This window comes from Brassica napus, chromosome A4 (assembly GCF_020379485.1).
Source record: "Brassica napus cultivar Da-Ae chromosome A4, Da-Ae, whole genome shotgun sequence".
Taxonomy (NCBI): Eukaryota; Viridiplantae; Streptophyta; class Magnoliopsida; order Brassicales; family Brassicaceae; genus Brassica; species Brassica napus.
Genome location: NC_063437.1, coordinates 1,096,818 through 1,307,612, shown reverse-complemented (window position 1 = coordinate 1,307,612; position 210,795 = coordinate 1,096,818). Strand labels below are relative to the sequence as shown.

Below are 210,795 nucleotides of genomic sequence, written 5' to 3'. Positions count from 1 at the left end.
TTTATTTTTCTAGATAATTTTAATCTTTTGGCAGGTATCAACTAAATCATTCATTTTGTGTTTGTTTTTAAAGACAACAACGAAAATGATTTAATACCTTTTTGGAATGCATGCTACGTTTCTTTTAGTATTTACCAAATAGTTTGACTTTTTTTCGTTTTAACATGGTTCTTATCAATAAATTCTGAAACTGATTTAACATCTAAGAATCGAAGGAAATTCCGTTAATTAATGATAAATGTTAAGGTTCTAGAAGTCTAGAACCGATATATCAGTTGGAGAGTATATTGGAGAGAATATTGTGGTTATAGTTAGAGATAAGAACGAGGAGATTGATAGTTATCTTGTGTCTGTAACTTGTGTATATAACTTTGTACGTAACAACATATGAATAATAAGTTATCTTCTCATAGTTTCTCTTGTCTTTCATGGTATCAGAGCCACACAAGGCTTGAAATTTGTTTCGTTCATAGACAAGAAGAAATATGGGTGGCAGTAAAGAACTGGTGAGTTCATCAGGGGTTACGCTCGAGAGTAGGATGTCTCCATATTATCTGGCGCCCTCGGACAATCCTGGTACGTCGATCACGTCTGTGATCTTGAACGGAGAGAATTATTCCGAGTGGGCGCTGGAGCTGGAGAATGCACTGTGTGCTAAACGTAAGATTGGATTTGTGAATGGAAGTTTGAAGATTCCAGATGAGAAGGAGAAGCCGACAGAAGCTGAGATGTGGAGGACGGCTAACTCAATGATAGTGGGTTGGATCAGGGCTTCTATTTCTCCGGTGATCAGGTCAACCGTGCCTTTCTCTCCGGATGCCTGCAAGATGTGGTCAGATCTTAAGAAGCGCTTCTCTGTGGGGAGTGCCGTACGTGTTCATCAACTCAAAGCCGAGCTTGCTTCGTGTAAACAAGACGGTTCCGGTGTGATGGATTACTTTGGAAAATTGTCGAAAAAATGGGAGGAGTTGTTGAACTGCAAGCCCATTCCGACTTGTACGTGTGCAGCAGGAGAGATCTATGCAAAGGAGTATGAAGCAGAGAAGGTTCACCAGTTCCTAATGGGATTGGATGATTCACGGTTCAGCAATGTTGTCACAAATATCATTCAAATGGAACCATTGCCAGACCTTAACTCTGCTTACCAAAGAGTGATCCGAGAAGAAAAGAGATTGGGGAGCTCACGCCTTGAGTCGAAGGAGGCGCCAGTGGGTTTTACGATGAAAAGTGTTCAGCGAGAAGGAGATGATGATCAAACGGTGAGTGCGGCGATGGCTGCGGTTGCAAAGAGTCGTTCCTTGACAGTGTGTAGCAACTGTGGCAGAGCTGGACACGAGAAGAAGGAATGTTGGCAGCTCATTGGATTCCCTGAGTGGTTTACAGAAAGAAATCAGGCAAATGGAAGAGGTGGCAGAGGAAGAGGTGGCAGAGGAAGATCAAACTCCACACGAGCTAATGCGGTTCAAGCTGGAAACTCTGCCGGTAGTCAAGGATCATCAGTTCCACAGTTGACTCCTGAACAATGGGCGTCTCTCACATCATTGCTCGAACGTCAGAAGCCGTCTCCAATCCCGGATCGGTTGAATGGTATGGTACAAACTGGTGAGGTTATCATTGATACCGGCGCGTCGCATCACATGACAGGGGACTTGATGTTGTTAGTTGATGTTCAACATATAGTTCCTTGTCCAGTGAGCTTTGCGGATGGAAGCCAGGTTATGGCTACTAAAAGTGGTTGTCTGCGTTTGTCCGCAAAGTTGAAATTGGATCATGTCTTATTTGTTCCAAATTTGAATTGTACTTTGTTATCTGTTGCGAAGTTACTGAGACAGACTGGTTGCTTGGCTGTATTCACAGATACTTTGTGTATTTTGCAGGACCGTTTTACGAGGACTCTGATTGGAGCCGGTGAAGTTAAAGATGGTGTCTATGTTTATCGGGATGTAACAGTGGCGAGGGGTCACAGAGTTAAAGCTTCAGAGGATCAGGCTGTGTGGCATCGTCGTCTAGGACATCCTGCTTATGGTGTTTTGAGTTTTTTACCTTTTGTATCTGGTGTTAAAGACGTCCCAAACAAGTTTGGTGGATGCGATATTTGTTTTCAGTCTAAACAAACAAGAGAAGTGTTTCCCGAAAGTCTTAATAAAAGTTTAGCTCCATTTGATTTGATTCATGTTGATCTTTGGGGACCCTATCGTGTATCTTCTTCGTGTGGGGCAGTGTACTTTCTCACAATTGTAGATGATTTTTCAAGAGCTGTATGGATCCATCTACTGCTTGAGAAAAGTGAGGTAAAGAAAGTGTTGCCGAATTTCCTCAGTCTTACACATCGACAGTTTGGTAAACTGGTCAAGACGGTGAGGAGTGATAATGGGACAGAGTTTATGTGCTTGTCGAACTACTTTGCAGAGAAAGGAATAGTTCATCAGACATCTTGTGTGAGCACTCCGCAGCAGAACGGGCGCGTAGAGAGAAAGCATAGACATATACTCAATGCCGCGCCCTCGCTACTCTTTCAGGCTAGTCTTCCTGTTCGGTTTTGGGGAGAGAGCGTTCTAACAGCAGCTTATCTCATAAACAGGACGCCGACGAAAGTATTGAATGGAAAGACGCCGTATGAGTGCTTGTACGGGAAGCCACCATCGTATGGAGAGGTGAAGACATTCGGGTGCTTGTGCTTTGTGCACCAAGCAAGAAGAGACAAAGACAAGTTTGGAATACGGAGTAAGAGATGTGTTTTTGTTGGTTACCCTTTTGGAAAGAAGGGATGGAAGGTGTATGACATGGAGAAGAATGAGTTCTTTGTGTCTAGGGATGTGGTATTTGATGAGGAGTGTTATCCTTATGCAGAAAAGGAAGTAGCTGAGACTGATATGGTGCCGCAGATGATGTCTGTGTGTGATGATGAAATTTACTCCGTAAGGGGGAGCGGTGAAGTAATCACTGCTGATACTGTTGGAGAGGTAGTCACGGCCGATACTGCTGGTGAAGTAACTACTGCTGATACGGAGGTGGCTCAGAGAACAGAAGCTGAGCCGCACATACAAGTGCAGGAAGTAACACCGCAAGTTAGTGATCAGACTGCGACAGAAGAGGCTCTTGGACGTGGACATAGAAAGACAGTTCCATCAGTCAAACTACAAGATTATGTAGTCTACAATGCACAAGTCGGTTCTGATAAACATGACACCATCACCGGCCTGCGATCAGATGTCTCCTCGGCGGTGCCAGGTAAGACACAAGTACTTTATCCCATTACTGATTTTGTATCTGATGATCAATTCTCAGATAACCACAAGGCCTTTCTCGCAGCCGTTAGTGCTGGGGTGATACCTAAAAATTACAAAGAGGCCTTTGCAGATAAGAGATGGAACAAGGCCGTGAAAGGCGAAGTTCATGCTCTTGAGTTGAATCGTACATGGGATGTGGTGGATCTTCCTGCAGGAAAAAAAGCAATTGGGAGTAAATGGGTGTTTACAATCAAGTACAACGCAGATGGAACAGTAGAGAGAAACAAGGCGAGGCTGGTGTGTTGTGGTAATCATCAGGTGGAAGGTGTGGACTATGAGGAAACCTTTGCGCCTGTTGCGAAGATGGATACGGTACGCACACTACTGGAGGTTGCAGTGGCAAAGAACTGGGAGGTGCACCAGATGGATGTGAGTAATGCGTTTCTTCATGGAGATTTGGAGGAAGAAGTATACATGAGATTGCCACCTGGGTTTCATTCTGATGAACCAGGGAAGGTATGTAGATTGAGAAAATCTTTGTATGGACTAAAACAGGCTCCAAGGTGCTGGTTTGAGAAGTTGACGGAGGCTTTAAAGAGCTTTGGTTTCGTACAATCCTATGAAGATTACTCTCTGTTTTGTTATGAGAAAGATGGAAGCTGTGTGCGTGTTCTTATTTATGTGGACGACCTGATTGTTGCAGGAAATGATCTTGAAATGTTGGAGAGATTCAAGAAGTATATGAGTAAGTGCTTTCTCATGAAAGACCTTGGAAGAGCAAAGTATTTTCTGGGCATAGAAATTGCGAGAGGACCCGAGGGGATGTTTTTGTCTCAGAGGAAGTATGCACTGGATATTATAAATGAGGTTGGTTTGCTTGCGAGTAAACCTGTGTCTACTCCGATGGAAGTGAACCACAAGCTTCTGCGAGAAGAACTAGGAGAGCAGAGAAGTCCACTCTGTAAAGATCCCGTGCGGTTCCGTCGGATAGTAGGTAGACTGGTGTATTTGACTATTACTCGACCGGATTTGAGTTATTGTGTGCACGTACTGTCGCAAGTGATGCATCAGCCACGGGAGGAGCATTGGAATGCTGCGATGAGAGTCATACGCTACTTGAAGGGAAGTCCAGGTCAGGGTATTATGCTGAGAGCTGATAGTGACCTACAGATACGCGCGTTTTGTGATTCTGATTGGTGCGGTTGTCCGTTGACGAGGAGATCACTCTCAGCTTACATAGTGTTGTTGGGGAACTCGCCGGTGGCGTGGAGAACCAAGAAACAGGATACGGTTTCTCACTCTTCAGCTGAGTCCGAATATAGAGCAATGTCTGATGCGTTGAAGGAGTTGAAGTGGTTGAAGAGGTTGCTTGCTGATCTTGGAGTAAAACATGATAGTCCAATGGACTTGTACTGTGATAGCACGTCAGCTATCTACATTGCTGCGAACCCGGTGTTCCACGAGCGTACGAAACATGTAGAGAAGGATTGTCATAGTGTGAGAGATGCAGTAAAAGCTAAGCTGATAGCAACGAGGCACGTAAGGACCAACGAGCAGCTAGCGGATATTCTAACAAAAGCATTGGGGAGCTCTGCATTTCATTACTTGTTGTCCAAGTTAGGAGTGTGCAATCCACACGCTCCAACTTGAGGGGGAGTGTTAAGGTTCTAGAGGTCTAGAACCGATATATCAGTTGGAGAGTATATTGGAGAGAATATTGTGGTTATAGTTAGAGATAAGGACGAGGAGATTGATAGTTATCTTGTGTCTGTAACTTGTGTATATAACTTTGTACGTAACAACATATGAATAATAAGTTATCTTCTCATAGTTTCTCTTGTCTTTCAATAAATACAAAAATATTTATTACTTAGAGGAATATGAAAGGATAAGGATCATTAAATGTGTATAAAATCTCACATTAAATTTTCAATTAGAATTAGATAAGTCAATATCCATTAAATGTGTATTATATACAATGAACGTAATCTGTGTAAGAAAAAAAAAAGATAATGAACGTAATCCTAACAAATGAAATAATCGGAAAATAAAAGAGGATTGTATATCTTTATCCAACAATCCCTAGTAATTAGTAAACCTTGCAAAAGACGTTACGTGGGTTCCATTAACAAGCGAAAAATCCGTTTCAAATGACCAATCAATGTTCTCATAAGATCATAATATCACGCAATAAGACCAATCAAATATCTCAATATTAATTACTTACCAATATATATTTTCCAAGATTTCGGATAAATTTTCATTTAAACTAATTAAAAGTCTAGTGGATTTTATGCAATGGACCAATCAAATATTTCAATATTAGTTAGTTGCCAAATACAACTAATTCCATATTTCGGACAAAAACAATTTGTTGACAAAAAAAGGATGAAACAATTTTAACTGGACATAAATCTATTAGACGTCTAGTGGATTTGACTAAACCAAGATCATAATATCATCAAATTAACCAATCAAATATTTCGATATTAGTTCTTACTAAATACAATTCCATATTTCGGATAAAAACAATTCTAACTAGATAAATCGAATAAATTTTAATTAAACTTAATTAAAAGTCTAGTGGATTTGATCCTAAACACTTGTATATAAACCCTTCCTCGTTCTCCAACACATCTCATATCCAAAACATAATCTCTCCCTTAGTTCCATAACATAAACACTCTCCGACCACCAAATGTCTACATCCAACGGCGAGAAAAGCTTGATCGTGAGCTTCGGTGAGATGCTCATCGACTTTGTCCCCACTGTCTCCGGCGTATCACTCTCTGAGGCTCCTGGCTTCATCAAGGCTCCCGGTGGTGCACCTGCCAACGTTGCTATTGCTGTCGCTCGTCTCGGTGGCCGTGCTGCTTTTGTCGGAAAGCTCGGTGACGATGAGTTTGGTCACATGCTCGCCGGAATCTTGAAACAAAACGGTGTCTCTGCAGAAGGAATCAACTTTGATACTGGAGCTAGGACGGCGCTTGCGTTCGTGACGCTTAGATCTGATGGAGAACGTGAGTTCATGTTTTACCGGAACCCTAGCGCCGACATGCTCCTCCGTCCCGATGAGCTTAACCTCGATCTCATCAGATCTGTACGTTACTTTGACTTTTAGATAACTACTAATTAAGTTTTTCTTATGTAACGGTTGTTGATAAACTTTACGTAGAAATGAAGTTAGGTTTGTATTGTTGATAAACCTAACGTAGAGGGCAAGTTATTTTATCAATTGCTAAAATGATTACCTGTTAATTAAACTTCTGTATGTAAAGTTTGTTGATAAACCTAACGTATATGTGAAGTTAGATTTGTATGTAGCGTTTGTTGATAAAACCTGACGTGGATGTCAAGTTAGGTTAACCAAATTCTCTGTTTTTTTACAGGCTAAGGTGTTTCACTATGGATCAATTAGTCTCATCGTGGAGCCATGTAGATCTGCTCATCTGAAAGCCATGGAGGTGGCTAAAGAAGCTGGTGCATTGCTCTCTTATGACCCAAACTTGAGGCTACCTTTGTGGCCTTCCAAGGAGGAGGCTAAGAAGCAGATTCTTAGCATCTGGGACAAAGCTGAAGTGATCAAAGTCAGCGATGAAGAGCTTATGTTCTTGACTGGATCTGATAACGTTGATGATGAGACTGCTCTGTCTCTGTGGCATGATAACTTGAAACTTCTCTTGGTCACTTTGGGTGAAAAGGGTTGTAATTATTACACCAAGGTAACTTTAGTTTTTCAAGAGCTTTCTTCTTTCAAATTTGACTTTACCATTAACCGTTACTTATGATTATAGAGCTTCCGTGGATCTGTTGATCCTTTCCATGTGGACGCTGTGGACACAACTGGTGCTGGTGATTCATATGTTGGTGCCTTGCTTTGCAACATTGTTGATGACCGCTCTGTTCTTGAGGTATACAACAATACATATGAACTTAACATATCATTTCAGTCTAGAGTCTAGACCATTTCTGAATCTTTGGTTCTTGTGTGTTTAACTACAGGATGAAGCTCGTCTTAGAGAAGTGCTCAGGTTTGCAAATGCATGTGGAGCCATTACAACTACCAAGAAAGGAGCAATTCCAGCTCTTCCCACAGTGTCTGAAGTTCAAGCTCTCCTGAATGGAAACTGATCTACAACAAGTCTGGAATTTTAAGATTTCACATTTTACTCTCTTTTTTGTTTGCTTTGTGTTTTGGTTCTGTGTGGTTCATAGAACTGTTTGATTATGTTACCTTATGAATAAAAACTCGTTACCAAGTTTTTTGAAAGCTTCAAAGAACAATTGCTTGAGGATAACATTCAGAAACTTGCAAGTCCAAAGATCTCCAAATGTGTTTGCATTCTTCCCACCTAGAACTCATCCTCTCCAGAAATGATTCAGCCCACAATTCCTTGCTACCTTCCATACTCAGATCATATGGCACTGAGAAACTGCGAAAACACACTCACACTCAGTAATTTTCATACATGCACTGTTGTTTAGTCAGCAAAATCACCATAATGGTTTTGAAGTTCTTACCTCGTTAGCTCTTCTGAATAAGAGTCTTCTCCGGTGGCACAGTTCCTGGAAGATATTTAAGTTAGTCATCACAACAATGTTTCAGAAAGCTAGAAGATTTTTAAGTAACCTTTGTACAAGAACTTTGAAGATGCGGAGAGACTTGGTAGAGAGGTTGTAGATTGCATCTTCTATGTGATCTGTGCCGAATAAATACACAACCGGATAGTCCAAGAGCCATCTACAAAATACAGGTTAAACAACAAACTTCATAGCTTGATAAACTATAGTTAATGAGTGAAGAGTTTGAAAATTTACCCGTTAAGTGTTGGGATTGTAACCTTAGTGTCTTGTAAACAACAACTAAGATCAATGAATAAAGAAGAGTTGGCTTCATCAAGTGCTGTAGTGGTATCATTATTGCTGCCATGTAAAGGAAATGTGGAGGAGAAGAGCTTCTGAATCGACCTAAACTGCATCCCTAGATCGCTTTCTTTACTTTGCTTTACCATCTTGAACAAAACAAAAGCAAGAGTGAGAGATCAGATCCAATTAAAGAGACGATGGAGCATGAGAAGAGAAACCACTGAAACAAAGAGAAACCTGTGGAGGATCTTGTTCCAGATCGACAAAGAACAATTCAGGTTCTGAACTCAACCACTTGGGCAGTGTTCTTACATTAATCAGGTAAATCATATCCTCTATGACCATAACCCTCAGAGATTTGAAAACTGGTAAAGCCTAGAGGACACAATCAGGAACAGAATCAGCATATACTCAAGTACTAATGTTGCTTGAAGAAGAAAGAACCTCTTGGAGAAGCTCAAGAAGGGAAAGCAAGCGAGTTTGTAGCTCAGGCAGCTTGCCACCATAGTCAATCATCACAACGGGTCTCATCCCCGTGCATAGTGCCAGCACATCTGTTCCAAAGAAACTCTTTTAAGCACATTGTGAAACTAAGATCGTACTTGATAGTAAAGTTCAAAACTTTTAATGATTTATCTCTAACAGAGAGTGGAAACTGATAAACCCAGCAAGCAAAATGCACAAATTGGCTTCATTCTATGTACAATCAAAGCATTGCTTACAGACTACTGAGATCATCATAATAGAGTCTAAAGTACAAAACTTTTAATGATTTATCTCTAACAGGGAGTGGAAACTGATAAACCCATCAAGCAAAATTGCACAAATATGCTTCAGTCTACGTACAGTGATCTCAAACAACGTAATCAAAGCTATCATCAAGGAAGGTTCAATTGGAAGAAGGAAACCTATATCGAGGCGGCGTTTGGAAGAGGGCTTGATACGCCATTTGATCTGAGAGAGAGAAGAGTTCATACATTGAAGTATTTCCTCAGAGCTTGGAGCCTCCATCTCGCAAAATAAAGACAGAAGCTTTCTCTTCTTCTATATTCCTAAGAATCACTTCCTTCATCGTTCTCCGAACTTGGACGCTTTCTTATTAGAAAATATATCAATACAAACCCCGAACTTTTGAATTTTCTCATAAATAACCCCAAACTTGTTTTCTTATCGAGAATCACTTCCTTGTGGGACTGGACACAATTACTCGTTACTTTGCTCGTACTCGCTACTTGACTCTAAAGTCAAGTACTCGGTTTGACCAAGTCGAGTATCAAATAATCTATTTAAATTACTCGCAAGTACAAGACAAGTATCAAGTATCCAAATCAAAATAACTACTTGACGTTGTTTGGCTTGTTACTCGTTTTCGTTGATGAACAAATTTACATTTTTAAATCATAGTAAAATAACTTGTTTATATTTCTATTTCCATAAGTTAATCAAACATATGTGATATATCTTGACGTTTTTTTTTCTTATCTTAGATATTATATTTCTCGAATTGATTAAAATATAGAGAAACAATGAAATATTTTGTATGCATAATATACTTACTTATTTTTGATTTTCGACGAATTAACAAAAAAAATTACAAATAATTATTAAAAACTTGTAAATTATTTACAAGTAACAAATAATAAAACAAGTCAAGTAACTTGCAAATCCGTCAATTTTTAGGGACAATGATCTATAACAGACCAAAAAGACAAAAAGAAGTCTACATAGACCAATTGTGATCTATCATGGACCAAGGGCTGGTAAATTACCAATTTGCCATTAATGAAAGTGGCATGTGAACCATTGGATCAAATAATGGAAACTCTAATCTCGGTCGTCCAATTTTCTTCTTCCTTTCTCTTTCTCTCGCCTGGGTCCCACCCAAAATCCATATTAACTCCCTCACATCTTCATCTTCTTCATTACTCAACCACCCACGAAAATTCATTTCAATCACCAACCAAAGTTCTCTTCTTCAAGTTTTTATCCACAAACCTTTAATTCTGTTTCTTAGGGTTCTTCTACAGCTTTTCTCGTCCTTGAAACAGCAAATGTGCCTCGTCCTTGGTCTTGAAATCGCTTGGTAAGTGTATACTCTCTCCCTCTCCTTCTCTCTCACTCTTCTCTTCTTTTTTATTTGTTTTCTGTTTAGTTTTAGTCCCATAATATGTATGTTACCATTATGAGTCAGGTTCCATGGTTTAAGATAACGTTCTTATAGTATGAATCATGATATTGTAGATTAAATCATTTTTTACATTGGTTACACTGGTACAACAGACGTTGAGTACACCTGGTAAACCTGGTAAAACTCGTTAAGAATAACACTAGTACAACTAGTAAACCTGGTACAACTCTAAGTAACACTGAATAAGACTATGGGTAAAACTTGTATAACTCTTAGTAGTCCTTTGACAAGTCAAATACTAGTATAACTAGTATAACTTATAAACGACTGTTACATGTAAACCAGTATAACTGGTAATACTAGTATAACCCGTATTTTAGCGACTTTAGAACTCGTATAACTGATATAACTTGTAAGCTGTAATGTTGGTTTTAACTCTTTTCAGGAACTATGGATGGTACTGGAGCTGTGGTGATACATTTTGATCATGGTGGAGACAAAAATATTTATACATTAGTAATGAGAGGAAAATATGAGGAGATAACCTATTCTCGCTTGGTTGATAGAATAGGCAAGAAAATGAATATCGATGTAGCTGCGACGAAGCTTCAACTGAGCTACTATCCCCTGGTCGTGGATAATAAGAGGCCTTGTTATATTTTGGATGATGAAGATGTTTTAGGATATTTAATGGAGGTGGATAGGAAAAACCGGCGTAGTGTTTTGCATGTGGAGTTTTCCGAAAATATCTCAGAAAATCAGAGTAACGAGCAGTTTTCTATGAACGAGGAAATTCAGATTGATGCCAGAGCTAATGATGGTATGGCTGGAGTTGAGGAGTTGGCAATTGTTCCTCAAAACCAATCAGATGGGTATAATCATGAGGAGTTAGCAATTGTTCCTCCAAGACAATCAGATAGGTATGAGCATGAGGATTGCAATGAAGAGGGTGATGAAATGAATGATAGGGAGGAGTTGCCGGCTGTTACACCATCTGTAGACACAATTGTCAATGCTGAGTGGGATGATGGTATTGATATGAGTTTGTATCAAGAATTTGCGACTAAGGAAGAGCTGAGGAATTTAGTGGACGCAGGAGTGCATTCGAATTGTTTTGAGGTTGATATAATCAAGACGAATCGTACTGTTTATGTATTGAAATGTCGTGGGGTTGGATGCAGATGGTATTTACGAGCTGCAAGGCTGAAAAACTCAGCCTTTTTCAGTGTCAGAACGTATAGAAAGATGCATACGTGTACTCGGGGAGAGGGAAGTGTAACCAAGAGGGGGAAAAGAGGAACACCAAGCTTGGTCGCAGGAGTGGTGCATGAAGATTATCCAGGCCAATACAAGACTCCAGATCCAAAGTCTCTCATAAAGTTGGTGAAGAACAAACTAGGTGTCACGGTTTCATATTCTACAGCTTTGAGAGGGAAACACAAAGCTGTCAGTGATTTGCGTGGTAACCCTCAGGAGAGTTTTGCTAGACTTCCATCTTACTTGTACATGTTAGAAAGAATGAATCCTGGTACCATCACAAGATTAGTAGTGGATGAGAAGAAGCAGTTTAAGTATATGTTCTTTGCGCTTAAAGCTTGCATCGAAGGGTTTCAAGCAATGAGGAAAGTGATAATAATGGATGGAACTCACCTGAAGGGTGTGTATGGAGGAGTGCTTCTCATTGCCACTGCTCAGGATCCAGATCATCATCATTATCCCCTCGCTTTTGCGGTAGTAGATGGTGAGAAAAATGCGAGCTGGGAGTGGTTTTTGACTATACTGAAAACTTTGATACCAGATGATCCTCAGCTTGTTTTTTGTACTGATAGAAACCAATGCATCATCAAGAAGGTGCACGAGGTGTACCCAATGGCGATCCATGGATATTGCATTTTTCACTTGTCTAATAATGTTGCCGGAGCATGCAGCAAAGTTAACAAGAAAGGGGTTGCCAGAAAGTTTAGAAAAATTGCTGGTATGTACACAGAGGTCGAGTTCAGAAAAAGCTACAATGATTTCAGGAGAACGTTGCCTCAAGCCGCTGAGTATCTAGATGAGAGTGTTCATGAGACCAAATGGGCAAGATGTCAATTTCCGGGAGAAAGGTACAACATAGATACAACCAACACTGTTGAATCAATCAATGGTGTTTTAAAGGAACCAAGGAAATATGCATTGTTGCCAATGCTTGATGTGAACAAATATCGTGATTTATCTTTACGCGTTCCAGAGAGACAGATACTAATTCCCTACGTGCATGGGATATTGCATCACAGTTATCCGAAGGCAAAAAAGCTCACGGTGATGGAGCTAAACAGATTTGAACGTCAGTACACTGTGATTGGCAAAGATGGTCAAGGTTATTATGTTGATTTAGGCAACGGAACATGCCAGTGCAAGTGTTTTGATATTGATCGGTATCCTTGTGTGCATGCACAGGCTGCGATCATCGCGCGTGGAGAAATGTCTGAAGACTATTGTTCTAAGTATTATTATATGGAGCAGTGGACTTTGGCATATTACAAGACAATATATCCAGTGCCTCATCATTCATTATGGGAAAGTTATGAAATTCCAGATGAAATCCTATCTCAGGTTGTCTACCCTCCGCATGTGGAAAGAAAGAAAGGAAGACTACAAGAAACTAGATTTCCATCAGCTGGGGAATATCGGAGGAAGAAAAAGAAGAAGTATCCACCATTGGTGTGTGAGAATGATGGAATTGACAGCGATGAAAGTGGAAGCGATGGAATTGATGAATGAGTCTTACTTATGTGTTATGGAACTTGCTTATGTCTTGTGAGTCTTACTTATGTGTTATGGAACTTGCTTAGTCTTGTGAGTCTTACTTATGTGTTATGAAACTTATTTATGTGTTGTAGAACTTATTTATGTAATGTGTTGTTTCTGTCAGGTACAACAGGTACAATTGGTAAAACTTCATTAAACCTAACATTCATGTTTTTGTGTTGTTATACTGGTACAACTAGTAAAACTAAAAATAAGTTATACTGGAATAACTAGTTCAACTATGTCTAGTTTACTAAAATAGGTTCTACTGGAATAACTAGTACAACTATGGAGGATCTGAAATTTAAATATTATTTTAGGTTTTTTCATATTAATAAAACATTCAAATGGTCTAATTTTAAGTGTTTGGATAGGTTTCTTTGTGTTTTGTATTGTTTTTTTTTTTTTTCTGGATTTCTACCTCCATCACAAAAGTTTGCTTGATCTACCTTATACTTTTAAGGTTTGTTAACATATTTGTCCACATATTTTTTGAAAAACATACATGACAAGTATTTTCACAATAGTGATGATTTCATTGTATCCGGGCAAACACATGTTAACATAAATGAGTGGTACAACTTAGATAATGGTATTTCTCTTTGGTACAACTAATATATTCAGGTTTCACTGCCAAAGTACAACTCTGTACAAACTAGTATAACTAATAAACTAGTACAACTTTGTGCAAGCCAGTATAACTAATAAATTAGTACAACTTTGTAGAAACCAGTACAACTAAAAAACTAAAACAACTTTGTGTGCATAATGAGTTTCAAATAAGTGGATTCCCAGATAAGTCCTACACTTTTTAATTTAACACTAGGTGTACTAGTTTTTCTAGTTATACTACTTTCATATTTTTTGGCATAGTTGATGCTGTAATGTTGTTTTACTTCCCACCTGTAATTGCAACCTGTTCAACCACCAAGTTTGGATTTAGGTTTTAAAACACACACACATACAAGTTTTAGGTTTTAAAACACACACACATACAAGTTCATCCGTTTTAGGTTTTAAAACAAACACATACAAGTTCCAAAAACAACAACATAGTTCAGCCAAATCAGTTTGGCGTAAAAGGAGACCTCAACAAATGAGAACGCTTGGGCACCCTCTTTGGCATCTCAGCAGGATCCTGTGAATCTCCAACCGAAGCTGTGTTCTCTAAAGCGTCATCAACTCTAACCTCACCTTCCTTCTCCAAAGCATCATCATCTACAACCTCATCTGTCTTGTCCACAACAGCTTTTTCCGCAGCAGCCTTCTCAAATCTCTCTGCAGTGTCTGCCATAATTTGAAGTGTAGATTGCTCATCTCCATCTTCAGTATCTACATTGAACAAAAATACATCCTGACTTAGATCATCATCATTAAAAATAAAATTTGAAGTTATATGTTATCATGACTTACCTTGCATCAACTTCTCAGCCTCTACCTCGATATGTTTCTCACCATCCTTCTCAGCCTCTGCCTCAATCTGTTTCTCACTATCCTTCTCAGCCTCATCACCCTTGTCAGCCTCTGCCTCAATCTGCTTCTCACCATCCTTCTCAGCCTCATCACCCTTGTCAGCCTCATCACCATCCTCGCCCTCCTTATCAGGCTCATCATCACCATCCTTATCAGCCTTATCACCATCCTCACCCTCCTTATCAGGCTCATCATCACCATCCTTATCAGCCTTATCACCATCCTTGTTAGTCTCATCACCATCCTTATCACCATGTATCTCACCCTCCTTATCACCATGCATCTCGCCCTCCTTATCACCAAGTATCTCAGCCTCCTTATCACCATACATCTCGCCCTCCTGGAACGACCAACTTTCTCTCTGGATTTTTTCTTCTTCCAACTCCTTTACTCTTGCTTCCAGAAGACGAATTGTTTCGTCTCTCAATGCAAATCCATCATCCATTCTTTTGTTCAACTTCAACTCTAATTCTCTTAAACTCTCACGACCTGCTTCGCCCCCTGTTTGAACTCCTGCCTCACCCCCTGCCTCGCCTCCTGCCTCGCCTCCTGCCTCTCCTCCTGCCTCGCCTCCTGCCTCGCCCCCTGCCTCGCCTCCTGCCTCCTCTTGTTGCTCTCGGGTTCTCACATCCATCTCATATAGATCCGGCCAGAAGATTTTTTTCCCTGGTTCCATTAGGATCTTGTTCCAACTGTCAACAGCTATGTCTAGCGTATCCGAATCATCTATCAGCTCCAAGTCTTCAAAAGTCCCTTCATCCATTATTTCATACAAAAGGTCTACTTCATTTCCTTTTGGTTCCAAAACACTGATAATCTCCTGAAATGACCAACAACAAATTACACATTTAATTAACTATGAACTTGAAGAAAATGACATAAACAACACTTAAAAAAATTATAAGCTTTTACCTTTGTGTTTCCTAGCGTCCGATAAATCATGTCAAGTGGAAATCCTGTTGTTCCGGTCCTCTTGAACTTCCATTTGCACATTCTTGGACAACCATCAAAACAGTTTGGAACAGGCTCTCTGAATCTTTCCCTAAGGACAGGGATACATTCAAATGCTAATATCTGCACATCATTTCACACAATCACTTTAGTTATATTATAACAAATATGCTTATGAAAAATGTTATTCATATACCTCCAAAGGGTTGATAAACCCAGGAAATACCCACTGTGCATGCTCTGGGATCCCATCACGAAAATGATCCCTTACATGAAAAATCTCCTTCATGCAATCATCAAAGGTGTAACGGCCCCATGGAAATTCGGTGCAAAACTCCAAATCTTCTACTGCTTGGAGAAGGAAATACTCAATGAAGTATCCTGCTTTGGACCTTCCTCTTAAAACTGTAGCCAGAAAGTAAAGAACCGCCATCCTCAGACGATCGCCACTACCATCAAATTTCATCTTCTGAAGTTTCTCCTTAACATCCGCTTCTGTCACTTGCAGACCCTTTTCCTTCCCATCCTTTGTCTTCTTCACTTTAAAATACTTTCTCGCAAACTTCAGTCTCCCTATGCTCTGATAGTTTTCTGGATATGAGTGGCAGTATAAACCAGAGAGGAGGCTATGTTCCCTGATAGAGTATCTAATTGGAACACCGTTTACCCCAAACCAAGCTTGTCGACCCTTCTCTGTATGCATAGTACGAAGTAGCAACATCCACAATCCCATCACTTTTCTTGTTGAGGTACAATCCATGTGGAATATATGCTTGAACTGAGGATGTTCCTGAAACCAACTCTTCTCTGAGGCATCCAACTTACCAATCGTCTTGTTCAGAAAATCGTGTTGATGGCACCTTGAGGAGAGCTTGCAACCCTTTCCATAGTTGCTCGGATTGAAGAAAAAACCAGCAGGTCTGTCAGCTTCTACGGTCATATCATCACTCTCAACCTGAAAAATACAAACAAAATACAAAGAATAAATAACTGAGTTATACAACACATAAACACTTAGTTGTACCAGTTACACTAATTAAATTAAAAATAATATTACTAGTTCTACCAGCAAGCCTAGTTATACAACAACAACACCATCTCATTAAACAGTTATACAAAATACTTCTCTAGTTATACTAGTCAGACTACGTATAAGAAGCGTAGTTGTACCAGTTATATTACTTATAAAAAAAAATTTACTAGTTATCCTGAATTTGTTTACAACATATTATTACCAGTTGCACCATTTTCACTCTTTTAGTTGTACTAGTAATTTAATACTCGGTTGTATTAGTTAGACTAATTATACTTTTCATAGTTATACCAGTTATATTAGTTATAAGAAGTGTGGTTGTACTAGTTATACTAGTTCCATTGATTCTGTTTTACAACATTTTATTACCAGTTGAACTAGTTTCATTCTTTTAGTTGTACTAGTTACACTTCTTATATAATCACTACTTATTTTTTTTTTCGACCCTATGATAAATATTTCTAGAACCATTTAAGTTGACTTGTTTACCGTTCTTGGAGCGTCGTTGTCAATGGCAGCAGATCCAATAGCAGCCTCATGTGAATTTGAATCTATGTTGTTAGATCCAATCTGCTCACGGTTCCTATTTGTTAGTCCAATTTTATCATAAAAATTCCAAAACCATTTTAATTGATTTGTTTACCGTTTGCCCGTCATTGTTAATGGCAGCCTCGGGTGAGCCTGATTCTCTGTTGGTAGAAGTTATTGGAGCTTGCAGTGGATTCTCCGCCTCATTGGGTGTTTGAGTAGGTGATTTTTGTGGCTCAATCGGAACTGATGGGCTTGGCGTACCCTCTCTATCATCCTGCGAAGGTAACTCCGTTGATAGTGGCGGATAATGATCAGGATCGGCTTGATGTTCTGGTGAAGATGCGGTCTGAGGCCGCTTGGTTGGATTGGACGAGGACTCATCGTCTACACCACTGTCTCGCTTCCTCTTCTTCTCTGCGGTTTCAATCTTCTTTTTCTCTGCATCTCTTTTTTTTTTAACGGCTTCTCTCCTCCTTTTCACCGCTGCTTGTTTTTTCTTTATCACAGAGTCTTTCTTCTTCTTTTCCGCCTCAGCTTTCTTCTTCTCCACCGCAGCTTTCTTCTTCTCCACCACTGACTCATTCTTCTTCTTCTTCTCCGGCGCACCTTCTTTGTTCGTTTGTTCGGTGAAACGAGTCTTTGGAGCCATAGTGTTTCAAAGAGTAACACGAAATAGAGAAACAAATGAGATAGAGGGAGATCGTGATGATTGTGGTAGAGTTTGATTAGTGAGATGAGATAGAGGGAAGGGGGAGAGATCGTGAATTTTTTTCTGTTGGTTATGTCGGGGAAGAGGAATTAGGGATTTAGTTTGATTTAGGGGGAAGGATCCGGGAAGGGCACGCGGGTCGGGTTAGTGGGTGGGGTAGGTTGGTTGGATATGTAAATAAGTTAAAGTTTTAGGTTTTATAGTATTTTCAGCTTAATTTCGATTTATTATTAATTCATTAAAAAAATAAAAACAGAAGTGTCCTTTTCCAGATTTTTGTGTGCCCATTTGGTCGATCTCAGCATTTGATTCATTTTTAGTAAGTATTTAAAATTGTAAGTACTTGTTTTTAGCAAACCAAGTACAAGTAATTTTTTTTACTACTCGTTTAAACCAAACCGAATACCAAGTATATCAAAAATACCAAGTATCCGGCTTGTGCCCACCCCTATTTCCTTGATCATTCCCCCGCATTTTTATTAGGAATATTTACAGTAAAAACCCCTGAACTTTAGATTTGTTACATATTTAACCCCAAATTTGTTTTCTTATCTAATCACTTCCTTGATCGTTCCTCCAGTTTCCAGTCTCTGGACGCTTTTTATAACTATAAATATTTTCAATACAAACCCTGAACTTCACAAAAAAAAAGTAATTAAGATATATACGTGTCAAACTTCTATTGGTTCAATATCACACGTGCGAGCAAGAGCCTTTCACACATGACCTTCCTTCGATCTATTCTATCATCACTTTCTATTCACCGGAAACTTAGCCGGCGAACTAATCAAATCAACCGAGAAAGCAAACCTCACGATCCATCACCTCCTCCACACCTTCCTTCAGGTCTGCGTGTATGATACTTTAAAACCCCCTAGATTAGCAATGTCGTAGCTTCGAAGCTCGAACTCTTTTGAATCGATCTCTTCTTTAATTGCGTAATAGATAGACAGAAAGAAAGATCATTTGATTGATGGGTTGTTGAAACAAGAATCACATTCAAAGAAAGTTTCCTTCTTTGGGCATTTAAAGCTTTGCAATTAGTCAAATTAAACCTCTTTTGCGTTGAATGGCAGAGATGTATAATAACAACAACATGGGACCTCAGCCTCAGGCAGTTCCTCAGCAGCCCAACCCTTTTGGCAATGCCTTCTCTGGCCCTGGCTCTGGCCTTATCAGAAGTGGCTTGGGTGCCTATGGGGAGAAAATATTCGGATCCAGCTCTGAGTATGTGCAGAGCAACGTAAGTTAATTAAACCATGCTTGTGTTCTTCATTACTCAGCGTTTCATTTGTTTTTAACTCTAAGTTGTTGATATGAACAGATAACTCGTTACTTCTCCGATCCTCAATACTATTTTCAAGTGAATGATCAATACGTGAGGAACAAGTTGAAGATTGTTCTGCTTCCTTTTCTTCACAGGGTAAAGAGGAAAGGCTTTACTTTGTTTTTGGTATGTTCTTTATTTGTACTTATGAGTCTTGATGAAACCGCAGGGACACTGGGCTAGAATCTCAGAGCCAGTTGGTGGTAGACTTTCATACAAGCCTCCGTTGTATGATATTAATGCGCCAGACTTATACATTCCGCTCATGGCCTTTGGCACCTATCTTGTTCTTGCTGGTTTCTCACTAGGTCTCTATGGCAAGTAAGTTTCTTTATTTATCTGTTCATGTGTATATGTCTTTCTTTTTTAAACCCTTTGATTCCGAATTTGCTAGGTTCTCTCCGGAAGCGCTGAACTGGCTTTTTGTGAAAGGAATGGTTGGATGGTTCTTCCAAGTCATGCTGCTGAAGATGACATTGTTTTCACTGGGTAGTGGAGAAGCACCGCTCTTGGATATTGTGGCGTATGCTGGCTATGCTTTCACGGGTCTATGCTTAGCTGTTCTTGGCAAGATCATGTGGGGATACTCTTACTATGTTTTGATTCCGTGGACATGCTTATGCACCGGTGTTTTCTTAGTGAAGACGATGAAGCGAGTTCTCTTTGCTGAAGCTAGGAGTTATGACTCGAGCAGGCATCACTACCTCTTGATCTTTGTAGCTCTGGCTCAGTTCCCTCTTTTGATCTGGCTTGGTAACATTAGTGTCAATTGGCTCTTTTGAAATGCATTGTGTTGTGAAAAAAACAGTTATGAGTTGTTATTTTTGGTTTTGAATGTCAATTTTTTTTTTCATAGAGTACATTTCTATCATGATTACAAACAAATAAGGACATGATCTCATGTGTATGATCTCTACTTCAAGCCCTCCTTCTGCATTGCATTGGTGCATTGTGATTTCGCCTTTTGTACTCCTTTGCAGATTCGAACGTTCTTCGGACAATGCAGACAGTTATTAGAAAGGCTTCCTCTGATTTGCTTGGAGAGCCTTAGAAACTCCTCAGGAAGCAAACCTGTGAGGTAGTTGTTCTCCAAGTACAAACTTCTCCATGAATTATTCTCAAGTCTTTTCCCATAGATCCTTGGAATATCTCCGTAGAACTTGTTGCTCCTTAGATTGATATCCTTCAAGTTTCCATAAGTCGGCAGGTTCAGTGGAAGGTGACCCTGTAGTTGGTTTCCTTCAGCGTCAAGTATCCGCAGGCGGGACTCAATGCCTGTAACCTGAACAACCTCTATGGATATGAACTGGTTAAAGGACACATTGATGTGAGATATCTCCGGGAACGTTAGGATTTGGTGGCTGATGGTGCCTGAGAATCTGTTCTGGCTCACATCTAGTGACACAAGATGTTTTAGTCTATGTAAAGGCGATATACGTCCTGCGAGGCTGTTGTAGCATAGAGATAGAGTTCTTAGACTTGGTGGAAGCTTAGGGAGGGTTCCGGAGAGGTGATTGTTGCCGAGTTCCAACGCTTGTAGCTTCCACAAGCCATTGAGTGGAGGTATTCTACCGTCTAGATGGTTGTTTGATAAGATCAGGTGAGTCAAGCTTCTCAAAGATGAGATCCTTGGAGGGATCTCACCGGCGATGCTGTTCTTGGAGAGGTCTATGGTTTTGAGCTCCTTGAGCCAGGTGATTCCTGGGGTTATGTCTCCGGTGAAGAAGTTTTCAGAGAGGGAGAGTTTGGTGAGTTTCTTGAGCTGGAAGACAGTTTCTGGTATTGGACCACGGAATCTGTTCTTGTTGAGGCTAAGGACCGTGAGCTCTGTGAGGTTCCCTACTTCATCAGAGAGGAAACCTTCGTAGCCATCATCGTCAAGGTCGATCTCTGTGACTCTGCTGGTTGTGTTTTCAAGAGGGAAAGAACACATGACTCCTAAGAACGTCCCTGAGCCTTCACATGGGTCATCAGAAAAGTCCCATGTGCTGAGGTAAGAGGAAGGGGAGATGGAACTTGGATCAATGCTCCGTATGATAGACTCTAGAGCTTGGATATCAGATCGAAGAGTGGCTGTGAGAACTGATGAAGGGACAACAAGTAGTAAGAACAAGAACATGAGTAGTAAGGAAGACAGAGATGGTTGTATTATAGCAGCCATCGTGTATGGTTTATTCTTTAACATGAATGAAAGATATGGAACCTTGACTTTTAAAGAGAGTGTTGTTGTAATAAGAATGCGAAGAAAGTCATCGTGTTGAACCTAATTGGGATCTAACATAAGGTTTTTGGGTACATTATGGGTGAGATTCATATACATCAAAACCATATGTGGACTGACCACACAATTAGCTTTAGATAGTTTTCCATTTACACAAAGCTCTATGGATATTTAGAGTCATTATCATCAAATGCATTTTAAGTTATGATTACGTCTACATTATTAAAACAAATCTTAATTTGTATGAGATGTATCTAAAGTAAAAAAGGACACTTATGAAAATGTGGAAGAAACAATTAGTGGTTATTACTTTTTGGCAATTTCTTTTGTCATACATTATCAATTCCTACTATTTTAGAAATCAATCTAAACAATGTTAGTAATCATTTGACCAATATCTAAGAAAAGACGATTGAAAGAGTCCACAGAATTTTTAAATTAGAAATTCACTATTTATATAAGTTTGGTTTTGCATATAAATACGTTGTTAAGTTAATCAAGAACTACTAACAAGAAAGAGACCAGAAAAGAAAAACAATCCGTTTAAGAGCTTATTAAACATTATGGCTATCGAAAAGAAAACCCTAATCGCCTCCTTCGTCATCGTTTTGATGATGGTAATGATGATCGTGACTGAGGTCGAGGCAAGGAACCATGTCACAATCAAGCCGCCTCCAAAGTGATATATAGTCTTTGTTGTTTCTGAATCGATCGTTCCTTCAATGAGGAGCTTCAAGCATGCATAGCTTAACTAAATTTTATTTTATATATTGTTTTTCACCTTCTTATTTTCTTAGTTATGGATGTATTATTACTTACAAATAATGTATTACATAAGAAAATTAATATGTGAATGGAATGCACTAGTTTTATATTTCATATATGTAGAGATTTACTCTATGATCTCTCTAGAAATTGACAACTTTAATGTTCACATACTTTCTTTTTAGTTTGTAATTTGTAAAAAGGATACAATATCCTTATATTAAAACTAAAACTGTGTTTTTCTTCTGTGTGTTGTTTTTTTTTATTATTCATCATCTTGTTTTGGTTGCCATGTAGAGGTTTAATTATCAAGTATCTTCTTCCTCGCATACAATCAACCAGTCCAAGTTAATAAAGCCTAAAAGACACAAACGTAGCTACTTATATACACAAATTCACAAATATCACATGAACTTACTTTCCTTCTGTTTAATACACAAGCTACACATTACAAATATTTGATTATTCAAACCCCAAATATACATTAACCCAATTTTAAAAAAAACTCAATAACTTTAATTAATTAGCATAATCTTCATGCATATATACATACGTTATACAAACAGGAAAAAAAAATGGAAAACAAAGTACAATCCTGTTGATTTGTTCTTTGGCCATTATCTCTGCATTCAACGCCTTGTCATATCTCATACCCAATTGTATATAAATTTAAATATTGCATTACATGTAGTAATACTATAGTCATCATTTTATAACTTTTGAACGAAAATGTAAAAATACAAACCTTTTTAATTTGGAATTCTTAACGGTCTTCAAGAATTGAGCTCCTAAACTTGGACTTTTCAATTTGATTATCCTTCTAAGATTTATAGTTGGACCGAAAATCGATGGTGGTTGACCCTATTAGCATCGGTTTAATCAGGGTTTACCGTTTACAACGTTAATTCCTTCCGGTTTATCCCTTTGTAAACTCTCTATATAGAAATAGGCTAAGGTACTTCTAAGATTTATAGTTGGACCAAAAATTGATGGTCATTGACCCTATTAGCATCGGTTTAATCATGGTTTACCGTTTACAACGTTAATTCATTCTGGTTTATTCCTTTGTAAGCAAACTCTCTATATAGAAATAGATCCATACCTTGGTCCATTACTATAAGTGAAGACGACCAGACAAAAAAAGTTTCTCTCTATCCTCGAAACAGCAGATTCATAGTTTGGTCTTTCGACTTAGCTAAACAATCACTGCTTCGGATTTTTAATCCGCCGAAAAAGAAACCTTTCCTATTCGGAAATGAGCAGACCTTTCAAGCCAGTGCAGTTCCCTCTTAGTGGAGTGGAAGTTATATAAACGTTCAGTTTCAATGTCAATATTGTATTGTGAAACAAAGTTCTTGTCATGGAGGTAGTTGATGAAGACGGATCAAGCTTATGTGGTTCCATTCGAACAACTTTGGTTGGATCATAGTTGTGTTTGTCTTCAGTTTGAAGATGTCTGGTGCTTATATGATATCATTTTTCTTGAGATTGAGTCTCACACAGATGCTTCTTTACTGCCATTGCGGTTTATTGGAAATGAGCAGACCTTTCAAGCCAGTGCAGTTACCTCTTAGTGGAGTGGAAGTTATCTAAACGTTCAGTTCCAATGTCAATATTGTATTGTGAAACAAAGTTCTTGTCATGGAGGTAGTTGATGAAGACAGATCAAGCTTATGCGGTTCCATTCGAACAACTTAAAAGATCTGTAAGGCTTGCTTGAACTGCTTCTTGTGGGAATCAAGTTAAGGCATCATTACAGATGAAATAGGAGAGTCATCACATGTTTGATGTATAGTTGCTAAAAGGATCCCATGTCTTTGCCTGAAAGATTACATCAACTAGACATGTTTCCAGATTTATGACCTTCACATTTATTTCATTTATGAAAGTATGCTACCAAACATTCTTGTTTTCTCTTTGATATATTGTATTTGTCTTATCATCATTTGCATTCTTGTTGAGATGAAGTTTTATGCAGGATTAGACTTTGTTTTTGTGTATGAATCATTTTTCATATTGCTTGAAGGAGAAATCAACAGGAAGGGTTCCAAGATATGACCCACCTACCAAAACAGCACACATTGTGCTGGAAGGTCTGGCGTTTTCCCAATGGCATTCAACTCTCTAAAGACCAATCCTTCCTTGTCATTACAAAAACAACCAATTGCAGGTGTAACCATATAAACTAGCGCTGTGGTTTTTGTCAGAACCAGTCGAACTGGATTGAACCAAAATTTTTGGTTTTTTCGTTTCGGGTTCGGTTCAGTATAATTTTACCATGTGCTTCTGTTTTTTCTTTTGTAACACCTCCATTTTTTTTCTCTTTAATAATAAAAATATAAAAATAATTAGGTGAATAATAAGTGACTAATAAGAAGAAAAGGCCGAGAAAGAAAGAAAGAAAGAGAGGAAAAAAAAGCTCAAAACCTAGCGGCCGTAAAGGAGAGCGCAGAGCCGAAGTTCATCCTAAAGCCCATTAATCCCTCCCTCGTGGTTTGAAAATCTTTCGCCTCTGATTCGCGCGGCCTCTCCTCCCTCCCTCCTTACTCTACCAATCAATCATCCATCCGTGAGCACCCCTCTCTCCGATGTTCCATAACTAGATCTCGCTATCTCTTACTCTAAATCTACTGTGCTTTTTTTTTTTTTTTTAATTCCCAGTGGTTTAGGCTCCTTCTCGATCTTTACCCCTCCCACGATCTGCAATCCTTCCGAGGTTTGTGCATGCTCTGATGAAAAATAGTCTTTGTTTTTTTTTCAGTATGTAGAAATCAAAGATAATATCTTATTAGCCTGATTCAGTTTTTTTTTTTGTCTTGGTGCAGAGGACTATGGATAACAACACTTCTTCTTTGATGCTCATTGATGACAACAACGGTTCTTTTGAGATTGATGACAAATCCCATTTGGATTTGGTCACTCCCACCACCACCAGGCCCACTGATGCTGCTGCGGATACCGACGACGGCGGCGGCGGCTCTCTGCTGTCTCAGCCTGGTATACGCCGCAGGAGAAAAAAGTCAATGGTCTGGGAGCACTTCACCATCGAACCAACCAGCCCCGGCTCCTCCAAGGCTTGCTGCAAGCACTGCAGGAAGTCCTTCGCCTACATCACCGGCCAGAAGCTCGCCGGAACGAGCCACCTCAAGCGTCACATTCAGCTCGGTATATGCCCAATGAGCCGAGGCGGCGGCGATCAGCTCACGCAAATCTCTCCTGATTCCAAAGATGTTGTTGTCGCTTGTGCTCCTCCCAAGAAACGTCAGAGGGCGGCGGCTTCTTCTTCCGTTCCTCTGGATCAAGACCGTTGCTACGGCGAAATGGCTAAGATGATTATTATGCACGAGTACCCTCTCCACATGGTTGAGCATTCTGGATTCGCCGCTTTCGTCCGCGCCCTTCGTCCCCAGCTCGGTATGGCCAGCTTCCACGCCATCCACGCTGATTGTGTGGCCATGTACTTGTCAGAGAAGCAGAAGCTTTCGGCCTTCATTGGTGAGGTCCCGGGGCAGGTGAACCTCACCGTGGATTTGTGGTCCTCGGATCAGTCTGTGGGGTATGCTTTTATGACGGGGCACTTCATTGATAAGGACTGGAATCTGACTCGCAGGCTTTTGAACGTTGCGCTTGTGCCTTCCCCTGATTCGGATTTCGCTTTGAACCAGCCTGTTGCGGCTTGTTTAGCGGACTGGAATCTCGAGAGGAGGCTCTGCAGCCTCACTGTTGGGGGATATCTGGTGAATAAAAACGCTGTTGAAAACCTCAGGTGCTGTTTGTCTGCCAAGAACCAGCATGTTTTGAATGGTCAGCTGTTGCTCGGGAGTTGCTACGCCCGCCTCCTTAGCAGTATGGCGTGCGACGCGCTTGGTGCTGAGGATCTTCAGACTGGTATTAGAAAGGTTCGTGATAGCGTGAAGCATGTGAAGAGCAGAGACAGTTGCTCGGAGAGGTTTGATGAACTGAAGGCGCAGCTTCAAACGCGTTCTGAGAAAGATCTCCGCATTGACAACCAGACGAAATGGGACACGACTTACAGCATGTTGTTGGCTGCGTATGAACAAAAGGAAGTGTTTTCTTGTCTGGGAAACTGTGATCTTGAATATAAAATTTCGATGTCTCCTGAAGAGTGGAGGAAGATTGAGGTGCTTTGCTCCTGCTTGAAGATTCTTTTTGACGCGGCTAGTGTTTTGACTGGCCCAACACGACGATTGACAGCAAACGATCTGTACCATGAGATGACAAAGCTTCAGCTAGAGCTAAGCCACGCAGCCATGAGTGAAGAGGCAGATGTCAGAAATCTGGCGACTCCATTGAGAGAGAAGTTTGATGAGTACTGGAGAGGATGTTTCCTGCTACTGGCAGTTGCTGTTGTGATGGATCCGCGCTTCAAGATGAAGCTTATTGAGTTTAGTTTCTCTAAGGCTTATGGGGAAGATGCAGAGAAATGGATCAGGAGCGTTGATGATGCTGTACATGAGCTGTACCATGACTATGCTGAACAGAGTCACTCCCTGTTGGAGGCTTATGTGGGCCACGGGAATGATGGCTTTTCTGAAACAGAAGTTCACTTTCATCCTGAATACAACCATTCCAACGAGCTTTCACATGATCAAATATATGAACAGCCTGGAGGAGATAGCAATCTGCTGAATGAAAAGCCAAGAGACCATGCTTTAGACGGTCATGAGTCTCAAGAAGCTGCTGAGACTGACCAGACCCAGCTGGTTGAGGAACTGCCGCTGGAAAACCAGCTAGTGGAGGATACAGATATGACTCAGGAAACGCAGCCGGTGGATGAAATACTCGAGGACACTCAATCAGTGGAAGAACTGGCTCAGGAGGCACAATTGGTGGAGGAGAAGCATGCTGACAATGACATTCTTGTTGAGGAAGTAGAACATGTGAGACAACCGGAGGAGGAAATGGTCCAGAACACTGAACCTGTTGAGCAAGTGGTTCAGGAGGCACAACTGGTGGAAGAGAAGCATGGTGACAGTGACATTCAGCCTGTTGAGGAACTAGGACATGAGACACAGCCGGTGGAGGAAATGGTCGAGAACACTGAACCAGTTGAGGAAGTGGCTCAGGAGGCACAACTGGTGGAAGAGAAGCATGGTGACAGTGAGATTCAGGCTGTTAAGGAACTAGAACATGAGACACAACCGGTGGAGGAAATGGTCGAGGACACTGAACCAGTTGAGGAAGTGGCTCAGGAGGCACAAGTGGTGGAGGAAAAACACGATGACATTCAGCCTGTTGAAGAAGCAGAACATGACACGCAGCCAGTAGAGGAAATAATAGAGGACACACAGCCAGTAGAGGATTTGGCACAACCAGTGGAAACCATTCCCGAGCACAGCAAAAATCCACAAAACGGTGATTCTCAATCACATGCAATGCCGCAGGAAGAAGCTGCGTTTACAATCTCTCAAGAAGGTCACCACGTTGACGTCCTTCTCCAGGAAGGCCATCACCTTGAAGCCTCTTCGCAGGAGTTTCCCCTCATCACCATTGGAGATGGATTCTCAGACTTTGAGCTTTACATCTCTGAGGTAGGGAGTCGCGAGCAGATGAAATCGGAGCTCGACCAATACCTGGAGGAATCTCTGATACCACGTTCACCAGACTTTGAAGTTTTGGGCTGGTGGAGCCTGAACCGAACCAAGTACCCCACCCTCTCCAAGATGGCAGCTGATGTCTTGTCCTTACCATTTTGCACTGTCTCTCCTGATTCTGTTTTTGACACTGACGTGAAAAAGATGGACAACTACAGGAGCTCTCTTGGACATGTGACCTTGGAAGCTCTCTTCTGCGCCAAGGATTGGCTCATGCACGCTTCCACCTCAGAGAACAATATGAAGAGGGAACCGTGAGGGTATCCCTTCTATCTTTCCTTGTCCTTCGACTTAGTTTAAGCGTAATGTATTTTGTTGTGGCCTCTAGGCTAATTTGGATTTGTGTTTGCTTATGCTTTTTCTTACCATCTCTCTTTCGGGGCTTTTGAGCAGCTCCCTTGTTAGACATGATTTGATATTACAATTTGGTATCGTTATTTTTTTTTATTGGCTCTCTCAGTCTTCTGGGTCAGTGGTGATAGTATGTTACTTGTTTCTAGGGAGATGTTATATAAGCCAGCAGAGAAGAGTCTGGTATGAACCAGTTGGGTCTTAATTCAAAGCTGATGATCCCTAATTTAGGGGAGATGTAAATCTGATTGTGAATTGCTCGAACATTAATTTGTCATGGTTACGTTGATCACCTCTGCTTCCTCTCATATCAGCGTCTTGCATCTCGTCTTCAACATGAGTGCTCTATGTAGTCTTGGTGTTGTCTTGGAACTGCTTATTACCTTTAGTACAACTATTGTTCTTGTAGTCTTCTCAGGTGTTTTGGTTATGGGATATACCTTCTGCTGATTGGTAGATTCGAGATTGAGTATTTCAGGTTAGTTACAGCTGTGTTGTGTTTGGTTGGATGACGATTTTGTCTGTGAAGCAACCTTCTTGATTTTTTTTTTTTTTTGGGGTTGTCTCTTCCCATTTACTTTGCGTCCTTTGAGTCACTCATTTTCACTTCCATCATTGTCCCGCAAGCTAGCTTGGTGGTTTCGTGGGGTTTGATTGGTGGGGTGATGCTTGGTTGGATCATAGTGGTGTTTGAAGAAGTCTGGTGCTTATGATTAAGTTTTTTTGGAGATTGGATCACTTACTGATGCTTCTTTACCGTCAGTGATGTTTATTGGAAATGGTTGGACCTTGCAAGCCAGTGCAGTTCCGTTTAGTGGAGTGGAAGTTGTCTAAATTTCAGTTTCAGTGTCAATGTTGTATTGGTGAACAAAGTTCTTGTCAAAGATGTAGTTGATGAAGACATACCGAGAGTTGTTAAACCAAGCTTATGCATTCAGAGAACTAAAAAGATCTGTAATGCTTGATTGAAACCGCTTGTGAGAGAGTCACATGTTTGATATATAGTTGAGAAAAGGGTCCCATGTCTTACCTAAAGATTCCATCCACTAGCATGTTTCCTGATTTGTGACCTTCACATTTATTTCATTTATGAAAGTATCCAACCAAACTTTCTTGTTTTTTCTTTGATATATTGTATAAGATGTTACGCCATTTGCATTCTTTCAGTTTCACAAAGTAATGAGATGAAGGTTTCTGAAGCTCTCTTAGATTAGATCAGTGTCTTCTCTTGTTACTTGCTTCATTCTTCAGACCTTGCTGTATATATTTCAAAAAGAAGGTAAGGCAAAGGGTAGAGGAAAAGTTAAGGATTCAAAGTTCATGCTTTATTAATGAGAAGTTGTAGGTTGGATGATTTACAGGTTAACTAGAGTCATGACAATTGTATTTTGTTATCAGAAGTAGTCTAACTTTGGATACACTTTTGACTTAGTTATTCATCACCATTTAAACCTACGTTCAACCCAATTTTCATTTCACAACTTCTTCACAACCACATTTTCTTTTTTAATTTCTTATATACTATGTACGCTGAATCAGGTGAATCTGATCTTTGCTTTCTCTGAGCACTTTCAAATGGAGAAGAAAGGACAGCAGCATAGTACACATGATTCCTTTCTGACTCATCACCCTGTTCTCTCTATCATTGCTTTGTCTGTAATATTCATAGCCATCGACCCTTTCCACATGAGTCCTATTGGAGGTCGTGAGTTCAAGCCTGTGAAGCATGAGGTTGCACCATACAAGCAAGTCATGGAGAACTGGCCAAGAGACAACCTTAGTCAACTGGGTCAACATGGGAAGCTGGAGTTTGTGGACCAAGTCTTTGGCCCAGAGTCGTTAGAGTTTGATGGTTTAGGTCGTGGTCCATACACAGGGTTGGCTGATGGAAGGGTGGTTAGATGGATGGGTGAAGCAGTCGGATGGGAGACATTCTCCGTTGTAACATCAAAATGGTAAAGACTCGTCACTTTTATGACTGTTTTGAGTTTCTCTTGTTGATGTTGTGTGTGTTCATGAGAGTTAAGGTCAGAGGAGGCATGCGCAAGAGGTGTGGATTCAACAACAAACAAGCAGTGGAAGCACGAGAAGCTGTGTGGGAGACCTCTTGGTCTGAGATTTGATAAAGAGACAGGGAACTTGTACATTGCAGACGCTTACTATGGTCTGCTAGTGGTTGGTCCTGAAGGAGGAGTTGCTACGCCTTTAGCTACTCATGTGGAAGAAAAGCCTATACTCTTTGCCAACGATCTTGACATCCATAGAAATGGTTCCATCTTCTTCACTGACACAAGCAAAAGATATGATAGAGCGTAAGTTTTGTGTTCATTTATCTACCGTTAATTGTATGATTATAAGAGTTGAGAGTTTTTTTCTTTTTTTTTGCAGGAATCATTTCTTCATATTGCTTGAAGGAGAATCAACAGGAAGGCTTCTAAGATATGATCCACCTACCAAAACAACACACATTGTGCTGGAAGGTTTGGCTTTTCCTAATGGCATTCAGCTCTCTAAAGACCAATCTTTCCTTCTCTTCACCGAAACAACCAATTGCAGGTGTAACCACATAAACAATCCTTGAAACTCAAGCAAGACTAGTTCACACCTGATATGTTTGTATCATCAAATATGTATGTGGCAGGTTAGTGAAATATTGGCTGGAGGGTGCAAAGACTGGTGAAATGGAGGTGGTGGCGGATCTACCAGGGTTTCCGGACAATGTAAGAATGAACGAGAGGGGCGAGTTTTGGGTTGCAATAGACTGTTGCAGAACACCGGCACAAGAGGTTCTTACAAACAACCCTTGGATAAAGAGCATCTACTTTAGACTGCCCATACCGATGAAGCTGCTGGCCAAAGCGATGGGGATGAAGATGTACACTGTGATATCAAGATTTGATGAGGACGGTGAGGTGTTGGAGGTTCTTGAGGATAGACAAGGAAAGGTAATGAGGCTTGTGAGTGAAGTGAGGGAGGTTCAAGGGAAGCTTTGGATTGGAACAGTGGCTCATAACCATATTGCCTCTGTGCCTTATCCTTTGACAATGAATTAGTGAACAACTTTGTTGTGTAGTTCTTAAGCTTGTGGAATTGCCTCTGTGCCTTGTCCTTTAAAAATGAATTAGTGAACAACTTTGTTTGTGTAGTTCTTAGCTTGTGGAAGTGATATCGTCTTAATTAACAATCCATGATGATAATTTTTTTTTTTTTTAATTCCATGATGATAATTATATAACAAGTGTTGGTTTGGACTAAGGTGGCGATTGGTTTTCCCGCTACCACCCGCAAACGCAGCTTTTGCGGTCGGTAGCGGTTGTCGGCGGTTTGCAACAATCACTCAAATCGTCCTAAACCGCTTCAAACTGTTCTGAATCTCATAAATTCAAAAGCTGGCTCCAGCTAGCGTTTGCGGTTGCGGGCGGTTGCGGGAGGGTAAATTTTTTTTCTTTTTTTTTAAAACAATATATATACAAAGAAAAAAATATTTAATAAAAAATTTAAAATTGAAATTATGAAAATATTAAAATATATCTATTTTATTTTAATTAATATTATAAAATTTTATAATAAAAACAATTTCAATAAATTTTCAAAAATTAAAATTATAACTTTCTAAATATAAATTTTATATTTATTATAATTTTATGATTTTTGATATTTTTATAATTATATTAAATGTAAATATTGTTAATTTATTATTTGACTGTTACCGCATTTGGTAGTTAACCAGTCATAAGTCACCCGCAAACGCACCAATTTTTAACCGCAGTACCAGTCGTACAAATCTCTTAAAACCGCTAGAAACCGCAACCGCCCGCATCCACAAACTCCCGCAACCGCAACCGCTGCGTTTGAACCAGTCAGGCCCTAAGAGTTTGACTGGTTTCCCCGCTACCACCCGCAAACGCAGTTTTTGCGGTTGGTAGCGGTTGACATCGTTTCAAAACAATCATACAAACCGCTACAAATCGCTTCAACCCGCTCCGAACCTCTTAAATTCAAAAGCTGGTTCCAGCTAGCGTTTGCGGTTGCGGACGGTTGCGGGAGGATAATTTTTTTTCTTTTTTTTTAAAACCATATAAATACAAAAATAAAAATATTTAATAAATTTTTTTAAATGGAATTATAAAAATACTAAAATATATCTATTATATTTTAATTAATATTATAAAATTTAAAAATAAAAATATTTTCTATAATTTTAAAATTTTAAAACTATAACTTTGAAAATATAATTTACATATTTATTATAATATTATGATTTTTGATATTTTTATAATTATATAAAATGTAAATATTGTTAATTTATTATTTAACCGCTGCTGTATTTGGTAGTTAACCAGTCATAAGTATCCCGCAAACGCACCAATTTTTAACCGCAGAACCAGTCGTATCAATCTCTTAAAACCGCCAGAAACCGCAACCAACCGCATCCGCAAACGCCCGCAGCCGCAACCGCTGCGTTTGAATCAGTCAGGCCCTAAATCAACTTCCTGTAACTTGAACAATATTTTCTCATTAATTACGTTTTATTTACATAATTATAAAACGCATTGCATTTCTTAACAAACTTATTTTCTACTCGTAAATTCTTCTTCTCATAGGCTCTTCTCAAAAATCTTTTGGAAAATACATGTTACTAACCAAGTTGATAGCAAATAACAGAATAAAAACTCAAGAGTCTTGCAATAGAAAAGGGAAGAGTCTGAACAATAGTAATTCAAAAGGCAACAAAAATCAAAATTATCCAAGCGAAAGGTATTCAAAGCAGGTCGCATCCACATATCCCTTTGACTTCAAGAGGATCTTCAAAGGTCTTGAACACTCAAACCTGAAACAAGGAAAATGTCATTTTCAACTTTACACAACATAATATCACATGCTTGAGCCATATATATACAGACTCTTCAACACAGACATGCTTCAAGTAAACAAACAAATGAAGGACACAGATGCTAGGACTCTTATAATATACACAAGTGCATTTACAAAGATCCAAGTGATAACAATTACTTAAATCCTAGGAGACTTATTTGGCAAATCTAATAAGTATGTTAATGATATAAGAGGTTTCAATTCATTTATAGAAGCTAGCAATAGTATGTTAAGGATTCCTATTTGGCAAATCTAACAAGTATGTTAATGTACCCAAACAACTTAACGTCACCCATGCTAAGATTCATAAGATATAAACATGAGCTGCCAGAGATGAGATTAAGCACCTGGAGGAAGTGACTGCTTAAGCTTATCAGCCTTCTCTTGGTCGAAGACGCATAGTGTGTAGAGGTACCTAGAGCACCTGACCTTGAACTTAACAATGTCCTTGCTTCTCTTGATCTTCACAGACCTAGCATCCTTCCTTCTCGCCGTCAGAAGGAAGTCCTTGATCTCGTGGATTTGCTTAGGCTACACACATTATCAAAACCAAAACACCCCCATTTTCATTAATTACTCAGTTTAAAACTGTTGGACTAGTTAAAGATAAAAAAAACGAAACACCCAAAGACAACATTTTTCATTTAATACAAAACACAAACTAGATCAGAACTGAAACTCAATGACAAGGATGGCTCTTAATCTACAAGATCATTAGAAATAAACACACAACAAAGAGATTACATTTCATATGGATACCACAACCCTAGTCTCAATAACAAACAATCAAGACGAAGATAAGCTTCAATAAGAAGTGAAAGACGGCGAAGAAGTACCATTCTCGGTTCTGATTTTGCTCGCTTGCTCGCTCGCCGCAACCACCGTCGGAGAAGAAATACAACAGCAGCTCTATATAAGAAGAAAACCCTAGATGATGTGATATTGGGCTTTGTTGTAAGCCCATTAACTCAATAATTTGGGCTATTTGATCCCATTTTAATACCCGAAGTAGTTATCCTCTTTTGTTTCTGTTCCAACTAGGCATGGATGTTCGAGTCTTCATGTCGGGCTGGGACTGGTTATTTTCGGATCTAGGTCTTTCGGGTCCTAAACATTTAGACCCAATAAATACTTAGAAATTTATGATTTGGATAGGTTCTTTCCAGATCTGGGTAGGTTCGAGTCTATAATTAAAATACTCATAAAATATTTCTAATTTTTCGTCTATAATTAAAATACTCTTAAAATACTTCTAAAAAAGATATGACATACACAACTCCATCAAATTTATCAGGGTGAGATTCATTTTTTTTTTGTGCACCAAAGTGAGATTCATAAGATAGAAATATTCTAACCACAACTATTAAGACATCTTTATCCCAACCGCATAATTTATTGCAAAATGAAGTGAAAAATGCAATCATGAACAAATAAAAAAAAATTATTCCATTTATAGAATAATAATTTTTTTGTTTGTTCATAATAGCATTTTACACTCCATTTTACAGTAAATTATGTAGCTGTGTTGGAGATGTAGAGAAATTAATCTTAAAAGATATGGTAGGTGGTGGTTGAGATGTGGACATGAACCAATTCAAGTTACTATATATGAGTTGTAGGATACTGATCCACAACCTATACGGGATATTTTAATCAATACTATTAAAACTGAAGGGCCTTTTTTGAGGTCCCCTTGAAGTTTTGAAATATTTACAGATCTCTGCCACTGATATCTTCTTAGTCTATGCTTTTAATTAAATGTTTTTATTTTTTTTTGTAAATCACAGTTATTATCCTCTATTTAAAAGATTTATGGTTTATTTAAACCATGATTATTCAACCATATAATACAAACAGAATTTGATATTGCAAGAACCGACAGGAAAATAACAATTACGAAGCAAATATGGAAATAAAACCTAGAAAGAGATCGTAGCATCCTCTTCGCCACCATACTGTTCTTCACCACTTCATCATCTTGACATCTTCCTTCTTCACCAGTTCATCATCAAAGTTTATACCTGTAATGTTTGAAATTTAGTACTCATGTAAAGCACAATAGTCTACAACTAATTCACGTAGCAAAATGTACACCAAAAACAAAAACAATAGAAAAATGCAATAATTATTCATTTCAAGTTACAGAGTATTAATTTGCTATGATTTTATTAGATTTGTTTATTTTATAAAATTCACAGAATATAAATTCTGAGATTAACAACTATGAAACAAACTCGCTAAAGCTTATTTGCAAATCTTTTTCAAATGCAATTATTTTGCAAAATTTTTAATATATAATTAAGCATAAACTACCCTGTATAATCGCAACACATTGTGATATTCTATCTAATAAACTGGTATAAAATCGCAACTATATTGTTATATCTTATCTAAATTGAACAACTTTAATCATCCAAAAACATAAAGAATAGATTGTTGTAACTTATAAGATATCGAATAATATATATACCTAGAATATTCCTAAATTAAAACGATTTAGTTGGTTTGCTATCCTAATAATTTACATGCGATAAGAAGTATATAATTATCCTTTCAAACCCAGCAAAAATAACCATTTTAAACCTCCAAAACCGTGATATACACTTATGGGTTCCACAATCAAAATCAGCAATCTAACTGTTCTTAAGCCTTTCAAATCTGCATGGAGCGTTCATGTGAAAGTACCACCTGGAAACATCCGAATGCAGATAAAAAGGTAAATATATATCAACTTGAACGATTACTTTTTTTTTGTTTGTTATTGTAGCGAAATCAGGTTCATCAAAAAGCGTCTATGTTTTCGTTAATTAATGGAAGAAAAACTTAAATAGTTCAATACGTTTTGCTGTTTTGCGTATGTTTTCTTTTCATGTGATCATTGTTATAATTTTTGCAGGGCTTCAAAATTCAAACTACATTAAAAAAAATTTGATCGGACAAACGATCGTGTTTGCAGACAACAAAGTTTAAGATAATTCAAAAACAAAAATATTTAACATTTTACAGTTTTAGCAATAGCATATTGATCAAATAATTTATATGTTTTCAATCTTTGTAGATCCTATAAAGTTCAATGGTACCGAGGGAAAACTTCATATCATAGATTTCTAGATTCAACTACATGAGGTAAAGGAAATAATCTGATTATTTTATAGATACACAACAAACGATTATTTTAGATATACATTTATGATTATAAATAGCCACCAGTCCTTCGTTTTTGAGCATCATTGCATATTACTTATTTCTTGCAGTCCTTTTCATTTGAGTAGTACAACGGCACAACATGTTAACTCCTGTGAATGCTGCAATAAAGAAAACATAACTAATATAGCTGAATCACAAATCATTTTTATATAAAATTTAATAGTTCTGTTCGATTACAGACTAATCTATATTTTACAATGAATGTTACGAATATCAAATCTTAGAGCAGGAAATAGAGTATTTTTTTTTTTGAAGAAAGAAATCATTTCGATTACAAACCTTTAATGGTTTTGACAAAGTTTGAACAATATCAAACTTTATTGCTTATTTTTGTCAATTATATCTGAAACCATCAGAAGTCACTCCTATAATCCGCACAACCCATCGTTCGACATGCAACATTTCGAAAAAGAAAAACAAAGTTAGATTTCGATTTTAAACTTTTTTGTAAATCGGTCAGATTAACCTACTATCTTTAGAATTTCAAAAAGAATTTAGATTATATTTACGTGACCATTTTGGAGTAGTTGGATCCTTGAACTCTCGATCTTCGTGTGATTTTTTGATGGAGAAATGTCTTTTCTTACAGATCTTTTTTGGATATACAAAACAATAAGAAGCTCATCCGATTAAAAAGTTATGATATCAGATTCGACATGCAACCCTTTTCTGGAAAGACAAAAAAAAATTATATATATAATATATATATATATGTGTGTGTGTGTGTAAGTGTGTTTCGATTTATCAAAAATGATTCAGATGAACGTATGATCTATTGATCAAAAAAAAAATAAGTGAGAAGTGAAATGCCTGTAAAGATTGGTGTCGATGGAGGATGTATCTCCCAATTTTCGTTTTCTATTTCAAGAAAGTAATCTTTATTTCAGAGCAAGACTTTTCTTGAAGAAGGCAAAAAGACAGATGAATTTTTGTGTGTTTGCCAAAAAAGGTTTTGTGGGCATGGATCATATTAAACAAATAATCAATCAATACTATTAAAACTGAAGGCCTTTTTTTAGGTCACCTTAGAGTTTTAAAGTATTTACAATACACTGCCACTAATGATATCATGCATATTTCCATTGTTTTATCCATCCATCCATATGCATTTTGATCATATAGATTAGGATTTAGTCATGTTTAGGTTGCATTTTGCATACATGAGTCCTTATCAGGTATTGGAGTATCACATGGAGTTCTTGGAAACGTTTGGGTGCATTTGGAGCTCAAAAGAAGTGTTTAAAGTGATCAGCGGACGAGCAACACACCGGAGCGACCTAACCGCAGCGACACGATGAAGTCGCTGTGCCTTACCTCTCGGAGCGACCACGTTGGAGCGACGTCCTGAAGTCGCTCGCTCTTTTGACGAAACAGAGCTCAAAACTGAAGCCGGAGCGACCTCTCGCAGCGACACCCTGAGGTCGCTCCCGAAGCCCAGAGCGACGTGCTGGAGCGACTTGCCGAGGTCGCTGCGCGTCGCCTATCTGCTCGAATTCATGTTTTCTCAAGGGCCTTTTTGTCATTTTATTATGCACGTTTTTTATTCTGAAAACCTATGTTTTAATACTCTGTAAGCCACCAAGAGGGGATTATCTTTGTTCTTAGAAAAACCACCAAAAACCTTTGGAAAGTCATCTCTTTGAATCAATTGATCAGTTTATTATTGAGAATTCTGTGTTCTTATCTATTTTTCCTGTGTTTCTCTACATGATTAATCTGAAATCCAACATGGGTTTAAGAGGAATCATGGAGATTAGTGAGTAATCACCTTTTGAATTCATGGGTTAGGGAGATTGAGGGTGATTAGGTTAGAACTAGGATGTTTTAGTGTAGATCATTCAAATTTCCTTGCTAGTTGAGTGAGCATAATGCATCTTCTGAGTTGGCCACTCAGTAGTTGAACCTTAGGCATTTCCCCCCGAAAGGTGTTCGAGGAAATGCCCGAGACAACTCTTCTTAGCTTTTAGCATACTTTGCCAAAGACATTTGTTGTTAGAGGTGCTAAGATAGCCATTGGACTTGATAGTTATGATTGCTTTCATATTATTCAACCAAAGACATTTGATGTTTGAATTGTGTTAAGTAAATGAACATTCATCTAGACATAGAGTTTGTTTAGGATTGTGTCCAAGCTTAAGGTTAATAGATTGATTGATCGTTTGCCATCTTTAGTTCGAAACTTGATCACCCGAGGTCTAATCCCTATATCCATGAGTTCTCTTTTCCAATAGTTAAGAAAGTATCATTTAGTTATTTCTTTTAATTAGTCATAGTTTAAAAACCCATCTAAATCATTGATTGCACTTAGATTAAGTGATTACTTGCATTCTCGGTGCTTTGATATCTCTCAGAACTGGTTCGACAATCATTTATACTACAGCATTTGTCTTAGGAGCCTTGAAAACTCCTAACATCAACTAACTTTATTTAAACATATGCTTTTAATTAAAATCAATATTTTCGAAATTCTTTTTATTTAAACAGAAACACCTACATTACAGCTACGTAATTCTTTTATTTTAAAAGTAACATAGTGTCTTCCTAATGAAACATAACGTATCATTAAATAACAAAGTAACATCTACATTTTAAACAAACTTCAATTGCATCAACACTAATTTTCCTTTTTTATAGATTAGATATACCATCTCTTTGTATATTGAGAATGATGTTCCAGCAATACTAAGCTTGAACGTTTATTGGATTCTGCAAACTTCAAAATAAAAACAATACATATCTGTTAATATCATTGTTTTTACCAGTCGTCACTTCCAAACAGAAGTTTTGCTTACAAATGATTGCACCATAAATCCTATATGTTGCATTATTCAAATATAGTTGACCAAATTATTTAAATCCTAAACTTTCCCACTTCAAATACCAAAAATATAATCCACTAAATCAAAACCTCAAAACTTGGCAAATAAACTTGATTGCCGGAAGTATTCGGTTAGTATTTGACATAAAATTGAAAACTTTTGTATTAACGATGGACTTTTCTTTTTGAAACATTTTTTTAAAAGTCTTTAATACCTTGGCCAATGTATGCAGAATGTTTTTGAAATAAATATGATCAGCGTTTTTCAGAATTAAATGTAATAAAGTAGAAGACTTTGCATTTAGTTTATTGTTCCAAATTAAACATTCATGTAGCAAAATTTTTACTTATATTTAAACTTTAAGCATTAAATTTATAATTTGTTATAAAATTTATCATTAAAAATATTTTAAAATCAGTTATGAGCAATGTTTTAAAACCCAACCCGGACACTGAACCGGATGACTTACCGGATTGCTGGGCCACTGGGTCGACCGCGGGTGAACCGTGAGTTAATAAATAAATTAATTTTATTATATAATAATATATCAACTATGTAAAAAAAAATATAGAAACTAAAGTTTAATATTTTCTAAATGTTTTTGAAAACTTAAAATAATATTTTGGATATGTATATATTTTATGTTTAAAAACATTTAGAAAATACTTAACTTTAGTTTTTATATTTTTTTATTTTCAATTGACATACAAAATATCAAAAAATAGTTTAGACTATTTAAAATTTTCTCTAACAAGGTAAGAGTTATGATATCTTTAAAATATCAAGACATAAAATTTATAAATATTTAAATGTCTAATGTAAATAATAAATTAAACTTCAAATACAAAATAAACCAAAAGTAAAAAATCATTGTAATAATTGTCAATAACGGAAATAAACTAACACCAAATCACATCAACTAATTTTGGTTCTCTCTACCATCTTTCATTTCATTTTCTACAGGTGCTATAGTGAAATCTTCATCAAAATCTAAAAATCACAAATATAAAACTGAAAAGGGAAAACCTAACTTCTTTTTTTTTTGTCAGCACCTAACTTCTTAATTGGAAACTGAAAATATAAAACATAATCTAAAAACATAATTTAAAACTAAAAAAAAAAAGTTATTTATTGGTTCACCTGGTGGTTCAACCGGTATCGAGTTCTAGGTTTTACTGGATTTTTGTGGGTTTCTAAATATTAATTTTTCACAAAACCCAAACCAGATTTTTTCTGGGTCACCGGGTTTACCGGTTCAATCGCGGCAGATCCGGGTCGGGTTTCAAAAACACTGGTTATGAGTCAAATGCAAGACAAGTTTTTTTAAATAAATTTAAACCTCCACATATAAATCGAATCAAACTAAAACATACCAAACTCAAAATACAAAAGTAAAGAAGAAAAAATGGTCATATAAATCAGAATGAATTATATATTTATAGAACATGAAAAATTGAACTAAATTATAACTAAACCAAAACCGAATCAATGTACCAAATATCAAAAACTAATCACGTCAAATAATTTGAGTCAAATCTATACATAATCGAATGGTTTTTATATCTTTTTAATCTAAAAAAAAATTATGACAAAAAAAATCCTGCGCTTTGATTTATATATTTGTAGAACATGAAAAATTAAACTAAATTAGAACTAAACCAAGAACGGAATCAATGTACCAAATATCAAAAACTAATCAGGTCAAATAATTTGACCCAAATCTATACATAATCAAACAGTTTTATCTCTTTAACCTAAAAACTTAAAACAACAATCGAAGTAGAACCGAAAAGAAAAATTCCGCGCTTTCAAAGCGCGGATCAAAATCTAGTGCTCTATTAAAATACTTGATCTTCCAAAACCAAACTTTTATCTGCCAGCTGTAAAATTTATTGAGGAAAATCATGGCCACACAAATAATATAAATCGTGTGCAATAAATCAATATAAATAGTACCACAAGGATGCAAAAATGTTCATAAGCAACATTGCAAAAGTGTTCGTAGAAAAGAAAATAATGATGAAGTCTGTTTCTATCTTAGCCATCTTGGTTCTCTTCTTAGTGTTCTTTGGTAAGATAATGAATATCAATCACTGTTACGTTTTGACATGTCTCATTGGCACTAATAATTAACACATATGACATTACGTACATATCATTAGATCGATGAGGTATATATGTTTCCAATTTAGGGTTTATAGCTCTCATCCTCGTGAATAATGTCGTATTTGGTAACAAAAAGGATCAATCACTATTGTATTTTTTACACATTTCTGGTTATAGTAAGATATACATATATATATATATATATATATATATATATATATATATATATATATATATATATATATATATATATATATATCATCATGCATGATCTTGCATTGTTTTATATCTCAACTTGAATATATGTAAGATTCGATAGTTTGTATGATTACAGAAATGCCAACGATTAAGGCCAACGTCAATGGAGCCTGCCTCAGGGAATACAACCCCACCGTATTTGAGATGCCAGATATAGCTCTTTGTATGATTCCGTCTATGCCGTCTATGTGCGTTAAAAAATGCCGAGAAACTAGGGAAGGTGCTAAAGGTGGAAAATGCGAATTTGGAGAGTTCCCAGACGATGTTAAATGTTTCTGCAACTACTGCTTTGCAGATCCTACACCACTGCTCATTACCAAACCAACCGATGCTTGAAGCAACGTCCCGCAGAGTCCAATAATTGAAGCTTTTGATTGTTATCTTGTGTGTGTGTATTCAAATTCTAAGTCACCAAGTAATGATCAAATATATATATATATATATATAGTAAATAACGTGTGACTTAGAATCTCCTCTGTTTGTACCTGTGATTCTATGAATAAATTAAAATGTTATGTGTATTAGACGATAACTATCCTCATGTATAGTTGAGATATTCTAGTGAATATTCTTAACAGTTTTGTAAAGATTCCTGAGATCTATCGACTCATTGTATTATATATTCACACATGAATCTTTATATATAAAGTAGGCTTGTGCTCTGTGCACAGCCTTCCACATCAGCATCAGAGCATGGGGCAAAAACTGTCACGTGGCATCATTTTTTTTTATATACATAATGTAAATAAACAAGAGATATTGTTTTAATTTATGTGCTTACTATAATTTTATTATATACATAATGCGTAAATAAACACAAATAAATAACAATATATAAAAAATATTTTTATATATAACGTTTATCCCCCGAAATTATGCGGATCTTCAAAATCCTTCCTTTTGAGGAAGTATCCATCGGTCCGTTTACACCCCTGAACTTTTTTTCACTGGGTTCTTCCCCCGACCCGGGTCGGAGGGACCGCCGCCGCCGCCCCGTCTTCTCACCGTCGGTTACTCTACACACGGGTGATCTCATGGTCGTCCACTGAGTAAGGTTCCTCTGGTTTTCAAGTGCTATGCAACCAGTACCTCTAACCACAGGTTGGTCTGCCATGGAGGGAACTTTTGGGAAGAGAAGAGAAAGAAGAAGAAAGAAGAATTCAGAACGCAGGGAAAAAGCGTTAAAAGGTTCAGAAACGTGAACCCTCTAATACCATGAAAGTAGATATGTTTCCCTTGAATACACATGAATACAAGAATATTTCAAGGGAAACATATCTACTTTCATGGTATTAGAGGGTTCACGTTTCTGAACCTTTTAACTAGGGATGGGCAAAAAATTCGAACCGAACCGATCGAACCGAACCGACTGAACCGAAACCGATTTGAACCAAACCAAAGTCCATTTCAAATCATTCGGTTGAAGATTTTCCCAACCCGAATGGTTCAGTTCAGTTCGGTTAAAACCGAACCGAACCGATAAACCGAAGTGTTTTTATAGTTATTTAAATTAAAAATATTAGTGATATCAAGATATTAAAATCCTAAGACTTAGCCCAAGTAATTTCCTTTTGCACGAAGGAAATCCTAATATAATTTGATTTCCATGACACTTCGTCTAACTTTTGTAATATTTGTCATTAAGCCCACATAATTTCCATGTTAATTGTTATAAAGTTATAAACTATATTTGTAACTTTTAAAAAGATTTTTATTTGGTTTTATATTGAATTTAATTTACATACTTAATTTTTTTATTATGACCAACGCGATTATTTCATGACAACCATACATTTATGTATTAAAACATGATTTCTTGTACAATAAATAAACTAAGAGAAATCTGATTAAACCGAATCGAACCGAAATACAAACTGAATCGAATACAAACAGAACCGAATATAAACCGAACCGAACATAACTGAACCGAAATCGATCCAAACCAAACTAACTATGGTTTACTTCAGCTGAAAAAATTCTAGAACCGAACTAACCAAACCGAACCGAACTCGAACCGAACCGATAAAATAACCGAAGTGCCCACCCCTACTTTTAACGCTTCTTCCCTGCGTTCTTAATTCTTCTTTCATCTTCTTTCTCTTCTCTTCCCAAAAGTTCCCTCCATGGCAGACCAACCTGTGGTTAGAGGTACTGGTTGCATAGCACTTGAAAACCAGAGGTACCTTACTCAGTGGGCGACCATGAGATCACCCGTGTGTAGAGTAACCGACGGTGAGAAGACGGGGCGGCGGCGGCGGTCCCTCCGACCCGGGTCGGGGGAAGAACCCGGTGAGGAAAAGTTCAGGGGTGTGAACGGACCAATGGATACTTCCTCAAAAGGAAGGATTTTGAAGATCCGCACAATTTCGGGGGATAAACGTTATATATAAAAATATTTTTTATATATTGTTATTTATTTGTGTTTATTTACGCATTATGTATATAATAAAATTATAGTAAGCACATAAATCAAAACAATATCTCTTGTTTATTTACATTATGTATATAAAAAAAAAATGATGCCACGTGACAGTTTTTGCCCCATGCTCTGATGCTGATGTGGAAGGCTGTGCACAGAGCACAAGCCTCCTTTATATATAAAGATTATGTATATAAAAAAAAATGATGCCACATGTCAGTTTTTGCCCCATGCTCTGATGCTGATGTGGAAGGCTGTGCACAGAGCACAAGCCTACTTTATATATAAAGATATTTTTTTGGTAAATAAATCAAGACAATCATTTTATTTATTTTATATGGTATATAACTAAATTTCAATAACATGTACATAGATATATAGTATATTATAATATAAATATTTATTAATGAGAATTCATACTCATATGATAAATACAAAATTTCTAATGTGCGATTTTTTCAATGCAAATTTCAAAATTAAAATATTAAGATTTCAGTACCTTTTCAATACAAATTTAGAAATTACATATTTATGTATTTTTCTATGTTATATAGTTTAATTTTAAACTATATTAATATATAATATGAATGTCTATTAAATGAGACTTCATATTCATACGATTTATGATCATTTGTATATTGTTATTATAAAAAAAAGTTAAATCATTGATTATAAAATTTTACTGTGAGACATTTAATGATTTTAATAATTTATAGTCGTTTTTAAAATTTTCAATATATAACATATAAAAAAATTATTTGCCTCTCACCACTAAAGCTCTCACGAAGCAGTACTATGAACCGGGGTCGAATGCTATCTTGGAAGAACAGATGTCTATCCTATGCGGACCGTCTACAATTGATCAAATCACTAATCTCTGGTATTTCCAACTTCTGGAGCCAAACTTCCAACTTTTAATTTATGTATTTGTGTAAATTTAATTATATACATAACATTTAATAGTTTCTCGATTATTCAAAATTTATTTATTAAATAAATAATAATTCGTAAAATAATTTGTATATAAAATATTTATCCCTCGAAGGCATAGGTCTTAAACTAGTTACAAATAAATTTCATAGTTAGTTTAATAAAAAGTCCAATATATAAAATATATGTTTAGATGGACCAAACTATATATTTTTTTAAGTATTCTAAAAATCATAATATCGATGTCGTGACTACAAAAAAATATTGCAATGTTTCTTAATTAATATACAAGGGATTAACGATTTTGGTTGTTTATTATTATTTATTTTGGTACGCTGTTGGTGATTAAGATTACAACAATATATGGTCGTAAGACTAAAATTAGGCAAGGCCTTTCTTAATATCCTGGACCAGCTTTTTGGAAATGGTTGTGTAGGCTCTCTCCGAAGGATGAACGAAGTCATAGAAGACGTGATTATGAGGATTTGGGCAAGGTATTATCGCTGTAGGCATACAACAACACCCATTGTTCGCATTACTAAATCCTGAAACAATGTAAGAACATGATACGTCACTAGTAAATAGATTTTGCCTAATTCTTTGTAATTAAGATTACGTTTGTTTAATAATGTAAGATTTTTTTTGACTAATTTAATGATGTAAGATGTTATGCTTAAATGTACAAGATTAATAAATTTAGTGTTCTCTATAAAACATCATTATAAAAAATAAATTAAAAATAATAAAATAACTATAAAATAGAATTAGTTGAATAGTTTCTAATAAAATTAAAACTAACATAAGAATATCTAAATTCCTTACAATTTGAAAACCAATTTTTTCTAAGGGAAATTTCAAAAATATATTTTTCATTAAGTGGCAAAAGACTCTTATACCTTTGTTGTCTCTCTATATATAATAAATAATTATTTTGTTTTCGAATTATACTTTCTCAAATTCGAACTTTTTTATAACGTTTTGAATTTTTTTTCATAATTACTTTTGAAAAATTGAAAAATTATGTTTGAAACTTTTTTTTTTAAATTATATTTTTTTAAATATTAATTTATATATTTATTAGAATCCTAAATTTGACAAAAACCCTACTCTACCCCACCCCTCAACTCTAAACCTAAGTCCAGATTAGTTAATCCTATGAGTATAAATATCTTTTACCTTTTATTAAAGCTTCAATTGGTGACACCATTTTAGGAATAAAAAGATGATGAATTTGTTATTCCTTCAAATTGTTACCAATTGAGTTGAATCTTTTGTCAAATTGTTAATACATGGGTCCTACTATATTCATTTGTTTTCAAAACAATAACTAAAGTTTTAAAAATTTAAAAAAAAAACAAAATCAAAATATAGATAACGGGGTACAAGTAGATGAAGATGACGCTCAAGGAGTGTATATGAAAATCGTTCGAGACCGGATAGCTGACCAGTTATGGCGTGCAAATAGACGTGGTACACGACGCCTATAGTTGTTAATTCTTTATTGTGTTTTAATATTCGTTTATGTTTTACTTTGTGGTGAGCAAATGTCAGTTTTCAATACGTGGAGTTAACTTGTATTAGAAGTTTAAAACTTGGTTTCATTGTGCGTGTATTTTAATACTAGTTACTAGATTTTGACCCGCGCTTGGAAAACGTGGTTTTTTTTTGGATTATACTATATACAAAGTCTTGTTATATCGAAAAATATAATTTTTAACAGTTATATAATCTACGAATTAGTTTATTTGAGATTTTATATGTATCTTTTTACGTAAGTTAATTTCTTTTAGACGTGAAAATTATATTCTGATAAAAAAAAAACAAACCGAACCGACCCGAAAATATAGGTTTAGTTCAGGTATAGAGAAGATAACCTATTGGGTTTTTTTGGACCCACGGGTCTTTGTTTGAATCTGGATCCTACCATAGACCTGATCATAAATATGTTGTGTTTATTAGGTATATTTGGATCTTTCGAATATGTTTCTAGTATTATGAATATTTTTTAAGTTTTTGGTTTACGATTATAGTTTTTGATTTCAGGTAAATTTTCAAATTAAAAAAAATTAGGTATTCTTCAGTTCACCGTGTCAGATTTTGAATAAAATTTTGAATTTTTAGGTATTTAAATTTTTTGGGTATTTGTTTGGAGTTTCAAATATTTTTCAGATTTTTAGATATTTTGAGTTTTTTAGGATCCTAAATACCCGAACATATGTGGATCCATTACGTCCATATCAGGTCCAACAACCTTTATATAAATTTTTAACGTTATTGTACAAAAACATAGTTGATAAAATATTTTTCTGAGTAAAAGTATCATAAGGAATAATATTAGGATCTGTTAAAAATATTTAAAATATTGTAAGGTTAGAATGATTAATGGTGTTACCAAAAAAAATAGTTATTCATGACTCCAACAACTTTTTTATATTAGATTTTTAATACTATTTCTCTTTTAATAGTATTGATTCGTTTTAAGTGAAAAGTATAATATCTAAATCAATAATTTTCAAAATCGTGAATAATCAATATTGATATCGTGAAGTCGGGTTAACTTTAACATAACCAATGAATTTCTACATTTTTGTGATGGTAAACATGAATATTCAGAAAACTCATTTTTAAATATGAAGATATCGATCAAATTATAGACGGTTGAAAATTTAGTATATGATATGAGATTTTAGTGAGAAAGTTTTATATATGATATGATTACTTTATTATAAAGGAAAGAAGAAATTAGAATGTACACATATATGTCGTGTAACTTCTCTTGCTTTAAATCATATATTATATGATAAAAGTGGTAATATAAAACATTAGTTTCAATGCTTTTACGATTAAATATCAAAATGGTAAATATAGTAATAGTGGTGACTATGATTTAGGAGTGAGATTTGAATAAGTAAATAAACTAAATAAATTATTGTTAGAGAAATATATGGTAATATATTGTTAATCTAAATTTAAGGTAAGACCAAAAAATAATTAAATAAATGAAAGGGTCCAAACAACTTTTATAGGTAGACTTTTTAAGACTTCTTCTCTTTTAATAGTATTGATATTCCACTTTGAAATATGAAAATACATGTTCATCTCTTTTTTTTTACCATTCATGTTTACTTTTTGTTCAATTCCTTTTGTTTCCTCTTTATTCAATTTTTTTTTTCAATTCAATTCAATAAATGAAATTTTGTTTAACCTTTTTTTCATTCATTTCATCTTTTACACTGTCACCAATTGAAGCTTAAAAGTGAATGTAAAAGTGGTTAGTGTAAACATAAAAAATGGTAATATGAATGTGGTATCTATAGCAATTTCCCTTTTTTTCTTGAACATCATATACTGTAAAAACTCTAAATTAATGATGTTGGGACTATGATATCTCTATAATATTATTTGAGAAATCGATTTCATATTTATCGCGTTCACGTTAACTCTCACAATGGTTGATTACACTAATACCCTTAATGAATTAAAAATATTATATTCAAATATTATTCAATTTTTTATTTAGTTTTCTTTTTAGAATTTTCCAAATAACATATATAATTAAAAAACATTTATAAAGTTTAAAAAGCGAAAATATATGTATATATAGTATGCTTTCATTAAAAAAAGAAAGTTCACAAAATATAAATATTTCATTTAAATTTTTTTTTTAAATAACATTAAATATACTTTTGAAGTAAAAAAATATATCTTTATATCTATATTTTCATATAATATGATTTCATAAAACAATATTCACACACATAATCTTGATATGAAAAAAATAAATATTATTTCTTTTAAAACATAATTTTAAACAATACAAAAATATATATTTTCAAAGTAACAGAAACAGTTATTATATATCTATCTATTCTTAGATGATTACATAAAATAATTAAGTAAGATAAACTGATATATGTTTAATTTACTATAAATAGCTTATAATTATTAGTATTGAATGTTTTATTTATTTTTCATATATTTAGTTGACTATAATTTTGTTTTAATTACAGAAAAAAATCCATGAATTATATTTTACTTATATAAAATTATTTTTAAAATACAATCACACAATTTTTTTAAACTGCTAATTTTTTAAGAGATATTAGGAACGATAAAAAGAATTAACAATCAACATCTTTTGATCAAATAATTACAAAATATTTCAAAATAACATAACACTATATAATTTAACGAGGTATATATATTATATTTTATCATTATTAAAATTATTTGTTTTCATAATACTAAGTTTTTCTTTTAAATTTTATGTTTTTGTTTGTTTGTGGAACTTAATATGACTATAATTAAAATACTAAAGCATATCTGAATTCTCATTTTTAAGATTATTTAAAATATATTTCAGTTTACAATTTAATATATCTAAGGCATACAATTATTTAGAATTTATCAAATATTTTAATTATTATAAATTTTGATATGTGTTTATAAGCTTCCAAAAATTTATTAGTATGTAACTAATATGTATGTAACTTCATATTGATTATCTCTTTATTTTCTGATATTTTTTTTTAAAAAGGAACATATAATTTGATAAAAATTATGAAACTACATGCACATTTAAACGACAAATAAAATTAATTTTATTTTACTTAATTATAATAAAAAATAATTATACTTCATTTTGAATTTGAAATAATATATGTAACTCAGTATACTCACAACATGAGTAATTCGACTAATCCAACTTATATCTAAAATCATAGATTTAAATACAATAAGAATATATATTTTTATAATAATAATTTATTTTATAAATGTAAATTACAGAATGCCTCAAAACATATTAACAAATGAAAATAAAATATTAACCAACGGTTATAATTTAGTTCTTTTGTTAAATTTATATATATGCATGACCCTGTAGAATATTATCCTGATATTAACTTACATAATACGAAATCAGAAACTTTAGTTTATTTTATATTTTATTCTAAGCACCATATATCTTAACAGTATATCTTAAGTTCTACATAATCTTCCTCAAATATATTTACATATCTAAAACAACAACCAACGTAAATGTAAATAAGAAAATTAATCATAATTTTAATATATTTTAAAAAAATATTAGAGTTGAATTCAGAGAAATAGATGCAATCTAATATACTCAAATAATAACTATATATACTATAAAAAAAACAAAGCCGACTAGATATAACATATCTAAAATTATGTCTAATTAAAGTAATATAGTATTATTAATAGATATTATGCATAAAAACTATAAATTAATTCAAAATTTAAAATAAATAATAATCAACGATTATAATTTAGTTCTTTTGTAAAATTTATATATATGCATGAGACTGCAGAATATTATCTTTATATTAATTTACGTAATATGGAATCATAAACTTTAGTTTATTTTATATTTTATTCTAAGCACAATATATCTTAAAAATATATCTTAAGTTATACATAATCTTCCTCAAATATATTTACATATCTAAAGCAACAACCAACGTAAATTCAAATAAGAAAATTAATTATAATTTTAATATATTTTAAATAAATATTAGAGTTGAATTCAGAGAAATATATGCAATCTAATATACTCAAATGATAACTAAACAGACTATAACAAAAAAACTGACTAGATATAACATATCTAAAATTATGTCTAATTAAAGTAATATAATATTATTAATAGATATTATGCATACAGATTATAAATTAATTCAAAATTTAAAATAAATAATAATTAATTAATATACATGTGCAGAAGCACAAAAAAATCACCTAATTTTATTAATTTATAGAGTTATTAATTTACAAAATGTTTTTTTAGATTTTTTTTATTTTTCAATAATTTTATTTTAAAATAAGAAATAGTTGATTTTATGTATATACATTTATTAAATTTTAGAAATTAGACTTTTATATTGTTTTATTATATTATTTGGTGTATATTTTATGTTTCCTAGAATTCAAAAGTGGTTTTAGATATAATTTTACTAAATATTGACAGAATATATTAAAATTTTAATAAAAACAAAGATAATTTCATTGTGAATATAAAACTAACAATATAATTTTTAGTTTGCACTTATATAAAATGTATATATAGATAGATTATCAATTTATGATTTTAATGAGACCATATATTTAGATAGAATTTTCTAAAAATTATTATCTTATTATTTTATCGATTTGTGTATTATTTTGAACTGACCCAATTCGGAACTGGATAAATTTATTAATTTAGAGTGTTTATTAATTTATCAAGTATTAATTTATAGAGTTTCTACGGTATTATGAAATGAAAGTAGTATGTTACACGAATGAACAGATCAATGAGTGCTAGAAATATAAATGATATATGCCGCGTAAATTAACGTACCGTATTTTCTATAATTTTTTATGACATCCATAAGAGTGTTGAACATGTCGACATAGACAAACTTTGAACCACGAAAACCGGCTTCTTTTGGCCAAGTTTTAACACCATTCCTCAATTTTCCGTTGTAATCTTCAGCTAATATATTTGCGAATAAGTTACATTTACCGACGATTCTTGTCATAGGCAAACATCCCAACGGTATCACTCCCATCACTGCAAATTTTCTGGCTCCTTGATCATATATTTGCTTCATACATGACCACACCAAATGTGAACAATATATACATACTTCATACTACTAGTTCATGAATAAAATATTAGAGTTTTGTCTTACTTTCATAAATTTTTTGTTCCAGCCAGTTAGTTTAGTGGTGTACATACCACGAGTCACAATTCCTCGCATGAGTGCAGATCGAGTCATGGAAAACGAGATTCCAATATCATTATTTCCTTGAGAAACAAGATACACTGCGTTTGCAATGATCGAACTTGCTTGTGTAGGAGCTACGACCTTTAGCTTCATTATGTACTTTTTGTAATCACTTATTTGGTCGCCCGGCGTTAAAACTCTCTAACCAAACCGCCACACATATAATTTTTATTAGAAAATGTTAGGTAAGACATCCGATAACATTTTTAACCGTAGTAACAAGTTCGTTATCCTTATATTTACCATTAGTCTAGATGTAACAGGGTCGACTCCTGCACCACCTGATGCGAAACAAACACCAGTTTTAAGGTCGCTTGGAGCAATGAAAACCTTACGAGAAGCTGGCAAAGTTTTTTTAATTCCCAAACCCTCGGCTGCCACAACCCAAAAAAAATAAAAAAATGTAATGTTGAATAATAACATTTATGTTGGCTGAAACTTTTGATCTTATTGCATGGATAGTTGACCATAAAAAAAAGAATTATAATAGATCATGATAGTATATATATACCAACCACATCGGAGAAAACTCTTCCATTTCCGAATCTTCCCGTCGGCAGTTTCATAGTGTAGCTTCTCCCATATGGCCAGATATTTCCTTTCATTAACGTCAGGAGAAAATTGTTGTTACCGGTATCAAGTATTGAATCTCCAAAAGCGAAAAGCGCAGGAAATGAACCATTCGCAGCTACGGTCGATAAGAAATAAATGGAAATAAATGCTAACACCAATATTTTTTTCCTACTCATACCTAACATTACGTTAATTTTGTTTTTCCCAACAAGTGTTTAGATTCTTTTACGTTTTTCTAGAGAATTTCGTTAATGATAATATAGATAATTCAGTTTTTTTTTGAAGTGGTTTTCGAACTATTTTTAGACGTTTAATCTTTGTTTGTCGATGGAAGCTAAAAATGCATGGGACTAGTGAGTACACACACGATGAATGTGATCATTTCATTTAATACATGTCGCCATGTTGACTCATTCATCCCCACGAGGTTGAAGTGGGTCAAATTAACAACAAGATTCGTAAGAAGATATAATTCCGTAAATCTGATTAGAAATACATAAATAATTATTCAATTAATACATTTCGACATGTTGACTCTTTCTTCCCCACCTGATTGAGGCGGATCAAACTAAAAAAATTCTCCAAAAAATGAAACGAGCGAATTTTTAAACAATACAAACGAAATATGTATAGAATCTAGGTTTCGTATAACTTGATCGCATGAACTCAATAATAAGAATTACTCTATTAATAATATCTTAAGAAAAATCTCTCAAAACTTTAAGCTCTCAAAACTCATAAAACATGCAACAATTTTGCATCTCTTTATATTAAAATATGGGATTTGGAATTTCATATGTTATACAAGTTTTTTCATTTGTTAATGTGTTATCCTCTTGGTGTTTCATGAAATAGTTAGATTGTCTTAGAGCATTGGCCATTGGCCACCCGACAAGGTAAGTTAGTTGATTATTTTGAACTCATATTCTTAAATCTGCTGGAAAATTCTCGTTTATTTCATGTCTCTAGTCTATAGTGTATGATAGAGACGAGAGATTTAAGGTCCAAAGGTCGAACTATTTCTAGTTAACAAAAAAGTCGATTTTATAATGTAAAACTAAAAGGTGAAAAAGGTTTTATAAACAAAACTACACGAAACATGTGTAATAAACAGAAAATATAGGGAATGGGAAGAAAAAAAACAAATCAACGGGGACTTATATGTAATAAATAAAACAAGAAGACACAAAAATGTAAATTAAACTAAAGTGCAGCGAAACAAAAGTTACAAAACTCTTGTCTCTGGTTTCGCTTCCTCTTTACTCCTCCATAGCACTAGCACTCTTCTCGCTGCTGCCACTCCTCTCAAGCCTTTAACGCCTTCGGAGCAGGTGCAGAAAAATCGTTTCTTGAAATGGAATTTAGACTACTCGATCTTCAGACTATCATACACTTCTTCTTTTGTTTTAGTCTAATTGGGGTTTGTAACAAGTAACTGAGAGTGTTTAGGGTTTGATTCTCCGTTGTTTGCAGATGGCGAGCAATATAATATTGTTCGAGGACATCTTCGTGGTCCTTAAGCTAGACCCTGATGGCAAAAAGTTCGATAAAGGTTCATACTTTTTTTTAAAGTCAACAGTTAGATTCGGGTTTATATATTATTGGATAAAACCAATTGGCAATTAGTGGATTGACCCTAACCCTTTATATATTATTTAATGTCCCATTAATTTTTCAATGTGGGATACATATCCTTTAATACCCCTCCTCGAGATGATGGCTCTTATCGGCCAGAAATGATGGCTCTTATCGGCCAGAAATCTCGGAAACTTTTTAAGACAGTTATATTCGGTCGAGCGAGTCAATTACGACCTATATATCCAGTCGGGTAGAGTTAATATTAATTAGGGGTTTAACTTATTAGGAACCTGGCTCTGATACCATGTTAGAGTCAGGTTTATTATGGGCTTCCAACTCAAAACCAATTGGCAATTAGTGGATTGGCCCTAACCCTTTATATATTACTTAATATCCCATTGATTTTCCAATGTGGGATACATATTCCTTAATATCAACCAAGATTTGTTAACCCCTTGTTATAGCTTTAACTCGATGTTAGTTACTTCATGTCTTGTTATACATGAAGTTTTAGGTTGTGACATAAATATTAAGAAATTTGAAACTTATTTTTTATTTAAAAAATATCATTAAAATATAAATTAAAAATTATTCAACTAATCACAAAACATACTACAAAATATGATTGGTTATATAATTTTTGATAAAGTTAAAATATACATTAAAATATAAAAATATCATCTATTTTAAAACATAAAAAAACTCCTTAAAAATCAGCTATTTTGAAACGGAGTCGTAGAAAAGTGTATACTGTTGATACCTAATTGTATATACCTTTCACACTACTATTACGTAAATGTTCTAGTCAAAACTTTCGTTAGTTGAAATTCATAGTTCATTTAATATTCGCTTGGATTCGTTCACATTAATATTTACCTAAAGAATTAAATATCATCATCACTTCTAGTTGCAAATATTGACCAGGAACTGAAATAATGCCTCAAGAGTTCAATCCTTTCACGTTTTCACGTTTCCACGTTTCTTCTCAATCTAATAACATCACAGAAGAAGAAACTCTTCCACACAAACCAAAAACAAAATAAACAATCAAGAAATGTTTCTTCTCTTTGAAGCAGTTCTTGTTCTGTTCTTCCACAACTCCCATGGCTACTTCATCCCAACAGGATCTGTAGGAATCGGCTACAACGGCTACTTCACTTTAACCAACACAACAAAACACACACACGGTCAAGCTTTCGACAGCAACCCAGTTACATTCACAAACTCATCCACAAACATCACAACATCTTTCTCAATCAACTTCTTCTTCGCGATCGTCCCTGAGCATGACCAGCAAGGCTCACACGGTATGGCTTTCGTCATCTCTCCCACAAGAGGCCTACCCGGAGCTTCCTCCGATCAGTACCTAGGGATATTCAACGAGACAACCAACGGAAAAGCTTCTAACAACGTGATAGCTATCGAGTTAGATATACATAAAGATGAGGAGTTTGGTGATATCGATGACAATCATGTTGGGGTTAATATTAATGGTATGAGATCTGTTGTCTCTGCTTCTGCTGGTTACTATGATGATAAAGATGGAAAGTTTAGGAATCTTTCTTTGATTAGTAGAAATGTAATGAGGCTTTCTATAGTTTATAGTCAGCCTGATAAGCAGCTTAACGTTACTCTCTTCCCAGCTAACATCTCTGTTCCACCAAGAAAACCGCTTTTGTCGTTGAGCAAAGACCTCTCTCCTTATCTGCTAGAAGAGGAAATGTATCTTGGATTCACTGCGTCCACTGGATCAGTTGGTGCAATTCATTACATGACGGGTTGGTTTATCACTGGAGAAATCGAGTTTCCGAGGCTGGAGTTTGGTATGCTACCAATCCTTCCTCCGTATCCGAAGAAATCATCTCAAAGAACAAAGACCATTTTAGCGGTCTGCTTAACTGTATCCATAATCGCTGCGTTTGTCGCCTCATGGATCGGTTTCGTCTTTTACTTGAGGCACAAGAAAGTCAAAGAGGTTCTTGAGGAGTGGGAGATTCAGTATGGACCTCATAGGTTTGCTTATAAGGAGCTTTTCGACGCCACAAAGGGTTTCAAGGAGAAACAACTTCTCGGAAGAGGAGGTTTTGGTCAAGTTTATAAAGGCACTCTTCCGGGTTCCGATGCAGAGATCGCTGTGAAACGGACTTCTCATGATTCAAGACAAGGGATGAGCGAGTTTCTAGCCGAGATATCGACTATTGGTCGGCTTAGACATCCGAATCTAGTCAGGCTTTTGGGGTATTGTAGACATAAAGAAGATCTCTACTTGGTTTATGACTTCATGCCTAATGGTAGCCTTGACAAGTATCTATATTACCGTAACAATGAGAATCAAGAACGGCTTACTTGGGAGCAGCGTTTCAAGATTATTAAAAACGTTGCGGCTGCTTTACTATATCTGCATCAAGAATGGGTGCAAGTCATCATTCATAGAGATATCAAACCGGCTAATGTTTTAATTGACCATGAAATGAATGCAAGGCTAGGGGATTTCGGATTAGCGAAGCTGTATGATCAGGGTTTTGATCCAGAGACATCTAAAGTAGCTGGAACGTTAGGTTATATCGCACCGGAGTTTCTAAGAACTGGTAGAGCAACTACGACCACCGATGTTTATGCATTTGGGTTGGTTATGCTTGAAGTAGTATGTGGTAGAAGGTTGATAGAGCGACGTGCAGGGGAAGAACAAGAAGTTCTTGTGGATTGGATTCTTGAGCTTTGGGAGAAAGGAGATGACATTCTTGTTGCGGTTGAAGAGAACATACGTCAAGAACAAAACAGAGGACAGCTTGAGCTTGTTTTGAAGCTTGGTGTGTTATGTTCGCATCAAGCTGCATCGATTAGACCAGCTATGGGTGCGGTTATGAGGATCTTGAATGGGGTTTCGGAGCTTCCGGATAATCTTCTTGATGTGGTGAGGGATGAGAACTTGAGAGGATGGCCTGAGAAGCCAATGGAACTGCTTTTTGATGTGAATTCTTTGGGTACTTCAACGTATACACATTCTTTAGTCTCACATGGACGTTGAATATTGAAATTTGCTAAATGGAAGTTGATTCTTTCGTTACCAACAAGAATGAGACATGCAGCTTCATATTTGATACTTGCTTTGTAGATTGTAATAGCTGCAACACAAAGCTCATTCTATTTTTTTCCTGGATATACACAAAAGACCACACAAGACTTTTTTTTCTTCTTCCAAACTTTCGTCATCAGTTTGTATTCTCTAAGCTCATCTATATATTGTGACAAAAAAAAAAAAAAAACTCATCTATATACTTTTTAATATTGTTGCATTTCACCAATAATTATGATATTTAATGAACGTAGTCAATCAATGATCCAAGATCAGAACAATGGAACAAACAAAGAAGTTTGGGATTATATGATATTTATAGTCCATATTTTTTATAGACGAACAAGTTTTTGTGTATTCATCTATTTCTCTAAACAAATTTTAAATTTCTTTTATTTAATAATAATAGAAATTTCTTTGTTTTTTGTTGCATAATTTCTAAACATGATTTTTGTGATTCTATATACATTATGGTTTGGTATGCTTTACTTTTTTACAAATGTAAAAGACTAAAAAAACTACGTAAAACAAATATGATTATACATTTCGAACCAACTTATAGTCCACACTTCTTGTCAACGAATAAGCCAAATCAACGGCTATTTAGTAGATTATTCCAAACCACACAACAAACCATTTATAAAGACACACACACAGAGAAATTCAAACACAGATCCATGTAAGTTCAACTGATCGAACGGATGTTTTTTTACCAAGCAGCACAAGTAGTAGGTTTAAGCTAGGCAATTGTAACAGTTACAAACAAAATTGGTGTCACATTCGCCGCTGAGATATCCCTTGCTGGCGCAAACAGTGGTGCAAACAAAATCTACATCCGAAGAACGGCAGATGTCAGGCGATGTTGAGTTGCTTGGTACTCCCTCACATTGAGCTTTTCCATTCGGTATCCCTGATTAAAAATGCACATTATATATTACATCATGTATTGATAAAAGAATTTGATAACAACATATTTTTACAAAGTTTTTTTTTTTATTAAATGATATTACCTGTGGATATCAATAGAAAAATCATCAGAAGAGTAACGATACACATGCTCTTTGCCATTATGTTACTTTCTCTTTTCTTTTTCTCTGCTACTTTCAGTTTACTTATTTTCTTCTTAGTCTTTAGATAAGAATACTAGGTTCTATTTATACTGAAAATTCTTTGACTTTTTATTAGGTTAAACGGATGATAATAATGATGAATAATACTAAATGCTGGCCACTAACTGAATCATTCAAACCTTCAATGTGTATACAGCTATTTGTTTTCGTGTGTGTGTGTTTTTTATTCATGTGTTTCTCGTGTGTTTATGAGTATTTATATGTTTAAGCCAACATGTATAATTAAATTAAAATTGATGTGTATTTAGCAAACAAACGCAACACAGCCAATAATATTTGAGGTTATGATTATTATAACTTACATTGAGGTCAACTCAACGTGTTATAATAGTGATTGTATCGAATGTTAAAGGATTTGCTAACTTGGTTACAATGGATTTGACTAAATCGTTAACGTGATTCTCAAAAGATATTGAATCTGATCATAATGAGACAATACAATTTGACTAGCCAATCCTTTTGTGTTCGCTAAGCTCATTTATATACTATTAAAATTTTATTAGTTTTTTTTTTTTTTTTTTGAACATTTTCTTGCATTAAAAATAAACTGAGAGAGTAGCAAAAGTGGCTATAGGCCCACTTTAATACAAATCTACTAATACCTTAGAAACCCATTAGAACCTAATACCCTTCTATAAAGAAAGCCCAGACCCAGTAACCTCAACTAAACAATAGTAACTAGAAGGAAAGGGAATAACGATTGAGGAGCCCTAGTTAGAATCAGACGACGGAGATGATCACACGGGGGAAAGAGAGAACCAAAGCTGGAGGAGGTCACTGGCGAGCTCATTTTGTTGAGGCCTCATCGCTGAGATTCTATTCTTGATTGTGGAGGAGATTTTCTTGATCAGCAGGCCAGGAGATCTACGGATTCCACGGTGAAGACGATCATTGCGCTCCCACCAGAGACTGTATATCGTCGCTTGCTAAGCGGTGATGGAGAGGTAAGAGAGATTGCGGTTCCCCGATTGAGACAGGAGAGAGCGAGCGACATCATTCCAAGCAGTTAGGGAGGGGCTGAGCCCTAATGTTAATGAGAAGTGGTTCCAGATCGTAGCCGAAAAGGAGCAATCAAAAAAAAGGTGGTCACGTGATTCATTCCCTTGATCGCAGAGCAAGCAGTGCGGGTCAGTTTGCAATCCCCACGATAGTAGGCGGTCTCTAGTTGGGCTCCGGTTCAGTAACATCAACCAAGCAAGAGTTTGATGTTTTGGGATACCTCTCTTGTTCCAGATGAGTGGGAACCAAGGCACGTCTGGAGTTTGCGGCAGCAGGGAGTGATACACATAGGAACTTGAGAAGCGTCTTTGGATTCTTCCATCCGTAATCCAAATTGGAGAACTTGGCCTGTCAGTGAGGGTGATTGTGGTGAGGTGTATTAGGAGTTCTTCCATTTCATTTGTTCTTGCCGATTGGATTTGCCAGCATCCGTCTCTCCAGACGTCAGCAACAGAGGCGTCAAGATGAATACCAGTGAGGCGAGGTCCTGTAGTTCCTATAAAGTTGATGAGCTTACCAAACTTGGTCCAGGGATCCTTCCAAAATTTGATGTCAGTTCCATCGCCAGGTTCGAACTGAAACCATTGCAAAGCAGTTTGCCTCTCCTGCAGTATCTGTTTGAACAACCAGGTATGATTCTGTCTTGGCTTCATATGCCAGAAGCTTTCATCCTTTATGACATTATCGTGAATCCAAGCTGCCCATATTGATTCGGTTCTGAATAACAGGAGCCAGAGGAGCTTTATTGTGCAAGTTCTGTTCCACTGCTCCAGGTTGCGAAGGCCAAGACCTCCTTGCTTCTTCGGTAGAGTGACCGTATCCCATGCGACTCTCGCCACGTATCTTCCCTCCAACGTTCCTTTCCATAAAAAGGCATTGCACATCTTATCAATCGCATGAATGCATTCTTTAGGTAAGACAAACGCCCCGCACCAGAAGTTTGTAATTCCTGCTATGACCGTTGATATCAGTACTTGTCGTCCCGCAAAAGATAGGTATTTTGATGTCCATGCACTGATTTTTGATCTGATTTGTTGCATCATAGGTTCACATTGGGTCATAGAGAGCTTCCTTGAGTTTAGAGGTAGGCCTAGGTATCGGACGGGCAACGAGCCCTCTGAGATCCCCGACACTGCAATGATGGACTCTGTTTCCGCTTCAGTCAACCCGCTGGTGAAAATGGAGGATTTTGCGATGCTAATGGAGAGACCGGAGAGAGCTTCGAAATCGCTGAGCACTTGGAGCACACCTTGGACTGAGGTTATAGAGCCATCAGTGAAGATTAATAAGTCATCTGCAAAACACAAATGAGTGAGATTCGAATCTTTACAGTTGGGATGATATCCTATAAGACCCGATTGGGCAGCTTCATTCAGTTTTTGAGATAGTGTGTTTATGACAATGCCAAACAGGTATGGGGAGAGTGGATCTCCCTGACGAAGACCCCTTGTGCCATTGAAGAAGCCATGGAGTCTTCCATTAATACCCACAGAGAAGGTTGGCGAGGAGTAGCAGGTTGAGAGCCATTGGATGTAATCACTAGGCAGATTGAGAGCTTTGAGGCAGGCTAGGAGATAGTCCCATCTCACAGAATCAAACGCCTTGGCAATATCTATCTTGAGGGTAAGCTTCTTTTGACCCCTGTGGTTGTGATAGCCAGAGACGATTTCTGCTGCCAGGAGGCAATTTTCTGCTAGTAATCTACCTTTAATGAAGGCGGTTTGATTAGGTAGAATGATGGCAGGCAGAAGGGGTTTTAGGCGGGCTACTAAGAGTTTGGAAATCACCTTGTAGAGGGTATTACAACAAGAGATGGGCCTGTAGTCTTTTATGATAGTAGCTCCAGGGAATTTGGGGATAAGGGTGAGGATAGTCGAGTTTGTTGCTTTTGGTAGGGTTGAGGTTTGGAAGAAAAGGGTGATGGCGTTTATTACCTCAGATCCGAGTATGTTCCAGGTTGCTTTATAGAACCCCGATGTAAAACCGTCTGGTCCTGGGCTTTTGTTTTGATTCAGCCTGAACATAACCTTTGTGATATCATCTGGCGTAGGGATCTTCGAGAGGAGGGTCGCTTGGGCAGGGGAGCAGGAGAATCTGTCAGACCGGATCATATTAGCAACCTGAGCGATCATGGAGAGAGTGGTTTTGGGGTTTGAGGCCCAAGGATGCTGTGGAAGTGAGCAACTGCTAGGTTTCCGATGTCTTGAGGAGATGAGGCTTCAAAACCATTTAGGCCGATCAATATAGTAATTGAATTGAAAGCTTTGCGGGCTTTTGCTACTTTGTGAAAGTAACTGGTATTTAGATCTCCTGATTTTAACCAGTTTATGCGGGAAAGCTGCTTAAAATACTCCTCCTCTACTCTCTTTAACAGGTTCAGTTTGGCTAACAGCTCTCTCTCTGCTGCGAAATTTGTTGAGGTCGGTTGCTGCAAGGCGAGTACCTGCGCATCATTAAACAAAACGTTAGTCTCACTCACTCTCTTTTGTATTTGTGAAAAATTATCTTTGTTCAAGCGCTTGATTTCTCTCTTTAGCTCTTTTTGCTTAACACTCAAAAGATGAAGAGAGTGGATCTCATTTTCTGTGCAGATCCAAGCTTCTGCAACCAGGGCGAGGAAATCAGGGTGGGATGTTAGGTAGTTGAAGAATTTGAATGGTTTGGTACCAGCAAGGGGAAGGGGGAAGTCGAGGGTGATACAGCAGGGAGTGTGGTCTGAGATATCAGGTGGGAGGAAGCGGGCTAGGCTACGGGGGAAGGAATCAAGCCAGGCTTCATTTATGAGCGCTCTATCAAGTTTCTTGGCAATAGGGTCTTCAGGGCATTTATTGGACCACGAGAATCTGGCGCCATGATATCGGAGGTCTCTGATTTCTAGTTGGCTTAGACAGGAGTTGAAGACAGACATGGGTGGGGTGATAGTTGATACTGAGGGGTCTGAGTGCTCTGCGGGATGAGTTATTTCATTAAAATCTCCTCCTACTAGCCATGGATGATCAGTAAGGCAAAGGGAGGATTGGATATTCAGTAGATCAATCCACAAGTCGTTTCTCTCTTCAGCTGTGTTAGCGGCATAGACAGCCGTTACATAAAGAGTTTTCGTAGCAAGGTTATCGACTTGGAAGGTCATAGTTTGCCTAGACTGGTGGAGGATGGTTACATTGAGGTGGGGTTTCCAGATGAGGATGATACGCCCGTCCGGGTCAGACAGGTGATTTGAAGCATAGGACCAGTTAGGACACAGGGAGTTCATAATGGAGGACAGAGAAGGTTCTTTAATATGGGTTTCTAAGACAGCTCCGATACTAATATGGTGAGTAGAAAGCCACCTCCTAAAATTATTATGTTTATCCGATGTATTTATACCTCTAACATTCCACAAAAATAGGTTTTCTGACATTTAAAATTTTTATTGGGTTGGGTTCACTCCTACAAGAAGGAGAGATCCCTCTACAGGGAGAGTGGGAGGTGGCAGCAATTCAGGGTCAAGACAAGCAAAGGGGTTGACGGACAGAGGGAATTTGGATTCAGTGGTAAAGTGGGGGAGAAGATTTTTGGGGGACCTGGTTTTAACAGGCCTAGGGTGATGAACGGCAGGAAGGGCTAGGAGATGGGTGATTTTTGCAGGGTGAGGAATGGGGTTATCATTGTTGAAAGGTACGGAAGTAGAATCAGAGGATGGCGGAGAAAAGGGGTGGAGGCCATTTGGGTCAAAAGGGGAAGGAGCACGGGGAGATGAGGGAGATCTAGGTGAAGAGGGAGGGGAGATTATGGATCCATCAGGGTCCAAGGAGATTGGATCAGAGAATTGATCGGAGTTGGGAGAGGGCTCAACAGCATGGTTTGAGGGAGGAGAAGGGCCCAAATCTACAGGAGCTTCGCAAGCAGAGTCACCAGCAGGAAGTACTTGTTCCAGACGGGGGCCAGGAGGAACCTCTGAAGGAGAAGCCCGAGGTATTTTTTCTGGTGCCTTTTCCACAAGTTCAACCATAGGAGAAGCAGTGCTGGTATGGTCTGAAGGTGCTTGTGGGGGAGCTGGTTTTGCAGAAGCATTGAAATTATTTTTTGATTTCCAGTCTGCAGAGGGACAGTGGGATATTAGATGGCCCAGTTGTTCACAACATGAGCAGAGGGGTGGGACCCAAGGGTACTCGATGGTGACAGTAACCACTTCTCCATTGTCTCTTTCAATCTCCCCGCAAGTCGGTAAGGGTTTCGAGCAGTCAACTCTGCAATTAATATGAGCCACGTTGATGTTTGTCATTCTCCTGGTAAACTCATCTACTTCCATAGGGTGGCCTAACAGATCTCCAACTCTCCCTAGTCCTTCTTGAGTATAGAGATCGAAGGGGATGCCTTTGAAATGCGCCCAGAGTGGCATGGATGTGAACACAGGAGGCTGCATTGCGACTGAATCTGACCATTGCGCAACATAGAAGAGGACATTGCCTATATGCCAGAACTCTTGCTCAACAATCTTTTTCCTAATTGTTGAGTTGGGGATTCTTACCAACATGGATCTAGATTCCGGTCGGAGATGGATTTCAAGCTTCATTCCTCTACCCCAGATATGTGTCAACACACTCTGAATATGACTGAAAGATGGAGTCTTTCCTAGGAAGACACCTAAGATGAAGTCCTGATGAAGATCTGCTCCTTTTTTAAAGACTGAATCAGGAATTTTTATCCTAGGTATACCTTCTGGAGTGAAAGTGGGGTTCGAGACTTTTTTAAGGGTTTTATCTGTAGACTTTTGGAGATTTTTGGCCCAATTTTCAGGAAGAGGAGGGGGAGAAGTGTTGGGTTGCTGGTTAGAGGTATTTGGTAGAGGGCTAGGCGGTGGCTGGCTTAGGGGAGGAAAGGAGGACAGGTCTGAGGGGTCTAAGGGGTTGAAAGCTGGGGCTTCTCCCATAGTGGTATCTTTATCTTCAGGGTTAGTGACTGGTTGCACAATTCCTAGTGGAGAGACTCCATGAGTCTCAGATTCACCTAGAATAGTAATTGGTGTTTGCTCGACAGCAAGGGTAACGGAGGGAGTTGAAATTGACAGAGCAGTAGTTGGAGAAGATAGATCTACCAATGCTGAGGGGGCAAAGGAGCTAGAAGGTAACGAAGGAAGAGTCCAAGGGGAACTCATAGTAGAGAATTTGTTGGGAGCTAGAGAAGAACGAGGGGAGTGGGGGAGCAGGGGGGGAAACTTTTGAGAGTTTAAGGGAAGGTCGGAGATGGGGAACCCGAAATCAGGTGGAATGGGAGGGCGGGGTGGTGGCCGGAAGGGTTTTCCAGCCATGGCTGCGGAGGTTGGGCTGCAGGGAAACAAGGGATTTTATTAGTTACTTGACTGAATCAGGGATAGTGAGTAAATGGTCTGTCAAGAATCAGGATATTGATGAACGAGAACTTAGCAGCTTTGGGGATTTGTTAATCCAATATGATCTGGCTTTATCATTAAAAAGATTCAAACGTATTGGCTGTAAACAGCAGCTACAGTTCCACGTTTCTTATCTTCTTTGAGAAAAATTGAGTTGAATCCAAAAAAAAATATATCTAAAAAATCGAAAAAGACTCAGATCTTTAAAACATATTATGAAAAAAATGTAGCGACTTGTTCGAGGCCACGATCAGTATAAAGAAAACTTGATAGGCACGGAGAATCGCTTATTGTTGTTGCCAACCTTCAAGGCAACTCACGCCATTTTATATTTGACGTTATTGCTCTGCAAATTGGCTTTCTTTCAAAAAACAAAACATTTTCTACAAAAAAATCCTTTGAAACCAAATAGAAAGCCTATCAAAGCTAGACGATGGTGAAGAAAGAAGCTGCGACTTGAAGTAGATAAATCTGAAATTCACGTTGTTACTGCTCTATATAGGAGCGGCTGAAGAGACTGCAAAACCCTAATGGGCCAAAGGACCTAATATTGATTCAAACTGGGCCTGGCCCTTGAGATGATTGCTGTGAAATTAGCTTGCTTACTCATTATTAATTGGATGTAAAAAAAACCGATCAATCCGACCCGAGTTGTTTTTGACTGACTAATATATTACGCGATAAATGTAATGCCGCTGAATACAAAGTTAATCAATTACGACATCGACATGGATTCAACATAGTTCAACAACAGAAGCTCCAGATGATATTCCAACCTTACAAAATCATTACCTTCACATATTAAAATCTTGCACCAAAACATTCCCATCTAGAAATCAGAAAGAATATAAAGGACTAACTAACCATCAAGCCTTCCCTTAGAGCTAGTTGCTTTGCTGTTTTTATAGCTTCCTCACTTGAAATCTCTTAAGTAAAACAAGAAGATAGCAATTAAAATGCTAATGAGAGTAATAGTAACTATGCAGCATCCAATAAAACAGATCATACCGCTATGACTTCATCCATAATTAGTCTAGGGGTCCAAATAAATGTTGAGCCGGCCATGTATAAATCATGCTCCAATCCCTTGAATCTTGTGAGGTCGTATACTCAAATTTCAAGTAAAGATAAATACCTAAAAATAGTAAACCAAGAAAACCACATTACTGATTGTATGGTATGTGAGTTCTTACCCGGTTTGCCACCAGAAAGTATGTCGCTTTCGGTAGGTTCAACACTAATAACCTTTTGCATCCAACCATCAAATAAGTAAAACAAGAACACACTCTGTCTAAATTAGCATATGCATATATAATCAGACTAATATTGAACCATTTTATTTTTACCAACATTTTGGAGTCTTTCTCTTTAATGAACCGACCAACACCAGTGATTCAAAAATGGTTTTGCTATGTTCATTTTGCCTGAAGTGAGATCTGAATATTTTTCAGGATCCATCTCTAGGAGCTTGACACGAAATGAGGAGGTGTTGGTAAAGGATAAGATGATGTTGGTTTTGGAGGTTTCTGTAGATTTGTGATATCTAATTGTAAATGTAGTGTTTTAAATTGTAATATAGAAAGCACGAAGTCATAACACTCGAAAAATGTTTAAAAGTAATACAAAGTATTGACCACAGAAAAATTAAAATAAAAATCACTTCAAATTTGATAAATGTGTATTGTAGCATAATGACATCAATTCCTTTCATATTTAGATATTGTATATAAAATGGTTTTAAAACAGTAAAATACAAATGTGATGATAAAATATGTATAATGAAATAATTATTTCTATTTTAATCATATTGGATTTCTATATATTGTAGTAAAACTAGAAAATTAATTAACTCATGCAAATATATTTTTATGATTTCCATGGGTTCTTATAACTTTTTACTGCATAAAATATATATATTTTTATTATGCCGATCCTAACAAATTATTTCCAATTTAATTCGCTTTAATATTAAAATCAAAATAAAAATGATACATAATACAAATTAGAATATAAGAACCAAATTAAACTAAATGATGTGAACCTCTAATTGCCAAAAAAACTAATGACTACCACCACTGTTTTTAATAAATTTTCACTATTGTTTTGCTATTGATAATAGTTGAAATTTTTAAAATAAAATTTGAAAAATATGACAACTAGAAAAAATGAAATAGTATGAATCGTTATATTTTCATCCACACTTATTTCATCAGATAAAAATACTTTAGTTGATATTCTTGTCTTGTTGTATGGATATAAAAACACACATTAAACTTATGTGATGCTAATATCTCATGCATGTGCAATTGTTTTAACAACTGAGGTTATATTATTAAATAAGATTGATTTTTTACTAATAAAATACATAAAATGAGAGTTTGATGCAAATTGTGCGGCCAAATAAAATTGGATATGAACACAATACAAAAACTTTGAATAATGTATAAGTATTTTTCACTCTCTCCAAAATTTATAGAATTCCCAGTTCTAGCATCATTTGAAAACTCTTAAAAATATCTTAATTAATTTACATTGAAGTTAACAATTCTCATGAAAAATAAAGTTTAATGAAAACCTTATCTTAGATTAAATTTTTCATAATTGTAGTCCAATGACTATAATTTTATAACTTCAATCAAAGTCACATTAAAGTTTCAAAATAGACATTAATGTTCAACATTTCATGATATTTATAAGAGAAATTACTTGAAATATCATAAATTGAATAATACTTTTTAAAAATAGAGGAATTCAACTTAAAGAATGTTTTGATTATCCACAAAACATATCTTAGAATATCAAAAAATATAAAAAGTATTCATAACATAATCAATGTTCAGATTAAATTATTCATAACTCTATTTCAATGACTATATTTTCATAACTTAAATCAAAGTCACATTAAAATTTCAAAATCAACAATAATGTTCAACATTTCATAATATTTATAAGAGAAATTTCTTGAAATACGATAAGTTAAATATTACTTTTAAATAAAAATTAAGTTTCACAATAAGTCCATTCAAAATCGACATTAATATTCAACAATTCATGATATTTATTAGAGAAATTGCTTGAAATATCATAAGTTGAAACTACTTTTCAAAACTTGATGAATTCAATTTAAACAATGTTAAAATTGATAATGCACAAACCTTGTCTTAAAATAGCAAAAAATAGAAAAAATATTCATAACTTAGACAATGTTCAGATTAACTTATTCATAATTCTATCTCAATGACTATAAGTCTATAACTTCATTCAAAGTCACATTAAAGTTTCACAATAAGTCCATTCAAAATTTTAAATAACGTTCAGATATTCATGATTTTTATAAGAGAATTTACTTGAAATATATCATACGTTGAATAAAACTTTTCAAAAATTAATGAATTCAGCTTAAACAATATTTGAAAGTTGATAATTCACAAACTTTATCTTAGAATAGCAAAAAAATACCGAAAGTCATAATAACTTAGACAATGTTTAGATTAACTTATTCATAATTTTAGTTTAATGACTATAAGTCTATAACCTAATTCAAAGTCACATTAAAGTTTCACAATAAGTCCATTCAAAGTCGACATTGATGTTCATCAATCATGATATTTATAATAAATATTGCTTGAAATATCATAAGTTGAATACTATTTTTTAAAAATTGATGTTTTCAACTTAAATGATATTCAAAAATTGCTAAACCAAACATTATCTTAAAAATGCATAAAATAAAAAATGTTTCATTATTTAGATAATGTTTAGATTAATTTATTCATAATTTTAGTTCAACGTTTACAGTTTATAACTTAAATCAAAGTCACATTAAAGCATTGTTATGAAACACGATCATTCGTTGAATCTTCTTGTACTGAAAGTCGAGAATGTACATCTTTCTCGAGCATTATAAAGGAAGTGCGACACTGGATATTCTTTAATCCAGTCATTGCTTCAATAGTGTTCATATCCAATCTCGGGTGCGTTCGGTACTTTCGTTACCAGATGAAGAAAGAGGAAGACTAAGAAGAGGAAGATGATTAAGTTGAAAATAACCGAATGAGTCTCTTTTTATCATGTTTCCTTTTCATCATGTGTTTTTGTACCTTTCTTTGTTTTATTCTATGTTTAGTGGAAATTAGTCTATTACAGTGGATGTAATACTCGATTTTGGTTTTATGCTATTCTTGTCTTTATTTTTAAGTCCACCAGATTAAATCAATGCCAAACTACCTCTCAAGTTTTCTCTGAGCCACAACCTTTTTCTTTTTCTAGAAAGCTATATAAGCAAACCATTATTTCTTCTTCATTTGCTCAGACTCTTTTCTGCTTCTTCTTAGTGCTGCTAAACTTATTCAAACTCCGCCCATTCAGGTCTCTATTTTTTTTTTTGTTGCTCGCTCCGTCCTTGTCAATGCTGGTCGATCTCCAACCTCAGGAACTTGTCTTGTCTGTCTCTTGCTTCAAACTTAGAATGAAGTAAAATCTTTGAAAGATCATGCTCTTCCCTGATTTTTAATATAGACTTGCATTGTTTTTTTTTTTACTGTTGAATAAAGTAAATCAACATTTCTAGTTAAAAAATTGTATCTGGTTTTGATAACTAGCCACATGTATAACTTTATTTTTATTTGTTCCCCCCTTTGAAACTAGGTTTGATCATGCTGAATCTAAAGATTATATCTAGTCATATTGTTGTAACCTGGTCTATCTGCTAAGCATTTTGTTTTCAAAATAGCATAAATCTCTAATGCCAAAACTCTGTTGTCATGATTTCAGCCATTGAAGCTTAACATGGTTGACATGACCTTTCTCAGATTCCGTTTTGGGCATCAAGATACTACTAAACCCAAAGTCATTAATTTGATCATTATAAATTTAAATAATCGTACATATTACACACCAACGGCTACAATTTATTGGTTAACAAAAAAATATAGATGGATAATTCATCTTGTTTAATTGTATCTAATTAATTATCCATTGGGGATTTTTGATAGAAATGTTGAACAATACAAGTTGCACTATTTGGCTTATTGATAAGCAAGAATGGCTTAGCACTCTCAAGAGGCAAACCTAACAGTAGAAGAAAGATATTTGCTTTTGTTCATATCTCAGGCTGCATTTTCTCAACCTCTTCCCGGATAGACTGGAACAGAGGGGTTGATAAATATCGCTCTCCAAAGCTCGGGAAAACAACCTGAAAACCAGATACATATAAGATTCAATTCTCAGGTCAATCTCATAACTGGCTTCATATATGATCTTTGAACAGTCATAGACTCATAGATGATATTCTAACACAGATATGTATAAATCTAGCTAGCTAAGTGGCTTTTGTGTTTGGTTCTTTGTGTTTAGTACTGGATAACAAGTCTAGAAACTTTTTACCACAGAGGATGAAGCTAGCTAGCTTTAGTGATGTTTTAACACATGTTGTGATGTTTTTCTAAAGTAGTCTAGAGGTTTAGATGCACAAAGACTCATGTGTCACCATTCTTTGTTCCCCATAACAAAAATAAGAAACAAGGACTCTACTTACAGCAATGAGTTTCCCTGCATTCTCAGGTCTCTTTGCTACCATGATTGCAGCAGCAGCAGCAGCTCCAGATGATATTCCAACCTTACAAAATCATTACCTTAACATGTTAAAATCTTGCACCAAAACATTCCCATCTAGAAATCAGAAAGAATATAAAGGACTAACTAACCATCAAGCCTTCTTTGAGAGCTAGTTGCTTTGCAGTTTCTATAGCTTCCTCACTTGAAATCTGGTAAAGGAGCAACAAGAAGATAGCCATTAAAATGCCGTTGAGAGTAACTATGTCTTGTGGGAACTATGCAGAATCCAAGAAAACATATCATACCGCTATGACTTCATCCATAATTGCCCGATCCAAATTCTTAGGTATAAATCCAGCTCCAATCCCTTGAATCTTGTGAGGTCCTATACTCAAATACAAGTAAATATAATACATAAGTAACTAAACCATAGTTCATAACCAAGAGAACCACATTACTGACTGTATAGTCTATGAGTCTTACCCGGTTTGCCACCAGAAAGTATGTCGCTTTCAGTTGGTTCAACACCAATAACCTGTTACATTTAAACCATCAAATAAGCAAAACAAGAACACACTCTGTCTAAATTAGCATCTGCATATATAATATATTCAGATTAATATTGAACCATTTTCTTTTTACCTGCACTTTGGGGTTTTTCTCTTTAATGAACCGACCAACACCAGTGATAGTCCCACCAGTTCCAATCCCAGCAACAAATATATCCACCTTTCCCTTTGTATCTTCCCATATCTCAGGACCAGTAGTCTCATAATGGATCTGCAACACAACAGCGCATTTTGCAATTAGAACATATAGTTGCACTTTTACAAAAGTGACAGAAGGCAACACAAAACCTTTGGATTGGCAGGGTTGTCAAACTGTTGGAGCATGTAAGCATCAGGAGTTGATTTCAAGATTTCCTCAGCCTTCTGAACTGCACCGGTCATGCCTTTAGCAGGATCAGTCAGCACAAGCTCAGCTCCAAACGCCTTTAGAAGAACTCTTCTCTCCATACTCATGGATGATGGCATTGTCAAGATGAGTCGGTAGCCTCTTGAAGCAGCGATAAACGCAAGTCCAATACCCGTGTTTCCACTTGTAGGTTCCACAAGAACACTCTGTAGATAAAAAGTGAAATAAAAAATATGATAAGTCTAGAGAACTGTTTATGCCTTAAAAATAATCGATGATACCTTTCCAGGTGATATGAATCCTTTTTGCTCAGCATCAGTAACCATACTGTACCCAATCCTGAAACACAAAAAAAGTTTAAAGACTTAACTGAAAAACATATGAACAAGGTGTGAAAGACTCACCTATCCTTGACACTGCAACAAGGCTCCATGATCTCGAGCTTAGCAGCAATGTTCGCTACACAACCCTTTGCCATACTGTTCAAGTACACCATAGGAGTTTTCCCAATGAGCTGCATCACGTCAACAAACAGAGGACATAAATGTAAGTAAAGTCTGAACCTTTTGAGTTTCCAAGAGAAAAAATCTCACACCAGCAATGGAGTAAACTCAAGGGAAATAGAAGCAAATAAGGATGCCGATGTAAAAATTGGTTTAGACGGTGCCTAGACGCCCGACCTAGTCTAGTCGGCAAATTGAGTCTAAACGAAATGATTTTCTAGACTGATTTATTAAAAAAAATCGGTTTTGACATTTCAAAAAATTGATAGAGGAACTCTATAATAAAGGTGAAATATACTCAAATGTATTACTCTAAAGCAATCTTTAAATGTAAAGTAAAAAAATAGAAGAATGCTATTTCTTCCTAACAACAGCCTAGCTATTTCTTGAACATTGGGACAATATAGAGAAACTTGTCGGAGAATGAGTTCCGGGTTGTCGGTTTAGACGGTACCAAGGTCCACAAATTGGTCTAAATGAAACAAGTTTTCTACACCTAAACAATAATTTTCTACAAGGCCCCTAACCATTTCTCCAAAACATTTGGGACAATGTAAGTAAAGTCTGAACCTTTTGAGCTTCAATAGAAAAATCTAACAAAAGTCAATTCAAGAAGCTAACTTGATCATCAAATTATCAACTTGAGATCTAAAAAGAGAAGCCCATTTAACCTGAGACACATTCTCAGCGATGTTGAGCCCATCAGCTCCATTCTCACGCTTAACGGCCTCGCACGGATCTCGTTTCGAGACATCTCCATAGCTCCGACTCTGCTGCTGGCTCTTCATCGCTAGAGGGAAGCCGGAAGCAGAGAAGGAGAGAGAAGAGATCTCCGGAGAGGATCTGAAGTGACGGAGAGTGGAAGAAGTCAACGGGTTAAGGAGGAGAGAAGAGGATGATGATGATGATGAGGCCGTCACTCTTTGGTTTCTGAAGAGTGTTGACAGGAATCGAGACGCGATCTTAGCTTCACTGTTAAACCTTGAAGCCATGAGCATCGCCATGATCGTGCTTTTCAGAATACGACGTCGATTGGGACATCATCTCCTATACCCACCCAGCTATATCTCTAATCTCTGTAAGACATGAAAACAAAACAAAAATGGTAAGTTAAATAAAAAGCCGGAAATTACATTTAACCCTAGAACATTTGAAGTATTTACCGGTTGTACCTACCTTAACCAAAGGAATAACCGAATTGAGTTGAACCACGAACCAATCCCTAATTTCGACCCGAAATTAAAACATAACCGTCCAAAAACCGAATGGTACCAATTCCCTATCTTAAATCCCCAAACCAGACCCGATTCCCTCTCATTTTCGGGAAGCCCTTCCCTCTCTCGACACTTCGGCGACACAACCGAGGGAGATCCCCGCTACCCCCACCAGCGACGGCCAATTCCACCGAAGAGGAGACTCCTGACCAGCAACGGCCAATCCCACCGATAGCGACACAACCGAAGGTATGTCTTCCTCGTCGGTTCTGTTTCTCCATCGATCGAGTTTACCATTTTTATGAAGAAACTACAAAACGTCGGTTCATTTCTTTAGGGTTGGAGAAAACGTCGGCTTTGTTTAGTGTTGCTTAGGGTTTTTTAGATGGCGACACCACCAAATGGTTAATTAAGTTGCTTAGGGTTTTTTAGATTCGGTCCATCGATCGAGTGACGGCTTTGCTTAGCGTATTTGATTGATTGAGTTCATGAATTAGATCTGTTGATCGAGTTCATGATGCTAGTTTTGGTTATATCGAGTGCATGATGCTTGATTGAGAATTTTATGCTAGCTCAGTCGATGGAGTTCATGATGCGGGATCCCTCATGATGCTTGATTGAGTTCATTTGCTAGTTTTCGGTTTTAGCAAATGGTTAAATAAAACTGAAAATGATATAGAATGATATAGATTTGGTCTGTGACTTTAGCAAGTTCCTTGACATGCGTCTAACTTTGTCTAGCTTTTGTTTCTTGTTTGCAGATGGTGCAACCGCAAGAACCTCATTTCTTCCAACCTTTGCTTCCTGGATTCCAGACTCACTTGGTAAACACACTCTCTGTATTGCCTTTTCTTGATTGCAAGAACCTGATTTCTTCCTTGTTTGTGTAACTTACCTCAAATCTTGATTGCAGACAATACCCATTGTATTTTTCTCCAAGCACATCCAAGGGAAGACGAATGGGAACACATGGACACTAACATCCGACGCTATGGATCAAACATGGCAAGTGATACAAGAAGAGAGGCGACTCACCCGAGGTTGGAAGGAGTTCGCTGAGGCACATGACCTTCGAATAGGAGACATTGTCATCTTCAAACTCAAAGGTTCCATGGTCTTTCACGTCACTCCCTTTGGTCCGAGCTGCTGTGACATCCAGTACACATATCCCAACTCAATGGAAGAAGCCCATGACCACCAGAACAATAGTAAGTGTGATTCAAAGTCACCGCACTAGCATAGGTTACTTATGAGGTTTTTTGAAGTTGTTGTTTGTTTCTTGTGTTTCAGCAGGAACAGGGGCTAGGTTTTCTTACTCGTGGGACTACTGTTTTAAGGCTGAGGTCACGGATTCTAATGTCCGTGAAGACAAACTTGTGAGTGAAACGAGTGTTCTTTTGTGTACTTACACATCTTTATGTTGTTCTGACACATATGTTTATGTTCTTTTGTTGCAGAATCTCCCTGTGGGGGCTACTGGTTGTAATGCTCTGAACAAAGAATGCAAGAAGGCGAAACTAGTGAACATAGAGGGAAAGGCGTGGAATGTGTCAATGCGATTTAACGAATCAGGCGGCTTCTACTACATCAAAGGGTGGAGAAAGTTCTGTGCTGAAAACAAATGCCACATTGGAGACAGCTTTGTCTTCAATGTGGTTGGAGATGGGAACACTTTGCCATTGATGTGTGTCTGTTCTCCAAGTAAGGAGTGTCTTAAATCTGCAGGTGACATTGCTTCTTCCTCCCGGGTGAACTAGGAAGATCATGTGTTCTAGTTGGGGACGCGTCTATGTTGGTTGTGACTTGATCTTAAGAGCACAATGTCTTGTGCTTTGAACTTATTTTGTGTGTCTTTTATATGTTTGCTTTTTGGTACTTTCAACTTGTTATTTTGATTTGATGGTACTTTGAACTTGTTATTTCGGTTTGATGTTGCAAACTTTTAGTTAATCATTTTCATGTCAATTAGTTATATAGAGTTTCGACTTTTGGTTAATCATTTTCACGTCCTGAATGATAATATAGATTTGGTCTGTGACTTTAGTTAATCATTTTTCGACTTTTAGTTAATCATTTTCTTGATTTTGGTTTGATGTTGCAAACTTGTTATTTTAGTATAATGTCACAAGACACACGCATAGAGAAGTAAACCACAAAACACATAAACATTAGATAGATAGTTTAAGTCATAAGACACACACATAGAGTCATAAGACACACACATAGAGAAGGAAAGTAGCAACATGGATCAAAGTACCATCATAAGACATAGAACAACAACAACTTAGAACAACAACAACTTAGAGCAACAAGATGGGATCATGGACGGTGGAGTTGGTAAAGCTGAGCCTTGAGGCGATCAATCTCCTCAGCCATCTCTTTGACACGGTCTACTAACTTAGTAACCTCGTCCTGAATCGCGATCACCCACGGCGTACGAAAGTGGAGACCATTATTCTGCACAAGTTTTATCACAAGTTATACAAGTTTTTCAAGTTTTCCAGTTTTACCAGTTTCCTAGTTTTCCTAGTTTTCTAGTTTTTTCTAGTTTTTCTAGTTTTTTCTAGTTTTTCTAGTTTTCCTAGTTTTTTCTAGTTTTTCTAGTTTTCCTAGTTTTCCTAGTTTTCCTAGTTTTCCTAGCAAGTTATGCAAGTTTTACCTGCTTAGCAGGTTCTAGTTATACAAGTTTTACCAGTTTTGCACAACATGAAAATTACCTCAAAGTTTTTGCAGGTGAAGTACCTCCTTCCAGGTTGCGTATCAAAATCATTGGGAAACTTGTTACACGGAGATACCTCGGGAATGATACCTCCACCACACGGGCACTTGGTCGGGACGCCGTACTGCGCATCAGCCACGAAACCAAGCATGTCGTTGTGTCTCTTCAAGGCCTTCATGTGACTGTACTCCTCGTCGGGATGAGTCATGCTTCAGTTATTACTGTCAGAGAGAAATGGGAGAAACCGAAAGAGATCGAGAGAGAGGAATGAGGGATGGAGTGGAGTGGAGAGAGAGAGAGAGAGAGAGATGGCTCGGTAAAGAAGGGGGAGGAGGGAGAGAAGTAGAGGGATGGAGTGGAGAGAGAGAGAGATGGGACGTGACATAGAGGGGAAATGGAAGAAAATAGAGAAAGAAAATGAAAATAGTTAAAATAATTAAAATAATTATTTTCCCTCATATGTTTTGGCGCCAATGTAATTTCATTTCCCTCCCCGAAATTTGTTCTTAGTTTTACATAAGATACTAGTTTTACGAGATTTGCTCATAGTTGTACTTTCTGTGGTTTATAATTTATTCAGTGTTACCAGTGCTTTCAGTTTGGTTTTCTTGTTTTACTTTCGATTTTAGTACTTGAACATGATATTTATCTTGTTCACTGCACAAATATTTGGGAAACAAACATTACCTGATAATCTCTTTTGTGACATGTTCTTCATTCACAAAGTGTGAGTGAAACTATAAGGTTTATTATGGAGATAGTAAGAGTTTTCATAATTTTTGAGAAAGTTTTGAAAAAAACATGTTTAATTGAATTATTAGTCAGACTAGAGTAATCATAATAGTAAATGTCATAACGAATCAAGTTTCCATCTACATAATAATAATGTCACACTCGAAACACAATGCAGTTTTACAAAGATGATAAAATAGTTTTCCAGAGTTTTCCAAAAAAAATACAAATTACAGAGTAACAAGTTGTGGTTAGGCCGTGTTCTGCTCTGAAGGGCTTGAACCATTTCCAAATAACAGCCAATTGAAACCAAAATTTTGCCTAGGCCGCTTTTTGTTCTGTGTCCTCCTACGGCGTTCTCCACCAGATGGAAGTCTATTAACTCTTTTCCTTCCCTTCCGCTTGATAGGATCCGGAGGTATGATCTTCAGCTCCCTGATGTGATCCGGGACTTCCCATACAGACATGTCTGGCACAGCATAAATTGTCCTGCAATACGCCAATGCCCACAGTTCCGTCCAATAGTATTTTGAGCACAACTCATGATATACTATGTTGATATCACGGCTCCTACCACCCCCATTATCCACCTCATTAGTGTAATAGATATAAGCAGCCAGTCCGTGCAGACAAGGAATCTTTTCATAATCCCACACCTTGCAAGTACAAGTTTTGGCAATCAAGTTCGTCAAAAACATCTTCCCATGACTATCCTTGACCTCGTACTCTAGCTCATAACTATTAAGCTCCCGCACAGGTAGCGTTCGCGCAAGAACCCATAGATCGTGCAAGTAGTTCTCAACCAGAGGCACTAGCATGGTACCCAATGATTGTGAAACAGCATCCTTCCGACGTTGATTAAACCAATCAGAGAATGTCCTAATGATACAATCCAGCATTGGTATCAAGGCCCACCTCCTTGCCTCTCTAAACACTTTGTTCATTGATTCCACGCTGTTGCTTGTGTCCAAGTTGTACCTGTCACGTGGGAAAAAAACCCTTGCCCATTTGTCTTTTTCAGTTTTCTCCTCCACATACGTGTAAGCTGAAGGGAACCTTAGCTTAAATCTTTCGTAAGCAGCATTGAAATCAGCCATTGTGTACATCTTTCCCAACTCCATGAATCTATGCCCGACTACATCTTTGGTGACGTTAGAAGCATGCCCTTTAACATTTTCCTTCAAATGCCATAAACAATGACCATGGTGAGCCTGAGGGTACACGTTTGCTATTGCAAATATCAGACTTGGATTTCTATCACTCATGAAAACCAGTTCAGAAGAGTCTGGTATAACGCTTCTAAGCATCTCAAAAAACCAGGTCCAACTAGCATGATTCTCTCCATCAAGTACAGCAAACGCAAGTGGATAGCAATGACGGTTAGGATCTTGAGCTTTGGCAAAAATTAGAACACCCCCATATCCGTTCTTCAGCCATGTTGCATCGACAACAATCACTTTTCTCATAACTGCAAACCCTTCAATGCAAGCTCCCAACGCTATGAAGAGGTACTTGAATTTACCTGAGTCATCCAATTTCACACTAGTTTTTGTTCCCGTGTTCATTTTCTCTAACATGAACAAATAGCTATACATCATCCTGTAGCTATCTTCCGGACTACCACGTGTATCACAAGAAGCCAAATTCTTTCCACGCAATGCTGTGGAGTAGGATATCATGACACCAAGTTTGGACTTAACCAGAGCCTTAATATCTTTTGGAGTTGGAGTTTGCACATCTCCTGGGAATTCCTCATTCAAAAAACTTGCCACTACTTCTGCTGACGCTCTTCTCTTGTCGTTGCTGTCACTTTGTTGTGTCCGCGAGCATGTATGCATCTTCGTGTAGCTTTTTATTGAGAAAATTTCTGTCCCAGCAATCCTTGAAGCTCGTATTACCCATTTGCAGTCAGCTTGCGAACATGTTATCACCAATCGATTTCGATCTGACTTTTTAGTGACATAACGATAACATTCACAATATGCAGCTCTATCCACCATCTCCTGAATTGCCTTCTTACTTGGAAATTCGTCATGTTTATTAAGACTCAAACCATCGCCCCATTCCTCTATACAACTACTCCGTACTATTGCAGGTGGCTCTTCAACATACTTATCGGCGGTTGGATGTACGGTATCAGTCTCCGCAGCCGTTTCATTCTCCGCAGCCGTTTCATTCTCCGTAGCAGTATCATTCTCCATACCAGTATCAGTTTCCGCAGCCGTATCATTCTCCATACCTTTATCAGTCTCCGCAGCCGTATCATTCTCCATACCTGTATCAGTCTCCGCAGCCGTATCAGTCTCCGCAGCCGTATCAGTCTCCATACCAGTATCAGTCTCCATACCAGTACCAGTCTCTTTAGCACTCACCTCGTTATTCCCCTGGTTCTCACCAACGTACAATGTAATGGCATTAGGTCCAACTTCATGTTCCAATAGCTGCAAATCGTTGTAGTTCATACCAACAGAACTTTTACCCGCTATCGAAAGTTTATCTTGTGGTCTCGCTCCCGACCTTTCACTACTCTCCACAACCAAAAGACATCTTTGGTTCTCTTTATCGACACATCCGAGGTAAACATAAAGATCGTCATCATCAGCAATAGTTACAGCTTTCTTGCAACGTATCACCATCGGAATGTAGCTCAATTTCAGTTTTTCCTTACGTTCATCCAACCCAAGCTTCTTATATATCTTTTCATGTAACATTGACAACGTCACATCCTCCACTGATGCCTTCACAGATATACCATACATGCAGTCTTCATATGTAAAATGTACGAATACGTTATTGGTCATTCTATCCTGCCAAAAATATCGCACAAGATCAACAAAAACAAAGTTATACCAGTTGTTCGAGTTTTCCTAGTTATTCCACTTTTCTCAGTTTTCCAACAATAATCCAAAACACTAGGTTTCGAATCGCATCTATCAACGTTTAATTCAACCACATTAATGCATTTTATACCAAATCGCTATACTAATTGACCCATCAACTAAACAATGCCGTTGTGCATTGCTCCTAGCTCGATTCCAAATACATGCATTTCTCAAGAGAAGTTGGGGGACCTGAGTTTACCTGCAATACCCAACTCTAGACCTCCGGAAACACTTTGAAAATGGAGGAGGAGGAGAGAAGCTGCGGCGACAGAGCCGGATGGGGGAGCGGGGATGGGGGAGGGAGCTGCTCGGGGAGGGGAGCGGGGGGGGCTGCGGGGGGGGAGGAAGAAGATTAAGCTTTTCTCAATTAATTTTTTTTTAATAAAACCATTAACCAAACTTCCCAAACCAACGATTTCAATCACAAACCCAACCCAATCACATTACAATTTTCGATTTTCATTCAACCCATCCCCCCAAATCAAGGTCAGTTTAGTCTTTCCACAATTCATTAAAGAGTTATGGGTATAGATGATTTTAGTAGGTATAGGAGATTGAGTGATGAGGAGGATGGACAAATGAGGTGATGTCCCACGTCGATTAGTTCTTTTTTCAGATACGGTCCATTTTCAGACCAAGCTTCTTGTACTACTTTTATATATGTTTCATTTGATCACGATAGTAAGGAAATATTATATTATATTATATTTATTACTATTATTATCTGTTTTATTGTTTTATCCTATTTTTGTTGGTTAAACATACATATATAATTACTTTTCTTTGTCACTTTAATTAGATTTAGTTATTTTGCAATTATCAAACTGCATATTTGATTTTATACATATAAATGAAAATATTTTTGATCTCACCAACCAAGTGACCATAAGTGAACGTGGGGGAATGTGTTCTTATTCATCCGACCCCACCTTATCTTTTTGGTTGCTTTTCTTGTCGTCAAAATTTGATGTTACTATATATATGTTCTCGTATTCAATCTTCTTACACGCAGATCTTCTTCTCTTTTTGTGAAATAAGAAAATGTTTAATCCTGGAAATGCAGAAACATTCTACAGAACACCACCAAGAAAATATATTCTCTGTGTTCCATAACAATAAGTAGTAAAAGCAAAAAGATCAAAACAAAGAACGAACATAGGTTATATAGCTAACTTGGTGGTGACATTCAGACAGATCTTTCTTTTGAATTTAACAATCAGTCAGATGAATGACGATGTCCCCTCCTGCGAGAATGAAAAAATCTTCCTAAGTCCTTCAATCCTCTCAATGCAAGCCAGCTTCAAACTGAAAGCTCCCTCTGCGAATTGTAGTTCAGAATCACCACCACCAAGAGTAACTTCTTCCTTCAAAACGTCGAAGCTATCATCACTGTTCAGACCAGGGATACGGATACTGGTCTGGTCATTTACACCTCGCTTGAGACATCTGATCACACCATCTTTCAACACCTTATCCGGGTCCGACTTAACCAGCCAAAGCCCTTCAAATACAGAATACTTTCTCAGCCTTTCCATAGTCTCATCGTCAATATACTTCAACCAATCCATACCGTTTGACATTTGAAGTATCCCACTACTCATTTGTTCCTCCATGTACGCAATGAGTTTGACACCATCTGTACTAACGACTTCATGGTCCTATTACGATCTGCATCGTTCCAAAAACTAGTGTCCATATCCTTGAATAGCACTAAACATGCCATCTGATGAAACCTACCCAACATAACCGCTGCTTCCTTAGACAGTATAGTCTTCTCTCTTACTCCTTCCCCATCTACATTCCCACTCAAAGAAGTGTAGATCAAATCACATTGGCCAACAACAGCAGGTAGACCAACCACATCAAGGTACCTGTTCTGTCTCAGGAAACAAGCTATTATCGTTGCTGACTCCAACTCTTCCCATAGCCAAAACTGATGGGAGTAAACCATCAATGTACCCATTATACGCTCAGGCGACCCCACAACGTTATGGTAATGTTTTATTGGCGAGTAACCAACCAAGTAGATAGCATCCCCATCAGCTGGTATCTTAACATGATCCACACCTCCAAAAAGAGGGCTGGGGTACTGCTGACACATTGCATACAGTATCAGGTTGCATGCTGGATCATCCTGATACTTGGTAAATATCCCTGTTCAAAACTACGCTAGGCGCTAGTCGGGCGGTGATCCCGGGCCTAGCGAGTTACCGAAAAATCGGGGATTAATCGGGATATACGCGGGGATTAGTTTTTATTATTTTTTAATTATAAATGTATGTATATATATTAGTACATGTAAATATTAGACAGAGGAACAACGTAGGCCAGTAATACGGGAGTCATGTCATGCGGTAAGAGGTCCAGGGTTCGATTCTTCTGAGTTTCAACTTCTCTGTTATTTTTAATTGCGCGAGACAAGAAAAAAAAATTTAGAAACCAACTGCACTTGTCCCACATCGACTAATTTAACTCTAAGAGGAGTCTTGAGTCTTCTATAAATACAAGGAGAAAGTCTCCAATCTTTCCAGACAACTGGGCCTCTTCCATGGCCCAATAATTTGTCACCAAAGTCCAAAATTTAGTTGAATAAATCGGTTTGTGTCCGATTAATCGGCGATTAATCGTTTTTTTAAGCGATTAATTGTGTTTCCGATTAGTTACGATGTTTTGGCTAAAATCGAAGCGGGCCTTCGACGCCGAGCGCCCAGGCCGCCGCCTAGGCGGCTAGGCGGCCGCGTTTTCGAACAGGGGTAAATACATAAGCAGTGTTTCTGAAACTCATTGCAGTCAGAAGCTCCTTGACTTTATAATCTATAGTCTCGATATTAGCGGTCGCATATGTGTTGGTTCCACTCTCAAGATGGTCCAGGTAGATCAAACATCCTTTAACCATCCTAGTTAGCTTACATTGCACGTATGCACCGATCGAAACAATGGAACCAACCTCTGAGCCTCGGATCTTGTCACATGAACAAATCTAGTTAAATCCCTCACCATGCCTTCTTCTAGTTCCCTTCTCAAATAATTTGGCATGTTCACCTTTCTTGGCTTGCCATTGTATAATCTGGCCACTACCTCTCGCAAAACCCAGTCAACTCTGAAAGACAGACCCAAACAGTGTATTTTGCCATAAACCAATTTAGCTAACAAGTTAGCCCGGAGATCGTACTCGAGGAAGAAAGTATCTTGTGCTAGACAATGACTCCCTCCTCTAGCAATACTATCTATATAACGATCAGTGTTTGCTAGAACATAGCTGAGTTCAGAGTTATCTTCATCTTGGATTTCAAGTTAGTGTAACTTACTTCACGCATACCTTCATACGCAGCCTTTACAAGATGATGTCCTATAGCACCCTCCCTGAGAAAGTTTGCAACAGCATCAAGGTCGATGCCCTTGTGGGGATTCATACTAAAGATCCTTAAGACAAAGCTCTAAAGAGTGAACCTTAAGATTGAGTTAGAGCATCTCCAATGTATTACTCCAAAATGGTGTAACTCCAAAATGGAGTTGAGTTTTACTCCAATGTATTACTCCATTTTTTACTCAAAAAAAATATTCTTTTTTTAATTAGTTAATAATTGTTAGTAGTACTTTCAACTTATAAAAATTTAACAATTAACCCAACTATTTTTTTTTTTTTTTTTTGAATGAATGCTAAATTTTATTCAATCAAAAGCCTTTTTACAACAAAGTGTGGACCAAAGAAAAATGAAACCCTATCATATACTCATAACTCCAAAACGATAAAAACCCTTATCTACACTCTTGTGGTAAACCAGTATTGTAACATGCCTTCCAACCCTTTACCTCCTTTAAATCTCATCAAACTCAGCTTGTTTCTAACTCCTTTATCAAGCACCTTCTTTACGACAGCAATAGGAAGAGGCTTCTCACCATGCTTGATTTTATTTCTTTCTCTCCAAATCATGTGAATACTAGCTTGAAAGGCATATCTGAAGCAAAACACCTTCTTCTTATCTCTATCTGTACTACCCAACAACTCTAGCACTTCATTCCAATCAGTTGTATAAGAGTGTCCCAGAATACCTCTCATAAGATAGCTCCAAATCTGAGAATTAACCCAACTATTATGTTTACAAAATTTCCATAATAATATATTATGTTTATCATATTTTATCATAATAATATTATATTTTATTTAAATTAATTATTTATCATTAAAAATACAACTAGAGATTATCTTCCATTTTCAATTCGTGCAGTATATGCAATTTTTCTAATTCAAAAATATTTATATGCATTAAAAGAACATAAAGAAAAACAAAGTTTTGTTTTGCAATTTGAATTATGCACTGGGTCCCATTGTTTGTGCATATATCAAGTTCAACAAGTACAAATATTATCAATCAATTTTGATCCACAAGATTAAAAAACTCATCTATTCCGTTTGAATAATACTTCACCGATTTTGGTAGTTTCGAAAACAATTTATCGGATTATTAAATCACTTATTTATTTTATATTATATTATATATTTTTTTATATTATTTATTCTTAGTTTTGACTTTTATGAGTTTATGCATATTTTATGTAAACAATTAAATAATATTTTACGGATTATTATATTTTTTCATGTTATTATATTATTTTAATTATGAAATAAAAACATTAAAGATTAAAAGGACTATTTCATAAATAGAAAAAGTTCAACTCCAAAATAGAGTAATGGGTAAGATTACTCCATAAATGGAGTAACCCTAGCCATTACTCTATTTTGGAGTTGAATATGAAGTGCGATTGGAGAAGATTTTATTCCAAAATTAAGCTTGGAGTCAAAAATGGAGTAGGGTTGGAGATGTCCTTAGCAGCAGTTGTATAATGGCAAATAAGTAAGGAGAGAGGGAGGAACACGAGAGGTTTAAGAAGAATCTCAACGGTTGGTGTCTCTGTTTTAAATGATCTGGGGAACCGAAGCTGAACAGTTACCCATGTAATCTTTTATTGATGAGAGAGGGTTATGGTTAAATTCTAATAATTTAAAGGGACGATTAGTTCCAAATAACAAAACACTCGACAAAAATCTTTATACACTCTATAGATAACTTATCAGATCTCACATAGAACTTATTGGGTCAAAAGCTAGATCATATAAAAGTCACAGGTTAAAAATATAAATCTAATACTCCCTCTCTTCTAAAATATTTGATGTTTTGGGTGTATGCACAAGAATTAAGGTATACACTCATTTTTAAAAATTAACATTAAAAATATAAATCAAAATTAATTCAGCCAATTTTTAAAAATAAGAATAAAATATCAAAAACTAAATATTCCCAAAATCAACTTGGACTTTAGACCCAGTTTTGAAAGACCGTAATTTGTATACTCAGTGTTTTGATAAACGTATTGTTTTGGTTTTAGGCCGAGATAAAGATAATAACTCTAATTCTTACTACATACTTTATTTCGCATTCACTGATAGCATTGTAAAAAATGGCAAAATAGTCTAACATACATCGTGATTCACATGCATATGTGAATTGATATATGAATAACATTATGTTCCTAAGTTCTCCAGAAAGGCAACATGGCACACCATCCGTGAGATAGCTCCTATAGTCCAATAGCATTCTATGGTCTGGTTCAAGGAAGAGATCCCAAAATGCATTTTCATTACATGGATGGCAATGCTATCGAGATTACCAACAAAGGACATGCTAGCTTCTTGGGGTCTTGCTGTCCTTTTGCAGTGTGTTCTATGCTCAACAGGACATGAGTTTCATCCTCACTTATTCTTCCAATGTTCCTTTGTGTCTGCGATCTGGGCTCATTTATGTGGACTCTCCATTCCCACTCCTCCATCATTGCTTCAAGCGGTTGCGGGTATTCTTTCAAGTTATCATGTCGTCTCGTCTTCGGGTTACCAGCTGTGATCAAGCTCTTGCTGCAATGTATCAGATACTGCATGTGGCGAGAGAGGAACATGTGCACCTTCCAACAAACGTCAACAACTGAGACTGGAGTCATTGCGCGTGTTGATCGCATAAGGCGTGATCGACTTATCTCCATTCCTCCATCATCCGCTTCTTTGCCTTCTCCCCTGCTAGTCTACTTCCGCCTACCGCCTCATGTTCCTTAGGGTTTTTGATCTTTTTGAAACTGCTTGCTCTATCTTATTTCTTTCTCGTTGTAATAAGTGGATTTTCACGAACGTTGTAAAAGAAAAGCTTTGGTATGAATTTAACATTTACACCAAAAATATACTATAACATTTACACTAAAACATAAAAAAATTGTCCTCATTTCCCTTAGACCCCTAGCTAGTGCTCAATCACAACTAACTATTTTTGAATGTGTAACAGTGTAAGCATATTTAAAACATTAATTATGAACAATACATGTTGGACCCAATTTCGGTCAGTAATCTAAATGAGCCGAGAAAGAAGTGGACCGCATGGTCCGAGGCCCATTTCGTGTGAACGAGTTCGAGAAAGACAATGATCTTTTTTAATAGATTGAGAAAAAGTGGTGATACAGTGGAATGATCATTGGATTGCTGGACTACCTTTTTTGTTATTAATTCAAAATGTATTTTCAGGATATAGGAAAAATGTAACCATTTGAGTCACAAATATTTGTTGTAGTTTGCTTTGGTAGCAGCTGTAATAAGAATCATATCATTACCAAAAGAATTGCAAGTCTAGCAAAAGGGAAGTAATTATATTTTTGTAGGAAATAATATATATTTTATTCTCTAAAAAGAAGGGTATCTTAATCTACCAAATTTTGCATCTGATAGACTTGCAAACTAAATTTAAGTTCAATGTATAGTAAATTATATACCTCAAGGTGTGATATGAGTTTCCTACTATATAGAAAACAAAAAAAAGTAAAATTAACTTCCTTTATACAATATTAATATACTGAATTTATGATTTTAGTCACAAAATAGAAAATGTAAATAAAATATTTTAATAAATCTCTATGTAAAAAATAGGGAATGAAATAAAAAGAAATGTATCCAAGATTTGTTACCATGTTTATAGTAAAATCAAATGTACACTTTTCTTACATGTTAGAGGTAATTTGAAAAAAACTACAAAATTCTGCCAACTACAAATAAGCCTGTAGGGTGATGAATTAACAAATTTGAAACAGTTTTTATAGCTAAATCTTTTATTCAAAATTAGTAGACATCATTTGTTAGGAGAACACAAACAAAATAAACAATTAAAGAAACAAAAGCACTGATATGATTTCGGAAAATTATAATTTTGTAAGATGTATATGTGATATAAAAACGTATAAACGCTTTTCTAATTGTATATTATAGAAAAACAATGAAATGATAGTTTTGATAATTTATTTATGATTGTTTGTCAATAATCAAAATGACATAGAATTTATGTGGATATATATTGAAGAACTAAAGTAAAGCTAAGAGTTTATAAAGAAAATGAATTAACAACAACATTGTTGTATAATAAATAATTATTTAAAGACATTTAAATTTCAAAACTTATACTGTTAGATATCTTTATAACCTCATTTATCTATATATGAGCATATTATTATATGTGTAACTATTTATTAATACATTCATATGATTAATACCTAAAAACTAAACCTTCAAGAATATATTAGAAAAATGGATTGATAGCATTCCATTAATAGGAACTACTACTTAAAATAGTGAAAAAATAATAAAACTCAATACTTCTAAATATTTTTCATAGATATCCATTTATCGCTCCACGACAAATATTGTAATACAAATAGACCTATTAGTGTGAACCACGTGGATAAAACCTATTAGCGTGAGCCACGTGAATGTCTGGATATGTCTAAGTTATCTAACATAAAATTAAGAGATGACAAAGAGATATGTATTAGATTTTACCATAAATTCTTATATGTGGGTGTGAGTTAGACATCCATGCTTACTCAGTCACTATATATATTTCCTTCTCTCATACAATCAACTCAACAAAAACGAAACAAATACCTTACCACCCAAACTGAAAGAACTAGAGCAATCATGGAACCAACCAATGATGCTCATGTGACTGTGGAGACTAACGCTAGAGCTACCACCGACGCTAAGCTGTATCCGTCACCTGAAGTGCTACCCGTTGAGATTATTACTGCGAATCAAACCCATGACGGAAGATACATACAATACAACATACTTGAGAAAATCTTTGAACTTACAGCAAAGTATAAGCCACCAATCATGCCTATTGGCAGCGGTGCTTATGGCCTCGTTTGGTAATCTCCTTTTAACATTTTTATATTATTTGTTTCCATCCTTTAAGGGTTGTATGATCTTTGTGTTCGGGTTGCTCTTCTGAATATTACTGACACATTAATATTTTTTTTTACTAATTTTTAACAGTTCAGCTATGAACTCGGAGACCGATGAAAAGGTGGCAATAAAGAAGATTGCTCATGCATTTGGAAACAAAGTAGCGGCTAAGAGAACTTTATGTGAAATCAAGCTTCTTCGTCACTTCGAGCATGAAAATGTTCGTATATGATTCCATCACTATTCTTTTTCTGAATATCAATGAACCGATTATTGCGATTGCTTCTGACACCTTTTTAGCTTCTCGAATCTATTTCAATAATTAGGAAGAGTTTGGACCAGACCTAGGGGAAATCAGAGTCTGGTCCAAACCATTGCTAATATTTTATGACATATGGAGTAACATATCTCTCTCATCCGGAATATCCACACGATTCTCTTCTTAATTGTTAATCTTTTTAAAAATTAATCATTAGTCCCTAATATTTAAGTAAATACCATTTTTCTATAGATTATCGGAATCAGAGACCTAATATTGCCTCCTCGGAGAGATGCTTTTGAAGATGTATACATTGTACATGAGTTGATGGAGTATGACCTTCATAAAGTCATAACATCCAAACAAGAACTAGAACCACTTCATTACAAGGTTTTAGTTTGATTATTTTCTTAAAACTTCTATCATTTCTTAGAGAGCTTGAAAGTATAATTTTTTCTTGTTATTTTGTAACGCAGTTTTTCTTGTACCAAATCCTGCGTGGATTAAAGTACATTCACTCAGCCAATGTGATACATAGAGATTTAAAACCGGGCAACCTCCTTGTGAACGCGAACTGTGAACTGAAGATATGTGATTTCGGACTTGATCGTGGTACTTCAGAGAATAATGCAATGACTGAGTATGTTGTCACAAGGTGGTACTGTGCACCTGAGCTTCTCTTGAACTCATCTGTGTACACCTCAGCTATAGATGTCTGGTCTGTTGGCTGCATCTTCTTGGAGTTGATGACTAGCAAAACGGTCTTCCCCGGTAGAGATCCTATTCATCAGCTTCGTTTGATCTTGGAGGTAACAAAAAAGTTACATTAAAACCATTTTAGTGATCTCTTTAACTTAGAAAAAAAAAATACACTTTGATTTGCAGCTCCTAGGCTCTCCATCAGAAGAAGAACTTGGATCATTGAGTGAAAATGCTAAGCTATACTTAAGGCAGCTTCCTAATCATGATCGCCAATCATTCTTTGTGGTATTCCCAAACGTGCCTTACCCTGCTCTTGACTTGATAATGAAGATGCTAAAGTTTGACCCTAGACAAAGAATCTCAGGTTAGTCGATACGTTTATGTCTCTTCTTTAGCTACATTGAAGTTTTGATTTAGACTCCTTAACACCATTTTCTTTGCAATATTTTCAGTTGAAGACGCACTTGATCATCCATATCTGAGAGAGATTCAAGACTTCACTGATGAACCAGTGTGCATGACCCCCTTCAACTTCGATTTAGAGGAACAGACATTCACAGAGGGGGAGATTAAGGAGTTAATCTACCGTGAAGCCTTAGCTTTCAGCCCTTAACCAACAGCAGTTGAAAACGAACATTGACTTTGCCTTGGAATTGCAATTCATGAAAAAATCGTCATCAGTCTTCTCAACTCATAAAATATTTCTATGTATTAAGATATTGTGCTAGATATCCTAAATAAACTATATTTGGTATTGTAAGATTATATAATATTTACCTCAATGAACTAGAGAGAGAAAACAAACAGTAACCAACTGATAATGCAGGATACTGAAAATGTTTAAGAAAAATGAGATTATGCAAAAACAAGATGTTAGAGATACTTCAAATCCTCAACGAAGATATAGATGTAAGAGAGAAGAAAGAACCATTATTTCAATTTGAATACAAAAAAAAGTGTGTAAGATGAAATTGACAACAACCATAGCAAGCTTATGAACACTAAGTCTCAATCTAACTTAAAACATGATTATGATCATGAAATATATGAATTATGATCAAAGGTTGGTGTCTCTGTTTAACTTAAAACATGATTATGATCAAGGTTGGTGTCTCTGTTTTAAATGATTTGGGGAACATAATCTCACCTAGATAAATCAGTTTATCACTACAACAAACTCATTGACAGAAACATTGTGACGTGGGAGCTTATACAGAACCCATACATACACACATTTCCACAAGGACGCATAACTCATAACCCATACACAGAGCTTACAGTCCATAGCATTAGTGAGAAGATAAGACCCGTCTGGACTTAAGGCTCATACCAGTTATCAGCTGCATCTGAGAAACTCACGGCTGTGATTTGATATTTGTCAGGGAATGCTTGTATGGCTCCTCTCTGACGCATGTCAAGGTATAAAAGCGCCACCATTATTCATAATAAAACCTCTGCTTATTCTTAACAAAGATTGTTTCTTCCTCTTCTTCTTTAAGGTTGTCGTTTGCATCGGTGAAACTTGGAGCTCAAGCTTTCTCATGGACTGCAGGAAAACGTGAGACAAATGGTGTTTCCCTCTTTATTTCACCTTCTTCCTGAGATGTTCGAAGCCAGGCTTTTCAGGCTGCTGCAATGCATGAAGGTCAGCTCTCTGATTAATCTTCTGAAGATCTCCTAGTTGCAGCATCATCTCTAGTTTGGACAACGTTGATGTCTCAGAAGCGTTAAAAAGGCTCCCACTTATAGCTGCCAAGAACTACTTTACTCCTCTCGCGGAACCGTTAATGTTCAACATTGTGACGCAAAAGAAAAGTGTAACTCAATTCAACCATCATTAACATTCTCTGTTCTTGAGGATTGTTTTGAAACTATTAGAACTTATTGGGTCAAAAGCTGGATCATATAGATGTTAAATGTTAAAAGTAAGAATCTATTACTAATTTCCCATAAATCAACTTGGACTTTTGACCCGGTTATGAAAAACCGTAATTTGTATACTCAGCGCTCTGTTAGACGCATTGTTTTTCGGCTTTAGACCGAAATAAAGATAACAATTCTTACTACATAATTTAATTAGCATTCACTAATAACATTGTAAAAAATGGCAAAATAGTCAAACATGCATCGGGATTAACATGCATATTAGGTGATTCTCCCATGCTCATGCAAAGATAAAAATATTTGCAAAATAAATATATTATATAATTATTAATATTCTAATTATAATTTAATTATTTTGTTAATTATATGTATGATTTAATTATTTAGTTAATTATATGTATGATTTAAGTTAAGTAAATTGAATTGTATCTACTTCCCTGAATTTAACCATCCGTGCTCATGCACAGATAAAAATATTTATAACATAAATATATTATATATAATTATTAATATTCTAATTTTAATTTAATTATTTTGAAATTTTTTTTAACAACTTCATTGAAATGAAAATGAAACAAGAGTCCTTACATGAGGAAAAGCTCAAACTGATAAGAGACAACACGATTATTTTGAAAATTATATGTATGATTTAATTATTTGATTAATTATATGTATGATTTAAGTTGAGTATATTGAATTGTATCTACTTCCATGAATTTAACCATAGTATTTTTGTGCCGAATTAGATAAAAATTCTGATTTTTTGCCTTTAGAATTTCGATTTTGGACATAAAATTTAGATTGTTTAAGTTATTCATTTTATGAGTTATATTGAGTTATACATATTTCTTCAAAGTGAAGCACAATCACTTTTGATTCTAGTTAACCGAAATTTGATTAATTTTATTTATTGCATTAGTCCACTTCTTTATCTTCATTATGCATATATACGCCGTAAATTATTTTATATAGTTTAAGATTTGTGGATTTATAAAAAATAATAGAAAACACTATAATGATGATTAGTAAAAAAATTATAAACGAAGATAAATTTTGAAAACTCACGAACGAATATCAATATTTAAAAAATAATATTTTTTTTTTTGTAAATTCTAAGTAATTTTATAATTTAGATGTAGAAAATATAAATTAAAATATTATAAATTATAATTGATAAGTTTTAATTATTGCATTAGCTCAGTTCTTCATCTTAAATATGCATATATACTTTCTTAACTCTTTTGTATAATTTGATATTTGTAGATTTGTAAAAATAGTAGTAGAAAAAACTAAAATGATGATTACTACAAAATTTTATAAACAAAATAAAATTTTAAAGACTCATGAACGGATATTTAATATTTACAAAAAATATTTTTGTAAATTCTAGCAAATATTATACTTTCGATGTAGAAAATAAATTTAATATACTCTAAATAATATTAAGCATAAAAATTCATACTGGTTTATGTATTATTATCATAGTTCTATTATAGTGTATAAATGTTCAAAAAAAAAAAATATTAAGCCTTTAATTATTTTAGTAATCTGAGAAAATAGACTTCAAAAATTAAAATAATTTTACTAAATTTAGAATATATGTTATGTTGTTTGTTATTATGTTTTAAAGATATGATTAAAACTGTTTTTGTGAACTTTCCTTTTTATGAAATAACATTATATATTAAATTTATTTTCATAAAATATGTTTTTATTCCTTTTTGAGGATATAATTTACGTTTTTATTATATGAATAATTTATTTTTATTATATATATTCTGGAAAAGTATAAAAAAGAAAAAAAAAATATTATGTATAGTATAATCATATATAATATTTTAATCTATTAAGGGTGTCTTTGTAATTAACTATAATAAAAATTTATGTGAGTGTGACACGTAGAAAACTGACTTCTCAAAAAATATTATAGAATTGTCATATGATATATGAATAACATGTTGTATTGTCCTCATTTCCCTTAGACCACTAGCTAGTACTCAATCACAACTAATAATTTATGAATGTGTAACAGTGTAAGGATATTGAAAACATTAATTATGAACATTATATAATCAATATATCAAGGAGAAGTGATTGTTTTTTAAATCATCATAAGTAGAAAGACAATGATACATTTTAATAGATTGAGTAAAAAGGCTTACCTGGTGAAGTGGTGATGCAGTGGAATTATCATCATTTGTTTGCTGGACTGCCTTTTTTTGCGATTAATTAACAATGTATTTTCAGGATATAGGAAAAATGGTTATTCTTGTGAATCCTTAGGTTCAACAACCAATAGAATTTCATTATTTCAATCTTTTAAAAAAGTAAACAAAATATTATCAAGTTATATTATGTTTTTAAAATAAAAAATAGTAGTTACAGAAAAAAGAACACTAAACCCTAAATCCTAATCCATAAATCCTAAATCCTAAATCGTAAATCCTTGGCTAAACCCTAAACCATTCGATTAATCATAAACTCTAAATCAAAAACACTAAACACTAAAACCCTAAACCCTTTAATGTTTTAGTGTTTAATGTTTTTGATTTAGAGTTTAGGATTTATCCAAGGGTTTAGGGTTTAGGATTTAGGGATTAAGGATTAGGATTTAGGGTTTAGTGTTTTGCTGGTTAAAAAATATTTTTTTTGTAATTTATACTATTTTTTATTTATTTCTTTTCACCTTTTTATTTTTATTTTGAAAACATAATATAACTTGAAAATATTTTGTTTTTTTTATAAGAGATACGAATATGAAATATCACAATCCTATTGGTTGGTGAACATAGAGGTTCAGCCTAGAGGGTGAACTCAAAAATAAGTCTAGGAAAAATGTAAACATTTGAGCCACAGAAATTTGTTGCAGTTTATTTTGGTAGCAGCTTAATAAGAATGATATCATTGCCAAAAGAATTGCAAGTCTATAGCAAAAGGGAAATAATTATATTTTGTAGGAGATAATATAATATTTTATTCTCTAAAAAGAAAGGTATATTACCCTTCCAATTTTTACAGCTGATAAACTTGCAAACTTTGACAAAAAAAATAGACTTACAAACTAAATTTAAGTTCATTGTATAGTAAAATATATAGCCAAGGTGTTATATTAGTTTCCTACTATATAGAAAACAAAAAAAGTAAAATTAAATTTGTTATAAAATATTAATATACTGAATTTATGATTTTAGTAACAAAATAGGAAATGTAAATAAAATCTTTTGATAAGTTTCTATGATTAAAATTAGGGGATGCAATAAAAGGAAATGTATCAAAAATTTGTTACCATATTTATATTAAGATCAAATCTACAATTTTCTTACATATCCCCAATATATTAAAATATAAATATTAACATTTGAGGTAGTCATTTGTCATCACCACAATGAGTCTTAGAATTTTTAGAAAATATGTTGGTTCATCTAAATATATAATTAGTTTTTTATTAAACCAACCATAAATTTATTATTAATGTTTTTCTTTCTTTCCTTAAATAAAAACTAATGTACATATATGAAAATTAATAATTTTGAATAATAAATATTTGATAAAAATAAATGTATTCTCGACCATATTTTTTTAATTTTAAACTAATAAAATAAATTAAACAACTATATTAACCATATAATAAAATTTAGATTTTCTATATATGTTATATTTTGATTTTTTTAAACGACTATAAATTACTAAAAATGTTAAAAGTCTCACATTCAAATTTTTTGATTCATGGTTTAATTGTTTTTGTTATGATAAGATACAAATGATTACAAAATCATATAAAGTAAGAAGTCTCATTTAATATATATTAAGCGTAAAAGATATATATATATATATATATATATGTATATATTAATATCGTTTAAATTAAAATATATACCATATATAATACATAAATATTTTGATATCAAAATTTTCTTTAAACAAAAAATGTTTTGGTAAAAGCTTTGAACAAATATTGACAGCTTAATATTTAAATTTTAAACTTAGCCTTAATCTTTTTAAAAAATTTATAAATTACTAAAACTAATAAATCCCACAATGAAATTTTTTTATCAATGATTTAAAGTTTTTGTTATAAAAATATACAAATGATCGAAAAATTATATGAGTATAAAGCATCATTTAATATATATATATCAATATTAAGAATACACTATATATATATATATATATATATATTTTAATGTCATTTAAATTTAAATATATACCATATAAAACAGAAAAAGTGATTGTTTGGATTAAATAAATTTATTTATGTGTTTACACCAATTTAATTGTATATGTAATAGTTATTGACATTTTCATTATTCAATATATATTTATTATTTCATAAATATGTAAAAAACTTATAGTACATAAAAAAAAAATATATATATATATATATAATGTTCATCCTGTGCAAGGCGCGGATCTTAAGATAATTTGAAAAACTACAATTTTCTGCAAACTGCAAAGAAGTCTATAGGGTGATGAATTAACAATTGTTGAACAGTTTTTATGTAGCTAAATATTTATTCAAAATTAGTAGACATCATTTGTTAGTAGAAACACAAACAAAATAAACAATTAAACTTAAGCACAAGAAACAAAAAAAGCACTGATATAATTTCAGACTAAATTATATTTTCTAAGATATATATGTGATATAAAAACGTATAAGGCTTTTTTGATTGTATATTATAGAAAAACTGAATGATAATTTTGAAAATTTATTTATGATTGTTTATCAATAATCAAAATGATATAGAATTTATGTTGATATATATTGAAGAACTAAAGTAAAGCTAAGAGTTTATAAAGAAAATGAATTAACAACAACATTGTTGTATAATAATTAAATAAATATGTAAAGATATTAAAATTTATCAAAACTTATTTTTTTAGATATATTTTAAAACACATTTATCGTTACATGAGCATATATTATTTTACTGGTACATTCACATGATTAACATACCTAAAATACCTTCAAGAATATGTAAGAAAAAATGGATCGGTAGCATTCTATAAATAAGAGCTACTTAAAATAGTGAAAATTAATAAAACTCAATACTTCCAAATATTTTTCATAGATATCTATTTATCACCCCACGACATATAATGTAATACAAATGAACCTATTAGAGTGAGCCACGAGACACTAAACATATTAGCTTTAGACACGTAGATTTCTGGATATGTCTTAATTATCTAAAATTGACAGATGACAAAAAAATGTGTATGGACATCATGATTGCTATACATCAAAAAAGTAACTTGTAAATATTAGATTTTACCAAAACTTTTTACATGGTGTTTGGTGAGTTAGACATCCATGCTTACTCAGTCACTATATATGTTTCCTTCTCTCATACCATCAACCCAACAAAAAGAACACAAATACCTTACCACCCAAACTGAAAGAATTTGAGTAGTCATGGAACCAACCAATGATGCTCATGAGATGGTGGAAACTAACGCTAGAGCTACCACTGACGCTCAGCTGTATCCGCCACCCGATGTGCTAGCCGTTGATGAGAATATTACTGCGAATCCAAGCCATGACGGGAGATACATACAATACAACATACGTGATAATATCATCGAACTCACTGCAAAGTATAAGCCACCAATCATGCCTATTGGCAGAGGTGCTTATGGCTTCGTTTGGTAATCTCCTTTTAACATTTTTTATATTATTTGTTTCATCCTTTAAGGGTTGTATGATCTTTATTTTCTGGTTGCTCTGAATATTAACAGTTCAGCTACAAACTGGGAGACCAATGAAAAGGTGGCAATAAAGAAGATTGATCAGGCATTTGAAAACAAAATCAAGGCAAAGAGAACGTTACGTGAAATCAAGCTTCTTCGTCACTTCAAGCATGAAAATGTTCGTATATATGGTTTCATCACTATTCTTTTTCTGAATATCAATGAACTTGCGATTGTTTTATTTTTTTTTGATAACCGTGAAAATCCAATTACCAAAATCAACCAACTAATCACATAAGGTCCACAGTGCTCCACGCATTCTCGCTATTTAAGGCAGTTCAGATGGCCAGCGGAATCGAACCACTTTATTGTGATTGTTCTTGGATATCTTTTTAGTTTCTAGAATATATTTTAATAATTAAGAAGAGTTCGGACCGGACCCTGATTTTGCCTAGGTCCGAGACCAACCATTACTAATATTTTATGACATGACGTAAACTATCTCTCTCATCGGGAATATCGACTCGATTCTCTTCTTCATTTTTAATTTTTTCAAAAATTAAGCATTAGACCCCTAACATTTAAGTAAATACCATTTTTGTATAGATTATTGGAATCAAAGACCTTATATTGCCTCCTCAGAGAGATGCTTTTGAAGATGTATACATTGCATTTGAGTTGATGGAGACTGACCTTCATAACATCATAACATCCGGTCAAGAACTAGAACCACTTCATTACGAGGTTTGAGTTTGATTTTTCTCTTAAAACTTCTATCATTTTTTTAGAGTTTGAAAGTGTTCATTTTTGTTTAATTTTGTAACGCAGGTTTTCTTGTACCAAATTCTGTGTGGATTAAAGTACATTCACTCAGCCAATGTGTTACATAGAGATTTAAAACCAAGCAACCTCCTCGTGAACGAGAACTGTAAACTAAAGATCTGTGATTTTGGACTTGCTCGTGGTACTTCGGAGCATAATGCAATGACTGAGTATGTTGTCACAAGGTGGTACCGTGCACCTGAGCTTCTCCTGAACTCATCTGCTTACACCTCAGCTATAGATATATGGTCTGTTGGCTGTATCTTCTTGGAGTTGCTGACTCGCAAAACGGTCTTCCGCGGTAGAGATACTGTTCATCAGCTTCGTTTGATCTTGGAGGTAACAAAAAAGTTACATTAAAACCATTTTAGTGATCTCTTTAACTTAGAAAAAAAATACACTTTGATTTGCAGCTCCTAGGCTCTCCATCAGAAGAAGAACTTGGATCATTGAGTGAAAATGCTAAGCTATACTTAAGGCAGCTTCCTAATCATGATCGCCAATCATTCTTTGTGGTATTCCCAAACGTGCCTTACCCTGCTCTTGACTTGATAATGAAGATGCTAAAGTTTGACCCTAGACAAAGAATCTCAGGTTAGTCGATACGTTTATGCCTCTTCTTTAGCTACATTGAAGTTTTGATTTAGACTCTTGTTATCATTATTTTCTTTGCCATATTTGCAGTTGAAGACGCGCTTGATCATCCATATCTGAGAGAGATGCACGACTTCACTAATGAACCAGTGTGCATGACCCCATTCAACTTCGATTTAGAGGAACAGCCACTCACAGAGGAGGAGATTAAGGAGTTAATCTACCGTGAAGCCTTAGCTTTCAGCCCTTAACCAACAGCAGTTGAAAACGAACATTGACTTTGTCTTGGAAGCAATTCATGAAAAAAATCATCATCAGTCTTCTCAACTCATAAAAATATAAAAATATTTCTATGTAATAAGATATTGTGCTAGATATCCTAAATAAACATATTTGGTATTGTAAGATTATATAATATTTACCTAAATAAACTAGAGAAAGAAAATAATGATTATGTGGGAATTATTATTAACTTTCAATCCAACAAATAATTTTTTTTTTGTCAGCTCTCAACAAATAATAATAATAATACATTGCAACAAGGAAGAAAACAAATCATATCCTAATTTGAGTATTTTGATCGAGGAAGATAACTCTTGCATGTTTGTTCACGTCAACTGTCAACTCTTTAGATTGCCAAAGAATCTAGAGAGTGGTACAGGGCCATCGTCTTTAGTTTTGCTAGAGTGTTTGTCTCTGCTGGACTTGTGCTTCTTCTCCTTCTTTGATCTTCTAGAATTTGATCTTGATCTTCTAGATTCTTCTTCATCGCTGCTAGATGAAGACTCTGAGGATGAATAATGCTGCAAACCCAACATGGTTAATGTTAATAGAAGCTATAAAAGACATGGCACCATATCTGTTTTTAAGGGCAGTAAAAGCACCTTTCTCTTTTTGCTTCTTTTCTTCTTTGAATCTTTGTCTTTCTTATCTGTGAGATATTGGAGAAAACAGTTAATAATAAGATCCTCACAAAAAAGGTCTTAGATATTCTGTCAGAGTTAAGTATGATGATACTACCTTTATGGGACTTATCACTAGAATAGTTCCTCCCCTTGGAGAGTTTCAAGGACCTTTCTGCATCTAGCTGAGCTCTATACTCACGCATCAGTTTATCGGTATCTGCTTCAAGTTCTCCCTTTTTCATCTCTTCTTCCTAATCATATATTCAGGTAAAAATAAAGATGCAATCTTAAACATTTTCTAATGATCCATAATAACAAAGCAGAGAAGCTGCAGATGGTAACAAACTGATGATGCAGGATACTGAAGATGTTTAAGAAAAAAATGAGCTTAAACCATCTATAGATTAAGCAAAATAAAGAAGCTAGAGCTACTTCAAATCCTCAACATATATGAATACAAAAAGAGTGTGTATCCTGTAGCTGAAGATGAAGTAGAACACGGAGAAATGAGGATTAAAGCTTCTAAATTGAAAACATTCATAGTAACCTTATGAACACTTAGCGTCAATTTTAACTTAAAACATGATTATATAACAAGTATTATGACAAGACATGATGAAGCTCTCTGACCTTTTGCTTATTTTTGTACTCTTCCCAGGTGATAGTGTGGGTAGTCTTGAGACTAGCCAAACGAGCCGCATGCCACTCTGGTGTATGAAATGAACCATCCACCTGAGACACTCCTCATCAGAAACGTTCCAAGTACAGACACAACAAATCATCATCAAGCCGAATAAAAACAAAACCAAGTGAACAAATGGTCCATTATCAAAGCATCTTATTGTTTTTTTACTTGTCTAAATGCTTCTTGTGTGTTACAGATTGCAATAGGAGACACATGAACCACTCAGACACAAACCTCAATGCTACACTCTAAAAGAAACTACAAATCAACTTCAATTTTCCTCAAGACACGAACATATATATCAATGTAAATTGTCCTAAGAGGTTCGATTACAAGTTGTTCCCCTGAAACTGAGACTCCAAATTGGATGATCTTTAGGAGACGTGACGATTAAGAAAGGAGTATGAAAGGGTACAAACCATTCCATCTTCAACCTCATCGGGCTGAGCTGAGGCGGAGCCAACCCTGGATCTCTGCATAGCCTTGTACGCTTGATTCTTCCCCATTGCTTACCAGAGAGAGACAAAAAAAGTCCGAAACTTTCTTTCAGGGAGGAGGAGAGAGATTGAGGATTAACGGTCTAAAGGAGAGGCTCTGTTAGAGAAGGCGAGAGCCAGAGAGAGAGAGATAGAGAAGAAAGACGACAACTTTGAGAAGCTGAACCGAAAACGCTCTTGGAATTTAATTTTACGCCCAAATTAAAATTTAGTTAATAATAAAAGGACCAATTTGTAAATATTATTTATATGTACTAAATAGTTTTGAAAATAACAATAAACCCCGTTTACTCTCTCTCTTTATACACACACACCAAATCGTACTTGAGATTTATTTTCACTCCAAATTAAAATTTAGTTAATAATAAAAGGACCAATACATAAAGGTTATTACCAAAGTTTAAGAGAGAGAAAGTAGATCTAAGACTGGGTCCGGCGAACGATCAGTGCATGAGCGTACGTGTCGTCGTGCTTTCGAGCTATCATAAAAGATGTTGGTCTTTCGCTTCTCTTTCGTCTCCTCTGACCTCCGCCTTACCTGAGTTCTGGTTCAGGTCCCATCCGTGATGGATCTGTTTCTGGAGTAAAGGCGCGGTCGTGTGGAAGTTTGGCACGGTGAAGGTAGTCGTCTTACCAGTTGATGTTTTCTTTCTAGGAGGTGGAGGTTCCTACAGCTCCGTCGCCGCCGGTTCTTGTCTCTGGGAGGTGGAGGCTTTTTCAACTCCGTCGTCGTTGGTTTTGTCTCCGGGGGGTAAAAGCTCTCTCAGTCTTGCGTCCCTGACTTTAGGTGTTTCAGTTCTTTGGATCGGTTTTGGATCCCGCTTGTGGCTCGTGTGTGGTTCTCGGTTCGTGGTTCCAAGTGGTTCACGGCTTTGTTCAGTCGGATGAGATTTCGATTGGATCGATGAAGCTCTCCGAAGTGAAGACAAAGCGTTGAAGAGAAGAGTTGGTTTCGAGGGAGGCTTTCCGGTATTCTAATCTCGAGGTTTGCGGTGGTGTAGCTCTGACGACGTTTCGAGGCGGTGACGGTCAAATTTAGGCGGAAAAGACGCGTGTCGTCTTGACGGTGTTAATCTTTATACGTGTCCGGTCTTCTTGACGTGTGGATCTACCGAAATTGTCTGGTTTCTTTTGTTTTGGACCACAGGTCCATTTAACTTATCTTATTTAGCCTGTAGAGTTTTGGACTTCCTGATATTTGTTTTGTTGGGCTTCGGCTTTATAATTAGGTTTGCTCTCGTTTTATTAATATTAAAATCTTGGCGAAAGAATGGGACCAATATGAAAATATTATTAAATTTTTGTCTGTAAGCTCGAATAAATTTATGATATAACATATAGTTTTGAAAGTAACAATAAAACCCTTAGGTTACTCTCTCTGTCTCTCTGTCGTCGACTCGAGTAGGTCAGGTATGGTTTTTCATCGGATAGTTTCAATTTTTCTTTACTCGTTCGATCGATTAGCTTCTATTGAGTCGAAAGTTAGGAGCTTTAGAGTACTAAGAACTGAGAGGTTGTTGAGGAATAACGTATGAGTTTCGTTTGTGTATCTGAGATTCTGAATCGTAGTCTCGTTTGGAGCAACACAGTTGATTTCAGATCTCTCTCTGTTTGTGTTTGTAGTTACGTTAAAGGATTGTGCTTTGAAGAAGAACAGATAAGATGAGTGGAAGTGGAGATAATAAAGTTTCTGGAACCACGAAGACACCTGCTGATTTCCTCAAATCCATCCGTGGGAGACCTGTTGTTGTGAAGCTCAACTCTGGTGTTGATTATCGTGGTTAGTCTCTGTCTCTCTCTCTTTCTCTGTAGCTATCTTCTTCTTCTTAGGCTCCTACAAGTCTTGACTTTAGGTCTTGTTTGTTCCTGTGGCTAACTTGATTGGAACCAAAGAGTTGCTTTTAAAGCCTCTCTACTCTTGTAACTTTATTCATTTGTAAGGGGGCTTATGGAAACGTAAGCCACCGTTGGATCACAGTAACCAATTTGGCTGTTTGTGTATACTCTCTTCTTGCCAATTCTCATTCTAATATCCCCTTTTAAGATTGAGTTCTTGATTCTTCTCTTACACAGGCATTCTTGCTTGTCTTGACGGGTATATGAACATAGCAATGGAGCAGACGGAGGAGTATGTTAACGGGCAGCTCAAGAACAAATATGGTGATGCCTTCATCCGTGGAAACAATGGTAACTAATATCTCTTACCTTTCTTCTTTGTACATCATTCGGTTTATGTATGCATATAAACTTTCTTTGTTTTTCTTTGGGTGCAGTTCTTTACATCAGTACTGTGAACATACCTTTAGCTGACGGAGCTTAGACCCTTCCTCATGCATTCATCATCATCACCAGCCATGGCTATCTTATAGATGTTACCTGCTTTGACCTCTTTCTAAAACAACTCTTGCACTTGACGATTGACATGTATCAAAGATGTTTGTTTTTCTTGAATGAATTTTTGTTATAAACATGGTAATAGCAGACGTCACTTAACGCAAACTAATTTAATTACTTGCGACTTGTACAAAATAAGCAAGATAAGTGGATTAATCAGGCTCGTCTTGTTGTTACGACAAGCACATATACTAAAGTGTTAGCTCTTCAAATAGCTTAAGTTTGCTCAATCTCAGCCGCCTTCTATTATGTAGAGTATAGTTTCTCTCAGTATTAAAGAGTGTAGTAGTTTCTCCTCTAGTTTTCAAAAGAATCAGAGTACTCTTTCCGTTTAATTTGATTCTTCTTCCTCTGTTGCATTTTCTTCTGGCTTACTTCCCAACCTCCCCAACCTTACAATGTCCTCCACCATAATTCTTCCCTCTGTTGAGAAACCATATTCAATAAAAAGATCAATTAACAGATTCACTTCAGAGAGATTAGGAGCTCAACAAGGAGAGGAGTCTTTACCTTTATCTTTGGAGAGATTACTGATTAGTTGTTGAAGACCTTCATTAGCAAGTGTATCCTTCAGGTACATCGCAGCTGCTGCAACTTCATCAGGTGTGACCTTTCCATCTCGATCCCTGCATTGTGTGCATTCAAAACGTTACAGTCTCAGAAACAAAAAAAAGGTGGTCGATTATATACCTATCAAGAAGCAGCCAGCCTTTGCCAATTTTGATATCCACATCATCAATCTCCTTCTCGAGGTTTTGTATCAGACCATCAACCTTATAATGTATACCTGAAGAGTTAGCTCTTATACACAAATCTCATGGCAGTTTAAGATTCTTTAAATTGATTTTTGAGTCATTTTACCTTTTCCATTAGCGCAGAAGAAACCTCATCTGCTTCAGCAACTTCATCACTTTGGTCACTATCTTCTCTAGCTGCTTTGTATGCTTTCATTGCAGCTTTTTCCCCATCAACATCTTCTCTCTCGACCATTGTGTTATAGAACTCCACCTGGAAAAACAGATGAACAATGACTTCAATCTCGGACACAATATGCTAATCAAGCAAATTACTTATTGACAAGTGGACACTGTACCTCTTTCTTGACCAGCCTCAAGAACTCTTCGCGCTCTCTACATACTGACTGTTTATATAAAAAAGCAAACAGTCTCAAATAGCGAACAGATAAAATTGTTTTGCATATTCATTGTTGAAAAACATAAGAATCATTTTACTTACAGAAGCGGAAGCCAAAACGCCCAGTGCACGGCTAAGTTTGCAAAGATCATCTTGCTGTTCAAGAACTCTAGCTCTGGCCTGTTCTTGGGCTTCTCTGGCCGTTGGTATAGTCATCTCTTGCAGCGCCTTATCCTCTTCACCACCTTTAACATCCTTAATCCTTGTAAGCTCTTCCTCTTCTTTCTCTTCTTCTTTCTACATATATATCAATATAAAATTTCAAACATTTAAAACTGAGTTCTCTACCTCAAGCAAGCATAACAAAATACAATCAATGGTTTAATATCAAACCTTGATCAGTTCGTCTTGCATCTCAAGGTACTCTAGTTTCCTTAGCCGCTCAGATAGAGGGTCTTCAGATGGCAGAGAAGTAACACCAACAATATCCACAACCTCGTCAGGAAGAGAAGAAAGAGTTGCCCTGACAGCATCTGCCTCAACTCTTCCTGCAACCGTGAATGCCCTGAATATAAAGTCCAATCAGAAAGTTCTTCGCAGTAAAACCGATGGAAGAAAAAGATAACGAGAAAAGTAGTTCTGGAACCTACCTAGATAAGATCAGTAACGACGAGGGGACAGAGTGATTAAGTGACAAGTCCATCCAGTCGCGAAGCTGCAAGATCATTTTGATACTAAAATATTAAAGCTGCAACATTATTTTTTCATCATAGAGTTTCATAAACAAATAACAAAGAAACCTGTTGCCTCATCTCTTCAACTGTAAGCGTCCCCAGCATTCCCCGCTCCCTGCAATCTTCGCGTAGCTCAGCTTCTGAGAGGGAATCCACGCCCTCAGCTCTAATCAGTTTATCATCTTCCTTGATGCTGCATTGAAAAAAGTGTAAAAACTAAACACCAAAGCAAGGTTAACAGTCCAATAACAATGAGATGTGAAAGCTTCTTACCTCCTCAGTCTTTTTCTTAGCATATATCGCAGATAGGCATCTGTTCCATATGGGCTAATACCCATAATTCTACACATGCTAACCAAGCGAGGCCTGTAAATTGAACTCAAAGAGGTCAGAACATGTACACACAACAACACATTTCTGAGATTCAAAAGAAAAGGAGCAACAAACCTGCTAATGTTATCCAAAGTAAGCTCATCGTTGAAAAGCTTTGCAAAGCCCAAAATTTCATCGTTTTGGACTAGTCGACCTTTTCGAACCTGCAAGGCGAGATTTTAAGAACGTAAGGAATGAAAATTCAAAAATTCAAAAAGAAAGAGTAGTATCTGAGCCAACACAAGATCCATGACTTGCCTTATCTAGAAACTCAACCAGGTCCTCAGCGGTTTGCTTCGCTTCACCAGTCCTCGAGTGCTTAACTTCCTTAGCCATCTCCTTGGCAGTTTCCTGAAGAAACTTAGCGTATTCTATCCTAGCAAGTAACTTCCTTTTCAATGCTTCCTGCACATTAACAAAAAGAGCATCATGAAAAATGTATTAACCCAATGCAATAAAGCCTACACTCCAATGGAAACATACCTCTTCTTTCATCTTGTCCTGGAAAGTCGACGGCAACATATTAGGGAAGAGCTTCAAGAAAACCGGCAGGAGAAACTCCATAAACGGCACGAGAATGAACACAGCAAACGGCACTAATCTAAAGATATCAGCTGTCGTTCGAGTTAGCTGCTGTCTCTCTCTCCTAGAGAGACTCTTCCCACCAGCCAGCTTAAGCAGCAACCTTGAACTGATCCTAGTATCAGCCCAGAGTAGTTTCGTCCCCAGCCAATAATGTTTCAACGTTGACACAAACTCTTGTTTCCAGTGAGTGAGCTTCTTCCCCCAATCCGCCCTGTAGACAAAACATAAATTCAGTACAGCAAAATTCAACAACACACGGTGTTAGAAGAGAGAGAGAGCTCAAACCTGCTCATGGAGGCAACAGCTCTCAAAGCAGGACCAATGCCAAGAATAAAAACCCAAGTCCTCTGAAGAATCGACCGAGCAACCTTCTTGGAATCTTGAAGACGCTTAGCCTTCGCTTTGGCTTTAACACTGCTCAGACTCTCAACAGCTTGGTCACATTCCTCAGGAGACGCCTCTTTCCTCTTCTCCTCTTCTTCGGGTTTCTTAGTAGCGTTATGGATAGACACGCTCATGTATCTCATCCCTGAAGAACCCATCTCTGAAGAGCCATGGAACCTAGAACGCAAAAGTAGAGGTAGACCATATCCTCCAGTAAAGGACTTGTCTTTGGCTACCAAAGGAGGGTTGTTGACTTTGTGAGCAGAGTTTCCAAAAGATTGAAAGCTCTGAGCTGAACGAGCGTAGACGTTCAAGTAATCAGAAACGATACTCTTTCTCCGTAAGATCGCTCTTGACGCCATTTTCTTGAAATCTCTCTTTGTTGTCTGTCTACAGAGGAATCAGCTGTGCATCGATCAATTGAAACCGGACGGAGAAAGAAGTTGAAAACGAAAACTGGAAACGACGACGTATCACTTACAGATACGAGAAGAGGAGACGGAGGAATCTGGAGATGAGAGGTTTGATCTCCGGTGAGAGTTTTGAGAGGTTTTAGGGATGCGGCAAATAAATCGTGAGAAAGGATTTTATTTTCCTTTTCTTCTTTTTTCTTTTTTTTTCTTTTTTGTGTGTATTAAGAACCGAGATTCAATTCTCAATTCTGATCAATCTTAATTGTTCTAGTTCAATCGATTTTGTGCTTGATTTGATTTCGTTTGTGTTCAATCTAAAACAATTAAGAACACACAAAATTTATTTAGCCAGACTTTATTGCCTTAGTGTCTGAAGAGAGATCAAAACTCTCAAGCTTATCCACTATTGATCGAGATGATGCAATAAGGAAGATGATACTGAGATTGATATCGTTTGCTTTTGTGCAGCTATTACAATCTTCTACACAAAACATATACAGGAGAAGACTATCACAGCGACTACGACGAGAACGACTCTATGTCTTCCTCTGAGCCTTCAGACACTGAAGACTTGTAGCTTGAATTGGAGAAAGAGCTATGAACACTTCGCGATCTTTCTATCTTGATCATGATCTTTCTCTCCCAGCTGTAATCGTCTCTCACAATATCTCACTTTTTTTTCTATGTTTCTGATCATATTTTCACTTTATATCGTTCAAACTTTTATATAAGGGAAACGACTTCGTTTGTTACTCTCGGGTTCCACCTGTAACAATTTTATCCAGCTCAGCATAAGCTCGTAAACGAGTGGACTCTGACCAGGCTGACTCACTCTCGACGTCTTTCTATTTCACGCGATAAACCAAATAAAATACCCAAGACCAAAACGACAGAGCATCCATAGTGTGTTTGAAGAAAAAATAAATAGATATTTTCAAGCCAATATACTTACTTAGACCCTTTCTTTTTTTTGAAAAAAATAAATAGATATTTTCAAGCTAATATACTTATTTAGACCCTTTCTTTTTTTGAAATATTACGTACTTAAACTTGTTAGATGTAATACTTAGAACCCCAAGAGCAATGACGCATAGTTTTAATCAATGTTCTAAAAATTGATAAATGAGCATTAGGTGTGCATCAAATTACTTTTCTTTTTACATCCATCAAATTAGTTAAACCGGAAATTGATTTAAATAAATCTTTGTTAGTCTAAATATGTTTAACTAAGTAATAATGTTATTGTAAGTCTATATTTTTTTTACTTATTTTTTTGTATATCTAATTTTTTATAATTCATCAAAATAAGTTTATAACTAAACACAAAAATTAAAATATTTAGTATAACTATAAAATATTAAAATATTTATTAAAGCATATAGTTAGCATTCTAGAAATTTAATAACTGTAAAGGTAAATGTCAAAACACAAAACATAATATTATTATGCTTTACCAAGGTTTTATACCTTTTGAGTTTCTTACCGTTTTGAATCCCCCATTTTTTATGTGAGAAAATTAAGTGATTCAAGAAAAATGTATCAAGGTTACTCGCATTTATATTTACACTGTTAAAATATATACATTATTTTATTTTTTTAACAAATGGGACAAATCCAATTGAAATAAATTAAAAAAAATTACTGTCATGGAATTTCTATTGGCTAGCGCATGATTTTGATTTTAAAATTACAGGATTTCACTGTTAGTCCTTATATCATATTCAATTTGACGATTAGGCCCATTAGAAACCAGATTACAAATTCCACCCCTACAACTACAAGCTAGGCATCATCTATTTTCTAAATAGACCTCGTCGTCCGTCACTGATCTCACAACTCATCTCAACGAGACTTTCGGGATCAATCATGGATGAAGAGTACGAGGTCATCGTTCTCGGCACCGGTCTCAAAGAGTGCATCCTCAGCGGTCTCCTCTCCGTCGATGGCGTCAAGGTCCTCTCGATCCCTCTTCCCTCGTAGCTTTTTGATTCATGATCTCGTTGATCCGGATTAGATTCTCTGATTTTAATTTGTATTATGATGATCGGATCTCAAAATCAGATGAGATCTCCGCTTGTATCATTTAGATTGATGAATTCAAATGTATAGTCCGGTTTAGTATAAACCAAACTGGTTATATAATCCGACTTGATATATGTTCGGTTTATGATTACTTGTTATGTGATAAGCTTTATTGGTTTGCAAAGGTATTGGTTTTGGTGGGAGACTGATGATGAGAAGTGTTGTTTTTTTTTTTTGTGGATATTTAATGAGTAGGTGCTTCACATGGACAGGAATGATTACTATGGTGGAGAATCTACATCTCTTAATCTCAACCAGGTTCTTCTTTCTCAGCTTTTCTTTATAGGTTTTGTGGTGGTTTATTAGCAGTTACATTTATTATACGGATGATTTTTGTTTATTTCATTTGCAGCTTTGGAAGAAGTTCAGGGGAGAAGACAAGGCTCCTGAGCATTTAGGTGCTAGCAGAGACTACAATGTTGACATGATGCCTAAGGTATTTGTTGTGCCATTCGTTTTATTTTAGGCTAATTAATTATAATTATGACTCACTAATTAATTCAATGTGATTGACCAGTTTATGATGGGGAATGGCAAGCTTGTGCGTACCCTTATTCACACAGACGTTACAAAGTACTTGTCCTTCAAGGCCGTTGATGGAAGCTATGTTTTCGTTAAAGGGAAGGTACAAGATTCTCTCTGGTTGCAGATTTTTATAGAATCGTTTTTGCTGATGACTCTTTAACTGTTGATGAAAATTTTGCTTACAGGTTCAAAAGGTGCCAGTGACTCCTATGGAAGCCCTGAAGTCTCCTCTCATGGGTATTTTTGAGAAACGTCGTGCTGGAAAGTTTTTCAGTTATGTTCAGGATTACGACGAGAAGGATCCCAAGACACATAACGGAATGGATTTGACCAGACTTACAACTAAGGAACTGATTGCGTAAGCTGATTCCCTAATCCCTTCTAAGCTTGATTCTGGTGTTAAATGAGTTTCTATTAAGATTTTAACCATTTAGATAACACTTCTGCAGGAAGTTTGGTCTTGATGAGAACACTATTGACTTTATTGGTCATGCAGTGGCACTTCACACCAATGACCAGCATCTCAATCAACCAGCCTTGGATACTGTAATGAGAATGAAGGTAAAGTTTTGAGACTATCCCTTGTTTTTATTAGCTGTCTGTTTAGTTCTGAAGCAGCTAAGTTGATATTCTCGCTTTAAATGGCTGGGTAGCTCTATGCGGAGTCTCTTGCACGTTTCCAAGGAACCTCTCCATATATTTATCCTCTCTATGGGTTGGGAGAACTCCCTCAGGTTTATCTCTCCCTCAGATATTTGCCTTGGTTGCATGAATTTTCCTGAAGCTTTAGATGATTAATTTTTTTGATTCTTCTGTGATTCTTCTCTATCTCTTCTCCTTGTTTAGGCTTTTGCACGACTTAGCGCTGTCTATGGTGGCACTTATATGTTGAACAAACCTGAGTGCAAGGTATCTCTCTTCCTCCTTTTTATACCATCTTTGTGTTTTTTTTTTCTTGTGGTCAAGTCTGTGAGAAGGGTGTGAGATGTAGAATAGACTCATATACATCACTGTTAATATTATGGCAGGTAGAGTTTGACGAAGAAGGAAAGGTTACTGGTGTAACATCTGAGGGAGAGACCGCACGATGCAAAAAGATTGTGTGTGACCCTTCTTACCTGCCCAACAAGGTAATATTGAAGTTCCTAGCATTTTCAAAGTATCAATTATGATTTAAGCTTACCCTTCTTTTTTTTCTGGTTATTTGCATTATTTGTATGAAATGTTTCATGATATGATGAAGAATCATGATCGAACAGGTTAGAAAGATTGGCAGAGTTGCTCGGGCCATTGCTATTATGAGCCACCCTATTCCAAACACCAATGACTCTCACTCAGTACAGGTCATCATACCTCAGAAGCAGTTGGCCCGCAAATCAGACATGTAATTTCTTTTGTATTTTGCCTTTTTAATGTTTTGTGATGCCTAAGCTCCATCTCAATACCATATTGCATATGTTCTTAAGCTTGCTATAAGATTATCTCTTTTCATATAGCTGGAAACCCTCTTTTGAGCACAACTTGATTTCACATCCACACACAGACATTTTTGTTTTGTCATTTGTTACCATTCTCTTTATTTTTCTCTGTTGGTTCTGACGTTGTGTGAGGTCTCTATACTCTGACAGGTATGTATTCTGTTGTTCGTACTCCCACAACGTTGCTCCCAAGGGAAAATTCATAGCATTTGTGTCGACAGATGCAGAGACTGATAACCCTCAAACTGAACTAAAGGCTGGAATTGATCTATTGGGCCCTGTTGATGAGATATTCTTCGACGTGTATGATAGATACGAGCCTGTCAACGAGCCTGCTCTGGACAACTGCTTTATATCAACGGTAAGCTGAGACCCATCTCTAGTTTCTGTATCAGTTGAGTGCTTTAAGTATCTAACGCTTTCGTTGGTGATTACAGAGCTATGATGCTACAACACACTTTGAGACAACTGTTGCTGATGTGTTGAACATGTATACTCTTATCACTGGAAAGGTAAACGTTCTGAAATTCCCTGCGGATGGATATGTTGATGTCATGTAAAGAAAAAACTTTGGTTTCCTTTACATCTTTCACATCAATTTTGTGTTCCTACCTCTTAATGTCTTGTGTTGCAGCAACTGGACCTAAGTGTTGATCTGAGTGCAGCAAGTACTGAAGAGGAATGAGGAACCACAAAGAACCGGGTGGTTCGTGCTCTCGAGTTGTGGTTTCGACTCTTGCTTTTGTGTCCTTTTTTTTATTATTGTTTGTTTTTTTCGGTTTGAAGACCAAACATACAGATGCTCATGTCTAGTTCCCCTTACTGTTGAATTCCCGGTTAAGACATACGAAGCTCTTTAAGACTTGCTTGCCTCTACTTTGTGTTTACTTATTTTTCTCGTTATTAATTTTTAGAATGTAATCGTGTATGAATTTAGTGATGCAATTAAGCATAACTTTAACGACAATGATTCACCTTGATTCGATTTGGTTTAAAATAATCTGAGAATACGGAATGGAAGTGAATAATAATTAAAAATGGTTTGAATTTTGTTCAAAAGGTTTCGTGGTGTAGTTGGTTATCACGTCAGTCTAACACACTGAAGGTCTCCGGTTCGAACCCGGGCGAAGCCATTTATTGTTTTTTCCCCATTAAGTTCAAAATATTAAGATTTTATAAAAAAGAACGCCGTTGCCGGGATCGAACCCGGGTCACCCGCGTGACAGGCGGGAATACTTACCACTATACTACAACGACCTTGTTTATATTTTGCATGAGTGCCTATATTTATAAATATATAAAACTTGGAGCAAAAGAATCAAAGACAAGTAACGGTTAGTACTAATCCAAATATAGTTTCATTTTTCTTTATAGAAGTAGTAAAAAACATATTTTGCTTTGGTATCAAATTCAAGTATGATGACTACATTTTTCATCATAGGTTTTGTTACTTGTACCTGAATGTGTCCTCCTTTGGATCTTGTACTCTTCTCTGACCCTAATGGAGTAATGGGTCTTTGTCCTCTGTTATTTATTTTACTCTTCCCCTCCTCTGTTTTGGAGTGGTAACTTGAATCCTTTGCCGGTTGGCTTAATGATAATTCAGCGTTTAAAAAAATGTCAAGATTCTTCGACGTGACTGATCATAATCAGTGTTTATTTTATTTTGTTATAGCACAACATCAAATATTCGTATCCAAGTAGAAAGAATGGTGTTTTGAGACGTAAACTGAGATAATTCGGACAAAGTGACAAAATGAAGACGAATGACTAGTGAAATTGTTCAAAGTAATTGCCAGTCATCTTCATGCTCCTCACCAGATATCTCTGTAGATGATGCCACAGAGCTGGTTTCTGCAATCCCACGCTCACCACCTCTGTGAGATTGAGTCACCGTGAACAATGGAGCGCCGTTGGCGTCTCCTGCTAGCTTCGTTGCTCGTATACAAAAATCATCAAAATCATCTGTTTACCAAAGTTGTAGCAAGTGATATCAGCAAAAAAAAACCTAAATAAACCGGTATTGAGTATAGTGTAACCAAACCAAAACCAAAGAAATTAGAATTGAGTTGTTGATACTGGTTAAGAACGATTAAAAATTTATTGAACCAGTACAAGTACAGACCTTTGTCCCGGCAATAGAATCCAAGAGCTAGCGACGGGTCTAGCGACTCCAACGGAACATAACGAAGAGTACTGCAGCAGATAAGTAGGATAAATAACTAGTGAGAACCATGTAGAGACAGAACTAAATGAGGCTAAAATGATCAATTAACTCACTTGCAATGGTAAGACGATGTGTCAACATCTTTAGTTTCTTTGTTCACTGTCACTACCTACCAACCATTACCGATAAGAGGCTTAATCAGTGACACCAAAATGTGAGATGAAGCCCATGGATGATTAATATCAGTCCCACAAACCAATTGAACAATAGATATATTAATGTGACAGAGACAATATAATGATATCATGAATATGAACTATCTTGATGTCTCTAACTTCAAATCAAAGCATGCCAGATCAAAAGTTTACTAGTATTTTCGGTAATCGTAAGTCTTTTCTGATACTAGAACGAGAATTTATAAGTAGTGATCAGGAAAACCTGTTGAACATCGTGTGGATCAAGGTAGAAACCTTTGTCTTCTTGAACTCCAACTATGTAAGTCGATGCACCTGGCTTGCCACCCAAAATCCCCAGGCTTTGAGGGAAACTGAAAGTGGCTATCAGAGATGGAATGTACCTGAAAACAAATTTAAAACGTTTTAGAAAGATACCAATGATTGCATAGCCAAAATTTCATAATAAGTTACTCCTGCACACAAACTCTATTACCATAACGATCAAATTTGATAACGTCACAAACCTTGGGTTGACTTTGTCAAGTCCAAGAACCAGTGGGACCAAGAGAAGAACTGAAGTCCACTCAGTTTCTCGTTCTGTATACTCCAAACAAGCTTTAGCAACATCTTCTATACAGAGAATTGGAGCTCCACCTCTCTCCCCATCTTCGCTGCCAGAAACGATATGAACAGCCATGGCAACACCAGTTTCTTCTCTTTTCTTCCGAGCTAATGATTCCCATGATCGACAAACAGCATATGGTCCAACCCATGACCCAGCAGCCAAGCCATAAGATTCTCCGGCTAGTATAAGATTGTGAATGGAGAACGCCGAAGCCTCAGAATCACCAAAAAGTTCCAAGATCTCAAAGTATTCCTCTTCAGACGGCTGCATCATCAAACCCAACAAGCTCAATATAGTATTGTATCTTCAGTAACTAAGACACAGGCTGGAAACACACAACAACTAACCTCAGATTCCTTTTTCCTCCAAGACCTTCCCAGCCTTTGAAATAGCAATGCCTGTTTAAAGATGGATCGCATAAGAGAATGTGTAACCTCAAGCCAAAAGATTAAAACTAATCACAAAATCAGACCTGCGCAAAGAGCATTTGTCCGCTTCGAAGCATACAACCCCATCCAACATCACTAGTATACGTTGTCTCTCCAATAGGCTCAAAACCTGTTAAAAAAAAATAATAAAATGAGTTCTCTGTAACCCACTTAACGCTAGCTTGATCTGAACTCTGAAGTGAATCTACAAACCTCTACGATATGTTATTAATATCAAGGACGAAAAGTCTTGTCTGAATGCATCTGCTTCTCCTAAAGATTCAGCTTCTGAGATTTTATAACAGACACCCAGTAGCCATATCTCACTTGTAGTGCTGGGAATGCCGGTCCTACTCGGCCCTAAAACACGATCTTGAAACCTCCTAATCGCGCCACTAGCCATAGAAGACGCTGTGTTTACAATTACTGTCCAACCGTTAAGTGTGGATTTATCACGTTTCTCATCTGCGGTTGATGATGAAGAACATTTTGAAGGAAGAAAACTATCACACATAGCCTTCATTACCTAGACGTAAAGACACAAACGCAACATGTCTTGTCTCATATAAGAAAATCAACCCCCAGAAAGAATCTACCTTTTTTGTCTGCAATAAAAAAGGATTGAGAGATTAAAAAAAATGCATCAGGTTCATATCAGCCAAGGAATCACAGAGAATCTAATGAACACAACGATTAAGATAAAAGCCATAAATGCATATTGTAGCTAGTTTTTTTTTTTTTTTTTTTGAATTATATAGAGGTATACTGGCTCCACAGAAGTGATCCAGACTAGTCACGTGTTGCCACGTGTCGGTCCTCGGTCCCTGGCGATGCCGAAATGTTAATTTCCCAGTGGCCGGGATTCGAACCCAGGTAGCGGTACTCACAACTGTAAGCCCTTTACCACCAGAGATAGAAGCTCCGGTTCGTAGCTAGTTATTGAATCATAGAGAATCTAATGAGCTTCAACAGGTTAATATCAGCCAAAGCTAATACTCGATTCCGATATGTAACTACACAGCACTAATCGAAATTTGAAAATCAGATCATGCAATCAGAAAGCATATGCACAAAGATTCCTCCTAGTCCAATTCGAGGAACGAGATTTGGCAATTTAAAGAAGGATCACCTTATTCGAATCGATCAGGCTGACTAGGTATGAAGGAGATGAGACCTCCGGCGACGAAGAGACTGCGAATCAACGGAGACTCCGAAGAATAGAAGAAGTTTGAATTGGGGGAAGATCGATTTCGTGTTTTTAGGGAAAATATAAAGTTTCGTGTTCTCCTTTTTTACGTAATAATTATCTTTTGCTTCCAATCTCGATTGATAAAACTTAAATTAATTAAACATTGCATTACCATAATCCAGAAATAATTAAATACTGGATTAAGATCCACGCCTTGCGCGAAATGAATATTATATATAAAATTTATTTTATATACTATATGTTTTTAACATATTATGAAATAATAAATATATATTGAATAATTAAAAGTCACTAACTATTACTTATATAATTAAATTGGTGCAAACATATAAGAAAAAATTATTAATCCAAAATATATTTTTTTCTATTTGATATGGCATATAATTAAATTTATATAATCGTGACATATATAGTATATTTTAATATTAATATTTATTAAATAATGGTTTTTGCTTATATTTTTTTTTATTATTTGTATCTGTTATACCAAAATTTTAAATTACTGATAACAAAATTTTTACTGTGGGATTAATAGATCAAGTAATTAATAAGATTTTTTTTAAATTAAGTTGTCAATATTTTTTCATATTTTTATCAAAAAAATTGTTTAAAGTAAATTTCAAAATTAAGATATTTATGTATTATTTATATGGAATATATATATATATATATATTTATATATCTTTCATTTTTAATACTTATTAAATGAGACTTTTAACTTATATAATTTTTAATCATTTGTATCTTGTCATAACAAAAAATTTAAATCATGGATCACAAAATTTGAATGTGAGATTTTTAACAGTTTTAGTAATTTATACTCATTTTAAAAAATTCAAAATATAACATATAAAGAAATTTTTTTTAATTATATGGTTACTATGGTTGTTTAATTTATTTTAATAGTTTAAAACTAAACAAATATAATATAAGATACATTTATTTTTATCAAATCCCTTATATATTAATTGAGGAACATTTGAAAAGATGTAACCTCAATTTTGTATTAATTAAAAGAGGCCCCAATGCATAGGTGGCACTCAATTAGGTAGTCAATTACATTCAATTGAAAAATAAGTAGGTCCACATTCGATTTTTATATGTTGTTAGATACATAAGTTGGTCAAACTATATGATAAAATGATATGATATGATATTTTCTTTCCTTAAATAAAACCTACGGAATTACCATAAATTACTAATATATATATGACAATTAATGAGTTTAATAATAAAGATTTGATAACAATGTATATCTCCTCCATCATTTTTTGTTAAATTTTATATTATTAAAATAAATTAAACAATCAAATTTGCTATAAAAATAAAATTTAGATTTTTTCGTATATGTTATATTTTGAATTTTTAAAAACGACAATAAATGACTAAAACTATTAAAATTATTATGTTAAAAATTAATGATCAATGGTTTAACATTTTTATTATAAGAAGATACACATGATTTTAAAACCATATGAGTAAAAAATATCATTTAATAATAAAAAAATATATATATATATATATATATATTAAACACTATATACCATAAGATTACATAAATATTTTAATATTAAAACTTTCAATGAATTTTCAAGAACATTTATAAATTATAAACTTATTAAAGATTTCAGATTGAAAATTTTGTTATCGATAATTTAAATATTTTGTTATAAAACGATATGAACGATCATAGAACCGTATGATTATAAATTCTTATTTAATAAATAACTATACCAAATATACTATTCCTAGAAAAATAGGTTGGTCCATCTTAACTTATATTACACTTTTTATTAAACTAACTATCGAATTGATAAATAACGTACCAAAAAATATTTTTCACTTTCCTTAAATAAAAGCTACGAAATTACCTAATATGATTAACGTATATGTGAAAATTAATTATAATGAATAATAAATATTTGATAACAATTTTTGTACCTTAGTTCTTTTTTAAATTTTATATTATTAAAATATATTTAGAAATTACATTAAATATATAATAAAAACATTTATAATTTTTCTTATATGTTATATTTTGAATTTTTCAAAACGTCTATAAATTATTAGAAATTTGAAGATCCCCACTCTGAAAATTTTGTGATCAATAGATTATTTTTTTTGTCATAATAAGTTACAAATGATCATAAAATTGAATTAATATGAACTTTTATTTAATATTATAAGAAGATACACATTATTTTAAAACCATATGAGTAAAAAATATCATTTAATAGTAAAACATATATATTTATATATATATATATAGATTATACTATATACCATAAGATTACATAAATATTTTAATATTAAAACTTTCAATGAGTTTTCAAAAATATTTATAAATTATAAATTTATTAAAGATTTCACATTGAAAATTTTGTTATCGATGATTTAAATATTCAGTTATAAAATGATATGAATGATCATAGAACTGTATGATTATAAATTCTCATTTAATAAATGACTATATAAAATATACTATTCTTAGAAAAATAGGTTGGTCCATCTTGACTTACATTATATTTTTTATTAAACTAACTATCGAATTGATAAATAATCTACCAAATTGTTTTTTGCACTTTCCTTAATTAGAAGCTACGAAATTACCTAATATGATTAACGTATATATGAAAATTAATTATTATGAATAATAAATATTTGATAACAATTTTGGTATCTTAGTTCTTTTTTTTTAATTTTATATTATTGAAAGATATTAAAAATCATATTAAATATATAATAAAAACATTTATATTTTTTCTTATATGTTATATTTGAATTTTTCAAAACGTCTATATATTATTAGAAATTTGAATATTCCCACTCTGAAAATTTTGTGATCAATAGATTATTTTTTTTGTTATAATAAGTTACAAATGATCATAAAATATAACGCATATAAATTTTTATTTAATAAATATTCAAACTAAATAATATATATATATATATATATACACACTAATGATTTAAAGCAACAAGATTGGCTGATCAATTTAGTCGTCCAGTTGAAATCTTTCAAAAGTATGTGAAAGACTAAAGTCAAAGTAAATATGGATTTAGAATAGTAGTTATATTTTACTAACCAAATACCGAAAAAAACCGAACCGAACCGAAACCAACCCGATATCCGGATTGAACACCCGTAATCCAAATGAAGCCAAACTATTGTTTCATTCTCCAAAATATAATAAAAATAATAACTTAATCCCGTGCAAGGCGCGGGTCTTATCCTAGTCTTTATTATTCCAAATCACTAATTGTCATATATATTTTAGCCACATTAGGCAATTCCGTAATTTTATTTAAGGAAATAATGAAGCACATTAATAATGTATTTATGTATAGTTTAATAAAAAAACTTATTATATATTTAAATGAACCAACTTATTTCTCTAAGGATTCTAAAAATCATTATAGTAATGACATGTGTCTACAAAAAAAATATTGTAATGCTTCTCAAATAATATATAGGGGATAAGAAAAGCTTATTATAGTCAAATGGCAAAGCCTTATTATTATCATATGAATAGGACTACGTGGAATGAGATGAATTAAGAAAAATGGAATACAAGCAAATGGAATGATAACAGTTAAAGAAATAAGATGAACTAGATTTTGACCCGCACGCCTGTGCGGGTGTATTTTTTTAAAAAAATATGATGCTATTTGATTTTTATGTCACTATTTAGGGTTGGGAAAAAACCTCGAATTCGAAGAATTGAACCGATCCCAATCCGAATATGTAATACTAAATCCGAACCGGAATTGATTAAATATCCGAATTATTCAAAATTTTGGTATTTGAAGAACTGAAATCTAATCCGATCCGAACCGAAGTATTTTGGGTATCCAAAATAGATTTATATACTAATATATACATTAATTATTTTTAGATTTTATATATATAAAAACATCCAGAATATATATGATACTTTTTAGTTTGCTTAAATGCTTGAAAATATATACAAATAATCAAACGTAAATATCTTAGATAGTTAAAATATACTCAAAACTCCAAAAATACTTTAATAATTATTAATTCTCTACCAAATATTTAAATCAAACCTATTTAAATTGATTATCCAAATCCGAACCAAATCCTCAAAGATCTGAAATGAACACGAAATCCCAAAAAGACCTGAAAACGATAACGAACCCGAACGCCCACCCCTAATCACTATTGTATATATATATATATCTTATATGTGTCATCATAGGTTACAAAATATGTGTTATCATATAATTAATCATATTTTATAAGTACCATCAAATAAGTTTTCTTATAATTAATAATATTTTATACGTACAATGATATAAATAATCACATAAATTATATTTTAAAATTTAATGTGAAACATAAAAACCATAATTTAAGTTGGTGTTTGAAATTGGGCTTTGTATTGTATTTTTCTTATATATATTGAAAACATTTTTATAATAGTTATTGAAAAATATGTTAGTAAAAATGAAATTTTGAATATATGTTTATTTTTGAATGAATTTTTGATATAAATCAATTTTAAATTATTATTTTGATTTGAATATATATATTATCAAGTAACATAGACTTATTACTTTTTAATATAATGTAATGGACTTCCAATTTTTTAGTAGCATAAGCCCATTATTTTTTTCTAACTTACTACTATCCATGTTTCCAAACAATACTATTTTTTAACTACTATCCATATTGTCAAACAATCTCAATGTGTACTTCAACTTTAATAATATAGATGAAATTACAAATATTTGTGTAACATAGTGGGATGGAAACAAATTTAATTTAAATTTAATAGATCTTTTTAAATAATATAAAACTGTTGTTTTATTTTTTCATTCCTTCTATTCCATCCATTCGAGAGATTTTTTGTTTATGAATGATTTTTAACTTCATTCCATTTTTTCCCACGTATTCTATTGGAATTGATGGAATATAGATTTTTTCATTCAGCTCAAATGGTAACTTTTTTGTGGAATCTTCATGTATGGCTCATTCCACATAATTTTATTCTAAAAAATGTATATCCAGCTGCAGCCAAAGTGTTTAAACAAATGGCAAAGGCTTATACATAGCCTAATATTTACTTATGGGCTTTAGGTATTACAACAATGTGTGATTTTAAGCTTATTGAAAAGAGAAAAATGTGTGATTTTAATACGTCAAACCAATTTGTCAGGGAAACAATATATTTCTCTTCTTTCCTCATCTAATCACAAAATGGGATTAGGGTTATCGAAACACATGGGTTGTGATGGGTAAATGTTAGAGTAATTGAGAGGAAATTAAAAAAGAAGAAATGAGTGGAAAATTATAGAGTAAACATATAAAAACGAAAATAGTTGTTAGAAGAAATTAATTGAACCCAACGCAACTTTGTTATTCTTGCCAAAACCAAAGAGAAAAAACCATCAGTTTTACTCTTTCCAAACAATAGTTAGAGTAAAAGAAGTAAAACTGTTTTCCACTTGATTGACACAATAAAAGATGAAGTAAGAGTAAATGTGTTTTCAGCTCAAAATATATCGCTAATAATGACTTTCAATCACACTCATGAAGTCGCAAGTCCTTTCGACCAATTCCAAAGTCAAATCATCTTTGGGTAACCTTTGAATATTTTAAAAATATTTACAAAAAATAGTAGTTAAGAAAGATAAATATTGCATGAATATTTTGAAAACTGTAGAATGAGCAAAACGTTTTAAGCTGAATGAACTATATGATTGAGAGAAAAGTGGTATTTATATAGTAAACTAACGGAGTAACGATGCATGTCAAGTTATTGATAATCAAAAAAGGAAGGTAAATAAACCCAATTAGCCACCAATCAAGCAATACTAAATTCACTCAATCACGTCTGCAATTAATTCCAGAAACCCGCAATATTTGATTCATACTTACAGTACTTAGTGATAGTAGAAAAAAAAGGAATGTGTATAAACCCAATTAGTGCTCAATCACGTAATATCATATCTTCTCACAAATTAATTCCAGAGACTCAAAATATTTGATTCAAACATTTATTAATTTATGTCATTATTGAAATAGAAATTGTTTGCAATGATTGCGTGATTGAGTACATATCAGAATATGTGATTATCAAAGGACTTTAGGAAACTAGTAAATATTTGTATAAGTATATATTCATAGTGATGATAAAGATTCATAATGACATGATTAACAATCGCCAAATATATTAGGAAACAATAACAATCTCTTATTCTGAAAATAGAAAACACACTTAAATTATTCTTTACATTAATAATCGACAAATTTTCTGTCATATCCCTTTTTATATAAAACCAAGGTTAGAAAATAAAGCAATTGAGATGGAGTGGAAAACGTGTAATTTTTTTTTGTCACGCCTGGTTTAGATTAATATTCACATTTTAATATCAACCAAATTTTTTTATTAAATGGTTTCATTTATAAATTATAAACATAAAAGCATAGGGAAAAGATACGATGCCCTTTGCTGCGAAAAGGTGTTCTTTCAGGACATAAGACTGTGCCTGCTCAATCGTCGAATGCAGGCAAGATTGTGGAAGTGACTGTGAAGCCTCATGATCGTGTGAACTTTGGGGAGGGTCCCCCTGGTTTCCCTCCACTCTTTCCGGAATTATCCAAACAGGATAATATCATGGCTCTTCAGTATATCTCGCATGCTGACGAGACTGAGAGAATGGCTAGGATCCAAAGAGTCAGGCAAGGTATTGAGGATAGTAAGACTGAATCTTCTATTAGGCTGATGCGTATTACAGGCGAGGTCGACAAGGGGAAGGGCCACGTTTTTAATTACTTGGATACGACAACTCAGAGCCTTCAGAACCATCCTTTAAGGGACGATCCTCAGCGACAACAGCAAAGGAAGCGTCTTGGTGATGAAGAGGCAGAATCGTCTTACTCTCCTCTCTCGATTGTCTCGGCCCCTGTTCAGGTTCCAACGGTTTTTCGTTTGGGCCCTTCTTCGGAAGGGCGGGTCGCTGGGAATCAGAACCATGGAAAAGCTCCGAGGAAAAGGCCCCAATCTTGGAAACGCAAGTTGACAGCAAGAGCCGTGACTTCTCCGTCCTTTCAAGAATCTTGTGGCCCTTCTTCTTCTCAGGGGAATATGAAGAGGAAATCTCCTCTTCCGCTACTTGCAGCAGACAACAAAACTCCAAAAACCTCAAACCCTACGGTGGCTTCCGTATTGAAGCCGCTGCAGCCCCAATGAGCATCATGAGCTGGAACTGTCGAGGAGCAGGAAGCGACGAGACAGTTCAATACCTCCGGGGACTTCGCAGAAGTATCTTTCCGGATTTTCTTTTTCTTATGGAGACGAAACAGAAGAATAGTTACATGATGGGTTTACAACAGACTTTGGGGTATGATAAAATGATTACGGTGGAACCAATAGGTTTGAGTGGTGGTTTGGCTTTGATGTGGAAGTCGACTTTTGAGGTGGCAGTTTTGAGCTGTGATAAGAGAATTATTGATGTGAAGGTCTCTTTCGGCTCAGTCTCTTTCTACCTCACATGTGTTTACGGTGATCCTGTGAGGAGCAAGCGTCAGGAAGTTTGGACTAGGCTTATTGACATTGGTCTAGTGCGAGATGAAGCGTGGTTGTTGACTGGTGACTTTAATGAATTAATGTCAAATGGAGAAAAGCTTGGAGGAGCCATCAGAGACGAGTCCACCTTTTGGGACTTTCGAAACATGGCAGAAAATTGTAAGATTAAAGAGCTTCGCTTCTTTGGGAATAGTCTCTCTTGGGCAGGTAAAAGAGACAATGTCTGGGTTCAGTGTAGATTGGACCGAAGTTTCGGAAATGATGAATGGTTTTCTCTCTTTCCTAGAGCTAGTTCGGAATATCTGGATATGTGGGCTTCAGATCATCGACCTCTTCGTATAAGCTTTGCGCTGGAAAGGGTTGATCCGCATAGAGGAAGATTCTTCTTTGATAAACGGATGCTCTCAAAGGCGGGTTTGGAGGAAGTCATTAAAAGCTGTTGGGGTGACGACTGTGAAGTTCAGAACAGTACAGTGGAAAGAATAAACCGATGCCGCAGAGGTATCTTGAGGTGGAAAAAACGTGCTGACCTTAACTCGAGGAACAAGATCACCAGGTTGAAATCTGCTTTGGAGCGGGAAGTGTCTAAACACTTTCCTTCCTTCCATATGATGAGCAAGATGAGAAAAGAACTTGCCTTAGCCTACAAGGAGGAAGAAACGTTTTGGAGACAGAAATGCAGAGAAGAATGGTTGAGATCGGGCGACAGAAATACAAAATTCTTCCATAATTGTGTTAAGGGGAAGAGGCACCAAAACAGGATCTTGATGTTGTTGGATGATTTGGGAAGGGAACATTTCTCAGAAGGGTCAAAAGGAGACATAGCGGTGAACTACTTCAGAGAGCTGTTTATGAGCTCTAACCCTCACGATGTTGAATCATTGTTCACTGGTTTCCAGCCACGGGTGACTGCTGCTATGAACAATCTGCTAGTAGCGCCTATCTCTGAGGAAGAAGTAAGGAAAGCTGCTTTCTGTGTTAAAAGTAGCAGTGCCCCAGGAGAAGATGGGCTCACGGGAGTCTTCTACCAACGTTTCTGGCATATTGTGGGTCCTTCTTTAACCTCAGAGATTCAGCGATTTTTTGTTACATCTATTCTCCCTGATGGTTGGAACCACACTCAGCTTAGCCTGATCCCAAAAATCCCTAACCCGATCAGAATGTCTGATATGCGCCCTATTAGCCTCTGTTCAGTGCAATATAAGATTGTTTCGAAGATCCTCTGCAACAGACTGAAGCAGATTCTTCCAGAGATTATCTCAGAAACACAGGGGGCCTTTGTGGCGGGTAGGCTTATATCTGATAACATCTTAATCGCACATGAGATGGTACACGGTCTCAAGGCGAATGATCGAGTCTCTGGTGGTTTCATGGCGGTAAAAACAGATATGTCGAAGGCCTATGATCGAGTGGAATGGAATTTCTTGGAAACTCTAATGGAAAAAATGGGTTTTGACCATGTTTGGATCAGATGGATAATGGCGTGTGTGGGATCAGTCTCCTTCTCGGTCCTCATGAATGGGAATGAGCATGGCTTTATCAAACCAGAGAGAGGGATAAGGCAGGGGGACCCCCTCTCCCCTTTCCTTTTCATTTTGTGTGCAGAAGCCTTGGTCAGCTGTTTGAATAAAGCGGAAAGTGCAGGGAGACTACAAGGGATAAAGTTGGCGAGCTCTGGTCCTTCTGTCCATCACTTACTGTTCGCAGATGATAGCTTACTAATGTGCCGAGCATCTTCAGCTGAGGCTGCTGAACTTTTGTCATGTCTCAATCGCTATAGTGAGGCTTCGGGTCAGATCATTAACCCGACAAAGTCTTCGGTGATCTTTGGAGCAAAGGTTCCAGAGAACACTAAAGTAGAAGTGAAACAGGCGCTTGGGATTAGCTCTGAAGGGGGGGAAGGTTTCTACCTTGGTCTCCCGGAATGTTTGAGTGGCTCCAAAAGAAAACTCCTAAGTTTTATTAGAGAAAAGCTACAAGGAAGGCTCCAAGGGTGGTTCTCTAAATCGTTATCCCAAGGTGGTAAGGAGATCTTGCTTAAATCTGTTGGGCTAGCTCTTCCTGTCTTTGCAATGTCATGTTTTAAGCTCCCTAAAGATGTCTGTGCGAAGATCACTAGCGCTATGGTGGAGTTCTGGTGGAGCAGTGGAAGTAACCGCAGGAAAATATCGTGGGTTGCGTGGAAGAAGCTTTGTAAGTCAAAGGAAGAGGGCGGTTTGGGTTTTCATGACATAGAACTGTTTAATCAGGCACTCTTGGGTAAGCAAGCTTGGAGAATATGGGACAGACCTAACTCTCTATTGGCGCAGGTCCTAAAACACCGGTATTTTGCTACTTCTGAGTTCCTAGATTGTGGTATCGGAACGCGACCTTCTTATGGTTGGAGAAGCATAATCCATGGCCGGGAACTTCTTAAGCAAGGCCTCTTGAAGACGATTGGAAATGGCTTATCTACCAAGGTATGGTTAGATAACTGGATCATGGATGGGATACCAAGAGCTCCTAGATATCAACAGGACGCCTTAGTGGATCTAACTATGGAGGTGACAGAGTTAATAGATATACCTTCTCAGTCCTGGAATAGAGACCGTGTTCGTCAGTTTATTCATGAAGATGATGTTGAGATGGTGCTACAAACGAAGCTCTCTTTTTCCAGAGAGGACGTTATGGTCTGGAGCTTCTCAGCTAATGGAAGTTACAATACCCGGAGTGGCTACAAATTGCTGGAAACTCTCCAAGATAGACAATCTAATCAGAACACTCAGATACCTCCTCTGGAAAGGCAACTGTGGAATAGTCTTTGGAAAACTAAAGCTCCCCCAAAGCTCAAGCACTTTATGTGGAGAGCGTTATCTGGAGCATTAGCTGTCCGTCAACGACTTAGCACCCGAGGTATCGCTTTGGATAAGACGTGCACGAGATGTTTTGCAGGAGGAGAGTATTTGCCACGTCCTTTTCCATTGTAAACCGGCGCGAGAGACTTGGCAAAGATCTGGATTTCCACTCCCCTCTGCGGGTTTCTCCCATGATTCTGTTTTCCTTAACTTTCATCATTTGATTGCAGAAAGTCGAAAGCAGAACGTTTCTAACGATACTAAAAGAAGATTTCCGTGGATCTTATGGCAAATATGGAAAGCTAGAAATGCATTTTGCTTTGAGCGTACGAGCACGACGGCAGAGTCGATTGTCGGAAAAGCTGAAGAAGACTCGACTAGCTGGTTCCACGCTCAGACAGAACAGTCAGAAGATCAGACTGGCCTGCGACAAGGTCCGATATCGGTGGAAAGATGGAGACCTCCTCCCTGGAACATGATAAAGATCAATGTAGGTGCCTCTTGGGATGGAGATTCTATGATTAGTGGAGCTGCATGGATTAATCGTAATGCCCAAGGCCAGGTCTTGTCTCACAGTAGGCGTTCGTACTCAGGAGTTCGATCCTTTCTAAAGGCTGAGCTTTTGGCAATGTCCTGGGCAGTGGAAGCGGTGAAAAATCTACGCTTGAATTGTGTGATTTTTGAGGTGTCCTCTAAAGAAGTTTATGAGCTGATCACTAAATCACTGAGAGGTCCTCGCGATTGCTTGGTTCTCAATAACTTACGTGCCCTCCTGCACACTGCAGGTAATTATCACATCACGTATGTTCATCATTCACTGAACAGAGTTGCCTCTGAAATAGCAGCTAGTGTAACACGCGATCTTCGTCTTCAATCCTATGTGGCGTCTGGTGGCCCCTGCTGGCTTATGGCACTTATCAATTTGGAGGCTGCAGCAAATGGCCTGTCCTCAGCTACTGACTAAGCCTCTGTTGCTTTCGTCTTCGCTTACTGTGGAATGACTCTCCGGAGTTTCAAATCCCTTCGAATGCTTTGTCCACTGTTTCTGGGGTTTTTTTTAGCTCACCTACTGGTGCTTGCCTTTTTTATTGTTGTTTTTTAAATTTCCTTGACCGTTTTGGTCTAACGCTGGTGGTTTGTACCCTTTGAATAATCATTTGACAAAAAAAAAAAAAAAGCATAGGGAAAAAAAATTAGTCGCGGCATCTTATTCATGAAAAGACTGGTTTCACAGAAATACTACCCTACATAACATAATAATATGATTTACATTAGGGATGTTTGTATTCTCTTATATTCAAAATTCCAAAACATAAAAATGAGAACAACATTAAAAAAATAAAGAGTGGTTTGTAGAGTGCAAACTCTATTGACGATAATGAATAGTTTTCATGTTCCATCTTTGTTTTTGAAGGTACTTCTTATGGTAACACCATCGTCGGTGATATAACTCACGCCCGATACACTAAGTTCGATAATGGTCTAGACAAAAAGTAGATTCTAATTTTAAATCAACTAGGTTCTCTCTCCGCGCGATGCGCGGAAAAGTGTATTGATAATCAAATTTTGATAATAAGTTTTAATATTTTTTTTGAAATTGAAGCATTGTATGTTCCAAAATATCTGTAAAATTGGTGAATATCGAGTTTATCCAATTGTTTAAAAGCTAAAAGAGTAGCTAAGTAGTGTGGAAAAGCAATGGTCTACACCATGTGAATCATCAGCTTTATTAAAAATGGTATCTTAGTTTTAATAGATATATGCCACCAAGTAATCAGTAACATTAGGCTAGGACGATGAAACTAATATGAAGACAAAAGTAAAACTGGAATTTAGAATTCAGTAAACTTTTTTTTATTTTTTCAAAAAGATTGGCATCATAGATTACGTTATCTGCAGATCGGACAACTTATGTTTCTGCGAAGCCACTGATCAATGCATGCGAAATGGAAACTATGGCCGCAAGTAAGGGTGCAAAGGTTATTGTGTTGGCTGTAATTTCCGAAGCATACAATACACATATCGTTTTCCTCTTCAGTGGTTGGAGGTCTATTAGTACCCTCTAAATCAGTAATGATCAGATCAACGTCTAGTCTTGATGTTGCATTTGGGTTGTAATCTTTGATAGTCAGAGTAACTTGAAGATCATTAGCCAAGGTATTGATGTTGGCTCTAGCTTCATTTATCACGTATTGTTTTGTTTCTTCAATAAGGTATGTTAAATTGGGGTGGTGAATGTCATGATATGTTAACATATCTTCCATGATTTCAGTTATGGTTTCACTAAAATTACCTTGGAAGTCGATCATTGATAGAAACTGAAAATCAATCACGGATTGTGTCGTATTGGGCCTGAGGATGTAAATTTGGAGGGTTTGCTTCGGGTTTCCATCTGTAGATCTTGTTTGATGTGAGATTCGATGAGATATAAGTGGTATGTCAGTCATTGTTGAGGTATTTGTGGGGGCTGAAGTGTTTGTGGAAATGTGGTAAAGAGGGTGAGTTTAAATATATGATTTTATTGTCTTTTAATGTTGGTTTTAATGAGCATTTATTGATGGATGTTAATTTTTTTTGAGTTATTTGTTTCTGTTGAATTGACTTTTATCCTAACGTGTTACTGTTTCGTTGAAGTTTTAATATTATCACCAGTTTCTAAGTATTAATTTCATATTGTGTTTATGTGTAATGGGATTAATAGTGATGGTTATGTTATTTTACTTTAAGGTTTAACATTATCGGAGATTTAAAATTTGTTTTTTTAGTTAGAAGTAAGTATTTATATTATATGTAACACAATTAACTAATAAAATATGAAGAACCAAGTAAGTCTGAGATTTTAGAGTTTTATAAAAAATATAATTATGTATACAACATAAATTCTCTTATTTTAAAAATCGGAATCTCATCTTGAATATATTCACGAAAATAAAAAGTACTTGAATAACCTACTTTAAATATAAAACCTAAAATAGTTTAAAATGTAAATAAATCTAGGTATCAAGTTCTGTGAAAAAGAGAATAATAATCCGAATAATGGATGAATTAGAATCACTCTGTGCTGCATGCTTTTGCATGATCTCTTATTCGCCTTTTGAAATGCTTTATGTAATCAATTGATTTGTTGAAGTAGAAATTTGTTGCTGGTGATGAACAGAGTAGTAGTTTGCCTGGAAAATATTGGATATTATTGTTATGTTGATAAAAAAAAATTAGATCTGTATTATTTTTTGATGTGTTTAATAAAATTATTTACCTTGGAAAAGTTTAGGAATTATGCTTGTGATGATGAGAACTTTAAATTTTCTATCCTTTTTTCTTTGTAGGATGCTAAAATTTGCTGCTTGCTTGTCGCACAGTATGAGTTTAACAATTGTCGACCTGAGATAGAGATGTATGTATGAAGATAATTATTATTTCGTTTTTAACTATTGTGTTAGACTTACATGTTCAGCCGTAGACCAACCGTGGCATCAATATTGAGTTATGGGTGGTACGGTTTTATTTTTTGTATTATGACTATCTGCCCGACGACATCTGCACATTGATTTTAGAATAAACATCCATGTTTGTTTAATTAATACTGGAAGGACTTACTTACCTGGTAAGTATGTGGGTGTAGTGGCTAACCGCAATAGATTTCTGTAATTCTGAGGAGATAAATTGTGAACTGGAAATATCGGACCGTTGAGTGTAACGTTCAATGCTATTGTCTTTTGGTTAATCTGAATGTAATATGGCAGTTGGGTGAGTTTCCGATGTCGTGAATTATGTATGACAAAAAATCCCGAAAACTCATATATATCTCTTTCAGTTAAGTTTTTTTGATCATTCGGCTGAATGTTTCCGGTGAGCCGGCCTTCTAATAATTGTCCCTGAGTGTGAACAAATTTTGTTGTGCCGAACCAATTAAGTAAATAGTGAGTAGTTTAAACCAAATATGGTGGATTGGAAAATACATAACATATATATATATAAAGTTTTAAAAAGACTTATATGGTGGTCGTAGCACAGGAAGCCAATGGAAGTTTGAGTATTATCTGTTTGGTGTTTTCTGATGTCCCAAACATTTCTTATACATACCGTGATAGGAAGCACTGAAATCCCTTCTTGAAGTTGGTGGATTCTTTAAGGAATGTGTTGCATGGAAGATGTCACTGTAAGACATGCAATTTTAATTAAGGGCATATGTTATTTAGAACTTTACAAACAAAACTATAAATCGTAATAAGATACATGAATTTCCAACTATAATTATTACACACAGGGATGTATTTTCAAAATTAACATTTTGGTCATACGGAATATATAATAGCCGGACAGTTAAAATGTGTTTTCCCTCACAGATTAATGCTACCAAAACAAACGTATAATTAGTATTACTGAAATATTTTTTATTTTTTCATATATATGTAATTGTCTATGATATTTTATAATTACAGAAAAATATAAAAATAATATTGTACAGATATGATCTCGAGATCAGAAAGAAATTAATTCTTTTTTTTAATAAAAAATTTAGATTAGTATATTGACTTTTTTTGTTTCAAAAAATATTAAGTGTGTATAATAACATGTGATTTCAAATGGGAAAATTCCTTAAAAATACACAGACTAATTTTCATTTGCTAATAAAATACACAAACTATTTTGACTCCCCGTTTAATACACGAATTAATTTCCGTTGCCTATTAAATACACAAACTTTCGAAATTCGCAGGTTTTACACATAGTTTTAGACGGCGTTATCTATATTTAACGGAGGTGAAGACGATGTTAGTGTTTAATTAAACATGTGCTTAATTTATGAAAATAAAATTCCTTAAAAATACACGAACTAATTTGTATATGTTAATAAAATACACTAACTAATTTTCATTTGTTAATAAAATACACGAACTATTTTGGATCCCCATTTAATACACGAACTAATTTTTGCTTCTCATTTAATACACAAACTTTTAAAATTTTCAGATTTTACACATCGATTTAGACGACGTCAACTATGTTTAACATGATTTAGTGGATGTCAACTATGTTTAGCAAAAGTGAAGTAGATGTTAGTGTTTAGTTAAACATGTGGTTAAACTGCGAAAGACAATTAAAAATCCTTCTGATAGATTATATTGGTAGTTTTCTTCTTCATTACACTTGCATAGTGTAAATTAACCTTGATTGACGAAAAACAAGAATCAAAAACTAATTCCAAAATCAGAAACTCGTTTAAAATTACCTAGTTTTCTTCGTTATTTTTCATGACATGGAAATCAACTCCACTTTGAAGCAATATAAAATGAAATCAAAGCGAAGAAGAAGAAAAGGAACATAGTTTGATGAGTAAAAGAGGTTGAAATAGATTAGGGTGTCAAACTTGAATTGATGCTAGCTTGAATATAAGGATCAATCGATTCGAGTGGTTTTGGTTGAGGGTGAGCGTGCTTTTCACATTTTAACCATACTTTTAGTTAAAACTAAAGTCATTTCTGTTAAACGTAGTTGACGTCGTTTAAATCGATGTGTAAAATCTACAAATTTTAAAAGTTTATGTATTAAATGGGAAACAAATATTAGTTCGTGTATTAAATGGGGATCCAAAATAATTTGTGTATTTTATTAACAAATGAAAATTAGTTCGTGTATTTTTAAGGAATTTTCTTTTCATAAATTAAACACATGTTTAATTAAATATTAACGCCGTCTTTACTTCCGTTAAACTTAGTTAACGCCGTCTAAAACGATGTGTAAAACCTGCGAATTTCAAAAGTTTGTGTATTTAATAGACAACAAAAATTAGTTTGTGTATTAAACGGGAATCCAAAATAGTTCGTGTATTTTATTAGCAAATGAAAATTAGTCTGTGTATTTTTAAGGAATTTTCCCTTTCAAATATAATAACTTTTATACGAAATGGAATGATAATATATTGTCATATCTTTATATTACTTTATTTAAGGGACAAATATTATACGTAGACAATAACAAATATTCTTGATATCTTTGAAATCTTCTTTTTGAAAACAGATTTTCCAGCATAAGTCATTTTAGGTAACAAAAATATACTTTGTAATTCGAATTTAATTTTACTTTTATTTTAACGTAAGTATAAAATATATTACAATTAATGATACTATAATCCTACGCTATTCTAAATTGTGGCTCACCAAATTATATAAAAAAAACCATTTATAATTTTTATGTTTGAATAATATCTCAAAATAAAATTACAATAAACGAATGAAAGCATGTCAAATCGAGTAGATAGTTTACTAAAGATTTTTAACAATTATATTAGATTCCAAAATATCATAAGCTTTGGTCGATAACTTTTCGATCTTGAATATAATTGTTGGAATATCAGAAAATATTATGGTTTTACGGCATATACCAACCTTCCAAACAATAATATATATAGATTATTGAATAAAATGCTAAGATTTCAATATTCAAAGAATCCTGGGTGAGTTAATTAACAAATTCCACATATATATATATATATATTATTTTCTGATGAGAGTAAAATTTTGAGAGTGCTTTTCTGTAAAACTTAAAATATTGAGACAACTTCTAAAGCATAAAACCTTGTTGGTGCTAAATTAATATTTGAGTTATCAAACTTTTAAAGGATAACTCAAAACAACAACTCATAAATAATAAAATTGTATAAGAGGCACTACTCTGTGTATATCTAACGGCAAATATAACATAGACGTCATGTGATGGAGATTATTAAATATTTCTATAGGATAATACATAAGTAAGGATTTGTTTACCTCCAGTTTGCGAAGGGGGTGCAGGAGGTGGGTTCTCCATTGCTTCTATATTTCAATCCTTAGAATCAAAACGATTACCAGTTAGAGAGATGGACTACGATTTGTATTTTCTTGGCTGTTAAAATTTTTTTACACTTACGTTGATTAAAGCTTGGTAGACACTTCCAATGGTGATTTCAATGGGAAATAGATAGCTGAGTTTCCTTTTTGTAGAATTTTTAAGAATGATTATATATTTAGGGAAGTATACGGAAGGAAATCAGTGCCTAAGATATGCAAATAATGTCTTACGTAATTGGAAGGAAATATCATTAATTTGATTGATTTTCTCTTGATATATCATTTACTTGGAGTAATTATGTTGCTTAACGAACACGTTTTTTTGTTTTAGGAATGGTGATGAGCAAATTCTCTCGCACTCATGCATTAAGGATCACATCCAAATATGAAAATGATACTATGTTGAAATACATAAATGATTGACCTGTTTGTTATAAGTATAAATTTCAAAACACTTAAAGAGACAGAGTAATAATCCGTAAGAAGTAGAATAATAGTGCAACACATGATTATCAAAACATAATCATTCAGAGTAGTTAAAAAAAATTAGAAAGACTGAAAGAAACCATGAGTCAATAATAAACTGGAAAGAAACACTTAAAATGCAGTCCCTTGCAAGATATCAGACGACACACGGAAGCTCTACTTCCCACACTTGAGGCGTTTAGCTTTCCCCATCTCATCAATGTCATTAGTTCTCTTACTCCCCTCTGCAGAATCCACACTGTGTTTGGAAGCTTCACACACAGTGTTTCCAGTCTCAGATGTTTCCTCCGAAGTTGCAGTATTGTTGTTTCCTTCCGAAGCTTCTGTGACTGGTGGAGTGTCCAGAGGGAGAATCTTGGTCACAGTTAAAGATCGAGACTTCCCATCTAAGTTGTGCTTTGTAACTAACACAAAAGTTATGTTTCTGGCCGATGGTGCTGAGTAAAGCTTCCAGGACAGGCACCTCTTGGGTAACTCCTTGGTTTCCATTAGCCTGACAATCAAGTTAACCAATGTTCAATCACAACTTGAGGACCAGCACTGAGAGTACCAATACTGAGAGTACTGAATGATGAAAGTTACCTCAAAATAGTTGCTGACTAATTCAGAAGCATGCTTCCCAGTCAACTCAAAACCAGCATCCCCAAGCAGTACAAAAACAGCTTGTTCACTGTTGTCATATACAGATATATGTGCACGGTACCTGTCATGAAAAAATTAGAAGCTAATACCATTCAAAGCGTTACTGAGTTCTGAGTTTAGAGTAAATACTGTGCTACTCCAGATATGTTGACTTTCCCACATTTCGAACACATCAACGAAGTTGGGCCTTTCATAACCTTAGTATGGCACCCACTGCATGATATGTAATACCAGGTTGAGCCATAGACCACATCATTAATCGTAGCCGTGCACTCAAAAAAAGCCTCCTGCACCGCAAAGCTATATAAGACTCAAAGATTTGAATCAATAACTAAGAAATATTTACACCTAGTTGTACCTTCGTAGATCCCTGCTTGATGTAGGAGAATATTTCTCCTATGGTCAGTGTCTCTCGTTTAGTAACCACTTCGACATTAACCTCCTCAGCACTCTGTGGGTTAGAGCCCAACCTGAGACAGAGTAGTAAGCATTGATCCAGTCAGTCATTGATAAGGGGTTATGTAGCGAAAGAGTACATGTAAACACACAAATATATATATTTACCAGCCGAAATAGTCGATCGTAGGTTGGACATCGTAATCCATAAAAACACGTGAGGATGACATTGAAGTCAGGGCAAGAGTACCTATTGTATTAAGCAAAACCCATTTAAAGAGCACAAAGAGTAGATATGTAACTGTAAAAAAGCTATACTAAAGTTAGAAACCGTAACCTCCGAGACTCTTAGGGTTAACGGCCGTCACCAATAACACGGTGGGGGTGTTTTCGTATGATTTGAATTTTTTGCAAAACTCTTTTGCAGCCTGGTCCCAAAGGTAGAGCTTCATCACAGGTCCACTGCAAAATATCATCACTGAATGGTTAATAGAAATAGAGAGAAAGGGTGTTTAAGAAATAAATAAAAAAAACATACTCGTGTGACTGCACATGAACCAGAACATGCCTCGCCCTTGCTATCTCCACTTCGTCAAGGACTGGGGTCCCAATGAAACTCTGTCCATTAACCAGCTTCATGTGGCCGACAACATCTATCCAATTGTTCATCAAGCGTGTAAGTAAGAAGAGTACGAAATAATTAATCTACTATTACATGACCACACAAAACCGAAACAGACATAGTACTAAAGCTACTGAAGCAGCTAACAGATCCTAATCATACTATGCTACGATAAAACCCTCAAAAAAAATTCAATACCCGAGGGTCGTAAAAAATCCTTTCTACTGTTACAAACAGAATTAGTGAATTTCATTTGTCATTTATATATTTCACAGAATGATTCTCACAAACCTAAAACGCATTTAAAGAAAAATTCGAGATTTATATCCGAGCAGCAAGAAAGACAAATATATCAAACCCAAAACGCATTTTAAGCAAAATTCAAGATTTATATCCGAGCAGCAAGAAAGACAAATATATCTCTAATCATCAAGCACTGCAACTAAGAGTTAGTGTGGGGGATAAGTGAGATTACCGTAGAGGTCTCCTTTGCGATCGCAGCTAGCTTGGAAATCCTCAAAGGAATGAAATCGGAATCTGTCTTCATCAAAATGGATGGGGCTGTCTTCAAGAACAGAGAGTTCAGAGTTCCATGAGAACGACGCCGTCACGGCATGATCAGAAACCCGATACACTGACTTGTTGCTTGATCCGTAGAAATTGTTGAGTTTGTAAACCGATCCAGGCTTCATTTTAGGCAAATATCTCTCAATACGTCCTGGCGAAATGAAGCCTTGGATAACAGTTCCCTGCGTAAAATACACAAACAATCAAAGCGTTGTTTTAAATTTTCTAGAGATATATAAAATTTGAAAAGAAACAAACGTCAATAAGCGTCTAAATCTATGTGAGATCTTATTCTACTAAATATAAGTGAGACCTAAACGACGATCTAAAACACAACGAATCAAAAAACGATGGTCGGTGAAATCAAGTACCTGTTCGTCGATTAGAAGCATCTCAATGCCAATAAGCGTCTTCTTTAGAGGGTTCCAAGCCTCCCAGAAATGAATCAAGCGGAAACGAAGCTGGGTTTCGTGTGGACCCGGTGAGACATCTCGAAAGAACATGACGTTATCATCAGACTCGGAGGTGATAGGGCATTTTCCATTCGGTTTCGGCGCCATGGATTGAGGTTAGAGAAGTTCAAGGGTTAGATTTGCATGCGGGAGAGAGAATGAGTATATAAAGTAGCAGAGAAAGAGCAAAGAGAAACGCATCCATTAAGAAGAAATTGATGGATCGAGATGTAGTGGAGAATTGATTGTGGAGATGTAGATTGAGAGAACTGAAACGATGGAGAGAAACAGTGAAAGACGAAGAGTTAGAGGAGTAGATCCTCTTGAGAGGCGGAGACCCTCGTGTTCACCGTCGAGGTTTGGTTTTTTTTTTTAATTGAACCGATAGATTGTGTCGGAAGCCCAGTGTATACGACGAAGCCCAGAGGTAGCAAATTGAAGCCCATACGAAATTAAGAGTTGAGTTTTGTACATCCAGCGTGGATTAATGAAATGTTTTCATTGGCCAAATATAATTGCCGACGTGGACATCCTATAATCCCTTTATATTTGGCTTTTAGTATAGGATAGATGTCTTTAACAACGTGTTTTAATTAATGATATATAATATACTGTAATTGATAATAGTTGGACCAAGTCGTAAATACTCTAGTGTAGTAAGAGTTGTTTGAATTGAAGGCTGAGAATGATTGATAAGGTGACACATCAGCTTAAATAGCATACATGTAAATAATTTACCATTTGAAGGTTTTTCTTACAATTTGCTTCTGTATTAATAATAAGGGGATAAGTTAAGGACTTATGATACATTAGTAATGAATTGTTTTTTTATTATATAATTATAGCCGAATAAACGTGGATGCGACTAATTGATTTTTGTTACCGCGTAATTTGATTGGGATTTACTTTGGGCCAGTCTACTAAAGCCCATTTTATTCTAAAAATTAGCGGGCCTGGATTACTCAGCGAAATGACAGTTTCCCTTTGGGCGTAGTATTTAAAAAAACTGCCGCTCAATTTCTTCTTCGCGTCTGTTCACTCTCTGATGATCGCATCCACCATTGAAGATCATTGATTGTTTCTTCTCTTTCTCTCTTCTTCGTAACTTCACCGTGCGTACTTGATTTTCACCCGGAATCTCAAAAATCGAATTCAAATTGGGACTATAATTCAATTTATCAAATTATTCAGGTCTGTGTCCATGGTTATCGACAAGAAGAAGGTGCGTTCGATCGATCTTAAATCTTGAGTTTCTTTAGTTATTTCTCTGTTTCGTAATGTCTTTACAGTTTCCTCTGTTTTTTTTTTATTCTTAGGGTTCCGGTCTGAATCAAATTAGGAAACGCTTCAGAAAGTTTTCGAGACAGATTAAGGGATCGGACAAGAGGAAGCCTGTCTTCATAAAGCGCAGTATCTTGTCTTAGAGATTCATGTTTTATGGTTTACTTTACAGTTTACAGTTACAACCCCCTTCTTTGCATTTTATTTGTTTTCGCGTGATCTTGAGTTTTTAGATATCTACCTGAAGAAGAAACTTAAAAAGAGGGTTAAAGACCATGGCGTATTCATATTTGTCTTTGTTTGTTGTTGTTAGTATGTTCCTTGATGTTAACTGTTCGCTTTAATAGGATGCTACTCTCAAGTTGTTCGTCTAGCTGCAAGTGCACATGTGAATGCACCAACAAGCCGTTCCAACAAAGACACATCAAGAAAATGAAACTAGTCCAGGTTGGTATGTTACAAGTTGGTTATTCTTAACTTATAACTATCATACATCTCCTCTCTTTTCTTCTAAGCAAAGTAACATTCTTTGTATCCATTAGGATAATTGATGGAGAGACAAGGATTGGCATATTTGCCAACCGTTACATAACCAAAGGAGAGCACCTGACCTATGATTACCAGTAAGAACATTTCCTTGGGTTAATTACTTTATAGTATAGTGTTTAGCTGTGACACTAAGAAATATAGCACAGGTTTGTTCAGTTTGGTGCAGATCAAGATTGCTACTGTGGTGCATCATGTTGTAGGAAACAGCTAGGTGCAAAAGCTAGATAAGCTAAGAACATACCTGCATGTAAAGTAGTGACCTGGAAACCACCCAAGGTAAGATTGAAAATGAAATTATATGATTAAAAGCTTTCATAGTAATGGTATTGTTGAATAGCTTTTGAGTTCATGCCTCAGGATTATTTTTGTAACAATTACAAACTTGCCGTTCCTATCTAGTAGTCATCTCTATAATTATTTTGTGATTTGGTATATGCTATTTGGTTAGGTGAAAAAGACTCGAGGTAGACACGCCGCCGGTTAGTATCAATACTTCAGTTTCGATTTTCGACAAGCTTCTCAGTTCAGAGGTAAGGAAAAACAATTTGGATGCGTCAGGACAATTTGAATGTGTGTAGACTCTGTTGTTGTATCCAACTCGAATAAGTGTAATGACAGTATATATACGTAGAGTATTTTGAACCAAAGCGGTGATGATGAGTGTGTTATTACAACCAATAAACGATTTGTTCGGTCTGCAACTCCAGTGGCAGTAGGTTAGTGTGTTCGTTGTAGCGGTTGCTACCCACGCGCCGGTGATGTGGGCCCTAGCTCACCTAGCCTCTCTTCACCACTTCTCTTCCCATATATTCATTTTGTATGTAAAGGAAACTTCTTTTCCCCCCCAAAGCAAGAAGCTTCACACTACTTGCTTATCATCTTTAATGGAGATTACTAGTAAGATAATTAATGTTCAACAGGCATTGAATGTTGTATTAAAAGGAATCAAAAGAAACAAGTAGTGTGCAGTCTCAAGAACAGAGTGTATGAGAGCAAACAAACAGAGCAAATAACAAAGTATCTCTGAATCAGTAATCATCTCCCTTGGAAGCAACTTCTTTGCAAGTAGGTCGCAATAAAATAGTGTGCTCATACTGTGATACATAACTTCCCTTCACATCACACAGAGGAGGATACGGCTGAAAACAAAACACAGAGAACAAGATTCATAACCATTCTATTCTCATCAACCTCATTTAGACTAGTGTATGATTTGTCTAAGAAGAGAGTGATGTTACCTGAACAATCCCAGCGTCGCACAGATTCTTTAGCGCCATTAAGTACTTAGTTTCACCAATGCGGTCCAGATAACGTCTGCAGAAGGCTAGAGTAGAGAAGTTGTTGTTGATAGTGGCGAGAAGCTGTTTTGCTCTAGGCAACCTCAAGGGGACATGGCCAGCGTCAAAGTTCTTCATGTAGTGGCTACATTCTAAATCTTCTCTCACATATCCTTTCCCTGCAATACAACCACAACCAAAAGATCAAATCATTGGTGGAATCCCAAGGATTGCAGTGAGTGACTTTTTTTTACTTTACCAGTTGATCCAAATGTTTCAATGGCATAGAATTCACCCTCTTCCATCTTCGTCTGCTCGCCTCCTTTAACTATAGGAACTGATTTGCCAGCATGTATCTGGTAAGGTCCAATGCTATGCCCATTCAGGTTCCTGATACTTTTAACTATTCAAAAGAACAAAACAGGTTAAGGTTTATTACATCAGACAGTGGTTATTAGATTTGACATTGGATGTTCAGTACCTGGGAAGATTTTTCCATTGATTTCAACCTCATAAGACTCCATGACCTCCTGAATAGCAGCACCAATGTCGCAGAGACGAACATCTATTCCAGCTTCCTGAACCAACCAAAAAAAAACACATCAAGGAGGTTAAGAGTACTAACTACTAGTAGTAGTGCATTCATAAGAACAATCAGTACCTTGATACCGGTATAGGTAGCTTCACGGGAGGCTGCTAGGAGAGGATCATACATAGGATTGAACGCAACTGTAAATGCACAGTCAACAATATGTCCTGCAAATAAATAAATAAATAAATAAAATGTTAATTTCAATCTGACATTTGTACAGACGAAAGAGGAAACTTGCTGTTATACCATCAATATGTGTTCCAAAATCCAGTTTCATGACATCATCGTACTGAAGTACAGTCTTGTCTCCAGAGTTTGGTGTCCAATGAGCAGCAACCCTGGAAGTTAAAAAGCCATTAGAGATGAACATGACTACTAAAGAAGAATAGTTGACAGAAAGTGAGAGTTATAACGAACCAATTCAAGGAGCATCCTGTAGGGAAAGCAATACCAGCTTTGAGACCATTCTCTGATATAAGCTTACGAACAGTATCCTCAAGTGTCTCGCATATGTCAGTCATCAACATTCCAGGCTTCACTATGCTTCTCACATATTTTCTAACCTGAAAAATTATCAAAAATATTAAAAAATGCCATACAAAAAAAAAAGTAATAATCTATGGTTTGTCATTTAATCAGAGTTAAAAAGGGATCAAACCTGGCGATGAACTTCTGCAGCTTGGCGTACAGAGTTGTATATAGGCATCTCCAAACGCTCCAACTCTCTCTTCTCTTCAGATGTTGATCTCCACAGATTGCTACATTACAGAGACCACAACCATACTCTTCAAAAGTCAATACAAAGAGTGTGATAAAGCTTAAAGAAATCAAGAATCTTACTCGTCCTTGTACTGTTGGAGTTCACCTTCAGGAAACTCTCCAGATGGGAAAAGCTTAATGAGAGGGATTGTAGGTGGATCAGTCTGTTGAGGCTTCTTCCTGCAAACATAAGCAAGAGACCATCACTACAGCAAACACCAAAACTAGCAAATTGAAAGAAAAAGACAGAACAAAAAAAACATTGCTTACTTGCTTTTACTCTTCTTTTTCTTCTTCTTCTTCTTAGTTGAAGTCTCACCTTAAAATGAAACATGCAATATATTTAATCAACCATAACACTCAGAGAGAGATAGCTAAAGCATAGTTTTTTAATCCTAATGGGTACAAAGAATAAAGTATTCACCTTTGCTTCCTTCTTCTTCTTCTTCTTCTTCTGCCACGTCTTCTTCGTTCTCATCGTTAGCATCTTCTGTAATCTCTAGCTTCTTCGAAAACTCTGACTCTAACTGTTCCTCTTTCCCTTTGGAGGAGGAGGAGGAGTCAGCGCCGCCATTCTCCCTCACTGGAGCTACAACGACTTCAGGGTTTTCATTCGCCATCGTAATCGATTCTTCGCTGAGGATCGGATAAAAGCTAATTTGTATATATGAAGAAGAAGCAAACAAGTTATTACAAGTCTCGCACAGCCTCCGACACTTCTTCCGTCTTTTGTTTCTAGAGACCCTCAGAGTTTTGGGAATTTACACAATTACACTCTTAGTAATTATTATTTACACTAAAAACCTATTATTATGTATTATGTCAACACAGTTCCCCTTCCTTATTGAGCCTTACCGATATCTTTATCATGTCATGGGCCGGGCTTGGGCCTCATCTAAGACTGTAAATGAGAATAGCAAACAAGAGGTAACGTAGACTTCATCTAAGCCCATCAGAAAGTCCAGTAGGCAATCTTATTATAATGCTAATTTATTTATTTGGTTAACGAATGTGTTTATAATTAGCAAGAGGAGAAAGATCATTGACAGAAGGTTGTGGGTGCACTCAAGCTTTTAAACACACAGGTTGCACATGTGTTTATAGTTTTTTTTTTATAAGGGTTTTGAATTTCTCTGAGTCATGTGTAGTGAACAGGGCTCGAAGCAGTGCAGAATTAAAATCGATATATAGAACCCAGTTCATAGAGATTTAATAGAATAGATTCAAAGTCATCTAATCATCAACTGATTCATATATAGTCAATAGAGCTGCTTCTTGATTTATAAGCTCAATAAGCAGAAAACGATATATATCTGACGAAAAAATTTTATTTGGGTTATTATACGCTCACTGAAAAGTCCATTGATTCTTCCGGCGATCTTTTTCTTCTTCCTCCGGTGTAAAATCGTTCTTGATCTCGAACTTTACGCGAATCTCATTTGGGTCTTTGCAAGCCGAGATCATATCAGCGACCATCTGGCAAGTTAGAGGTTTGAGATGTTAAGGTAGTTCGAAACCCGGATGAGATTGAGAATCGTGGGTAACGTCCAACTCTCAGTTTTTTAAAAGTTACTAAGAGCTGGACTTTGTCACAGTCAATTATGAAATATTTTAATGGGTTCCTATTTATATAAAAAAAACTCATTTAGTAAATAATTAAATACAATTCATTTTATATATTTAACTTACAGAAAATATATGATGTTTTGTGTTAATATGAAATAAGGTTTGTAAAATATATGATGGTAAATAAAATTTTATATGAGTTATAAGTGAATTATATGAAGAATGAATTTGTTTATTGAACTGATTAAATTTTTATGAAAGGTAGTACATTAATCTAGGTTTGTCCTAAAATATATACTGTGTTTCTAGTCATCTTATGTTGTTGTTTTTCCTTTGAACAACTATGAGGTACTAAGTTGTGGATCCATCTAGGATGAAGCACAATTCATGTAATTCTTTTTTTTTTGAATATAACAATTCATGCATGTAATTCAACTCTTTCTGAAAATCCAACAAAACTTAAAACGTATGATCTCTCAGTCACTTAGATATTCTAAAAGTTTTAGTTACTATCTGAACTCATCATTGTTAGCCATAGACATTGTTTCGTTGGATTATACGTCTTAGAATTCGTTTCTAACAACCCATTCGCAGCACAACACAATACAACTTTCACAATTTTGATTTAGAATGTTGAATTGAATCATATGACAATTTTACATATGAGTGATTGTGATATAAATCAACTTAACCTATCAGAAAATCAAAACGCGTTTTTATCCTGTTTCATATTCTCATCCTACATTCCTACGTCAACACTAAAACCAAGAAGAAGCCCATTGGTTAGAAGATATGATAAGAAAAAGAAGATGCAATAGAACATTCAAGAATTGATCATAAACGAAAGACTTTCGATAAGATCGCTCATAAAATTGCTAAAACATATATTAATATCTAACTAAAGATTGTCTCCATAGCAAAACACCATTGGTTTATATCCTTATAATAAAAATAAAATAAAAACAAACAAACTAGTTAGGGTTTCATTCAAAAGCCCATTGGTTCTCCTTGACAATCTCTTCTTCTTCCTCTGGTGTAAAATCATTCTCGATGCCAAACTTTGCGCGAATCTCTGCAGCATCCTTGCATGCTGCGATCATATCAGCAACTGTCTGGGTAGCGAGATCAAGCAGGCTTGCAACGTTTAAGTAATTCGCAGCCAAGATCAGGTCAAACATAGTGGACTGATCGATTGGCATGAAGTCAGCGTCCCACTTCTTGAGATCCTCCTCGGAGGTGGAGGAGGAAGATGAATCATCACCTCCATCGACCACCACGACGTGCTTCTTGCAGTATTCTACCACCATGCCGAGGATTTTGCTTGTGACGTTCGCAATCGGGATCTCGCCATCGGCGCAATTGTCTTCGATGAGATTTGCTAAAGTCTGTGATTGACGAGCAACCTCTTCTTCCACCTCGAAGGATTCTCCGTCAGAGCTCTTCAACATGATCTTCTTTGACATCTTGGCTTGTTGTGTGTTGCGAGTTTCTCTTAAAGAATTTGATTGAATGGTTAAGGTAGTGAATGAAGTTATGAGCCGATGCTTGTTTGTATTTATAAGCCCTAGTTTTTGGAGTCGGTGAGGTCACCAGCAGCTCCTTTTTTATTACGGAAATAGTTTTTTTTTTTTTCTCGACTGCTTTGAGGAAAAGGTAATTTGTCAATAATTTTTTTTTCAAACTTTTTTAATACTCATATTTAAGATATGTTGATCCGTATTTACAGGATTTATAGTATTAAAGTCTATCTATAGATTTTTCAAAATTTTAAATTTCTTATAATCAAACTTTTATTATTATCTTTGTGAAATTATGCGTGCAAATTATAAAATCTTTTCAATATACATTGGATTTATTTTTAATAATTTACTCATAAATATCCATTGGACTTTATTTCAAATAGATTTATATACAGTTTTTTTTACAGAATAGTTTGATAACATTATATTTTAATACAGTACTTAAAATTGTAGTTAAATTATAATATTAGTTTCTAACATCATTTAATTTTAAATAACATTAGATTTTGATAGCATAAATCTTAATTAAAAACACCAGGCGTTAAAATCTATGTTGTATAATTTACAAATATAATTTCCGATAACACTGATATTAAAGATAATTTAGAATCATTAAATAATTATTGAATCTATACTATTAAAACAGAAGCCATGACTTAATTTATGTGTAATTTTTTATTTATTTTGGACCACCCATAGATAGTTATTTAAATGATTATTTTCTTATAAATATTTAAATTAATCAGATTATTTTAAAATAAATGAATTAAATAGATATTTCTATATTTTATCTGAAATTGTATTTGAATAAAATATTTCATATATTTCCATTTACAATATAAATATATTCATTAAAATAAAATTTTAATATTTAATTAATTTCGTGTTTATTTATAACATATATGTACATTTTATTTTTTACTCAAAAAACTTTTAAATATTTAGTTAATTTTGTGTTTATTTTAAAAACAAAATTTTTATCTTTTAAAATGTTATATTAAACAATTAGTAATATGGTATATATTAAAATTATGTAGAATTAATCATGTATAAAATAATATTTATGTGTGTAAAAATAAAAATAACCACCCGACACAATCTAGTTTAGACTTTTAAAAACCCATCATTGAACTAGGATTCCCTAATAAACTTTAGTAAACCATGGAAACCAATTAGATTTGTCCACCAGCCACTTTGGTGATATGCCTAATCTCTAATACATGAATACATTAATTTCATACGCTTTCATTGATGATAAAATCTGACAGTTGGTTCCTTTCCTTCTTGACTTGATGCAACGAGTTTGTCTCCCATCTTATACTATGAAACCATTACCAGTATCAGTGTTTTCCTAATTTATGTTAATTAAGTTCTAAACTTTTTCTCCACCAGACACATTCCCATCCATAACCAAAGGTGATAACCAAACTTGAAAAATTTGAGAAGAAGACATGCAAAAAGTAATAAGCAAACTTAGTTTTTAGATATAACTAAATAACTCTAGAGAATGAAGTAGACTTGGTCTACATTCACAACCATCCGGAGCACAATACAACTTTAGCAAATTAGAGTATACATAGATATGAAATCTCTAAAGACACTCAGGGTTACGACCAGGACCACCATAGTAGAAAAAAACCCCGTATAGTTTATCATAACCAGTTTTAATATCGTAACAAGTAGGCCGACTCACTAATGTTTGAACTCCAACCGGATCTATTATACCATTATTCATATCAATGATTTTGATGAGTGCAAAGCTACTTGCTTTTCCAAATCCTTCACTTGGAAAGTGTCCACTTCCCATTTCAGTGGTTGTGTGTTGTCCGTCTTTCTTTGTGTTCACCACTTCACCTCCCCATTCAATCGTGCTTGCCCCTTCATCTGCAAGATTTGTGAATAGCTCTTTTGGCCAATACCCTATCAACTCTTGCTCATTCAATTGTAACCACCAGTTTCCTGTCTTTGGATCCTAAGAAAAATAATAACAAAGAAACTCTGATTTGTAAAAATTATAAATTTGATGTATACTATAATGTACTGCCACCATGTAAGATTTTTTTTTGTAAAAAAAACTAAACCAACCTTCCATATTTGTACGGTAAATTTGAATTGTGAACCATTATAGGTGGAGATGGGTGTTAACAAATAACCAGGGGTGAGTCTTTTGTTTATTTGAACAAAGCCGGGGCATATGAGATTGTAGCATCCTGTATTCTGGTAATTGTCCCTCTGTTTTATTATTTTATATATCAAAAAAGCTAGTCATTACAAATTCACTTTATATAAGAATCAGGTAATTATACTTAAATAATAATAATATTAATAATAATAGTAATAATAATAATAATAATAATATTAATAATAATAATAATAATAATAATAATAATAATAATAATAATAATAATAATAATAATAATAATAATAATAATAATAATAATAATAATAATAATAATAATAATAATAATAATAATAATAATAATAATAATAATAATAATAATAATAATAATAATAATAATAATAATAATAATAATAATAATAATAATAATAATAATAATAATAATAATAATAATAATAATAATAATAATAATAATAATAATAATAATAATATGAAGACGCAAAAATGTAGTTACTAGTTTATGAGAACTTACTGTCCAATAGATAAAAAATCGAGGATTATCATCACCATATAGAGTCGGGTTGACATGCGAACCAGCTTCTATAGTATTCAAACCAGGACCAAATTTGCCTCCAACGATCCATATCTGTGATATACTGGATTCTCCTGCTTCTACCCGCGGTTTCCATACGTTTATCTGTGCTTTCGTTCCGCGGTAAGGACCACCATTAACATATGTGATAGCATACTACAAAAGAAAGCATACAGTTCAACAAATTTAATTAAGGTTTTAATCTGATGAACAGTAACAAGTATTGATGATTTGAATGCATTTATACACATACCTCGTGGCCATTATCGACACTTGTATCCGTCGGTTGATAAAATTGATGAGGCCGAGAGATATTCAATTTTTTCCCGTAATTCTTAATATCATCTACTCTTAGAAGATCTTCTTTTGTTATTCTTTTGATTGGAATAGTGTTTTCAGGGCACTCTCCTACCAATTGCCAAGGATGAACTATATTTTCTGGTTGTTCTTCGTCGTTGCTTGGTGCTGGAGCATTGTTTTCTTCAGCTAAAACCTCATGCGGATAAGAACTAGGTGTCATCTATTTTCAATATTTAAACATATATTGTAGTATAAATGTCAGAGTACGTATAGGTCATGAGATAATAACTAGAAAGAAAGGACAAAAACAAAAACCTGAATCGTATGATTTTTGAGCATGGGATGATCAAAAGCTGGTTGCTTCGCGATAGATATGCAATCAATTATCTCTCCGTTTGAACTCTGATCAATACAACGAATAATGCAAGGAAACAAAAAGACATTTATAAGAAAATTGTTTTAGACTTTTAGTTGAATATAATTTTGTTCTTTATGACAAGACTGTAGATAAAATATGATGGCATGTAAACACTAGATCATGAGAAGTCAATATTAAAACTATAGACCCCATTCTAACAAGTATGAACTTTAAGTTAGAACAAATCTTTTGATACTATAAAAAAATGCGCACGTTGATTATTTTATTTTCCTGAAGTTATATTCGTTTTATGTATACCTCGATGGAATTAAGAGCTTGCTTGTTGAGTTGCTTAAGCCTGAATTCAATCGCTTGCTTTTGTTGACCAGAAATGTTGACTTTTCCATCCACTGGCTCCACTATATTTGTTACCATCACCGTTAGCACAACCATGAGACATCTTACAACCGAATGCAGCGTCAAGAAACGGACAGGCATGACTTGTGCAGAATTTCAATTGGAAAAATGAGAGTAATCTGAGCAAAAGAAATAGACAACACAAACAATTTGTTCACGCAGTTCACAGCTTCGAACCTCTAATTTTGGAGAAGGATCTTTTCTCTTAACCTCACAATAGTCTGAAAATTACAAGCTCTTTATCCCAAGATTACAAATAAAAACTTTCCGTTATAGATAGTTTACGATATGGTATATACAAATACAATTAAAACAGAAGATCTTTATTTTTAGATTCCCTTGATCTTCTACCTATATTACAACGATCTTCTTCCTATATTACAACAGTGACAATACCTTTCATTTTTAAATAAACAATAAAACAACTCCATAAATATTTATTACTAAGTATTTTGCTCGCACATACGGGTATAATTTTTTTACGAATACTTATTAGTTTATAATTTATTAATTCAAAAACCAGTATGATAATATATGAAATTTCATCAATATATATATTTATTTATTATTGTATTAAATTTTTAAAACACTCACATATTAAAAATATTTTATAAAATATCCTTATTCAAATTTCTTTCTCAATTAATTTTAATTATATTTTTACATCATAATTTTAAAAATATTATTTCCAGATAACAACAATATATAATAATTATCTTATTTTTAAAAATATATTTTATTTTGAAAAAATTATTATATAATTTATAAGAAATTAACTAATATAACTTATAAATCTAATATTATTTATGTGAAATTCATTTTAATTAATTATATAATGAATTATTTACAAAAATATTTTTTCATTAACATATAACTGCACATCTTTGTTTTTTAAACTTAATAAAAGAATGTATACAAAATGATGTTTGTGAGAACATATTGAAAATAGAAACCGTAACAACATGTTTATCTTGATAATATAAGTTCATAAAATAACCTATTAAAATATGTATAACACTATTGCATCAACGGAGCATTGAGATATACACTAACTATATATATATTTTATAATATGTTTTTTTTTTTGGTAAATTTTATTTTTATTGTAAACATTTTTTGTTTAACTAATGTCTAAGCTAATTATTCATTAAGGATACAACTATTTAACCGTTATAACTTTTAATGTGAGAGCTCGAATGCGAAAAATCACTTTGCAAATAATAATGTAGATAAAATAGATTACAACAAATATTAATTATATATAATATTAGTTAACTATATCTTTTACGTACTAGCATTTGCATATTGTTATAATATAAGATAGATTATGATAAATATCACTTACATATTGGGGAAATTACATGTTTACCACTTTCATGGTACCACTTTTTATTTTTACCGCCACTAAGGAGATATTTTCAAAAATACATTCTTCATTAAGTGACAAAAGACTCTTATACCCTTGCTATTTATATATATAATAAATCATTATTTAAATAAAAAATAATAATAATTAAAATAAAAGGTAAAAGTAAAAAAAAAATTTATGTTTTCGAATTATACTTTTTCAAATTCGAAATTTTTTATAAATTTTTTTTTATAAATTTTTTTTTTCGAATTGTTTTTTTTCAAATTCCTTTTTGAAAAACGAAAATTATGTTTGAAACTATTTTTTATAAATTTTATATATTTTTAAGACTTTATTTATATATTTATTAGAATACTAAATTTCTTCATTAAAAGTAATGGTAAAAGTGGTTAGTGTAAATATGAAAAGTGGTACTATGAATGTGCTATTTGTGGCAATTTTCCTTACATATTCTATTTATACTATTATTTAACTGTAATATAAAAAAATTACTCAAAAATATAGATAATCTTGATTTATAGTATAGATTATATCCTAACATTTACTAATACTTAATTTAAAATAATAATATTATCCAAATTAATAAACTACTGATTCAGCTAAAAATTACTGAAACATGATAAATAATCAAAATTCTCTAAAATTATGGAAAAAAATGACAACTAAGCAAATTCACTTTTCGAATAATAGTATAGATTTTAATTCTATTAAAACACTGTTCTAAAATACGCTTTATACGGCCTCATATTCGCAGGATATACTCTGTACGGAAAACAACGTACCGAATTTATAGTATTCGTTTATACGGTTCTTCTTAACTTTACCATTTCCCCCACGTTATTTTCTAATCAACTTTGGCTTAGCGCAGACAAAAGGACATGCATTATGAAAGAGAAACAGATAAACAAACTTTATCCTAAACTATAATCTAAACTATACACGTCATGCTCTTCATTTTTCAAAACCATTTTTTTTTCATTTCATTTAGAAAGTGTATAAACAGTTAGGTTATGGTAATCAAACGTTATTTGTTAAACATATTTTCTGTTTGCTATCTATCAGGATTTCATATTTTCTAAATGCTTATAATTTATAAAATCTTAAAATTATAGTTTCTTATTTATTTACTTAGGTGATTAGTACAAATTTATTTAAAATATAACTTATATATTTATAATATTTTCATTTCTACATATCCCCTATATATTAATCATGAAACATTACAACATGTTTTCGTAGCTATGTGTCATCACGAGAATGATTATTAAAATTGTTAGAAAAATAAGTTGGTCTATATAAACATATACTATGTTTTTTTATTAAAATAACTATCAAACTAATTAGTAGTGTACAAAAGCATATTTTTTCTTTCTTTAGATAAAAACTACAGAATTACCTAATATAGTTAACATATATATGACAATTAATTATTATGAATAATACATATTTAATAACAAATTTTCTAACCTCTCTCTTTTTTTGTTTAATTTTATACTATTAAAATAAATTAAACAATCACATTAAGCATATAATAAAAAAAAATTAATTTTTTTCTTATATGTTATATTTTGAATTTTTAAAAATGACTATAAATGGTAAAAGTCTCAAATTGAAAATTTTGTGAACAATGGTTTAATTCTTTTTGTTCAAGCAAGGTACACATGATCATATATCATAGGGGTGGGCGTTCGGATACACGTTTGGATTTGTATCGAGTATTTCAGTATAAAGGTATAGAACCCGTTTGGGTATTTCTACATTTCAAGTCGGATTCAGATATTTTATGTACGGGTTCAAATATTTTGGTCCGGATTCGGATATTTAAATTTTGAAAAAAAAAAAATTCATTGTTTAAGTTTTAGTATTTAAAATATATTTTAACTTAACTGGTTTTCTAATTTTTAAAAGATTAAACTATTAATAGGTTTGGAGATAAAACTTTAAAAATAGAAAGACACTAATTTAGTTGTTGTTTTGAAATTTTAGATACAATTTTTGTTAATGCAAGAAACACGAACTTGATATGTATTTTAAGTGAGTAGCAAATAATTTTATCTATAATTATATGTATATTATCTAATTTTGAGCAATAGGCATCATTAATATAAATATTTGAATAAAATAAGAGAAGTAAACTAGAAATATAGGATTAAGTATACTTAAGTTTGGTTATCTTCGGATATTCATTCGGGTTCGAATATTATCCGTTTGGATTTAGATATTATATGAACGGGTGAAATAAGAAATTTTTTTGTTGTTCTATAATTTGATGATTTTTAGACCGAGCTCGTGAATATATATACTAGACAGACAATTATATTTAGAATCTGCACTTATATTCTATAATAGCTTGATATATTAGATTTGAACACTAACCTGTTAATACAGTTTGCCAGTGATTTTTTTTTTTCAAAATTTTGAGTTTTATATATATATCTGAAGTGAAACTAATTATTACAAATGTCCAAATTTTTAAATTGACACTTATGTAATTCACCAAATTCATAGAAGAAGTTAAAAAAAAATTAACTCATATCAATGAAACAAAGACGAGACCGAAAGCACAATTTTATAGAGGTAGAAAATGAAATCACTTATGGAGAATCAATAGTAAACAAATTGAGAGCAGAAAACCTAATTCTCTTTCGTCATTAGATAATCGATGTTGTCTATTTGGTTTTGGTGATTTGTGTCAGCCGTAAAACTTAATATTTTTTGTGCATATGAATATGAAGTATTAAAAATAATTAAAATGAGATGTAATACATAAATCTTTATAAACGATGATATATTTGTATTCGTCTTTTTATAATCGATCAAGATTGTAATGTTGCAAAATGTTAAAATTATTTAATAAACAAACATTATTATAAAAACTTAATCCGTGCATGCGCGCAAATATCGCGTATAATTTAAATTATAACAAATCACAACGTAAGCTATCAGACTAAATGAACCAAGATTTGTACGTATCAAGATTTGGAACCCACAAGGCACACAACGTAAATGTAAACTATCATTACATGTTATGTTCAACGTAAAAAATACTTTATCAAAAGAAAACCTCACCATGAATACATAATTCTCGAGTGAACACATATCAATACAATTAAACTGTAATTTACTACATCAAAAAAAAAAAATTACTAAATCACGTATTATCAATACATATATCATCAAACATGTTATCACTTTTAATTATTTTATTCATAACTATATGTTTCATAATATAATTGACACCGGCGCACAGAAAATCATTTTGATCCTCACATACTATACGACATTACCTATGAATCATAATTTATAATCTTCTTATTTTTACCGTCCAGTACTTATAGTCTATGTAGATTGTAATTAAATATTGTTTTACACTATATTTTTCGTTATTCAATATATTTAAAATTTCACATTTTCATATAGAAAGATCTAAACTAGCAAGAGATATTTTTAACTTTTAATTTAAACATATTAATTTTAGTTGGAAAATAAATAGGAAAAAATAAAATTTTGTAAATATTGAGAATGAAAGATTTTGTGCCAAATTTAAACATTTGCTTAAAATTCGAAAATATTTTAAAAGTAAATTAGAGAAAATCTTATATTTTGAAAATAAATGGGAGCAAATCTACATTTGAGATCATTAAAATCTTTAATATTAAAACCTGAATATTCTTTTAACAGAGATGATGGGAACTTATTAAATATGTAAGAACTTTAAGAACATCCCTCCAATTTCTCATTATTTACTAAATATTTCCAGTATATAAAAATATATTAGTTAATATATTGATCGTATTTAATTATATAATATCAATAAAAACTAATTAAAATTCATAGTCATAATTCATAAACATCAAAATACTCAGAATATTTTTATAATTATTAAGAGGATTTTTGTAGTGTTTTGATATGAAAACAGTCCTAATGTTTTATTAAATCTCTCATTAAAATAAAATGTTATCAGGTATTTATAAAATATAATACAGATTTTACAAACAGATCCAGGCCGACATATGAACCGAGAACCGAAAATCGAAATGAAACAAAAAAACTAGAACCGAATCAATATTCACATATATCTGAATGGTTCCTATATCTATAGAACAAAAAAAATTAAATCGAAATCAAACCAAGAACCAAAAAGGCAACCCAAATATCCAAAATATAGTTTACATATCTAAAATTATTAATAATATTTAGTTTTAAAATTATCAAACTATAACCCAAATTAGCCAAAAACTGGATTATTCTATTATTTTTATCTGAAATATTTAAAATTATCTTAATTTTTTGATAGAACAAAATCATCCGAAACTTTTTTATCCGAATTATTTTATTTATCCAAAAATTCAAAAAAAATGTGATTATACCTGAATTATTCGAAATTATCCGAATGGGAACCGAACCAATACTCAATTGAATTCAAAATTTTATCGTGTTCCTAATATTGTTATCTGAACTAAACTGAAAACCAAACCGAAAAAATGAATGCCCAGGCTAGTATATTAATGAACAAACATCTATCTTATTAAAGTAGAAGTACTTTAAACTTTTGTTTGGAAACATAGATAGCAATTCGAAAAAATAGTGTTGTTTGGAAACATGAATATGAATAAGTTAGGAAAAAAAGTAATGGGCTTATGCTATTAAAAAAATTGGAAGTCCATTACATTGTATTAAAAAGTAATCTATCTTATTAAAGTAGAAGTACTTTAAGATTTTTTTGCAAAGATAGATAGTAATTAAAAAAAGATAGTGCTGTTTGGAAACATGGATGTCAAGTAAGTTAGGAAAAAAAAAAGTAATGGACTTATGCTATTAAAAAAATTAAAAGTCCATTACATTGTATTAAAAAGTAATGGGTTTATGTTACTTGATATACATATTCAAAACAAAATAATAATTTAAAATTGATTTATACCAAAAATTCATTAAAAATATACATATATTCAAAATTTTATTTTTACTAACATATTTTCCAATAACCATTATAAAAATGTTTTCAAAATATATAAGAAAAATACAACACAAAGCCTAATTTCAAACACCAACTTAAATTACGGTTTTTATATTTCACATTGAAATTTAAAAATATAATATATGTGATTATGTATATGATTGTACGTATAAAATATTATTAATTATAAAAAAACTTAGTTGATGGTACATATAAAATACGATTAATTATATGATAACACATATTTTTGTAACCTATGATGACATATATAAAATATATATAGTGATTAGGGGTGGGCGTTCGGGTTCGTTTTCGAGTATGTTCGGGATTTCATGTTCGGTTCAGATCTTTGAAGATTCGGTTCGGATTTGGATAACCAATTTAAACTGATTTGGTTTAAATATTTGAATAGAGAATTAATAATGATTTAAGTATTTTTGGAGTTTTGAATATATTTTAACCATTTTAGATATTTACGTTTTATTATTTATATATATTTTTAAGTATTTAAACGAACTTAAAAGTATCATATATATTCTGGATGTTTTTATATATATTAAATCTAAAAATAATTAATATATATAAGTATATAAATCTATTTTGGATTAATAAAATATTTCAGTTTGGATCGGATTAGGTTTCAGTTTTTCAAATGCTAAAATTTTGAATAATTCAGATATTTAATCAATTTCGGTTCGGATTTGGTACTACTTATTCGGATTGGGATCGGTTCGATTCTTCGAATTCGAGTTTTTTGTCCAATCCTAAATAGTAACATAAAAAAACAAATACATTACTTTTTTTTTTAAATACTGCGCGGATTAAAATCCAGTGTGTTTTAATAAATTTGTCAACAGAAAGTAATCTGCGCCCTCGTTGCTTTGATGAAAATTCAGTATAATCATAAATTATCTGTTCTCTCTAAAGTCTAAACCTAATGGGCTTCTGTTTTCCTAACCCAATATCTTCTTTGTTCTTTTACTGTCCATCCATTTGACCAAAATTGATTTGATTTGGTTAATTCTTCACACTTTCCACCTTTGACCAAACCCAAACATGTACGCTTTGTTTTCATTAGAGGTGGGCGTTAGGATACCCGTTCGGGTTCGGATCGGATATTTCAGATTTTCGGGTATATCGATATAGAGATAGAGAAGTCGTTCAGATATTTATGTACTTCGGGTCGGGTTCGGTTATTTTGAACCAGGTTCGGATATTTAGATTTTAAAAAATAATAATTTTTTTTATTTTTTAAGTTTCTTGTATTTAAAAGTAAAGATTTGACTTAACTGTTATTTTTATTTTTTTTATAGATTGAACGATTAATAGGTTTGGAGATAATATTTCAAAAACAAATAAATATTAATTTGGGTATTGTTTTTAAACTTTGAATGTAACTTTTGTTAATACATGAAACAAAAAATTTGACATGCATTTTAAATTAATATGAAATCATTTTCTCCAATATACATATATACTTATATCTTAAAGTATGTATAACATCAATATAAATATTTTTTTTAAAAGAGATATAATCTAGAAATATAAGTATAAATATATATATGTTCGGTTATCTTCGGATATCCATTCGGGTTCGAATTTTATCCGTTCGGATTCGGATATCCAATCTCTCTTAATTTAATACATGTTCGGGTATATTGCTACTTCGGTTCGGATTTTTCGGGTTGGGTTCGGGTATGTAAAGTGCCCACCCCTAGTTTCCATTACCAAAGCTTTGTTTGTCTCCTTCAATTTCTCAGATTTCTGTTGTTGACGCTTCACCATTGCGTCAATCTCTAGTGTCGATACGACCCAGTTCGCATCTTCTGGCGTTTATTTTTTGCCAGTTGACACTAATGTTTGTCTACAAATCCAGACGCTCATGGACTCCATGTGTGTTGTCTCGATAAACAACTACAACAATTACAAATCTAGCCACACTTTATGGTTTTCGAGTGATTCATCAACATTTGTATCTTAAGTGAGCGGTCTTCTTCTAAAAATGCAGTATGATACAATTTCACATTAATCAAGGTAAAGCATCTCTGACTTCTTCTACTTCTTCTATACAGTACTGCATTTACTGGATTAGAAAAACACGCTTTTTATGTCCTTTGCAGCATCTATGACCTGAAGTCAAGAGGCCAACGGAGCATCAAACTTGGAAAGAAGAAGACAAACCAAAAGTTATAATCAAACTTAGTTTTTAGATATAACTATAAACTCTAGAGAATGAAATAGTCTTGGTCTACATTCACAACCATCCGGAACACAATACAACTTTAACAATTTTTATTTTAGATTACATATAAATATGAAATATCTAAGAACAATTCGGGTTACGACCAGGACCACCATAGTAGAAAAAAACCTCGTATGTCTTATCATAACCTGTTTTAATATCGTAACAAGCAGGTCGACTCACTACAGTTTTAACTTTAACCGGATCTATTAAACCATTATTCATATCAATGATTTTGATGACTTCAAAGCTACTTGCTTTTCCAAATCCTTCACTTGGAAAGTGTCCACTTCCCATTTCAGTGGTTGTGTGTTGTCCGTCTTTTTTCTTGTTCACCACTTCACCTCCCCATTCAATTACGCTTGCCCCTTCATCTGCAAGGTTTGTGAATATCTCTTTTGGCCAATACCCTATCAACTCTTGATCATTCAATTGTAACCACCAGTTTCCTGTCTTTGGATCCTAAGAAAAATAATAACAAAAACTCTGATTCGTAAAAAATATAAATTTGATGTATACTAATAATGTACTGCCACCATATAAGAATTTCTTTGGTTATTAACTAAACAAACCTTCCACATTTTTATGGTAAATTTAACTTGTGGACCATTATAGGTGGAGATGGGCGTTAACAAATAACCAGGGGTGAGTTTTTTGTTAATTTGAACAAAGCCGGGACACCTGAGATTGTAGCATCCTGTTTTCTGATAATTGTCTCTCTGTTTTTATTATTTTATTTATCAAAAAAAAAGTTAGTCACTATATATTCATTTTACAAAAAAAATAAAAAATTAATCAGGTAATATTAAAAGAAAAATATGAACATGCAAAAAATGTAATTACAACTTTTTTTTTTGAGAAAGAGTTTATGAGAACTTACTGTCCAGTATATAAAAAAATGAGGATTGTCATCACCATATAGAGCCGGATGGACATGCGAACCAGCTTGTATTGAATTCAAACCAGCATCAAATTTTCCTCCTATGATCGATATCTGTGATATACTGGATTCTCCTACTTCTTGGACTCGTGGTTTCCACACGTTTATCTGTGCTTTCGTTCCGCGGAAAGGACCACCATCAACAGATGCGATCGCATACTACAAAAAAAAAACATATAGTTCAACAAATTTAAGGTTTTAATATGTGAATAAGTATTGATGATTTGAATGCATGTGTATACACATACCTCGTGGACACTATAGTTAGTTATATCCTTCGGGTGATAGAATTGATGAGGCTGAGAGATATTCGATTTATTCCCGTGATTCTTTATATTATCTTCTCTTAGAAGATCTTCTTTTGTTATTCTTTTGATTGGAATAGTGTTTTCAGGGCACTCTCCTACCAGTTGCCAAGGCTGAACTGTAATTTCTGGTTGTTCTTCGTCGTTGCTTGGTGTTGGAGCGTTGTTTTCTTCGGTTAAAACCTCGTGCGGATAAGAACTAGGTGTCATCTATTTTAATATTATTTTTACCATATATTATAGTGATAAATGTCAGAGTACGTATAAGTCATGAAATAATAACTCAAAGAAAGAAAAGACAAAAAGTAGTTAATACGGAACCTGAATCGTATGGTTTTTGAGCATGGGATGATCAAAAGCTGGTTGGTTCACAATAGATATGCAATCAATTATTTCACCGTTTGAACTCTGATGGATACAACGGATAATGCAACAAAAAACATATTGGTAAGAAAACTGTTGCAGACTTCTAGTTAAATATAGTTTTGTTCTTTTCTTTTTTTGAAACACTAATATAGTTTGGTTCTTTACGTCAAGATTGTAAATAAGAAGTAAGAACTTTAAGTTAGAACTATTCTTTTGACACACTACGCACGTTAATATTTTTATTTTCCTGAAGTTATATTCGTTTTATATATACCTCGAGGGATTTAAGAGCTTGCTTGTTGAGTTGCTTAAGCCTGAGTTCAATCTGTTGATTTTTGACTTTTCCAGCTATTGGCTCCACTATATTCGTTACCATCACCGTTAGCACAACCAGGAGACATCTCACAACCGATTTCATCGTCAAGGAACGGACATGCATGACTTGTACTGAATTTGATTTGGCTGAGGATAATCTAAACACAAAAAAGAGAGCACAAGCAAGTTATTCAGCCTGTTCACGACTTCGAACCGTTATTTTTGGGGAGGTATTTTTTACCCCTCACTATAATATGAAAATTACAAGCTCTTTATTTCAAGAAAAAACTTTAGAGAGATAGAGATGCTTCAATGTGGCTTAGGTTATAGATAGTTTAAGATAGGATATTTATAACCATAAACATTCTCATAATCTCTAAACCAAATGGGCTTTTTTGGCTAACCCAATGTATTCTCTCTTCTTCTTCTTTTTTCTCCATCAACTTGATCCAAACAAGTATGTTTGACCAAACAATATAAGTATGTTTGACTAAACCAAACAAGTATGTTTGACCAAACCAAACAAGGTCAATTCTTCACAATCTCCACCTTTGACCAAACCAAAACATACTGTGGGTAGGCTGTTAGCCTCTCGGTTCTCTAACAATTGGAATCCGATTCTGAGTATTGTGGCTGAGGGTACTACGGATGCAACAACAACTTTCCTGATTCGGTATGCATTTCAAACAGCAGTATACTCGGTGTGGCAGGAGAGAAATGGCCGAGTGGTCAGCTCCTCTGTTACTCTCAATAATTGATAAGCAAGTGCGAAATCGCATCTCTTCAATAAACAGGGCAGAACGTTCAAGACTACAAACTGCTATGCAGCTTTGGTTTGGAAGTCGATAGCTTATAGTTAATCTTGTACAGAAGTTGAGTTAGTATCATTCTTTTCCAAACAATGATGCATTTATTGTACAAAAGGTTTTGAGATGAATAAATTTAGCATTCATTCAAAAAAAAAAGACCAAACCAAAACATGTATGTTGTAAAAAATATATGATTTAATTTTTGGTAATTAACTAAACCAACCTTCCATATTTGTATGGTGAGTATAAATTGTGGACCATTATAGGTGGAGATATGGTTAAACACACCACCAGGGGAGACTCTTCTGTTAATTTGAACAAAGCATGAGCACATGAGACTATAACATACTGTTTTGTGATAGCCATCACTCTGTTTCTCAATATATATATATATATACTCATTACAAATTTCATTTCATAAAAATAACTAAAATTAGGTGATAACTATTTCTTAAAATAATATGGACACACAAAAATGTAATTACTAGTTTGTGAGAACTTACAGTCCAGTAAATAAAAAAGTGAGGATTGGAATCACCATATAGATCCGGGTTGACATGCAAACCAGCTTCTATAGTATTCAAACCAGGACCAAATTTGCCTCCAATGATCCATATCTGTGATAAACTGGATTCTCCTGCTTCTATCCGCGGTTTCCATACGGTTATCTGTGCTTTCGTTCCGCGGTAAGGACCACCATTAACATATGCGATAGCATACTACAAGAAAATCATATAGTTTAACAAATTAAGGTTTTAATGTGATGAAGAAATGTTGATGATTTAAGTGCACATATACACATACCTCGTGGTCATTATTATCTGAGATGATATCAATCGGGTTATATAACTGATAAGGCCGAGAGATATTTGATTTTTTCCCGTAATTTTTGATATTATCTACTCTGAGAAGATCTTCTTTTGTTATTCTTTTGATTGGAATAGTGTTTTCAGGGCACTCTCCTGCCATTTGCCTAGACTGAGATATATTTTCTGGTTGTTCTTCATCGTTGCTTGGTGATGGAGCATTGTCTTCATCAGTTAAAACCTCATGCGGATAAGAACTAGGTGTCATCTATTTTCAATATTATTTTTACCATATACTATAATGATATATGTGATAAGTGTACGTAAGCCATGCAATAATAAACTCAGGGAAAGGACAAAAAAAGTACCTGAATCGTATGGTATTTTAGCATGGGATGATCAAAAGCTGGTTGCTTCGCAATAAGTATGCAATCGATTATTTCCCCGTCTGAGCTCTGGTAAATACAACGAATAATGCAAAGAAAACTTTTATAAATTAATAATATGTTAGCAATAATCTTATATATTAAAATGTGTGATTTTTTTTTTTTAAATAGACATATTCCTAAAAAATTATGTTACATTTAATTTATAATCTTATCATTTAAATTTTGGGCCTACCAGAAATTTTTATTGGGCTATCAATAATTGGATTTAAAAAATAGATGATCCATTGGATTGATAGATAGTATAAATTAAATAGATATTCTTGTAATACTATACTTTCATATGTTAAATATTAAAATATTTGTCGATGTTAACTTTTAAAACTATAAAGATTTTTTTAAATAACAAAAATTATATTATCTAACAGTGATTAATCTTTACTACCTTAAACCAATGGAAACAAATTTTAAACTATATAGCTTATTTTAAAAATTAAAGAAAAACTAAATGTTTAATTATTTACTCGATAATATAAATCTATGAAGCGAAAAGTTTAATTTTTTAAAAACTTTTTAAATTTGTGAAATGTTACAATATCTTTGAATATGACAATAAAACAATATTTTACTAATCTTTATATATATAGTTACGATTTTAATAATAAAATAATAATTCAAAAATATATATATATAGAAGAAGATACAAATACATGTGAAAGTTTAAAATATAATCAATGAAAAAAATATACCGTAAATTTATTATTTTAAAAAATTGATAGACACATATATTATAATATATATATATCAATTTAGAATTGAAAACAAAATATTTATTTAAAAATAAATGAAAATAAAAACCCGCGCGGTTGCGCTGATCGAGATCTAGTTATTTTGAAATTTATAGAAGAAAAATTTCCTAAGATATCATTTTTAAGTTTTTGTCACAAAAAATAACATTCAATGAAGAAAATGACCAAAATAAGTTTTATTTATGGGTAAAAAGTGTTTTTACTCTAGAGTTAACTAATCAACGAGAGCGAGTCAATCGCCACTACACTCAGAGATAGAGGTTCTCATATGGGCAATGGAATGCACGAGGAATCTTAGACAGTCATGTGTTACTTTTGCAACGGGTTGTGCTTAATTGGTGATGATGGTTTCGAAACCAGAAGAGTGGTCAGCTTTTGCAAGCTATTTGGAAGACATATTTTTTTGAAAAGAAGTTTCAACAGCTCTGAGATCATTCATATATCACGGACACATAACTCAAAGGCGGACAGTCTCGCACGCAGTGCAAGGAAATAACCGTCGTTTATCGTTTATATGGATGCAGAGCTACCCGGGTGGTTCGCAGAGTCTACATGAGTCTGTTTTTGTTGCTGACAGAAAAAAAAAACTAATCTAGACTTAGAGTTTAGAGTTAAGGGATGAAGTTTTGTGGATAAAGTTTCAAGTGACAAATACTTAAAAATGGCCATTCGAGATAATTGTCCTTTATATAATTAATGATTTAAATTTTTTAAAAATTATTTAAATATATCATATTTATTGTATTCATTAATATTTTGATACGTGTTTATAGAAATTATATTGTATTTATAAAAAAATATGTAAAATCCCCTATATATTAATTGAGAAACATTTAAAAAGATGTAACCTTAATTTTGTAATAATTAAAAAAAAGTCTATGCTTAGGTGTCAATCAATTAGAACCTTAATTAATCCTAGGTGGCATCATTACATTCAATTGAAAAACTGGTTGGTCCACATTAGATTTTCATTTGTCGCTAGATACATTCAGTACAAACTATAGGATATTAAGTAAAGCCATGTATTATATTATAGGGAAATGATAGGAGCGTACGATTCTATTTCATGTTGTAAGAAAGAAATACGCAAGCTATGAACGATGATAGAAAAACAAAGCATTAACAAAACCCGAAACCTAAAAACTATACGTTGTCGATTTAACCATAAGCAGTCAGAACTTGAGATGATTGTTAATAGGGGATGTTGCAGTAGTAAAGCAAGGTATTATACTTTAGGGGATAGGAGCCTATGATTCTCTTTCATGGTGTAAGAAAGAAATACGCAAGCTATGAACGATGATAAAAAAACGAAGCATTAACAAAACCCGAAACCTAAAAACTATACGTTATCGATTTAACCATAAAAAATCAGAACTTGGGATGATCGTTAATAGGGGATGTTGCAGTCTTGTGATGAAAATTATATGTTCACCGTTAATATGAGTTTTGCTTTTATAAAAAGACCATTGTCGCAATATGTATCTTTAGTTCGTATGTTAACAAATCAGTATCAACATAAGTTGCAACGTAACCATCGCCAGCCATCTAAGAACATGTAACCCAATTTTGTTATCGATATACAGAAGAATGTAGATGAAAGTGGCCGGTTTGTTTATTGTGTTCCGTTTGGTTTGATGATAAGTTCTTGGGTTTTAATTTAACCGAACGAATTGACCGTAGATTCCAATCGGTTTAAGAAGTAGTTAATGTCGATGATAGTGATTAATTCATAAATGAGAGTTACCCTATTTTACAATATATTAAGTAAGAACGCGTAAGAAGATTTACATAAATGGATACTGCCGATATTATTATTGTTAGAAGACAATAAAAATCTTAAAATTTGAATCAAATTTTTGTGATACACAATTTTAGAATCAAGCTCTTTTGATAATTTTAAATAAATTGTTTTTATACCAAGCTGTTTAAATAAATAAAAAACTTTTTCACCAAGTTAATGTTTCCGCCGAATTTTTAAGTTTGGTACAAAATTTTGAAGAAGTTCTATATGGTAAGGTTAATTTAAGACAATAATATATTTTGTCACCAAGTTTATAATTTTGACCATTAAAAATAACTTGCAAAATATGTTTGTGGTAGTTATTGAATATTGATTTTATATATCATGCTAAAATACGGTTTCTAGATAATTAATGTAATTATTTTAATTTTTCAAACAATCCAAAAACTTCATATGCCTACTTTATATATACGATTGAGTTTTCTTTTAGAAATACCATCAAATTTTTTCACAACTCTTTTTTTTGTGTGTGTCAAATATTTATAGTTAATTAATTATGAGAAAAAGATCAAAATAGCACTAAATCAAGTTTTTGTTCCCAAACTAGCACTCAAGGCCAAAAGTCACAAAAATAGCACTCAAGGGGTGGAGTTTAGGGTTTAGGGTTTAGGGTTTAGAGTTTAGGTTTTAGGGTTTAGAGTTGAGAAGTGAGGTTTTGGGGATAAGATTTCAAATTTTGAAAAATAAAGAAATTTAAATTTTTCAAAAGATAAAATGCTATTTTGGTCATTTTAGTTTTTGAGTGCTATTTTGTGATATAAACTTAGAAAGGTGCTATTTTGGAGATTTGTCCATTAATTATTCTATATTGAGAAAAACATAAATACCAAATATATTTTGACCACAAGAACACATGTATTCAGTAATTATCAAATTTTACAATATAAAAAATAATTTTTTTAATAAATATTTCACCCTGCGTAGTATGTAATTATTTTCGGAAAGTTATATTCGTTTATAACTCAATGGATTTAAGAGCTTGCTTGTTGAGTTGCTTAAGCCTGAGTTCAATCTCTTGCTCCCGCTGACCAGAAATGTTGACTTTTCCAGCCATTGGTTCCATTATCATCGTTACCGTCACCATTAGCACAACCATGAGATATCTCACCATCGGTTTATTCGCCAAGGAACATACAGCCATGGCTTAATTGAGAGATTATTTTACCTTTGTCGAATGATATACTGAAAGCATGACTTGATGGAATATGTTAGCGCTCGTCTTTTATAATTGAAAAAGTATTGACTGTGATTTTTATTGGTAGTCTAGTTAATAACTTAATATTTAGTATTGATTGCCAAAAAAATATATTATGATCACCATTCAAAGTACTGCATAAATCAATACCAGAAATTGTAATCATGATGTTTTAAAATTGACTAGCGGGGATATTCATTATTATCAACTTCTTAGTTATGTTATATGATATTACATTTTATACAATATTAATACTATTAAAACATGATCATTATTCCAGTTTTATGCCCTTAATGAAAAACAATTACCTAAATTTCTCTTATTCTCTATAAAAAAAATTATAACTCTCATTAATAGCATTATTTTTTGGTTTTTAGGCTAAAAACTATACTGTACATAACTATTAATTAATTAATTGCATCCAAGACCCCTTAAGAAAGTTCATTCCAACAACCATAAAATTTAATTTTATTAATATAAGACTCATTATACTTTTGAACAAAAGAAAAAAAACATATTTAGATTAAACTGTAATAGTATTGATTGTATTTAAAATATAAAAAAAATTAATATTAAATCGTAATTATATAAGTTAAATCCAAACTATTTTTCCATGGACAAACAAATTATTAATTTATGTAGAAATTATATTAACATTTATAGTTAACTCAATTATACTCAATTTAATAATAATTTTAGTTTCAAAACTCACAAATGTAATCTTAAAATAATCATTACAACATATAAATTAAAATGTATAACATAAATATAATGCATTTACCTTATATGGCAAATCAAATAGTTTATTCAAAGTATATATGAAAAGTTTAGTCAAATTTTTAAAAGATATTATCATATTTAATGGATTTTTACCGGATCAACGGGTGTCGGTTCACGGGTTAATGGTTAATTTTTAGGTTTTATCTAATTTTAATTAATGAGTTTTTCATTAAATCAAAACTAGATTATATACGATTATCGGGTTTATCGGTTCGGCTGCTGATACAAGTTAGATATAAAACACTGTTTATATCTTAATTCGTCTATAAATCACATATGTACCCCCCACTAAAAAGAGTTAAATAATTTGTAAAAATAGATTGATTTCTTCGCATCTTTTAAATGTAGATGCACTACTAAGACTCAACATATGATCTCATTTTTTGGTTTGGTACGGCTCGATTCTTCGGTTACATATAAATGTACCTAAACCTATACACTGGATTAGATTGTTTAAGACTTTCAAAACTTTCCATGTTAAGGCTTTTAATTTATGTTTGACTGTTACAACTTTTGAAAAAATTAGAAATGGTTTTAGAAATAGCTAAAAACCTGAATTTGTGGGTTTACAAATATATATCATGTTAAAGGGTCTCGATCAAAAGAATGACTCGAAGGGAATTCGAGAGAGAAAACAAAACCCTACCGAAAGTAAAAGCCGCCGTCTGATTGTGCTCTGCTCCGGCGGTTGGTGGTTCTCACCGCCGCCGGGAGTGGCCTCTTCTCGTCTTTTCTATTGTTTCTACGGTGTTAATCGCAGTATCTCGATGTCGTTAATGAATTGGTTCAGATCTGGGTTTATGGTAAGTCTCCAAGGAACTCTTAGGAGGGCTCTTGCTTGCCTTTTCTCAGATGGAGAATCAAGGGGGTATTGGGTTCGTTGGCTTCTCGTTGGTGGTTGGGAGCGAGCCAGTCAGGCTCCGGCAACTGTGAAGCTTGGGGATTTGGTACACTCTTGGGATTCTCTCGTTTCTGGCCGTTCCTATGATGTTTAGCTGCTGTTTATGTTTTAGTTTATAATTCTAGAGCTGTTTTGTCGGTCTATTAGTTTGATCTGAGGCTATGCCGTATTGGTATTCTTAGAGAGAGTCGGGTTTCCTCATCACTAGTTCGTCTTGTTTGGATTGCTTCTTCGGTTTCGTTCTGTTTTCTGGTGCGCGGTGCAGGTTATACCGGCTCTGATGTGGGTGTGTAATTCTTCCATCGAAACTGGTCAGGCGACTTTCAGGCAATTCTTTGGTGGTTTATCGAGCCTGCCTCTCAATCTCAGATCCAAGGTTGGTTTGCCGAAGTGAAGGGGTGTTCAGAGGTTTATGGTATTCTGGAGTTTGTTGGGTTGAGCGATTTGTTTGGAAGGAGAAGTGTCTCGGGCCATCTTTTGGAGTCTATCTGATGTGGTCTTTAGGTTGTCTTCCCCTTTTTGTGGCGTCTGGTTTCTGCGTCGTGTGGTCACTGGTAAGGTCTCCTCGCTCAACCTCGGTGGTTTATTTATGATTTCATTTGGTGAAGCGTTGGAACTGCGAAGCTGTGCTGTCCCTTGGTATGAAGCCTACGGGTTTTCCGGTATTCTTAGTAAGGGGCTTTGGAGCTTTTGCTCAATTGCGATAGTCTTAGAGTGGTCAATCGCCAAACGTGTTCGTGTCCTTCGTTGGCTGCTCGGGTTGATGAGTTGTGTTCTCCTGGCTTCTTGTGTAGAAGAGGTGGTAAGTGTATGATTGCTCGTGGTTCCTAGAGGAACGGTTTAAGGAGATCTTCGTTCAACCCTAATAATTCAGGCTTATTTCGCTTTCTCGATCAATCCTGCTTCCGGTTCTTTCAGCTTCGTCTTTCTTGAAATTTATGCTTGTTATCCAGTTTATTGGTAGGCTTCTTTATTTCCCTGTTTTCTTTAAACTGTGTAGTCGAGTTTAGTTTTTTCTTTGGCTCCAGGTGGTTTCTTGTACCACGCCGGCTCTTGGCTCCGGAAAGGTGTCATACCTTTGCCGGATTTGTGTAAGAACTGATGCAAATCGAATTTTAATCTAATAGATGACAAAAAAAAATCATGTTAAAGGGTAAAATTAGTTTTTTTAGGCTTTCAGATTTTTTAACGATTTAAAAAAACTTTAGAAATAAGTTAAAGCCTCTAAAGCCATTAAAGTTAAAATCTCAACCGGAACCACTATTTTTAAAAACGGGAATGCCCATCAGTGAACCACTTATTATCAAACTTTCTTTGAGAAAAGAACAAGAATGTATGTTACAAAACTCTGTAAATGACAGAAACAACAACCTCAAATTAACAAAAAGAAACCTAACATCATCTCCTATATTTCATCATCTTTGGAACTAAATGAACATAATGTCCTTTCTTCACCATGTCTCTTATTACCTTGCGAGCCTCTCCAAGCTTCCCTGCTTTTCTCAAATAGCTCACCAATGTACTATACACTACAAAATTCGGGCTACACCCTCTAGACTCCATCTCCTTCAGCATCCAGCACGCCTCTCTGAACTCTCCAGCCATACACAACCCGCGGATCATAGCATTGTATGTGAAAACATTCGGCAACTGCCCTTTAACCGTCATCTCACTGAACATCTCCTTGGCCTTCTCCAGGTCTCCGGATACAACATACCCTGTGATCATCACGGTGTAGCAAACAACATCAGGCGTGCACCCGACCCTCACCATCTCATCAAGAAAGTACTTGCAGGCCTCTACATTCCCTGCACGGCTCAGACCGTCTATCAAAGTAGTGAAGTGGATAACGCTCGGCTCGATCCCAACTTCCTTCATATGGTTCAACGTAGTCAACGCAGCCAACGGTTTGTTCCCTCTCCCCAAAATGTGGAGCAAAATGTTGAATGTATACAAATCCGGAGACAAACCATCTCTAGCCATCTCATCAAACAACCTATCGAACCGATCCATCTTCCCTAACCTATAGTTACTCCACATGAGGACGTTGTAAGTCACCACATCAGGCGAAAACCCATCTTCCAACATCTGCTCATAAACCCACTCGATCAAACCATACTGCTTCACACCAAGCAGCGCGTTCAAAATCGCGTTATACGAATGCTTAAACGGCCTGTAGTTAAAACTCTTGGACTTTATGAACTGCACAACAGCTTGTTTCGCTAAACCAGCTTCGCCGCAGCTACAGATCAATAGATTAAACGTCCTCGCCGTAGTCGGGTACCCGTCCTGAACCATCTCGTCAACTAACCTCCACATCGCCTTATACTCACCACACTCCGCAAAGATCTTCATAAGCAAATGGTAAGAATCCACCGTGTGTCTGAAACGTTCTTGCTCTCTAGACCAAACGAAGAATCTGTAAGCTAGTTTCGCGCATCTAGTCTTGTTATTATCATCATCACAACGCAAGTTCCTCAAGATCCTTACAAGAACGTCTCTAACGAGAAGGCTAGAGACTCTAACATTCAATTCATCTAAAGGCGAAGACTTTGCATCAAAAACAGAGTCTTCTTCTTGATGTAATAATGCCTCTAAAACCCTACTCCGAACAGAGATTGCTTCGTCACCATTGAAGTTTCCGTTGCAGAATCTTCTAGAGGGGAAGAGAAAGCGATAAGCTTTACGAACTACATTTGTGGTGAAAACAAGTGCAAAGTTCATATCTGAGCTCAATCCCCATTATTCTCTGCGATCTTTCCTGCAAAAAAGGTTCGAATTTTTAATCTCAATCGAATTAAGAGAGATCAAAATGTTTGTTACGAACCTTGGAGAGTTGAAATGGCTTAAGTAGCTCGTCGAGAAGACGAACTTATCGGATTCATCGGGTGAGGATTCTCTCAGGGGGTGCGCGACTGAGAGACTGCAACATGTCTCCCCAAAATTAGGGTTTCTAGCTGAAGAAGAAGGCTTACACCTGAAAAAACCGGTTATGCCAGCAATCAAACCCGGTTAACAACATTTCTATTTGGTTTTAGAACTTTCGGGTACAAGTAGAACATTTCTATTTACAAACAAAATGATTTATTGATAATTTTATAGATTAATAAATAAAAAATTGACATGAATTTTTTTTTGATGATCATGGTATCCGGAGTTTCGAGAAGATTCGACTAGCGTCAATGATTGTCCATCAGAGTTTAGCCAGAAAGTCCGCCAAGATATTCAGGAGAACTGATGATCACTCCATGTAAATTCCACAAGTAGCTATACGTTACCAGGTTTTTCCGTATTGAATCCGAAGGTCCTTAAAAATAATCATATCTCAGCGACATTCGGATCCATGACTTTCCAGCAGCACTCGAATCTGAATCTATGTAAAAAAAAGTCCTAGCTTCATATATAAATTCTTATAAATAATTTTAATATTGTTGTAAAGTTATTATTTGATATTTTATAATTCGGGCGTCAAAATATTGAATTAACATTTTTAACTGGAAATTTTTTAATTTAACTGCCAATCTGATTTTTTTAATTTATTTTTAAATAATAACCATTTTTCATAAATAACCCAAATTTATATATAAAAACAATGAATAATTTTAAATTATTTAACAATTATATATAGAATTTATAAATCCAACATTTTAAATTTTAAATCCTAGACAATAACTATTAAAATCCAAATGACTGAAAATATTTCTGAAAAATAGTATCTAACTTATATAATATTTCTGAACAATTTCTCTTTCCAAATCATGTTTGCATCATGGATAGTAAACAACAGTAACAACACACTATTTTCATTTTTACACAAATACAAGACAAACCAAAATAAATAAAAAACAACCAACCCCGAAATCCCAGATTTAGATCCACATTTCTTTAGATACAGGTAAACTGCTGTTACAGTGTGATCTATCATTACTGTACAAAGTCATCATCTAAGGAATCCGGAGAATCCCATATGTAGTAATACAGATTAGTGGACTTGAAATCAAACATGTTCAAGAAACTGTCATTCTAGTAATGGCTCAAGCAGGGGCTTGGATAGTGAACCAGCAGCTTCAAGCTCCATAAAGAATGTCACAACAACACCAACAAGCGAGCATAAAGCTGGAACAAGGCCTAAACCATATCTTGTAACCGAAAGGTAAGCACTTTGTTGGCCGTTATTCAGTTGGATTCTTGGTGAAGTACCTTCACGTTGAAACCCAAAACATCTTCAGCAGGAGAAACAAATGGTTAATACTGTTAAAAGGGAACTTACTTTGGTGTGATTGAAGAACATACAGAGCAAGTCCACAAGACATTTTGTCTAAAAAGCTCAATGAACCACAAACAAATGCACATCCACCTACTTCAGAGCCAACCAAAACGCTCTGCATACTGATTGCTGTAACCTGTGTTGTATGGATTTGAAGTTAGACATGGTTCTAGGTATCAAAACGAGCGGTGGAGAAATATATAGTTTATACCATCATCAATGCATTTGCAATGCCTATGAAGACTGATATGGCATACATGAAAGAACTGATGTCTCTAGGCAATAGAAGGATAGCTGCACCACAGAACATCCAAATGATACCTCCAGCTGAGTAATAAGCCTTTAACCGTCTCCCATTCCACGGTATCTCCTACATTGTCACCCGCAATAAGAAAAAGCTTTTGGACATAACTGAAGAATGGATGTGGTGAGAATGTGAACCTGAAGCAGGACCGAAACAACAAAGCTGCCTATATAGATTATTGCAGGAACCTGAAGTACAATACCATTTGAACATCAGAGATTAGTTTATATAAAGACTATAATGGTATTCTTGTATATATTACCAATGCTTTAGCGGATTGATCCATTTGCAAGTCATCAATAACGAAGAATGCAAGATATGCCTGAGAAAGGATAAAACAACAACACCTTCTGTGAGAACTTATCCCTGTTTGAGCATAGATATAAGCAAAGATAACAGACCTGAGAGACATTCAATACTAATCGAGTGAGAAGGTAAACCATAGCGACTTGATAGTAGAGAAGCTTCTTGAACCAATAGACCCACGGTATCCTCACTCGGCGGCTAGTTTCTTTCAAGTCCATCCTCAGGCTTGGCTCCTTTGTTCCCATAAGAAAGATGACGACAAAACAGCATCCTACTGTGATGGATGAATATGCAATCCAGCGATACTGCAGAGTTAAAGGAGAACACATGCAATCAAATATTGAATATATATTTACATAATGGAGAAGCCAAACACAAAGTATGAAACCTGTGTTTCAGTGTTTTCTTTAGAACCAGCCTTGATAACACCGAAGACTACTAACGCAATAGCATATAAGCTAAGATTAGCAACCTGAAAAAGCATATCAAGAATTATTGTTAAATCACATAAAGAAACATATCTGGATCAAGGGAAGGAGCTTGACCATAGTAAAGGCATTGCGGCAGCTTGTTAAAGCTACTCTGCTTGTTGAGTTCAAGGAGATGCAATTAACCATTGCCCTGAAGAGTCATTAAGAAACCAAACAGTCACACACACACAATGGATAGAATTTTGAAAGTGAGAGAGGTAAAGAAAGATGAAGTTACATGTGGGAAACCTGAGTAGCAGCCCATCCTATGTTAAAGATAGCTGCAAACATGCTATAGGAGAAAGTTTCTAGTGATAAAGAGTCGTTATGGAGGATGGAACAAGGCAGACAACCTCCGAAAACAGAGGAGAAAGATATAGCAACAAGTATTGATCCTGCAGCATGCCAAATCTTGAAATGCCCAAACCTATCTATCTGCCATTACACAAGACCAATTTTGTTCCAACTCTAGTTAAGATTAAACAACATGCACAACAGAGAAGTCTTGTAAGTTAGTACCAGTTCACCAGTGAAGATAGTAGCAAACCCATCAGCAACTTGGCCAGAGAGCATAACAATGGCTGCATCTCTACACAAGACCAAACACAAACTAGATTATGATTGAATTGATCTATCAGTCTATCAGATGTCAATTCAGATGCAATTTCACCTTGGGGAGAGACCGATTTGGGTCAAGAAGAGGAGGAGGTAAGTGAACCAACAAGAAGCAGTGATGTCATTAAGCATATGTCCAACACCATAGAAGAAGACAGCCCATCTTCCAATAGGTTTTGTGTGTGGATCCTCTTCACTCCCTCCAGCCATTTTTCTCAATTTGTCAGATAAAGATTGAGAATTTTAATCAATCTAAAGCTGAAAAAAATCCCAATCAATAGATCATCAAGCTCCTCTATAAGATCGGACATAGAAAGCAGAGGAAAGTTGAAATTTCAGACAGATGAATAAAGCAAAGAGCTTTCTCTTACCTGAACACACAGAATCAACTCCAGATCAAAACCCTTGTAATGATAATTTGATTTAGAGATTTGAAATTGAGATTTCAAGCCTTAATTTTAGACCTAGAAAACAGAGGAAAGGGGGAAACTTCAGACCCATGAAACAAAATAGTTTAAAGGAAGGAGCTTTCTCGTACCTGAACACACAGAATCAACTTCCAATCAAACCCTTGTAATGATAAACTGATTTAGAGGTTTGAGACTGAGATTTCAAGCCCCAATTTCAGACCTAGAAAACAGAGTAAAGTGGAGATTTGAGATTCAGACACATGAGCAAGAAGGTAAAAAGCAAAAGAGATTTTCTCGTGTACCTGAAACCCAGAATCAACTCTAGATCAAATCCTTGTAATGAGAGATTGATATAACGATTCTTCAAACAGGTTTCAGTTTGTACACTCTTCCCACTTACTTTAATACCTTTCTCCCACCGTCACTATACGAAGTTTTCTTTATAAAATCTTTGAAATTGGAAAATAAAAATTTAATAAAATTGAAGTGACCAGAGAGAGACAGAGTGTTTATAGAATGGTCTGGGCAAAAATAAAATCATGCGGTCATGTTGAGTATCTTTCCAGATTTGGGTAATGGCTTTATGGGGAAACTTTGGAATTAGTGTGTAAGAAGGTGGGAATCTGGATAGCAAGTTGTCAGAGATTCTTTAGAAAAAGTTGAATCCTTTTTTGGTGTTGATTGTTGGCCACTGGATTCTATTAGAGTACTTACAAAGTTTGGCCCATATCGGGATAAGAAAACAATTGAAAACGTAATCTTTGGAACGGTGGTTGTGAGATTTTGTGAACTCTTGTGTCAGTATCTTTATTTATTCTTGCTTACACGAGAAGGCACGTTGCAGCAGTCTTTTAACGCCACCGGAGATAGGTAAAAAGTACACATATAAAAAAAACGAGGAAAATTAACCCTCGCCTGAGAGATTCGAACTCTCGCGGGCAGAGCCCATGTACTTAGCAGGCACACGCCTTAACCACTCGGCCAAAGCGACTTTTTAGGATGAATGGTTATGTACTTCTTTAACTTCTAGATTGAAGTGTATTTGTATTCAATGTAAATTATGTAATACGATGGTATACGATTGACAAATCTAATCTATTAAAATGGGAAATGGGAGTACAAAATTAGACTTCCCTTTAGTTTTACCACTTACTAGAGATTTTGCCCGGGCTACGCCCGGGATTAGACACATGTAAAAGATTTAATACATATACTACATCCCTTGATATTGAATTATTAACCACATACAGTGAAACCTCTATAAATTAATAATGTTTGGGCTACACCAAAACTATAATTTTTTTATTAATTTATATAGATTAATTTATCGATATACTAATTGAACCAAAAATTCAATTTGAGACTATAAAATTATATTATTTTATAGAGATTTTTAGTATATATTAATTTAAAGTGTATTAATTTAAAGAGGTTATACTGTATTGAATTAGAAATGAGTAAAACTTACAATTTATCATTTTTACTATCTAAAAATACATATAGACAGATGAGCAAATGTGTAATGAAGCAAAAATAATTAATTCTAAGTTATGATCCAAATATTTTTAATCTTATATATTTGGTTATTAAGAAAATAAATTATTAATCATAAGTAAAGTTCATCTGATTGTGATATACATAAACCATATATTTTATGTACACGCGGTTTATATATTTTAAATTTGTTAATTTATCATTTTTACTATATTGAGGATTGTTTTGTTTGATTTATATTTTTTATAAAATTTATTGATTTTATAATTTTAAATATTTTCCTCTGATTCTTCTAAATTTAGAATATGATTTGCTAAAACAGTGTAGTATAACCACATATATTTGCTGTCATAAAATATGCTTACAATTCTTTAAACCAAAAAATGAATTGCATGATTAACACAATTTAGTTTGGTGTTATTTTTCTTCCTAGTCGTTAATATCTGTTGACTTCCTATGGTAAGATGTTATATTTCATGTATTATTTTTTAATTTTCATTTGAAACTTTAATTTATGTTTCTAGAGTTATTACTAATTATCTTGCACTCTGATTATTTTTAAAGATATCAAGTAATATGGATTTCTAATCTTTCATAATATGGAATTAATAATCATTATCAACATCATTTTCATTTTTGCTCTTCAGTGAATGAAAATCTCCAAAAATATTGAAAATGTGAATGATAGTTTAATTAAGATTCGATTGGATGTTGTATAACTTTTTTTCTACTTGGGGAGATAAAATTTGTGAATGAATTGATGAAGATAGATTGGGATGCACTTATTATATCCGATGGTATAATACAATAACTTGTTAGGATACGAATAAAGAAACATAAAGAGGTTGGAGAGCGTATTTTTTTCAATAAGGCAGAAACTGATTAATTGTTTGAAATTAGCCGCTTTTTAATCCCATACAGAGAGGTATAAATTTTGATATGCGGTAATTTTTAATATGAAAGCTTCATTCTAGGTGACTATTTTGTTTGTATAAATGTATTTTTAGTATATGCGTGTTTATAAGTAAGCTTATACAACTTTTATTTTCGTTTATGGATTTTGGAGATATATTCTTTGTATACTGCGTATTTACCTTATCTGTGTTAAAATAATTTATTTCAATTTTTTGTTTTTCTTTTAAAAATAAAAGTTTGTGAAATTACTTGGTAGGTATGCGCTTATAGTGCAAAACACAGCGATTGATTGTATTTTTAACCCAAAAATATAGGGAGGTGTTTTAGGAACATTTTTTTATTGGGAGTATTGTTGTTGGTCGTGTAACTTTGACATATCAATGCATTGTCAGCCTTAACTCTATGGTTCAGATGTTCAATAGATGGTGAGATTTCATAAATTTATCTTTTTTTACCATCTTCATAAATTTATCTTTCACAATTTCTTTGTGTTAGTTACAATGCAATTATGCATGATCGGATCTAAGCCAGTAAAACATTAGCTTTGGTCCTCAAATATTTGAAAAACATTTGCAAAAAAGAAACCCCAAATTTTAAAAACAATATTAAAGTTTTTTTTAGAAATGATCAAGTTCCCAAAATTTCAGATCCGGCCCCGCAATTATTCAATTGGCTATCATGTTACTTGTTCCAAAAATACTGAAAGTTAAAATATAATTTTTGCATTCAAATTATGTTTTATGTTTATCTACAAAATATGATCTATAATTATCTTAGTGGATAAAAGCTGTTACCAATGGTTTAGCACAATTATCTTTTAATCTCAAATTGTGTTTATTTAAAAAGATGAAAAATAGAATATATTTAGTTTCTAAAATTGTTGATTGCAATATTTTTCTCAGTACATTGTTTATTTTGGTTATCAACCTAACTAACCTCGTAAAGATTGGATTATCTTTATTTGATGTTTCTCATTAAGCTTGATTCTCACACATTTTATCAAAATAGCGATTATTTTGTTCTAATAAATAAGCACAATGCATCATAAACTCAATCTCGGTGTTTAGAAGAAACCATCGAATTAAACCTTACAGAAACGAAGCAATTATAAACTTAAAAAAAAAAAAACACAATCATATGAAGAGTAATAAAACCCAGAGATTTCAACTCCTGAGTAATCGTATGTTGTTTGACTTGCAAATAATTTATGATTTCAATAGTCCTAATAAGTCCTAACAAAACTACATGTTTCCTTTTCTCTCTTGTACTCTCTTCTAAATAACCTAACAAACAGATGAAACTAAGAAGTCATCTGTTTATATATTTTATTTGAACTACGATCTCTTTATATATACTGCCAAAAGGACTGGTTTAAGCCCCTTCCAAGCATCGGGTTGTAAGTTGTAACTGAGCTCGGGCTTCATCATGCTGAAACTAAGAAGTCATCTTCCTCTGTTAGAATAGTTTGCTGAATCTTTGGGTCTGAGATCAGAGGTGAAGAGGAGCCAGTGAAAGGACTCTTCAGTTCCCAGTTCTCAATGGCACTTGTGACTGCAAGGACTCCGTTGAGGCAACCGTCCTCAAAGTATCCTCGTAGATCCTTTATCCGCCTATGTTCTGGTTGATTTGTTGATCTGTGTTTGAACGACATGTCAACAACCACTCCTCTCTGACTCAGGTTCTGTCAACATAAATATACATCGTTAATGTTACAGATCATTTAATTCACATAACAAAATAAAAATCTCACAACTAACTCAACAAAACAGATCACGATCAACAATTCAAAGGGCAATCAAGTAGTCCTTGGAACAATGTAACACTGAGAAACAGAATTATCTAACCAATAAATATTAATAAAATGATAAATTAATAAACTTGGAAGTTTTTCAATCCTCCAACAAATTAATAATACTTGATAACAAAAACATTGAAAAAATTTTACTATTTTTTCTTGTATTTCCTAGCTGCAATAATAAACGAAATTTCTTACAAAGCTTGTAACACTCCAATTCTCCTTGTGGAATCAGTTGGATTAGATATGATAAGAGTTTCAGAGCAAAGAGGTACATACAGTTTTCCAGGACTAAGATCCAAGGTGAAGCCTAGGTTGCCTTCTCTACACGAACGACCACTCTGTGATAGAGTGTTGTTGACTTTTTCTCGTCTCTAACTGTCTTCCCTCGGACTACAACCTATTCCATCACGGAGTAAAGAAGTGACAGCAGTCATCACCGTACTCTGAAGCCAAAATTGTTCAAAAAACGACTAATGTCATTAAATAACACTTCATGTATATTGCAGAACCAAAGCATCTCTAGAAAGGTAAAGAGATTCAATCAGACTCCTTTAGTTAGCCTTTTCTTTTTCCTGTTTCAGGAACTTCAATAAAAAGCTCTGGAATCCTAAGAGACTTGATGCTGAGATTTAATGCAAACAATGAAACTAACATGAGAACCACATATCATACCTGGCTCATAAAGGCAGGTGATTTATCAACAGGTCCAATACCACATGAGTTTTTTTGAATGAAGAACAACTGCGGCAGAGGAAACATCATTTACCGCAATTCAATATGAACCCAAAAAAATCATGAAATCATAACCGACCAAGCCAGATAACGTAGCATCTTGATATAGACTGATACATACCTTACTCTCCATCAGAATTTAAAACCAACCCTTTGTCAGACATCTTCTCTTCATGTGAACCGTCTCATGCTTCCATGGGTCGTAAATTGTAACCATAACATATTTTTTTCTTGCGGTACAGAGTTTAAACAACCATCTAGACAGATATCCAGAAGCAAAGTAAGAAGTATGCAGCAACTAAAAAGAATGCATCAAAGAGAGGCACAGTAAAATCTGATACTAACCTGTTAAGTCTATGTTGTGGGCTTGATCTAAGTAGTCTATGCTGTGGTGTATGGTTAAAAGGCGTGAAAATACTGCTGCCAAAAAGGAATCTAACACCCATAGATCTCAACCCCTAACTATACCTTTTTTGTTCATAGATGAGAAGCAGTTCCAAGCCAATAAGAATCCAACCTTTTTCTGTATTTCTCACCTCCCAGAAATTGAATTAATCGGAATCGGTGTTCCAATTCGACTGGCCTGGTGAGACGTCATTAAAATTGAGGGTGCATGAGACTTTTCGGTGGATTTTGGAGGCTTCATGGCCATAGCGTGATCTTCTTCTCTAAAAGGAGGTAGATTTTGGTTTGACGTAACATTAGAGGTTAAATAGGAGGAGTAACAACGGGAGGTGGAACGAAACCACTAAGAATGGATTGAAGAACAGAGGCTAATGATTCATACTGGTTGTGATAAATACAGAGGAGAAACAGCGATTGCAGAGAATGGAAGCGCCAGACACGATCATCGTTTACGTCGAAGACGATTAGGGTTGGAGAGGTGGGCCTCACATGGGTCATGGTTAATTACTATTAAAATTGAACGAAAAGCCTATTTTCTCTTCAGTCTAGAAAAGCGATAATGACATGGCAGTACAAAGTATTCCTATTGGCTAATTTTTTGAGATGACGTGGACATGCTAAATGTTGAGGATATTCCCCTTTTAATATTGTATTGATTTATAATGGCATGTCATTGAGATATTTATTAAACCTATATCTAAGTATGTTTGTCTTTTTCTATTTTAAATTAAGATTTTCTTAATCGAAACTTAACCAAAATAGATTTTCCAATAGATTTCCTAATATATTTTGTATTAACGTATTAATTGTTTCCGATATTTGTTAGTAATAAATAATAAAGTAGAAACCACATATCAATTATATAATATACAAATAAAATATAAAATAATTTGTTCATAAATTATTGGTATAATGTTTTCATATATATAAATAATTGGACTTATGTATATGAAAATATTATACCAATAATTTATGAAACAATGTTATATAATAAACGATTGAATAAAAAAAATATAATTATTCAAAGTAATAAATAAAATTGTTATGTTTTAAAATGTTATACTAGCAATTAGTTAATACATTTTAATTTATAAATATATATTATACCATTTAGTACAAAATAATTGAAAGTGAAAAAAAATACTCAAACGGTCACATGTCAAACTCTAAGAATAAACAATAACAGCATGGGGTGATTTTTTTTAAAAAAAATATTTTAACAGAAATTATAATTCTAAATTCTTTAAATTTATTTTAAGGGGTGCTAAAATTTCGGAATTAGAAAGATTTATGACCCAGCCCTATACTTTTTAATATGAATAATTGAAAATTTATATCATAATATCTTATTAAATTTTTAATTTTACTTTTTGTTATAACAACATAGTTTACTTTTCAATCTAAATTTATGAATAGAATGTGCAACTTTATTTTGTGATATACATTTTTTGTTAAAAACAATTTAAAATATATACTACAAAGCTTTATGGAGTAAGAACAAATAAATATATGACTTTAAAAATTATGAAATTATCTGCAAAAATGGTAGAAGAAGTAAAAGAAAAAAAGACCATACATATCAACTATAACATTATTTTGTTCAAAAAAAACATAAATCTTTGAAAATATTGTTAATGTTAAGAATATTTACCATTAATGATATAGAAGAAAAAAAATTTATGTATATAAAAATAAAAACAAACATCCGCGCGGTTGCGGATATCAAGTTCTAGTAAAATATTAAGATATATCAGATATTTTATAGTTAAACCCCTTGGTCAAATGTAAAAAAAAATACTTATGGCACCATCAAACTACATATAAACCAATCGGCAAAATAAAAGTAGCTTCATTAATTTTATCAGTCTCTGTCAACAGAACATAATACCGTACATCATATCCCGTATATGGATGTATATTAGACTACATTCATTATACAAATTTGGATTTATAAAGATTTAGTTTATATGTTGACAATACATTGATGTTTTTAATACAAATTACAAGGCTGTGTATCTAAACAACAAACGATTTTACAAAACCACAAATTTACAAAATAACAGTCTTACATTTTTGATATAAAAATATTCAAAATAATGTAAAAAAAAAGAAGAAATTTCAGAAAATAATGCAAAACTTGAGACTTTTTAGAATTTAGAGAATATAGAGGTGGACGCATTGTTAACGGCTATTGTCAGGCTATCTTAAGTCAAAATTGGTGAGAATTTATCTTATAGAGACATATCTCCAAAATATGTATTTTTCTTAGGCTACTACTATGGACAAAAGAAAAGCCAATTTCAAGGACCCAAACTTATGTTTTGACAATTTGGCTCCTAATTTTGGATCTTTCATATCGATGACAAACATGCGACATAAACGTGTCATTTTAGTGGATCTTTTCGTTCATGTTCATAATGCTATCTTGTACCTTAGCATTACTCCCACTTGCAAAAAATAGAGAGCGATAAGAGGAGATAACAGTTCTCCTTAACTCATCATGTTCTTTTTTATTGCAACAACTACTCAATAAGGAGGCTGTTGAATAATGTTTATGTCTTGAGAATTAGTACAAAAACTAGTATATTGGTTGGTACTATCTTAATTTTTGGTAGGTTCTATCTATACGTTCTTTTGGACTTTTTATGTCATCTATTGATGATTTTTATAGGGTTATTAACTTTTTTAAAAATTAGTTATTTGAACTTTTCTTTATTATGACTTGAAACTAAACTGTGTTAAAAAAAAAATAAAGAGGTGGACGCACTACCAACCTCCCGAAAAAAGCAAGTAAGTGTGGTGGGTTGCGCTACGTACGGTTGTAGACGGAGATGATGAGGAAGACGATTGCCTTGGAACCAGAAACCCCTTGTGAGGACTTGCTTGTCGCCATGAAGAGATGAGGTTAGGAGTTGGAGAGATGGAGCGAAACCTGGCTCGTACGGTTTCAGGTCTGGTCCGTCTGGATAGTGCTATGAGAAGAAGGGAAGAGATCCTAGAAGATATTGTTCTAACGTAGAGAATGAAATCAAAGATTATAAGAAACCACTTTATTAGCTTAAGAAAATCTCTCAAAACTTAAGCTCTCACAAGAATCTCTAACCTCAAACTCATCAGTACATGGCACATCTCACCATCTTCTTATATAGATTCTAAAACTTCCTAATCTCACATAACAATAGAAGTTTTCCTTTTCTCCTAATCTTAACTTTTTAGTGTTGCTTAGTCCCCAAGTTATTTCCATGTTTGTCTTCAAGTTTAAATCCAACAATCTCCCTCTTAAACTTGAAGTCTTCATGATTCAAATCTTGAACTCCAACTAACTCTCTCATCTCTTTGAATTTTATTCTTCCCAATGCCTTGGTTAGAATATCAGCCTTTTGAATATTTCCAGCAACATGCTCTACCATCACTTGATCATTATCGATGCATTCCCTTATAAAGTGATAGCGTTTATGGATATGCTTGCTACGCCCATGGAACACCGGATTCTTTGTTAGAGCGATGGCAGATTTGTTATCTATCCGAATGACTACCTTCTCATTAAGTTTCTCCAATACTTCCGCCAATAATTCTTGTAACCAGATAGCTTGCTTTGATGCTTCAGTGGCTGCCATGAACTCGGCTTCACACGAGGATAAGGCAACTGTTTCTTGCTTTTGAGAACACCAGGTTATCGGACAATCATTGAGATAAAACATATGACCAGTGGTACTTCTCCCGTCGTCTTCATCTACATTGTGGCTACTGTCGCTGTAACCCACCAGTGTTGCTTTGTTTGATCGTTTGAAGTCAAGACCATATCCGCACGTGCCCTTAATGTACCGAAGAATCTGCTTTAATGCAGTCGCATGTGATTCTTTCGGCTGGTGCATATACCTGCTCAAGACACCAACTGAGTAAGAGAGGTCTGGTCGTGTGTGTACAAGATACCGAAGACACCCTATTGTTCGTCGGTATTCCTTCTCGTCAACGTTTGGCTCCTCTTGTGCCTTTGAAAGTTTCAAACTTGCATCCATTGGAAACTGAGTTAGGTTGCACCCGGTCATGCCTGTTTGCTCCAATATCTTCTTTGCGTAAGCCTCCTGTTTTATAGTGATGCCGCCATTGTATTGTAGGACTTCCATACCAAGATAGTATGTTAGTAAACCCAGATCGCTCATCTCGAATCTCTTGGACATATTGTCTTTGAACTCGTTTATCAGTTCCATATTCGATCCTGTTATCAATAAGTCGTCTACGTATACTGCAACAAGAAGAAGCTTTCCGTCCTTCTTCTTTCTATATAGTGAGGGTTCCTTGGAGCATTTGACGAATTTCAACTCTTCTAGTGCTCTGTTTAGCTTCTCATTCCATGCTCTAGGAGCTTGTTTTAATCCGTATAACGCCTTTCTTAGCTTATACACTTTCTCCTCGCTCCCTTTGATCTCATATCCTTCAGGTTGCCTAACATACACATCTTCCTTTAAGTCCCCATTCAAGAAGGCTGTCTTGACGTCGAGATGGTGTACTTCCCAACCATTTGATGCCGCCAATCCTATAATGAACCGTACAGTTTCAATTCTTGCTACTGGAGCAAAGACTTCTTCATAATCTATACCATGTCTTTGAATGTATCCTTTAGCAACCAGCCTAGACTTGTGCTTATTTATGCTTCCATCTGAGTTTCTTTTGATCTTAAAAATCCACTTGAGCCCTATTGCTTTTGCACCTGGAGGAAGATCAACCAAGTCCCACGTCTTGTTTCTGATTATAGAGGTGATCTCCTCGTCGCAAGCATCTCTCCATACCTTTTCTTCCTTAGCCTCGACAAAATCATAGGGTTCATCATTCATTAACAGCAACAATCGTTCTCCTTCTACTTCTGATAGATACACATAGTCTTCTAGGTAGCCAGGCGGTTTTCGTACCCTCGTTGATCTTCTCACATCTCCTTGAGTTTGCTCTGCATCGACATTAGGTGGCAAAACAGAGTATTGTTGTTCTTCGAGTGTTTCATCGCTTTCCTCATGTTGATCACTGTCGTGATCAGCCTCCTCTTCATTCTCTTGTAATCCATTGTTTCCGTGAGTTCCAAAACTTATCTCGAACATACCAGGGTCAATCTCTATGTCATTGGAAGCTTTACTCCAAACCCAACTCTTGCTTTCATCGAACACAACATCTCTACTCACTACCAACTTCCGGTTTATGGGATCAAAGAGTCTATATGCTTTAGAGCCTGGTTCTGTTCCCAAGTGAACAAGCATTCTTGTTCTATCATCCAACTTTCTTAAGAACGGTCTATCAACTTTGGCATACCCGATGCATCCAAATACTCTAATATGCTCGATGTTTGGCTTCCGTCCTTTAAGTGCTTCGTATGGTGTCTGTGTTTTTAGTACTCTTGTTGATACTCGGTTGATAAGATAAGTAGAATGTCTAACTCCTTCCCCCCATAGAAAATTTGGAACATTCATGTGCTTCATTATGCTCCTAGTCATCTCGAGAAGGGTTCTGTTTCGACGCTCTACTACGCCATTCTGCTGAGGTGAGTATGGGGCAGTAAGATGTCGGGTTATCCCTGAGCTTTCACAGAATGCCTTGAATTCATTTGAAGTGAATTCACCTCCTCTGTCAGTTCGTAGAACTTTGATCGCCTTCTTAGTCTCTCCTTCAACCACAGCTTTGAATACTTTGAATTTTTCGAAAGCCTCACTTTTCTCTTTTAACAAGATCGACCACATGTATCTTGAGTAGTCGTCGATGAGAACAAAGATGTACCTATTATTTCCAGCAGTAGGAGGTGATATAGGACCACATAAGTCGCCATGGATAAGCTCGAGTGCTTCAGAGGCTCGATATGTCGTTGCACTAGGAAACGGGTTCCTGGTTTGTTTCCCAAGCAAACATGATGCACATGTCTCACTTTCAATGCTCAGAGTCGGTAGTCCTATCACCAGTTGCTCTTTGATCATGGCTTTCATTGAGCTTGCTCCTATATGTCCCAACCGTGCATGCCATCTAGTTGATTCTGATAGAGTTGTTAGTTGTAGACACTTGGTGTCGATGATATCCATCAGAACTTTGTACAATCGATTTCTTGCTCTCTTGGCTTGCACGATAAGTCTTCCTTCTTTATCATGAAGTGTTAAGTTCTCTTCTTTCATGCGGACTTCACAGCCCGACTCTGTAGCCTGTCCGAGACTAATGATATTGCTTTTGAGCTCGGGAATAAAATAGACATCTGCTAGTATCTTCTTCTCACCGCTCGGACTGATGAACAATATTGCACCTTTTCCTTTTATGTCGATCCTTGAGTCATCTCCGAAACGCACCTTCCCAGTTATTGTCTCATCAATTGTTTTGAAGTAATCTCGTCTTCCCGTCATGTGGTTGCTAGCACCATTATCTAAGTACCAAACTCTGTTATTGTCAAAATTGCTCTCGAACTCCTTCGGATTTACATTCTTCTCATTAAGAAAGACGACTTCGTGCATTAACAGCTTGTCTGCCTCTTGAGTATCATCAACTTTGTGCTCGTTCTCATATGCTTCTTGTAGTTTCAAAATTCTGTCGGGACAACTAGAGGCAAAGTGCCCATTCTTATCGCAACGGAAACACGTGATCTTTGATATATCGAACTCTTGATACGTTCTTCCACGACCTCGGCCTCTGCCGTAATAGCCTCTACCTCGTCCTCTAGTTTTGTAATCCCCATTGTAGTTTCGACCAGAAGAACCTTGTTGCTCCGAGTTTACATACATCAATTTGTTCTGCTCGGTGGGGCTTTCTTCTTCTTCTTCTTCTTTGATCCGCTCCTCATAAGCCTTTAACCGCCCAATAATATCTTCAAAACTAGTGGTCTTGAGATCAAGCAATTGTTCAAGTGACGCCACCAAGTGTATATACTTCTTTCTCGGAAGATTTTTGAGAAACTTCTTAACTACTTTTGACTCTTCTATGGTTTCACCTAGTGCTGCAGATTTTGAGGTTATTTCAGATAACTTGCCAACGAAGTCATCGATTGATTCTGTCTCCTTCATCTTTAACCTATCAAATTCAGCCATTAAAGTCTGCAACCTAGCTTCTCGAACTCTCTCTGCTCCTAGATGACGTCCTTTGATTGCCTCCCACACCTTTTTCGCGGTATCCAGCTCTCCAACTTGTAGTACGAGCGCCTCTGGAATCGAAGTGAAAAGTAGTCTCATGGCCATATCGTTTTTGTCACTTTCTATGCTCTCATCTTCCACAATCTCCCAAACCTTATGAACCTTCAAAAGATTCTTCATTCGAATTGCCCAGAATGTGTAGTTAGTTGTGGTTAGCATTGGACAAGATATCGAAGAAGTTCCTTCTTTAGGTTTTGCAATAACCGTAGTAATATCACCCATCTCTCCCGATTTATGATCTCAGAAACGAACGCTCTGATACCAATTATTGTTCTAACGTAGAGAATGAAATCAAAGATTATAAGAAACCACTTTATTAGCTTAAGAAAATCTCTCAAAACTTAAGCTCTCACGAGAATCTCTAACCTCAAACTCATCAGTACATGGCACATCTCACCATCTTCTTATATAGATTCTAAAACTTCCTAATCTCACATAACAATAGAAGTTTTCCTTTTCTCCTAATCTTAACTTTTTAGTGTTGCTTAGTCCCCAAGTTATTTCCATGTTTGTCTTCAAGTTTAAATCCAACAGAAGAGAGAAGTAAAGTGGCGGTCACGCCATCGTAAGAGCAGTTTCTGCTGGAGAAGAATTTCAATATCAAAGACTCAACGTGTTTTTAAATTGAATAAGTGGTGTTTATTTTTATGGTTCTTTTTTAAAAAAGGGTCAAAACATGGTATCTTACTTTGATGCAATAATGAAATAAAAACGTAAGGTAATAGGAGTGTTCTATGGCTTTCAATTCTCGAGTATTGTTACTCCGAAACTAGGTTATAATTTTTCTTACATGATTAACTTCTCAGTCTAACGAGTTTTTTTGTTTGGTTCTTCAGCTTAAAGACTTAATTGGTTAGCCAAAGTAACTACACTAAGTAATTGTATAGATAATAAACATGGTATCAACTTCTTTTTATAGAGATCTTTTTTTCCTCTCTTAAGTTGGGTTTTAAGGAGATGAAGTCTACAGTCCCGCGTATAATAAACATTAAACAAATATTTAAAGAAATATGTTTTATATACAAATGTCCAAACTATATAAAATGTTATGTAACCAAACACGCTAATATCAAATAATGTTCAATTCTATGAATTAAATAAATTTGACCTTTTAACTAGGTTGATACAACATTCAAGTAGTGAACATAAAAAACTCGATTGATGCAAGTATAATAATGATTACTAACTTGGCTAATGAAATTGTGTGGCCTCTCTGTATGATTATCGGCCATTGTGTTTGTTTGACCTTTGAACTCGAATAATCAATGTAATGGGATAAAATCAAACATAAAGATTTGCACGTGCAGACTTGAAGCACAGAATATAACATCTGACGAGTGGCTGTCGTATGCGTTAAGTTACTTTAGGTCACATAGAATTATAGAATTATCTTTTTGGGTCCAATTCAATAATGATCCAAGTCCAAAATCTATGTTACACATGTTTAGCGCATACAATAAACAACTTCACATTCCTTTAGAAAGTTACTTAAAGTCTTAAACCCTATTTTTAGAAGCCATATAAAAAAGATTGATTATGCCGACAATTAACATATTTGTGAATAAAACAAAGTCAAACTCGCATTCCTGGGCGTACGGAAGTAATCCACCGTTGATTTGTTTTTTTTTTTGGATTTCGGTGTTATGTTTATAAAATTCAGGTTTTACTAATTATAGGTTGGATTAGGTTCGCATCAAATTATAACCAATGTCTGAAATCGCTAAAAATATCTTTTTCTTTCTAAAATTAAAATTAACAAAAAAGTGCTCAAAATATATTAATTATTTAAAAATCTAATTAAAAACTTGTTCAATTACATAAACTAACTCAAAAGTATTCAAAATAAAAAATAAAATAAATTACAAAAATATTTAAAATATTTTTAAATATCTAAATCACCTTAATATATATTAAAACATTAACATATTTAACTAATTTCAGATATTTATGGATCCTCATTCAGATTTTGGTTTGATTTGGGTTGTATCAGAACCCGAAAGTACCAAGTTTTTAAGTTATTGGTTCGGTTTTGTCAGTTAAAACGTCCAGGCCTAATGTCAACCCACCTAATCATAAAATAAAACATCGCTCACGCCATCCACTTGATGTTTTCTATATCAGCTGGGAAGTTAATGATTATTTTAATCAGATGGCGTCAAAGAAACAGATCATTCTTTGGGAAAATTACAGTTTATTAAAATCAAGTTGTTGCTATGTATGTAATGGAGGTCCATTAACTATTACATCCTAAACTTCTTAGTATTTTCATGTATACTTTCTGATAAGTGCTTTCATATTGAGTTTGTAATTAATATATGTTTTTGACCAACCAACAGTTATATTGTATTTAATTATCGTCATATCCACAACCTTTTTGTGTGTATATATACAGGCGTAGATGATGATCCACAACATTTGCATATTATAGCTTAAAACAATACAAGAAACCTCAAATTCAACCCAATCCAAACCTTTTCTTTTGTTTAAACGGTGAGAAATTCAATGAAGGCTGAATACGATCTTGATCACCTTCCTCATCAAAGCTTTTATGGAGATTATTCAAAAACATTGGTACCCTTGAACAAGAACTCCCAAATAGTTACCAAGATCAAGCCTAGGATCCGAATCATCCATATATTTGCGCCGGAGATTATTAACACCGACGTCAAGAACTTCCGTACACTCGTCCAAAGTCTGACCGGAAAACCGGATATCACCAAAACCGGTTCTAAGAAAAAGACAAGAAGAACGAATATTCACGCGCCGCCGCCTCCACCTCAAGAATCAGGCAAAGAACATACGGCGGAGCATGTTAACATGATTATAGGGAGCCATGTGGTGAAGGAAGAATGGAGATCAGGTTCAAACACAAACACTTATTTTGATTTAGATGGTTTGATTGATCTTGATGAAGACAACATATTCTCAAGTCGATGGTTTTGATCTTCAACAGCAATAAATAAACTCGGTCACTGGTCCCACCTTGCCCTAAACTCTAGGGGTTCTACTACTATATGTTATGATTCTTATTGGTTCTGACTTCTGATGATTACATTATTGTTCGATTTGGGATGTAACAAGAGATAGTTTGAGACATTGGCCACATATTTAGGGGTATACATCATTTGTATAGATATACACATGTTTCGATTTTGTTGGGTGCCCTTTTTAGCGAAGATATTAACTTGGTAGATTGTTTATAACAAGAGAAAGTTTGAGCTTCGGTCTCTTGATCGTCTACAAACTCTCATGAAATTTGTGTAACACGTTGTACTAACGCATTCGTGTATCAATTGTTCAGATGTAATTATGATTGAAATTAGCGTTGCGCAAGTTTATATATAGAAGGCGCGCGAGAATGATTGTGATGATGAAATTGTTTTTTTTTTCTTTTGCTAAGAAATTGGTTTGTTTCTTCGTAAAAGATAGATAGAGATGATTATTGGAATTAATTAAGTAACAAAATATAATTAAGATCCAAAATTTGGATATTATCTTGTTCCAATCTCAGTCAATAATATTATCAGATTACTTTTGGTCACGATAATCATTGAGCAATAGTGTCGTATAATATAATATCACATGTAATTAATCATTATAGCTAGGTTCATTATTTTTAGTAGTTGGGTTACATCACTCAATTGTTACTTTATTTTATAATGGCAGAAATTTTATAACGGAGAATGAAGAACTTCAAACTGCCCATTCGACTCAAGTACTATTATAAAGACGAACTAGATTTTTCACCCGCACATCCGTGCAGGTAGATTTTCATTTTATAAATATATAACAGATACTATCGCAAAAACTTTCAAAGATATAATTTACATTTTAGTGTTATATATTGTGTAAATCTATAATGTTATTGGTTATGTTTTTTATTCGATATTATTAATGTATAATTATTTATTTAGTTACTTACTATAGAACTGATATTTTTTAGCATAATTTATATTTCTATGTTATTTATTTTAGTATATTGTGAGATTTTATAAGTAAATATATTATAATAATACTATATTATTAATTATGAAATCAATCGCTGCATTAATTTAAAAATATTTTAAAATTTTATTAAGATTTTGTTAGATTTTTTCCAACCTATTTTGTTATAAATAAAAATAAAATTTAAATTTACAGTTAAAATTTATTTATTAATATCTATATAATTTATAAGATTTTTTAGAAATTTTATATATTAAATATATTAACTTAAATAATCAAATAGATGTAATTGATGAAATAGACCTAGTATAAATTTTTATGGTATTTCTTTTAATAAAGATGATATAGAATATAATTATAAAATTTGAAAAATAGCATACACTTTTATTTTATTTTGTTTTATAATAAAATCTTATTTAAATTAATGTATAATAGTATATATTATTAATTACGACATTAATTTAAATAAAATATTTTAAATTTTTAAAAAGATTTTGTTAGATTTTTTTCAAAATTTTGTTATAACTAAAGATAAAATTTAAATTTACAGTTAAAATTGATTTATTATTAATATCTTTATATATTTAATAGATTAATGTAAATAATTAAAAAAATGTAATTAATGAAATAGATCTAATAAAGCTAGTATGACTTTTTTTATGGTAGATAAAAATTGTACTTTTCTTTTAATAGAGAAGATATTTGTTGGCTTCATTAATTTGTTTTATTTTGTGAAAATATATTTTATTCACTTGATATTTTTCTACTTTGTCCAAGAAAACAAGACATTTTGTACCCTTAAATATATTAGCAAACAGCTAGTTTTATTAATGACCTTTATTTTAGGCGTTAGAATCGTTGCGACTGCTTCGAATCTTGCGTGACACGGACTTGGATGATATATAATATCATAACGAACCGAGCAGAACCGAAATAACCCGATCGGTTTCGCTATTCAATTAGTTTATTGTTCCGGTTTAGTAGTAAGAATCCTATTTTTTGGTTTGGTTCTGTTGTATTTTTAGTACCTGACGAACACTGAAACACTTGTTCCTCACTTCGCAAAACATTTTCATCATCTCCCGATTGATCGCTCATAGCGTAAAAACTTTAGAATCACCGGTAATGAGAATTCTATTTTCTTTTGTTTAATATCTAAAAATCTCCTAACGGATCAGTCTTGTTTAGTGTCGATATTGCATGAAACCCTAACGGATCATTCTTTTTGAGAAAAATATTGTGATCAGGTGTGAGTTTTGAAAAATGGTGTTTCTTAGGAGCGTCTCGGCCATTTCAAGGCTTCGATCTCGAGTCGTGAGTAGATTTTACCTTTCCCTTTCTGTGTGTTTGTGTAACGTTTTTTTTCTTTATGCGATCGAATAATGATCAGATCTAATATAAGCAGGCGAAGCAATCTTCAGTTAGCAACTCCGTTAGATGGCTTCAGACGCAAGGCTCTTCCGAATTGGTAATGTTATAATTCTTTTACATGCTAATGTTTCATTTTGAGATGAAAAAGAAGTAAAAAGTTTTTTTTTATGTGACTGTTCTCTTATTCCAATCTTATGATTTATATTCTAGATTTTGTGTTGATGTTGGTTTTAAAAAATGGCAATACAGGACCTGAAGTCTCAGCTGCAAGAGATCATTCCAGAACAACAGGTTCTTCCTCGTCTCTGATTCAACTTGTATATTTCTTTCTAAGTTAGGGCAGTCTTGCATCAAGTGAAGCTCTTTTCTTTGTTTTGTTTGCTGTCTTTTTTATTTCACAACTCTGTTTTATTTGCTGTCATTTTATTTTACTACTTCCTATTTCAGGACCGCTTGAAGAAATTGAAATCACAACATGGAACTGTCCCAGTTGGGAACATCACTGTTGATATGGTATGGATTCTAAGGAATATATAAGAGCTTTCTCAACTTATATATATTATTAACCTTACTACATGCAACATTTTTGAAAGGTACTTGGTGGAATGAGAGGGATGACTGGTTTACTCTGGGAAACCTCACTGCTTGATGCAGAAGAGGTATGTATATATACTTTTGTTCGTACGATATAAATTATACAACATTTGATCTTCTATTCATAGGTTTTTTTTTTTTTTTTTGAAAAAGAGGGGTTTCTGAATGTATTTGTATAACACATGATCTGATCTTTCTTTCAGGGGATACGTTTTAGAGGCATGTCGATTCCTGAATGCCAGAAAGTATTGCCTGCAGCTCAGCCTGGAGGAGAGCCCTTGCCTGAGGGTCTTCTGTGGCTTCTGTTAACTGGAAAGGTTGGATTATCTTAGCATTTTTATTCAAAAATGTATCATAATATTTAGTTTCCTTCAATATATTATCCTAAAGTATAATTTTCCCTCTTATTTGATTTAGGTGCCAAACAAAGAGCAGGTTGATGCATTGTCAAAGGAGCTAGCTAGCCGTGCTGCTGTGCCAGGTTTGCAGTTCACCTCTCCTCTGTCTTTTTTGTAACCGTAGTTCAGATGTTGACAATTTTGTTATATCAAATATTATGATTGTTGAAAACGTAACAACTCTAGCTTATACTTAATTTTTTTTTTTGAACACCAGCTTATACTTAACTTAAATTGCAGATTATGTCTACAAAGCTATCAATGCTTTGCCTTTGACTGCTCATCCAATGACTCAATTTGCAAGTGGTGTTATGGCTCTCCAGGTAGCTGGCTCTGTTCTTAACTATCTTAGCTTTTTTTATACAGTAAATTAAAGCAATAACATCTTATCTTTGTTAAATTGTTATTCCAGGTTGAAAGTGAATTCCAGAAGGCATATGAGGAGGGTGTTGTTCATAAGTCAAAGTATAAACCTGATCACTATTTATAGTTCTTTTTTCTTGATTGTCTTATTGTAGCTGGAATCATATAAACTGATCTTTTCCTTTCAGGTTCTGGGAGCCAACCTTTGAGGATGCCCTCAACTTGATAGCTCGTGTTCCTGTTGTAGCTTCATATGTTTATCGGAGGTTAGGTGTTGTATGACTTATTCCATGTGTTTAGCTTCTGAACTTTCTAATTTCTAGAGTTTTTTCTTCCTTATTAGTGTTCTTAAATTTGCATTCTACTCAATATTGCAGGATGTTTAAAGATGGTAGCATCATTCCATTAGATGATTCTTTGGATTATGGTGCTAATTTTTCACACATGCTGGGATTTGATAGTCCTCAGATGAAAGAGCTCATGAGGCTTTATGTCACCATTCACAGGTTTGTGTTGGTTCTAATATATTATGATATTTAATTCTTTTACCAATCTTTTACAAAACTTCTATTGCATCATGATCAATGATTTTTTTGTTTGTTTTAACTGGGTTTTGTTTTAGTGATCATGAGGGTGGAAACGTTAGTGCTCACGCTGGTCACTTGGTATGTACTACTTGCTACATGGTCTTTTTCTTGATGCATGCTAAAGTGCAATGTTTCGAATTTCTTAAGACATTTCTGATGGCTCTTTTTTATGGCTGGTGATATTTATGCATTTAGGTTGGGAGTGCACTTTCAGATCCATATCTTGCATTTGCAGCTGCCTTAAATGGTTTAGCTGGACCACTACACGGTTTGGCGAATCAGGTACCCCTAGCTTATATCTCATGAATATTGTTCATCGACAAGTATACATAGCAGATAATCCAAGAAATGACTGGTAAACTGCTGATATTATATTTGTACAACTGATAGTTATAGTTGCTAACAACTGAGAATTGAATCTAATTCTGTTTTTTTCTTGCATATGGTCTTGTTCTAGGAAGTTTTGCTATGGATCAAATCAGTTGTTGAGGAATGTGGGGAAAATATATCAAAGGAACAGCTGAAAGATTATGTCTGGAAAACCTTAAACAGTGGCAAGGTAAAAAAACTGCTCTGATTTGCCTTTTGAAACTCTAGCTTATATGATCTTAATGAAAGTTGAGCATGTGAAAATAGACCATATGTCATGACATGCCAATTATTATATGAGTAATGCATGAAAGAATGGGATTGTGTCCAAACATTTTGTCTTGCAGGTAGTTCCAGGATATGGCCATGGTGTTTTGCGTAAGACAGATCCAAGATATGTATGCCAAAGAGAGTTCGCCTTGAAGCATCTACCTGATGACCCTCTTTTTCAGCTGGTAACTTCTTTTAAAAGAACTAATTTTGATCATTCTTGTAGTAACTGTCACTGGCTTACAAATCATTTATCAACTCCACAGGTGTCTAAGCTCTATGAAGTTGTGCCTCCTATTTTAACCGAGCTAGGAAAGGTACTATATTTCCATCATTACTTCCTAATAATGCTACCAGATTTCTCATTCTCTTTGGTTTTATGAATCTTGAAATCGCTTTTGCAGGTTAAGAACCCTTGGCCTAACGTTGATGCTCATAGTGGAGTGCTGCTCAACTATTATGGTCTAACCGAAGCAAGGTAAGAATTGTACTCTCATTTAAATGTGATTAGACTTGGACCTTTAGCTGAATATAATGATATTTCTCTGTGTGTGTGTGTCAAATATTAGATACTACACGGTTCTTTTTGGCGTCTCAAGGAGTCTTGGAATCTGCTCACAGGTGCTATATGAAATTCACATTTAGTCCAAACCCATTAGATCCATCAAGCTTATATTCTGGCTTTTTTTTTTGGTTTCAGCTGATATGGGATCGAGCTCTTGGACTGCCACTTGAGAGACCGAAGAGTGTTAACATGGACTGGCTCGATAAGTTCATGAGCTTGAGCCGCTGAGCTCTTACCTAACGTGTTGGTCAAGATAGTCACTCTTCTCTCTCATTTGATGGGTATCTTTTAGCACAATTTTCATAACGATTATTTGTTTTTCTTTGGAGATGTCTTCTGAAAATGAAATAATGCCAAACAATTGAATAAACGGACTTTCTCGGATTGCAATACACCAAATTATTAATCAACATCATTGACAAACAAGTTAACATATTGGCTCTCGAGCCTCCATACTTGGATTTGTTTTTATTAGTCTTAAGTCAATGAGTAGAGTACCAGGTTGCACACTAAAACAGAAGAGGGCTAGAGGAGTCGTTGAATCCTACTCTTTCACTTTGTGTGTGAGTGTGAATTAAATCATTTAGTTATTTAGTGGTGGATTTTAGTTAAAATATTATAAATCATGCAATCAAATTAAAGCCATCAAGCCCTGTATATAACTCTGTATCACACAATCGTTCGTGTTTCAAAGTCGTGTACCGTATACTATATATAGTTTTGTTTCAAATTTATGGTCCTATCTTAAAAAAATCTTCAATATCAATAGCTGACCAACCCGGTCCAATCGTTAATGTTAGGTTTGGGCGTTCGGATCTTCGGGTCGGGTTCGGGCCGGTTCCTTTGGGATCCGGATTTTTTCGGGTCCTAAATATTTAGATCCAATATGTACTTAGAAATTCTCGGTTTAGGATCGGTTCTTCTCGGATCCGGGTCGATTTGGATCTATAATTAAAATATCCATAAAATACCCGTAATTTTTCGGGTCGGGTTCGGATAATTAGGATCTGAAAAGGACATGATATATCGAATTCCATCAACTTTAGTTGAATATTTATCATATATATCTACAATTTTACAAAACAACTTAAATGAAACTATTAATAATTAAAATAAAACATTTTAAAACTCTAAATTTTACATTTTAAAGCTTTATATTACATAAAAAATGTTAAAAAATAATAGCAAATGTTGTTAACAAAAGATATTTCAACTAAATCATAAAATTATATATATAAAATAGAACACAAAAACATCATAATTTTAGGTATACATGTTTTTAAGTCGTGTACAAATTGGTTTTTATCGGATCGGATCTATTCGGGTCGGTTCTTTTCGGATCCGGGTCTATTCGGATCGGTTCCTTTTCAGTTCCTGTTCTTTCGGATAAAAAAAATTTAAACCCAAAAAATACTTGTAAATTTTTAGTCCGGTTCCGGATCGGGTATTTTTAGGTCGGTTCCGGTTCGGGTCTTCGGTTAAAATACCCAGACTTAGTTCCTGTCTTTTCGTAACTAAACTGAACCAGTTCGTGAAAAGAATCGTACCGGGTTTGGTCACTGAAGGCCCAACACATAGTTTCAAGCCCATCTCTCTTTAAAGATAACATCCAAGGCCATACAAGGATGAAAACGAACATACTCCAGTCAATATATACCTTCCTCCTCTCTCCCCTCCGTAAACGGTTGCACACGAAGCGAGACAACCATCGAGTTAGGTGACCCGACCCGTCTCGTTATATATATACACAGACTGGGTAAAGCAAAGGTGAAAATCTTGTACGTAGGTCCATGTCATTTCGTATGAAGAGAATAAAATAGCTAATAAGCAAACCTAAAAAAGCTAATCATCATTTTCAAAAGATTTTATATATAAAAGTGTTTCAAAATCTAAAACAGAGCTATATATATAATTTTCTTTTAAAAAAAAAAACAAAAAAAATCCCTAATAACTGCGACCGTGTTGGTATTTGTTACGCTAGTGAGGGAAGGCGACGCAGTAACATCGATCGAACGGCATGAACGACGACTATACAACCAATATTCACAGTTGCAGTGATTCTGTTAACAATCGTAACGGAGACGGTAACGGTAATCAGTATCAGATCAGTCAAGTATGGGGAACGTGGGAGGAGCTTCTGTTAACATGCGCCGTTAATCGCCACGGTTCTAAAGATTGGGACTCCGTCGCTAAGGAGGTTGTTTCCCGGAGCTCTCTCGACGCCTCCGCTCCGAGTTGCCGGCTCAAGTATCAAGATCTCAAGCGTCGGTTCCGAGATTCCGTCGACGACGACGACGGACGAGGAAATAGCGACGGTGAAATCCCTTGGCTCGAGCAGTTACGGAGTCTTCGTGTGGCGGAGCTCCGGCGAGATGTTCAGCGATGCGACGAGTCGATACTGTACGGAGAATCTCTATATCTCCGCCGCTGGATCTGAGTTTTTTTTTTAATTTAATTTAATTTTTGAATTGTTTTTTTTTTGTTTTTTGTTTTATTAGATCGCTTCAGTTAAAAGTTAAGAAACTAGAGGAGGAGGAGAAAGACGGAGATGATGTTAGATCGATCAACGACGAAACAGAGCCGACGAGGCTAAACCGAGAAACGAACGAGTCTAACTCGACACCTCCCGTCGATAAAATCGCCGATCACGAGCGGTTAAGCGGAGATAGTTCGATAAATCCAGATCCCGATCAAAAGACGGCAACGGAGGAGGAGGAAGAAGGGACGGTTAGTAGAAGATCGGGAATGAGTCACTCCGGCGAGTTAGGCGAGTCGGGAACGTACACAGGTCATCGGAAGAGGAAAGGACATGAATACATGAGCGGCGAGGATAACAGTATCCGCGGTGAAAGCGGCGGTAATATTAAACCGGACGGGAGTCAATCGCAGCCGTTGATAGAGATCATTAAGATGATTCGGTCTCATCCGCGTGGATCCGTGTTCGAATACCGGCTTCGGAGCCAGGTAAGCAATTATTTTGTTTTCTTGATTTTCTTAATTACGTAGAGATTTTTTACCTTATTTTCTTACGTTACGTTATCAAATTTCTCCATGCTCTCTCTTTTTTTTCCAACCTCCATGCTTTAAAACTTAAAAATTGTTTTTTTTTCAAATAATAATAATATTTAAGTTTTTTACGGCAGAAGTAATATTTAATTAATTATCCCCTAAAGACTGACAGCAATTATCCTCAAGATTCTCTCAGTAAATTGCATTCTGTTAATAGAATACAATTTTCTTTTTTTTTTGGTAAGAATAGAATACAATTTTCTTACTAAAATATTTAGAAGATGATTTCGTTCTAAATTAAAATATCTCTCTATTGGACAGACGGCAGCATCCCGTGGAAGTATTACTTGGTAGTGTGTTTTAGGATATAGTCAACTTATTGACTTCCAACCTTCTTTTAAGCTTATAATATTTGGGCTTTAGTTGGGCCCTTAGACTCATAATTTACACAAAGAAACCCAATAACGTTTTGTCCGTATCTCACTCTCTATGTCGCAGGAGACAAAGGACTACAAGAGAGTGATAAGGCAGCATTTGGACATTAAAACAATAGAGAAGAAGATGGAGGAAGGATCCTATGTTTCTTCAAGTCTTTCATTTTACAGAGACCTTAAGCTTCTCTTCACAAACGCCATTGTTTTCTTTCCCACATCTTCCTCAGAATCCAAGGCTGCACAAGAGCTAAGAACCCTTGTCTCTAACGAAATGAAGAAAGAAACTGGAAAATCGAGTCACCGTGCCATCAAATCAGAGGGGGGATCTTTGCTTTCTAAACAGAAAGCTTCTGCTCCCCCTCTTGTTGCATGTAAGAAGAAAGGTTCTGCTTCGAAAAAGACGTTACCTTCTTCTTCAAGCTTCAAACAAAAAGATGAGATTCAAGTTTCAGAAGATAAGGATGTGACTATTACTGCTATAGCTACAAGAAGGTCGAGGAAAACGAGCAAAGGTATGGAAGTTGTTGCCAAGGATACCACAATGGGAAGAGCCAAAAACAATAACAAGAAACAAACAGATTCAAAAGCAGATTCATCGAATGATGATGATGAGGAAAAGACACCTAAGATAGAGAAGAAGAGAGCATCAGAGAAGAAGAAGAGTGTGGCTGAGTTCTTGAAGAGAATCAAAAATAACTCACCACCGAAGGGAAAAGAAACAACAAGTAAAGATCAGAAGAAGAGTGATGACAACGTTAAGAAAGAGAACAGTAAAGCAAAACCAAGGGAACTGAGGAGCAACAGCACGGGTAAAAAGAAGGTTGAGGTAGAGAGTACTGAAAATAAGAGATTATCGAAACGAAAACAATTGAAAAAAGAAGCAGAGGGAGAGACTGCTGCGGCTACCAGAAAACGAGGTAGGGAATTACGAAAAGACAATCAACAACCAAAGAAAAGAAACAAAAGATGAAAGCGATTCGTTGTGGTTAGGTATTGTACATTTGATATGCAAGAAGTATTCATCAACCCTCTTAGCATTAGTGTTTAGGAGTGATTCATAAATCTTGTTAGGTTTTTAATTTAACCTATGTTGTACTTGTTATAGAGGATTTTGTCTTGGTGTACACAGTTTTTCCTTGCCTTTGTTTATTTGATAAATATTCACAAAACCTGACACTAAACTAAACTGTCTTTGACGGGAGACTTGAGGCCCAATACGTTGAAAGAGTTATCATTGTGTTAGCCCTTTTTCCAATATATTACTTAATCAGTGTAGGCCTGAGCTCATCTTAAGAAAGTTTACAATCAAATGCAAATGCTCTGGCCTTGGATCGTATCTTAGCTTTGTAGGTTATTGGTTACATCAAGGTCCAAGGATATACAAATAGATGCGTGATACTTATTCTTATTCCCTAGTATCAAAGAGCTTATATACGAGTTCTCTCACCAAAAAGACTCCCATTTTGATGTAGCATTTGACAATATCTGGAGATTAGATTTCTTTCTTTTTTTGCTACTTATATTATAGTAGTACTCTAGATTGGAATTTTAATTTTTCTTAGAGATACAGTGTTTATGATTTATGATTTATGTTTAGTTTTTGAATTACTTTAACAAAAGCAGTGTTTTTGTCTTACATTTACGTATCTGTAGTGTTATTAGAAAAGTCTTAGTTTATGATACATTGAGACGACAACTTTTAGAAAAAGTAACAATCATCAAATTGTAGATTGTTCTTCTTGAGGTAGCGTAATAGTGAAGACATTATTTTCTTAATAGTGTTCCTCACGGAACATGTTCATCTTTGTAGAACAATGTTGGGCCCGGTCGATCTACTCAGGTCCATGACCTTGTTTGTTATGAATTTAGAGATAAACTGGTTGAAGCAAATGATTAATTTTGTTTGCATCTACGTGTTTGCATCATTCCTAATTTCTATGAGTTACCACGATTTGTAGAATTTGGACCTTTAGATTCTTTCAGATAATTTCATAATTAAGTTATTTATCAAAGCCAAATACTAATCTATCTAGAAAACATAACAAAAAGTTGAATATACGCTTAAAACAAAAAAAAAACGAAATTAGTGAGAGACGAAGAAAATTCCGAAGTGCCAAGTTAGATTCCACAACTAAGCGGTCCAAGAAAAGTCCATGCCAAATGTTTATTTATATTTCCTCGTTTCAAAATATTTGAAATTTTAGGATTATGCACAATTATTAAAAAAATTATTTTTTATCTTAAAAATATTTTTAAAACATCATCTATTTAGAAATGGATGGAATATATTACAACCGTAAATGATTTTTATTACTAGGTAAAATCCAAAAACTAAATAAAGTATCGTGGCATACTATAGTATATATCATTTCATTGGGCACCCTTACAAAGTATACAAACTTAATTATGTGATTTCTACGAAATAGGACAGTTTGCGATGGTTGGCAGTGTTCAAAGTTGTTCCACAGACTTCGCACCACTTTCCTTGACTATTCGAGCTTACTATTCAACACATTAATGCTTTAATCCATTTTATGTCGGCTTCATCCAATAGTGCGATTTATATATGCATGCAATCCATAATGCACATATATGAAAATAAATGAACTTTTTGACTAAAAACAATATTAAATAGATAAACTTATATTCATATAAATTTACAAAATATTAATAACCTAATCACCAAGAGGGAAACGGTGAAATGATACGTGACACTGTTGAGCGAAAATTTGAATATGACCTAATCAGTCGCATATAACCTTACACTTATTTAATGTGAACTCGTTGATTATATATTAAATAAAAATCGATAAACCTATAGTGTTCTAATGATTTGTTTTCTGAAGTACAAGCAATCTATGAAGATGAATTTCTAAATATCTGCTAACTATTAAAAATACCATAACAGGAAATCTGTAAACCGTTCTTAAAATGTCATACGTCCATTTTGGAATAAGAACTGGATGTGTATATGCTCCAAACTCCTTGTTTTACAGGTTATCTGTTTAAGTCTGTCTACCTACCATGCACGCATTCCAATGAGAGCAACAAGCACACGAGTTATTTGTTATGTTTTATAAAGTATAATGTACAGTTGCTCCCAAAAAAAAGAGGTATAATGTACAGGCACAAATACGATATAATATACAGGTTTTAAATACACCGTTAACTCTACCTACTTGCATGCTTTTCCATGCTTTAAGCAATGAGATCGAGAGACCGATCTTGATACATAGGCCCCCAAATTTTGAAAAAAACAATTTGAAAAAAATTTGCCTTGAATCCCAAAAATTTTGAACACAGATTCCCAAATTTGTAAAAAAGAAATTTTAGACCTTCAATGTATTAAACCTTTTATTAAATCGTCTAAGGTCTCCAAAATTTCAAGACCGGTCTTGACAACAACTGGGTTGTTTTTTTTCTATATTCGTAGAGTCTTTTTTTTGTTGGTAAAACGTATATTCTATTTTGCTGTCAACTAATTATTTATAATATAGTCTCGATAGTTTTGTTTTCCACATTATCATGGTAAATGACTAGTCGTAGGAAAAACTAAGAGTTGTATATATTGATGAAAAGGAAACAAAATTTTGAAACGGAACTGTGCATACTTTTCATTTTCCACATTAGCATGTTAGCAATGGGGAATTAATTTTATGACAAGTGATGAAAGGTCGTCATTAGAATTTTAGAGAGATGGTTATAACACTTATCCTTTTCAATTACTAAGTCAGTATATTGACTTAAGAAGTCCAAATTATAATTTTTACCGTATAAACTATAAAGTCCACAACTCTTTGTTCAGCTCTTGGATACAAAGCTTTTTTCACTCCTCATACGAATATTTCTATTATATTAATTATTATTTTTAACAACTGGGATTTGGCCTTTGGGAATATAACACGTTCACATGCACGATACAATGATACACCTATAGACGTCTTCCTTTTATCTATTACAAGTACCGTTTGTATTTAACCAAAAGAGATTGATCACGACAACTAGTTACTATGTACCCCAAATGAAAAACAGAGGATAAATTAGAAACATGTGAGTTTCAATAAAAAAAGGTGGAAATAACATTTTTACCAAAAAAGGATGGAAACAGCACTTAAAGTTGAACAGGACCAATTAGCACCATTATGTTTTGTGCGTAACTTTATTTTGAATGTAATTTATAAGGTTTACTTTATATCTGGTTATCATTAATGTATAATAACAATTTTTCTTCTAAGGAAAAGTACGTTTGTATGTTCTTTATAATGAAAATGAATATTTCAAATAAAATTAGTAGTTCAAATTTTGTTAATTTGGATCAAGACAAACAACAAACTCAAAACGATCATTCTTAGATTTTTCTACACAATTTAGTCGGAAATAAAAAGAGTTTACTTGGTGTTTAAAGAAAAAAAAAGAATTTACTTGACTCGATGTGAACAGTCTGGAAACAAAGTCTACAAATTCAACCAAACATTAAAAAAATAAAAAATAACTGTGCTTATGTTTAATTATATATATATTTAATATCATATTGAACTAAAACCGTAGAAATTTGTTCATATAAATTTAATTTTCAAACGAGAAAAATGAAATTTAAATGGAATATCCATTCATTCATCAATTTTTGATACTTTTTTAAAATAATAAATCAAACGAATCAAATTCTATGTTTATTAAAGTACCATACTTATAGGGAATAGTAATTGCACCCCTGATATATGATAAACAATGTTTTGTGATTTAGAATGTCAAAAGTTCGAAACTAAAATCATTCACATGACCACTCTAGCAAAGGGATCTCCCCGGCACTGAATTAAAATTAATTCTAGTATGTCACTGTTCATATATTTGTAGAAGTCAAGATACGAGTAATCGAGTTGGTTCAATATCGCATGGCGCAAGACCGCAAATTTATTATCTTATTTTGTCTAACTGTTGCAGCAGATTATTTGACCAAAAAAGAGAGAAATTAACGGTCAACATGCGTAGGGGCAAATAGTTTGACTAAATAATGTTTGAATTTTTTTTTTTTTGAACTGAGAATAATGTTTGAATTTTGCGACGTTCCTTCGCATAAAAATGCAAATCCCTTTGCCTATATATAGCTTCACATATCCCATCACTTCTCTCACAACTCAATAATCTCTACTTTCTTTAAGAGAAAAGATTCATTCATTTATTCCTTTGCAAGAACAAAAATATATCATTCATTTCATTCTTTCATATTAGACAAATAAAACCAGCTCCATTCGATTAACAACACTAAAAAAAGATCTTCCAGTCGGTATGTTATATATCCTCTTGTTTATCAAAGTTGTATTAATTTTGTGTGCCAAACTCATAATCTTATATATGTATGTTTCTATACAGATTTAAAAGGCGAAAAAGCTTAGAAATCGTTTATAAACAATGACGCTGTGAGTGATCAAACTTTAATATAACCACAAGGCTACGCAAATAAGTTTATCCTTGGACAAACATTTTCTTATTTGTTTGTTAAATAATATTAACAGAAAGAGGAACACTTACTCGAAGAAAAACTCGTTCGGCCGTTCTGATTTTCCTGAGGGTTTCCTCTTTGGGACAGCTTCATCGGCTTACCAATATGAAGGAGCTATAAATGAAGCTCCTCGTGGAGAAAGTGTTTGGGATACATTTGTTCGCAAATATCCAGGTTTGTGTATATAACAAAACATCTTTTATCATTTTATATAACTTTAGGTTTATATATATGAATTTTGCTTTATACGTTATTCATCATACTAATACAAGAAATGAATATTTGGCAGAGAGAAATTGCTACTCTAACGCAGACCAAGCGGTTGAGTTCTATAACCATTACAAGGAAGACATCCAGAGAATGAAGGATATTAACATGGATGCTTTTAGATTCTCTATCTCGTGGCCTCGGATTTTGCCTCGTTAGTTCTTAACTCATATATATAAACAACATTTTTTTTGATGAAACATATTAAGGAGTGAGTTTCAAATAATACAGTAGAGATTAATCCTTGTTTTTGCTCATTTTTTTCCCAAAAACATAGTTGGAAAGAAAAGCAAGGGCGTGAACCAAGAAGGAATCAATTTTTACAACGATCTCATCGATGAACTCTTAGCTAACGGTATTTAATTAATCGCTGTTATCTATATATATTAACCTAGTCGTCTAGATTGAAATATTTAACATGATCATATATATACAGGAATCACACCTCTTGCTACTTTATTCCATTGGGATACTCCTCAAACCCTTGAAGATGAATATAACGGATTTCTAAGCGAAGAAGCTGTGTAAGCGATTAAAAAATACATATTACTTTCTAAACATGTTTTTCAAATCAATATCTCTAATATGCATACAAAAAATAATATCTTGCAGTAATGACTTCAAAGATTTTGCGGCCTTATGTTTCGAAGAATTTGGGGACCGTGTGAAATTGTGGGTTACATTAAACGAGCCATGGGTCTATAGCATTGGTGGCTATGACACAGGAAGAAAAGCGCCCGGACGTGCCTCCAAGTACATGAACGAAGCAGCTGTAGCTGGAGAATCTGGCCTTGAGGTTTATACCGTTAGTCACAATCTACTTCTTGCTCACGCAGAAGCCGTTGAAGTCTTCAGAAACAATCCCAAAGTAAGGAATCGACATATTTGATTTTTAGTTTTACAAACACATTTAGTCTTTTGAGAGCATATTTATTCAATATGTTTTTGTTTGAATCTCAGTGTAAAGATGGCAAGATTGGTATCGCGCATTGTCCCGTATGGTTTGAGCCTTATGACTCAAACTGCCCTGATGACAAAGAAGCATGTGAAAGAGCCATGCAATTCATGTTTGGATGGTGAGTGTATTTTTTTTTCTTTAAATTATATAGCACAAACAATCACATTCTTGACGTGATAATATATACACCACCAACGATGAGTTGACATGTCCAATTAAAGAGTTATGGATTCAATTTCCGTTGGAACGGATATACTCTTCTAAATTGAATTACTTCAAAATGGTTTAGGTCTTTCTTTCGGTACATAGCCTCTAGACATTTTTAATAATGTATACACCATACAGTTTTTTGGTTAATATTCTAATAGTATTTTTTGGATTCAATAGGCACATGGATCCAACGGTGTACGGAGATTACCCTGAAGTGATGAAGAAATCGATCGGGAAAAGATTACCCTCGTTTACCGCAGCCCAATCCAAGAAGCTAAGAGGTTCTTTTGACTTCGTTGGAGTGAATTATTACAGTGCTTTCTACGTTAAAAGTATTCCTGAAGTGGACCACAACACTCCCAATTGGAGATCGGACGCACGCATCGAATGGAGAAGTAAGTGGAGTTTTAAAATAAATACTTACTCGTATCATACATATTAGGGCTTTCTATTCGTTTCTTGGCTCACAAGCTTCTTAGGGGTGATTATTCGTCGGGATTTGATTACCGATTTCGTTGTCTCACAAGCTTTTGCTTATATGTAACAGAACAAAACAAAGCAGGACAGACATTAGGAGTAAGAGGTGGTTCAGAATGGGACTTTCTATACCCACAAGGGCTTCGAAAGTTTCTAAACTATGCTAAGGATAAATACGAAAGCCCTAAATTCATGATCACTGAAAACGGTAATACTTTTTTACTAAGCTCTTTCAAGATAGTTTTACTAAATATATTCCTGGTATGGTTTACTAACTTCTTTACTTTTTGGTTAAAACTCTTCAGGACATTGTGATATAGATTACGAGAAAAAACCAAAGCTTTCTAACTTGATGGATCTCCAAAGGACAGAGTACCACAAGAAACATCTCCAAAGCATCCAACAAGCCATCCAGTAAGTGTATTCACTAAATGAAAATTTCATTTAGTTTCTTAAGACACAAGAAACTGTTGTGGAACCTATCCTAAGCCTTTCACTGATGATAAATGTTTCGTTGTTTAGGGAGGATGGGGTTGAAGTGGAAGGATACTTTGCATGGTCGTTACTAGACAACTGTGAATGGAACGCAGGTTATGGAGTCCGATATGGTCTCTTCTACGTCGATTACAAAAATGGACTAAAACGTTTTCCTAAAATGTCTGCCATGTGGTTCAAAGAGTTCTTGAAGAGAGAAGAAGAGATGGGAGATTCTGAGGAAGAAGAGTACTTGCTTAACGTTGCAACAAAGAAGAAGAGATTCTTATTAGCAACTGGCTCGGCCTCGTGTTTTATTCCTAAGATGTCGGAATCTTCTAAGGCCCTCGAATTATTTTTCTAGATTTATACTATTTTTATATTTGTTGTGTCAAAAGCTTTGAAGAGGAACAAAAAATAAACAAAAAATGAACCCTTAGCCCTCTTTGTTGAACATTCGTTAAAGAGGAGGATTTAACCATTTTATAGATATAATTAAGCACAATTTCTTTTCTATCATTTTGGCGTTGACAAAATAACTGTGCCCACCCATTTAACCCAACAAAACACCTCTGCAAAGCGAATTTACCTACGATATATACATAATATTTTAGATTAAGAGATTAAACCAAAATCATAGAAAAGAAAATTCAAAAACGAAAAACAATGCACTTATGCATCATAATTCTAGAAATATTTGACATTTATCGTTTAATTTTTGTCAGATGAAATAATTAGCGGTATTACAAAATTAATTTAGAATGGCAGAATTGTCTTCTCAATTCTCACGTCTTAGCTTTGCAATTACATTTTTTCTGTGATGACTCAGATTTTGATTAATTTTAAGTTAATATCTTCTGTTTTATAGGATCTTGAACGATAAGAAATCGTATATACTATCTTTAATTCTCCTCCCATCAATTCTATTTATAGATACAAAGCATGAAAGTCAAACATTTCCTATTCTCTTAATTATAAAGTTTTAACAAACCAAAATTCTTATAAATAAAAACTATTGGTTTTTTTTTCTTACAGAAACTATGAGAAGTAAATGTCTCATTTTACTGTTGATCATAACTTCCATCTACGTTGGAATTTCTGCTAAGAATCACTCCTCAAGACCTATTTTAAGCAGAAGTGATTTCCCAGAAGATTTCATTTTTGGATCTGCCACTTCTGCATACCAGGTTCAGTTCTTACTATATATCGCATATACTTTTGTTTTATTTTATATTTTTGTTCGAATTTTTTGTAGTGTGAAGGTGCTGCTCATGAAGATGGTAGAGGACCAAGTATCTGGGACACCTTCTCTGAAAATTTCCCAGGTTTTTTCTTCATAATGAAAAACCCTAATATTCTTGGATCTCTTTAGACATCCAAGACTCAAATATTCTGAAATGATTTTTTTTTCTTGAATTGGGTTTTATAACACATGACTCGGTTTTTATCTTATGTTCATAGCAAAAAATGGGTTGATGATGATGAACATGTAAGGTTATTCAGTTATTATTACTTTCTTGAAATTAAACTATTCAATGAATAATTTTGTCTTCTTTTCAGAGAAGATATTGGATGGTAGTAATGGGTCCATTGCTGATAATTCTTACAACCTATACAAGGTATTGCTTTTTTCATGTAACTAAAATGTAAACAAACATTACATTTAAATTCATGAAATTTTTTTTTTTGTAACTTAAATTCATGAAAACTTGACTTGGAATCCAGGAAGATGTGAATTTGCTGCATCAAATTGGCTTCCATGCTTACCGATTCTCGATCTCATGGTCACGGATTTTGCCTCGTAAGCTATAGATCCGAGCATAACCTTTTTAGAGTTTTTGAGTGAATCTAAGTTGACTATTTGTTTGTTTATCAGGTGGGGATTTAAAGGGAGGTATCAACCAGGCTGGACTTGATTATTACAACAACTTGATTAATCAACTTCTGTTAAAAGGTAAAATGTTTATCTGTTTCTCAGGTGACAAGACGAATTTTCCTTTCATAACATATTGAGTGAATCTTGGTGAGAACACCCTTTAGAAATTTCAAGATTCGTCGAGAATGCAACATTTAACGTTTTCTTTTCTTTTCTTTTTTTTTTTTGGTAACGATGTAAATGTTTAGGAATGAAGCCATTTGTCACAATCTTTCACTGGGACCTACCAGAGGCACTTGAACATGCATACGGTGGCTTCCTCGGAGCTGAGATTGTGTAAGTCTTCTGTCATCTCTTAATGGCAAGCAGGGCCGGCTGAAGAAGGGGGACAAACGGTGTGACCGCTCCGGTCGTAATCCCATGTTTCTCCGTATATTAATAGTTAAGAGGTCCAATTTTTTTAAAAAATTATATTTTTATATGAAAAATTATAAATATAATAAATAAAATTAAAAATGACCCAAAACTATTTGATATGTATATATTTTTATTTTCATCAAAAAATATACAAAATATTATTGATTAAACTTTAAAAATATTTTAAACATTATCTAAATATAAATTTTAGAAGATAATTTTTTTTTTGCCTTAGGGTCCATAACAATGTTAAGCCAGCTCTGATGGTAAGATTACGACAACATAAAGATGTTAAATGGTTTTTTTTAGAAATGAAACAGGAATGATTTCCGGGACTATGCAGAACTCTGCTTCCAGAAATTTGGAGATAGAGTGAAGCAATGGGTGACAGTAAACGAGCCATTTACAGTGGTACGTGATGGTTACATAATTGGTCAAAAGGCACCTGGAAGATGTTCCAGTTTCACTAATCCTAATTGCACCGGGGGTGATGGAGCCACCGAACCTTACATCGTCGGCCATAACTTCCTCCTCGCTCATGGAGCCGCCGTCAAGATCTACAGAGAAAGGTACCAGGTATGTTTGCTATGTTTTACTTATACACTAGTTGTTTTCTTTTGTGTTTGATTTATGTTCTGGCGCCGGCTCTATTTTTATCGCGTACAATACTTAAAAACAGGAATGCACATAAAAACAGAGCTGCACAGCCCATTGAAACATTGATTTTAGTCTCTAAATTTTTTAAAAGTTATATACATAGACTCCAAACTAGATATTTTTTTTATAATAATAAAAATAAAATTTATAATAATTCTTAGTAAATGTTTATAAAACCTTCAAAATTTCAGGACCAGCACTACTTAAAAGCTAGACGGTTGTAATTTGTGTGGTGTTCCGTTCCTACTATTGTGTTTGCAGGCAATTCAGAAAGGCAATATTGGTATCGCCTTAAACACAGAATGGCACTACCCTTACTCAGATTCATATGCTGACAAACTAGCCGCAGCTCGAGCCACGGCCTTCACCTTTGACTACTTCTTGGAGCCAATCGTCTATGGTAGATACCCTGCCGAAATGGTCAACCATGTGAAAGACGGTCGCCTACCTACATTCACACCAGAAGAGTCATCAATGCTAAAAGGATCATATGATTTCATAGGTCTTAACTATTACTTATCTTTCTACGTTAAAGACGTGCCGTGTGCAACTGAAAACATCACCATGTACACCGATCGTTGCGCCAGCATAGTAGGTCCGTGAACCATATGTTTTTTTTTGGACGTTCCATATGGATTTATATAAATTGACTAATTTTCTCGAATTTATATTGAAATTCTACATTACTTATATAATATTATGTATATTGTATTAGGTGAGCGAAATGGAGTGCCTATCGGTCCAACGGTAAAGTTATTCTATCCACTTTTAAATAGTGAAGAATTTTAGATAAATCTCCCAATCAAATCAAGGTTTCCATGATTGTTTAAGTTAATAATCCAAAGAGATATATATTGTCTTAAACAATAGTGGTTTATTTAGACATATGTAGTTTTTATTAGGTAGTTTCTATAATCTATGATTCAATTCAGGCTGGTTCGAGTTGGCTTATGATATACCCCAAGGGTATTCGTGATCTTCTACTGCATGCAAAATTAAAATACAATGATCCCGTCTTGTATATAACAGAAAACGGTAAGTCATATCATGAAGAAACTCTATCTGTTAAAAGAACTTTTAGAACCAAAAACTAATTGAACTGATATTACTTTGTTCTCGTCTCATTTTAAACAATCATGTAGGAGTGAATGAAGCTAACACTGGAGAAATCTTTCTTAATGACAACTTGAGAATTGACTACTACGCTAATCACCTTAAGATGGTTCGCGATGCAATCTCGTAAGCACTCCCTTAACATAACACAGTTTCACTTGTTTGTTGAGTTTACGGTTCCATGATATACAATTATATTTAGAGTAACAATATGTAAATGTCAGAACAATCAAGATCGTATTTTCATGCACGATTTGATTAAATAATGTTGAACGATATTGAAAACTATTTTTACGTAAAATGTAGGATGGGGGTGAATGTGAAAGGATATTTTGCATGGTCGCTGATGGATAACTTCGAGTGGTCGGAAGGATACACGGTCCGGTTCGGGCTAGTGTATGTGGACTTTAGAAATGGACGTAAGAGGTATCCCAAGAAATCAGCTAAGTGGTTCAGGAGATTGTTGAAGGGAAAGTATATTGGGACTAAACAGCAAGTGGCTGTTATGTAGTAAATCATGAGCTTCACGATTTGTTGTCTACGTATGATAGGATACGTAGCGTGCTTTTTCCATGTGCAGAAAATAATAATTAATTAAGATGAGAGGTGACTTTGTTTTGGATGTTACCAAATTTTAATTTTGTAAAAAGGCTTACCAAATTTTAATATTGGAAACAATTTGGTAATCCTCAGCGTTCATTAACGTTCTAAACATTAAAAACACATGTGATGATCGGTTGGATTTTAACTTAGTTTCCAATATTTTTAAATCACTAATCTTAAAACAGTTATGATGTAACTTTATTTATTTTAAAATTAAAGCTTACAACATTTGTTTTCCAATCAGTTTAATAATCTAATGAGACGTTCTAAACAAAAGCTACACCATCTACCTTCTATTTCATGTTTTTTTTTAACTAAAACAACTGTTAAAGTGTTTAACAAGTTTTTTTTTGTTGTAAAAGTGTGTTTACAAGTTGTGTGTTTTCTACTGCAACAAAATATACATATACAACAATAAAAACTATAAACTAAAATTCTATAACAGAGTTTCTGCATCTTCAATCCAACCAATCATCCACTTTGATATCATATTATTAGTATCTGAAAGTAACGGTTATAAACCATAAACGTTTCTAAGAAAAAGTATTATAATTCAATTATTTTTTTATTTTTTTCTAAACTATACATTAATTTCCTCTAACATGATGACATGTATGTTTTGAGTATACTACGGATTCTTAAAAAATCTAAAATAAGAACTTTTAGTCTTTTTTTTTCTTCTAATTCCATTATTTTGTTTTTTTTTTAATACTTAGAACCCTCTTTTCAACACAAATATTTTTCATTCATAAGCTTAATTAACCGGATACAAAGATAATAGCAACATCAAGAACTCGATGTGCAGATCTAATGGAAATTTTTAAAACAAGGCCATCTTCTAATAGTCATCATTGGAGTTGCTCTAGTTATGATTCCCTGTAGATTATGAACCATTCTATATCAAAATGGGCGGGCTCAACCAAAAATTCGAAGACCACATTGAAGACCATCTTCCACCGAACGCACAACATTAATCAGTGTTCACATAACTCCTAGCCCGAACCGTAAACCGAAGACTAAACCAATGCTGGAGCCTGATAATAAACCGAGAGTCAATAAAAGTTCAATTACACATGCGGCCAGATGTGACTATAAGATTTTAGTCATTGATTCCTAAAAATCACGAGAAAATAGGAGTCTTTTATGGAAGTATATGCATTCTGTTAAAGAAAGGAAACTTGTTCTTGACAACTTAAAAAAAATAACTTAAGAATGGGCATATATAGTAAAAAAGAAAAAACTAAAATCCTCTCGGCAGATTTTGTGCTTAAGTTACATAAATACATAAAACTAAGTTTTTTTCTTTCTAAACTTAGTATTTTAACCAACAACATGAGTGAATAACTAATAGGATTTCAACGTAAAAATGTGTAAGATTAATTAGGTTTCATTGTTTGTTTTGTGCGTATGATCCTCTTGTTTCATGCTTGACTTACGCATGCAATTTGTTTAATTGTTTGACTGTTTCTACTTTCTAGTCTTAGAGATGCAATATATTATTATTATTATTATTGTTATATAGACCTAAAACATCCGTGTTGAAAAAGGAATTAAAGCAAAACATGAGAACAGCTACAAACATATCCGGGTCCATTTTTAGTAGTTGTTCTCATCTCGTTATTGATAACTGGACATGTCATAGTACTTTTATTTTATTTTTCTTTCGTAGACATGAATCATCTTTTCGTAACGAAGTTAACTTAGCGTGAAAATGGAACTCAATCCAATTACGATGAAAAATATCGAAAATTAAACATATCATTATCTTTTGGATAAAAGATTTCATTGCGCTCATCAATCATGGAAGAGGATATGTTTTCCTTTGTTATTTGTTTCCAGCAATGTTTCTTGCGCTTTTGTTTTTTAAAGTTTAGTTTGGATGTTTGATGCATCTGTTTATGTATTTTTGTTTGTGTGGTTTATGCATCTTGGGTCTAAGAAATTCATCATGTGAAAAACGAGCATACGGCAGTTACATAACCACATATATACATAACAGATATATACGTTTTAACCTTATGTAACATGTTTTAGTTAAACTTTTATTTTAAATATACAAATTTTCTTAATATCTAATTTCCTACTTCAGTCTTTAATATATAAAAGAAATATAATTAAAAACCTTGTAAGGATAACTATTACAAATCTTTAAAAAAAAGATATAAGAAATAAAATATCTTTGTATAAGCCCATCTCCTTATGTTGGAAATTTAGTTGCTCCTATACAAATATATATTTTCCTAAAAAGCAAAACATGTCACTGCCAGTTACTTGTTCTCATCCCTTTATATGGGAATGTGATAAGGACTATTGCTCATATCGATTTTGTGTGGAACATTATAATTTTTCTTGTCTCATAATTCTCAAATACAACTATTTTCCGTATTATATTCCCATAGTAATTCATTTTGTTGCTGTTTTCATTTCAATACTACCACAACATTTTTCATATTCAGTGCATATGTACTCAAATATTTAAAATATGCTGGTCTTATCAAATTAAGATACTGTAACTTGTAAGAAATTAAAAATCCATTAAAGTTTATTATTTCTAAGTGTGAACTAAATATCTTATCACAACTTGGTATCCAATAGGCTTGTGACCTACATTCGTCCGTAACTTTTTGCACCAATGGAATTGGACTCCCATTTCTCCCGAAAAGTGTGATCCAATAGGGCTAGTGACCTACGCTTGTCCGTAACGTTTTCACCAATGGAGTTCGACTCCAGTTTCTCCCATAAGTGGGATAGGATCAGACCCAAAGATAACATAAAAAAATACCTTATCATAATTTTATTGACCAAAAATATAATGAAAAACTTTGAAAAGTTGTTTCTCTTGAATGACCAGTGACACTACAAGAAAACGTATCTTTACCGAGGAAGTTTAACGAGGAAAAATAATCCTCGTAAAAAACGTTGATTTTGCGAGGAAAGTACGTTGAGAAAGAAAAGCATCGTTATTTCGTCGTAAGTTAACGACAAAAAATATTCGTCGTAAAGACGATGTAAATTGACGTGGCTTTTACGAGGAAATAGTTTTTCCTCGTAAAATCCACGTAAATTTCGCGAGTGCTTTACGACGAAATATTTTACGTGTACTTAACGAGGAAATTTTGAATCCACCAACTTGGTAGGTGGCTCACGTTTTTTTTTTGGCCATACAATTAATTTTCGTCGTAATTTCATAGTAAAATTACAACTACCAGATTCGAAATTTTCTATAAATATGGATGTTGGAACATCATTTTAAACACACCAACAACAAAAAACGTGAAAGAAAAAAAAATGGCTGGCTCTGGGACTATTTACGAGTTGCGGAATTGGATGTATATGCATAGAGATGCTAACGGGAGAGTGACGAAAGAATACCTTGCGGGGCTGGAGACATTTATGCACCAAGCAGATTCAACACCGCTCGCCCAAGAAAGTGGTAAGATGTTCTGTCCTTGTCGGAAATGCAACAATTCGAAATTGGCAAACCGTGAAAATGTTTGGAAGCATTTAATAAATAGAGGTTTCACGCCAAATTACTATATCTGGTTTCAACATGGGGAAGGTTATAATTATGATCAGAATGAAGCTAGTAGTAGTAATAGCAATTTTCAGGAAGAACCGGTTAATCATCATTTGCATAATGAACATAGTTACCATCAGGAGGAGATGGTAGATTATGATAGGGTTCATGATATGGTAGCTGATGCATTCGTAGCTCATGATGAAGATGAAGAACCTAATATAGATGCAAAAAAGTTTTACGGAATGTTAAACGCGGCGAATCAACCACTTTACAGTGGTTGTAGAGAAGGTCTCTCTAAATTGTCGTTGGCTGCTAGAATGATGAATATTAAAACTGATCACAATCTACCTGAAAGTTGCATGAACGAATGGGCGGACTTGTTTAAAGAGTATTTGCCGGAAGACAATGTGTCTGCTGATTCTTATTATGAGATTCAGAAATTAGTTTATAGTCTTGGGTTGCCTTCGGAGATGATAGATGTCTGCATCGACAACTGCATGATCTATTGGGGAGATGATGAGAAGCTAGAAGTATGTCGATTCTGCAAGAAGCCACGATTCAAGCCGCAAGGACGGGGACGTAATAGGGTACCGTACC

At 34.5% G+C, this 210,795-nt stretch overlaps 35 protein-coding genes, 1 long non-coding RNA gene, 3 other non-coding genes and 1 pseudogene across 52 annotated transcripts; 20 read left to right on the top strand and 20 right to left on the bottom strand.

The window, feature by feature from the left end:
• The first annotated feature begins 5,849 nt into the window (after positions 1-5,849).
• LOC106445136 (probable fructokinase-4) lies at positions 5,850-7,492 on the top strand. The gene is made up of 4 exons (XM_013886647.3): positions 5,850-6,330; positions 6,620-6,952; positions 7,025-7,141; positions 7,233-7,492. The coding sequence occupies exons 1-4, from the start codon at positions 5,929-5,931 to the stop codon at positions 7,359-7,361; spliced, it is 981 nt and encodes a 326-aa protein (XP_013742101.1). The 5' UTR covers positions 5,850-5,928; the 3' UTR covers positions 7,362-7,492.
• LOC106445138 lies at positions 7,380-9,181 on the bottom strand. Its single transcript, XM_013886649.3, has 7 exons — positions 9,005-9,181; positions 8,541-8,650; positions 8,334-8,471; positions 8,049-8,242; positions 7,861-7,971; positions 7,752-7,796; positions 7,380-7,663 (listed from the first exon to the last, which is right to left on the bottom strand). Exons 1-7 carry the CDS (start codon positions 9,105-9,107, stop codon positions 7,504-7,506), a joined length of 861 nt encoding a protein of 286 aa, XP_013742103.1. The 5' UTR covers positions 9,108-9,181; the 3' UTR covers positions 7,380-7,503.
• A 594-nt stretch (positions 9,182-9,775) lies between these two features.
• On the top strand, positions 9,776-12,987 carry LOC125608412. Its single transcript, XM_048778885.1, has 2 exons — positions 9,776-10,179; positions 10,670-12,987. Exon 2 carries the CDS (start codon positions 10,675-10,677, stop codon positions 12,985-12,987), a length of 2,313 nt encoding a protein of 770 aa, XP_048634842.1. The 5' UTR covers positions 9,776-10,179; positions 10,670-10,674.
• Positions 12,988-13,976: 989 nt separating this feature from the next.
• LOC125608255 (uncharacterized protein At3g43530-like) lies at positions 13,977-17,975 on the bottom strand. The gene is made up of 6 exons (XM_048778323.1): positions 17,115-17,975; positions 16,961-17,041; positions 15,635-16,393; positions 15,400-15,561; positions 14,428-15,307; positions 13,977-14,346 (listed from the first exon to the last, which is right to left on the bottom strand). Exons 1-6 carry the CDS (start codon positions 17,649-17,651, stop codon positions 14,081-14,083), a joined length of 2,685 nt encoding a protein of 894 aa, XP_048634280.1. The 5' UTR covers positions 17,652-17,975; the 3' UTR covers positions 13,977-14,080.
• A 423-nt stretch (positions 17,976-18,398) lies between these two features.
• On the top strand, positions 18,399-19,898 carry LOC106445137 (protein YIF1B-A-like). Of its 2 annotated transcripts, none has more exons than XM_013886648.3 (5): positions 18,399-18,557; positions 18,788-18,954; positions 19,036-19,134; positions 19,208-19,359; positions 19,433-19,898. In XM_013886648.3, exons 1-5 carry the CDS (start codon positions 18,434-18,436, stop codon positions 19,818-19,820), a joined length of 930 nt encoding a protein of 309 aa, XP_013742102.1. In that variant the 5' UTR covers positions 18,399-18,433; the 3' UTR covers positions 19,821-19,898. The 2 variants fall into 2 exon arrangements, with proteins under 2 accessions (XP_013742102.1, XP_022573594.1); XM_022717873.2 differs by having other exon boundaries at positions 18,475-18,565.
• Positions 19,899-19,951: 53 nt separating this feature from the next.
• Positions 19,952-21,304, bottom strand: LOC106445134 (leucine-rich repeat receptor-like serine/threonine-protein kinase RGI4). The gene has a single exon (XM_013886646.3). It carries the CDS (start codon positions 21,221-21,223, stop codon positions 19,952-19,954), a length of 1,272 nt encoding a protein of 423 aa, XP_013742100.2. The 5' UTR covers positions 21,224-21,304.
• A 3,062-nt stretch (positions 21,305-24,366) lies between these two features.
• Positions 24,367-28,085, top strand: LOC106445131 (zinc finger BED domain-containing protein DAYSLEEPER). The gene is made up of 3 exons (XM_013886643.3): positions 24,367-24,593; positions 24,686-24,740; positions 24,850-28,085. The coding sequence occupies exon 3, from the start codon at positions 24,856-24,858 to the stop codon at positions 27,895-27,897; it is 3,042 nt and encodes a 1,013-aa protein (XP_013742097.1). The 5' UTR covers positions 24,367-24,593; positions 24,686-24,740; positions 24,850-24,855; the 3' UTR covers positions 27,898-28,085.
• Positions 28,086-28,266: 181 nt separating this feature from the next.
• LOC106445133 lies at positions 28,267-29,052 on the top strand (annotated as a pseudogene).
• Positions 29,034-31,135, top strand: LOC106445132 (protein STRICTOSIDINE SYNTHASE-LIKE 13). Its single transcript, XM_013886644.3, has 5 exons — positions 29,034-29,269; positions 29,530-29,945; positions 30,018-30,302; positions 30,379-30,546; positions 30,632-31,135. Exons 2-5 carry the CDS (start codon positions 29,566-29,568, stop codon positions 31,041-31,043), a joined length of 1,245 nt encoding a protein of 414 aa, XP_013742098.1. The 5' UTR covers positions 29,034-29,269; positions 29,530-29,565; the 3' UTR covers positions 31,044-31,135.
• A 1,514-nt stretch (positions 31,136-32,649) lies between these two features.
• LOC106445130 (60S ribosomal protein L38) lies at positions 32,650-33,842 on the bottom strand. Its single transcript, XM_013886642.3, has 3 exons — positions 33,702-33,842; positions 33,213-33,396; positions 32,650-32,821 (listed from the first exon to the last, which is right to left on the bottom strand). The coding sequence occupies exons 1-3, from the start codon at positions 33,702-33,704 to the stop codon at positions 32,799-32,801; spliced, it is 210 nt and encodes a 69-aa protein (XP_013742096.1). The 5' UTR covers positions 33,705-33,842; the 3' UTR covers positions 32,650-32,798.
• Positions 33,843-40,832: 6,990 nt separating this feature from the next.
• On the top strand, positions 40,833-41,776 carry LOC106449109 (defensin-like protein 193). Its single transcript, XM_013890918.3, has 2 exons — positions 40,833-40,962; positions 41,332-41,776. Exons 1-2 carry the CDS (start codon positions 40,863-40,865, stop codon positions 41,589-41,591), a joined length of 360 nt encoding a protein of 119 aa, XP_013746372.2. The 5' UTR covers positions 40,833-40,862; the 3' UTR covers positions 41,592-41,776.
• A 2,958-nt stretch (positions 41,777-44,734) lies between these two features.
• LOC106449108 (GDSL esterase/lipase EXL4-like) lies at positions 44,735-52,224 on the bottom strand. The gene is made up of 5 exons (XM_013890916.3): positions 51,907-52,224; positions 51,639-51,769; positions 51,300-51,536; positions 50,966-51,212; positions 44,735-45,149 (listed from the first exon to the last, which is right to left on the bottom strand). The coding sequence occupies exons 1-5, from the start codon at positions 52,151-52,153 to the stop codon at positions 44,986-44,988; spliced, it is 1,026 nt and encodes a 341-aa protein (XP_013746370.2). The 5' UTR covers positions 52,154-52,224; the 3' UTR covers positions 44,735-44,985.
• Positions 52,225-53,845: 1,621 nt separating this feature from the next.
• Positions 53,846-56,758, top strand: LOC106445129 (L-type lectin-domain containing receptor kinase V.5-like). Its single transcript, XM_013886641.3, has one exon. It carries the CDS (start codon positions 54,601-54,603, stop codon positions 56,572-56,574), a length of 1,974 nt encoding a protein of 657 aa, XP_013742095.1. The 5' UTR covers positions 53,846-54,600; the 3' UTR covers positions 56,575-56,758.
• Positions 56,759-58,913: 2,155 nt separating this feature from the next.
• Positions 58,914-61,881, bottom strand: LOC125608411. Its single transcript, XM_048778884.1, has 4 exons — positions 61,303-61,881; positions 61,073-61,194; positions 59,162-60,968; positions 58,914-59,099 (listed from the first exon to the last, which is right to left on the bottom strand). Exons 1-4 carry the CDS (start codon positions 61,879-61,881, stop codon positions 58,914-58,916), a joined length of 2,694 nt encoding a protein of 897 aa, XP_048634841.1.
• Positions 61,882-64,345: 2,464 nt separating this feature from the next.
• On the bottom strand, positions 64,346-64,469 carry LOC125608431. The gene has a single exon (XR_007339327.1). It is a non-coding gene; the product is annotated as a small nucleolar RNA snoR86 (small nucleolar RNA).
• Positions 64,470-68,971: 4,502 nt separating this feature from the next.
• LOC106445127 (cysteine synthase, mitochondrial) lies at positions 68,972-79,414 on the bottom strand. Of its 2 annotated transcripts, XM_048778320.1 has the most exons (11): positions 79,246-79,414; positions 71,768-72,130; positions 70,998-71,107; positions 70,875-70,932; positions 70,536-70,799; positions 70,321-70,458; positions 70,162-70,213; positions 69,984-70,063; positions 69,828-69,887; positions 69,659-69,739; positions 68,972-69,316 (listed from the first exon to the last, which is right to left on the bottom strand). In XM_048778320.1, exons 2-11 carry the CDS (start codon positions 72,098-72,100, stop codon positions 69,224-69,226), a joined length of 1,269 nt encoding a protein of 422 aa, XP_048634277.1. In that variant the 5' UTR covers positions 72,101-72,130; positions 79,246-79,414; the 3' UTR covers positions 68,972-69,223. The 2 variants fall into 2 exon arrangements, with proteins under 2 accessions (XP_048634277.1, XP_022573591.1); XM_022717870.2 differs by lacking the exon at positions 79,246-79,414 and having other exon boundaries at positions 71,768-72,176.
• Positions 72,287-74,299, top strand: LOC106445128 (B3 domain-containing protein REM7-like). 2 transcript variants are annotated; one of them, XM_013886640.3, is made up of 5 exons: positions 72,287-72,559; positions 73,072-73,134; positions 73,224-73,518; positions 73,601-73,686; positions 73,768-74,299. In XM_013886640.3, exons 1-5 carry the CDS (start codon positions 72,362-72,364, stop codon positions 74,065-74,067), a joined length of 942 nt encoding a protein of 313 aa, XP_013742094.2. In that variant the 5' UTR covers positions 72,287-72,361; the 3' UTR covers positions 74,068-74,299. The 2 variants fall into 2 exon arrangements, with proteins under 2 accessions (XP_013742094.2, XP_048634278.1); XM_048778321.1 differs by having other exon boundaries at positions 73,601-74,299.
• LOC106445126 lies at positions 74,457-78,964 on the bottom strand. Its single transcript, XM_013886637.3, has 3 exons — positions 78,843-78,964; positions 75,028-78,563; positions 74,457-74,767 (listed from the first exon to the last, which is right to left on the bottom strand). The coding sequence occupies exon 2, from the start codon at positions 78,560-78,562 to the stop codon at positions 76,013-76,015; it is 2,550 nt and encodes an 849-aa protein (XP_013742091.2). The 5' UTR covers position 78,563; positions 78,843-78,964; the 3' UTR covers positions 74,457-74,767; positions 75,028-76,012.
• Positions 79,415-85,603: 6,189 nt separating the features above from the next.
• Positions 85,604-92,156, top strand: LOC106449107 (mitogen-activated protein kinase homolog MMK1-like). The gene is made up of 6 exons (XM_013890914.3): positions 85,604-86,878; positions 87,006-87,135; positions 87,427-87,564; positions 87,651-87,983; positions 88,060-88,240; positions 88,329-92,156. Exons 1-6 carry the CDS (start codon positions 86,547-86,549, stop codon positions 88,487-88,489), a joined length of 1,275 nt encoding a protein of 424 aa, XP_013746368.2. The 5' UTR covers positions 85,604-86,546; the 3' UTR covers positions 88,490-92,156.
• Positions 92,157-95,121: 2,965 nt separating this feature from the next.
• LOC106445124 (mitogen-activated protein kinase homolog NTF4-like) lies at positions 95,122-97,277 on the top strand. The gene is made up of 6 exons (XM_013886635.3): positions 95,122-95,409; positions 95,500-95,629; positions 96,058-96,195; positions 96,280-96,612; positions 96,687-96,867; positions 96,958-97,277. Exons 1-6 carry the CDS (start codon positions 95,177-95,179, stop codon positions 97,116-97,118), a joined length of 1,176 nt encoding a protein of 391 aa, XP_013742089.1. The 5' UTR covers positions 95,122-95,176; the 3' UTR covers positions 97,119-97,277.
• Positions 97,278-97,307: 30 nt separating this feature from the next.
• On the bottom strand, positions 97,308-99,230 carry LOC106445125 (protein FAM133B-like). Its single transcript, XM_013886636.3, has 5 exons — positions 98,877-99,230; positions 98,403-98,504; positions 97,888-98,023; positions 97,752-97,798; positions 97,308-97,670 (listed from the first exon to the last, which is right to left on the bottom strand). Exons 1-5 carry the CDS (start codon positions 98,961-98,963, stop codon positions 97,488-97,490), a joined length of 555 nt encoding a protein of 184 aa, XP_013742090.1. The 5' UTR covers positions 98,964-99,230; the 3' UTR covers positions 97,308-97,487.
• A 1,025-nt stretch (positions 99,231-100,255) lies between these two features.
• Positions 100,256-101,424, top strand: LOC106445123 (sm-like protein LSM6A). Its single transcript, XM_013886634.3, has 4 exons — positions 100,256-100,364; positions 100,578-100,734; positions 101,028-101,141; positions 101,228-101,424. Exons 2-4 carry the CDS (start codon positions 100,617-100,619, stop codon positions 101,272-101,274), a joined length of 279 nt encoding a protein of 92 aa, XP_013742088.1. The 5' UTR covers positions 100,256-100,364; positions 100,578-100,616; the 3' UTR covers positions 101,275-101,424.
• On the bottom strand, positions 101,378-105,662 carry LOC106445122 (mitochondrial proton/calcium exchanger protein). The gene is made up of 15 exons (XM_022717867.2): positions 105,039-105,662; positions 104,459-104,947; positions 104,072-104,384; positions 103,847-103,993; positions 103,664-103,752; positions 103,490-103,582; positions 103,283-103,409; positions 103,133-103,197; positions 102,876-103,047; positions 102,585-102,779; positions 102,442-102,489; positions 102,210-102,356; positions 102,039-102,121; positions 101,859-101,974; positions 101,378-101,771 (listed from the first exon to the last, which is right to left on the bottom strand). The coding sequence occupies exons 2-15, from the start codon at positions 104,917-104,919 to the stop codon at positions 101,680-101,682; spliced, it is 2,148 nt and encodes a 715-aa protein (XP_022573588.1). The 5' UTR covers positions 104,920-104,947; positions 105,039-105,662; the 3' UTR covers positions 101,378-101,679.
• A 1,047-nt stretch (positions 105,663-106,709) lies between these two features.
• On the top strand, positions 106,710-109,976 carry LOC106445121 (guanosine nucleotide diphosphate dissociation inhibitor 2). Its single transcript, XM_013886632.3, has 13 exons — positions 106,710-106,923; positions 107,248-107,310; positions 107,405-107,488; positions 107,570-107,677; positions 107,763-107,935; positions 108,027-108,138; positions 108,231-108,311; positions 108,424-108,486; positions 108,606-108,707; positions 108,837-108,961; positions 109,206-109,416; positions 109,493-109,567; positions 109,690-109,976. The coding sequence occupies exons 1-13, from the start codon at positions 106,837-106,839 to the stop codon at positions 109,738-109,740; spliced, it is 1,335 nt and encodes a 444-aa protein (XP_013742086.1). The 5' UTR covers positions 106,710-106,836; the 3' UTR covers positions 109,741-109,976.
• Positions 109,977-110,114: 138 nt separating this feature from the next.
• On the top strand, positions 110,115-110,188 carry TRNAV-AAC. The gene has a single exon. It is a non-coding gene; the product is annotated as a tRNA-Val (tRNA).
• Positions 110,189-110,695: 507 nt separating this feature from the next.
• On the bottom strand, positions 110,696-113,807 carry LOC106445119 (cysteine protease ATG4b). Of its 5 annotated transcripts, none has more exons than XM_013886630.3 (10): positions 113,581-113,807; positions 112,978-113,056; positions 112,665-112,877; positions 112,496-112,581; positions 112,371-112,421; positions 111,923-112,287; positions 111,661-111,799; positions 111,336-111,391; positions 111,181-111,251; positions 110,696-111,020 (listed from the first exon to the last, which is right to left on the bottom strand). In XM_013886630.3, the coding sequence occupies exons 3-10, from the start codon at positions 112,852-112,854 to the stop codon at positions 110,839-110,841; spliced, it is 1,140 nt and encodes a 379-aa protein (XP_013742084.1). In that variant the 5' UTR covers positions 112,855-112,877; positions 112,978-113,056; positions 113,581-113,807; the 3' UTR covers positions 110,696-110,838. The 5 variants fall into 5 exon arrangements, with proteins under 5 accessions (XP_013742084.1, XP_013742085.1, XP_022573586.1 ...); XM_013886631.3 differs by having other exon boundaries at positions 112,665-112,862; XM_022717865.2 differs by having other exon boundaries at positions 112,665-112,916; positions 113,048-113,056; positions 113,581-113,764.
• A 21,830-nt stretch (positions 113,808-135,637) lies between these two features.
• LOC106449106 lies at positions 135,638-136,623 on the top strand. The gene is made up of 4 exons (XR_001289063.3): positions 135,638-135,771; positions 135,867-135,947; positions 136,020-136,149; positions 136,322-136,623. It is a non-coding gene; the product is annotated as an uncharacterized LOC106449106 (long non-coding RNA).
• Positions 136,624-136,779: 156 nt separating this feature from the next.
• Positions 136,780-139,211, bottom strand: LOC106445118 (methionine aminopeptidase 2B). The gene is made up of 11 exons (XM_013886627.3): positions 138,926-139,211; positions 138,772-138,820; positions 138,583-138,681; positions 138,401-138,500; positions 138,160-138,305; positions 137,989-138,080; positions 137,812-137,906; positions 137,632-137,728; positions 137,410-137,553; positions 137,112-137,329; positions 136,780-137,012 (listed from the first exon to the last, which is right to left on the bottom strand). The coding sequence occupies exons 1-11, from the start codon at positions 139,119-139,121 to the stop codon at positions 136,902-136,904; spliced, it is 1,347 nt and encodes a 448-aa protein (XP_013742081.3). The 5' UTR covers positions 139,122-139,211; the 3' UTR covers positions 136,780-136,901.
• A 1,723-nt stretch (positions 139,212-140,934) lies between these two features.
• On the bottom strand, positions 140,935-141,725 carry LOC106449105 (SKP1-like protein 1A). The gene has a single exon (XM_013890913.3). It carries the CDS (start codon positions 141,528-141,530, stop codon positions 141,051-141,053), a length of 480 nt encoding a protein of 159 aa, XP_013746367.1. The 5' UTR covers positions 141,531-141,725; the 3' UTR covers positions 140,935-141,050.
• An 871-nt stretch (positions 141,726-142,596) lies between these two features.
• Positions 142,597-145,454, bottom strand: LOC106447814. The gene is made up of 6 exons (XM_022718939.2): positions 145,275-145,454; positions 144,914-145,000; positions 144,552-144,818; positions 144,239-144,454; positions 143,673-143,819; positions 142,597-143,559 (listed from the first exon to the last, which is right to left on the bottom strand). The coding sequence occupies exons 1-6, from the start codon at positions 145,452-145,454 to the stop codon at positions 143,179-143,181; spliced, it is 1,278 nt and encodes a 425-aa protein (XP_022574660.2). The 3' UTR covers positions 142,597-143,178.
• Positions 145,455-153,932: 8,478 nt separating this feature from the next.
• LOC111215311 lies at positions 153,933-156,460 on the bottom strand. 3 transcript variants are annotated; one of them, XM_048778317.1, is made up of 7 exons: positions 156,109-156,460; positions 155,827-156,014; positions 155,508-155,594; positions 155,130-155,396; positions 154,822-155,040; positions 154,514-154,660; positions 153,933-154,403 (listed from the first exon to the last, which is right to left on the bottom strand). In XM_048778317.1, the coding sequence occupies exons 2-7, from the start codon at positions 155,989-155,991 to the stop codon at positions 154,023-154,025; spliced, it is 1,266 nt and encodes a 421-aa protein (XP_048634274.1). In that variant the 5' UTR covers positions 155,992-156,014; positions 156,109-156,460; the 3' UTR covers positions 153,933-154,022. The 3 variants fall into 3 exon arrangements, with proteins under 3 accessions (XP_048634274.1, XP_022574491.1, XP_022574492.1); XM_022718770.2 differs by having other exon boundaries at positions 155,827-156,025; positions 156,109-156,459; XM_022718771.2 differs by having other exon boundaries at positions 155,827-156,025; positions 156,133-156,198.
• An 89-nt stretch (positions 156,461-156,549) lies between these two features.
• On the bottom strand, positions 156,550-157,750 carry LOC106447811. The gene is made up of 3 exons (XM_022718937.1): positions 157,481-157,750; positions 157,180-157,395; positions 156,550-156,648 (listed from the first exon to the last, which is right to left on the bottom strand). Exons 1-3 carry the CDS (start codon positions 157,748-157,750, stop codon positions 156,550-156,552), a joined length of 585 nt encoding a protein of 194 aa, XP_022574658.1.
• A 6,893-nt stretch (positions 157,751-164,643) lies between these two features.
• Positions 164,644-166,432, bottom strand: LOC111214966 (pentatricopeptide repeat-containing protein At3g60050-like). Of its 2 annotated transcripts, none has more exons than XM_022717864.2 (2): positions 166,182-166,432; positions 164,644-166,110 (listed from the first exon to the last, which is right to left on the bottom strand). In XM_022717864.2, the coding sequence occupies exon 2, from the start codon at positions 166,076-166,078 to the stop codon at positions 164,753-164,755; it is 1,326 nt and encodes a 441-aa protein (XP_022573585.1). In that variant the 5' UTR covers positions 166,079-166,110; positions 166,182-166,432; the 3' UTR covers positions 164,644-164,752. The 2 variants fall into 2 exon arrangements, with proteins under 2 accessions (XP_022573585.1, XP_022573584.1); XM_022717863.2 differs by having other exon boundaries at positions 164,644-166,115; positions 166,182-166,427.
• A 696-nt stretch (positions 166,433-167,128) lies between these two features.
• Positions 167,129-170,496, bottom strand: LOC106445116 (major facilitator superfamily domain-containing protein 12). 2 transcript variants are annotated; one of them, XM_013886622.3, is made up of 14 exons: positions 170,029-170,496; positions 169,855-169,946; positions 169,688-169,780; positions 169,372-169,574; positions 169,221-169,290; positions 168,940-169,136; positions 168,777-168,852; positions 168,620-168,703; positions 168,327-168,536; positions 168,188-168,247; positions 168,063-168,113; positions 167,833-167,991; positions 167,625-167,757; positions 167,129-167,554 (listed from the first exon to the last, which is right to left on the bottom strand). In XM_013886622.3, exons 4-14 carry the CDS (start codon positions 169,524-169,526, stop codon positions 167,373-167,375), a joined length of 1,377 nt encoding a protein of 458 aa, XP_013742076.1. In that variant the 5' UTR covers positions 169,527-169,574; positions 169,688-169,780; positions 169,855-169,946; positions 170,029-170,496; the 3' UTR covers positions 167,129-167,372. The 2 variants fall into 2 exon arrangements, with proteins under 2 accessions (XP_013742076.1, XP_013742077.1); XM_013886623.3 differs by lacking the exon at positions 169,688-169,780.
• Positions 170,497-170,635: 139 nt separating this feature from the next.
• On the bottom strand, positions 170,636-170,717 carry TRNAS-GCU. Its single transcript has one exon. It is a non-coding gene; the product is annotated as a tRNA-Ser (tRNA).
• Positions 170,718-183,912: 13,195 nt separating this feature from the next.
• Positions 183,913-185,755, top strand: LOC106449103 (VQ motif-containing protein 18). The gene has a single exon (XM_013890912.3). It carries the CDS (start codon positions 184,724-184,726, stop codon positions 185,162-185,164), a length of 441 nt encoding a protein of 146 aa, XP_013746366.1. The 5' UTR covers positions 183,913-184,723; the 3' UTR covers positions 185,165-185,755.
• Positions 185,756-187,189: 1,434 nt separating this feature from the next.
• LOC106449102 (citrate synthase 5, mitochondrial) lies at positions 187,190-191,068 on the top strand. 2 transcript variants are annotated; one of them, XM_048778315.1, is made up of 20 exons: positions 187,190-187,288; positions 187,414-187,480; positions 187,572-187,634; positions 187,787-187,828; positions 187,985-188,050; positions 188,131-188,196; positions 188,335-188,448; positions 188,549-188,612; positions 188,770-188,852; positions 188,942-188,994; positions 189,081-189,158; positions 189,270-189,398; positions 189,515-189,557; positions 189,675-189,761; positions 189,937-190,038; positions 190,196-190,303; positions 190,385-190,435; positions 190,523-190,596; positions 190,688-190,739; positions 190,819-191,068. In XM_048778315.1, exons 2-20 carry the CDS (start codon positions 187,430-187,432, stop codon positions 190,909-190,911), a joined length of 1,419 nt encoding a protein of 472 aa, XP_048634272.1. In that variant the 5' UTR covers positions 187,190-187,288; positions 187,414-187,429; the 3' UTR covers positions 190,912-191,068. The 2 variants fall into 2 exon arrangements, with proteins under 2 accessions (XP_048634272.1, XP_048634273.1); XM_048778316.1 differs by having other exon boundaries at positions 187,206-187,288; positions 187,397-187,480.
• A 1,298-nt stretch (positions 191,069-192,366) lies between these two features.
• Positions 192,367-195,250, top strand: LOC111214965. 2 transcript variants are annotated; one of them, XM_048778314.1, is made up of 4 exons: positions 192,367-192,450; positions 192,665-193,083; positions 193,182-193,647; positions 194,191-195,250. In XM_048778314.1, the coding sequence occupies exons 2-4, from the start codon at positions 192,701-192,703 to the stop codon at positions 195,094-195,096; spliced, it is 1,755 nt and encodes a 584-aa protein (XP_048634271.1). In that variant the 5' UTR covers positions 192,367-192,450; positions 192,665-192,700; the 3' UTR covers positions 195,097-195,250. The 2 variants fall into 2 exon arrangements, with proteins under 2 accessions (XP_048634271.1, XP_022573583.1); XM_022717862.2 differs by lacking the exon at positions 192,367-192,450 and having other exon boundaries at positions 192,483-193,083.
• A 3,998-nt stretch (positions 195,251-199,248) lies between these two features.
• Positions 199,249-202,523, top strand: LOC106445114 (beta-glucosidase 27). Its single transcript, XM_013886617.3, has 12 exons — positions 199,249-199,410; positions 199,497-199,543; positions 199,640-199,800; positions 199,916-200,047; positions 200,171-200,248; positions 200,330-200,417; positions 200,506-200,761; positions 200,854-200,969; positions 201,239-201,456; positions 201,609-201,746; positions 201,844-201,952; positions 202,061-202,523. Exons 2-12 carry the CDS (start codon positions 199,536-199,538, stop codon positions 202,374-202,376), a joined length of 1,620 nt encoding a protein of 539 aa, XP_013742071.1. The 5' UTR covers positions 199,249-199,410; positions 199,497-199,535; the 3' UTR covers positions 202,377-202,523.
• A 529-nt stretch (positions 202,524-203,052) lies between these two features.
• Positions 203,053-207,305, top strand: LOC106445113 (beta-glucosidase 16). Its single transcript, XM_013886616.3, has 12 exons — positions 203,053-203,199; positions 203,268-203,337; positions 203,573-203,631; positions 203,738-203,813; positions 203,889-203,966; positions 204,137-204,224; positions 204,626-204,881; positions 205,224-205,557; positions 205,678-205,709; positions 205,895-205,997; positions 206,105-206,201; positions 206,382-207,305. The coding sequence occupies exons 1-12, from the start codon at positions 203,053-203,055 to the stop codon at positions 206,584-206,586; spliced, it is 1,545 nt and encodes a 514-aa protein (XP_013742070.1). The 3' UTR covers positions 206,587-207,305.
• Positions 207,306-210,795: the final 3,490 nt, after the last annotated feature.

What these genes read in the sequence shown, in the direction of transcription:
- LOC106445136 (XM_013886647.3), top strand. Translation starts at nt 5,929, where the DNA reads ATGTCTACATCCAACGGCGAGAAAAGCTTGATCGTGAGCTTCGGTGAG. An exon ending in ACCTCGATCTCATCAGATCT is followed by an intron (nt 6,331 to 6,619) that starts GTACGTTACTTT and finishes GTTTTTTTACAG; the next exon opens with GCTAAGGTGTTTCACTATGG. An exon ending in ATGACCGCTCTGTTCTTGAG is followed by an intron (nt 7,142 to 7,232) that starts GTATACAACAAT and finishes GTTTAACTACAG; the next exon opens with GATGAAGCTCGTCTTAGAGA.
- LOC106445138 (XM_013886649.3), bottom strand. Translation starts at nt 9,107, where the DNA reads ATGGAGGCTCCAAGCTCTGAGGAAATACTTCAATGTATGAACTCTTCT. An exon ending in CAAACGCCGCCTCGATATAG is followed by an intron (nt 8,651 to 9,004) that starts GTTTCCTTCTTC and finishes TCTTTGGAACAG; the next exon opens with ATGTGCTGGCACTATGCACG. An exon ending in TATTCAGAAGAGCTAACGAG is followed by an intron (nt 7,664 to 7,751) that starts GTAAGAACTTCA and finishes GTGTTTTCGCAG; the next exon opens with TTTCTCAGTGCCATATGATC.
- LOC125608412 (XM_048778885.1), top strand. Translation starts at nt 10,675, where the DNA reads ATGGATGGTACTGGAGCTGTGGTGATACATTTTGATCATGGTGGAGAC.
- LOC125608255 (XM_048778323.1), bottom strand. Translation starts at nt 17,651, where the DNA reads ATGGCTCCAAAGACTCGTTTCACCGAACAAACGAACAAAGAAGGTGCG. An exon ending in TTAACAATGACGGGCAAACG is followed by an intron (nt 17,042 to 17,114) that starts GTAAACAAATCA and finishes AACCGTGAGCAG; the next exon opens with ATTGGATCTAACAACATAGA. An exon ending in GGACGCTAGGAAACACAAAG is followed by an intron (nt 15,308 to 15,399) that starts GTAAAAGCTTAT and finishes TGGTCATTTCAG; the next exon opens with GAGATTATCAGTGTTTTGGA.
- LOC106445137 (XM_013886648.3), top strand. Translation starts at nt 18,434, where the DNA reads ATGACCTTCCTTCGATCTATTCTATCATCACTTTCTATTCACCGGAAA. An exon ending in TCCTCCACACCTTCCTTCAG is followed by an intron (nt 18,558 to 18,787) that starts GTCTGCGTGTAT and finishes GTTGAATGGCAG; the next exon opens with AGATGTATAATAACAACAAC. An exon ending in TGCTTCCTTTTCTTCACAGG is followed by an intron (nt 19,135 to 19,207) that starts GTAAAGAGGAAA and finishes ATGAAACCGCAG; the next exon opens with GGACACTGGGCTAGAATCTC.
- LOC106445134 (XM_013886646.3), bottom strand. Translation starts at nt 21,223, where the DNA reads ATGTTAAAGAATAAACCATACACGATGGCTGCTATAATACAACCATCT.
- LOC106445131 (XM_013886643.3), top strand. Translation starts at nt 24,856, where the DNA reads ATGGATAACAACACTTCTTCTTTGATGCTCATTGATGACAACAACGGT.
- LOC106445132 (XM_013886644.3), top strand. Translation starts at nt 29,566, where the DNA reads ATGGAGAAGAAAGGACAGCAGCATAGTACACATGATTCCTTTCTGACT. An exon ending in TCCGTTGTAACATCAAAATG is followed by an intron (nt 29,946 to 30,017) that starts GTAAAGACTCGT and finishes ATGAGAGTTAAG; the next exon opens with GTCAGAGGAGGCATGCGCAA. An exon ending in ACCGAAACAACCAATTGCAG is followed by an intron (nt 30,547 to 30,631) that starts GTGTAACCACAT and finishes TGTATGTGGCAG; the next exon opens with GTTAGTGAAATATTGGCTGG.
- LOC106445130 (XM_013886642.3), bottom strand. An exon ending in TAAGCAGTCACTTCCTCCAG is followed by an intron (nt 32,822 to 33,212) that starts GTGCTTAATCTC and finishes TCCTTGTTTCAG; the next exon opens with GTTTGAGTGTTCAAGACCTT.
- LOC106449109 (XM_013890918.3), top strand. Translation starts at nt 40,863, where the DNA reads ATGTTCATAAGCAACATTGCAAAAGTGTTCGTAGAAAAGAAAATAATG. An exon ending in TCTCTTCTTAGTGTTCTTTG is followed by an intron (nt 40,963 to 41,331) that starts GTAAGATAATGA and finishes GTATGATTACAG; the next exon opens with AAATGCCAACGATTAAGGCC.
- LOC106449108 (XM_013890916.3), bottom strand. Translation starts at nt 52,153, where the DNA reads ATGTTAGGTATGAGTAGGAAAAAAATATTGGTGTTAGCATTTATTTCC. An exon ending in CTGTTACATCTAGACTAATG is followed by an intron (nt 51,537 to 51,638) that starts GTAAATATAAGG and finishes CGGTTTGGTTAG; the next exon opens with AGAGTTTTAACGCCGGGCGA. An exon ending in GGAACAAAAAATTTATGAAA is followed by an intron (nt 51,213 to 51,299) that starts GTAAGACAAAAC and finishes TCATGTATGAAG; the next exon opens with CAAATATATGATCAAGGAGC.
- LOC106445129 (XM_013886641.3), top strand. Translation starts at nt 54,601, where the DNA reads ATGTTTCTTCTCTTTGAAGCAGTTCTTGTTCTGTTCTTCCACAACTCC.
- LOC125608411 (XM_048778884.1), bottom strand. Translation starts at nt 61,881, where the DNA reads ATGACCTTCCAAGTCGATAACCTTGCTACGAAAACTCTTTATGTAACG. An exon ending in ACTCTCTTCATCTTTTGAGT is followed by an intron (nt 61,195 to 61,302) that starts GTTAAGCAAAAA and finishes AATGATGCGCAG; the next exon opens with GTACTCGCCTTGCAGCAACC. An exon ending in CAGCTTTCCCGCATAAACTG is followed by an intron (nt 60,969 to 61,072) that starts GTTAAAATCAGG and finishes ATGGTTTTGAAG; the next exon opens with CCTCATCTCCTCAAGACATC.
- LOC106445127 (XM_048778320.1), bottom strand. Translation starts at nt 72,100, where the DNA reads ATGGCGATGCTCATGGCTTCAAGGTTTAACAGTGAAGCTAAGATCGCG. An exon ending in ACTTTCTGGTGGCAAACCGG is followed by an intron (nt 70,064 to 70,161) that starts GTAAGACTCATA and finishes ATTTGAGTATAG; the next exon opens with GACCTCACAAGATTCAAGGG. An exon ending in TTATGGATGAAGTCATAGCG is followed by an intron (nt 69,888 to 69,983) that starts GTATGATATGTT and finishes CTCCTTTACCAG; the next exon opens with ATTTCAAGTGAGGAAGCTAT.
- LOC106445128 (XM_048778321.1), top strand. Translation starts at nt 72,362, where the DNA reads ATGGTACCAATTCCCTATCTTAAATCCCCAAACCAGACCCGATTCCCT. An exon ending in CGATAGCGACACAACCGAAG is followed by an intron (nt 72,560 to 73,071) that starts GTATGTCTTCCT and finishes TCTTGTTTGCAG; the next exon opens with ATGGTGCAACCGCAAGAACC. An exon ending in CTGGATTCCAGACTCACTTG is followed by an intron (nt 73,135 to 73,223) that starts GTAAACACACTC and finishes TCTTGATTGCAG; the next exon opens with ACAATACCCATTGTATTTTT.
- LOC106445126 (XM_013886637.3), bottom strand. Translation starts at nt 78,562, where the DNA reads ATGACCAATAACGTATTCGTACATTTTACATATGAAGACTGCATGTAT.
- LOC106449107 (XM_013890914.3), top strand. Translation starts at nt 86,547, where the DNA reads ATGCTTACTCAGTCACTATATATATTTCCTTCTCTCATACAATCAACT. An exon ending in TAGAACCACTTCATTACAAG is followed by an intron (nt 87,565 to 87,650) that starts GTTTTAGTTTGA and finishes TTTGTAACGCAG; the next exon opens with TTTTTCTTGTACCAAATCCT. An exon ending in AGCTTCGTTTGATCTTGGAG is followed by an intron (nt 87,984 to 88,059) that starts GTAACAAAAAAG and finishes TTTGATTTGCAG; the next exon opens with CTCCTAGGCTCTCCATCAGA.
- LOC106445124 (XM_013886635.3), top strand. Translation starts at nt 95,177, where the DNA reads ATGGAACCAACCAATGATGCTCATGAGATGGTGGAAACTAACGCTAGA. An exon ending in GGTGCTTATGGCTTCGTTTG is followed by an intron (nt 95,410 to 95,499) that starts GTAATCTCCTTT and finishes GAATATTAACAG; the next exon opens with TTCAGCTACAAACTGGGAGA. An exon ending in CCCTAGACAAAGAATCTCAG is followed by an intron (nt 96,868 to 96,957) that starts GTTAGTCGATAC and finishes CCATATTTGCAG; the next exon opens with TTGAAGACGCGCTTGATCAT.
- LOC106445125 (XM_013886636.3), bottom strand. Translation starts at nt 98,963, where the DNA reads ATGGGGAAGAATCAAGCGTACAAGGCTATGCAGAGATCCAGGGTTGGC. An exon ending in ATGAGGTTGAAGATGGAATG is followed by an intron (nt 98,505 to 98,876) that starts GTTTGTACCCTT and finishes GGAGTGTCTCAG; the next exon opens with GTGGATGGTTCATTTCATAC. An exon ending in TAGTGATAAGTCCCATAAAG is followed by an intron (nt 97,799 to 97,887) that starts GTAGTATCATCA and finishes AATATCTCACAG; the next exon opens with ATAAGAAAGACAAAGATTCA.
- LOC106445123 (XM_013886634.3), top strand. Translation starts at nt 100,617, where the DNA reads ATGAGTGGAAGTGGAGATAATAAAGTTTCTGGAACCACGAAGACACCT. An exon ending in CTCTGGTGTTGATTATCGTG is followed by an intron (nt 100,735 to 101,027) that starts GTTAGTCTCTGT and finishes TCTCTTACACAG; the next exon opens with GCATTCTTGCTTGTCTTGAC. An exon ending in CTTCATCCGTGGAAACAATG is followed by an intron (nt 101,142 to 101,227) that starts GTAACTAATATC and finishes CTTTGGGTGCAG; the next exon opens with TTCTTTACATCAGTACTGTG.
- LOC106445122 (XM_022717867.2), bottom strand. Translation starts at nt 104,919, where the DNA reads ATGGCGTCAAGAGCGATCTTACGGAGAAAGAGTATCGTTTCTGATTAC. An exon ending in GCTGTTGCCTCCATGAGCAG is followed by an intron (nt 104,385 to 104,458) that starts GTTTGAGCTCTC and finishes TTTTGTCTACAG; the next exon opens with GGCGGATTGGGGGAAGAAGC. An exon ending in ACTTTGGATAACATTAGCAG is followed by an intron (nt 103,583 to 103,663) that starts GTTTGTTGCTCC and finishes TTCAATTTACAG; the next exon opens with GCCTCGCTTGGTTAGCATGT.
- LOC106445121 (XM_013886632.3), top strand. Translation starts at nt 106,837, where the DNA reads ATGGATGAAGAGTACGAGGTCATCGTTCTCGGCACCGGTCTCAAAGAG. An exon ending in ATGTTTTCGTTAAAGGGAAG is followed by an intron (nt 107,678 to 107,762) that starts GTACAAGATTCT and finishes TTTTGCTTACAG; the next exon opens with GTTCAAAAGGTGCCAGTGAC. An exon ending in ACAACTAAGGAACTGATTGC is followed by an intron (nt 107,936 to 108,026) that starts GTAAGCTGATTC and finishes ACACTTCTGCAG; the next exon opens with GAAGTTTGGTCTTGATGAGA.
- LOC106445119 (XM_013886629.3), bottom strand. Translation starts at nt 112,974, where the DNA reads ATGAAGGCTATGTGTGATAGTTTTCTTCCTTCAAAATGTTCTTCATCA. An exon ending in GGAGGAAAAAGGAATCTGAG is followed by an intron (nt 112,288 to 112,370) that starts GTTAGTTGTTGT and finishes TTGATGATGCAG; the next exon opens with CCGTCTGAAGAGGAATACTT. An exon ending in ATCCACACGATGTTCAACAG is followed by an intron (nt 111,392 to 111,660) that starts GTTTTCCTGATC and finishes AATGGTTGGTAG; the next exon opens with GTAGTGACAGTGAACAAAGA.
- LOC106445118 (XM_013886627.3), bottom strand. Translation starts at nt 139,121, where the DNA reads ATGGCGAATGAAAACCCTGAAGTCGTTGTAGCTCCAGTGAGGGAGAAT. An exon ending in TTTTGGAACACATATTGATG is followed by an intron (nt 137,907 to 137,988) that starts GTATAACAGCAA and finishes ATTTATTTGCAG; the next exon opens with GACATATTGTTGACTGTGCA. An exon ending in GCGACGCTGGGATTGTTCAG is followed by an intron (nt 137,013 to 137,111) that starts GTAACATCACTC and finishes TTTTGTTTTCAG; the next exon opens with CCGTATCCTCCTCTGTGTGA.
- LOC106449105 (XM_013890913.3), bottom strand. Translation starts at nt 141,530, where the DNA reads ATGTCAAAGAAGATCATGTTGAAGAGCTCTGACGGAGAATCCTTCGAG.
- LOC106447814 (XM_022718939.2), bottom strand. Translation starts at nt 145,454, where the DNA reads ATGCCTGTCCGTTTCTTGACGCTGCATTCGGTTGTAAGATGTCTCATG. An exon ending in GTGTCGATAATGGCCACGAG is followed by an intron (nt 144,455 to 144,551) that starts GTATGTGTATAA and finishes TTTCTTTTGTAG; the next exon opens with TATGCTATCACATATGTTAA. An exon ending in TTACCGTACAAATATGGAAG is followed by an intron (nt 143,560 to 143,672) that starts GTTGGTTTAGTT and finishes TATTTTTCTTAG; the next exon opens with GATCCAAAGACAGGAAACTG.
- LOC111215311 (XM_048778317.1), bottom strand. Translation starts at nt 155,991, where the DNA reads ATGCATGTCCGTTCCTTGACGATGAAATCGGTTGTGAGATGTCTCCTG. An exon ending in TCAAAAACCATACGATTCAG is followed by an intron (nt 155,397 to 155,507) that starts GTTCCGTATTAA and finishes ATATTAAAATAG; the next exon opens with ATGACACCTAGTTCTTATCC. An exon ending in TTACCATAAAAATGTGGAAG is followed by an intron (nt 154,404 to 154,513) that starts GTTTGTTTAGTT and finishes TATTTTTCTTAG; the next exon opens with GATCCAAAGACAGGAAACTG.
- LOC106447811 (XM_022718937.1), bottom strand. Translation starts at nt 157,750, where the DNA reads ATGACACCTAGTTCTTATCCGCATGAGGTTTTAACTGATGAAGACAAT. An exon ending in CAGATAATAATGACCACGAG is followed by an intron (nt 157,396 to 157,480) that starts GTATGTGTATAT and finishes ATTTTCTTGTAG; the next exon opens with TATGCTATCGCATATGTTAA. An exon ending in ACTTTTTTATTTACTGGACT is followed by an intron (nt 156,649 to 157,179) that starts GTAAGTTCTCAC and finishes TGTTTATTGAAG; the next exon opens with AGATGCGATTTCGCACTTGC.
- LOC111214966 (XM_022717864.2), bottom strand. Translation starts at nt 166,078, where the DNA reads ATGAACTTTGCACTTGTTTTCACCACAAATGTAGTTCGTAAAGCTTAT.
- LOC106445116 (XM_013886622.3), bottom strand. Translation starts at nt 169,526, where the DNA reads ATGGCTGGAGGGAGTGAAGAGGATCCACACACAAAACCTATTGGAAGA. An exon ending in GCCGCAATGCCTTTACTATG is followed by an intron (nt 168,704 to 168,776) that starts GTCAAGCTCCTT and finishes ATGCTTTTTCAG; the next exon opens with GTTGCTAATCTTAGCTTATA. An exon ending in AAGAAAACACTGAAACACAG is followed by an intron (nt 168,537 to 168,619) that starts GTTTCATACTTT and finishes TTAACTCTGCAG; the next exon opens with TATCGCTGGATTGCATATTC.
- LOC106449103 (XM_013890912.3), top strand. Translation starts at nt 184,724, where the DNA reads ATGAAGGCTGAATACGATCTTGATCACCTTCCTCATCAAAGCTTTTAT.
- LOC106449102 (XM_048778315.1), top strand. Translation starts at nt 187,430, where the DNA reads ATGGTGTTTCTTAGGAGCGTCTCGGCCATTTCAAGGCTTCGATCTCGA. An exon ending in GTGGTGTTATGGCTCTCCAG is followed by an intron (nt 188,853 to 188,941) that starts GTAGCTGGCTCT and finishes TTGTTATTCCAG; the next exon opens with GTTGAAAGTGAATTCCAGAA. An exon ending in GTCTTGGAATCTGCTCACAG is followed by an intron (nt 190,740 to 190,818) that starts GTGCTATATGAA and finishes TTTTGGTTTCAG; the next exon opens with CTGATATGGGATCGAGCTCT.
- LOC111214965 (XM_048778314.1), top strand. Translation starts at nt 192,701, where the DNA reads ATGAACGACGACTATACAACCAATATTCACAGTTGCAGTGATTCTGTT. An exon ending in CGATGCGACGAGTCGATACT is followed by an intron (nt 193,084 to 193,181) that starts GTACGGAGAATC and finishes TTGTTTTATTAG; the next exon opens with ATCGCTTCAGTTAAAAGTTA. An exon ending in AATACCGGCTTCGGAGCCAG is followed by an intron (nt 193,648 to 194,190) that starts GTAAGCAATTAT and finishes TCTATGTCGCAG; the next exon opens with GAGACAAAGGACTACAAGAG.
- LOC106445114 (XM_013886617.3), top strand. An exon ending in CGATGAACTCTTAGCTAACG is followed by an intron (nt 200,249 to 200,329) that starts GTATTTAATTAA and finishes ATATATATACAG; the next exon opens with GAATCACACCTCTTGCTACT. An exon ending in CGCACGCATCGAATGGAGAA is followed by an intron (nt 201,457 to 201,608) that starts GTAAGTGGAGTT and finishes TATATGTAACAG; the next exon opens with AACAAAACAAAGCAGGACAG.
- LOC106445113 (XM_013886616.3), top strand. Translation starts at nt 203,053, where the DNA reads ATGAGAAGTAAATGTCTCATTTTACTGTTGATCATAACTTCCATCTAC. An exon ending in TAATCAACTTCTGTTAAAAG is followed by an intron (nt 203,967 to 204,136) that starts GTAAAATGTTTA and finishes GTAAATGTTTAG; the next exon opens with GAATGAAGCCATTTGTCACA. An exon ending in CTTGTATATAACAGAAAACG is followed by an intron (nt 205,998 to 206,104) that starts GTAAGTCATATC and finishes ACAATCATGTAG; the next exon opens with GAGTGAATGAAGCTAACACT.